The 244,895-nt window shown below is 39.5% G+C and overlaps 6 protein-coding genes, 1 long non-coding RNA gene and 2 other non-coding genes across 27 annotated transcripts; 6 read left to right on the top strand and 3 right to left on the bottom strand.

Moving 5' to 3' along the window:
- The first annotated feature begins 8,906 nt into the window (after nt 1-8,906).
- Nucleotides 8,907-114,256, top strand: baz2ba (bromodomain adjacent to zinc finger domain, 2Ba). 16 transcript variants are annotated; one of them, XM_041786524.1, is made up of 38 exons: nt 8,907-9,109; nt 28,788-28,830; nt 71,062-71,253; nt 77,840-78,031; nt 78,121-78,282; nt 78,952-79,148; nt 79,262-79,465; nt 82,318-82,926; nt 86,661-87,399; nt 88,319-88,588; nt 90,878-90,938; nt 91,094-91,202; nt 92,002-92,103; nt 92,679-92,901; nt 93,439-93,531; nt 96,165-96,226; nt 96,502-96,567; nt 97,240-97,305; nt 97,569-97,613; nt 97,868-97,894; nt 99,797-99,862; nt 100,187-100,327; nt 100,801-101,055; nt 102,634-102,857; nt 103,339-103,413; nt 103,499-103,730; nt 103,814-103,876; nt 104,395-104,539; nt 105,439-106,253; nt 106,365-106,617; nt 106,861-107,016; nt 108,417-108,577; nt 108,975-109,315; nt 109,909-110,044; nt 110,148-110,294; nt 111,044-111,402; nt 112,473-112,616; nt 112,811-114,256. In XM_041786524.1, exons 3-38 carry the CDS (start codon nt 71,064-71,066, stop codon nt 112,965-112,967), a joined length of 7,287 nt encoding a protein of 2,428 aa, XP_041642458.1. In that variant the 5' UTR covers nt 8,907-9,109; nt 28,788-28,830; nt 71,062-71,063; the 3' UTR covers nt 112,968-114,256. The 16 variants fall into 16 exon arrangements, with proteins under 16 accessions (XP_041642458.1, XP_041642711.1, XP_041642324.1 ...); XM_041786777.1 differs by having other exon boundaries at nt 97,868-97,900; nt 108,975-109,210; XM_041786390.1 differs by having other exon boundaries at nt 97,868-97,900.
- Nucleotides 114,257-116,561: 2,305 nt separating this feature from the next.
- wdsub1 (WD repeat, sterile alpha motif and U-box domain containing 1) lies at nt 116,562-138,669 on the top strand. Of its 3 annotated transcripts, none has more exons than XM_041785167.1 (13): nt 116,562-116,644; nt 118,267-118,678; nt 118,868-119,055; nt 120,464-120,550; nt 120,914-121,007; nt 122,761-122,794; nt 122,905-122,945; nt 124,975-125,081; nt 125,199-125,216; nt 125,668-125,694; nt 126,056-126,235; nt 135,648-135,782; nt 135,904-138,663. In XM_041785167.1, the coding sequence occupies exons 2-13, from the start codon at nt 118,281-118,283 to the stop codon at nt 136,053-136,055; spliced, it is 1,461 nt and encodes a 486-aa protein (XP_041641101.1). In that variant the 5' UTR covers nt 116,562-116,644; nt 118,267-118,280; the 3' UTR covers nt 136,056-138,663. The 3 variants fall into 3 exon arrangements, with proteins under 3 accessions (XP_041641101.1, XP_041641092.1, XP_041641107.1); XM_041785158.1 differs by having other exon boundaries at nt 116,585-116,822; nt 135,904-138,662; XM_041785173.1 differs by lacking the exon at nt 125,668-125,694 and having other exon boundaries at nt 116,585-116,822; nt 135,904-138,669.
- Nucleotides 138,670-138,867: 198 nt separating this feature from the next.
- On the bottom strand, nt 138,868-199,720 carry LOC121508351 (protein TANC1-like). Its single transcript, XM_041785146.1, has 29 exons — nt 199,631-199,720; nt 199,276-199,395; nt 197,630-197,815; nt 193,998-194,090; nt 192,348-192,478; nt 190,232-190,532; nt 189,243-189,524; nt 177,096-177,212; nt 174,414-174,704; nt 173,447-173,574; nt 166,745-166,976; nt 165,733-165,899; nt 163,583-163,891; nt 155,211-155,411; nt 154,901-155,004; nt 154,231-154,339; nt 153,710-153,832; nt 151,384-151,620; nt 150,899-151,111; nt 150,607-150,688; nt 149,221-149,354; nt 147,113-147,236; nt 146,844-147,019; nt 143,479-143,611; nt 143,079-143,108; nt 142,904-142,995; nt 141,498-141,644; nt 140,430-140,530; nt 138,868-140,270 (listed from the first exon to the last, which is right to left on the bottom strand). Exons 2-29 carry the CDS (start codon nt 199,349-199,351, stop codon nt 138,923-138,925), a joined length of 5,667 nt encoding a protein of 1,888 aa, XP_041641080.1. The 5' UTR covers nt 199,352-199,395; nt 199,631-199,720; the 3' UTR covers nt 138,868-138,922.
- Nucleotides 199,721-203,037: 3,317 nt separating this feature from the next.
- LOC121513307 lies at nt 203,038-205,933 on the top strand. The gene is made up of 4 exons (XR_005992197.1): nt 203,038-203,179; nt 204,792-204,989; nt 205,293-205,391; nt 205,729-205,933. It is a non-coding gene; the product is annotated as an uncharacterized LOC121513307 (long non-coding RNA).
- LOC121515019 lies at nt 205,070-205,205 on the top strand. Its single transcript, XR_005992348.1, has one exon. It is a non-coding gene; the product is annotated as a small nucleolar RNA SNORA31 (small nucleolar RNA).
- LOC121515017 lies at nt 205,418-205,549 on the top strand. Its single transcript, XR_005992346.1, has one exon. It is a non-coding gene; the product is annotated as a small nucleolar RNA SNORA31 (small nucleolar RNA).
- Nucleotides 205,934-207,222: 1,289 nt separating the features above from the next.
- On the bottom strand, nt 207,223-214,809 carry gtf2f2a (general transcription factor IIF, polypeptide 2a). 2 transcript variants are annotated; one of them, XM_041792942.1, is made up of 9 exons: nt 214,689-214,809; nt 212,853-212,926; nt 212,602-212,626; nt 212,064-212,202; nt 210,729-210,788; nt 209,972-210,053; nt 209,475-209,574; nt 208,232-208,375; nt 207,223-208,061 (listed from the first exon to the last, which is right to left on the bottom strand). In XM_041792942.1, the coding sequence occupies exons 1-9, from the start codon at nt 214,752-214,754 to the stop codon at nt 207,939-207,941; spliced, it is 813 nt and encodes a 270-aa protein (XP_041648876.1). In that variant the 5' UTR covers nt 214,755-214,809; the 3' UTR covers nt 207,223-207,938. The 2 variants fall into 2 exon arrangements, with proteins under 2 accessions (XP_041648876.1, XP_041648885.1); XM_041792951.1 differs by lacking the exon at nt 210,729-210,788 and having other exon boundaries at nt 214,689-214,799.
- Nucleotides 214,810-215,660: 851 nt separating this feature from the next.
- On the bottom strand, nt 215,661-219,196 carry gpalpp1 (GPALPP motifs containing 1). The gene is made up of 7 exons (XM_041788892.1): nt 219,003-219,196; nt 218,761-218,875; nt 218,590-218,682; nt 218,261-218,519; nt 217,688-217,852; nt 217,477-217,584; nt 215,661-216,490 (listed from the first exon to the last, which is right to left on the bottom strand). The coding sequence occupies exons 1-7, from the start codon at nt 219,085-219,087 to the stop codon at nt 216,272-216,274; spliced, it is 1,044 nt and encodes a 347-aa protein (XP_041644826.1). The 5' UTR covers nt 219,088-219,196; the 3' UTR covers nt 215,661-216,271.
- A 310-nt stretch (nt 219,197-219,506) lies between these two features.
- Nucleotides 219,507-233,464, top strand: ercc3 (excision repair cross-complementation group 3). The gene is made up of 15 exons (XM_041793133.1): nt 219,507-219,662; nt 220,385-220,584; nt 220,726-220,962; nt 221,068-221,117; nt 221,210-221,345; nt 221,999-222,169; nt 223,081-223,285; nt 223,554-223,868; nt 224,018-224,202; nt 225,754-225,956; nt 226,050-226,146; nt 230,241-230,358; nt 230,462-230,580; nt 232,333-232,482; nt 232,583-233,464. Exons 1-15 carry the CDS (start codon nt 219,635-219,637, stop codon nt 232,721-232,723), a joined length of 2,355 nt encoding a protein of 784 aa, XP_041649067.1. The 5' UTR covers nt 219,507-219,634; the 3' UTR covers nt 232,724-233,464.
- Nucleotides 233,465-244,895: the final 11,431 nt, after the last annotated feature.

The following is a 244,895-nucleotide window of genomic DNA, read 5'->3' as shown; positions in this document are numbered from 1 at the left end:
CTGTTGGTGCAAAGTCACTTTATTAAATCATTTAAAACAGGTTTTTGCTATCATCATTACTGTACTGGAGGTTCCACCCACATTCATAGCTACCATCCAGGAATTAAGTGGAGATATTTGTATACAGAGCTAAATCATTCGTGAGATACTTTAGTGTTGGTTTTTTAATCAGATATGTTAAGTGAAATCACAGAGTTAATAAATCTGTTTATTTCTTGCAATTTGCACATGTTGTGTTTTTGATATTGTGTCCTTATTGCTACTCTCTTTGCCTTTTAATTGCCTGTCAAGGACAAATAAAGTGTTTTGATTGATTGATTTATTCATCCTTGTATATGGTCAAATCATTTAGGAAATGTGGGTTGAAATTTTCCTCTGAAAAAGTACAAGAAAGCTTCCTGACAAAAGTGTCTTGAGTTCTGGTGTTCATGCTGGTCATGTAAAACTATGCAAAGCTAACTTGAGATTAGTTATGAGTTTCATTTTCAGTGCACTGCTGTGTTAATAAAAGTATTACTTTTCTTTGCTTTGATTCAAATTTTCGGGGCACTCTCTGCCAAATCAAACTTGTCAAAGTCACTTCTTCAGAAGACCAACAAAGCTCTCCGCCTGCAGAAACTCGACATCACTGATGACGGATTTTACCAACAATGATGTCTGTCAATATGAGCCGAGAGCCTCCTGCGGATTAGCATTTGAGTGGAATCCCATAAAAGGTAGCTTACCTTTGCATTACAAATCACCAGTGGGAGACTTAATAGAAGTGGGTCCAGTCTCCATGGAATTACAATAATGTTTTTGATTTTCCAGGTAATGACCATGCATTCGTCAAGTTATGTGAGTGCATTTATGTATAACAGAGCATGACAACTTTTCAAAAAACAACATGAAAAATAAAACAAGCTGACCTGTGTTGTACCAGCACAGTGTTAATAACTAATATCATGCTTTTTATGTGGGTCAAAGAGGAGAGGGAAACAGCAGAAGCTCAGTAATGGTAATAGAAAAAGTGCAACTTATCAAAGTGTACACCACTGTCAAAGATATATGCTAGCTACAGGGGACAGAAATCAAAGCTTGTTCTATGTAAACTATGATAAAGTAATGCGCTGAAGCTTGAAATTCAACTGCGAAAGTAATTTCCCTTGAAAAATCCCCTCAGTTTCATCTGTCTCAAACTGCAGAAAAGAAGAAATTGTCACAAAATGAAAGTAATCTCATTTTTGTGTGTGCTTGCAGGTGTTTCTCTATTTTGAGAGTATTAGCCCTGTGAGCATGGCTGCCCATAAAGGTGGGAAAAAGGAGAAGGATATCTGGGGTCAAGCTGCCATTTGGTGGCACAGAATCCAAAGATCTTGTCCATCCAGTATTTAAGTAATGATAATCAACTATTGTTTTAAAAGTAAAGAATGCACATTTTGCTGCCATGGGGCTCTTTATGAAAGAAATTCTAACTGTCTGTGTACAACCCAAATGGAATGGGGCATCGCGGCCATTTGTTAAAGTTAGTCCTTTTGTTGAAACTTTGTTGATGACAAATAACCACTGCAGACTCCGTTGAACACTGTTCACTGCATATGGTGTATTTACTAAACAGTTTACCAGCATTTTTGTTTCATAAGTATATTGAGGGAGAAAAGCTATTAATAGTGGCCTTCCTGGTTGTGCAGCAGAGGTACATGGTTTCTTAAGAGGTGTGTGCTAACCAATGTAGATTTTGTGTTTGCATGTGACTAACATTGAAGTCCAAGATGAGCAAAATAATGACTATGGTATGGAATAATATGATACGGTATAGTATCGTATGGTATAGTATGATACGGCATAAGATAAGATAAGATAAGATAAACTTTACTGTCCTCGGGGGGAAATTTGTCATGGACATGGTATAGTATAGTATGATATAATATGGTATGGTATGGTATAGTATGTTTTGGTATTTTATGGTATGGTTTGGTATGAAATATTATGGTATGGTTTGGTATGGCATGGTATGGTGTGGTATGGCATGGTATGGTATGGTATGGTCTGGTATGGTATGGTATGGGATGATATTTTATGGCATGGTATGCTGTGTTATGGCCTGGCATGGTATGGTATGGTATGATATTTTATGGTATGGTATGGTGTGTTATGGCCTGGCATGGTATGGTATGGTATGATATTTTATGGTATAGTATGGTATGGCATGGTATGGTGTGGTATGGTATGTTATTTTATGGTCTGGTCTGGTATGGTCTGGAATGCTGTGGTATGTTATTATACCATTTAATCATATTATGTTGTATTGTATGGTATGATACGGCAATTAGTCATATTTTTTCATATTTTATCTTATTGTTTTGTATAGTATCACATCGTATCGTATCATATCGTATTGTATCGTATTGTGTCATATCGTAACGTATCGTATTTTACCATACCTTACTGTATTGCATTTTACCTTACCTAATCAAATCATATTACTCTGTAATTTGTCAAATTTTGTATTGTATTGTATCATATTTTACTGTACCTATTGTTGTGTATCATATCATTTCATATTTACAGTATTGTACCATATCATACTATGTCATATTGTATTGCATCATAACCTTTTTTATTGTATTTTACTGTATTGTATTGTATCCTATCATATGTTACCATATTGTACCTTATCACATTTTTTCTCATCATATAGTATTGTATTGTACCATGCTGTATTGTACCATGCTGTATTGTATCGTATTGTAGCATATCATATTTTTGTTGTATTGTATTTTACTGTATGGCATCATATTGTATCATGTTATATTGTATGGTGTGGTATAGTATTGTAATGTTTAGTATTGTATCCACAAAGCTTTCTGGAATTACTCCTAGTGAAAGGCAGAAAGGGCATTTTTAACATATTTTCTTCCTCATTATGTGAAATTTAAACATGACACCAAAAAGTTTGTTTACTGCATAATAAGTACACCATGCAGTTGTTAATGAACAAAGTCATCAATTCAAAACAAGAAGTAGACATCTTAGGTGGACACTCTGAGCACCTTGTCTCTACTCTGTAATTTACAATTTGCTTATTTGGATTAACTCTTTCAGATGAACCATCTAATTTCTGAGGGGTCGCAGCATAAATGATATCAGCAGAATTACAGATGCTGATATTTGACCTGAAAATGCCACAATGGAACTTTAACAGAGGGGCAGCTTCCTGTGGCAACTTTTTATGTAGCAGTCTTTCAGAAAACATCTGGTGTTTCCACAGCAATGATTTACAGAACTTGTCAGTCAGGGGGGCTCCATCATGACAGCCATAAGGACGAGGTTTACTCTGCATTCATTCCACCTGTATTTCATGCAAAACCTCCAGTATCACAACAGAACAGCCTAGTGGAGGGTGGGCAGAGCAGCAACAAGCTGTGGCAGCCCAGGTGAGACAGCTTGTTGCTGGGTTAGACACATGCTAGCACTAATGCTACTGATCCAATGTGCACGTCATTGTTATTAAAATGACTTCTTAGGAGGGCCCATTTTCAGGGCCTGTCAAGGGCCCAGCAATTTCTGTGGGCGGGCCTGCCTATGAGTATGGGAAATTTCATGCCACTTTATTTTAAATTGATTAAATTATAAGTAAGTAAGTGTAGTAAACTGTGCTTAACAGCAGGGTTCCTCCAGGGTGATATTCACAGGGACTAGGAGGAAAATACTAGGTTGATTACCTGAGCTAAACCCCTGCACTTAGCTGCAGATTTAGCAAATGGAAAATCTGCTGACATTTTGTGCGGCGTGTGTACACACTGACGCGGGTAAAAGATGTGTTTTTATTTGATTCAAGGTCATTTGGCTTTGCTCAGGTTGGAGTGACATTTGCTTGTGATCTAATTCTTCATGGAGAGATGCATCAGAGTGGGGCTGGGACTCGTTTCTCCACTTTCCTGGCACAAATGACTCCTCGTTCCCAGAAAAGGAACATACTAATGCTCTCTCTCCTTTCCTCTCCTCTCTCTCTCTGTGTCTCTATCGGTCACACACTGACAACATGTGCACACTGACTGCATCTCCTCGTTGAATGACAGTGTGAATGTACCTCATCAACGAATGAGTCACTCCACTACTCTGCTATTATGATGATTTTTCCCTTCTGTGTATTACATCATGCAACAGAGGGTTCTGCTCGGATACATTCACCACAATAAACACTGTGGGAGTGCGCTCATTTAGACTGCGCAGGGGTTTATTCGACTAACTCTCATGGAAAAAATTACATTGTTGATCTTCCAAATCACATCTTATCTTGTTAATTTGCAAGAGTTTGTTGAAAAAGTACAGTGTTTTTACAAGTTAGGCGCAGTCAGGTATGAGAGCAACAGCTGGTTCGGCACTCAGCCCCCTCAACCTTGGTCCTGTGCTGCTCTGGCCTCCTGATGGCGATCCTACAGGCCTGCGCCATGCACATGCCCCATCTCTCCAGGTATCCTCCCAGGTGCCCCCTCCAGCCCACTGGGTGCTGGGTCACCAGTATGTTGTGAGCTGGGTCAGGCCCGGGAAAGCATGCAAGGTGCCCATATCAGGCAGCTGACTCTCTTGAGCATGTCAGCTTTAGACACACCGTTTGGCCAAGGATACCCAAAAATGTGCCGAAGAGAAGTTGTCACAGTCCAACACTTAAGTTCAACTGGTCTCTGCAAAATGTTGATGATGTCCCAAAAAATACCACTTTAGACTAATTTAAGACAATAGTCTACATTTGAAACAGGCTACATTCTACTGAAGCAATCTTATGTGTATTTTTGTTGCTTTAATGGTTAACAGTCAGTATTTAGGTCAGAAGTAATATTTGTTTATCATTGCTTGAATTTAGATAGATCATTTATCTTAACCACCATGGGTCTCCAATGAGAGCCCCAGAAAGCTCTCCCTTTGTCCCCGTTATGGGGAGCCTTGCTTGGGCCTGCTTCCTGCACTCATCTCCAGGATCAAAGGTGAAGGATAAATGCATATTCCTGTCTAATTGATTCCCATGTACCATTAGGCACAGCTTTCAGAATATATGCGACTGCCTCTACATTTCCAGACATTACATTTACTGCAAACCTTTTTCTCTGTAAGGGATAGCAGGATACCAATCAATACCAGCGTTCATCTGGCATAATTGCAGAATTTCACGTCAGCGGGGGAGAATATGAGTACTACTTGAGGCGCACCAATATTCTACATATAGCAGCTGCAAATTGGTCCCTTGTGCTTTAATCACACAGGCAGTTCAAATCATTGACTTTGCAAATCATTACATCTTGCAAAGCATTGTGTTCAAGACTACTGATGTATTGAAAGGATGCTACAAAGACAAGTTACGACATGGATGGGGAAGAATAATTACAGTCCGGTTGCAGGGTTCTTACATTAATCCAAAACAAAAGATTAAATTAAACTCAACTGTTAGAGCTGTGTAAGATGTTGGAAGCAGAGGGGAACAATAGCGCTCGACTCCTTTTTCTTTATAGGAGAACATAGTCGTAATTTAATTTATTGGGTGTTTATTTAATAGTTGTTATGTAGGACACAACAATAAGTGAGGGCCTAATTCAATTGCATAAAGAGACATCCTTAGGCCACTTTTCTTGTGTGTGAACACTGTTTTAAGCTCTATTTATGGTGTTCAAATTAAACATCTCAGAGTTGCTGGAAGCTTCTTGTGTTAATGGAAAACCACACGGCGGATTGTGTAGGGAGGAGAGCAGATGAATCTGTATTCCCTGAATGTGTCTCGGTAAAAAAATCAATAAATGCAAGCACAGCTCCTCGCTTCTGACGGCTGTCCCTGTCTTTGCATGCTGGACTAATAGAAAAATAATAATTAAATCCAAATCAGCAGATTAATTTGTTTTCCATCAGTCTCAGGAGAGATCCTCTTTTTTTCCTGTTTCTTTAGTGGCTCATTATACTTTCTAATCAAGACAAAAAAAGTCCCTCTTTTAGACAGACATGCTGTCTCCCTTCCCCCTTCTCTTCCCTGTGGTGTGCTTTCTCGCATTGCAGTCATTGTACTGGCACTTATTATGTTACAAATGACCGAGGTACGGCAGGCATTCTCAGTGTGCATGCAAAGAAGGCCCACCCTTCTATGCTGCTAGTGCCTTCTCCTAATGACGATGCTCCGAGTGCCCCCCGACGCCGCCCCCATGCAGCCCTCTCCCTCCATTCCCGCCCCCATGTGCTCTCTTTAATGAAGATTCTCCAATGCAATTAAAAACCCTTGCTTCTCGCTGCTACTGTATGACAAACACAGCCACCGTCATTCCTCACGGCCTGTCATTCCTGCTACAGGAGGCGGAGGAGATGGAGAAATACACCAGGGTGCCAGTGGCTAGAGAGACAGATAGAGAGGATTGTGTATGCGCATGTGTGTGTGTTTAAAGAAGAGCAAAACCCCCCATCTCAACAGGTAATGGAAAGGGGCAGAGAAGAAAATCAATGACCAAAGAACATGGAGAGCAAGCGTATAAAATGGCTTTAACTGCACGCCACGAGCTGAATAAGGGGTTCTGTGTCCACCCTCCAAACTCGGGTGATCATGAATGTTTTATCAGACCCCCACCCCATCTCCACCACCTTTTCTCTTCTTTTTCTTTTTTCTCACACATGAAAAGGAGTGATTTCTGAGCAACATCTTTGCAATTCTTGCAATCACATCTACAACATCAGGGTGACACTTTTTGACATAACACAGAGGAAAGAGAGAGAAAGAGAGAAACATTTATGATCATTTATAATGTTTATGAAGCATTAATATGAATGTCCCTGTAAACCAACACTCCATCAAGCTGCTAACAATGAGTTCATTGTTTGTGTGTGATTTATGAGGTGTCCATAAACCAAACAGTGAACAGTTTGTTAATCCAGTATAATACCTGTTAAAGTGGTGATGTGACACGCAGAGAGAGAGGAGACACACCAGTTGGCTCTGGCTCTGTGACCCATCCTCATCAGGGTGGGGCGTTTAAGAACAGTTGCCCACTCCATCTGCAAAAAAAAAAAAAAAAAAAAAAACTCCCCACCACCCCCTCTCCACCCCACCCCCTTGTTGTTTTCCAGTTGAATGAAATAATCTTCCCCCGTCTGGAAACCCAGTCTGGGTCAGAGGGCCTGCGTTCAGCCTGTTGCTTATTGTGTGTTCAGAAGAGGAGGTAAAGCATACAATTAGGCACAGATGGCTGTCTTTGCCAGGCAATGTATTGATCCTATCCTGAGGAAGATCTGTCCCATTTCTGTTTTTGTTAGTGCAAATGGCCTCTAATTTAGGGCCCGTGTGAAATGCATTTGTATTTGTTTGATCATGTATCATCTTCAGAGGGACTGTCCTTTGGTCACTTAATGGCAAGATGCATGAGGAATTTTAAAGATTCCCTCTATAGATGGATAGGTAGATAGATATTTTTGTCTTACTTATTGAAGGATGGCATTAATTAGCACCCAAGCCTGCAGTTTCTCTCATAGTTACAGGTGAGATAAAAAAAAAAATCAAATAAATAATTGACAGGATTCTTATCAGTGGTTATTTTGAGGATAATTTGATGATAAAAATGGGTAAAAAGGGCTAAAAATTCCCAGTTACCAGGTAATGCCATGTACAAATTTGCATATTGTGGACTCTTTTAAGTTGATAAAAACTAAATAGAAAATAATACAAACACATTTGTGTTTGTTTGATTATGTTAATGACAGATGCACAAGAAATTTAGTGGCTCTTACCACTGATAGATAGATAGATAGATAGATAGATAGATAGATAGATAGATAGATAGATAGATAGATAGACAGACAGACAGATAGATAGATAGATAGATAGATAGATAGATAGATAGATAGATAGATAGATAGATAGATAGATAGATAGATTTAGCTTAAGGATGACATTCATTGTCGTCTGATCCTGCAATTTCTCTTACACAGTGAGAGGTGAGATTAAAAAACAAATAAATGATTGTCAGGAAATCTTATCAGTGACTATTTCAGGATTTTTTTGATGATTTAATGAGTAAAAAAGGCTAAAAATTCTCAGTTAACAGATAATGCCATGCATAAAAGTGCACATTGACTCTTTTAAGTTGATAACAACAAAATCATCTCAGATCATCATCATCTTCAGATGGATTGTCATTTGGTAGGTAAATAGTGAGATACACAAGCAATCTTAGTGACTCCTACCATAGATAGATATATTTTCTAACTTAAGTTCAAGGATGACACTCATTGTCACCTGAGCCTGCAGTTTTCCTCACCTAATTACAGGTGGGATAAAAAAAAATCAAATACAACTTCATAAGATGATGATGTAATGAGTAAAAAGGGCTAAACATTCCCAGTTAACAGTTAATGCTGTGAACTAGAGCATTTTTGACTCTTTAAAGTTAAATCAAAAAAACAACAACAAAAGTAAATTTCATCTTTTCTGTCTCTACTGCTGCAGAATTTTTGCATGCAGTTGTAATTGGATGTTTTTTTAAGTAAATCTGTCTTTTAAAGACAGCAATTAAAACTATGACAAAAAATGTTAATATTTAATTAAACTGATAAAAGTTTAAGCTAAGTTGATTTTTTTTCACTGTACTTTGAAAAAATGATTTTCTGCATCATCTTTCGTTCTGAGCGTCGTTATTTGTTTACACTAGTAGCCGATAATGGCCACACAGGTCCGTGCGGTTTCCTAACATCATAAATAAAGTTACCGCTACATCCTTGCCAGAGCTGTGAAGCTACTGACAAATGTCGCATTTCGACTAACATCGGTCAATAACAGTATCCTTCCTTTACTACAGCCGCTGCACAAATAATAAGTTTTCTTTGTGTGGCAGTAGTGAGCTGACGTCAGGTCGGTTCCTTGAAGTGGAGCTGAATAAACCTTGAGAAGAGTCTCCTTCAATCTGCTGTTAGTAACTAACACACACACTCACACACCGAGACTCAATTACTGCCCAATTCCCTTCTTTATCATTCGTCCCCGACCTCTTTCATAACCAAAAGCGACCAAGGAAAAAAAGAGGCGAGAAGAAGACCAAGCCGAAGTGTTAGTTGAACTAAAAACCCACGTTGGAAATAAGTAAAGTGTCGAAACTAAAAAAAGGTAAGTGTTTTTATTTCACTGACGCTGTTTTCCCCACATCACAGAGCGAGCGATGAGCTGCGTAGAGCTGGCTTCGCTTCTAGTTTCTTCGCTTTTTTCCCCAAGCATGTTTGCTTTATAGATAGTTTCTTGGTTTCTGTTACGCTGTAATTCATTCAGTCTGTGTATTCCGTTGCGGTACATGTGTTTAAATCCATAAAGTTTTGTCTGTTTGATTTAAAAACGAAGTGTTTTTTCCTCTTCTTAGTAGTGACCTGATAGTGGGAATCGTCTTTGTGTCCCTCTCTCGTTTTCTCTCGCACCGTTCACTCAGGCTGTTGTATTTGATAAGTTGTTTGTCGTTGAGAAATTAAACTTTTTAGGGGTTTATGTAGTTGTCTGTGTTGCTTTTAATAACCTTGTTAATATGTAGTTGTTGTTTTTGAGTGCGTATTTGGACGTTGTTGTTGATACCGTCAACGTAAAGAGGGTAACTAGGAGGCACTGGGCAGCCGTTGGTCCTCGTTCCCCGTCCGTTAAAATCCATCCAGTTTTAATAGTCCCTCGACGCGAAAATAAAACAATTAGCGACAAATACATAAATATCCCCTTCGGTTCGGATTAACTTTGACGTATAATATTCTTTTCTTTCTCGGCAGCGGGTTAGAGTTTGAGCTTTTTTCGTGTTGCTAGTTACTTCGCTGGCCAGCCTGCCGGGGAGCTGCTGCTGCTGCTATCGCGGTCGCTTCCTCAAACCAGAGAGGCACGCAGGCAAGCTAGCAGCCGCTTGGCCGAGTTGTTGAAATTTATCCCTTTGTGTATATTACAATATCCTCCATTTTTTCTGCCCCTTCCAAAACAACAAGGCTCTCGCCATCTTGGTTATCTTAAATTCGCCCCCCTCACCACACCAAGCACCCCTACCTTTTCCCCCTTCTCTCTCATACACACGAACACATTGGCTACTTTAAAAGGAAATGGATCCACGTTTTTTTCGCAAGTTTCACCAAAGTTTTAGACTTCTTAGAGAAAGCAGACAACGAGGAAAGCGTCTTGTGTGCGGTTTTAAAATGAAAGGCAGGTGGTTTGGAGATTGTCAGCGATGATTTGAGAGCAGTTTTATCGGAAAGAAGAGTCATTTTGTGTTTGTGGCGTTTGCTTGAAAAGCAGATATAAAGTGACGTAGTGCTGCTGTTATAAGTCAGGACTGTCATACTTGAAGAGATAGAGGAGCATGCTTGTTTAAATTTATAGCCACAGTAAAACTCATGTATTATTGCCACTAATAAGTCTATACATGTGATTGAAGCCAGGACTGCTTTGTTTTTATGCTTGCTTGAGCATGCATGAATGAATGAAGGAAGGAAGGATGGAGGGAAGGAAGAAAGGAAATAGGGATATTAATTACCAAGGACCCTATGAAGGGAGAAACTGCACAAATGGCCTTTAATTGGATGTGAATGCTAAATAAGAGTGTTTAGACATTATTTGAATTATAAAGCAGTTTGAGTTAATTAATTGCATTCATTGGCCTTTAAATAAGCCTTAATTGGTAAATTAGTGTTACTGGTAAATAAGGTGTTCAGTAACACAAACTTGGATTCAAACGTGCATGCTCACATGCATGTCTAGAGTTTTAATCACCCTTACTGAACTATAATAGCGGTTTTCAACAGTTTAGACGCCACACTTTTTGCAGAATCATCCTGTGACTAGAGGATGTCACCCATCTTAGAAAAAAGGTGTTATTGAGGCTGTTCTGTGCATCAGAGCTAAAACTTGATCTCACTGTCTCCCCCCCTCTATGTCCTGTGAGCAGTTTCAGAAAAAGAGGAAGGGGGGGAAAAAGAAAACAAACCGAACAAATGCTTTGAAATGGAAAATCTGATCATTTCACCTCCCACCTCTTTTGTTTGCCCGTTTATTGCTGCAAAGCTGGAGTGCAGAGGAGCAGATGTTTAGCCAAACATGAAGGCGCGGTGCCTCTGTCCTTATGGGGATGGCTCTCCCCTCCTCTCACTGCTGATGCATCGACATGACAGCTGCTTGATTTCATGGAGCTGCTAAGAAGCCATTAGTGGTATCAGTGAATTGAAACGGAACAGTGTCTCTCAGTTTTCCACCGCTATTACAACTGTCTATTCTCAGCGTCATTTTGTTCAGATTTGCTTGAATATGTGCGTGTTCATGTGTGCGCTCGCTGCAGCTGAGCATACAAACCAACAAGAAGTACTAATATATTTGTGCAGTGTGTTTTCCTGTAATTTGGGAGAGAGTGAGCAAGAGCAAAAGTGGAAAAAAGGGGAACAAATCTGTCAGAGTTTGTTTGCCATGTTGCTTTGAAATGAAAGCACACTGTGCTACCTCAAGCACACTCAAATCAGAGATGTCTCTCCTTGCCAGGCCAAGAAAAAAGAAATCAACTCTCGGCTGGAGTTTCATGCTATCTCTCTCTCTCTGCCTCTCTTCCTCTTGCTCAAATTGGAACTGTTGTTTTTGAAGAGATAAAGGAGGACTTCCGCTTGACTTGAACATTCAGGAATTAAGGATAGACATAGTTAAGCCCTATTTGCATGTCTACCAAAGTCACAGCAAACGGTTGCTATTGACTAAGCTGATTAGGTGAAATTAGGTTCACGAGCTCTGTGTCTGGGGGTGCTGAATCTGACAGAACTTGGACAGCTTTTGAGAAGACAATCCCATGAGCACACATGGCTGTATTCTCTATAATCCTTCACTATTGAATATGGGTCTATCTTTTTTTAATAAAGGAGAATAGCCATAGTTCTTTTAAAAAAGGGAAGTGAAGTGAGATTTATGAGGTGTTAGTGATATATCGATCAAGTCGTCAGGAGAGGATGCTGCTTAAAAACATGTTACAGTGCTACTTTGTTCAGTGAGTGATATCATCTAAATGATGTCAGATGTACCGGGCATGTGAATGATTCATCTTTTAATTACTAGTGAATGTGAAGTCTGCACCTTCATTTATTTTACGCCACAACACATTATTTCTGTTCAGTGTGACAGACACTCGTAAGCCCGTCTTGTTTATTCTTTAAACTTTTTTGAAGACGATGAGCTCATTAACATGGCAGAAGTGTGATTTGGCTGTGTAAGTGTTCACCTGTGTGAATAAAAGAAGCTAACATTTTGCTCATACCCTTAATTGTTTGCAGGAAAATTAAGTGCAAAGTCTTAAATCAGGATTTGGTAAAGGTAAAGTGTTTACACCTGTACAGCTGGCCACACCTTGCAAAACTAGTGATCAACACATGATTATCAAACTGAACTGTCAGTGCCCATTTTGGTGTTAATGTGACTGAAAAATGGCCTAAAATGATCATAAGATAGACATTTTTGTTAAGATTTCAATTATGACTGTCAGCGTTAATCCATTTATCGCGATGCAATTAAGTCCCTTAATAAGTACATAATTTCTTTTCTTCTTAATCGCTGTAACTGTGTGCTTAGTCATCCCTCACAGCTTTGGTTCTCAACTGGTCAAAAGGACCCACCAATATCTCCTCAACAAGAAACTGCAACCCAAGTTTAAAAGTTTTCAATGATGCTTAAGTGGTTGATATGCTGCAGTCTGGACCCTAGATGGAAAAAAAACACGACTGAACAAAGAGACTGGACAAAATTTTGTGAGGACATGCATGCAAACACATTTTACCCTATTTTGTTGTGATTATGTAGATTTTGGTTGCTTTTCTTTAAATCTTGACAGATTTGGGTGTTGAAGGCCTAGCTGTTAGGTCACGCCCCGTGTAAGGTTCAAATCTGGTCGGTGGCTCTTTCAATGCATGTCATTCCTGACTCTCATCCCTGTTCCCAACTCCATCTACTGTCTTATCTTTATAATAAAGGCAAAGAAGCCCAGGATAAATCTTTAAAATCTTGTGAAAGGAAGGCTTCATCATGGGAAAAGCATTCTCCTAAAGATATTTCTACCCAAGATAACGCCATAAATGATAATCCAAAGAAGAAGAAAGAGAATGAATGTCCTTGTCCAGCATAGCAGAGCATGTGAAATAAGTACGCTAATGCACCTGATTTCACTTTAAGAATCTCAGACAGCTCAAGTCATCTGCAAGTTGCCTTATCAAACATTTATTTTTTTACTGCTGCCCTTTTTCCTTTTCAATCCATAACAAGTTCCTTTTGCCATGGTTAAGTTCATGTGATAGTGCTGCAGCGGCAGCTTTTCGGCTACTATGAGTTGGTAACTTGGGGTTGTAAAGTTCCTACAAGTTTTCATGTTGGAATTCTGAGTTCAGGGGGCATTCAGGGTGATGTATCCCACTGGTAACTTGGAATTTCCTAGTGCGGAGATCAGCTGACCTTGCAAAGCAGATGGATTCCATCTTGCAAAGCTACCATCTGAACAGATTCGACCCTGTGAGAAAGTGACAGGAGTAAGAGAGGCAGTACTTTTGGGCATGGCGGAGTTGTGATGTAAGCAAGTGGCGACAAGAGGCCGGTACAATTATGGCAGAAAAGATTAGCATAGATGCTGCTATAGCATCTGTTTCATCAGAACTCGACGACATTTCTTCGTTAAAAGAACAAAGAATAGCATTATTTTCAGCAAAAATAACAGCGTTATTTTCTTTTCAAAAACGACAAAAGTTGCCATGGTTCGCGTTATGCAGTTCTCTATGGAGTTTATTCCTTGGTAGCACACCTGGGACGTCACGTGCTTTGTTGCTCTGGTTGGTCCATAAGAGGTGACAGGCAGAACGTTCATTCAGTCACCCTCCGAAATTTTTTCAAAGGCTCTGCCCTTTCACAAACACAGTCTATGGGAGGTTTTCCAGATGGATGTGTAAAACAAATCCATCTGACGTGTCAGGTTAGAGATCAGCTGGAACAAACCATAATCTTTGAACTGAAGTTTCTTTCAAAATAAAAGGAGGTTTGTATCCTAGCAGGAAGGAGTTATCCTTAGCTTTAGACGGTCAAAAATCTTAGAGTTGCATGTTATTGGATTTTTGCCACATCCGATATGCCGATATTTACAAAACAATTCTAGCCGATACCGATATTAATATTTAAATATAGTCCAGACCTTAAACTTCAGTCCTTAAAACAAACTATTTAAAGTTAGAGGATGAACAAATGAATACATTTCAGTCCCTAAAACACACTTTAAAGTGTAAGGAATGATAATGAATAAAGAAAAGACTTCAGTTGACGTAGGTGAAATATGAGCAGAAATGTCTGTATCTGCCAATACCACTTATTCATTTTTTAAGCTAAGATTTGCAGATACTGATATGTACCGATGGTATCATTCATCCCTCCAAAATGAAACCAAAACAGCTTTAAATACAAACAGTGGACTCCCAAAATGTGCCTAAAAACGGGTTGACTGTGCTAGTATCTTAGAAATCCTGAGATTAAAAAGTAATGATTTGACAGCCCTAATATCATTATAAAACATCAATACCAGCTTCTAGTTTGTTGCAGATTAAGTCTTTAAGTTAGTGGTTCATATTCTTAAGGCATAATAAGAAGCTGTCTAGTTGATATTGACAAAATATGTCACTTTATTAATCCAGTATTTCTGAAAACGTAACACTTATCAACTGTAGAAAGTGCTATCACTCTATGCCTATCTTGTAACCCAAATTCTTCATGACGACTGATGTAAGTATTTTATATTTAGACCTAGATTAATTAGACCTACAAACAATCGATTGATAATAATAGCCATCTGGGAACTCTGTCAAATCTCTGCATGAGAGCGCTGACACAGAGCTGTGAAATTCAGAGAGGAAGTAGAGGTCTGCTCTGTGTTAACCAAATGATTCAAGAAGTGAACATTAGACAGAGTCCTGATCACATTTCCTCATCCTTCCCTTCATCTGTCAGCCATTTGCATATGACTGTTCATGCACACACATGCAGAAAACAAGAATGACAAAAGAAATAATGTAGCAAGAATCTGATGACTTTTATCAGACATTAATCCTGTAAGGGCTAATGGTCCTTTGAGAAGGATCAGGGTTTTAGTGAAAGCCCTGAAAGCTTCTAAGCATTAGATTGATAATACTTCTTATTGTTACAGATCAAATCAGCACTTCTGTATCTGTCTCAGCCTTCAGTTGTGTTCTGTGTGTTGCGGGCCCAGCTCATATATTGATACGTGTTTACAAAGCCTCGCAGGTTAATGTCCTCTCAGTTGGAAAGTTGGTTAGCTCTCAGATGATCTACCTAACCTTATGTTACCTTGCTATTTTGGTGTCCTTGTCTGTTCACTGGATGTTCTGATAAGCATCAGGGTACATTGTCTAAAGTGCATGCTCAGACAGCGACGTTTAAAGTAACAGTGTCAAGTGTTAAGACAGTCAGTGGCCATAAATGTCTGTGTCTGTATAACAACTTTAACTTGAAACAAAGCTAATGAGATAAGGCAACATATGCCTCCTGTTGTACAAACAAATTAACTATTTAAACAGTTAGAGGAGCCAAAACGGAAAAGCATTCATGTTAGTTTCTCTACATTTCTGCATGGATTACATACGGTGGATTAATTACCAAACAACAAGCAGTGTAAAGTGCATGTGGGTCACCCCGTGTTGACTTTCAGGAGACGGGAGACAGAGCGGCCAAATTTGGGAGGGAAAGGCGATAAGCTGCTTCTTTGCTGCTCGTCCCCTGGGCCTCTATTTATCATTCAATGTGAGAATTTCCTTGATGAAAGTCAAGGTTGTTTGTGCATGCTCTGTCTCGTTGGGATGCCTGTTTTTCCACCAGCAAGGTGAAAAGGTTGATTTTCCCCCTCCAAAGAGAGATGCCTTGTTCGGAAAGTCCAGGCTAGTTTCTTTTAATGAAGTCTCAAAAGGTCCTGATGATTTTTCCACTTCAGGGCTGTTTTTGTTTTGTGCATTAGCGAGGGGGTGAAAATACAGATGTACTTTTTGTTTCGTTGGAGCAGCCAGTCTTCGTGATTCACTGTTTGTCTCCGTTGCACATTCATGTGGTAAAGACATAGCAAAGAAGGTTATCGCTTTATGTGAGCTGAAAGCATCCATTTAATATTGTCTTTAGACAAGAAACATGGCGACATAATGAATGCATTTCTTGTCTTAAAAGGAAATCACATCAGTGTTATTTGGGTTCATTAGAGACATTCAGGCTGTCTGTACATTTACTCTGCTGGTTTTAAACAGCATAAAACAATATGTTTGCTGTAATTTCCCACCTCTCCTTCCTCTTGTAGCTGCCTCTCTTTTTATTTTAGCAGGAATGCATTTATGGAAATGGCACTCAGGTCTGGAAAACCTGCTATTTAGCCTGATGTTTACCACACCTTGACATCCTCAATCTGTGGCAGGGGGCCTGTATTTACACTTTACTCTTGATACACCCATGCTGGCTGCATGCGCTCAGATGGGAAAAGGATACTGGGAATGGAAAAGAAATGGGAAAAGGTTTGGGATGTGGGAATGGGAGTGATATTGGTTTCTCTATTGGCGTGCCTCCTGGGTCAGTGGGGTTCTTGATGATACTATAGAGTAGCTTGTAGCAGGCAGGGGAGCTGTGAGCCTAGGTGGGTGTTAGGATGCACGTAGACTCACACACAAACATCACTTGCAGTCAGAGCACTTGCATTTACACATGGGGGCAAGACACACACACTGACACACACAAATGCATGAGATTGCGCCTCGACAGCCCCCATTTATTGATCTTCTTCAGCATTTAAAATCTGGTCACTGCTGCCACAAAGGCTTTTATTTTAGCTGTGCTGGCAAAGACGGCTTCAAGCTAAGCTAGAATTTTAAATATTTACCTCCTACAGAACGCCATGAGAAATGACAAGGATAGAGGAAAACAAATACGAAAGCAGTTTTGTGCTGTGCAAAAGCTATATGTGTATTTGTTCAGAGCATGTTTTATACAAATGACACTGGTACAATCAGCTCTCTCTGTGTCAGCTGTGTAAGCGCTACTGTTAGGAGTAGGAATCTGCGCATACAGCACCCTTCCCTCCATGAAGTCTTTATCTGAAATTCATAACCATCCTTTATTTCTCTCCAGGAGAAAAGTTGCAGAAAAGAGATAAGCGCTCACTCAGACTCAAACTTTACACAGCAATGACCTACATGGCCTTACCTTGTTAGCAGCCCAGGCTGAAATGCTAGAAGTCACAGGATTAGACACTACTGGACCTGGGACAAGCTGCTGTTTTTAGCCTTTAAAAGTTTAAAATGGATACTCATGTGTAGAGTAGCGACTCAAAGATGCCTAATCCTCAGAAGCCCTACAGCACGTAGTCTCACATTCATTACTATCTCTCTCTCTCTCTCTCTCTCTCTCTCTCTATGAGTGTTTCTCTTTCACTTTTCTCACCAGACACAAAATAAGGTGGTAAAATATTAATACGGCTCTTTTCTTCTTAGGAAATGTTTTCAGTTAGTCCCAGGTGGTGTCGAGGAAATGATTTGGCTAGTTCTGCTCACTCTACATTTCCAAATCGTTTGTCTTGAAAGGTCAAAACACATCCCAGTCATTTGGAAACCTCTCCATGTTGTAGTGAAATTCTATGTTAGGGGAATATTACTTGTTAGGATCTCAACCAGACAGCCGGACCACAAGAGTTTCTTCATCCAGTTTAACCTGCTGCCGCTGTTGTTATTTTTCTCTTATCCAGCTTTGAAAGCCAAACCCTGCTCGGTCTGTGGCATTGTCCCGCTTTCCCTCCCTGTCTGTCTCTCTTTCTCTATCTCTCTCGCCTGTGCTCTCTCTCACTGAACGATGACACTGAGAGACAGCTGTAACGTGAGACGCCTCTCGATCCTGGCAGGGGCTTCGAAAAGCCGAGGCAGAAGGGAGGGAGCGGGCCTTTATCTTAGACTGGGGGCGCTGACCTCCCTTCATTCCCCTTCTCTCTTTCTTTTCCTTTCTCTGCCTGTCTCTAGGTCTGCTAGCATATCCTTTCCTCCCCCACCAACTGAAGCCAAGACTGCACTATCAAACAAGTGTGACGCTGAAACGCTGTCCGCTCATAGCAGAAACCTGATGAATGAAACTGAGCCGCTTTTAACTTACTAACATCTCCCCTTATCTTGATTTTGAGCTACATGGATGCAACTTCATCATGGAATGCATTGAGCAAAGGGTTGACATGTGTTTGTGATCCTTCATAAGACCTCTTCCTGTGTATTTGTGCGTGCATGTGTGTTTGGAAGAAGATGGAAACATTCACACAACCCCCGGACTCCAGGCTATGGCTGCTAAATCCTCTGTGAGAGCTCCCGTGTGTAATCCAAACATTTAGGGCTAATTTAAGCATGCAGGCAGGAGCAGCATCCTTTAGGAAACAACAGCTCTCACTCTCTCTCTTCCTCTCTCTCAATCCCTCCTCCAGTGTGTGTACATGTGTGGATGTGTGGGGTTGAACTCTATATGTGTCTGTGTGCATGTCTCGTTGTCGCTGCAGGGAAATGAAAGCACTCAATCACTCACCTGTCAGAGTACTTCAGATTCTGTCCATAACACACGCACATACACATACACATGGACACATATGTGCATGCACACTCACCCCTGAGGGTTTGACAGGACTGGCCCTTTATTGACTCCCTTGATCAGGGAGACAGCAGATCCATTTAATAGAAGCTGCACACACACAGAGGCAGGCATTGAAATCAAAGTGGATTCACATCTGCTCTCCACACAGCTCCACTGTAGCGCTTTCCGCTCGTACAGCAGAACTGGTAGTCATTTAAAACTGTGGCTACAGTGGGTGTTGAATTAAAATTTGAAAGCCCATACTAATAGAAGTCATGATGTATGCCAACTCTTTTCTTGACACGGTTGCTACGTACCCCTTTGATTTGGGTCTTAACCACAGTCTTGTGTTATTGTAAAGGGGGTCAGTCATGTTAATATAATCATGATACAAGCCCGGCCGGGGTTGTAGGCATGTTCTGTTGGCCTTGGCCCCGGTGCTTCCCACAGTTGGCCGTGTTTTGTGCTGAGTGCTTTGGAAGGCCAGTTAGCCAAGAGGGTGCTGCGAGGAGATGTGACAGCTGTGTTGGTCACGGCTACTCTGACCTTCACACGTCATCTTGATGGATCATCAGGGCTGTAACGATACTCTGAACCTGTTGTACAGGCCTGAGCTAGCTCTGATTATCCACTGGTGATGATCTAGACACACTGGACTGATATCATTCCTCCTGTTGGAGTTGTTCTGACCAGCAGTGTAGTTCCTTCAGTTACTTTGGTTAACATTTACTAATGCAGAAGTAAAATTACTGGCCAAGTAAAAGTAGAAAGTATTTCATCTCTGTACTTGAAGTACTGAGTACTGTGTCGCTACTTAAAATTAAATCTTTTCTTTTTGGCAATAACAGCATGAGAATATAGATCTCCAACAAGGTTGTTCAGATAAAGTCACACCTTTATAATCAAGTAAGATGCAGCTGCTGCTTTCAAGTGGATATGGCTGCAGACCTCTATGGTGGACATTTTGGGCTCATCTGTTGCAGACCTCTACAGTGGGGCAACCGCCGTGGGGCAGGAAGAGACATACTTTCCCAAATGGGAACCAAAATGACATACTGAAAATGCATATTTTCCCATCGCTGTCAGAGACTGCTGTAAGTAACTATTTTTCACGACAGCAAAATTTTATGAACAAAAATCAAAAAATTTACAAAGGAAGATATGTTTTGATTTGACACACCATAAACTAAGAAAAACCCAAAGAGGATTGTGGTTAGGCACCTGAACCCTAAAGGTTAGGGTTAGGGGGAAGGGGATCAAATTTAAAATAACACCACAAACTAAGGAAAAACCAACACGGGTTAGTATATCTCTTCTCCCCATATGGTTGAGGTTGCCCCATAGTAGAAATCTGCAACAGATGAGCCCAAAACGCCCCATAACAGAGGTCTGCAGCCAGATCCTCTCGCTGTTTTGGGATGTGATATGGAGCCAGTCTCTGTGCTACTGACCATCATGTGTTGTACTAAAAATAGCACCAGTATACAAAAAGCTACTCAATTACAGCATTTTGAGTAAATGCAATTAGTTAACCTTCCCCCTGCATCCTGCAAAGGATAACTATGTTATGGAAAAAGACATGTAAGTCATATTTAGTCCACTTAAAATAGACCTTCAGTATTTGATTATTGTCGCCTAACTATTGCTGCTCCAGGGAGTGAGGATTGTTATGAAATTAACAGCAAAAGAAGAGCAGATTTCACCATCACCACTGGTCCAAAAACTGAAGGCTGAGACAATTACATGATTATGCATTTTGAGGCAACTTTTCCAAATCAGTGTTGGGAGTAATGCATTACAAAGCAATGTGCCAGAGCTCTCCATTTACTTTTTGTTGCCTTTGCCATTCTAGGAGTAAGGATTTTAGAAGTGGGTATACTGTATAGAGCCCATGGACTCATATGCACTACACCAATGATTCTGCACCTTTTTGTCCTTCCCAGTACTAACTGATAGCTGAATTTGCAAGTCAGTGAGTGCCGAGTATAGATCTGATATCAGTGCCATACCATAAACAAACAAACAAACAAACAAGCAAACAAACAAACTAAAACCTTATCATTTGCCCTTTATGGAGGTTAAATGATTGCTATTACATAGCCTGTCACAAACTAAAACTTTTTTATCAACAAATGCAATATATACCAACAAATCCAAGACAACATTATATAACAAGAGGTTTTACAAGCATTTGAAACAGAAAAATCAACCCAATCATCCTGTTGTTTTGAGTACCAAATCATAACAAAAGTTATTTCATGGAACCTTCCATAAAAATCAAGTCCTCTCATTTATAAAATATAACAATAATGGATAGAAATTACCTCACTGACATGGTTCCCTCTCTTGTTTGTGTTGTACCATGTTAGGGTCTTCACTTCTTTACATGAATGAGCTTTACTGATTGTTTTTCCCTGATTAAATATGTGTTTATATTGGATAGAGGAGGCCTTTTGGGTTGAATCTGGCACTCATTAAAACCTGTAGAACATTGAACAATGAAGAAATCCTACCTTAAACGAACAAGAGAAGCGCATTTTTAAAGATGTTTTGCCTTTATATGATTGAGACCCAGGGTTGTCCAAACTATAACCTGCATGCCAAATGCAGCTCATGGTCCGTTTGAAAGCTGACAGTATCAAATTCTAAAATGAAAAGCAATGCGGCTCAGTTAGAACACAAAGCATCTGCTTGACTGTATTGCATTTCTTATCCCTAAATTCCACATACTCTGTCTGCATAGTGATTTGCTTGCAAACTGCGCTGCATAGCAAATTGCTCCCTTCCTGGTCAGTCTTTGCAATTTCGATGCACATGCTCTGGTCCATCTCCACTGTGTACCAGAAGTGCCACTTTGCTTTGTTTCCCTTGAGGTATGCTGCGGGTCAATTTCAGCAGCACACGCAGGCAAACCACGTCATTCCACATAGAGTAGATACAGTGGAATGGCAGGAAAAATTTGCAAAGCATCTGGTCAACATCAACAGACTCCTGATAGAAAATCCCCTCTGTATCAACATTACATCTTGTCCTGTGTCACAAGCTACAGGTCACCAGTTGGTCAGTGGGTCACAGGGCTACTACAGCGCCACTTAAAAACAAGAGCTAACTTTTAAGGTGGACAAACCTCATAAAGGCAAAAAAAAGATGTTGTTTACATTCACTTCTTATGTGAACTTGTCGTTTTCTTGTGATCCCTGAAATCTGATTGGCCGCTCCAAATGACAGTCATTGGCTTCTTGCCTTGTCAGCCAGTAATTACAGCTGTTTTTTCTTAATTAGCAAGCATATCCTAATAGACAGTGGATTGGTTACATCTATTTTGATATATTTAAGATGAGGTATGTCAAAGTGGCCCACTCATCCTTGTATTTATTTCTTTGTGGCCATCAGTGAAAGAAGTTTGGACACCCTGGTTTTAAAAGGATTGTATCCTCTGCTCATGGGTTACATGCTCTGACTGCAAGGGCAAACTGGCACCCCGACTTAAGCCGAGCTAACATTAGCCACAGCTAATGCTGCTGCAGTTTGCAGCCCAATCAGACGTGCTGTGTCCACCAAAAGGCTGAAAAAATGCAGTGTGAAATGGCTTCATAGCTCTTATGGTTGATTTATTGCTAGATTGGCAGTATCATTATTTGCTGTTGTCACATAAGCCATAACACATCCATAGCTGCAGCAAAGACCCAAAACACCTTTGTGATCAAGTTCTGATTTTCCCGGTTTATTTGCTGAGTCAGACTGGTGCAGAGACTGCTGTGCACACTGGTTTGACACATGTTTTATAGAGCTAAAAATCACAGTAACAGATTGGTACTCTGTCACAAATTAGAGGCTGTATTAGAGGCATGTGTGGCACTGCTTAGGCATTGGACAATTTCATGTCAAATGCAACAGTGTACAGTCACCCCACAAGAGGCCAGATTGACTACATCTCTGAATGGGGATTTATCTTGCATAGAAAAACAAGAAAAGGAAGTGGATTGGCTAATGCAGCAACGGGCTCCCTGCCATTAACAGAAGAGTTATCATGGCAACACAAAAACATGAGCACATACAGAGTCACAAAGACAGATGCACACAATCCTGCCTGCTATTTCATATATATATATTGTACCTCTCACAAATGGATTGCACTAATGTTCTGAGCTTTTCGTCGGTCTCTGAGCGCTTTACTTTGTGTGTGTGCGGTGTAACCCGTTCCCTTGAGATGCCACTTGCTCCATCAAGTCAAGGAAGAAACCATTTAGAGGAATGACAAACACACACACACAACACAGCACCGGGAGGCTGGGAGGGATTTGAATCGCACTAACGTTTCTCACACAAAGTTCTTTATTCCTCTACCCGCTCCTTACTTCGCCCTGAACATACACTCACTCACATACAAAGGTAGTCGCACAGAGATTCCATTTTGTCAGCTTTCAGCCCCAGATCATGTAACAATAAAAGATGCTGCCCTGCAGTTAAACACTGCCAGTAAATCACAGGGCAAAGAAAGCTGGGAGAAGCACTTATTTTTAAGCAGCATGAGAGACCACACTGGGGGGGAAGGGGTTGAGACAGATAGGGTAAGACAGAGAGAGAGAGAGAGAGAGGAAGAGAGAGCTTCTTTGTGCACTGTGTACTGGCATTGTGTGTGATGAAGAGATGAATCACTGCTATTTAGGGATTGGTTTCCTGCAACTGATTGTGTGACGACTCGGTGGCGGACAGACTGTCAAGACTTGCCTGTTTTGTTCTGGGGGCTTCAGGAAAATGTCTGCGGCCAAGTCTCGCTCGCTCACTCCCACAGGGCCCCGTGTGCCAGAGATCAACTGAGACAACAGAGACAAACACCTCACCAGTGTCGCTCTTCTAACAAGGCATCAAATATTCAGAAGCCAGGGATTTTAGGCCAATCTCAATATGTGTACTTTCAGAGTACACTTGTTTTCTTTGCTCAAATACCAACACAGTTTTTATTCTTCTTTTTAGCAAAGGAGGCTCACATGAAACACGCTGCGTGACCTTTCTTCGTCTTCTTTTCCTTCTATTGCTGGTACAAAACTCAGACTCTTGTCTTTAACCGTGTTTGGATGCCTAAGAGCTGCTTTTTGATTCCTAAAGTAAAGTCAACATCTGCATAGCTGAGGGAAAGGGGGGTAGATTAGGGAAACCAAACAAGACAACTCAGAGAGACATCATAACAGTTAGGTTGTGTGCTGCCCATGTGTGAGCTTGCCTGGAGTGTAAAAGCAGGTAATTATAACTTTGCAGATAGTTCCTGTTTTTCTCTGTTTTTTTCCTCTGTGTTTTTGCCTTTCAAGTTAATAAGATGGAAATTACTTGTAATGACAGCTATTAGAAAGATGACATTTGATTGTTACACAAAAATAATAAGTTCACTCACATGACCCAGGGCAGTAATTTGTTCTATCACTTCAAATAGTGTTGTTAGTTAAAAAAAATCATGATTAGACATAGTCCCTCTCATTAAAGTAATTCTCAAGTGGACCTTATTTTTTCCTGTTGTGATAAAGTGACATTATTTGTGCTATTTTTAATCTATTAGACTGCACCAAATTAATAGTTTCCTGGATAGGGAATCGATAGACTAGAGGCCATGTCCACAGGCCCTTTGAGGCTGACATCCCTGAAGCATGTGGCCCGAGGTCAAATCCAGCCTGTGGCTTCTTTCAGCCTGTCTCCCCCCTTTTTCTCTCCCCTTTTTCTGATGATCTCTCCCATCCAAATAAGGGGAAAAACTTCCTAAAAGACATCTTAAAATGATTTACCCGGTTGCCTTATCCAGCCATTTAGAGAAACTGCTTGGCCTTTGGTAGCTGGTTGTGAGAACCAAACATGCATCCAAAGATGAATGGATGTTTGTGGTATTATTGGTTAGGACTAGGTAAATCAAATGTATAGGACACTATGAGTCAGCTGGATTTTAAAGGGATCTGAGAAGAGCATGACCACAGATGCAGCTTGTATTTTGTGAACTAGGGACTAAATGGCCTGTAAACAGATGAGTCAAAAGTAGGGATGCACCAAAGTGGATTTTGTCAATATTCGATGTGCAAATTATTAGCCAATCCTGGTATCGTTGCTGATATTTGAATGAAGTTCAGACCTAAAACTTAAGTCCCAATACACCATAAGGTAGGGATGATATTGGTGTTGGCAGATATTAGCTGAAAATGTCAACTATGGGCCACAGGTGGCCCTGTGACTATGTCCAGGTTCAAGTCTGGCCTCAAGCATGTCATTCCTGACTCTTTCATCCCCATTTCCAACTCTATGCACTCTCCTCCTCTCTAAAGGCGTAAAGCCCAAAATATATATGTTTAGTAAAAACAAAGTTTTCAGTTTTGGCAGACATAAAATTCCTGCCAACATTTACGGCTGACTTATCAGTTTTACTGTAATACTATAATCAGTGGTTCTCAAAGTAGTGTCGGGACTCCTGGGGGCTTTGTGCCACATCATATATTCTAACCACCTCTGGGGACAGTAGGAGTCCCCAGTCTGCAAAAATCCCATATCATTACCTATTTCAAGTTTGACGAATGAGGATGAACAACAACAAAGTAAAGCTTACTATAGAGCTGTTGGTCCTGGCTTAAACTCCATAGACTTACATTTTATGTTGATATTGCCAATAATGTTCATATAAACCCATAATAATAATTAATAGGAATGCATGAAAGTGGATTTTTGCTGATATCAGATCTGCTGATATTTAGGGTTGCACAATATTATTGGTACAATATTGGTATCGGCAGATGTTAGCCTGAAAAGTGAGGTATCGATATTGGCAGATATGACCATTCCTCTGATATTTACAGCCAATATTTTGGCTATAAAAATAAAATCTGCCTATATCAGCTGGAAATATTAGCTGTACGAACACATAAGTTAGTTTTAGTTTAGGCTGGACCAACAAACTGAAGTCAGCTAGAGTCTTTCTCCTTTTTATCACTAAAATACATTTTAAAATGTGTTTTAAGGACTCAAATGAGTGAATTTGTTTTATCTGAAACTTAAAATTTTGTGTTTTAAGGACTGAAGTTTTGCATGTCCACTGCATTTAAATATCTGTATCAAAGTTTGTATCAGCTAGAATTATTTTTTAAATTTTGACACATGGGATACTGGCAGTACATCTTTACTGACATTAACAAATTTATTTTGGCAGATACTGGAACCAACAAGGATAACTGAAGTTAGTTCAGACCTAAGACTTCAGAACTGAAAACACAACATTTAAATGAACAGATTTACGAAGTTCAGTCCTAAAAACACATTTTAAAGTGTAAGGTTGGATTATAAATAAATAAAAAAGTAGGTCTGTCGGTCCGGCCAAAAACACAAACTTTTTGGTTGTATGGCCAATATTTACTGCTGTTATGGGCAGATTTTTATAGCTAATATAACTGTTGTAAATATTGGAAATTTTCACATCTGCTACTGATATCATGCTGATAACATTGTGCATCCCTAATGATTAACTATTTAAGCTCATATCAGTCCATATCAATATTATGTTATAAATATAATGATGTGCATTCCTATTGTAAAGATACAAATTCATCATCAAATTATTATGTTATTGGGAAAAAAAGGCATTTAGAGATTATGTTATGTCAGAGGTTTTACTTTTATACTTTGGTTTAGAACAAAACTATTTTGAAAAACTCCTTTACAAGAGAAACCAAGCCAAGGCAGCAGCCATACAAAAATCCTACACACTATAAACCAACTTTAAACACCACAACATGAGAAAATGTCTCAGTTCAAACCAGGAATGTAAATACACAGTGGCTTTAAAAAACTAATTGTGCTTCTTTCCCATCATTCTTCATGATACTTCATGATCTTCATGATAAATGTGTAAAGAGAAATCAGTGTTTCCTGCGTGGCCATATAACTGCAAAGCCTCTTAATTGATCAAAATAAAAATGTGTTCAAAAGGCAACCATATTTCAGATTTGGCAACTGAAAGCTGGTAGCTGGTTCAAGGCCTGGCAACAAATTTTGATGTTGGCGTTGAGCCCTGGGCTTTTTGATAACCGTCCCTTTTGAAATATTTGATGTGTGAAGCTGAAAAAGATAAAGTTTTAGTTGATCAAGTCATTAATCAATCAGCCACTACTGTGATAATTGATCTGCTAATCTGAGCTGTTTTCTCCTGATAGACAAATGGATATTTGTTACTTCAAAAAAGCATTTTGAGGTGACATTTTAGACTGTTCTGAATAAAACACAAGATACTTGTGCCCTAAAGAGGATGAGCGCTCAATGAAGAAATCCCTAATCCATTACTATTTGCCTCCACAAGTCAACCATGCAGACCGATGGGACATTTTAGACTAATTTATTTATGATATAGACATTTTAACGTAATTTATTTATTTATTTAATTCAATGAGAGCATGATTTACAGTACATATAAAGAAATAAATAATTTTAATTGCAGTTAAAGTTAAGTTGCGCTGACATGATTCATTTGGAAACTTGAGTTGAAGAGAGCTGCAGACGTCATGTCTGAGGAAAAAAGTCATGTTTTCATCCATCTGCCATTGATGTTAAACTAAGTAGATCTTACAGTAAAATGAGGTTAATAGACTAACAGCCTGATTCCCAGTCAGGCAAATGATGGCAGACAGCACTGGCTTTCTTATCCAGTGTAATTCACCTGCCTCGTGGCTGGCAAATCATTTTCTGTGCTGAAGCCCTATGAGCAGAGATCCTTTAATCATCCACTAATAGGCCTTTATGAAAAAGCTGAAGATGAATTCAGCCTACCTGGCTCTCTGTTATCATTATCACCACGATGAGTTATCAAAGTATTTGTGTGTGTCTGCAGTCTGTGCATGCGTGTGTGTTTGTCTGTCTGTGTGAGAGTGTAGATAATGAAGGGAGCCATTGCAGTTCGATGAGTGTGGGTATTATCAACACCGCCATTCGAGGTGATTTCTGTTCTGTGATAAAATTGAGCTGTAATGACAGATGTGCGTTGCATTATGTGTCACAGACTTTGACATGACTGCAAGGCATCAAGAAAGACAAAATCACTCAGGCTCATGAGCTGTTATATACCCATGTATGTTCTTGTTACACCGTGACTCACTCCATCGGGTGACATTTACATAAAATATCAACAAACAGCTGAGAAAGCTTCTCTTTTAGAAGAAAAGCACAATTCGTCCCAGAACTAAGAACCAGAAACATATCATTGTAAGAGCTGATCACACTGGCGCTGATGAAGGGTCTGACAAACTTGATTCTAACATTGCTGTTGACCAGATGGATGTGTTTACTGTCAACAGGACCTTGTTAGATAGCTACCCACACATGCTGTTTGTGTGTCTGGAAATGCCCATAAGAGGCTCCTTCTCTCAGTCTGTGTGCATGCTTATGAGGAGACCTGAAGTTACTGTTTATTTTGATACCATCTAATCATACCAGCACAAGTTATAACTGACGTCGCAGAAGTTGAGGCTGAAAACTTCTGCAGAGTTTGGCATGAGTCAGGCGTTGTTTGTGTAGGAGAATATGTGTATATTAGCATGAATTAAAGCTGTTTGTTTGCTGTAGTATGTTACACAGAGCAGGATGGCGTCTGTTACAGTGAGCCGTTTAGATTAGGCTCAGGCTGTAAGAGCGCAGGAGGGCCTTAGAGACAATGCATGAGAGATGGGCGTGAGAACGCCGGTAAGGCTTGGTTCTCTGCAAGAACTGTCTTGTGTTTGGGGAAAATATCCTCACACTCAAAGCTCCAGTGTCTAGATCCATTTCTAACAAACAGGTTTTGCAAGAAAGGGCTCGGGGAGAAAGAGACTTTTTGTGTGTTTGAATATCTCTCTGTTTGTGTGTCTGTGTGTGTATGTAATTCTGTGCGCAGCCACAGCTGTGTTCAGACATCACTATGTTTTTGCTGTTGTTTGATGTGTTTGAAAATCCCCAAAAAAACTAGGTTTAGTGAATGTAAGTTAGATATTTATGCAGTTTTGGAAGCCTTATCCTCTTCTTAAAAGGAAAAACTTCCAGCTTTAACACAGAACTGCATATAAACTAAGCCTTTATTATCATATAAATCAAAGCTAGCTTTAGAAAAGCATGTTATCCCTAAGACTCACATGATATTTATAACCTGAACTTGGTCTTTTGTTTCTGCTTTTTTCTCCAGGTGTTACAGCAGTTATGTCAAAGAGCTGAAGACATCTCTAACAGTGAGTACTGAAGAGCATTCACTTCTCCTCTCTCTTTTTCACTCTTTGCCCCCGGTTTATGTCTGTGTGTTACAAAACAGTTGATGCGTGACTTTTTAAAATACATATTGTCACACACTTCTGCTTTTACATCTTTTTTTTTTTACACAGCACGCCAGAACAAACTTGCAGACTCCTCCAGTTTCAGGCCTAATTTGATTTTCATTCATTCAGTGAAAGAGGATGTTTTTTTTTCTCCCCCAATTAAATTTAACAAGAGCCCCTTGAAAAGCAGTTGTTATGATTACATTACAAATTCGGGGTTCATTCAGTGAATCAAGCAATTAATTAGATTTCTCCCATTTTAATCAGAATATTTGTCTGAAACGTAGGCGCCTAATAAACATCCGTTGAGTTTGCTATCTGCTCTGAGCCAATGCTGAATGTAAATGGTTGTTAACTGTGCCCTACAGTGCAGTGTTTAGTTGTTTATGTGTATGTGCAGCCTGAATCCCTCTCTCTCCATCCTTTTCTTTGCTTTTCTTTTCTCTGTCTCTGTGTGAGAGCTCGCTGTGCTCAGGGGCGCGGCTGCGTCCTCAAGGCTTCACTTCACACACCAAGGTGGCAGTTTGTTGTTACGCACACAGACAATGACTTGCACTTTCCCTTCAGCCTGAGTTGATGGCCTTGTGTCTGAGAGTGTGTGCGTGTCACCAGATCTAATGGGATCTTTTATAAGTCGCTTTTCACAGAAATACCTTTTTTGACCGTGTTGAGTGTTAGCGAACCTGATACATCTGGTCTAACTCTTACTGCTCCATCACCGACTGTGAATGATACATTACATCCCCCACAGGTTGGAGCGAGCTGGTTGTATCATTTGTGATAAGTATTGATGAGTTCTCTCTTGGGGAATCAATTTCTAGAGGGGTGTAGCCTTGTAGATCACCACCCCCCCTTCCACGCCTGGCTGTTTCTAACTGGTGCCTGACTTTTTCCTGCAGCCCCACAGAGAGCAAGCACAGCAGAGCACAAGGAAAGATGGAGCTCATCCAAACAGCTATGGTGTAATTAGCTGACATTTGTTGCTTGGAAGACAAGAGAAGGAAAAAGGAAAGAGCTGCTCAACTCAAACACCCAAAGGAATATGCAAATGTTGTGAAAATGAAAGAAAGACAGAGAAATGTGTCTAATGGCATGGAGATATAATTATATTACATTCATTTATGTTAGGCGGCTGATTGTGTCATGGTGTGTTTTATGAACCCAGTGAACTTTGAGTCACTATTTTTGTGTTCGAGTTATGCCACTCGATCATGAACTATTGGTCTTAAGAAAACCAGATCAAACCTTTGCTGTTTAGCCCTCTTGTTTCACAGAGCATGTCCTGAGGTATTCAGCTGCTCAGTACCCACATGAATCAGCCATCCACAACCGAGCTGATTCTCCAGTTCCAGGAAGGTTGCGCGTGTGCATGAGCGTGTGTTTTCACCACTGTGTTTGTGTGCATGCATTTAAGAGAGCGTGCCGTAATGCATGTCGACTCTCTGTGCTTTAGCCAAGGTGCTGCGTGAAAGAGCAGCAATGCTTACGCAGCCCCATCTGCTTGATCCGAGCTTGAAATGCAATGCCTTTTAATGACAAAATACTGAGTGGCTGGGAGGTGTGCGGAGAGGAGTGTGTGTGCTAGTGAGTGAGTTAGAGAGGGTGTGTGTGTGTGAGTGTGAAATAGAGAGGAATAAAGGGAGAGGGAGAAGGAGAGAGAAAAACATCTCGAAGGTCAGGAGCAGCGGGCGGCCGTAGGGGAGAGACACGTGAGACAGAGATAGTCTTGCGTCAGCCCCACAGCAGTCCGCTCTTTATGTGTGTGTGTAAGTGTGTGTGCAAGTGTGTGTCCTGTGGGGCCAGCATTTCCATCCGCATCCCACCGTGTGTTACAACGGAGCAGCATGCCAGTGTTTCTATTCTGAGTGTCTCGTTCTGCAAGACTAGATAGATAGATAGATAGATAGATAGATAGATAGATAGATAGATAGATAGATAGATAGATAGATAGACAGACAGACAGACAGACAGATAGACAGATAGATAGATAAATAGACAGACAGACAGACAGACAGACAGACAGATAGATAGATAGATAGACAGATTTTTGACTTATTAGATTTAAGGATGACATTCATGATTACCTGCAGTTTCACTCACACAGGTACAGACAAGATGAAAAATCAAATAAATGTCAGAGATCTTATCAGTGGCTATTCTCAAGATAAATTGATGATGTAATGAGTAAGAATTCCAAATTATCTCTCTTAACACGTAATATCTTGAAGCAAGGCAAATTGCATGCATATTGTGGACTCTTCTATGCTGATAAAATACAAAATTAAAGTAAGTTGCATCTTTTCTTCCTCTGCAACTGTTGCAGAATCTCTGCATGCAGGCTTAAATTAATTACTTTTATGTTAATCTATCTAAAAAAGACAGAAATTAAGGTTTTATCCAGAAAACAGGATTAAGTGATTCTTTTAATTCAGAAATACATCCTTTGTATAAATTGAGTCCAAAACACACTGATGCTAATCCATCATGTCATATAACTTGTCATGATTGCCGTCCCTAGCACACACTGACAGCAGCGCACCAACAGTCAAACTCCCCTCCAGGCCTGGTGCTTTATACCAGAGCCCGAAGCCCACATGGGGCTTTCCTCCCCACCTCACCAGTAAGTAGAAAAACAAAGGGAGCAGTGGTATTTAGACAGCAGCCGAGGCCTCCCACTTACTATACATCTCAACCAAAAGATGGCACTAAATTTATTTTTCTGTGCCCTAAACAGAGCTGCTACTACAACAGCCATGGCCGTCCACGCCAAGTAGAGCAGTGGCGTAAAGCCCATTTTATGCTCGACATCTTCATGAATCGCGAGTATACATGCATCAAACAGGACATCAAATCTTAAGACATGCCCCTTTGCGGGGTTCTCATGTGACAAATTTTTTTCCCTGCCACACAGATCTCAGAAATTGTAACACACAGGACATGCCAGGTGTCAAGATGGCCGATTTTGAAGAACTTTCAGTTACGGAGTTGAGAAAATATAAAAACATCTGTATGATTCTTCCTTGAAGGATCACAGGGACAGCTAGATTATTAATATTCCTAGCTTGACATATCACACAGTAGTAAAAGAAGAAGAATGGTGTACTTCCTTATCTATCTCTTGCATCGACGCAGAAGCATATTACACTCCTTCCTGTCCCACCTGATTGAGTGGCTGAATGGACTGTCTCCTCTCCTATTTTTTTTTTTTTTGTTTTTTTTTTGTTTTAGCAAAAAGAGTTGATGTTGGGCAGTGACTTGAAAATTTAGTTTAAATTGCAATAGGCCTACTGCAATTTTAACATCTTCAAAGATGCAATATGTCTTGAGCTTGAAATGTGTGTCAAATACAATTTTAATACAAGTTTTTCAGCAAAGATGTTGTGGTCTACACATAATCCAAACATTTTCTTTTCCCCCTCCTTTTTTAAAGGTTTTTTGGGGGGCTTATTTAGGTAGGATAGCCAAAGACAGACAGGAAATATTAAGAGAGAAAGCCAAAAAGGCATGCACCAAACAGTGCTGAAACTGGAAATCAAACCAGTGTGTTTAAGACCTGTGTATATTGGCGCCCACTTTTTTTTTAATCCTTTATTGCAGGTGAAAACCCACTGAGACCAAGATCTCTTTTCCAGGGGCGCCCTGCAGCAATACAATACAAAACAATCACCCACTGAGATTATAGTGAAAATCATTGTCACAATTATTATTAAACATGATTACTACTTGGTTTTACACTTTGAAAAACAAACAATAAATGAATATTAATGACCAAAAAAAATAACTGGAAATTAACAGCTTGCAAAAAGAATGTACAGAAAAAGGATGACTTTTATGGCCAAAATTACACAATAAATTCAGAACCATTCATCACATGACTAAACTTAGAGACTGAGCAAGTAACACAGGATGTGGCACAGTGATCGATGAATCAAGATTGTGTTGTTTTTATGATCTTGGTGAGCAAAAATTTTGATTGGAATTGAAACTCAATAATCTGACCAGCACCAGCACAGACAGATAGCTAGATAGATATTTAGATAGATAGATAGACAGATAGATAGACAGATAGACAGATAGATATATAGATAGACAGATAGACAGAAAGATAGATAGACAGACAGACAGATAGATAGACAGATAGACAGATAGATAGATAGATAGATAGATAGATAGATAGATAGATAGATAGATAGATAGATAGATAGATAGACAGATAGATAGACAGATAGATAGACAGAAAGATAGATAGACAGATAGACAGATAGATAGACAGATAGACAGAAAGATAGATAGATAGATAGACAGATAGATAGACAGATAGATAGACAGATAGATAGATAGACAGATAGACAGACCTATAGCTAGATAGATAGACAGATAGACAGACAGACAGATAGATAGATAGATATTTAGATAGACAGATAGATATATAGATAGACAGATAAAAAAAGATAGATAGACAGATAGACAGATAGATAGACAGATAGACAGAAAGATAGATAGACAGATAGACAGATAGATAGACAGATAGACAGATAGATAGATAGACAGATAGACAGATAGACAGAAAGATAGATAGATAGATAGACAGATAGATAGACAGATAGATAGACAGATAGACAGACCTATAGCTAGATAGATATTTAGTTAGATAGATAGACAGATAGATAGATAGACAGAAAGATAGATAGATAGATATTTAGATAGATAGACAGATAGAGATAGACAGATAGATAGATAGACAGATAGATAGACAGAAAGATAGATAGATAGATAGATGACAGACAGACAGATAGATAGATAGACAGATAGACAGACAGACAGATAGATAGACAGATAGATAGATAGATAGATAGATAGATAGATAGATAGATAGATAGATAGATAGATAGACAGATAGATAGATAGATAGACAGATAGACAGACAGACAGACAGACAGATAGATAGACAGATAGATAGATAGATAGATAGATAGATAGATAGATAGATAGATAGATAGATAGATAGATAGATAGATAGATAGATAGATAGATAGATAGATAGATAGATAGATAGATAGATAGATAGATAGATAGATAGATATTTAGATAGATAGACAGATAGAGATAGACAGATAGATAGATAGACAGATAGATAGACAGAAAGATAGATAGATAGATAGATGACAGACAGACAGATAGATAGATAGATAGATAGATAGATAGATAGATAGATAGATAGATAGATAGATAGATAGATAGATAGACAGATAGATAGATAGATAGATAGATAGATAGATAGATAGATAGATAGATAGATAGATAGATAGACAGATAGATAGATAGATGGATAGATAGACAGATAGATAGATAGACAGATAGATAGACAGAAAGATAGATAGATAGATAGATGACAGACAGACAGATAGATAGATAGACAGATAGACAGACAGACAGATAGATAGACAGATAGATAGATAGATAGATAGATAGATAGATAGATAGATAGATAGATAGATAGATAGATAGATAGATAGATAGACAGATAGAGAGATAGATAGACAGAGAGATAGATAGATAGACAGATAGATAGATAGATAGATAGATAGATAGATAGATAGATAGATAGATAGATAGAAAGACAGAAAGACAGATAGATAGACAGATAGCTAGATAGATGGACAGATAGACATACAGACTAGTGGTTACGTGTTGTACATTATGGATTACTTTGAAGCAGTCAGTCATTGGCCTACAGATAATTCTTTACATGGCTCTTGTGACAGTGGAAGGGGAAATTACACCTTCTAGCCTGAGGGGAAGGAATTTGTGTGTCTCGCAGCCTGTCACAAAAACCTGAATAGGGTTTCATCAATCCTAGCAACTACTATCATTTTTCAGCTCTTATTCATGAGCCCTCTTTTGTTTCTCACTGTGTCTTTTTTTCCCTCTCCCAGTGCCCTTTAAACTGGTGCTCTGTTAGATTGGGGAAGTGTTAGAGATAACGCCTAAACATTTAGTACTTTGTACTTGCCTTGGAGCTAAGATTGTTAAAAAAAGCTGCCGGGAGATTGTCCTCAGGATAGGGAGCTGTGTGGATTCAACAGACACACTCCAGCATTAGTTTAGGCTTACCCATCCATCTCTTTTTCACTTTAACTCCCACTTTCTGCTCACAGAAGAAACACTGACCGTTCCCCTTTGCCTCCCCCGGCCCTCGTGGTCTCAACACGGCTCAGCCCTCTTGCCAGACTTTTGAATCACCCCCACTGCAAAAACAGCCTCCTTGTCCCAATGAAGGGCTTCAGCGTGGGGGTGAAGCTGCTCTTTTACAGACCCTTGTGCCATGAATCACTGCTTGCACCCAGGGAGCCTCAGTCCACTCGGGGGCTGCCTGCCCGCACGATAATGTGCGTGGTCATGAGGGGGCCATTTTGAAAGGAGGGTCAGACAAAACAGGAGCTAAAGAACCCAAGCTGTGAGCTTTCCCATACAGGCCAACAATGGAAGAGGTCTTTGTGTGAGTGTCTGTATGTTCATGCGCGTGTTTGTTGTAGTAGAGGGGAGATGTTTGACACACAATGCTGAGTTTTGGGTGTTATAATGTAACATAATTGCATGTCAGTAATTTCTGAAACATTAGGAGTGGACCTTTAAACCTCATACATCACAAACCTTTTAGCTCAACACAAACAGGATTGCAATCTGAGCTGCTTGGACTCAGCCCTAATGCCTATTTGGATGTTAGGTTTGAAAACAAGAGATGATCAAGCTTTAGACATCACTTGCACTCACATAACAACCTGGAGATCACATCATGATCACTCTAAAGTGAAATATCTGAAGTAGCCCAGAGAGAGAGAGAGATTGCTACTGCTGGGCAATTTATGAAATAAAATATGTCATTCTAGAAATAGCTTCCCTGTGGTAGTAAAAGTATTTTGAAAGTCTTTATCTATTTATTAGTGTCAAATTAAGGCATTGAATGTTGTGACTGGAGTTAGAAAAGGGTTACATTTCTGTTTCAAGGTCTTAATTTTCCTCTGGTCGTGCATAGGATTAACTAAACAACATATCACACCAGGACTGTTCAGAGTATAGAGTCTTACTTGTTCTTCTAAGTTGTTTTTACATTATGCCTGTAATGCCTGAAAACAAAACTAAAATCTTTTCTGCCCACAAGCTCTTTTGGTTTGTCTGAACAGCCAGGAATTGAGCCTGAGGGCAATCACTTTTATGAGTTTGTTGTGTTTCATACAGTTCTGTTAACTCAGCAAAAAAGCTAGCTATAGCTAACTGTCTTATAAACCCCAGCTGCCATCCACAGATAATGATTTAGCAGCATTGGCAGGAGGTGATCCACAGGGTTTATTTCAGGTTAGTGAATGTAGCTGTGAGCTGTTAAGTAACTGTTAGTTTGCCAACAAATACAGAGGTTAACTTGCATGCGATATGTGTCAGTAAAGTTTTTGTTAGCATCGTTTCTCAGAGCACTAAGACTTAAAATATTTTTGCTCTTGAGACAACGTAGTGAACTCAAGCTGCAACTTTTGTTCCTTCAGAAACACTCTCGGCACATATTTAACCATTTTGTTGCAAAATGGATATACAGTTTTACTGCATATATGTTCAAAAGATGCTCCCTGGGTCAGTCAAGCAGCATGCTTTGACTTTGACTCGGCTAAAATTTTGTTCAAAAGTAGCATGAATCTGAATGAGGTTGCAACAAGATTTATGCTATAAAGGAGGAGGTTGGGGGGCTTTGCCAGCAGCAGCAGCGTAGTTCATCAACATTAATGCAAGCAGGGATTCGTGAAAGTACGTCATAACTAAATACACCACTGTGCTTAGAGAAAGAGCTGGGATTGGCTATGGGAGCTAGGAGACAATAATTGGAATCAGCTGGCAGTCAACTGATCATGGCTGGGTGTATGACTACTGTGTCCTGCATGAACTAGCAGTAAGCCTCGTTAGTTTTAAAAATTAAGCCAAAGCAGAAGTGCAAAAGTCTGCAGTTTTTTTGAGGAAAAATTCACATGGGTGAATTTTTTGGCTCTTCTGCTTTTTTTTAAGAAGTAGAGTATGCATGATTAGGGGAATGGCTTATTTGACTGCGAGCCAAGTGTGCTGTAGCCAGGGGTGTAACGGTATTTATATTGGTCAGGCATAGTTATGTGTGTATAGTCCAACCATGAATACACCCAAACATTTTTTTTAAAGCAAACAAATGTAACAGCATTAACCCACAGTAATGGCAGTAATGCTTGTCAGTGTTTGCAGGTACCTATTTAACAACCAGTGAAGACGATGAAGAAGCAGGCTCATGAAAACACACAAAGAAGAAAAGTTCACTCTTGCAGCAAGGCAGAAAAGCAGCTAGACCTGTCGGCTTCTTCTCCCTCTACTCATCTCTGTGCTGTTTTTAAACACCCCCGGTTTTAAAGCTGTGAGGGTCAAAGATTTACCAATGTAATACATTTTAAAGGCTATGCATGGACCCGAACAAGTACAGAACACCGGTTACAAGTGTGTATGTATCTCCAGTCCTATTTCATAATCTGGTCTATAGTCCTGCATTGTTCACACTAGTCATGATTTTGCATGAGTACTGCACCAGCTGTTCACCGACAACTACGTGACAATGTCATGGCACACTTCGTAAATCATAAATCAGAAACATGCTAAAGTAACTTGCATTTGCACATTTTTTTTTGTATTCCTCTTTCTGTCTTGTGTTCAATACACTACAGTCTATACCGACTATTAAAGCATTAGATGGAAAAAAGCGGCACAGCTGTCAGGTGAAAAAAAAAAGGAAAAATAAATACACTAGGGAAGCCTCTCCGTCTTTGTCTGATACCAAGCTGACCAAAAATTAGTTTGGGACAACAACATGACGACAGTCCTAGATGAGCTAAGATGGCTTTAGTAACCATTGAGTGATGTCATTGATGCCCAGGGGGTACAGATGGGTCCAAGGACTACAGATCAACTAGTCAGCTGAATCCTGTACAAAGCATCTTTTCTTTTCTAACGTTATTTTGTACACTGTCCCTGATACAAATAAACGTAGTAAGCTAAACTTAACTCAGACACCATCTGATACTTTATGCAGTTTATGGGTGAGCCTTGTCACCATGGTGACCAATAATGAAGAGAAGACTCTTGTGAGATCAACAATACAGACACAGTCAGGTCTGTATGTGAAGACGGATCAATCATACACTGAAGGCTACCTTCACACTGCAGGCCTTTAATGCTCAATTCTGATTTTTTTTGACTGTTCAGATTGTGGTCAAGTTCCAACAGATCAGATATGAATCAGATCTAGTACCACATAAGAAAGTGACCTGAAAAATGTCAGACTTGAGCTGTTTACACTGTAAGAATGAAAGAAAAATATGAGTCTGTTATGAGAAAAAGAATCAGATTCTGGTCACTTTTAACTGCAGTGTGAATGTAGCCTAAGTGCTGTAGTATATATTTAAAAAGAATAACAAGTGGACAATAAAAAAAGCAATCAGGTGAACAGAAGTATTTTATTTAACAAACATGAAATATTTATGCCCTCTCCAAACTTTTGTATGTGCTATAGTATTAAAATGAGAACTACAACGGTGTGGTTCTATGCAAAGGAATAAGTGTTGTGCAGATTTACAGACAATAACCTTTCATTAGGTGACAATGACATAATGTATGTAACCTTACTGAACTGTAGGTCTGTAATATAGTTGGTTTTGCAGAGATAAATGATTGTGATATTTTCTGTTGTATGCTTGTTATCAGGTTATTTTTTCTCTTCATAGACATGGCCATGCAGAAATGAAAAGGCTTGGTTAGTCTATGACTTGATTGTACTTTAAAGGGTTGAGATTGTACATAGCATAAAAAAACAGGCGGACAGTAAGAACAAAAACTGGCTTGGGCTTCGAAGAGTGAACCAGTACTTTTTTAGGAATTTAATTCCATACAAATATGCTTCATACATTTGCCAGTATTTCTGTGCAGTTGACTTTTAATTTCATTTCAATGGCTCTTACAAATTCTTAAATGCTACTCGGAGAGTATTAAGAGGACTCTTTAAAGCCTCAGATCTCAACCGGAGGGTTTGGACCCCAGAAGTTGGTTTTATAGATACAGTGGGTGGCAGATGCATGCTTGAAAAAAAAACATGTGGCTAGAAGTCTATGATATGCTTTTATTTTGAAGGAAATCTCTCAGTCTTGTTCTTCTGTTACAGTTTTGTGCCATTTAAAATCCAAAATGCCCTGTTGTATAATAAAAACATTTGGTTGTAATTTGTAAGAAATTTGGTAAATAGGAGCTGGTGGTGGGTCCTGACACTAAACCAGATGAGAACCACTGCTGTAGAACATTATCTGTTATCAGGCAGGATACTGCTGAAGAAAAGTTTATTTTTTTGTTTCATACAATTTGAGTGTTGATACACAATTAGTCAAACTACGTGCATTTGGATAGATCCCTCCCACTGTTAAACAGGCTTAAGGGTTTAAATCTGCGTGTCTGCAGTCATATTAAACAGTTTACATATGCTTTAAATGATGAGTAACTGTTATATAAACTGAACATATACATTCATTTCCTTTATTTTGATTGCCTCACCAAGTAAATTTGTTAATATGACTATTAGATATTTAGATCATTGAAATCACTATTAACAAGCTTTCATTATTATAGAGCTTATTTTTGTGTGCATGTAACTGTTGCAGGGTAACTCATTTATAGAGATCATTAAGCAGACCACACACACGTTCTCTCTCTCTCTCTCTCTCTCTCTCTCTCTCTCGTCCTTTTACACTCAGACACACACCGCTCTCACCCAATGCCAGCTGTTGCCCTATGAGAGCTTCCAGGTTTATTGGGTCTATCTGCTGACTTTATAGCCAAACCACATCTCCTCTTCTCTCTTTATCCCTCCTCTGTCTCGGCTATAGCCTCCTGTCTCATGACATCCTCCACAGCCTCCTCTCCTCTTCTTTCACCTCCTTCCTGAGATCTCCTTCCCTCACACCAAACACATTGACTGCTGTAGACCTGGTTTTCAAACTACAATGCTTGCCTGTTGCTGGGAATCATTTTGTCCCTTCTGGGCCTGTCAGCCAGGCCAGGTTGTAACCTGGATACAGCTGCAGTCCAGAGGAGCCATTAGCAGTGCCAGGAGGCCCCCAGCTCCCAGCGAGGGCTCATTACTGTATTTGTGCAGTCGCACTTCTCCTACGAAACACAGCGGTGTGCCTGGTGAAACTAGCCAGGACATTGAGCCTCGGGGAAACCATTACAACTCCATTTAGAGTTCTGAGAGAGAGAGAGTGCAAGGTTTCATCGAAAGAGGAGAAGGAATACTAAGAATGATATTAATCATTAAACACATTCAGCTTTCCCTGTGCTTAACTGTGTGAGAGTGGGTATCTGTGGATTTTATTTGCTCTTTGTTCAGTGTGACCATGTGGGTGTTGTGTTTATATGTGTGTTGTGTGCTCTCTGAGGCCCTGTTCAGCTGTCTGGTCTGGTGTGCAGATGGCCGAGTTGGGGCCTGCTGAATGAGATACCCTTTTTCTTTCCTCCGTCTCTTTATCTGTCCTTCTTTCCTTTCCTTTCCTCTCCTCCCCTCTCAAGCATTTTCTACTGGGTTTCATTTACCAGTTACATCCCTGGCTGCCTCCTCTCTTTCATCACTGCATCTGCTGAGGGCCATCTTGGGCAGGGGAGAGTTTTCCACCGCTCTATTTTCTCTCTCCCTCCTTCTTTATGCGCCTCTCAGGGCTCAGTGCGGCAGCTATACGCGGTGGCTTTGGAATGAAATGTCTCTTAACCGAGCCATGTGCCCCGGAGCTACGGTAATTGCAGGTGAAATTCAGCTTCCTCTTTAAAATGCCATCTCTCATTTCCAGTTACCGGCCCCCTTCGTATCTCTCTCTCACTCTCTTGCCTCCCTCCCCTCCCGCCTCTCTCTCTCTCTCCCCCTCTGGCTGTCTTTCAGAGGCGTGTGAATCCCTCAGCCCCTGTCGCGTCTCTCTGCCCCAACAGACACTCCCACAATGCACAGCGCTGATGGTTGCACAGTGATATCAGCCGTGCAGAAGAGAGGGAGGGCCGCTGCTTAGGCGCATACACACTCAATGTTTGTGAGAGAGAGAAAAAGAGTATGTATGACAGAAACTGAAAGTGTGTGTTTGTTTGTGAGTTGGAGACAATAAGCGTTAATGTCGGTGTGTGTATGGGAGAGGAAAAGAAATATGTTGTTGTGTGTTTAAGTGTGTGTGCTTGCATAGCGTCAGCAAGGCGTGAGCTGTGTAGAGGTGACATCAAGGTGAACACGGCGTGCGGAATGCTCTGCCGACTCGGGAGGCAGCAAATGGCTCTGTGGCAGATGGAGTCTTTGTCAGGGAAGAAAAATGGCAGCTCAAGAGCGTCAGAGAGACCCCCCCATCACCTACCCCCCCACACACATCACACACACAACACATATACACACTTAGACACACACCACTTTCTGTCTTACTCTATCTCTGTCTTTTTTTCTCCTGCACAAGTGGTCACACACAAATGCATACATGAAACACATACACGCACATAAATCCAAAGACAAATGCACAAACACATATGGACACCCCCAACTCCTCTCCTCTCCCCCCCTTCTTAGTGAGCTGGGCCGGCGGGCGGTGACCTTCCCCTGCTCGGAGGGTTCCCTGGCTGTTTGATCAATTATCCCTCTCCCATTGTTTACCAGGAAGCAGGAGTAGAGAGAGGAGAGGAGAGAAGGCTCAAAATGGCCACTGTCAGGTGGAGGGATCCATTTCCCTGCCAGCGAGGGGGTGGGGGTTAGAGGGAGAGAGAAAGGGAGAGAAAAGAGAGACCAGAGCTGTGAAGCATGCTTAGAGGGAAGGGAGGAGCGTCGTTCCCTGGCAGCTGGGATGATATGACATTATAGTGAAGGTGCAGCTCTGACAGTGGTTTCCATTTGCAATACCAAATCTCATCTGTTAAAAGGTGGGCTTCAGATCACTTAAACTTTGGACAATCAAACATTAGGTTTAGTTCCAGGCAGTTAATCGAGTTTCAATGTCAGTCAAAATTTTGGCTTCCCATGGGTGTAGGAAACGCATAGTCATGATTAAGCGATTACTGTGCAAACATGCACTGTTATGCTCCTTTGGTCCACAGGTTTCATCATGTGGTAAATGACAGTATTTCAGCAATGACAGTGATCTGTCTTCTTTATTTATTGTTATCACATGTAAATGGTACATGGACTTCAGCTTGTATAGTGCTTTTGCAGTCCTTTTACTACTCAATTCACCTTTATAACTTAGGTCACACCTCCCCATTTACACCTATTCACTCCACATTCACACACTTATGGCACAAGCTGCACATGGAGAATTGGCCACCAGTATTTGCTAATCCCATTCATATACATCCACAGACATTTACACACCGCTGATGCAGCAGTGGAAGCAAATTTGGGTTCAGTGTCTTGCCCAAGGACACATCAGCATGTGAATGCAGGCGCCAGGGATCAAACCCACAACCTTCCAATTGTGAGATGACCGACTCTACCTACTGAGCCCATTCATTCCATTTGTCATTATTTTGATGACACTTATTTTTTGCTTGTTTTCAAGTTGCCAAGATTATTTAAAAGGATATTTAATACTTTTATAGTTAATAATAGATGTGGCATTAGGACCGTTTCACGCTGGCAGTGTGTTTTGCTGCTTGCAGCTGCCATGTGTGTCTGCTCTGGCACGCAGCGTCACGACTTTCATACCAGGCGTGAGTGTGCGGCGTGTTGCTCGTCTCTCTGCTGTCAAAGCCCTGCTATTCTTCATAAGTTTTATCTCAGTAAATCTCCTAACAAGAGACTTGATTCAGTGTATAGTGGAACCATGCAGGGAAGAATTCAAAATAAAAGCATTCTGTGCAAATGACAGGAGTTTCTCCAAAGAAATGCTATACTGGAGTTTTACTTTGAAAAGCAAAAACTGGAAGTGTACTTGTACTGTGTTTCCTTCCTGCAACATATTGCACTAGTGTAGAAACGGAAAGCTTCACAAATAGTTGAAGTTTAGTTTAGTTGAAGAACAGCTTCATTAAACTGAAGCACCAGCATTCATCAGGGTGGTCAAGAAACAGATTGGAAACATACTTTACCACATGGATGTGGATATTTGCTACAACAAGGTAAATATCTGAATTACTTGGACTCTCCCCTGCTCACCATTTTTCACTGAAGTTTCTCCCTTTTTCCTTTCAGCTGCTGAGTTTTCATCTGCAGAAGTTGATCCTCTGTGCACTCTGGTTATAAATTATCCCCTTGTATCCAATGTAAATAGCATGTCACTGGGTGCCAGTAAAGCTCAGTTGGTGGAGTGGGCATCCATGGATTGAGGCTGCCATCTTTGGTGCACTGGTCACAGAATCGATCTCCGGTCTCAGCATGTTTGCTGCATGTCTTCCCTCATTTTCTCTCCCCATGTTTCCTGTCTCTTCAGTTGTCCTACCGAGAGCCCAACCGATATGGGATTTTTGGGGCGATTCTGATACTGATATTGGGGCTAAAAAAAAGCCGATATCCGAAATATCGGCCGATATCCGATATATTGGCCGATAACCGATATATCGGCCGATATATGAAATAAGAACATTGATATATACAGAATATATACTGTACATGAACACAAATTCTTATATTTATATTATCTTCGTTTATTTCACAAAGATGCAACTTAGACGACTTTAAAACGCTGTAAAATAGTCTTTTATTAGATAACAGTGGATGTGAATTAACAGCTGCATTTGTCATTGTTTATTCTCTACCCCTGCATCTCTATTCCTCTAAGCAGTAGAGACGCAACTGGTCGACTATAACTCCCACAATGCTTTGCATGTCAACAAATATGGCTGCCCACTGAAGAAAGTCAAAGTACATGATCGAAAATTGATTAAAAATGGATAAAAAGACACTCATTATCGGATGTAATGCTGTGGATTTAATCTCCAAAGACCCTGAAAAGTCACCAAAGTTCCGGGCTCGCAACAATGGGGCCCTTTAGAGCTACGGAGACATCGATGGTATCAGACGAATGGCAAAATGGTCATCTTTCAGAGGGAAAAAGAGTAAGTTTCTATGACTTACAGTTCAAAAGTTATCAACGTTTTTATAATCTGTGTCACGTATTGTTGTATAGGACAACACTGTCCTCAGAGACTCTGGAAAGTCAGCCAAGTTCTGGGCTCACTAGAAAATGTTCTGTAAAAGCTACAAATGCTTGGAAGACGTGATTAGAAAGGCACAACGGAGCTCTGGGTTAAAAAATTGGCTACATAGTGGCCGATGTTGATTAATCTGTGATACGCTATAATCGGCCCGATTAATCGGCCCGCCGATCAATCGGTCGGGCTCTAGTCCTATCAGTTAGAGGCAAAAATGCCCAAAGAAGAATCTAAAAAAAAGCATGCCATCGCCACTACCAGGGAGGATGCTATTTTTTTGTTAGAGCATAGTTTGTTGTTGTCTTTGTCCAAGCCACATGGGCCCAAACAGCTGATCAGGAGATAGAAATATGCTGAGGTGGAAGAACACGTAGCCAAAGGTTCAATTGTTAAATGGTGCCAGATACAGAGGGTGAAAAACAAAACGCTTCAATAAATTTTGATGAAGTGGACTTTGTTGTTTTTGGTACATTTTTTTCCTAAACCCGCTAAATTACTCACAGAAACTATACCCATCTGTAATGCTGGATAGCCTACCTTCCATGCTAGTGGCCCCAGCGTGTTCTGCTTGAAGGGTCAACACAGACAGAAATCTCCAGTGGCTAATGCAGTTACTATTGCTAAATACCCCAAACGACTCACTTAAAAAAAAACACCAAAATTTCCCTTTAAGTTTGATAAATGCATGTGATGCAGAGGTTGAAAAATAAATGAGTAAGTGTTTTCAGTAATCATGATATCAAACCAATTGAACTAATCATTACTGTTTTTTTTGTCATAATGGATCAGCCCCTTTAGATGTCTGTATTCAAATCTATAAGAGTGTATTTCCCACTCTGATTTCACAATCCTGACTTCATTCCTGAAATGTATTGTCATGTCCGTGCAGTGCTGCATAAACACACAGACATGCATGCATAATGCCACAGGACTGCAGGTACACATCCTATTTTTAGCTTGGAGAAGTGTGTGTTTGTGTGTGAGTGTGTGTGGGGAGGGGGGGGGTACATACTCTAAAGGTCAGGTGGCAGAGAGAAAAAAACGAGTGGGAACAAATGATGCACTAAGCGAATGACACTCTGAGGTCCTGCTTTAATATGTATGTATCGCAGGTTGATGGCTGATTTCATTAGCGCCTCTCATTGTTATGCATAGATTGTCCTCCTGCAGCAAAATGAATATTGTATTCATACGCGCGTGCACACACACTCACACACAAAACAAACTGCATTTTCCAGGGAATACTGTATGTTTGGATCTTGCAGTGGGCTTGAAGAAAAGGTTGATGTTTCCACAGGCTGTTATCTGTGTCGGCTATAATTAAAACAATTTACAGCGCTGTCATTTTAACACAGGTTTTTGGCGCTGCTGTGAACAATTCCTGTCAGGTAGTCTCTGTGATTATCTTAGTGGTCCTTCTTGATTTTAAAGTGAATTATTTCCAGAGCGGCAAAGGAAGGGCTATCTTTGTTTAAACATCTTGAGTAGAATAAGTCATGTCGTGTCTGAGGGTTCAGATTACGTCACTTCAGTTTACCTAATTCTTTGTGTGTGTGTGAGAGAGAGAGAGGTAGACAGAAGAGTGCATAGCCATTATTCCCTCTCTGTGTTTATGTGACTATATGCTCCTCCTTGCACACAAAGAAATACATATGGTGAGTGCGTGAAACTGCCCGACCGCTTCTTTCTAATCCTCCAAGATGACTGTGTTTGAGCAGGAATTCCAGTCCTTAGTGGGACATGAGCAAATGTTCTGTGCAAGATATTAATAGCTATTGTGGGCGGAAAAGGAAAAAAGAAAAAAAGCTTCTGCATTTTTCCATATGTTTTGTAAGGAAACAGTCCAGATGGATTATCTCTTGGTCTGGAGCTTTCTCTTGCCTCAACCAGCTCAAGCCCAAGTGGTGTTGTACTTGCCAGACACACATACACACACACAAACCAAAGCGCTCACACTCCTCCCGTCTGAAGTACAACAGGCTATTACTGATTAACATGTCTAAACTCAGCCGGTTCAAAAAGCCACTCTTAATTCCTTTTCCATCTCGCTCTCATATGAATCATGGATGATGTGACCGTCTTTCTTCCTAACATACCTCTCGTTCCTTGCAGTCGCAGAGATATGTTTGTCGCCTTTCTATTTGTTGCCTGAGAAACCATGTTGGCTTGTCTTCTCACATTTCACACTTGGTTTCATCCCCTTAACCCCTAATGCTCAGGCCGGACGGGCTGCCTGACCTCTTGAGTCATGGATGTTAGACTCATCGGCATCACAAGGGCCAGAGTTGGGCTTCATTTTGCCCGCTGATTGTAAGCACAGGCGGGAGCAAACTTTCTTGGATGGAAGATGGAAAACAAATAAATCCACATGCAATCTGTGTCAACACGTTTGTAATGTTTCTCTGGCAGATTTTAATTTCAGACAGACTTTGTTTTCTGTTGTTTTAAATTCCCTCTTAGAAATAAACATCATTTCATAGTTCTTCTGAGCCCCATGCTCTCATGTATTTAAAGATTTAAGACCTAGGCATTCACACTTAGCCTTGTGCCTTTAAATCAGTAAGACAAAGCAAAACACCCACATTCACTTCTTATTTCCTGAGCACACACAAATACACATCATGTGGTGTGACAGGACGTCATATTTTTCATAGTTTCACAGCAGGCTGGCATTCCAGGACAGCAAAGAAGAGATAATGTCAGTGCACTGCTGGTTAACTCACAGTTTTATCCTGTTTCTGGGCCGCAAAGCGTGAAGGGTGTCTGTTTATGACACACGCACACTCATGCCACACATGCAAAACCAGGCGCACACTCTCCACTTCGCCTTTCCAAGCCTGTTAGACGACAAAGGCTAAAAAAAACACAAGTGACAAAAGATGCCCATAGACATGGCTGCCAGTGTAGACAAAAGCTACACTCTTGTGTGGTTGTATCTGAGTTTTCTTTTTTATGACACATGGTTTCTGGAAACCAGGAAGTGTGCCACACTGACTGACAGGATGTAGGATGATGTTGTGTTGGTGCTTGAATTAAGCTTTTAGAGGTCACAAAGCCCTGAAATAGCTTCTTTGTGCATATTATTGTGCAACACATCAGCTTAAAGGGCAGGCTTTTTAAATGTGTTGATTCTTCATAACACTGCGCGGCTATATTTAAATGAAGAAATCATGAATTTCACCTAGTCAGCAGCGGAAAAAAGAGCTTCCTCTCCAAACCGCCCACACTGCTTTCAGCCTTGTTGCGACTTGTTTGTCTGTCGTCGGAGGATTTTGGCTTCTTCCAGAACAATTGCTCTTAAAAACCCCTCAGCTCCAGAGGATGGGAGCTAGTTTCACGGCAACAGACCGGAGCTTAAAAACACAAAAAATAAGAGTGGAGAGCTGTGAGGTGGAAACTTGAAAATGCTCTCTCTCACATAGCCTCTCTGTATGCGTGTCAGGTGCCTGTATGCTATTGTTGCTTTCATCACTGGTGTGTGTTGTCATGTGCAGCTGTTTGCTCTCCACTTAGTGTAGTGTGTAGTGAGTTAGTGGAGTTACAGCAGTGTGGAGCTTCTCTACAGTCTCTGATTTATTCTTAACATCTGTCTTTGGCAGGTGTGTGGAACCACAAGGTCTTCTCTCTGAGCCTGTGATGTAGCTATCATTGCGGGCAGTGTGTATTGTGCAAAACAACAGAGAGGGGCCTTCCTCCACCCCCTCCTTAGGATGAGTCATATTTGAGCCCTGTGTAATCCAAGCCTGTGTTTCATGTGTGTGAACAGACAGACCCTGAGCAGTGGTCTTGGTCCTGACTCCCTCTGGGGCAGTGAGTGGGTGAGACACGGCTATCAACAACAGGCCTGGGCAGCTTCGGTTTCAGCCACACCACACGGGGAATCTGTGCGTCGTGACATCGGCAGGGATACAAACACAGCTATACATCCACAGCTATTATTCCTTTCCTTTCTCAGCTCCACCTTAAATAATATCAGGTAACAAAAGGGGAGTGATGGCACGCTTTGTGATTGGTTCAACTTTAAGGAAGTGTTTGGATCCAGTGGATACAGTTTCATAAGAAAAGATAGTGTAACACAGCGACAACACAGGTAACTTGGTGCCTGTGTGTGTAACCACCTGTGTGAGTGTGACTGCAGTGCAGTAATGTCAAGGCTTGGTCTGACACAGTCAACAATGGAGGCTCAAATATTTTGACTTTCTTTAGGAAATCACACGGGGTAAGTGTGGTGACACAGGAAATGGGGCCATGTCACAGGAAAAAAAGAAGCTCTATTTCTGTGGCCATTCTGCTCAGCATTTCAAAGCACCCCATCGCTGGTGTGACAAACTCTTTTAAAGGCACAGCTGGACTTTTAAAAGGGTCTTCTACATTTGCCCCCAGGGGGGAGAATAAGTGTCCAGGGTAGAGAAGCAGAAAGGTGATACTGGCAGAATGGTAGAGTGAAGCTGTTTCCCATTATGACCCTCATTTATGATCTTCTTTATTCTGTATGTAAGGGCAAAAGTGTCATATTATATCACACACTGAGCTGCAGAGAATGAAAACCTCTTCTCTTTCTTTTACAGCAGTTTACTGAAGTTGACTGTGAAAGAATCCAAGAATTCTGCATGTGTTGCCAGATTTATCCTGCCCTGGTTTTATTGTCTGATTATAACAAAGAAGAATGATTGCTAACACTCTCACTATGCAAACGTCCTTCACTGATTCTTTGAAAGTCTTTGAATCAAATGTCACAATAACAGAGCAGAAAAAAAGAAGGTTTAAACGTTTCGTCATGCAATGTCAGTGTTTCAAAGTAAATTGAGGTGACCACAATGTTGTACAACTCTGGTCTGAATGTCAGTTAAATTTGTCTCTGACTTGGTCACATTTTAAGCCAAACACGCAATGTTCACTATTTTTGTCATGCTTTTCTTTCTATTTTTGCAGCACTTATTAAATCTTTATGTTTTACAGTTAACTGGCAAAGGTTTCCAGCTATCAGCTGCATGGTTAACATCATGGTCCACTGAGTGCAGCAGACAAATTTTGCTGGCTTTTTGCATTAAATCCCAAACTTCCACTTAGTTTGTACCCTCCAAGTGTGTATTAGTTTGTCTGTGTTATGCAGCATGATAACAACATATTTTAACAACTCAACACATCTATTTCTGCTTCTCCAGAATCATCAAAGTTGAAAACAGCTACTTAAATGAATATTTTTTACTATGGGCATGGATCAGTGGAGCTTAAACTGATTAATAGCAGCCTAATCAGTCCCAAAGTGAGCTGACTTGGCAGTTTGTTCCAGCATTATTTTATCTAAACATTTGGGAAAAAAATATTATTAGCTAACTCTGGCAAGTTAAACAACCAACGCAACAAATTAATTCCAATATCATAAAGCATACGTCTTTTAACACTCTGATTTTGTTGATATTTTGGGAGAAAACATGTTTCATTTTGTTTGTCCCACTGCTCATGTACCCATGATCCACATTGCTCTGGTTTCAGTCTGACAGTATAACTTGTTCACATGTCACCACCTCCAAGACACTTGGAAGTTGAAAGTTTTATTGTCACATAAATCCAGTCAAAGCTGCCTTCAAGCTGTGATTTTAAACCATTTTCATTATTGAAGACAACAGACATCATTACATGCCTTCATGGCACTGCAGTCAGAGAGCATCTCACTTCTAAGTGAGATAATGGATCAAGATGTGAAATAGTTTGGATACAAACCAAAATAAAACATGTGCAAGCCACTCATATTTCTAGATGATACTGTGACTCATGCAAGCTCGGATCTTTATTAAACTGGCTGGTTAATATTAAACATATACGACAACTTCCTGCTGCTGATCATTGTTTAATGGTGGTAGATCAATTTTTATGTTATGATCATAACCCTTGTAATCACATTTATCACCTGATATGTGGCTGCTATTTTTAGCACATTTCTCTCTTCTTCAAAATACATTCTCCTGTCAGCAGGAAAGTAACTACTACATTTACTCAAATTACTTGTACTTTTTGAGTAGTTTCAAATTTTTTTATGTAAATTTAAGCATTGTTCGTCACTACATTTTAAAAAAGCATTAAGCACTATAGCCAAAACAGGAGGTCCAAGCTTTCTGTCAACAACATGAAATGACTCCACAATTCATCCCAGAACAGCTGTTGCATTTCACCTAAACAGCCTAGTTGGAGATCCATCTACCCTCATAACTGCACATTAAAGTAAAATCATATTTCAGTGTGAAAGCCTGTTAGGTATGAGAAGTATCCTGTCAGTACTAGGGGTCAGTCTTTATTGGTTTTTCAGGGCTGATACGGATTATTAGTAGTTCACAAGACTGATAACTGATATTGGAAGCAGTGTGTATTTATTATGATGTACAAAATGTACTTAATGTGGCAAAAGTAAAAGTGCATAATCAACAAAAAGAAAGGAGAATAAACAATTTAGCCCACTGGTTCCAAACTGGTCAGAGTACGGAGCAACACAGTAGAAGCAAGAAAACAGGAAGTAATGCCATATGCTCACTGTGTCATTGTCACCCAGGCCTCAGTGTTGATTGGCTAGTGTTCATGTGGCATCCAGCCAGTCAGATTGTGTTGTATACAGAACATCTGGTAAGAGTGTAGAGTGAAAATAAAACCAGGAGAAGACACACTTGCTGTGGAACCAAATAAAGCACTTTTTGATTAATTTATTTTATAGAATATTGGTACAATAAAATGCTGATACTGATAATCGTCCAAATGCCAAATATCAGCCTCAATAATTGGTCAGGCTGATAATCGACCAACCCCTATTTATTACTCAGTACTTTAAGTAAACTTTGAATCACTTACTTTTTACTTTTTCTTAAGTAGTTTATAGACCAGTACTTTGAGATCTTCTTAAGTAAATTCAAGTCAAAGTAACTGTACTTTAACTTGAGTACAGTAGTTTCACCTCTGCCTGTTAGTAATATGTATCACAACATTTATATGTGTTCCCTGTCACTGCTCTGTTCATACTCTGTTTCACACTTTAAATTCCTAGAAAGCACCCCAGCTCTTCAGACTGAGCTGCATATTAGATCAGCCAATTTTCCAAACCAACTTTTCTTTAAATGTACTGTCAAATTTTGATTAGTATTAGCCCTGGTATATAAGTAGCAGCCTGTTTTTTTAATCTCCAAAGGAGAAACAGGTTTAGACTGTTCTCTTTGTTGATTATGTTCAGCAAAGTCCACAATGTGTGCAGCTTCTTTGCAGTTGTGTAGTTTTTGTTGTATGTTTTCCTTAACTGAAGATTGTTTCCAGTCAAACCAGGACTCAGTGATAATGGTAGCACTAGCAGTGTACTTCCTGTTTTCTTTAAATGTAGGATCATGACCTAATGAGGAGGAAAAGTGGTTAAAAGTTGCACAAAACCCTGCTGGTCTGGTCTGTGTGGATCTGCATTCCAGCATGTTTTTAAAACTGACCATTTGTAATACACAATGAATGGCGTGGATTTCAGTCACATCAGGTCACATGCAACTTATGACAGGGCAGCTGCACACACTTTCAGTAATGACGTTGCGTGTCTTAGTACTTTATAAGATGCCTCTGTTTGTGACTGTTTGGACGAAATGATAGTAAAGTATGGCCTACACGTCAGATTTTACAGTACCTTTCAACCCCCTACTAAATTTACCATGTGAAGAAGGGGTGAGACAAGATGTGAGCACAGCTTGTAATATTCAGCAAAATTCACCATGAGTGAGTGGGAGAAAAGGGTGATGTTTGTATCCTGCACTTGATGTGAGGTCCTTTTACATGTAGTGCAACATTGTGTTTTCTGTTTGTCAATGTGCTCTCTGCTTTTTGTTGATTCAGTGAATAAGCACTGATGTAGAGGCGAAAATCATCATCAAAGCATCATTGCTTTTATTTTTACACATTTCCATGTTCTACTTCGTTCTGCCCCTTGAGGACCTACACTATATTGCCAAAAGTATTCGTTCACCTGCCTTGACTCACATATGAACTTAATTGATGTCCCATTCTTAATCTACTGGGTTTAATATGACTTCACTTCACCCTTTGCAGCTGTAACAGCTTCAACTCTTCTGGGAAGGCTTTCCACAAGGTTTAGGAGTGTGTTTATTTGAATTTGTGACCATTCTTTCAGAAGCACATTTGTGAGGTCACACACTGATGTTGGACGAGAAGGCCTGGCTCTCAGTCTCGGCTCTGATTCATCCCAAAGATTGAGGTCAGGTTGAGGTCAGGACTCTGCGCAGGCCAGTCAAGTTCATCCACACCAAACTCTCTCATCCATGTCTTCATGGACCTTGCTTTGTGCACTGGTGCACAGTCATGTTTGAACAGGAAGGGGCCATCCCCAAACTGTTCCCACAAAGTTGGCAGCATGGAATTGTCCAAAATCTCTTGGTATGTTGGAGCATTCAGAGTTCCTTTCCCTCAAAGGTTTTTCAGGAGCTGGCCAAGCCCAAGCCCGTTCTCCCGGCAACCGCCAAACCCAGACTCATCCATCAGATTGCCAGATGGAAAAGCGCGATTCGTCACTCCAGAGAATGCATCTCCACTGCTCTAGAGTCCAGTGGCAGTGTGTTTTACACCAGTGCATCCAACGCTTTGCATTGCACTTGGTGATGTACGGCTTGGATGCAGCTGCTCGGCCATGGAAACCCATTCCATGAAGCTCTGTTCGCACTGTTCTTGAGCTAATCTGAAGGCCACATGAAGTTTGGAGGTCTGTAGTGATTGACTCCGCAGAAAGTTGGTGACCTCTGCGCACTATGCACCTCAGCATCTGCTGACCTCGCTCCGCCATTTAACATGGCCTACCACTTAGTAGCTGAGTTGCTGTCATTCCCAATCACTTCCACTTTGTTATAATACCACTGACAGTTGATTGTGGAATATGCAGGAGTGAGGAAATTTCCCGACTGGACTTGTTACACAGGTGGCATCCTATCACAGTACCACGCTGGAATTCACTGAGCTCCTGAGAGCAACCCATTCTTTCACAAATGTTTGTAGAAACAGTCTGCATGCCTAGGTGCTTGATTTTATACACCTGTGGCCATGGAAGTGATTGGAACACCTGGTTTCAATTATTTGGATGGGTGAGTGAATACTTTTGGCAATATACTGTATCCCCTGCATCCATCCAATAGGGATAAACAGCAAAGTCGGGGGAAACCTTGTATATTAAGTAAAATCTGGAAATGTGCCTTCTGAAGAAAGAAAGACAAATTAATGCTGAATACAACGTAAACAATTTAACACTCAGTCCAGACCGCAATTACTTTAATTGTAGGAACATCAATTACACTGAAAAAAGGATGTGATCTGTCATTTTTAAAAAGTAAAATGGCATTAAATTGTGTCGTCTCAACATCAGAAAATATGTTTTTGTTGTGGATCAATGTCTCTTCCTAAATGCATCAATTAAGTCCTAGAGACACAACGAAAGTGCCTCATTATCCCATAAAGGCCATTATTAGTTGTTATCTTTCAGTTTAAATCTAACTTCACAAATGCACACAAACAACAGCTAAACTAACCACACAGGATCATTGCTCTGGCCCCGGAGCTACTTTGGTCAATTTAGAAACGTGCAGCTCAATATGGACTTAATGAAAACCTTATAGTCACTTACCCAACGGATCAACATGTAGATGCTTGCCAGGACGGCCGTGCAGTCTGAAAAGGACAAAGTGAGTCAGCTAAATGTGTGCAGTTGTTTTGTCTAAGAAGATACAGGGAGTGTTGTCACACTTCACATTAGCTCAAAGTTTGGGAGGACCACAGACGTGTAATGGCAAGTTTAGAAAAAAAAGGTGATGAGACTGAGGGAGATTTGCTCTTGACGCTGTCCTCCTCCTTTTCTCTCTGTCTGGAGCAGCAGAGTGGGAGTGAATGTCGGGCTTTATTTGTGTGTGGAATTATCGGCTCAGTTCATCAGTTAAGGTTCAACAGATTTACGAACTGTCACAGTTTGCTCGGATGTTTCATTATTAAACCTACGCAAATACTACTTTTCCCTCTCATCATTGCTTTGGCTTCATTTTGACTTTCTCGTGTAACATTGATGTAAATAAATGTCTGATATTGCGGCTTAAGTGTGTTTTTATTTGTGAGTGTACGCCTCAATGTTGTCTGTGCGTGTGCGTGGGCATGCATGTGTATGCGTGTCTGTTTTTCTAACAGTACAAAGATGTCCCAAGGGTTTTTTCCCCCTTTTCTCATTACAAATGCTAATGTCACATTAATGAAATCGGCTTAGTTTAAGGTTTATAGCGTAGCCTACACTCAGAGATTTGGCCTTGACACTTCCCACATATTTCAAGTTGAATCACATTTTCTCCTGTGGGCATACTATTCTGAGATACTCTCAAATGTGCTGGCCCTGAGTGAATCTTTGGGGGAAAACTTTAGAACATGGTTGCCAAGCTTTGTCAACGTTGTAAATTGTCCGACAACAAGCTGCCGGCTGCCCCCGCTTCTGAGTGCGACTGTTAGGGTAGCAACAGCAGTAATGGCCTGAATGAGGGCCGGGCTAATCTAAACATTGTGTTAATGTGCTAGCAGCGGTTTGTAGAGTCACTAGCTGTTAATCATTGCTCAACAGAGAGCTTGTCAGGCACAACAACATGCCTGAGAGTTAATCATGGTTATAGATCTGTTTTTTTATGCAGCGGACATATCTAACAGCTGGGTTTCTAATCATTAGGGCTTTCCAGTAAGCACATATAATAATATCAGTGATGAAAAGGGGTGCAGAAACAACTGCTTTTGATGCATTGTATTTCCACTTTAAATGTAAGGGTAAGGGCATTACCAGGCTTCTTATTCATGATGTCAAAAGGACACATTCTGTCAAAAAAACCTGCAATTTAAAGATGAATTCCTATGACTTTTTTTAAAATTTGATCTCCTGCCTTATACAACCTTAAACCATAGATATGACTCACTTCTCTTGCTTGAGTGAAATGAGAAGCATTTTCTAACCTTTCACTGGTTTTACTTCATGCCTTTTTTAAAGACATTTAAAGCTTTAACAGATAGAAAGAGGAAAAGATTGTTCTTTGTAATTAAAAGCCAATTTTGTAAAATTGATTAGATTATGCTAATCAAGGGAGATAATATCTTAAAAGCAGTGTGTGAGGAAGGCAGATAGAGGGAGTGTGAAGAGTGGAAAGGAGTGACAGTCCAGCCGCCATTACAAGCTGCTGATTTCTGCAGAGTGCTTCATAAAATGTCAGAGCGCTTCTCCCTGAGCAAGACACTGAAAAATGGCAGCGCTGTGATGTGCTGGCACCTCACCTGCTGCACTGTGCCTGTGTGTGTGTGTGTGTGTGTGTGTATGTGTGAGAGAGAGAGGGAGAGAGACGGGGAGGGCGAGAGGAAGAGAGAGGATCAGTGCGTGTGCATTTGTGCAAGTGTGTGCCTGCCTTTGTGTACATGCCCATATGTGTGTTTTTACATCTGTGTGTGAGAGTGTGAGTGCATGTGTGTGTCCACGCTGGCCTCCCTCCCATGTTGCAGTGAAGCAGAACAGAGTGGCTGACTGCCCGCTGCTTCGCCTCCCTCTCTGTCAATACAACACTATTCTCTCTCCCAGCCAGTCATTTTCACATGTTTAACATTAAGCGAAGCAGCCGTTTGAACATAGATACACCAGTGATTGACATATTGAGTTTAATGCTGCTGGATTTTCTCTCATCAGAGCTTATGTTGCCAGATTGTTGTTCTGAAAACTATTCAATAGCTTTTAAGACTGTCATTAGATTTCAGTATTCAACACACAACGCGAGGATTGTGTGCCGCTGTAAACACCTGACATGTTTTCTGTTTACCACCTGATGTTCGCCGCATTGTTTACCTTCATTTGCCATTTAGCATTATGTCTGTTTGTGTTGAGCAGAAAGCCAGGGTCTTTTAATGAAGCCATTATAATGTGCAGGTGTTATTAATGTTGATCTCAACAAAAGGATAAAAGACTAAAATGGGTCAAAAGCAGAGTGAGAGTGGAGACACTGGGCAGGGGAAAGGTGTTAAGGTGGGGAGGTGCAGAAAAGATAAACATGGACTTAAGTCAGAGATATGAGACATTAACAGCTAAATGAGCTCACTGTGTTTGAACTCCTGGAACCAAATGGAATTCTCTTTCTATGAGGATTAGGGTTGCATGATTTTGGATCTGATTTACCAATATTTACCCGATGCAGATATGTGTACCGTTATACAAATCAGACCTCAAACATCAGTCCTTGCACTTTGAAGTTTAAGGAATAAGAATGAACAAAGAAAAAAAATCAGCTGATTAAGGTGTGTTGGTCCTGAATAAAACTCTACAAACTTATTTATTAAAGGTGTGATTTTTTTTTAAATTCCCTGTCAACCAAAATCCAAAATTTAACTTAACACTCTAGATATGTTGGAATAAGCTTGCTGTAAACATGGGAAAACACTAAGATCTATGTGTGACCGAATTTTTGATTTAAAATGATAGGACGGCTTGGTTTTATTTGATCAGGGATAATCTAGGAGCCCTTAACATCACCAGCCCTAGCGCTACAACTATATGATATCACAGAGCAGTTTATCTTAGTACAGTCTGTAGTTAGCTGCTGTCATTGAAAGTTAACACACAGTTACATGCTGTGTTTTTGTTCATTGTATGGTGAATTTCTCTAGCAGCCACAGTGGCCTACAGGTCTTTGAAAGTATCATGACAGAGAGATTTATACCAGAAAAGATTCAATTTAATCCCCAACTTCTGTCTCCCTGCTCTGGCAAAATTGGAGAGGATTGTATTTCTCGTGAGTGGGTGTGGCTTCAGCTCATTCAACTGATACGCAAACTTTCATTTTCATGATTTTGAAGCTTTTTTTGTAAACTTAGAGATATTTGTCATGACTGAAATTTAGCCTGGTGGTTCATAACACAGTGGCCTGCCATACAATAAACCAAAGATAAAGATTTTTTTTATGACTTTACAGGGACTTTAAATATTTCACAAATCACTTCAATTCTGATTCTGTGGATCACGAATCAATTTACAATTTAAACTGATTCACAATACATTAATTATTTCTCATAAAGAGGTGATAGTTTCAGCATATGATCAAGTCTAATGTGCATAAATGGGCTGTATGTTATTGTTTATTATAAAAGCTTAATAAAATGTGCTCAAAATTATGCTTTTTAGCATATTTGTAGCCTTTTTTATCATCTAATTGGAATGATTGCATAGAAACTTGTAATTTGTGCTTAAATTTCAACATATTTCAATATGAAAAAAGGTACAAAACAATCATTAGTTTAAAGCATGTACTGTTGATGATGCTGTAGGAGAGCAGCTGTTATGTTTTCACAAGTGACCGTTTTAACTGGTGACTCTTGCCTTAAAGTATAAACGGTTACATCATTGTTAAAACACTCAGCATTTTCTGTTATGTCTAAGATCTGTTTAGGAGATATGAATTCATCGTAAAACTAGAAAAAGGGCTCTTAAAGTTTTCGATATCTGTTACTAATCCACACGCATTTGTTTAGTCACCAGTTAACATGGTCACTTGTTAAACCATAACAGCCGATAGGTGCACAACTCACTTCACAAAATACACTGATAGACAGCGTATGAACCCTTCCTGAAGCATACTACGTTACTTTAGTTTAGCACAGTAAGCAGATACGTTGGGTCAGGCTTCCTCTTACCTGGGGTTGTAGAATCCACAGTGGGTCTTAAAACATTTCTCTCGGGAAGACAGACTGAGTAACTTAGGGCTCCGTAGACATTACCAATACTGGCAGTTAGCACTGCTAATGCTAACAGTGCAACTAACAAGCAAAACTTGCAGCGGGTCTGTGGCTGAAAATACACTCAGGATGTAAAGTACCTTTAAAAAGATTGATTATTGGACATAATGAGTTGAGAAGAACTGTAGACATTAATATATGCAATTCTGACATGGATTGTTTTGTTTCCGGCACCGCTGTCATTTGTACATATGGCTTATATTTACCTCTGATATATCAGTTGTAAATATCTAAAAAAATCATATCTTTCAATACCAATAATTGACTTTTTAAAAGCTGATATTTGCTGATATTTGGCTCAATTTTATGCTGATACCATTGTGCATCTTTAGTGAGGATGAAGTCCAACATTTTGTGTCATAGTCAAGAGCACAAAGGTCTCTACCTAAAATATGTGTGATACCAAATTTCAGACTTTATTCTCTAACTTTCAATAATACAGCAAAAGAAAAGTAAGGTCATATTTTTAAATGATTTACTGCTCATTAAAAAACAACAATGTATTTGTTATTATGGCTGTAAGTAATGCTTGCTCTCATTATAAATTAATTTGTCCTCCCATTTTGTACAAAACAGCTATGGAAAAAATACCCAGTTTATCTGTTTTACTTCTAAAGATATGTGCATAAAACAAAGAGGAACTTTCTTCTTTTTTTGCTGAAGGAGTGAATTAAATAGGAGCAGATTATCTTAAATACAGAGTTTAATTCTCTGCTGTAAAACTTTGTCTCTTTTAATTTTAGAAGCTGTTGTTTTGGGCTTTTCTTGTCCAAACTTAAAGAGTTGCAATTCAACTGCCATACCTTTGATAGGTGGCCATTATGTAATTAGATTAAATCAAATAATTGATTGATCTAATCAGTCTGAAGTATCATAAAATGCAACACTGCAAATATTAACAATGAAAACAATTAACTCATACTTTCAGTTCGACCGGTGAAGAAAGAATCTAATGACTGAGACTCTGCTGCTGCCAGGAGCACGTGCCAGATATCAAATGTGTCGCACTGACTGTATCAATGCATGCTATTCTTACTTGTTTCCTTGTAGAGTAAGCCAAATCTTCCACAATAGTACCTCATCTGAATTCTGTCATATCTGCAGAGTGATATCTGTTTTCTCTGCAGGTGAAGTTTCACTTGAACACAACTCATTCTCTATACTTTCTTTTCATGGAAATGGACAGACGGAGCTCCGGTGATTGCTCAAGCAGGGCTTGCCGCTCTCTGGCTATTCCATTGTTCTGTCACTGTCAGTTTGTTTTGCCATTTGACATGCATGTCATTTGCATTATGCATATCTGGAGTACCGCGCTCATTCCCTCACCCCCCCCCCCACCCCACCCCCCACCTCTCTGTCTCGCTTCTTTCTCTCTTTCCTTGATATTCCCTGATAACTGATGCTATTTCCTGTTTTCCGGTTTCATGTATTTTTGTATTTCCTGCATTTATTTAAATATGTGGTGTTTGCAGAATGTGGGATGTCTTAATAAAATTTAAACAGGAAATCCCTCAACAATGATACTTAGTTGTTATAATGGAAATGTTGCAAGTAAACATGATTGCAGCTCAAAACGGCTCACTATAGATGTAAAACAGATCACAAGCATGAACATTCTGACTACTTTACACATGAAATTCATGTTATTCCACAGTATGTGCCTGCTTTCTAAATGAATGAAATAAACAATAATCAGATAACTTGAGCATTTCATAACAAGTGCTTTTTATGATTTTAGTTACAGTTATCAAGCAGTGCAAAACTGAGAATGTAATCATGAAGACTTCGAAGTACAGAGTTGCTCCTAGAGATGGAATTCTAAGAAAATGCTTAGAATCATCAAATTTTCCAAGAATTCACCCTCAAAGTTAAGGCTAGATCCTGGTAAAGATTAAAGTTACTCTCAAAGCATGTTAGCACTGGAAAATTCACCAAAGAGTACTGTTATGAGTGAGGAGGACTTTTAAGAGGCTAAAGAGTTTCCCATAGAAAATGGAGAAATTTCCTCCAAGCATTAGATGAAAAGTGTTCTTTATGAATCATGGACTGGAACAAACCAGAATTATATTTTGCACACATTTCAATCTATTTGGACTTTCTTCATTGCAAACTGAAGCATGAATGATAAGTTCCTCTAATGGGGTTCACGCCACAGGTTCATCTAATCACTGATTAAAAGCTCTTCATAAGAACTACCAGCATGTGAAGAACATTCTGTTCAGATGAGCATGTGTTGTTAAACATGTAGTTAGCTTTACACTTTTAAAGTTTGGCTTGCTACTTATTCACCTGAGATGTTCATTTCATGAAACAGAGTTCATAATTACACAAGTTCTGACAAGATTGTATAATTATGCCAAATTATTTTACACTCCTATGCCCATTATTACTGAGGGTGTAATTTTGTGCTTTTTTTGAGGGGATTTATAAATCACTGCTCTAAAAAAAATGACATACCTAGCTTGGTGGTCATCCATGCCCCCTCACTAAGCTAAAACTATTCTGCACTTCCTTTCTCAGAGTTACTCTGATCATGTTTCTAAATCACCTGTAAGCAAGAATGCACAGATGCATTGGTTTAACATCGGTATCAGCCGATATCAGCCTTTTTGACAGATATCAGTCTTCAGTAAATATTGTAGGCAGAACAGATCTTAGTTGCAGATTCTCTCATAACAATTTAATGCTGGCGTCTAGCACACCGAACTGCAGATTTAGAGGACACATTTGTCATTGGCAGAAGATGTGACCTGTTGGATAAACTCTGATCTGTTTTTATGATCAGTCATAAGGGAAACGGTGGTCTTCTGGAGGGATTACACCAGAAGAAGAAATGGAAAAAATAGTGATGTTCTCATCTGAGTAAACACAAAATATAACTGCCTTTATCCAACCAGTCTAAAGCAAAATAGTAATAAGCAACTAGAAAAGCACTCGGAGAGCACAGACCTCTGCCATTAGCCCTACCTCCCAATAGTGAAGAATCCTTTAAAAAATCCCTGGATCCAGACAGTGATCCAGATCACTCCTAAAATCTAATCAGTTCCTCCATATGCCATTTGTGACATTTCCTGAAAATTTAATCAAAATCCGTCCTTAACTTTTTGAGTTATGTTGCTAACAAACAAACTAACAAAATAACTAAGTAACAAATTAACAAACCCTGCCGATCACATAACCTCCTTGGTGGAGGTAATAATAAACAAAGTCACACTGTAACAGTGCAAATTTTGTTTGTAGAACATTGCTTACATAGGCAGGGCTAGCACCAGTGGCCTTCAATCCTCTTTACTCCTTCCTGAGCTGAATAATGTAGTTTAATGTGAGTTTAATCTGACAGAGCCTCTGTACAGCTTTATTCCCATTTTGTAGATCAAAATAATTCTGAACCACGCTGTTCCTCCAAGATTCAAACTATGCTATTGCAGTAAGCACTTATTATGGAGTAAAGAGCACTGATGGGGTATTTGATCTGGATTGTTGGTCTAACCTGAAAAAAAAAAAATGTTAAAAGCAGTTTAACCGACTTTTAATTCTGGTGTTGTTTAGGAAGGGATTAGAATTTAACTGTTTAGCTGGCTAATTGCATGCATCCTTCTAAAACAGTTAAAAATTGGCCAAGATATTCAATTAGTGCTGGGGTAGACCAGTTATTAGCCTAAGTGATTATTCAGGGCCAATTATCAGCATCTGTGTTTTATTTTACAGAAAAGAAATGGATGAAGTTAGTCAATCATAATTGTGCTACATTGGTTCCACTGAAAAGAGAGTCTTCCCCTCTGACTTTATCTCAACAAACGTCCTGTATACAACAGTTTGATTGGCTAGATGTCACATGAATACCAGTCAGTCTGTACTCAATCCTTGGTGCCGCTGACATGGTGAGCGTATCGCATCACTTCCTGTTTTCCTGTTTCTACTTTGTTCCTCTGTGTGGTTTCTCATGCTGACAGTTAAGGAAGTTTTATTTTTCTTCATTTTTCGGATCATGTAATTTTACTTTTGCCAAATTAAGTACTTTTTTTGTCACAATAAATGCATATCAGTTTCAAATGTCAGTTATCAGTCTCATGATCGACTAATAATCGGTATCAGTCCTGAATCAGTTGACCCTTAATCAGTGCATCAAGCCAGGATTCCTTGTTATGATATTTGAGCTAAGGTAGAGTTCACTGAATCTAAAGCTCAGTCCCATTCTAACTTCTACCCCTGTACCAATTTTAAGTCCCCCCTTGAAACGGGCTTACAGCAGGTGGTGATGAACCCTTCCCCTACAATAAAAGAAAACCTTACAAATTCCTGAACCACTAATTGTAGTCATTGTCAGCATTTACTTCAACAGATGCGACAACAATACCAAACATTTCTACTATGAGCAACTTAAAAAAAGGGTGCTCAAGATCAAAAGGACCATAAAGCATAAAAGCAATGCTCAATATTGATATAAAATTGCTGTTGTAGTTGTTGAATCTTGCTAGTGATTTGCAAGTCAATCTGGGAGATTTCCCATAACACCCTGTCTTAAGTGAGCCTCTTGAAAATCTCTGTTTGAATGCCCATGTAGCCCTAGCATTTCACCTGACCCATCTACACCAACAAGAATAAGGACACCCTACTGTGCTGGGAACATGCAAACATAGGCGTCAGGCTATAGGGGCAAGGTGTTATTAGGACTGATCCTCAGAATGTTTGTGAATAAGTGCCCTGGTGTCTGCTGAGGTGAAAAAGAAGACTGGTTTGCTGTAGCTCACCTGTTCAGCGTCTTTACTTCAGTCTACATGTCTTTGCTCCACAAAGAAAAAATAAAAACCACTAAATATTCAAGTTTTATAGCTTTATAGTGTGAAAGTGCTATGAACTTAAGCAGTGTCAGTGAATACAATGAGATTTAATTAAAAATGCATTCTCAGTTGACTTTACTCCTGCAACATTTCGCAAAGGTCTGCAAAAATCTTGTTAAATAGTGGAGAATTTCAGCTACTGTATTTAATAAGTTGGGTGTATTTTGTGAAGTGAGTTGTGCACCTAATATCTAACTCAATGTTTAAGGCCTCAGGGTAATTTTTTTGCAAATCATCAGTTTAGCTCTTTGTATCGAGTTACACACAATGAAACACTGTTGTGAAAATTGGACTACGGCAAATGTAAAATACTGGAGTCTGTAATCTAATTAACCTTAACAGGCCTTGGTTTACCACCCAGCTTGCCTCCAATGCATGTGGTGTGTTTGTGCGTGTTGGTGTGTGCGTGAGGATGTGTGAGTAGTGTGTATATGAATTAATGTGTTATTCTCCGAAGCATGGAGATGGTGTTATTCCGTGCTTCCCAACTGCTCCAAAGTCATTATGGACTCTTGTAGACACATGCAGCCGGTGGTGAGCGGATCCGGTTCAGTCTGTAGAAAAACTGTAATGAGCAGTGAGACTGGCAGATGAGTGTGAGTGGCTAGCAGAGGGAGAAGGGCAGATTCATCAGGGATGATTGCCTGATGCACACTTCTGGTTTTTTGATGTGAAGACCCTGCTAGGTTACCATGGGGAGAATAATTAGCTTTGGCTGGATGCAGATGCGAATGAGCGGAAGAGATGGGAATTTTCTTATTGAGCTTACTTTATGATACTTAGGATGATGCAAATGGGTGTGCTTGTGTGCACAGAGATACACATACAAATGTATGCTCTTCCTAGAACACATGCACACAGACACTACCGGCTCATTCTCTTCTATTTATGGCCAGGAAATGGGAGTAGTGCGATGTCTGGTTGAGCTGAGTAACACTATTCTGTCACACATAGGTTTGACATCAAACACAACTGACAAGCCTATCCTATCCCTCCCCACCGAGTCATCACCATGTCCCAAAATCACATTATTGTCACTGGGAAGCCAGCAGAGACGGATGGTGAGTAGGGGTGTTGATTCCAGCCTTTGGCATCTACAGTATGCTTGAAAAGGCAAATAAAGCCATTTGGCAAGAGCTGATTTCTTGTCATTTCAAAAATACACAGAATGCGTGTGGCATGCCATTTGGTTTTATATTTTATCTAAAGCTGCTTACAGCGACATGGATACGCATGTGGTTTTTTTTATACGACAAGGCCTAGTGAATACTGAAGCTGGAAACTCCTGAATGCTAACGCCACGCTCTAGTATTTGCAACACACGGGACCATATCATTACCTTTTTGCCCTGGCAGGCAGTAAGCAGCTCTAGCTTGGTAAGCTCCAGTGTTACATGGAAACAGGCAGGCGGACAGGCAGGCAGGCAGTGGTGTGGCTGTAATAAGACCTGTGGCCAGCGCCACTGCCAAGGCTAGCTGAGGTGGGGTGAGAGATGGTGCCCATCCCCTACATGCCCTGCTCTGCCATCTGTCACTGGGCAGGAGCGGAGCTCAGGGAGGGGTCTGAATCACCCTGGTTGTTTTCACCTAGACAGGCCACACTGGGGCATGCTGTCTCTTTGTACTCCTTTCAAGCTTTGGCTCAATTCAGGCCCACTGGCAAAGCACCAATGAAAACTACAAATATACTTTTCAATATCTTGATTCAGTGGTTCAGTGTAGATTTTTTTAATGTTATGAATTAAAAAGTTTCATGAAGTGCAGTGATAAAATGAAAGCAGCATGGGCCATTACACCAGCATCCTAACAACACTGGAGACTTTGGCTGATTAGAAAAAACTATTACAAGTTGAAATACTATAAATTCTCTGGCTTCAGCTTCTCATCTGGGTGTACTTTCTGTTTGTCTTTGACTTGTTTTAAAATCACTCTGGATAAATTGGGGTTTTATACTGTTAGTTGGACACAAGAGAGAACTGATGACATCAGATTTGGCTTTCACAGACCATGATGGACATTTAGTACAAATTAAATGATGAATCAACATCCCAGGCACAAATCTATTCCTGTTATGACCTTTCAGTTTCCACAGCCGGTAGTGTAGCATGATATGACACAGTACGTGCTGTCTCTTTAAATGTTCTCAGAGTTGATGTTTGACTCTGGACAAAGGTTGTCACTTAATTTTTGCCAAGGCGCCTGGTTATGTCATTTCCTGGCTGCCGGTGTGCGTGCAGGGAGGGGAGGGATGAAGGGAGGAGAAAAGGGGTCAAGCAAGCTTGTGCGTGCACACTGCTATAAGCAAGATGATCTTGCTCAGTTCGTGTGCATTGCCAACAAGCATGCAAAGTACAAACATCCACATACATATGCACATGTCGTGCCGGCGAGAACACGAACATATATATACAAACATACCGCCAGAGAGATTGGAAGAATGCCTGAAAAAGTGCTATACAAGGTCAGAAATAAAAGATGTTCCTGCTGATTCAGAGTCAGTGTTGATGAGCTCACTTTCACAAACACAATCGCAACAGAAAGTAGGCTACCTCTCCCTCCCCTTGTGTTTGTGTGTTTGTGGGTTTGAGAGTGAGTAAAGTGGCTTTCAGTAATGAGTGATTCATGAAAACTGACAGTTTATCACCTTGCAAGCAGAGAAGCTGATGGATTAAAGACAAGTGGTATCAGTTCTATGAAATAACGTCCTTATTTACTTGATATGGGTTTCTGAAAACAAGTCTGCATTCTGTATTTGTTTTAAGCTCTGCGGAAGGAAAACTACCATTATGAAGGCAAAGACTCCCGCAATGATTAAGCAAGGAGTGCTAATGGTAGAGTTACTCATTCCTGTCCCCGTCTCTACCATCACCCTTCATTATGCCACACTTGCAAGGTTGACATTTGTCTTGTTAGCTGCTTGGAGCAGGACACAGCTAGCTAAATAGAGGTCAGTGTTCGACACAGTTGCAGATCACAACAAAAGGCAGGGAGCGCGAGATCCAGAGGAGAGAGTGAACGTTGCGGAAGCAGCGATGCTACAGTCTTTGTCGGCTGCGGTAGGAGGAGAAAAAAGAAAGAGAGCTGGGAGCCGCCGTGTGTCTTTGAATGGGGTCAGAGCATCATGGGGAATAATGCATTCCCCTTCTCTTGCGCCAGGCGCTCCTTCCATTACGGCTGGAGAAGAGACATTGTGTCCACACTCTGATTACCACTGATCCATGCTGATGACTCTGTTGGCGGATTATCTCAGTTAGTATCAGCCATCTGTTACTGTGTGTACGTGTGTGTGTTTTTTTGTGTGTGTGTACGTTGAAAGGGGCGAGGAGGAAAGGGGCAGGAGTGAGACGCACAGGGGGTTGAATAGTTTGAAGCTGTGACACACACACACTTCTAAAAGCACATGCATTGGCAGCCTTGTGTAAAACCGCTGCACGCGTCACCCTGCACCATTACATACACGCAACGCAGACATACAACACCACAAAACACGCATGATGTAAGGCCAGCTACCACGCTGCACAGGCCATTACACCACCAACAAATGCACGCTCTCTGTTCCTCCTTTATTCTATCTGCCCTCCTTTCAGATGATCCAGACATGTGAAGGCTCCTATATGAAGGCCACATACACGCATAAAACCGCAGAGCTGTTTATAGCTACACTATCTCCTGAAGGGCCGTTGCATCCAGCAGCTATTAGCTGCATGCGTTGACAGCTGGGTGTTGTGGTATATTTGTGGACGTGACTCTGAATTCGGCGCTGGAACACATCTTATAAATCATAGTTCAGCCATTAGCATAAATTCTCCCTCTCCTTGCATCTGCGAGACCTGCTGTTTCTGGTTGCACCGCTCCGTGTTGATTGGTTGCTGTTGTTCGAGTCAAATTGATTTAGCCGTTCACAGAGATTATAACGCTCGCCTTATACCGTCACTGTGGTGTGCCGTTAATTACCTATAAAATCAAGCTAATTCTGATGCTAAATCCATTTTAATTTCTCATAATTAAGTCAGGATTGGATCCTTAAATACCTTGGCGCTCCATTATTGTTGCAATCATTGTTGTGGCTGTGCATTTGGTGCTACATTGCTGAGCTCAATCTTATTATTGTTATTAGATTTAATTGCTCTAAGTGATCAGTTTGTAGTTGTTGGAGGAGGATGGACTTGCCATGCAGTCTTTCTTTCCTCCGCCTGCTGTCCTTTCCCTCCATCTCTCATCCCAGAACGAGGCCCTTTGAGAGATTGTGTGAGATGAGAAGAGATGAGGGGGAGGGTAACTCTGCTTTACACCTCTGCAAAAGGAGGGATTGCTTTTTTGTTGTTTGTTAGGGAGGAAATCAATTCTGTTCACATCATCACGTTTTGACAAGGCGAGACATTAAGTGCAGATATTGAGAAACGACAGGAATGGTTTACAGCCTGTCCTTCATCTCCTGCGCTCTTTCCCTTTTCTCATGTCTTTTACCCCCTCACAACAATATCAGAGTGCATTGTCTAGCTTATCCTTTTCCCCTTCAGTCTTTCCATCTCTTTCTCTGTCTTGTTTTTTTCCCTTCGCTCAGAAAAGGTAGGGAATGATCCGCTTCACTTACCAGCTGACACCACATAAGCTCGCTCGTCCTCTGAGACACGAGCCTTTTGTTTTCCTGTGCATTATGATAATTATGAAGGGCCACAGCTCCTCTCCGTTTTCATCACGCCTCTAATGATACTTTACATTTTGTGTCAGACGCAAGAATGAAAAAAAACACTCCTTTTTCTCATCAAGAATCCTTTTTCATGTTTCTTTTCCACCCTAACCTGACATTTAAAAGGTGACAGGCGAAGTTAGGGTGCGCACAGTGTGACAGCCAGTCATGCAACAAAATGTGGCAGAGTGGTAAGAGTTTTTTTGGCTAACATAACAGCTAAACACTCCATCTTGGCTCAGCCAGAGATTCATTCTTGTTACAAGAATGTTGCATTAATTTTTTGCCATTTGGGTGGATAATTTGTCTCTTTAACCCCCGTCCTGTCACCCTGCATGAGAGGCCCTTCTTAGGACCTTTGACCTTGCTCATAATTACACAACCACCATCTTTTTTTCACTGCAGCAATGGCAGTCACGGCTACCCAAGTCCGATGGCACACCAGCCTCCTCCCCGTGGACTGCAGCAGGTTTTCTTGTCATCCTCCCTCTCCCGCTCTCCCTCTCTCTCTCTCTCTCTCTTGTCAGTGTTGCTCCTGGCGAAAGGCTGATACTTGATATTCAGAGGATAGCAGCTTTTGTCTCAGAGATTTAATCAGTGGCTCTGCTCCCACTGCAGAGGAGAGAGAGGGAGGGAGGGAGGGAGGGTGGCGGAGGGATGGCAGGAGAGAGAAGGAAAGAGAGATGGAGGCAGAGACTGTTTATGTGTAATGACACAATAACAAAGCCTGCCTGTAAAACACAATCTGCAAACTGTGCTTTTGAAGGGGATTTTCAGCCCTGGATTAGTGTCAGGCAGAGGGATACGGAAAAGGAGAAGAGAGAAAAAGAGTCAGGTTGATGTGATAGACAGGGGAGGTAATTTTGTGTGTGAGTGTGCGTGCAGTGGGGGTTCAATTGTGAAAGTGTGCGTTCATGTGTGTGTGTAATTTCATGTGTTTTCAGACTGTTTTGTATTTATTTAGCAGCACAAGTTAGCAGCTGTGTGGGCACAGCCTCATTGTGTTCTCATTTGGAAGCAAAAGGGGATTAAAGTTGAACAATATTTAGCTTCAAAATGAACAAAAATTTCTTGTGAGTTTTCGTTGTCGGTTTGTAGATAATGGCTCTCATGAAGACTCCGTGAGACCGATAATGGGATGTTACTGTGATGGTTAATGCACCCATCATCTAAAAGCCTCTGCAAGTTGCAACTGAAAGGACTCAGGGAGCGATGGATGTTGTCTTTACAGGCCTCAAAGAGCTCTTAAATTTAAATCTTTCTTTTGTCAAGAGGATTTAAAGTGATCCTGGTTGTCAGACACATATGTTCATATTCGTGTGAGAGTTTGTTATGCTGCCTGTGTATGAGAGTGAGAAGTAATGACAAAAGAAAGGGGAAAATTGCAGTTTCTTGCTGACCTCTGTCACTCCATACATCCTGTTTTACTTTCAGCAACCACTAATGCTATGACTAAAAATGTTACTTTTGTCCTCGAGGAAATCTAGACTAAAACTGGCTTTGAAAGATCTTTGATGACAAAAACTCTTCTGAAAAGTGAGTTTAGTTTTGGGGTGCAGATGGCCTAGTGCAGGGATGTTCAAACCTTTACCACCGCAGGCCACATAAAGAGACATGCAAGGATGGTGGGGCCACTTTCATACACCATAAGCTATAGTTGCCCATAATTTTAAGGATTTTGGGGTGTCTAATAAGTTTGCAGAGGACCCTCATCAGTCCTGGTTACCATTTGCTCTACATTGGTTATGCTCTTTGCTGCCATAATCCATCAGGGCGTTATAAGTCAAGATATCATCTTTACTTTTGTTGCCAATATGTTAACCATTTACAGTTTTATCTCAATTTAGTCATGAGAAATGGCACATCAATGCATTCTTCTTATCAAAATGTTTGTTTACATAAGTTCTCCCCTGTGCTGAAACTAAGAAGGACAAAACAGTCAAGCATAAGCTTCAAGTTCTAATATGGGCCATATTTTATTTGTAGAATTTGCTGTGACATTTGGACCCCCTGCCGTAGTTTGGACACTCCTGGCCTGGTGGTTAGGTCATGCTAAATGTACACAGGCAGCCTTGGTTCATGTCCGCCCTTTGGCTCTTTCACCATTTCACTCCCTGCACTTTCATCCCTGTCTCTGGTTCTATCTGCTGTCCTATCTTTCTCCGACAAATGAAGCAAAAAAAATCCTAAAACTGGACTAAAACATTTTTATTTAGCTTTCTCAAACTAAAACTAGTCCTGCACACTTTGTGCGATTTCAAATATGCTGGACAATACTGCTATTTTTGATTGTGAAAAAGATATAATACATAGATGGTATGATGGTTTTATCTTCTTGGTTATCAAGGTAAATGCAGAGAATAATGATAGATTTGAAGTGAGTATTTTTCAACTCTAAATGTACAATTATTAAGGCACATAAAAATGTTTTTTTGAGCACTGCTTTCAAAATAACTAAACAGGTTTTTGCATTTTTTGTGATGAATTATTTATTTTTTAATGAAAATTCACAATAAGGATGAATATAGTGTTGTGTCCCATTGGAAACCAGTATACAGCAGAGAGGGATTTTTTGCATACATGTGTAGCAATATCAGAGGATAGATTGATAGCAGGCAAAAAAGGCAAAACCAAGATAGGATTGTCATCCTGCTCTCAAATACATGGACAATTAAAAGGAAATGCACCACATCCCACCCACACCCACTACCCATCCTGTCCCAAGGACCCCATGGATGGACCAGCAAGTATTGAAGCTGTTCATAGTAAAGCCTTAAGAGTTCTGATGTGTCAAACCAATGTTACGTTATCAGGTTTGGCATGGTGCATTTCTGCTGCCCAGCATTCCATGTTAGCAATATCAATAAAATCCATCAACCATTTCTGCACAGATAATAAATGGGGTGGTTTCCATCTGGTTTTAAGTCTTTTGGCAGTGGTGAGGCCAGAGACAAGAAAGGTACTTGTTCAAAGTGCAAATAGCACTATTGTAAACTTAAAGGCCTTTCAAGTGCTACTTAATAGAAAAAGTTGCAGCCCTTTCTAAGAATAATGTAGTTGCACAGTCTATTTTGCGATTGCAATTGTGATCAGATTAATCGTGCATCACTAACTAAAACAAGACTAAAACTTTTAACAGGTAGAAATGACTGAAATGTGACTAAAAGCTGTAAGAAACTAATAGCTTTCAAAAGTAAGACTGCTCCAGAGAGCTGGATTCAGGTAAAAGCGACTGCCTTGTTGCAGGACACGTTCTCAGTTCTAGTATTTTCTCGCATCAAAATATAAACCCTGCTTTTGTTGTGTGGTATCAGAGTCCTTAAAGACGTTGTCCTCTTTCCTACCCCGTATAGAATCAATAGAGGCTGGGAGCCAGTGAGCATGGCTAAATAGAAATATTGTTCAGGGGAAGTGAGATGTGAAAGGAAAAGTGTCAGGAGATGTGTGTGCGTGCGTGCGCTGGCTGGAACATGCTGTGTAGGTGTGCCACTATGCGTTCGTGTGTACGTGTTTAAGCGCGTGTGTTTGCCAGCGTACGGGTGGGTGTGCTTTGCTATTGTAACCCTGCTGATTGGATTGTGTTTGACAGATATGGAGTCTGGAGAGCGGCTGGCCTCCCCTGCGCCCACCCTGTCTGCTGCTCGCACCTCCTCCCCTGCGGCCTCTTCTTCCTCCTCCTCCTCCTCCTCCTCTTCGTCCTCTTCATCATCCCCGGCTCCCCACTCTAAGAGCAGCCTGGCCCCGAGCCCCTCGGCACTGGGATCCACCCTCAGCACCTCTGGTAAGCAACACTTTTTCTTCCTCTGTCGATCTTCTGTCTCTCAAAAAGGCCGTGGTACAGAAGAGAAAAAAACCCCAGCTCATTCTGAAAAACACTTTCCATGTAGCCTTTAAAACACGCCAATGTGTCCTCCTTCAAGTCTCGATAGCATTCAGAATCCTCCTCATTTCTTCACCATGAAAAATGAGTTTCCTCCAGTATTAATTATACAGTTATTTTGCTGCCTGTGTGAATACACCTCTCTCCCAGCTACAAAAATTTTTTTCCTGACAGCTTGGGTTGCAATTGAAAAGCTGCTGCATTAATGAATCCCAAACAATTAGGGGGCTCTTTTGTGTGAGAAACACACACATGCTTCGCCATGTCTCCTGACAACCTTCAGCTCTCTGGCTCCAGCTGCCTCAGAGTCAAGCTCAGCACGACACCCTGCATGTGTGTGTGTATGTGCGTCTCTGTGTATGTGTGTGTGAGAGAGAGAGCCTCTGCCTGCATGATTTAACATTTGTCAGCCACTCAGTGTCTAGTCAGCCCTGTCCAGCATCCATCCTCCTTTCTATGTATTGGTCAAAGCCATTAAGCAAAGAGGAGTGTGTGTGCGCATCTGTTTGTATCTCTGTGTGTTGTTTTCAAAATTTCCCTTGTGAAAGCAAGTGAATCATTTGCTCATGCCCTCTTTCTCCTCATTTCTTAATGTCGTGCTGTGTTTTTTTTCCAGAGGCCTACTCTACACAAACACATATATACTCTTAAAGCAAGATCACTCAGAACTGGAATAGCATGTCCAGCTTTCTTTTTTAAAGTTTATTTCCAAATTTTCCAACTTTACACACCGTCTGTCTGTCTCAATCCCTGTATCAACGCATACATACATTTCCTATTAAAGGGATCTAGTTTTAAGATGCCGTCTAACTGACTTTTGTCTGGTGATGTGGAAAAAGGGTCCTCCTTCAATGTTTACCATTTGTAAATAAATCACAGTTCAATCAAGACCACTTTGTCAAGAAACATACATGATTTTCGGCTATATATATGTCTTTGTGCTGTCATTTATGTTTGGCGGCGTGGCTGTTCTGGGATCCCGCTGCTCTTTCACGAGCCTACTTGGAGCAGAGCTTAGCCAGGCAAGAGCAGTTTAAATAAGGCAGCATGAGAGGGAACAGCCAATAGCGTGCTCAGAACAAATCAGCTGGCTGTCAGCGGATCTCAATAATGTTAGTGCTTGACTCAGTCGCCTTTCTGAACCAATGCTATATGCTCAATAACATGCCTGTGCCAATGCTGAAATGCATTATCCACAGCAGAAGATGTAAAAAAAAAAAAAAAACAATTTTCGCAACTGTAAAGAACGCATTGGTCCACTTTACCTCCAGGGAAATGCCTCCTAAACTGTAGCCATGTCCTTAGTGAAGCTTTAACCACTGGCTTTGTTACATGCATACTGTAGTTTGATTGTGTGGTAGTCGTGCAGTAAGAATTGGTATCAGATTGCATAACACTTCCATTTGGGCCCAATCTTTACCCTGTTTATTTGGGATGTAATGGTTTCAAAATCTTATGGTGCAATAATACCTTCGTAACAAGTCCACGGTGTAGTATTTATTGCTGCAACCAACACAAAAAAACCTAAATCAACAACTGAAGCCTTGGTGAAAAACTGATGTCAGCATTTATTGAACAATTGCACTTTGTGTATTTGCACTAGGCTTAAAATATACACTTATACCTTGGCTCCAGCGTGTTTACTTACCTCTTTAAACCTTCACTGATAGACTTTGTGATCTGTTGAGTCCTTGCACTGCTGTGGGAATGGGATTTGACTTTTTCCTTAAGACTCTTTTGGCCTTGCCAGATTCTGCTCCTCTCACGTTCGCGAGTTTTTTCAGTGTTGTTGATTTTGCATTTGGCTCCTTAGGTTACTCGTATTTCCCATTAAGTGTGTCGCACTTTCTCCTTTCACATTTGTTGACATCGGGTAACCAAAGTGCTTCCACACATTAGATTTAAAAGTAGCTGGGACTTCCACGATCTCAAAAACCTTTCACATGGTTCTCCCTGGCCACTCCTAGCATTCATCATTTTTCATGCTGTTAGATCAAGCCAGCAAGTGGAGCTCAAAGTGTGATGGGTATGCAAGGGTCAGTGGTAACTGTTGTTCCCACTTTTCTTTCCTCTGCTCCACGAAACTATCCTTTTTGCCCTGAAGATCTATCATGTGTCATGTCCAGGACAGTTCTGAGCAATTCTGTCACAGCGATTCCACAAAATTAACAATACCCTTACATCACAGCTGTTTAATTTTGTAGGTCGATTTCCAGGGCAAAAAAATGTGGCAATATTCACAACCCAATAGTAAAAAAAAATAAAGTTTGGCAAGCCTAAACTCCCTGGCTCCTTAGGACCCTCCAGATGTATATCTCCATTCATATCAAGCTTCTGTATGATTGCTGTGTTTTCTTCTGTTCACCATAAGAGGAAAATGCACAATAAAGCCCCTTGTTTTGTCCTTCATCTCCTTAGAGTTGCCCCAAAGAAGATGCCATTAGGAGCATCTCCTCCTTATGCATTATACATCCCTCTTATCCCTCTGTGCCATTACTTGTGCTCAGATTTTCTAGATAAGCGATTTTGGACTGAGCGTCAAATGAAATGCTGAGAGGCAGCCTGTTAGCTCTGAACTTCTGCTGTGCTTCATGGGAATCAGCAAGCATACTCCTTTTTTCATTTCATGCAATGCCTTGTTCACTTTGTGGACAGCAACTCAAACATATATACAGACAGAAAAATAGGCCAAAGGAGTTGACGTCATTTTCTTTGCACTGCTAGATCCAAGTATCATAATTAAGGGAAAAACATCCCCAACCAGGACATCAAGAAAGTGTCAAGTGTATTTTGTAAGCAGGTACATCAGTAATTATGTTCTGCAGAGATATAGTGTCATCACAGGCTCTGCAGGCCTTGATTCAAGGTCCTTTACCGATGTGCCAATAACACTCGATAAAAAAATGTGAAGAACATAAGAAAAAGTGTGTTTATATGTTTCTGTGTGGGTGCATGTGGGTGTGTGTGGGTGTGTGGGTGCGTGTGTGCGCGCATGTGTCATTGATGAGGATATCACTTGGAGAATAAAAGCTGATCGGCGCTCGTAGCGCTCTCTTCTTCGGGGATCAACTCACGGATGCAATTAACTTAAATCTGTCTGTGGAAATTTGATTGACTGCAACAAACAACAAATTAATCCCCCTTCGGCAGCATCCAAACATGAAAAAAGCAGGCGGTGCAGTTTGTCAGAGTGGAGGAAGGATTGAAACAGAATGAGAAAGAGGGCGAGGGAGTGAGTAAGAGAGAGCGACAGAGACACAGAGGAAGAGAGAGAGAGAGTAGGTAATCCTAGGTATGTCTTTCCTGTGCTTCTGTCTCGCTTCAAATTTTGAGATTTAATTATTCGCCTTCTGGAAGCCTGCATTAATATTGAAGAGGCATTTGCAGATGCCTAGAAAGGGAAAAGGGGTGTGCGGGGGAGAGGTGGGCACCCCAGGCATAAGTGAATGCTGTGGCTGGCCTTTCTGGGGGTTGCATTGCAGTCGTTTATCTTCGTATCCGCTAGCTGACGCTGGCAAGGCGGGCTCTACATATTCAGCATATTCTAATGACATTCAAAACGCAGATTTTTTGCTGTCTTGTAGCAGAGAGGGTCCTTGAAGGCGACACAAAGAGCTATACTCTCACACTGCTGGAATGATGGTAAAGCTTTGTTTCTCACCACATAACCACAAACAGTTTGATTCTCACTTAAAAACAGTCTGTGAGATGCATCTGTAGCAACATGTTCATTTAAAGGCTTCCGTCTGTGTTTTGGTATAGCACTCACATAACTGGCCCCTCTGTGTCTCCCTCAGGATAATTAGATCCCAGACTGCATTAGTTCAGAAAACACTGCCTCCAGTGTCACTCTGTTTTACATTTCTGTGGTGTGTGCAAGTGTATATAGTAGTTTGACATTTTCATCTGCACTGTGTACAACACTTTCCTTTTCTTCAGTCATCACTTTTTTGCATGTGTATTACCTGGCTTATGCAGAGGCATCAAGCAGGCCTGCGCTTTCTGAAATAGAAATTGAATTTGCATGAAATATGCTCACACCAAATTGCATCTGACTCTGGGAGGAGGTAATACGTGGCAGTCGCCCCTGCCAGAAATGATTGTGCTCAGGAAAACGCTAGACGATGATGATGTTGATGAAGTATTCTTCTGTGCTGAAATTGAATGCCGAAAGGATAGAAGGAGGTTAGCTTTTCACGCCTTATACACACACTTCTTTTCCTCGCCAACAATATCCACTCTTTGTCACGGCATAGCATATTCTGAAACTGAAGAAATATCAGCACACAAGTAGTTGTATGCAGAGATTGGATTATGGCAGAATTCTCAGTGATTTAAGTGAATGTTTTACTGTATATGCAGAAGAACCACACTGCAGTAACAATCAGTCATGCTCACAAACCGAATGGCTGTCTTTTAAATTTAGGCACTGAGTAAAAAGCTAAATCTGAAGTTAATTCTTACACAAATAGATGTCTGTATTTAATTCTGCTATATTCAGGTGGATAAGAGGCGTCACCTTCAAAAGCTGTTTAAATCTAGTTTTTACACCCTGTCGCTCTACACATGAAAGAGCTCAGCAAGGTAATTTGAGAACAATGTTCTCAGTGTACACAAATAAACATATAGGAAACTAAGAGTGGGGCACTGAGTGGTGCTAAAGGTGCTGTAAACAACTGTCATACCTGCTGTTTATTATCCTCAAAGTTGCATTTAATATAAGAAATGATTTTGTGATATTATGTACAAATCTAAAAATTACCTCTAAGTATTTTTAGATGCTGGAGTTCAAAGATAAATTCACCTCCTGTATGGCATTCATCATTTAATCTCATAATACATGACAGTTACAGTCAGTATATGAAATTAAAGTAGCAGTTTCAAACAACAAATTGACAGTAAATTTGAAAAATCTCAGTAAGAAGAGATGCTCTTTCTCCCTTCACCCTATCCATAGGGCTCTTAATAGGGCTTTCAAAGTGCCCCCTTAAAGGGAGCTACGGTGGATTCCTCAAGCTTCCCCAGATTATCGCCAGCAAACGTCTCAAATCACTGCTTAAAAGAATCATTCAAAAATCATCAATATATAAAAGTCACATGGTGTGGTCCTTGCTAGTGAAAGATGCAACTTTAACAATACACTCAGTGTTAACATATACAGTGGCTTTCAGGGGAGCCCCATTTTCCCATGTGCCCCATTGCGTTCCAAGTCACCTGCACTGCACGTAGATATATACCGTTTAGTGCAACACAGTCAACATCAGAGTTAACAGTCATTCTCAGGGTTTCTGCATATCCTTAAAAAAGCCTTAAATTTGACTTTTAGATTTTAAGGCCATAAAAAGTCAGTGAGTAGTCTTAAATTTTAGACTCAGACATGTCTTTATCCAATCTTTGTTTTCTACATTCATTTATTCCATTTTAGTCCTCCTTTTTTGAGAGTATGCTTGTTGCATATGTTGTGATAAATATCACTATGTCATATATTTATAGATAAGAGTCATCAAATGTGACATAAATCATTCAGTTTGTTTGTGTTCATGACCAAAATCTCTTAAGCCTACATTTACTGAAATTTCATTATCAGTGGTTTAAACCAGATAATTCAGCTCTCTCCAGTGTGCCAGCACACCTAACATGCCTTTGTTTTTTTTGACAGTTTGCCTCACAAAAAGTTGTATTAATTTTTCTCAGCTCAGGTCTTAAAAAAGCTCTGAAAAGTCTTTAAAATGATTTTTAAAAGTGTGTAGGAATCCTGCATTCTGTCACTTCCTTCAGCAGGGAGTCAGTGTGGTCAGTAACCCAACATTTAGGCACAAAAACAACATTTAAAGTATCGTGCAACAAGTCAGAGAAAATCAGAGCATAAAAAACAATCACATGAAACATATCATTATACCTCTAAATCCTTGAGAAAAATCGCTGACTCACTGATAAGTTCGGGTACCTGTGCAATTCAGGGTCATATTTCAGTGTAACGCTACAAGGCATAAATGACCACAGCAGGAATAGATGCAGAATCTGGTTGAAAGTTTGAAATTATTATAATAAACAAGTGAACAAACAACAGTGAGATATGTATGCTATTTGTTTTTAGGAAACTTAATGAACATAAAATAAAATGATAACCGACATGAACTTCGCCCTTTTCAGGATAGGCGAGCTCCCATTTGCTCCACCATAATTCGAACTTTGAATACACTCATTTTCTGTGTTAGAGTCTTTCTTTTAAACCCTCTCTTTGTGTTGATTAAATTTCAGAGAATTGGCAGCAACTCAAACTGCTTATCCGTCAAAAATCCTTAAAAAAAAAGAAAATCCTCTCTCTATTTTAAAGTCTCTGAAAATAACTGACTTAAGAAGTTGTGAAGATAAGTCTACTTGTTGCATTGTGTCATTACCCATTGTGTTGTCACACACAACTATCAGTTCTGGATTTCATTTGAAAACATTTTAACACGTCCTCCTCCGTTTGGATCTCTCCCAGGCCGTCTGTTTGGAGCAGCAGGAGAGCAGCCCTTCATTGGCTCCACATTGTCAAGTGCCTTCCCTCTGGTCAACCACCCAGCCTTCGGAGCCCTCTACACTGCCGGGGCAGGCAGGCCTGAGTTTGGAGGCCTGGGTTCCCTGGGCATGTCAGCTGCTCTGGCTGCCCACCCCCAGCTAGGAGCCCTCTCTGGTAAGATGGGGGACATTTGAATTTCTGGCAGTAAATTGGCTTAATGTGAATGCATCTCTAATCCTCTTCTCTTCTTTGCTCTCCAACAGAGTGGTGGCGAGCTGCTGAAGCCCATGGACGGGGAGCTGCTGCCTTTCTCCCCTCTTTTATCGGCTTCCCTCCTTTCTTTACCCCTCATATTCAGCCCAACCACAGCGCCAGTCCTGTTCAGATCAGGATGCCCGGCAAGAATAGCCATGCTCCGCCTAAAGGTACAGCACGTCCCAGAAGAGCTTTTCATTGATCCTCACGGTTACATTACATTCACTGAAAAACTGGTTATTATGATAGAATTATAGCACAAGAGAAGCAGGTGATATAGGGACATTTGATCAATTTTCAATGAAAAATCGGCATATCTGTCTATGTTTTATGCCAGTGTATGTGTTTGTGAGTTAATGAATCACCCTACTTAGATATAATGGCACTTTGGACAGATAAAAAACATCCCAATCCCCATTTCTCCTCTCCCACTATCTCTATCTGTGTGTCTGCTTCTCTCACAGCCTCAATCCACTTTGTCCTGTGATGAGATTTCTCCTTTTCACGACAGATTTAATGACTTTCAGTCCCCACTTAGTGATTCTGTCAACCTCTCTCTCCCCCCTTTTCCTCCCGTTCCCTCTCGTAATCTCTGTTTCTTGCACTCTTTTAATTTCACAGTATCTTTTAATTTATCTTTTATTATGTAAACCACTCATGTTGGGCTTGTGCCTCGCGCTGCCAGCATGTTTGATGAGATCCACGTATAAATCAATATTTTTATTAGCCTTATTTCATTCTGCAGTTTGTTCCAGATATTTTATTATCCCGTGTAGCAAAGTTTTCAGAGAAGATGGAGCTGATTACTGATAACTGGGGGATCTGGATTGTGTTCTCAGGGGTAAACGGGGCAGTGAATGGCAGCGGGGTCTGTCCTCCCACCACACAATCAGGGAGCTTTTCAACGAGTCCGGCTCCTGTTCAGGCATCGACCAAGCCAACCAAAAATTCAGACGCCTCTAACAGCCACCGTAGTAGCCCTCAGAACAATCCAGCAGAGCTGGTGGAAAAGCCGGTCCAGAAAACTAAAGAAAAGGTCAGTACTGTGACAAGTTTCACTCCTCAGTTTGACAAGGAATGATGTAATATTTACAGATCATGTAAAATATAGTGAAGCTGACTTTGCCCTTTTTTTCCTTCTCTACTCAGAAACCACGAAAGAAGCCAGCAGACACTTTAGGGGGGAGCAACAGTGAATCAGGCACATCCTCAGACAGCACAAGTGACGGGTCCATTAGCAGCGATCTGGAAGACCTGGCAGAAGATGATGAAGACGACGACGATGATGATGAGGATGATGAAGAGGACGACAAATTATCAGACTCTGAGAAGCGGGTAAAGAAAAAATCAAAGGTGAGGACAAATGGATAAAATTTTTGTCATAAGAAACGTACTCTGGGGGCGCAGGTGGTCTAGTGGTTTAAAGTGCGCACCATGTATGCGGGCATCCCAGGTTCAAATCCAGTCCGTGGCCCTTTCCGGCATGTCTCTCCCCGCTCTCTTATCCCTGTTTCTGACTCAATCCACTGTCCTCCTCTATCAAATAAAGGCACAAAAAGCCCAAAATAAATATTTTAAAAAGGGGGAAAAAAAAAAATGAAAACGTACTCTGTGACCAGAATCACTTTCTATTTCCCATTTTACCCAAGGTTTTCCCTCTTTTATCATGTGAAAATAATTATCACACCGTCAGATTTTATTCCTGAAGTGTTGGAAAGCTAATTCAGTATTATATAACATAACAACTCATCTGTTTCAAATTTTATTAACAAATAAGGTAATTGGTGCTTAATTGATCCTAAGTCAGGTTCAGTTTAGTTAAGCTAATTTGGTTCACATGCTCATGAAAACATCAACAATGAACATTTAAAACATGCTAGTAGGCATGGTAGATACCTGTCAATGCCTTGTATGAAACCACACTAAAAAGACACCTATGAGGCAATCCTAGCCCCAGAAACTATTACAGGAAACCCCGAAAATCAGTACTTGAGAAGTAACAAGAAAAATGTACAAAATCGCCACAATTGAAAAATCAAACGTTATCAACAGTAAGGATCTTCTAAGTGTTTTTTCTGTATTTCTGTACAACACAGAATGATTGATATCTTTGACATTTTAATTTCACAAGATCGCAGCTCAGTAAATGATTCAGAACTGGTCATGGGATGTTTTGTACAAAAGAAGATGGAGATAGAGATTTTCCAGTTCGTGTGAACATATCACTTAAAATTATTTATGAAATACTGTCAGAAACAAAAAGTTAATTCTGTGTCATATGACACCCTTAGGACTGAGGCTGCCAGCCTGAATGCATTAATCACAATTTGACAATTTGACTTGATAATTAATGCATGAATTTTTTAAAGTTGCTTTAATTACATGCTTTATCATCCCTTTCAACACACTTTGGTTATGTGTCTGCAGCGTCTCCCTGCAGTCACAGTGATGTAAAATAATTCCACCACTGATCCCCGATGTCTCATTTCATTCTAAAAGTCCTCTGCACATTGTGTTATTAAATATTTCCCTTCTTCCCATTCCCTTATTTTCCTTTTAATCTGTAGCACGTACTGTTTTCGTCAGTCAGTTAATGTCACAATCTTTGATCTACCTGAAGTTCCTTGTTTTCTTTTTGGTCTGAATCCAAATGGGAGTTCAATCACCCTGAATTTAAGGTGGGACAAAAATCCAAAATGAAACAAAATGAGTTTTAAATGATTAAAAAAAGGATGTGTAAACAAACTGAGACTAATCATGATTAAATCATTAATCAGTAATTTCTAAGATTAAATGTGATTCAAAACATGGATAATTTGATTTCCCTATTAAGGAAAAATGTAAAGATATGATCCATATTTATTTAAAAATACTGTTTCTGCTACCATACCATTTAATGTCCATGCTAATTTGTTAGCTTGCTATATTCTCTGTACATCATTTGTTCCCAACCTGGTGTCTAGATCCCTCTAGGAGATGTGCCAAAGATCTCAGCGGGGTCTGAAGCTCTGCTGTTAGAAGTGATCAAAATTATCTAACTTCTAAGCCTGTAGTTAACCAAGAAAAGGTTGGTTGGCTGAAATTATGCCCTCTTATCAACCAGTTGATTGGTTTTTGGGGTATTAAAAAAAAAAAAAAAACACCTGCCTATAGCCTAAGCATATAATTTCCTCAAACACGGCATGGTATCTAATTAGAATCATATAGCCCAAAAATAATCTCACATAATTGTTTTTGTCTTAATTTATAACAATAACTGTTGACAGGACCACTTGTTCTAGCAAATGCAGTGTAATTTTCAGATGAACCAGACAGCATGCAGTGTTTATTTACCAAAGTGAAATGAAAAAAGTCAGCAGGAAGGGACTTTTAAGGACAGTAGGCATCACCTTACGTCTTCTGCTCTCTGTCTGTAACAGACAATAACTTTAACATTTTAACAAGATGATAGAGGGACTTCAAACAATGGATTTGCTGACCAGTGAATTTAACAGAGCAGAGCAGTGATACTCACAGCACCACTTCAATACAAGCATCCTGCATCTTGTGTCAAGTTTAAGAAGTGTTGTTTCTAAGTTGTTTGAAGCATAACTGCAATGAAACAATCAGAAAATCGTGCATTTATTGCCACTGCTGGGTCCTCTTACTACCTGGATTGCCAAACACTTTATGCTTGTCTTTCTAGATTTTGGTCGACTGAAAGGTCGACTAATATTGTGATAGCATACTTAATATGTTTTTTTTTTCTTTTTTTTTTTTTAAGGATCTTTTGGTAAGAACAGGTTTCTAGGCCTTGTGTTTGTCTAGGCATAGGATTTTATCTATGAAGCCAGTTAAAAGTGAGAATTTTTCACTGTAATATATCATTTTTCACGTGGGTTCTGGGGCGCTCAGCTTACTCTGATAAAAGCAAGGAGATCTCCAAGAAAAAAAAGTTGGGATCCAGTGCTCTCCATGTTAGTTTAACAGTCTACATCCCATTTAGTGAGTAGAGAGATGTGAATGAGTGAGTAATTTTGGACACAACCACACAGATGTATTTTTGTGTGAAAGTCAGCAGCCTCCAGGCCTCTCTGGGATCTCTGCATCAGACTGCCCTAGGTGCCCACTGCATTAATTTACTAAAATGATGCCCCAAATATGGAATTAATTGAAAGTGATGGTCTTTGTTCGAACATTATTTTAATATTTCATCTCCTCCTCAGGGTTTGATATCCAGCACTGGATCTGCAAAGACAGACGGACCGCTCTCTGGGGAGCTTCAGGATAAGAAGGTCTCCTCAAACCCCCCCACCCTTGTGCCCTTACCTCGCTCTGCCTCCCCTCCTGCCTTGTCCCAAACCTCACCGCTGGCCCTGCACAGCTCCAGGACCCGGACAGACGCGCCACAGCATCACTTCAGTGTGATCCAGTCCACCGGCCTGGCTGCCAACTCAAAGCCCCTGGCGCTCCTCACTCAGCCCCGCAGGGAGTCTTCGCCATCCTCTTCTCCCATCGCTCTCACCACATCCCCAAAGGCTCTATCCAGCACCTCCTCTCCAAAACCACCCAAACTGCTGCCCTCCTCCTCCCCCCAGCACCTGCCCCTCTCCCTCTGCTCCTCCCCTAAGCCACTCTCTGTCCCCTCTCCACCCCGCTCCACTCTCCCGCCGTCTACCTCCCCGAAATCTTTTGGTTTGACCTCATCTGTGACGAGCTCCAGGAAGTCTTCACTGAAGCAGCCTCAGCACACTGGTTCTGGATCTGCCAAATCCAACAAAAAGAAAATGCTGGAGGCTTCACTCGCACAAATCAATGAGTTCAGGCTCAAACAGGTAAGCTCACCTAATAACACAAGTAAATAATTAATTTACACATACAAGTGGCACACCGCATTTCATATTTACAGAGTAGATGAGACGTGGACACTCAAAAGTGCATAGTCAGCTCTACAGTTCAAAGTTATTCCTAACAAACTGACAGTAATGTATTTTTCAACAAGAGCTGAGTGTGCAGTTTAATTTGCAGTTACTCTCCTCTCTTGTGCTTCATCATTACACCACCATAACCAGACCCTTTTTAATCCGGTGGCCGTTTAGCACATTTATTCAACAGCACATCCAGGCAGCTCACAGACAGCTACAGAACTGTTCGGGTGAAGCTGCACACTTAATTTAAAAATGAAATCAGAGCATTGACTAATGCAGTTGCTCATTCACAAGAGGCTTGGATGATGTATCATAGAAAAACATGTTCCAGAGAGCCTCTTTAAAATGATAACATGGCTGTAAGCAAACTCTTAACTGCTCTGTAGTTGGACATCAGAGAGATTCTTTGTTTCGTGTAGTTCATTAAGGAGGCTGTACTTGTTGAAGTAAACTGGTAGGGCAGTGGGATTGGTCACAAAAACAACAAGACATCTGAGACATTTAGTAATGTTAATAGATATTACCAAGGGATACTTCTATTTGTAAATTTGGTGACACAGTCAAAAATTCCTGTAATCTTGGAAGAGAAAAAAGAATTTGAATACTTTTCAAAAGAAAGGTTACTGGAGTGCTGAGAAAGTCAATTTTGTTCTTTTATTGATCACATATTACCAGCTACCCTGTTAAATATAATTGTTTCAATGCCTTAATCACAGTAATGTAAGTTTAATCTCTTTAGGAAGGCCGGGAATTCCTTAAACTTAGAAGACTTACAAGGACAGCATTGTTCTGGTCGTTTTTTATCATTCATGACTTAATAAGGGAAATTTAGCAAACTTCCCACACTGAGAGGCACTTTTGTTCATTTTATGATATAACGGTGCCCTGGTGTGGTCAACAGTACCTTTTAGTAAAGTGTTTTGATTTGCAGATGGCCCAAATCAATCAACTAATCAATCAATCAACCTTTATTTACTCTCGAGAAATCACTGGGAGGGCAACCCTCATTTACAACAATGTTGAGTCAACTAAAGAGGAACTATTAGAGAAAATTGATAAATAGAAGGAAGTTTAAAGCACACTGAACATAAAGTCTAAACAATCAAGGTAGAATAAGATTCAGCTTAAAAATTGGAGTCACAAATGGACTAAATGCTGTTTAAAAAAGTTCAAAGTATATATATATATGTACAGTGCTTAACAAATTTATTAGACCATCTGTCATATTTGTCACAAAGACCATCCAGCATCATGAAGTGCTTTTAATGTGAACTCTTTCACTCTCTCCATGTTTTAACATTTTGAACAGGAATGAGGAATTTCAAACTGAATTCACCCAAATTTGAGCCGGCTCACTGGGCTTCTCTGAGAAGTCAGAAATTAATCAAGCATAACATTCAAGCACTAAAACTCATTTTTCTGTTCAGGAATGCAAGAAAATAACTACAATTTGACATATTAATCAAGAAATATTTACGTGCTTTACTATTTGTCAGGTTTTTTTTTTGTAAATCAGTAAATTTGAAAATTAATGATAACAATAATAATTATATTTTAGCATTAAAAATATCATTTGGGTTAAAGAGCTTTTACATATTGGTGTATTAACCGTTGCAGAAACATAAAAACTGATTTTGGTAATTACCAGCGCTGTTAATAAGGGCAGCTGTGGCAGAAACCTTATTTTGGTTAGGGTTAGGGTGGTCTAATAAATTTGTTAAGCACTGTGTGTGTGTATATGTATATATATATATTTATATTTATATATATATATATATATATATATATATATATATATATATATATATATATATATATATATACAAGAGGATATGCATGCATATAGAATGTGAGGGTAAAAAAAAATAATAATTCCAAAATACCCAAACGACAAAGGCTGATCTTAAGCAAATGCTGTAAATTGTTAAATGAGCAATGAGTAGAATTAACAAGCTGTCTTAATCCTACATAAAGCCTTTTTCTTCAACATAGGGTCTTAAATCCTTAAGGATATCTTTTTGACTATTATCATTAATTAATACTGAATGACCTGGTGGCAGATACATCTAAATTTGGATGTTCTGCCTGCTTTATATATTTTATGACTTTCTTTATGTATCATTGTGTTTTTCTGTTAAGTTTCTTATTGTCTGTGAGAAACTTAGTGAGTTGTGCTGCTGCCTGTTTTGCCAGGAATCTCTTAAAAAAGAGAATTTTCATCACAGTGATGCATTCCTGGTAAAATAGGAGCGAAACAAAACATTTTGAAAAATGTAGTTATTGTAAATATAATATTTCTCATTAATTGTAAAATATTGTGATTACATAGACTTTGAAATTATTGAAACACAATGCTGTAATTTTTACCACTAACTATTATTGCCAGAGCTTAATGAACATTAGGAATGTCAAATCCTAAACCCAGCACTCATTTGTCAATAATTTCCTCAAGACTGGTAGTAAGACTAGTTTCCCACAGTTTCATTTTGCACTTATTAAGATTTTTAGCAGGTTGTTTACCTACCTGCTTATTTGATGATGTTGCAGATAGCATATGCTATTTCCCATGTTTATTTACGTGGGATTGCGCCTTTTAATGTTTTGCTCTGGTGAACTTTGCCTATCACAGTGGCTTAGCTGTAGTTTAACCTTAAAGTCTCTACTTGTCAAATGAGTTGTAATGAGTTCAAACCTCCTTTTATGACTAGCTTGCTAAGTCTCATAATCTATGATGTCTTGTGGCTCTCTCTGTACTTTAAGTATTTAAAGGTTTTGCCTCTTTTACAGTGGTTACAGTAAATCTGCTGCTGCTGTATTTATTAGTCCGTGGATGGTTAATGCTTTTAGTTTCATTACTGTTCTTAAGCATGCTTTGCATCTGCAAAAATGCTGCTGTATTATTTATGTTCTTCAATTGCTGCAGATGAAATAGAATAAAAATTGCCATTTCCTTGGTTCCACTGCACAAATTCCCTTCCCTCAGATGAAATATGAATGATAGCACAATAATCAATAAGCTAAACCTTTTGAGATCAGCTTATTCTGTGAAAATCATTCCCCCTTTCCTGTTTTACCAGTATAGAGAAGTTTACAACGAGCTAAATTCCCCCTGTGGTTTCAGCACTGTTACTGTATTTCATGGTCTGTGAAATTGATTTGTTTCACTTCATATCACATCTAGTTGAAAGTGCAACACTGAAGTCTAACCTGCCTTTGCTTAAACACCGATTGAGCCAAACTTGTCATCAGTGTAAAAAAGGCAAACATGGCCAGCTGCAGGATGATAATGATGATGGAGCTTTTCAAACAGGCAAAGGAGTAATTACATTTTTAGAGAGAGACTCACTGTCTATTTTTGTGAACTTGGCCGAGTACAATGCCTTTAGTTATTGCATTTATGTTCTTTTTGTTTCTCAAAAAAGGGCTTCGACACAGTTAACTGTACCAGTGTTCACTATTGTAGTTTTGTCACCTGCTCAAACAATCAACAGTGATTCGAACTGACAGCTAGAGCAGCTCCACTTTGTCCTATTTCTTTTCTTATTTTGTTCCAAACCTTTCTTTGTTCCTCCTGCTCTCCCTCCCTCCCCCTGACTCCCTGGCTCTCCTTGTCCTCTCCGTCTCTCCTCCTCTATTCCCAGACTCTCATGTCCCAAGGGCAGACGTTCCCAGCTGAGCTAAAGAAGCAGCAGCAGGGGCCAAAAAAGTCTCCTAAGAGGACGTCTCTGTCTTCATCACCACTGCATCCTGCTCCTCCTCCCCAGAACAATCACTCCAACCTCTTCCTCTCGAGTGCCCTGCTGGGGCTCCCTGAACCCCATCACCCTAATGGAGTCATCCAAAGCACCACTCAGGACGCACCTCTGGCCCTCATCACCAAACCTCGCAAAGACTCGGCCTCCAAAGGCAAGTCCCCTCAGTGCGATACGGATGCTGGGTCCATGCCTGTCAATCTGAGCACAGGGGCGAGCAGAACCCAAACAGCCGCCCACGCTGGGGCTCCGTCACAGCCCTCCACTACCTCACCCCATGCAACAGGCCATGGATCCAGAAAGAACAAGACCCCCAAGGGAAAGGGACAGACACCAGGGCAGGGGCAGGGACAAGCAGACCCTTTAGCTGCCTGGAAGGGCTTCTCTCAGAACCACCTGGTCCAGTCTCTGGTAGACTTGTTTCGTGGAGGAGAGTCAGGGATCGGGATCCCTGGAGTTAGTATCCCCGGAGTCGGAATTCCTGGAGTGGGGATCCCTGGGACGTGTAACCCCACAGCTGGTCTCCCGGCTAATAAGGAATCTGATGACTCTGCAGATGACGATGATGATGAGGATGACGACCTTGAGGAGGAGGAGGATGAAGAGGACTCAGATGATAGTCTGTCAGGTAGTATCTTCTATCTACAAAAGTGACCTCAGCTTTTTAATAAGCTGGTATATTACTCCATTACCAAGTCATTTCCTGGTAAAACACACACATGATTTGCGGCTATAAATATTTTATCATCAGTTATTGATTTGCGCTCGTTCCTGTTATTTAAGTTCGATGGTGTAGCTGTTCTGGGATCCCCATGCCCTTTCACGAGCCTATGTGAAAAGTATTATGTAAGAACAGCACACGTTCCTGCTCTTCCTATGTCATTGAGAAAAGCCTAAGCCAGGGAGAGAGCAGCAAACCTCAGCGCAGAGCAGGCATCAGTGACAACAGAATGACATTGATTAAGTCAGAAACAGAATAAAGGAGGAGCTGGGGTAGAGGAGGGTTGCAAGAGCAGCTTGCTGAGAGTGCAGCAGTGCATAGCCAGGGCAGAGCAGTTTAGATAAGGCAACATGAGAGCGATTAGCCAATAGCTTGCTCAGAGCAAATCAGCTGGCTGACAGCAGATGAGGGCTTGCGTGAGATCAGCTAAACTCAGTTATGACAGTGCTTGACTCCATGGCCTGCCTGAACTAATGCTTTATGCTCGATTTTTTTATGTAGGCAAATAAAATCAGCAAATTCCCCAAGTGAGATTTCATTATGACAAAATTAAGATGTAAAAACAATAAAACGTGCTTGATTGATAGCAGTAACTGTATGTTTGTGCAAAATAACCGGTAATTGAGTAATTATTTCAAGTCAGAGTCACACAAGGATCTATCCAAGCTCAGTTGTTTTAAAAGCCCTTTTAGTTAATACAAACTCAGTCACATGCTAAAAAATCAGTAAATTAATCAGACTTCTTGTGGTGATTGGAAGTCTATAAAATTAAAAAAAAAAATAAGAATAATAATCCTCACCAATTTGTGCTATTCACTTTCTTCAGAGTCTGACACGAACTCTGACAGCGACATCTCTGGAAAGAAAGTGAAGGAGTTAAAGCTGCTGCCGTCTGGATCATCTAAGAAGGAGATGACTCCCCGCAGGCTAACCAAAGGCCCTGAACTACTGAACACCTCAACTAATCACACCGCCACCAGCTGCTCTCCCCTCAACCTGCAGGTCATCAAGACTCCAACCATTGTCACCAGCTCCAGTGCCTTGGCCTATCACAGCTCTCCTGGCTCATCATCCTACAGCCTGGCCTCTCCATTAGGTAAAGTACACTGAAAACGCAGTATAATTCTTGGGTATGTTTAAAAATATCACATACCAAAAGGAACAGTTGTGTTTCGGCTTGTTATGCCTTTATGGGAGAGACAGAACTGTGGGTTGAGTCAGAGATTGGGGAGAGGGACTGAGTGGGGAATGAAATTTGAAAAGGGAGTCACATGTCAGACATGAGATAAGAAATGTTTTGGCTGTGATGGATTACAAATGTGTGAAAGATAAAGTTTCTGATCACTTGGTTAACAGGTAAATATCACACCTTTGTTGTCATATTAGCAGATTGTTATTTTCAACACACTGGAATAAACATTATCATTAGAAAGCTGTTGTATAAGGTTAGCAGTGTGCATGTCTAAACCATGTTTGTGTTTACCTAAAGAACCCATCATGCTCTGATGACTGCTTAAAGGGATTGTTAATTTTAAGAAGGCAGGAAGGAGGCGGTTGGTCGTCAAGGCCAAACCGGAGCTCTGAGGTCCTGTAGGTACATGCCTAAGAGCCCTGACAACTTGTTTGGCACAGCAACAAGGTTAATTTCCGCCTTCTTTCAATGCGGAGAGATTACCCAGATCAGAGAAAATAGGACAAATGTGTAGCTTGCCAGGAATGTACCAAGCAGACATTCCAGTCCTTCCCCCCACTAATAGAAATCTTCTTTTCTCTGATGCTGCTTTTAGACAGAAACTCTTCATCAGACAACAGCATGTCATCTAAATTCACTCTGCTGTTCATATTTGTCTGGGTTTGGTATTTTAATATGATGAATTTAGTAATGGCAGTCCAAAGAATTTAGAGAATTTGTGGTAACTTCTTGTTGGGAAAGCTTGATTTTTGAGAGTATAATGCATATTTACTCATCGTTTACTATAGCTCAAATAATATATCTGTCTGCCAATGTTTTTAGGCCTGTATGGGCTTATCAGAGATATATAGAATTTAGTATGTATACATCCAAATATGTGCCAATATGTTAACTTTCTCAGCAACATTAAATACAGAAATAATGGCCAGTGGGATTTCAAAATGGTGTCATTCAGAAGTTTGTGAAGATGAGTGCACTCTGACTTCATGATTGTCAACTTTGGAAACTGTGCAGCACATGTACATAACAGCTGAGCAGATGATTGTCCATGTTTGAATTGAAAATCCATGTAGAAAAGACTCTTGACAGTAAAACTACAGCATATAAAGGCTATAATATTCAGTGCATTGGTTGCAGGTTCAGCTTTCAGCCTTAGCTGATGTAACAGTATCAAAATGTCATTGTACGATAAAACTCCGGTAACAAGTCCACGGTACGGTATTTACTGTAGTATAAAAAAGGAATTGAAGACTTGGAATAGAAAGTAATGTCAGCATTTATTTAACAAAAATCAGCATCAAATATCCCAATGAGCACAAAAAGGGGCTGTAGGTGTGCACTAGGCTAAAAAGTATACCTGTACTTTGTCTCCCCGTGTTTACTAATCTTCTAAAACCTCTGTTGTCCACCACAATAGATACCTGTAGGACTTTGGTTATATATTCATCGATTCACCTTGTGACCTCATGAATCCTTGCACTGTTGAAGGGAAGTGCGATTGTGAACACTTCCTTAAGAGTCTTTTGGCCTGGCTGGATTCTGCTCCTTGCATCTTTGCAAATCTTTTCAGGGTGACGATTTGCCAAGTGGCTCCGTATGTTACCTTCTGGCAATTTCTCCATGTTGTCTTCTGCTTGTCTGTCACTTTTTCTCCTTTCTCGTTGCTTGACATCGAGAAACCAAAACGCTTACACACATCAGATTTAAGATTGGAGGCTCCGCAGTATCAAAACCTTAAGTTGCCTGGGTCGCCCCATAGACTGGTTCTCATTTGCCACTTGTAGCATCCACCATTTTCACACTGTTAGATCAAGCCAGGGAGTGGGGCTCAAACATTCGAACAAGGGCCTGTAGTTTCCACTTCCCCTTCACTCTGCTCTGGTAAAAAAAATACACCTTTGCCCTGGAAACCTACCATCACATGTTCACGATGACACCTAGGCGCTTCACTTACTGTGATATATTTACAATACTGTTACATCTCTATAAATGATTAATTGAATGAATGAATGAATAAATAAATAAACCCTTTATCTTCCAATATATTGGTAATCTGACATTTTCTCCTATAAAATAAGTGTTCACAGTTTCAAAAATCCCACCTCTGTCAGAATTTTTTTGGGTATGTTTGTGAGGTTTCCAGTTGTTCATGTTGTGCTGTCAGATTGATTGTTGAACTGTGTCTCTTCACAGGCTTAGGAAAGAGGAAGAGGGTGATGGATGAGAAGGAGTTGATGACACCTCTGGAGTTGGGGTACGTACAAGAGGCTGGGAGAACGACAGCTTTTATGAAATGATTCACTTCGGAGTCTTGTCATATTCAAGATCACATCCTCAAATGGTCAAAAATCCACTGCACTTGCTTTTTTTCTGAACAAGTGTGTAATTTCTTCATTGTCAAAAACACAGGTGGCGGCGAGAGACAAGAATCAAATCAGTTGCTGGTCGGCCGCAGGGCGAGGTGGCCTACTACGCCCCCTGTGGCAAGAAACTAAGGCAGTACCCAGATGTGATGAAGGTACCTCTTCCTGACAATGCTGCAGTCTAGTTGACAGTAATGATACAGAAGCAGATGTTTGGAGGCATACAGATGAGCAGCTGAGATTCTACAGGAATAACAGGGGGGATCTTTGTGGGCAGCCTGCTTTGATGATTTATTATTGATGGATATTTTTGGTAGTCTTTGCAGCACTGCTCATCCACATTACTCTAACAAATGCTTGTGTATCAGAAATTTAATCTGTGTTGTTGCTCCAGCTGCACTCAAACCCGACCCCCACCCCACCCAGCTTCCTGTGACCCTCATAGTGAGAGATGATTTTAGTAGATACTCTTCCTTTGTCACTTTTTCACCCTTCCTCTCCCCTTGAAAATATATAATGGTTAGTTTTGGGATGCACAGCTCTCACCCCTTTTCTACATTATATTAAAGGATGCAATCTCTTCCTTTTTGCTTCACCTAAAGCTCTGCCACGCTAATCGTCAGAGCTGCCTTTGAGTGTTGTAGTGCAAAGAGAAAAATGTGTACTCATTCACTCACTGCTAGAGATTCAGCAGGCAGTAAAAAGCCTAGCATGGCCACAGATAAATAAGAAAGGGACTGAATTGTGCAACCCAAGGTCAGAACCGTTTTTCTCTCCTGAGAGCTTTTGCTCTTTTTTTGTCCCCTGGCTTTTATAATGATTAGTAGCACTGCACAGAAGCACACTGTAACCTAACTCCCCCCAATCTAGAGCCTCCCAGTTGCTTTTCAATGTCGCTAATTTCACAATTTTTTTCTGCCTAAACCAACGCCATTATTATTTTCTCTTCTGTAGTATCTATCCAGAAATGGAATAAGTGGCATCACGCGTGATAATTTTAGCTTCAGTGCAAAGATAAGGGTTGGTGACTTCTATGAAGCCAGAGAAGGACCCCAGGTGACTGCCTTTCATCTCTCTCTCTCTCTCTCTGTCCCCGATCCCTGTTCATCTTTTCATCTAGTGGCAGGCAAAGCTTCATGCAGCAGTCACTGTCAGGGCATGGATAGGAATCAACCAAAACCCTCAGTAGTCCTAGTTCATAGACCTCTCACTGTGCATGGATAAATGTAATAATCAGACATTACTTCCACAGGTGACCAGTGATATATGCCATGTAATGTGACTGTGATATAAAGAGATAAATAGAAAGTGTATGTTCAATCAGAAGCAGAGATTTTTTAAGCATAAATTCTTGAAGTGGTGAGGGCCAGAGAAACTAGACTATAAATTTCTAATCAGTTAATTACTTGTTTGTATTAATGCTTTTTTGTCTAATGTAGAAAATGTAATGATATATCAATTTTAAAAGAACACCGAGTTGAATTAAGCCAGATAAGTTTAGCAAGCCAATGATTAAATTGTTTAATTCACATTAAATGATTCATATAAACACGTCAATCATTGTTTCATCTCTCACCACCCCTCCCAATCTCCCAATCTATCCGTCTCTCCATCTTATTATCTCTCTCCAGGGTTTACAGTGGAGCCTGTTGAAGGAAGAGGAGGTCATTCCTCGTATTTTGGCCATGGAAGGTCGAAGGGGTCGCCCCCCTAATTCTGAACGTCAGTTACAGGGCGAGTCAGCCAAAGGTAACCGACGGAGGAAGGGACGGCCTCCTAATGTGGGTGATCCGCTGGTACCCGAGGGCCCCAGTCCCAGTGAGGTCAAACTTCTGCGCAAACTAGAGGCTCAAGGTGAGCAGAGGAAATGAGCCCTGAAATATGTTTGTCAGAAGTGTGTGTGCCATTAATCAAGCAGCCATTATGCAGGCAGCAGAGGCCAAGGAGGGAGTTGCCTTTTTTTCTGTAATGCCTGTTTGTCAGATCCGTCTACTTTAAAAGGAGTGAGAGATACTTTTTCAGTTTGAATCAGCATTGCTGTCACGTCCTTATAGGATGTTGTTTGGATTTAGTGTGCCTTTGAGAAAACTATAACTGCAGGTATTGTTTTAACTAAAACAGTGCTCTTTGGTTTGCAGTTCTGCCCTTGAAAAAAACACTGTAAACATGTTTATCTCTGTATTTTTGATTTCCATATTGACTTAATACATGAATAGATCAAATTCCTTTTTTGAGAAAAATACATTGTTTTTAAGAATCTGTCCATAAGTTTGGTCTCAATTTAAAAAAAAAAATAAAAAGCTAAAGATCTTTTTGAGTCAAATATGCTAGGTCAGGCCGCAGCAGCATTTAGATGCTCCTGAATCACTGACAAAACCTCTCCTCCTGCAGAGATAGCCCGACAGGCCGCCCAGATGAAACTGATGAGAAAACTGGAAAAGCAGGCACTGGCGCGTGCAGCCAAAGAAGCACGGAAACAGCAAGGTAAACTCAATTTTTCCTCTGTGTGTGTGTATGTGTTGTTAATAAGAGCAACGGGCTGTAAGGATGTTAGTGGGATTTTTTCTGCTGGTCTGACGGTTGCATCAAACCAGCATGAAAGTATGAAAACCAGCAGAGCCAACAGCCTCTATGGACACTTCTTATACAGACTTTGCTTGTATGTAGGCTCAGATAAATTTTCATCACATTGAGCTTTAATCTTCTTGCTGCTCTAATCTTCATGTCTATCATGCTGCTGCTTTCAAGTATTTTACTTATACACATTTTTATCTGTATACAAAACTCCAAAGATAAAAATTCAAATCAAAATCTTAGTTTGTTTCTGTATTTATGGGTTTCTATTAAGGACTTTATTATGGAATAGTCACTCATTTTTTTTAAGGCAGGGAATCCCAAACTTTTCAGCCTGTGGCCCCCTCAAAAAATAGTCCCTGAATCTGGGGCCCCCACTGTCCCTAGAGGTGATGAGGAAAATGTTGCCTACAGCCACACAGTCTTACTGACAAACCTTTCTCAACCATGACATAAGAACACAGCAGTCAAAATGGCCCTCGTTATTTAAAGTAATTTATTGTATTATATTTATCTCCATGTACAGACTGTAGCACTGAATGTAATAACACACAGGTGACAGGTACAGTATGTAGGCATCTTGAAAGAGCAACAGATCCCTTCATTAAAACTGTCATACATATGAAAACTTACATTTGAAGGAGTCTTCTTACATTATTTTCTGTTGAACTTAAACTCACCTTTAGACTAGTTTCATTGAAACTCAAACAATTTTATTAGAGCTGCTCCCTCATGTCTCATTTCACTTTAAACAATCCACAGACAACTCAGTGGACGAGTCAAAAGTCATCTGCACCCTATGTTATTAAATGTTTACCTTTTTATGTTCCCCTGTCAGCTTTAATCCATAACAACTTCCTTTTTCATAGTTCGATTCATGCCATAATCTTTGATCTAGTTCCTTATATTCTTTCAATATAAAGCAGGTCTGTATCCAAACAGGAAGTTGATTATCCCTAAGACGGAACAAAAATTAAAAACAAAAGAAAATCATTTAAAAGTTCACCAAAAGGTCACCAGTTTAGCTCAGTTAGTAGAGCAGGCACACATAGACTGAGGCTGTAGTCCTCAATGCACTGGTTGCTGGATTGATCAACAATCCCAGTGCATGCGGTGTTTCCCCCACCCCATCTTCCCATGTTCCTGTCTCTCTTCAGATCTCCTCTCACTTCAGGAAAAAACCCTAAAGAAATACTTTCAAAAAATAAGATTAAAATAAATAAATGCAAAGGAGTGAAATTTAAAACAGGGAGACAAATTGCAATTAACTGCAGACATTCTGAGATCAATTGCCGTTAAAAAAAAAAGGTATCATTTGACAGCCCTAGATTTTATGTATACTCTAGATATATTTTACAATAATGAGCAAAATGGGGTTCTGTCCCTTCTTTAGGAACCACTACTCTAAGGGTCCTCATACTATTAATTAATTACAATTATTCAAGATTCAAAGCAGTTTTCAGGGGGGTTTGATTGGTTTATAACATCTGAAATTCATTCTGATGCCTTTACATGGCCTAAACAAGCAAATGAAACTGTCAGAAGTAAGTTAGATTTTCTCTACAGGTATTTTAACACATTATGTCATCAAGGGGCGGGATCAGTGATATAATTTGCTTTATTTACAATTTTTATGAATAAAACTTACAGTAAGTGGTAGCTTTGACCAGTGTATTCAATTAAGAGGATTAACTTGTTTGAAAAACTTGAGAATGCATGTAGAGGACATTCTAGCTAACTTTATAAGATTGTAATCATCTTTCTTCACAAATGTTTGCATAAATATTCTCCATAATTTAGGGATGTCTGTGCTGGATGTTCTAAATTTCCTGGTGGAATACCCTTAACCCCTATCTGATTTTGTCTGACTCACTGGGATTTAATAGACTCTGTACTTTTGGGAAACACCAGCCCAATTCCCTAACATCTGGGTCACCAGGCTGTCCACTCACAAATCCTTGCAGCCTTCCCTTAACTTAACAGGTCTTCTCTGACAAAAAACATTATTCTGCTTTTTAATAGTTAAAGTGTTTAGAATCAGCAGAGCTCACCTGCAAAAATGTGATATAATAAATTTCAATGTATTGAGTATTGATCGAATATAGGCATTAAATGTGCCAGAAATCATCAAAATTTGGGGTTTATGACCAAAATTTGTTTTGCCCTATTCCATTAGACATTTCTATTCCTTAATTAAGAATTTTTAGACCTGGTCCAGTGTTGCAAAAAATCTCATCCTTTTCATTTTTGACCGTTTACCATACAAAAAGTTGCATTAATATTTCTCAGCTCAGGTCTTTAAAAGGTCTTAAAAAGTTTTAAATGTGATTTTTAAAACTGTTAAGGAACCCTGGTATTTGTGTATTTTAATGTTGTTTAGTGAAACACTGATCCAAGTTATCTGGCTCTTAAATGTCTTGCCCTATGATACACTTGATCTTAGTTTAAACTCCTTAATAAATAAAGCCTTACAACTTTTAATCTCTGCCTTATTTTGTAGGCCATTACTATATACAGCTTTAACACTGACTTGTATTTTTCAGCTATCATGGCAGCAGAGGAGAGAAGGAAGCAGAAAGAGCAGATCAAGATCCTCAAGCAGCAGGTGGGTTTGCCTCACACATGTACCCACAAATCTTTTTTCCTCTCTTTCTCCTTATCTAAGTGTCCTCACACACATAGCCACTGCAGAAATGCTGAATAGTTATTTTGTGATGCTTTAAAACTTGCTTTTTCAATTACCACCATTACGTCTAGTACTCCACTTATTGCTGCGTCTCTTTGCCCAACCTAAGTGGAAAAGAGTGCTCGGAAAGTGATTTTATCTAGGGGATGTTTTCCACTGTCTCAAATATTAAGAGATTATGTTTTTTTTTACAGGAAAAGATCAAGCGTATTCAGCAGATTCGGATGGAGAAAGAACTCAGGGCGCAGCAAATTTTGGAGGTACAGAATCTGATCCAACAGCACCTCTGATTAAGCAGAACATTCCTGGATAGTTTCAGCCCCTCAGTCTATAGTGTTTTAATCTTCCTAAAGCTCATTACTGAACAGCAGCATGCATTGGAGGGAGTTGCGTCTTCTTAGGCATAATTCCACATGGAACTAATGCTAAATTGGTCTTGGTTGACGGCTGTTGAATATTAAAATGGCTGTTGCTGCCTCTTCAGACCTTATTTAAATTGGACAGAAAAGTCTTTTTTTCATCAGACAACAGTAACAGTTTAGCATAAGTGGGTCGAGGAAAAAAAAAGGTGCTGTTTTTTTCTGCACACACAAACACACATGCAAAGATGCATGAACACACACACATATGCAGGCACACACAATTATGCTGCAGGAGCTTCAAAGTGTTTTAGCAGGACTAAATCAATTTTGAGTTGACACGGTTGACAAGCCACTCTTAACGGGAGGCTTCAACATATTCACAATTAGGTGTTAAAGAGATACATTATTCATTGGCTGTGTTTTACAAATTTCACTGGCATTCAGAAGCATAAAATCTTTGCTCAAACCAGAAAACTGCAAACAATCAGTTAAAGTGCAGCCAAGCCCTCATCCAAGACTGATTGATGTGTGTCTGTCTCTGTGATTTTTGACCTTAATCTTTATTCATAGGCCAAACGCAAAAAGAAGCAAGAAGCCGCCAATGCCAAAATATTGGAAGCTGAAAAACGCATAAAGGTATGTTTGTATTTGTTTAAGTTATAAAAAATTTCATACTACATACGTGGCAAGGATTCTTTTTCTTTTATTTTATCAAGTATCACATGAATTAGATAATTTTGTGTGCAGTGATGTCAGGCTTTTTCCACTTAAAAAGTAGCTGGCAATGAAATTAGAGCAGTGCTTTGAAAGGAGCTTAAATCCAATCATTCTGTAGTGATTTTTTTATGATATCGGCACAATGGAAGCGCATTGATTTTTCTCCCTGTCTTTCCTTTAAGGAAAAAGAGTTGAGGAGACAACAGGCAGAGATTCTCAAACACCAGGTAAGGATTCGCTACACCTTGCTTTATTAGGCTATTTACCTCAAACTTCACTTGAATAGCAATTTGAAGGAGTGAATGGGAAAGAAAGAAAGAGTATTTATGCATCTTTGCGCTTTAAAGACGTGTGTGAGTGTGAATAAATGTCGTTAATTGCCAGACATCTATTTATGATAGCCTTTCTCTTTCTAAACGCCATATTTTTTCTTTTGGATTTAACTTCTGTTCCATAATATTTTGCCAACTCTCTCTGCCAGGAGTTGGAGAGGCATAGACTAGATATGGTATGGGTATGTTTATTTTTGTACATCTAACACCTGCATCGTGTAACTGGTTGTGTTATGGTTGTCATAGCAATGCATTAAGTGTAGCACTGGCTGCTGTCATACTACATTCTTCTGCATGGCTTTCCAGCAAAACCAACAAAAGAGGAAAAAAAAAGAGTCAGTATGCTGCCTCCATCTGCTCGTCCTGAGGGACAACTGACCCTGTCACGGTGGCCAGGCAGATTCTGTCCCCCCCTCCCCCATCCCTCCCCCCCTCTTCTACTCAGAATGCATTGCAAAGACTGCTAGCCAATCCACACTCACTGTCTGAAAGTGCACTCGAGGAGTTTCCATCCATCACATACATCGTCTAACTGTTGTATTGGAGTAGCCTGTGTTACCCATGAGTGCTTGACGATTTTTTCGGCCCAGACATTGAGCTTGTGTCCGTTCGTCCGTGCATCTGTTCTGCAGTCCACAGAGTGCTGGACTTTAACCTGCCCCATCCCAGCCTCTCTGTCATTCACTGTTCCTGTACTCTGCACAAAGAATGAAAAGAGCTACTGAGAATCTGTCTGTCTCTATGGTGGAGATACTTCAAAATGCACACAGCTTGATGAGGTCAAATACTGCTTTGAAATACACCCATTCAAAGACTTATGAAACAATATAATCAGTTCCACCATGGGGACAAAGATGGTTCTGCGTAGCATTTTATTTTGGCCTGGCTGTCTTGCTTGAAGCCCTTCTCACTCATACGCAGTCGCAGCTGAATCTACAGGTCTGCCTATCTGTTTCAAGTTCACAATGAGCTGTTTCCACAAACCTTCTCTTAAAAGCAGGGTAGAATTAAATTTGTTAAATAATCCTGGTATTTACAGTTGTCACATGCTGTTGTATCAGTCTTGATTTATTGCATTTTTTTTATCACAGAGTCCCTAAACAGGATCAGTGAATTGGAGATCTAGAAAGAGAGCTGAATGCCACAGGTTTTTATGTCCCTTTTGAGCCTGTTCCCTTTGAAGTTTTCCATTTGCAGATAAATCAAACCAATAAGGACAGAGAAATATTGGTAGCAGAGTGCTTGGCATGTAGCCTGTTTTGTTTATCACACTGACAGAACAATCCTCACAAACAGACCATTTTTTATTTGTTGGAAATGTCCTTGGCAGGCCCAAATAGTGGCAATTGTGTGTTTCTGTTGGATCACAGAGGGAATGACAGGCTGATACAGTGGAGCGGGAAACCTAAAGAGATCAAATAAAATGATAGTCAGTCAGCAGTGATTCCTGTGCCCTTTTGCAGTAGACTGTGTATCATGCACCAAAGAACAACATAGACGTCTCATCCTCAGCAGTCACACACTGTGCTAATACCTAAGCTGCCAAAGCCACTGAAGTGAAACTGCTCTGTTTGTAGCTATCCTTAACCATCCGTTTGTATTTGCTGTCCCCTCACCAAATATTATGAGAACAATGTGTCAAATAAACATTAGAATTGACTCATTGTAGAGTAGATTTTTTTGTTTTATTGTATGACAATGTGGCATATCAGACGACTTCTGGCAACCGGCATTTTGTTGCTTTTGTTGTGTCAGCTTTAGTTTAGAGGCGCCGTCACCGATTCCAGCTGCTTCTCTTTTTTGAGCCTGTCATCACATCTACTTTGTATCGCATCTATGTGTTGCTTTTTGGTTGTCATCGTACTACTGTACTCTTCACTTATGCTTCCACCATACATGTGAAAGTGTATACATGTGAAGCATCTTTGTGTGTTTGTTCAAGTATGGTGCCTCTATTGAATTTAATGCATCACAATTCTACATTAATACGTACTAAATTTAGTCGACCTTGAGTGCTGTGTGTGCGTTGTGTGCTTGTTAATGTGCCTCTGTGTTTTTTTTTTTTTTTGCCACTCTAGGAGAGAGAGAGGAGGAGACAACATGTAATGCTGATGAAGGCTGTTGAGGCTCGCAAGAAGGCAGAGGTAGTCTATATGCACACAAATAAATGCGGAAATACACACACAGTCCACTTCATGAAAAGTCATTATTCCCTGGATGGATTCCCGCTTTCTCTCGCTTTTGTGCACTCTTTCTCTCCATTCAGTTTTTTTCCACACACTTACCAAGTCAAAAGATTCTGGCCCTCAAGCACTTTTCCTTTGAATGCACAGCAGCATTAGGATGAATTCTAATACCGCTCAGCAAAGTCGAGCAAACCTTTTTCTCTGTTTCCACACAAACATACAGAAATGCACACACATACACTTAGCTTCCCTATTGCTCTCTTAAATTTTGGACCTCCCCAGGAGCGCGAGCGCGTGCGGCAGGAGAAAAGGGATGAGAAGCGCCTGAACAAAGAGCGCAAACTGGAGCAACGGAGGCTGGAGCTGGAGATAGCAAGGGAGCTGAAGAAGCCAAATGAAGACATGTGTCTGTCTGATCATAAGGTAGTTAAAATAGAGGCTCATCTGGTCAGTCTTTTGAATGTTGATGTTTTTATTTTAATATTTGTTAATATGTGGACAGAGCGTCATTGTTGCACAATCACAAAAAATGTCACCTGACAATAATGATTATTATCATCATTATTATTACATAGTTTGATATTTTCTGGAGGGTCAGCACTCATCGTAAGAGCTCATGACTGAGATGATAAAAATGGAACAGCTGCCCCCAAGTGGTTTAATGAGGGTACTGCATTGAAAATGAGCTTTTATTGCTATGAATTGAAAAACACCATCTTGATAACAGGCAACAGATGTGAAATATAATGAGAGCTTTACAGTTGCTTAAATCATAATTTTCTGTTTCCCAAATTAGACCTAACATTCTCCATCAGCGACTAACACAAGAACAGCAACATCAGCACTTACAGTACTAACCTTTTTTTTTTTTTTTTTTTTTTTTTTACTTCCTCCAGCCTCTCCCTGAGTTCTCCCGCATTCCTGGACTCATCCTCCCAGGCCGAGCCGTGTCAGACTGCCTGATGCTGATGCAATTCCTGCGAGGCTTTGGCAAAGTTCTGGGGCTCGATCTGAATACAGATGTGCCCACACTGGGCATGCTACAGGAGGGTTTGCTCAATGTGGGAGACAGCATGGGTCAGGTGCAAGATCTTCTGGTCAAACTGCTCTCTCTGGCTGTCTGTGATCCTGGTTTACCACCTGGACAAAAGGTGAGCTTTTGTAAAAGTGCATTTAAAACATTGATTACTAGTAGAGATGCACAAATTTAAAAAGTGAACTATCCACATTGATAGATCTGAAAAGTTGTGCTGATATTTACAACCAATATTTTGCCTACAAAAATCTGTCTGAATCAGCTGTAAATATTGACTTTACGAATAAATAAGATAATAGAACTTTAGGCTGGACCAACAGACCTACATCTGCTGGTGTCCTTTTCTTTATTGATCATCATTCCCTACACTTTAATGTATGTTCAAAGGACTGAAACTTGTTAATTTATTCATCCCCAAACTTGAAAGTGGGTATTTTAAAGGCTTAAGATTCATGTCTGAACTAAATTTAAATATTGATTTTGGCAAAAATTATTTTGTGATCATCAGCATGTTGGATTTTGGTAAAAATACAATATTAATGAATATAAAATCTTTTCTCAGTGGAAGAGCTTGAGAGAATGCTTGAAAGGGAAATGTGGCATTATTATGGTAATTGTACATAGAGTTAGAAGGTACTCTAGTAACCCATTTTGACCAGATGCAGCAGTCATGTGTATATACCTTTAAGAACAAATAATGGCTAATGTGCTTATAACTTTAAGACCTGATGCAATTTTAGAGAATTTTGGATAATCTTATTGTTTTTAAGACAAGTGACTAATGAACTTCAACATGATTTCCCTAAAATACCTTAGAGGAGATCAGAAGTATTTGGGTTTCAGCCTCTTTAGCTTCCATACTTAAACGTTGATGGATGATTTATTTTTAAAGTTGAGTAGCAAAACAGAGGATGGCTGACAACTTTAGCAAGAGGGGAGACATAAGGACTGACTATGGCAGTAAATTAAGACGACGAAAACAACAATGGCAACAACCCAGATTATGATGTGACTACAGCTTTGCTACCCCAGGCTTAATGTATGACAGACAAGCAAAGAGGATTTTGATTATTTTAATGTTACTACTTAGTGATAGTAAAAAATGTTTACAAAAACAGTTTAGGGCAAAGGGAATTTTTTAAAGTTAAAGCCTAGAGCATACGTTTTTTTTATCCCATGTCTGTGTTTCTACGTAAGCTGAGAAATATACATTTTCTTAATGTTGAAATTCTGTGCAGTTTTGACAGAACTTTGGCTATTGAAGTTTTTTCAAAACAGAACTTGGGTTTTAGATGGGTTTTTTTTTATGAGACCTTCGGTCTAAATGGTTTAAAATGATTTAAGATTTAGCATACCTGTAAATATTGTCCAACAGTAAAATCATATGATAACTCAATTAACATGATGAGTAAAATTACCACTCTGCATGGATAACAGTTTCTTTTTTACATTAATGCACCAGTTGTATACCTAATTGTAAAGGCAGTTTTTGAATTTGATCCCTCAACCTGACTCCTTAGGACTTTTGGCAAATTGTATGGTTTGATTTCAATTTTATCATATCACTTTTGGTTTGATGTTAGTGTTTCACTTACTCTGAAGAAATGTAGATTTGCAATGCTCTTAGTTCTAAACAATAGCAACCTCTAACCTTGAATCTTTTTTAACTTTATCATTTTGATGTCTTTATCAGACGAAAACCATGCTTGGGGACCACTTGACAAACGTTGGCATCAATCGGGATAATGTGTCTGAGGTGCTACAGATGTACATGGGAGCCCATTGTGCCAACACAGATCTGGCCCCTCTGGCCCTCAGTCTGAAGACAAAGGCCTTCCAGGCCCACACACCTGCTCAGAAAGCCTCCATCCTTGGCTTCCTGGCCAATGAGCTGGCCTGCAGCAAACCAGTCATCAGGTAAGAGAAGCATCAACTTTATAAAATCTCTGGCATTTAGTTTGGAGGGTATGAAGTGGTCTGTGATACATCTTCTACCTCTTGAATTCACAAAATAAAATAAAAACGATATCCAATACTCCTATTTATTGACCATGCAGAAATAAAATGTATTGTGTACTGTGTGCCCTTTTTTGGTTTAAATATTATTCATTAGCCAGTAATTGTATGCTTTATTGATGCAGTGAAAATTGCATAATAGAGCTGCAGTAGGGAGCAATAATTTTCTGTAGAGTCCTTTTGAATGTAACAATAATTATGGAAATATTAAATATGTGCTTTGAAATTCAAACATAAAAAATCTTACTTTGACTGTATGAAGTTGCCAGTCTCTATAAGCATTTAACTTCCCCTAATTAACTGTCATCATTTTTTAAAAAACAACTCTTACTGATGGACATAGGCACAATCATGAATAACATGAGTGTATCTCATTCTGCAGTGAGATTGACAAGAGTCTGGATCAGATGGCAAACATGAGGAAGGATAAGATCATCATGGAGGGAAAACTGAAGAAGTAGGTTTCATCTAAGTTTAAAAATAATGCTTTTATTCTCTTTGCACGCTTTATTGCTTAACCCTGTGTGTGTGTCTGTGGGTAGGCTGAGGACCATTTATGCTAAACGCACTGGGAAGAGAGAAGCCAGTATGGGCGTGGAAGAGAACCAGTCTGTTAGCACGCCGTCTTCTGCCACCAAACGTAAGCGGAAACTGGGCGGCGACAGTGACGATGACGATGATGATGAAGATGACAGTGATGATCCGGCTGAGGAGGAGGATGAAGAGGAGGAGGAGGAAATAAAGAAGGTCAAAAAAGTGGAGACATATGATGAGGTATAAAGTCTATTCTTTAAATCAAGATGCACCTTTATTTGTAGCTGACATTGACACTAACTGTCTTTGTTCTGTTTTGTCAGGATGAAGTCGACCAGGCCACCAGTCTTGAAGAACTGGAGAAGCAGATTGAGAAATTAGCCAAGGTGTGTTCTTCTATGATAAGGGCAGGTTTTGTAAGATTAATTTATAAGGCGTGAATGCATGCTTGGTAGATTATTGTTGCTGTTTGGTATTGCAGGCTTTGCATGTGTCTTCTCATGATAGTGTGTTTATATCATTTACATTATTTGTTTCATACCATACATCACTGAAACAGCCCATGCTCTGCATAATGGATTAGGTTATTAGAAACTATTTTAATGTAGAAAACTTATTCTCATACAATAACTACAGTCTTTAAATGCTTAACTGTACAGTGTTCATTAAAAGCAATCATATGTTTTGCACATTTTATGGCCATGTGTGCTGACAAGGGGCTATTTGCTAATGAAAGCATTAATTAGCTTAATAAATTACCTCATTAGCATAGCATGTAATGCTTAATATATCACAGTGATTACAAAAGGACTTTACATTGCATTAGTGTCATTTGTTTTCCTGAAGGTCTACAGATAAAAAATAATGCATAAAACATCACAGAGTATGTTGTGAATCATTTCAGCAACATCATCAGACCAGAAGAAAGCTGTTTGAGATTTCACATTCTCTGCGCTCCATGATGTACGGTCAGGACCGCTACCGTCGCCGATACTGGGTGCTGCCCCACTGTGGAGGGGTCTTTATTGAAGCCATGGAGAGTGGAGAAGGTAGATGCAGTACAACAAATGCTTTAATTTCACTATTTTGTTTGATAATGGTGCTTAAATTTGTTCATCTGTTGGGACTGAACATGTTTGTACATCTCTAAACTTCTGCTGCCTGTTATACCAGCTGTGTCAAAGTTATGTCTTAAGTGTAAAGTCCACACTAAATCCTACGGTGAAACTAGTTCAGTTGTAACTAAAGTACGGTCATTGTTTGGTTGCGCCTCAGAGATGTAAGGTTGATCTTAACTAGTAGAGCTCAGTATCCCAACTAACCAAAATATTGTCGGAAATAATGATGTTTTAATTTAATTTGAACTGTCAATGAAAAGCATTTTTAGTCCATTTTTTGTTATGGTGGTGGCTCTGGTGTCTGATTGTCTCTCAACAGGCTAACAGCTGAAAATAAATTCCGCTACTCCTAAATCAGTGCCTGAAGTGTATGCAAAATATGTAAAAGCATTTTACAAAGCCCAAAGCCTAACCCCAAAGCCAGTATAAAGTAATAACAACACTGACAGTGAGTCCCTGTGCAATGGAAGTTCAACATTCTAGATATATTGGAATAAGGCTGCTGTAAACCTGTGAAAAAACTGAGATCTGTGTGGGAATAAATTTTTGATTTAGACCCTTTTTTCATGTGAGGTTTAATTTAGAAAGGGCAAATGTAACGCTCCATGACGCCATGGGGTGTTTACACAACAATGTAACATCAGGAGCTTAGCTTTTTAAAAAGTGTAAAATATGCTGATGATGTTCTCCTTTGTCTTTTTTTAATACCAATTTAAATTGCATCTCTAAACAATATCAGTCTAGTGCAGCCTTACTTGTGCCCGTACACGGTTGGAATATCAACCACACAGATGGATTTCAGCTACATTAACTGTCTAATTTCCCTGCAGCTCCTGAAGAGCTAGAGGAGGAGCGACAGAGGAGGAGGAGAGCAGCAGAGGAGGTCAAGGTCAAAGAGGAACCTCAGGAGATGGCGGTACAGAAGGACAAGTCCTCCACCCTGGATGGGCAGAGCACTCGAACACAAGGCTTGGAGCAACAGAAAGAGGAGGAAAAGGAGCATGAGGAGAAGAAGAGCTCCCAGACTCTCTTCTACCAGCAACCAGGCAGTGTCTCTAAACTGTGCACATACCGGAACATCACTAAAGACATTGGTAAAGAAAGTGTGAAGGCAGAGGACAAGGAGAGTCTACATGTGATACCTAACGGCAGCCCTGTGGACACCCCTGCTGCCGTCATCACAACATCCTCCCCCATTCACAGTACCTCTCATTCAACAGTAGCAACAACCCCTTCCATGGCAACCATTAATGACTCTACAAACACCCCTCCCCCAGCCTCAATGTCACTATCCATCCCGTGCCCACCAGCCCCTCGTGAAAGCCCAGGGAACACTCCTCCAACCTCATCCCCTGCTCCATCTCCACACCTCTCACTCCAAGCAAATGACCAGCTGCTGCGAGTGCTGACTGAAAGGAGTGGACACTGGTTCAGTCTGCTCCCTCGTAACCCCTGTGACCTCTCATCCCTTACTACGACTCCTCCAGGAGCAGCCCATGTGTCCCCCCAGGCGTCATCCACCCCAGCCAGGCCTAGATCCCCACCTCCTTCCCCTGCTCTGCCTCTTACTCCTTCTGCTGCCTCGGCCTCTGCAAGCCCACACCACCCAGCGGGCCTCCTTAACTACCCGCTATCAGCACTGCAGGTGAGGCAGCACCCAAATATAGATGCCTTTTTTTAACCTGTAAAGTTATTTTTCTTTTATGACATCTATTTCCTCTTCACCCATGCTTTTGCTTTCCCCTTTTTTTCTCAGGTGAAGTCAGGCGGCTCATTGTTAGGAGTTTCATTTGGAAGCTGGTCCAGCGGCATGTTGAGTCCCAGCTTGCCCTTGTGCAACAGCCCCAGCCCCATGCCCGGTCACTCTCTGGAGGGCAACACAGCAGCAAGTGTGTCCAGTAAGAGTGAATCACCTTTACCTCGTATCGAGAAAACCTCATTCATGCCCTCTCCTGCCTTGGAGATGCCCAAATCCCTGGACCATCAAACACCTCGGCCTATTCCAGAGGGTGAGTCACAATAGACTATTGAGATTCATGAAAGAGGCAATAATCAACATCCATTTTTTTTTTTAAAGAATTCACCGGCCTGAAAAACGTCACTTGCCAGAATAATCCAATGTAATTGGATTAGGGAAGGTTATGCTCTGCTGTTTGTAATTTAATTTGGGTATAAAAAATGCTAAAGGAATTGTTTTGTTACAGTGCTCAGTGTCTCCTAGCTGACATGCCTGTTTGTGTCCATTGTCTCAGAGATGCTGACAGGGTGGTGGCGGGTGTCTGACATCGAGGAACTGAGGGCTCTAGTGGATGCTCTCCACAGCCGAGGCATCAGAGAGAAGGGCCTCCAGAGGCAGATCCAGAAATACATGGAGATCATCCCTCAGGTCTGCACCAAACACAGAGATGGTAAGTGTCTCAGCACTTCTACTGAGGGAATAAACTCTTGATGTAGCTTCAGTCAGGATTTGGAAATAATACTGGGAGTATGCAGAAAGTAGACTGTCTCTAGGGTAACAGATTTGGTTGGCTTCCACTCAGCGCTGTCCTCAATGATGCCAGAATTTATAAATTTGTATATATGATTATACTTAAATATCTATGCATGTTTGGCTGGACGATTAATTTCATTTCATTTGTGATTACAATTTCAGCTTCCCACAATCATAAAATATAAAGATATATTCAAAAGTAAAGGATTGCTGTGCCACATGCCGTTATGTACTCATTTTAAAATGTGTGGTAAACACACAACATTGTAACTGAACTCTGTAAATGTTTATATTTTTGTTGAACAGTGATTTAAAATTTCAATTTACACATCATTAGAAAAAACATGAGCATAGCTTAATCTGAAGACTCTGAATGAGCGGATCTGTGAGATAGAGGCAAAAACCAGCCTTTGCTGAAGCAGATTCATTGTATGCATCCTGCCTGTCAGTACACCCCTGTTACAATTTCATTTGGCAGATGCTTTTGTCTGTAGCAACATACATTAGAGATGGACAGGTGTTAAATGCTGTGAAAGACCTTGCCCAAGGGTGCACACTGGATACTGACTGGCCCTGATCAGGATTTGAATCCCTGATCTCCTATAGTAAACAAAGTCAACGATGTAAACCATTGAGGCATCCAGCCGCCATGCCAGCTTGCATCACATCAGCATTATACACATCTGCAATATATTTCAAAGTAAAGGCACAATCAGTTCTTTCAATGACGAAACCACCAAGCATTTCCTGAGCAGTTAAATCCTTATTGAAGTCACTTTGCAAAGTTAGGTGGACCCAGGTCCCTTTTAAACTTTCTTCAGTGCTGTTTTAATTATCTAAATCATCATGTCACTGTAATATTAATTCATTTAAGATTTCACTCTCTGACTCTCTCTCTCTCACACTTTGAAGTGTTTTTTTTGCACCTGTGTGTTTAAGCTCACATTTTTGATATAAAGAATTTTTGTTTTCCCAAGTTCATACAATAACTTTAACCATCACTGTAGGACGTGACAAATATCCAGTAAAATGAAGAATTATATACGTGTTTTATTGATGTACATTGATTTTTATTAGACTGAGTGCACATCTTCAACCCTTTCTTCATGGATTCAGTCCTTAGTTGTATAAAACGAAGAAATTTTAACACTATGGGTTACAAAGCTGAACAACAATTTACTTGGGTCTGATTATTTTAAATCAATTATTGATCCTGTTTAATAACCATGATTTTGATTTTTGCTATAATTGAGCAGCTCTACTCATGTGTCAAGTGTGCATTCATAGCTGATGTTTATGTGTTTTGTTTCCATCTAGTGGCCATGATTGAGCTGCATGAGCTGGAAGAGAGTCAGGTCAGTGTGGAGTCAGTGCGGGGCTGGTGTGTGGAGGAGCAGGCGATGGAGATGGACATTGCTGTGCTGCAGCAGGTCGAGGAGCTGGAGAGGAAGGTCACTGCTGCCAGCCTGCAGGTCAAGGTAAAACACTAACACAAGCATGCACAAATACCTATCTGCAGATTTGATAGTGGTGTAAAAATAGGTTCAGTCTTTTATATTAGGTATGGCTTGCCTAGATTCCAGTTTGCAGCCCACTCCATGACCAAAAGTTTTATAGATTTTTTTTTATTGTAATATTTAATGTCCTTTGGGATGTTAAAAAAAAAAGTGATGACCTCTATTTCTAACCTTCTATTTACACCAATATGCATCCATAAAGTTTTGATTTCCTTTACTCTTAACACAAAAGACCTTGATTTTATAGCCAAAAGTTGCTGCTCATCACTGTTTTAGATTGAAAGTTCTCCGTTTTACTGGAAGTTTAAGCATGTGAAGTGGTGTGCTGCCAATATACTGAACAACTGAATTTCTCTAGCAGGGCTGGACATTCCCAGACCCTCAGTCGGAACGAGAGGACCTGGTTTACTTCGAGCACAAGCCCCCCACCAAATCAACGCCAACCACAGCAAACCCCGGGGACAGGGACTCCAAAGACTCCAAGGAGCATCCAGAGGAGCGGGGGGAGAAGGGCGGGGTGATGCGTCACCCGGACAACCCGCTGGACATAGCAGTGACACGTCTGACTGATCTGGAGCGCAACATCGAGAGAAGGTACCTGAGGAGTCCCTTAGGTACCACCATTCAGATCAGACTGGATAATGTGGGTACGGTCACTGTCCCTGCCCCCGCCCCATCCACTAGTGCTGACAGGGAAGGGTAGGTCATTTCTCCAACCAAAGCTCCCCCCTCTCCCACTAAGAGCCTTTCCTTTCTCTGTGTGTGCTTTATGTTTCCCATATTACTCAACAAGTGAGGTGGGATCCACTTTGCTGCTCTCACAGCAGACTCTTGTGGTGGCTTGTTGCATTTTTTTGTTTATTTCTTTGGTCTTGTGCAGTTTATGGGTGGGGTGGGTGGTGAGTCCACTCAGCTTCATTTCCTGTTTAGGCATTGTTTACTGTTTGTTTTTATTTTCTGCAGTAATCTGCATGGTGTTGTGCATCTGTAACCTTGGTTTTGGGCATACTCATAGCTCCCTCTATACAGCATACACTTAGGTTTACTCCTTTACTCCTGCATGATCATCCCCTCAACATAACAAAATCAGTGTGTACCTTTCCCCAGCGCCCCACACCCCCAAACTCCTCATGCCTCTCTCTGCACAGCTGGAGCTCTCTATGGTCTGCTGTCTTGTTGGCGGCTGGTTCAAATGATACAGTTTACAGCTTTGTGCATTTGGAAATGGGTCCATTTATACATGCATATGCATGTATCTCTTTTTCTCATCATTCCTCGTTTTCTTCTCTCAGTGGCGAGGAGGAGGTGGCCCATGGTATGAAGGTCTGGAGGAAGGCCCTCAGTGAAGTGCGGAGTGCTGCTCAGTTAGCCATGTGCATCCAGCAACTGCAGAAGTCCATCGCCTGGGAGAGGTCCATCATGAAAGTGGTGAGCAGCAGAGGAAATAAATCCACAGCTTGTTTTACATACCATTAAATAACAACAAACTTCAGTAAAAGCTTGTTTCAAATATATGATTCTTCTTTTGTAGTACTGCCAGATGTGCAGGAAGGGGGATAATGAGGATCTCCTTCTGCTCTGCGATGGCTGTGACAAAGGCTGCCACACTTACTGTCACAAACCCAAAATCACCAGTATCCCAGAAGGAGACTGGTACTGCCCGGCCTGCATATCCAAGGTATGAGAGGCTTTTCTTCTGTGAATCACTTGTATGTAGAGGAGATCCTACCATCTATTTTGCACTTGTCCTATTTATTCTGTTTGTTTTTGAGTTTTTGCAAGTTTAACTGTTGGAACATTTCAATGTACATTCATATACTACTATGAAGTGATGCTTTGATTTGTGGTAAAATTAAATGTTTTCCTGGAAAGGATGGCACATAGAGACAAATGCAGAGTTGAGAAACACCAGTGATATCAATGATGGTGTCAGGATATTTTGCAGCCGTACTTGAAACTGTTTTGAAAATTGTCGTGCTCATATTATAATTATTATCATGTTGTTATTATTATTATTTTTAACGTATTTGGTGGATTTTATGGTTTCTTTTATAAGTAAACAGCTAACATGTAAAAATAGTTTTTGTTAAAGAGAAGAAATTATTTACAACAAAGGGTCCCAGCCTTCAAGGGTGGGCCATTATGAATGTATTTAGCATGCAAGATTATGCATTTTTCCCAAAATTGATTACATTTCCTCTTAACATTTAATGTTGACAACATGAATTTGGTCTTTATCCCACTGAATTACCGTTAAGCTTTTTATTTTAGTTCATACAAACATGAAAAAGCTATACGTTTAGCTGGTTGTGGGCGAAGCGATGTATTATAGGTGAAGACCAGTTAAAAAGTCTAGTTTTTCCTGAGAGGTGACTATACTGTTAGTTTTGATTGTACCGAAGAGATAACATTATTTACTTTATGCAGGCAAGCAGTCCATCTCCCAAAAGCAAAAAACCTCCAAGCAAACAAGTAGCATCCAGCGGAGGAGGAGGTGGAGGTGGAGGTGGAGGAGGCGGAGGAGGAGGAGGGGGAGGTGGAGGAGGAAGTAAAAAAGGCAGCGAGACGAAGAAGAATGGGAAGCAGCAGGCAGGTAATGGGGAAGTGTCAGAGGACGACCCACCCAGCGCCAGCAGCACGCCCAAGAAAGGAGCAAAAGACACCAGCAGAAAGAGGAAAACAGAGGAGAGCCCACCTGCTCAGCCAGCAGCCAATCAGGAGAGCCCTGCATGTGTGAAACGAGCCAAGACAGCGAGAGACAACAACAGAGACCTGGGATTATGCAGGTATGTGTTTCTGCTTGCTCATACTTGTCCTTCTGTAGAAATCTTCATATAAAATCACATTCTTCCATACAGATGTACTGTACATCACATTTTATATCACATACAATCTCTTAATCTCTACTTTTGGCCTCTTGTGGCTCCAGAACAAGTTGTCAACTATTGACATTTTTTGTTGTGGTTAGAAAGTCTCAGATTGTCTTCTTTGCTGCAACCAGTTTGATAAGTGGTTGTAAAAGATGTGTCTTTGTTCTTTGGTAATAGTAAATAGTAAATCTTAGTATAGAGGGGGAAAAGACACAAAGAAATTTATTCATAAGTGAGTTAAGGAACTAGTTTTTGTGTCTTCTGTTTTGCATCAACAGATGTAATGGGGTAATGAACACAGGTCTAATAGTAGCTGAATGCCAGTGTAGTTGAACTTCTCCGTTTTTTTAACATCCATTAAAAAAATGTGTGTAAGGATCAAAGATCATTTTATTATGTACACCTGTTTGATGCAAATATCTAATCAACATGGTAGCAGCATTGCATTTAGACATGTAGACATGGTCAAGACGATGTCCTGAAGCTCAAACAGAGCATCAAAATAGGGAGGAAAGGAGATTAAGTGACTTTCAGTGTGCCATGGTTGTTGGTGTCCTGGCAGGCTTTAATGTCGTTCATGCCAAATTCAGACCCTACAGTGGGTCGTTAACCCGATTCCCTACAACTTTACAATTTTTCATGACTCATTTGACTATTAAACCTAGTTCTAAGATGAATTCTTTGAGACACCTTGCCCCTTACCCTTACCCTTACACTTCCCCTAAACCAAAAGTTTTAGAAACCTATACCTAAACCGAACCAAGAGATAGGTGCAAGATCAGGTTAAACTGACTCCAAGTTGATAATTGTGCATTATTTTTAGTACAGTGTATTTGATATAACAATGTAGATTATAGCTGCTTTAAAGAGGAAAGATATTGTCCCAGTGAAAAACAGCCTCTCAGACTGACATCCAAGGCTGCTTCTACAACTGTTCCAACTCTTTCTGTGCCTTACTGTGTGTATATGTGTTTTGTGTTTTACAGGGTACTCCTTGCTGAGCTGGAGCGGCATCAGGATGCATGGCCTTTCCTCACACCCGTCAACCTGAAATCGGTCCCTGGATACAAGAAGGTCATCAAGAAACCGATGGACTTCTCCACCATACGTGAGAAGCTTGTGAGCAGCCAGTGAGTTCACGTCAATTCTGTTTATACTTCTTTCTGCTGAAATCCTGCAGGACCCTCTGCACAGACTTTAAAGTCAGAAAAGTGTTTTTTTTTTTTCAGGAAAAGTTTAAGTTGCAAACAGTATTTGACATATCAGCTGTATGGAAGGTGCACTTTCTCACCTTAGGACTGCTGTTACTTTGTTTTTGTTACAGGTATCAAAACCTGGAGACCTTCATCATTGACGTCAACCTGGTCTTTGATAACTGTGAAAAATTCAATGAAGACAATTCAGACATTGGTCGAGCTGGTCATAACATGAGGAAGTTTTTTGAGAAGCGCTGGACGGAGCTTCTAAAACAAACAAACTAAAAAGTCTGTTCAGACTCCGAACATGAAAACCCATTAAACGTTTCCTATTGGAGCACCAGGTTTTATCATTGTTTTTATTCCCTGATGGAGAATTTGGCTTTGAGGGATGGAAGAAGAAGACAAATCCTAAATAAGGAATCCACGGTGTGATTCGGAGAGACGTCACCTTGAAAAAACAAACAAGTCGTTACATGAGGTGTGCTGGATTTTTATTACAACAGGGATAAAAGCCCCAAAGAGTCCCAGAGAAATGGGGTGTCATAGTGCAATACCATTCCCTGTCTCAGAACACTGCACTGAATTAATCCTCAACTATCACTGATGTGTCTGCGCTAAAATACTTTCCACTACCTGTAAATAGTCTTTTGTTATTTAATCGTATTATAGTGAATGTATTTAATTTTGTAATAATTATTTATGAATCAAGGTCCACTTCATTTTCTATGAAAAGGAAGAATCAGCTGAACTGCTTTGAATTAAAAAAGGAATGTGTCTTTGTGTTATAATTTTTCTCCCAAATATCAAACAAAGCCAAGAAAAAAAACTGTTTACACTGTTCAGTGCTTTTGGGCATCAGAGGACTGTGTTCATTTGTTCAAACTGTAAAACTGCATTTATTTACAGGATCAGCAGAGGAACAGTCAGACAATTGTGATTCATGTGTATATACTGTTTATTAATGTCAATATTATGTCTTGTTTGGAACGATGTGTACAAATTGTTTAAGAATATTAAGATATTGTTTATGCCTTAGAATGATTGTAGCATTCTATTTTAGTGAACGTGATGAAAACATTATCATAAATATTGTTTGTACAGTATATACATATCCTCTGCAAACACTGTGGTATCCTTAATCTTGGTAGTGCCTACCCTTCCAACAGGGGCATGTAGGGGATGTTATTGTTTTTAGTTTTCATTCTTATGACAACATTATTTTTTTATATGATTTCAATCCAACAAGGCCTCCAAAGTTGGACAGTGACACAGAAATCATTCCTCACCATAGAAGAAGAAGACGAAGAAAGGAACAACAAGCATTCGGTGATGCTTCCATGATGCATTTCCTTGTAATCTGCCACAATACAGAGGACCTAAGGCCATTTGTAACCACTGTGTTGAACCTTGCTGTGTGTTGTGGCCTGATGGAGGCAGCTAGATTTTTTTGTACCCAAGTCAAGAGTACTTGAAGTTACTTTATTTAAGATATTGTGGAATAAAAGTATCATTCTTTTGTAGGAGCTTTATTTTTCACTAGTGTGTGGCACGGACCTATTAAAAGGATGTTTTTCAACGTAAACGTCTTGCATTTGTTTTATTTCAGATCCACTCTGCGAAAACGCTTCTAAGAAAATGCTTGAAATGTGGATGACTCATTTTCACACTCAAACTAGTCTTTTAAAAGATGTTTGAGGAGTCTATTAAATTTCTGATGAGACATTTTCCTTCATGCTGTTTGTTTGGATCTTTACAAGTCGTTCAAATACTCATCTCAACAGCACAACATTGAAGTGCATTGCTAATTCCTCATCATATGACAACAATAATTCTTTGTTTTCTCACCAGTAAATATACCACTTTTGTATCCCTATTTAAACTTGCACAAAACTATTCGTAAATTTCTCTATGCTCAAGGGGTTGCTTCTTCTGGAGAAATTCTGAGACAAGTCTTAGAATCATGACATTTTTCAAGAATTTCTCCATAAAGATAAGGCTAGAACATTGTAAAGACAGAACTTTTTCACTAAGCATCTTTGCCCCTTAAAGAGGTCCCAATGTGAAAATTTCTAAGAGTAATAAAGAGGATTTTAAAAAATGTTTGAGTTTTTCAGACTGAAGAGAGTAGCTGACATATGGAGGGATAGGAGATAACACAGAGCTCTGTGGCAGCCCCATATTACTATTAATATTACTAAGACTAACAGCCTGGTAAATAAACAAAAATGATAAATGTACAGGTGCATCTGAAAAGGGCATTTTCCCCCCATGATTTACTTCAAAAAGTAAACTTCCATATATTATAGCTACATCTCATACAAAGTGAAACATCTACATCTTACTGTGTAGGAACATGCATTTTAAAGTTAACTTTTAGGTTGTTGACTTTTATAGTAAACCAATCACATCTCTGATGTGAGTAATGTGTCCTACCGAGCAACAGAGTCAACAATGCTGAATGTTTCTGCCCTCTCTGTGCTCAGAGTTGCGCTGTGAATGTTTCAACATCATTATAGGCTGGGACACTAGGATTTTTTTTTTAGCTGAAGCTCCAGCTAAAAGGATTTTTATGAATAGGGACCCTGAAAATTTCCAGAACTTTTCCTGGGTAAGCTGCACGTGTGAACACAAACAGCCAAAATTTCCATCTAGACTTTACCAAGATGTTTCCCTGCTATACCCTTTGTAAGTTTTATTTTTGGGGGGGCGTTACCTTAAGGTATATGTGTGAAAAAGGCTGTGTTTACAAGTGAGGAAATAAGGAATTAAATTATTTCTAGGCATAAAACTTCAAGCAGATGGAGAAAATGTCAAAATATATTTTAAAAGTCTTCTGCTCTTAATTCATTAATTCAGTTTAAGTATGCAGACCATGTCTCTTGTAGATATGTTGGTCAACAATTGAAAACTTTGTAGTACATTTATCAATTGACTTATTATCAAAGTAGTGACAGATGTTAAAATCAAACATATCTGTCATTAAAATGGTCTGTAAAGATATAAAATCTTTCTCAATATCCTGTAAATGTGCATGTTAATATCTTCATTTAGAAATATGTTCCAATTACTATTGTAATATACTTGTCAGAAAAAATCTTTTAATTGATAAAGACTTGTGACAGCCATATGTACAACTATAATCAGTGTATTGAAATTGGGTTTCCATGTCATTTTGAGGTACACAAGTCTAACAAAAATGTAAAGATCTTAAACTGTTGATGATGAAAGCAGTAAAAAAAAAAAATAATAATAATGTCTGCAAAGTTCAAGGTGAAACAAATAAGGGGAGACATTCTTGATCAGTGTTATAAATACAGGATTGATCACTTAAGTTTTACTTCTCCAGATTGCACAAGATTTAAACCAAAGCCAACTAAACAGATTTCATAATAATAAGTAAAAGGTCAGTTACAGAGGAAGTTGTCTATTTTTCAGTGCATTTAAATATAAGTAACAAAAGTGACGTGTCTCTATCTGGTGTCCTTACAGAGCAGAAACAACAGGCTAAAGTAGACTGCATGTGCTTCTTTTTTTACCATATGAAAAGGCTACATGTGATGACAGATTAAAATACATGCCACAGTGCCAAATGTGGAGAATAATCAGGGGACAAAAACTACACCTGTTTTAAACTCCCAACATGCACAACTGTAGTAACCCCAGCATTAAATAAACATCAGTTTATGTAAGGAATTTGATGATGTAATATTACTGATACTAATCGATTACTGCTGCAAACTGACTTTTAAAAAGCAGACTTCATTCACTCTAAATATCGTTAAAATCAGATGCTCTATTCAAAGGACTGAAGAGCCATTCATATCTTCAGCTACGGTCTTCAGAGGAGGTGACGTAATACGTGTTACGTCAGGGTCAGCCGGTCGATGCGGAAGTAAACAACATTAAACTGAACGGACACGACTGAAACAGAAAGGAAGAGTACACTCCTACAGTGAGAGGTAGATAACATAACTGGTTTGATTTGTTTAATTAACAGTGTAAGGGTTCTTGTTTTGGCGGTTTGTGGTAAATTGAACCGACATTATAATATCTAGTATCATAACAAAAAGGGGAAAGTTGTTTCTCGCTTCTTCTACATCGTTAGCTCGAGACTTAGCGACAGTATCTACAGACACAGTAAGTTTCCCTGAGGATTTAATGTTTGTCTGACCCGTTTATCTGACCTGTTTGTTAAATCATGTAGCAGTCCATTTTCAAATTCAACTAAAATGCAGGTTTTCTTTTTTATTCCCTTCTTCGCTCTTAAATTATGCGTGTTTTTGAAGTATTGGACCAACAGAACTATTGTTAACTGTGTTATTACAATATCAGCATTTTAAATGTCACTTATCTTTAAAACAGAGCTGCATGAATGAGCCTGAAACCTGTTGATATTCTTAATCACTATCTATATTGTATATCTTAAAGGGCTGATAGATGTAACTTAAATTATCAGTTACTAGATTGCACTACAGCTGTGTAAAACACCGGACATCCCCCTATATAAAAAGAAATGTGGTTTACATTTTAAATTACGTTTTCACCTTTAAAAGAAGAAATTGAATAACCATTCAGTTCACAGACTGTAATAAAAATCATGCAGCCCAAGGTAATGACTTGATCTAACTGCAGAAAAAGGGTAGAAAAAAGCATATTCTCAAATCAAAGAAACTGGAAGACACAAATGTTTGGCAAATTGGCTTAAAGGAATTCTGTCAATCTACAAATCTTACACAGGATGTGTTTTGTAGAGATGCACTGATCAAAATATGAAAATAAAGGCCAATACTGATGTTTAAGATAAAAATGTAGCCAGTGCTGGTACCAATGTTTTTTAAATACTTTCTTCAGTATAACTCTTCTATTCTTTCACTCACATTTGACCATGAAATCAGATCAGAGTTTGACCAACAGGTAGTTTCTTTCTTCCCTGCAGAATCCCTTATTTGATTCAGCAGATAGATAAACAAGATGCAGGCTTCAAATTGGTTTGACACAACAGATTGATAACTGATATCTGTTTGTGTCACATAAATTGAAGGTACTGATATTAGAATAAAGGGCTGATATCAGCCGTTACTGATGTTAAACCAATAAATCTGTGTATCCCTACTTTTTTGGCACTTGTCATGTCTATTTTTTAACACTCTTATCTGGGACTTTTTTTCTGATTCAGGAAATGGCGCTTGGTCCTAAGGCTACATAAGTTGTAAACCACTACACCTAAGGCCTTTACGTTAATATTAACCCTGCTGCTAAAGCTTTCAGAATTTTTATATCCTCACATATTTTTTCTTAGGACTTCATAATTCTATGCAGTGCCGTGCCTTTATGAACCTTTACAAACACAATGCCAGTGTGCTCAACCTAAAATCCCTGCAGGCTATCATGCAAACATTAAAAGAGCACTGTAGCAAAAAATGTCAGCACTCAAAACAAATTATTGAACTTTTAATGATGAAGATAAAAATCCACTGAAAGAGAGTCTTTCAGCAGCTGCCTGTAATCCTTGGATTCAGATGTAAATGAATCCCCCTTTTTCCATTTGATTTTTTTCTCTCTCATATTTTGTGAACTCCAGGACCAGCTGTCCAAATGACAACTCTGATTTGCACTTTGCAAGACCATCGGGATGATGTCAACTGGTGTGCCTTCTCCGGCAGCCTGCTCGCCACATGTTCAGGAGATAAAACGCTACGGGTTTACAACACACGGGACTTTTCAGAGATGCCCTTTTCGCCGCTGTCAGGGCATGGCTACAGCGTCCACTGCTGTTGCTTCAGCACCTGTGGGCAGTTCCTCGCCTCCTGTTCCACTGATGCTACCATAATGGTTTGGTCCACGGTCTCTGGTGAGATTGAAGCCATTCTGGAGCATCCTGGTCGCAGTCCTGTGAGGATCTGTGCACTCTCCCCTGACTCTGCACGCTTGGTCTCTGGTGCGTCTGATGGCACACTAGCGCTGTGGGATTTCCCCTCCAAACAATTACAAAGGTGAGGATATATCCTACTTTATATAAATGTTTTTACTTTTTATATGACTTTTAGGTTTTTAATATCCCAAACACAAATCTTCACACACCGTAATATTTGTGCTATATGGTTCAATGTATTATTGAGCTTCAACAATCCAGATTAGGTTGAGAGAAATACCTATTGATGCAATTGTTTTTGTTTGTGAAGGACCGGAGCGGTAAATGACACAACGCTGGTAGCCTGCTCCTTCAGCCCTTGCAGTCAGGTGTTCATGACGGGCTCCACCTACGGAGACCTCCGTCTTTGGGACCTGGACATGAGACAGCTCCATGTAGAGAAAAACGCACATGACCTGGGGGTCACCTGCTGCACCTTCGCTCCCCACATCCTCAGTGGTGAGAACATGATTTAGCCTGGTGTTTCTGGCAGAAGAGATAAAGATAGAAGATAAAAACTAGAATTCAGCAATTATAAGTTCATGTTTTTCCTCATTAATCTCTTATATTAAAATTATAGGCTTGAATTGCTCTTATTTGATTAAAAAATAGACAGTGATATGCAAAATAGCAGGATTTTCCTAATATACAGATTAAAAACATAGAAATAACAGAAACAGTAAATAAACGACACATAAATCTTACTTTTTTTTTGTTAAAGATTTATTTTTGGCCTTTTTGCCTTTATTCAATTAGACAGTGGATAGAGTCAGAAACAGGGAAGAGAGCGGGGAGAGACATGCAGGAAATGGTGCCACGGGCCGGATTTGAACCCGGGTCGCGTACATGGCGCACGCCTTAACCACTACCGGCGCACCCATAAATCTTACATTTTGGCTAATACAAATAACTTAGTCTGAAAGTTATAACAGCCATCTTTCAGGAGCATTTCTTTATTTGATTTGGAATTGGGAAGTTTATTGTAATAAGCTCTGCAGGCAGTTCCTTTGACCTCATGGTTTTACCCTGAAATGCATTGTCAGCCATGAGGCCTTCTACAGAGAGGTGTGTGTCTTTCCAAATCATGTCTTATCAGTGTAATTTACCAGAGGTTTACTCCAGTCAAGGTGTAGAAAAATCTCAGCCAAGATCCAGAGAAATGAGAGGAACCTGAGCTAAATTTCAAATGTTTGGCAAAGGTTCTGAATACTTGTATGATGTGATGTTTCAGTTTTTTATTTTTTACTAATTGGCAAAAAAAAGTATTTTATTACCTTTTTTTTATTGTAGCATCAGGACTGCAACATACAATTAACAAAAGTTAAGGGGGTCTGAATACTTTCTGAATGCTCTGTACTTGTTAAGCTAATTGGCCACTCTGAATTAACCCTAGGCCTGAATGTGAACATGGCTGCTTGTTTGTTTCTATACATCAGCCCTGTTCTTGACTGGCGATCAGTCCAGGGTGTACCCAGCCTCTTGCCCAATGACAGCTGGGATAGGCTCCTGTCCTTGCCTGTTGAAAGTTCATGTCTGGGGTTTGGTGTTTCACCATATAGACTTAGTTAGCTCACTAATTCATTAGTTTGGTTTTTCCACGAAATGTTTTTCACCTTGTAATAGTACATAATCTAACATTATTGAAACTTAAATTTTGCCCTGATTGGAAATTAGGATTGCAGCTAGATTTAGATAGACCACAAAAACACACAGAGGCATGAGCTCAGGTACAAAATGAAGTACGTGAATATATAAATGTGATAGGAACCGCAGAGCATGTTGCCTGATTTATGTCTGTGAAAGAGAAACCAACATCTGGTTTATCACATATCACACAATATTCTGTCTCTTTGATTTTGTCTTAAAGGTGGCCATGTCGTGCAGTTTCGTCTGGCGTCCTGTGGACAGGACAGTCAGCTGAAGATCTGGGCCATTAACAAATTCAGCTCTGGAGGTAGAGTGGCATGTTTTTCTGCCTCCATAGGCTGGAACATCTTAATGATGTTTTAAGTTTAATCTAGCATCATCCTCAGTGTCATTCTTTTAACATGTCATCAGTGGTGCACTGTTCTGTGTTGAAAAAAGCTTTCATGTAGTGAACAGCAGTTAAATGAATGAGATGAGTTACAAAGCCAAATTTGACCCTTGTGGATGTTATATGCAAGTTCTCCGTACAATCTTTGAACCGAAAGGTCAAGACCCCACACCACCCCTTGATTTAATTTCTTTATCTTTAAATTTCTATTCAACAAAAGTTAAAAGTCCAGTCTTCATTTAAAAGCAAGCATTTATAAATACAGTTTTCTTTCTCTTGTAGGTTATAAGATGCAGCTTCTTCATACACTTACCGGTCAGACAGCTCCAGTCCTCTCCTGTGCGTACTCCTCTGATGGACAGCTGCTGGTGTCTGGGTAAGATCTTAAAAACAGAAGAGAAAGCAAATTATTATATTTTTTGATACTGTGCATATTTAAAAATGTTTTTCAAATGTTGACCTTCTGTGTTTTTCTCTTCTAAAGCAATGTAAACTTAAAGGTCTTGTCTCATTGTAAATATACAAATTTATAAGACATATACAATTATAAGAGATAATATGATAAAACATATACGGAAGAAAGACAGAAAGAAAGATTTTTAAAATAGTACATTTATGTTTTCATCACTGATAAACAAAGCAGGGATTATGTATGTATATGATGATATATGATTATATATTTTAAATGACATTGTAATGTTGTAACATTGTATATATCTGTAATAAATTTTACATTTTTTGATCAAGGTTTACATTGGAAAAGTCAAAAATAAGTTTATCCTGATAAAGAAAATATTTTTGTAAGTAATGTATATGTTGTTTTAAGAAAAATATTAGTTTTAACCATTATATTAGAGAAATGAACATTGAATGAAAATACTTACTTTAGGTTCATATGAATAAGAGAGCCAAATAATTAACTCTTACTGATCCATGGAGGAGGGATGAGTTTAGGTAGGTTCATACTTCTCCCCACTTGTCTTTCATATAGAAACCAAATCTTGTTTTTGGCCTTCAGTTTCAGTGTGTATATGGTTGTATGATCATTTAGCTTTTTTCTTTTAAACATCTTTGAAATAGCTAAACATTTCCATCTGCTAATTCAATTTTTATGGGTTGTCTAAAAATAAGTTTCATACTTGTAGGTTATCCATCATTTCGGTTTGTACTGGTGAAGTATAAAAGTAGTATAATGAAAACACAACTCTCTAAATGAGTTTTACAAAAAATAGCTACCTTGAATGAAAGAAAAATATCTGTTGTTTATTTAACAAAACACTTATGGTTTCTTGTAGACACCTTTATAGGCTGCTATAAGCATGCTGAATTCTTTATCAATTTGATCTCAATCTCTTGTTTATGAACAGATCAGGGATCATAATTATGTTTTCTGAGGATTAAATACAGATTTAAAAAAAAATAAGCATTTGCACTGAGCATATTTTGGATTTTTCTTTTGTGTTTTATTTAATTATGTTATTCATTTATTTTTTAATTTCAGTTAAATTTTACTCAATTTTTACAGCTGGTTTATTAGTTTAGTTTTTATTTAGCAAAAAAAATAATTAGTTGAGTAATTATTAGTTTTAGTGTTAGAGTTAGGTTTTTTGTTGTTGTTGTTTTTTTATTTTTTATTTTTTTTAGCAGTTTGGGATATCTGTCAGAGGCGAAATTGCAAAAACCTAAAATTGCCATAGTCTGAAGTCTTCTGCAACCAAATCAGGCAATTTTACACTCTCTTGGCTTGGTTGTACATGCTAGTCAGTCTGCTTGTGTCAAAGACCTAAACTAAGAAGATTTTGTTTCTAGATTTATTTTTATTTTAGTTATTTTTGTAATCACAGACTGAAGTTTTAGTTAGTTATTGTTTGTTTTTGTGAGACTTAGTTTGTGAGTTTTACATTTTAGTTTTAATTATTTAATTTGTTTTCATTGTTTATAATAACCTTGGCATGGAGTTATAATTTGTCTGCTGAACTAAAAGAATGCAGTACTGAAATGAAGCCACTAGAGGGAGACATGGATTGCTTGATTCTCAATGAGTGAACCATGATCTGAAAATTCTTCACCTTATTATGTCTTTTTTTAAATTCTGCTTTTTTAAGATTTTTGTGTGTTTTTGTTTTCAGCTCTGTGGACAAAACTGTCACAGTCTACGATGCTGTAAGTCCTTCTTCCAATATTTATGTTCCTTATGATCAATAACACAGTCACCTTTTTTTGCATGCTGCTTTATTCTTGTTCTTACCTGATATATAAACTCTGTTTTTCAGAACAATGCAGTTCTGCTTTACATGCTGAACCAGCATGAGAGGTAAAGACTCGATTATGACAATATCATAAATTATTACTTTTTAATACATATACATAAAGAAGAATGTAAACATACAGGTGCATGGACATATCAGAAGAGGCATCACAATGGGATGTTTAAGACCAGCTCTATTAGGTGTGGATACGACAGACTGATCAGTTCGGTGAGAGAGTTGCAGCAGATATCATTAAAGTAAAGATTTTCCTTATGGTAAAACCATAGACTCCACTGATTCATTATACAAACTCTGACCCTATGTGGTCGCAAAATATGACTACAAGCATTTTAAGAGAGCTGTAGGTCTTCTGTCATTATGTCCCTCTTTGTGCTTGCAAAAACACACATATAAACCACAGCTGAATGATCACACTTTGACGCTATTTAAATCCATCAAGCCACCTGTGATTGAAAGGCAGAAATCTTGCTTCCTTTCAGCAGGGCGAATGAAAGTCATTTTGAAAAATCACTAACTGAAGTGGAAAAAGATGAGGCAAGTTGGGAGAAAGTGGATAGTGCATGGGAAAAAAAGGAAATCACAACACTTGTCAGAATGCTTTCAGGAAACTCCTTTGTTAATATAACAGTGTTAGAATAACTCCCCTTTCATTGAATTCCTGTAGGAGGTTTAAGGGGTTGTGTTTGGATCAAAATCCCTACTATGGATCTCCATTTCTGAGCAACCCAGCCTAACTTTTCAGAAGATCTTCCTCATTAAGGTGCCTTGACTGGTTTAAATGGACTGATAATTGGATTTTAAGTATGAATTTTGAACATCCTTTGATATGGAAATCCTGTCTGTCACTGCCACCGATTCAGGCCTGGTACTGAGCAACAAGGCCCTTTTTTTAACTTCATACAAGCCTAATATCATCAGGCTGGGTCCCTTATAGTTGGGTGGTGGTAATTATGAGCTATGTGCTAGGGTAGGTAGTATCAGCATTGTCACCTGGAGCCTGCATTTACAGAGCCTGGCTCACTTGAAAGTGTTAATGCTGTTTTGGTTGTGATGACTGTATGTTAAGGTAGGTAAGATAAAGAATGTCTTCATGTTGGCATGGTTAGTGATAAGAGCTTGCACCCTTTCTTGGTCAAAAACACCAAATTATATTGACCATGGTTGATTTAGAAAATCAGAAAAAGGGTCAAACATCCAAGGGGGTGAATAGTTTTTAAAGGCACTGTACATGCCAGGTGTATTTTTGGTGGAAGCTGATGCCAAAACACACTGCTCCAAGAGCAGATCAACCCAAACAGAAGGAAGAATGTGCAAAGCATCCAATCAACTTCACAGATGTACCATCTTGAGGCAAAAGCCACAAATCATCATCATCAGGTCACAGAGGCATTAAAACACCGTGGGTGAAGAAAAGTTAACTTTGAGTTAACCATAGGGTTTTCTATGAAATTACACATCCTTCCTAGAAAACATAAACCTTTAAACTTTCTAATGTGCTCATCCTTGGTAGAAGTAAAAAAAAAAAAAAAAAATCACAGAATGATATTGAATTCAACAGTGAATCAACTTTGTTAAGGTAAAGCAGTCAGCAGTTCACATACTACTCCTGTGTGACCCTGTGGTCCTCCCATGATTTTGTGATCCCTCATCTCCAGCTGCCCAGGGCTGCTTTGCTCCAGAAATGCATACAAATGTACCCCACCTCTCGCCCAATGGCAGCTGGGATAGGCTCCAGCCCCAATGACCCCAAATTGGATAAGCAGTGTAGAAAATGGATGGATGGAGGTAACCAGCTAAATGCAGGATATCAGCACTGATAATCAGTCAGCCCCTAGGCAAAAGTGTCTTGTGTTTACTCAAATTCAGCTTTTGTCCCCTTTTTTGTCTTTTATGTTTGAGTTCATCTCAAACAACAGCTGTAGTTTGCTGTATGTAATTTATTGCCCAGGTCTAGATTCTTCTCCCTCTTTGTTTGTCTTTTTATTTGGTAAAAGAACCAGACCTTTAAGTGATAAATCTCTTTAATGTTATCTTAAAAATCTTTTTGTGTCATGTTATTGCTGTCTTCTGCAGGTACGTGACGGCATGTTCCTTCTCTCCGACTGCACCTCTCATTGCTACAGGATCCATGGATAAGACTGTAAACATCTGGAGGCTGGAGGACGGATGCAGAGGCCAAAGTGGGGATCTCATTCATTACTTTAATAGAGTAAAATCTATATTTTCATGATAGACTACATTTGATTTATCTTGTTATCTGTTTTCCTCTCTTCCTGCTCTCCTGCACCACTGGAAAGATGGGAAATCTGTTCATGGTTAGTTCCTTTTAAATATTAGTTTTCAATATTTGACATTAAAAGAAAGCAAGAGAGATGCTTATATATAATGCAAATATACCCTCAACAGCAGCAAACAAGACTGTTTTATTGCTCCAGTCATGGTTCCCAGATGGCGCTCTGTTTGCCAGCTCTGAGAGCCCTGTATGTAGTTCTGTTGTGTGTGACTTTTCTAAGGTAGATTAAAGCCATCTTTTGTGAAATCCTTTTCAGTCTTGTTTGAAAAGTTGCACCTCAGTACTTGAAGCTTTTATTTCATCATTTCGTGCAGTCTCACGTGTTAAACTAGTGTGATCTTGCTGTGAAGGACACAGGTGTTGTGAACATGAGTGCTCCCTTTTCTTTAACCCTTCAGTCTCAAGTGTTGCTTCACAAATTGAAATGTATCCACGTGTTTACAGTGTCTTTTTCTTGTTTTTTTGTGTTTTAGAGAGGTCTGCTCTGACAGCCAGTGAAGGTAGGGAGAAAATACACCTGTTTAGCATGTAGTATCAGTAAAACCAGTAAAAGTGCATAAAGTGTGCAAAAGGTGTGCAAATTAGGAATGATTACATGTGAAGCATCAGGGGCCAAGTCGATGTTTAGACTAGCATTTCTGGCTGCAATGTACAAGCTCTTTTTCACCTTTAAGTTTCATCTTACATCAATGAAAACATCAATGAAACCTCCAGACATTTATTTATGTTGGTACACAAGCTGTGCCAGCCTCAGCCCCCTGATCGATAATAACACAGCATGATGCCAAAACAGAGAATATGTGGCAATTTTTCAAAAAGTCGCTGAAGCCGTCACCGACTGACCTCCTCATTTTCTCCCAGGGAGAACGGCTGCTGGGCGATCAAAGATGCTGGTCGGGGATTGGTCAGAGGAAGACGTGTCAGTGTGGCTGGTGGAGGAGGGCCTCGGGGGATTGGTGGAGAAATTCACGACCAACAACATCGATGGGACGGAGCTGCTCGGTCTCACCAAGGAAACACTGGCGTCAGAGCTGCACATAGGTGAGGAAAACGAACATCACACGCTGCTCAGAGTGCCATGTCTTCAGTCCCTTGTTATTTAGCCTCTTGGGATCCTTATTCTTTCCTTTGGTTTAAACACAGGAATGTAAGCCCAAGTGATTCAGCAAAGCATCACCTGTTTTTGATGAGTAATAACAGGAAACCTACATTGTTTTGAGAATCCATCTAAGCCTTATAGCTGTAGAAAAACTTTTTTTTTTTTTTTACCTTCAGATCTGCTGCTTTTATCATTAGGAAAAAAGGACCTTTGATTTAGCTAAACCTTGAAAGATAATTTAGATATTCAAAGATGCTTATAATTTAAAATGCACCATGATAACCTTTAGAAGGACTTCACCCTGAATAAATAAAATTGCATCAGTTTTAATTGCCTGCACTGGGAAGAAGAAACAGAGAAAAGATGGCTTCAAATAAGGTAAACTCAATCAAACTTCTACATAGCTTTTGTGTGAGACTTCTACAGAAAAAAATCTGGCTTTTTTTTGGTTGGTTTATTTGATTTTTACATCCTCAGTCAGAAATCCAATTCAAACGTCTCACAGTGTTGGAAGTGTGGAGTCGTTTCTGCAGATTACATACTTGTTTTTTGTTTTGTCCATATTTAAGGCAAAGCAAGGAAACTTTATTTCTATTATTTAGAGCTCAAGGCAATTGAAAGCATCAAACCATCAAGAAAAAGTGAAAGAGAAAGACATTAAAAGAGAACATTTAAAAATCATTAAAATACACCATCAAAACTACATTAAACAGCAAAATTAGAGTAAAATATTATAAGAGTTTTAAAAAGCATGCCTTAAAGTTAAAGTTCATTGTTATAACATTATAACAGTTATTAAGATCCATCTATCCATTATCTATTGGCCTGTTTGGGGTTGTGGGGGATTGGAGCCAATCCCAGCTGTCATTGGGTGGGAGGTGGAGTACACCTTGTACTAGTTATGAGTCAGTCATAGAGTTGATTTAAGGTGTTTTTTTAGGTCGTTTCAACATAATGGTTAGGTTTAGTATGGTAGATGTTTATTTGTGTTTCTATTACCAAAACTTGGACCTGTACTGTTGAACTTTTTGGCACCCTTCCGTAGAGGTGCCAAGCTTGCCTAGCCATCTCAAATGGGTGGAGCTACACAAACAATAGAGGGTTTGCACTGATGTCCCTTTCAGCCACCATACCACTGCTTAGTTGGGCTGGAAAACCCAGCTATCTGCCTTATAAGAGTGGGTGAAAACAGGAGACAGACAGACTCTATCTGCTTAAGATAGAGATATTTGGACTTGAGAGAGATCCATATGGATTCCTAAAGATGCAGTGGACTGTGGACATTGATATGTGGTCATAAATTGAGTTTCCTGATATTATATTGATCTGTTTACAAGTCCACATAGCAGAGCCTAAAAGCTCACATCAGCCTAGTTCATCAGTGATGGATGTGAAATTGAATTAACATAAAAGTTTTGTAATTACGAAGCTTTACATCAGTTGTTTCTCTGTATTTCAGTGTGTGATTTACTTCTCTTTATCTGTATAAAGATCTTCTGGGCTGTTAAATCTGTTAGCAAACTGTTGTTAAATCGGGTGGTATTTTCAATTAAATCAATGTGTCCAGGTTTTCTTACTCAGTGTAGTTCAGCTTTAGCCTCAGTTAAACCTCCATTTTATTTTAAATGTGACAAATTCACACGTTACAGCTGTCAACATTTATTTTGTTGTATAAGCTGTTGTAGCGTCTGATACGTTCACTTCATGAAGTGTTTACAGAAATAGCTTCAGTATTTAAACAAATAGAAATCAGGTTAATTTACAAAGACTGCTCTAATTAATTTTTGATAAATATCAGTGGACTTCACACATTTTTCGTCTTTCAGCCTTTATATATAGTACCAAGAGTCACAGCAGCACAGTGTTATTTTTAAAGTTTCAGTCTACTTTTAGTCAACAAAATCATTTTTAGTTGAGTTTCAGTCCATAAAAATCCTAAAATTTTAACAAAACTGCCTAAATTCTGGTGTGAAACATACTTGTGTTTATGCACTCAGCACAGCCTTAACCTGACACGCCAGATGAATTTGTTTCACACATCCATCTGGTAAACCTTCCGTAGATGGCATTTGGAAAAGGGCAGAGCCTTTAAGAAAAAACTGGGTGATTGGATGAACGTACTGTCCGTCACATCTTTGTGGGCCAATCAGAGCAACAAAACACGTGACATTGTAGCCCCAAACCGAAATGTGCCACTTCCGAGGAGTAAACTCCATAGAGAACTGCACAACGCGAACTATGGTGACTGGAGGAGCCAGATGAGCTACAGATTCCTAACAGCTTGTGCTCTTTCATATCATGGATTTTGAGTGTCAGACAAAAATTCACTTTTTGTCTCATTTAAGGTGCTTTCACACTAGGGGCCCAGTCCTGGATCTGAGTGCACTTGAGCCCAAAGTCCAGTTCATTTTGTTAGTGAGAATGCACCAGGCCACGGCCCAGGCCCACTTGAGGAGGTGGTCTCAGGCACGATTCAAGTGGACTCTGGCACGGTTCGGATGAGATGTGAATGCAACCATGCTCGGATACAGGACAAAGCGTTGAATCAACTTTGTGATGTCAGTGTAAAAAACTAAACTTCTTTCCACAGTGCAGCAGTTTGTTCGCATTTTTCCTCAATAAAGGGCGAAAATCATCAGAATCCAGTCAATAAATGGTCTGTTGTGACACACCTTACAGATGAACACAAGTTAGAGTCAGTGAGAGGAGGTGCAAAGGCAATAAAAGTCTCCTGTCACCTCAAAAACTGCTGTATCTGCGCAGCGTGAGCCAGGTCAAGACAAAAACAATCTTTGCTCAGGTCATGACCCCAGTGGTTGCCATGGTAGCTTCTTCTTCTCTCTCCTCCTTGGTGGGGTTGTAAACCAGCTATGTGCATACTGCCACCTGCTGTTTCAGACTGAGTACATACGCAAGTAGGCCTGGGCACAGATTGATGTTGCTAGTGTGAAGGCAAGCCGGGGAGGGGGAGGAATCGCGCCGCGGCACTTTTCAAATCAACGGGGCCTAATGTGAAAGCACCCTTAGCCACCTTGACAAAAACTAAACCTACTTTTTTCAGATTTCATGCCATCAACAATCTTGTTATCTAGTTTTAGTCTAGTCTTAAACGTGAAAAAAAAAAATAGTTGATGAAAGTAATACTGCAGCAGAAGCGTAGTTTTGTCTGTGTTTATTTTAGATATAAAACATAAACACTGCTTTTCCATGATTTGTTTTGACTCAAGGGACAGACAGCACACCTGCACCAGATGACCTGCCCAGTCTGGATTGCTCACACTGTAACAAAAGGTCACTAATGTATTTTGGCCCAAAACCATTCAGTGTTTTAGACACAAACAGAAGTGCTATCTTGAAATATTTTCTTTGATAGACCGGTAGCCAGTTTAAAAAACCTCAGGCCTAGAGTGATGCTCTCTACTTTCTTGGTCTTTGTGAGGCTCCAAGCAGCAGTGTTCTGAATCAGCTGCAATTGAATCAAAGACTTTATGGAAGGAGTGGTTAGTCTTAGAGACTCTGGATAAGAAACTTGATTTCTTTTTCACTTTTATTGTATGTTGGAAAATTTCTAAAGGTCTAAGTGAAAGGGATGCTTACCTTTGTAGACTTTCATGGCTGCAAGTTGAAAAGCAATTAATAAGTAATATAAAATAAGTGACTGCATAAATATTCAGCCCCTTTAAGTCAGTAAAGTCAGTTAGTAGATGCACCTTTGGCTGCAGTCACAGCAGTGAGTCTGGGTGGATAGGGCTCAATCAGGCTTGCACATCTGGACACTTGACTCATCCACTCCAGAACATTCTCTTTGTTGTCTTCAAACCATTTCTGTGTAGCTTTGCTGTATGCTTCGGGTCATTGTCTTGCTGGAAAATAAATCTCCCGAAACCACATTTCTCTATTAGACTGAAAAGATTATCCTCCAGAATTTTCCTATATTTTGCTGCATTCATTTATTTTACCCTCTACCTTTACAAGCCTTCCAGGACTGGCTGCTGAGAAGCATCCCCACAGCATGATGCTGCCACCACTGCTTCACAGTGAGGATGGTGTGTTTGTGGTGATGTGCAGTTTTTGGTGTCCGGCAAACATAGCGTCTGTCTTATGTGACAGCCAAAAAGCACCATTTTGGTTTCATCAGACCAAAGAACTATTTTCTTCTTGACCATGGAATCTCCCACATGCCTTTTGGCAACTTCCTGTAGAGATTTAATTTGAGTTTTCTTCAATACTGGCTTTCTCTTTGCCACTCTCCCATAAAGCTTTGACTGGTGAAGAACCTGGGCAACAGTTGTACGCAGAGTCTCTCCCATCTCAGCTGCTGGGGCTTATAACTCCTTCAGAGAAGTCAGAAGTGTCTTGGTGGCCTCTCTTACTAGTTTCCTTCTTTCACATTCACTCTGTGAGGATGGCCTGATCCAGGCAGATTTACACATGTGCACTATTCCATCCATTTAGCTGATGGATTTAACTGATCGTCATTGTCTTTGAAATGATTTTGTATACATCCCCTGACTTATGCTTTTACAGTAAGTAACCTTTTTTTGAGTTACTTGAAATGTTCTTCTGTTTTCATGGAGTAATGGTAGCCAGGAATACTGATTAACCAGTGACTGGACCTTCCAGATACAGGTGTCTGTATACTACAATCACGTGAGACACATTCACTATACTCAGGTGATCCTCATTTCACTAATTGTGAGACTATTAGCACCAATTAACTGGACTGCTGTTGAATTAAGTCAGTCACTTTTAAGGGGGTGAATATTAATGCAGTCACTTATTTTGTTACATATTTTTGTTTAATTGACATCACTTTGTAGAAATGTGTTTTCAGTTAAACGTTGTAGTGTGTTTTGACGAAAAAAGACAAGTTATATTGACTGTGATTGATTCATAAAATCAATTAAAGAGTAAAACATCCAAGAATACTTTTATTTATAAATGAAAGAATAAAAAAGGATATAAAACCGATGTCATAGTTGTTACACATCCGGTATATTATGAGAAATAAAGTACTTGGATTAGGATTTTCTTACTTATTTTCATGAAAACAAGGAAACCCATTAAATTCAAGTAATAGTAAGGGAATGAATGATTTTTGATGGCTTTTTACCAGTAACATTACATAATATGAGGCTAGACTTTAAAAGTAGGAAGCTTTGAGGTTTCAGCAGGTCTGACTTTAATCTGGAGCACTTCTTTAGTTACATAATCCAATCCCCTAAACAGTACTTGCCATAAAGTAAAAAGTGGATTTTCTCCTAATATCAGTGGGCTTTCTTATTTTAACTGCTTTTTTGGACGTTTCGGTTAACACTCTTTCTCAGGAGTACTTTTCTTCCTTTTTTATCCACACGGCTAAAGTAGGAGTGCTCTGTTGTCGATGTCAGTCTACCAGCAAGGCCGGCATTCGTCTTGTAGTTGTCAGCAAATGTTTGTTGTTTTGCCGTGCCGTCATTTTCCGTCCCACAGTCTCTGTCAATCACTCCTCAGTTTACACAGCTTCAGCGCAGTGACAGCTTGTGTTCACATTGTTCTGTTTTTAGTAGCGTAGCTTGAATGCCACCTTTTTTTTTCAGAGCTAACTCCGGGAACTGTTCTGAGTTGAGACATGTTTTATCTGCAGCAATGAAAGCTAGAGAGGCAGGCATACTTTTCAAAGATGGGAGTGAAATCAGTCGAGTTTGTGTTCCGTCTAAAGAGGCAGCAGAACAAAATGAAACACAACATGCCAAAAAACAAGCAGAGAGTCTACAAAGTGTGTTTGTGTTTGGCTATAGTTAACTCATCCGTGTTTAAAAGTGGATAAAATCAGTGTGACAGTGTTATTGACACAACAGCAATCAGGCTTAAATGCACTCAAGCACTGCCTAATACTAAGCCTCAAATTAGACGGTCAATGGGCATGTTCAGCTCGCGCCCTCACACCCTCAGTCATGTTTTCCTTTGGATGTGAGAAGTTCTGAAATCAGGAAACAAAAGATGATACAGATGAAAGATGAAAGATGAGTACAGTATGTTGTTGTTTGGGTTTGATTGGCTTTTTGGCTTGCTTACTGGTTTCCTTTTTAAAGCTCATTAAAGAAATTTTCAGTTGTGTGGATTTTGGCGCCCCCTGTGGACAAAGCAATACCTCTTATCTCTTATGGTGCTCTCATAGTAGGACTGCTTTACTTGTACCACGCTGAGGCATACCTGTACCCTCTCGGCAGTCCTCCACTGGCCAGCACTCACATTGTTCCAAGTCTAACCGGGTCTGAGCATGGATACACCATAGTGTCACAATAGGCACATGTAGTATACAAGGCACACACCCTCACCGAGCTAGCACGAGATGTCTGTAACTTTACTTACTTTGTGGCTTATTTTGAAATAGTTTTGGTCAGATACAACTCTGTAACACTCCACCACAGTTTGAAATGATGATCTAGAGTAGTTGTTCCCTAACTCCTCCCCCCAACCCACTCCTAACACAACCTTACTAAGGAGATGGATTTGGCAGATTGTCATCAAGCAGATCCATCTTGCTCCAATCCGTAAAGTCTGTGCTGAACTCAATCAGCGTCACTTGAGGAGAGTAAGGCGGTCGCTACAGGCAAGGTTAAGTCTTACTGTGAGCCATTAGCAATAGCTGCCTCCAGTGTAGCGATTGACCAAGTTGTGGCTGTAGTAAAGTGCCAGTTGTATCAGAACTGGACCAAATTTCTTTATTAAATACAGAGTGAAATATAGCACTAAAAGCTTTTCATGATGGGAAAGATGTTTTCATTGTTCTGACAACCTTTTTCAGCATGAGTTTGTGATTGTTACGGGTGGGTCTGAGTTGTACTGTAAGCTGGTGTATACAAGGGCTACTCCCACGGTAGCAATTAGCTTGCATTTAGCTGTAGAAAAGCATCCATTTAATCAGGCCTTGACCATATTCCTTTACTGAAACAAGAACACAGAGCCACATTGAATCTTCTCCTTGGAGAGAGGATGTTTTTTGCATGTCTCCTCCATAGGCTTATGAATGAATTTTAGCCTATGACATGCTTTGCCGTTTAAACACTACAGAGGCGCTAGCCTGTACAGCTCAGGTCAGCACTGGAGCTGAGCATATCTACTACCTTATTTGTCTTGGTCCCTTTGGTCTTTTTATAGCTACTTAATTACGCTTCTCAATGGCTTTAAAGGTATAGTATGCAACATTTTAAATATAAAAGCAGGACTTTAATATATTCTAAGGGATGTCCAAACTTTTTCCACTGAGAGCAGAAATATAAGGATCATTCTGTAAACCTCACCTTGAATGTATTAAGAGTTAGTAAAAACCAATCCAGCATATGTTAAAATATGCTATTTGGGTTTGCTTAAATGGCTGGTTAATAGCTGACACAGAAAAATAGTCAGTCATTTTAAGGATTTTGGGAGGCTAGATATTACAAGACACATCTACATATTTAGACACAAAGCAAGAGCAAAATGTATGAGGCTGCCAAGCTTTATAGAAGTGTTGGAGCTGGGCTCAGCTAGTAAAGCAAGTGCCCATAAAAAGAGGTTCTAGTCCTCGACACATTGGTTGCATGATCAATTAAGCGCTGTTTGGGGCATGTCTTCCCCCCATTTTCCTCCCCTTACTTCCTGTCTCTCTCCAGCCGTGCTTCCAGATTAAAGGGGAAAAAGCCCAAAAAATAATCTTTAAAAAAAAGAAGTTTTTGGATGCAGATGGCCTCATGGTTGAAAGCATGCCCCATGTATGCGGATGGCTGGGGTTTGAAATCCAGCCTGTGGCCCTTTCCCATATGTCTCTTCCCACTCTCTCATCCCTGTTTCTGCCCCTATCCACTGCCCTCCATTATCAATAAAGGTACAAAAAAAAACAAAATAAATCTTGAATATGGTTAGTGTGATACACAGTGCCCTGGTAAGTTTTACCCTTTTATTGATTTTACAAAAAAGTGTTTCTATCACGTTGCACAGGAATCAGGCGTGTTCAGTCCTTTCAAGTCCAGCCACAAATTCTCTATTGGACTGAGGTCTGGGATTTGACTCGGCCACTCCATAACATTCACCTCATTGTTTTAAACCATTTCAGTGTAGCTTTCTCTGTATGCTTTGGGTTATTGTCTTTCTGAAAAACAAATCTTCTCCCAAGCCATAGTTCTCCTGCAGACTAAATAAGATCATCCTATATTTTGCCTCATTCATTTTACCCTCCACCTTCACAAGCCCTCCAGGGTATACTGCTGAGAAGCATCCCCACAGCATAATGTTACACTGATAAACTTTTTTTTCCTGAGTTGCTTGGGGTGTTCTTTTTTCTTCATGGAGTAATGGTAGCCAGAAATACTGCTTAAGCAGTGACTGGACCTTCCAGATACAGGTGTCTCTATACTACAATCACATTACATTTTTTTGTTTAATTGTCATTACTTTGTTCTTTTTTTTTGTTTGTTTTGGTTTTTTTTTGTCAAAAAAGCCAATTTATATTGACCATGACTGATTTATCAAATTGATGTAAGGATAAAACATTCAAGGGGAAGAATGACTTTTATAGACACTGTACTTTGTAAATCAGACCTTGAAGATGAGCAGAATGCCGCTGGTAATGCTATTTGCTGGCATAGTCCATAAGGGTGTTATAAATCAAGGCATTGTTATTATTTCAACTGCCAATTTGTTAACCATTTACAGAGATGTCTCAATTCAGTCTGGAAAAAAAGCACATCTATAAACCTCTCCTGTCAAAATGTTTGTTTACAGAATTAGCATGGTACCAACACCTTGTTCTGAAACTATGAAGCTTTAAGGGCTTAACACTAATGGGATGACGCTTCCTTCAACTTTTTAATGTTTCACTCAGTGGAACAAACATATTTCACTTGAGTCCCTCTGTGTTCAACTTTAATACTGTTATAGAAGTCATGAGGGAAGAGAATGAGCCCCACCCACTCTGGGAGGCTGTATGCATCGGCATAATGAGGAAGCATCATTGCAAGAGAACAATTCAGGGAGAACTAACAGACTTCTCAGACTGAGACTGAAAAAAGACTGTTTGGTTTAAAATACTTGAAAGTAATGAGTACTGAGTCAATTTAGGGCTGAGAATCTAAATGGAGATTAGTCCAACAAATGGCTGCCCCTGGTCAGTTCACTGAGAGAGGAGTGGGGGAGGAGGAGAGGCGATGAGCAGAAGGAGTTATTTTTGGTGTGGGACTGGGGCTACAGTGTGACATTGTCTCTACATCTACTCTGAGAGTTGCATGTTTTCCTTCACTGAGAGCATGCTGTGTAGATATCAGTTTGTATTCTCTTCTGGATCATTTCCTAATACTCTCCTGTATGTTTTTGTGAATATGTGTGTGTTTTTAGAGTCTGTAGGCCTGCGTAACAAACTTCTGAGGAAGGTGGAGGAGCTGAAAAATGATTCAGTGTGTTCAGGCATTCCTGATGAGTTTCTGTGTCCAATCACCAGGGAGCTGATGAGAGAGCCTGTCATTGCTGCTGGTACGTGAAGATCAGACCATTTTGTCTTCACACATTTACATCAAATAACACAACATCTAAGCCAGAGCCTGCCAGAGTGAACTGATTTGCATGTATTTGTTTGTGTGATATTTCTCAACAGATGGATACTCGTATGAAAGAGAGGCCATCGAGAGCTGGATTAACACCAAGAACCGCTCCAGCCCCATGACCAACCTCCCCTTACTGACCACCCTGCTCACCCCCAACCACACCCTGAAGATGGCCATCGGTCGCTGGAAGACCAGCCACTAACATCTGAAAGCCCTCTGACCCATAATGCCTTTTTGTTTTCGAAAAAGAGACTAGAATATGGTGCTCACAGGGAAGCCAGAACATTTCAGTAAAGGTGTGTCTATATAGTCACATTTGAGGCCTCTGTTAAAAACTAAAGATGCAACATTTGACAGGTGAGGATTAGTACGGCCGAACCATACTTAATGGTCTAAATATACTTAAAACTTTTCCAGCTTACAAGTTGCATGCAAACAGTTGCTATGGCACCCATTTGATATGGCACTCCTTAAGGACAATAGATACAATCTCTGATTTATTTTAATAAAGTCTTAATAGCTAGCCTCAGGTCATTTTAGGTGTTGGACATGCATATTATCTGTTTTAGTTCACCTTTTAATAAAATCAATGCATAAAATACATTGATACACCAAAGTTTTGTGCAACTGTGCTGACTGTCCCTGAAGCGGAAAAAAATCTGTCACTGCAGATGAAATATTCGCTAGCATGTCATTTACAGTCAAACTCAGAAAGACACTTTTGTCTACTTGCCTTTTCAAATGTATAAACATAGTTACTTAATTCTTAGTATTATGATGCCCTCCCCCACTGTGCTGTACTGAAAATACAATAATTATTTAAGATTATAATCAATAATTTTAAATAAAAATAATTACATCAGCAACACTACAGGCTGTAAATGTAAATACAAAAATAACATTTATTTTTATGATGTAATCTATGATTTCTGGGGATTTTTCCCACTCTTACTTTACCAAAGTAGCATTAATTGAACTATTCTCTTAAATATCTTTATTAAGCCTAATTCATACTTGCACAAATGCAATTTAGACTTCAGGGTAACCTACCCAGAAAATGTTCTGACCTGCTTGTTCACACTTGTCCCTCACAGCAGGAAGATTTCCTGCAGTTTGCCTGTCAGACAATGGCGGGATAGTCGAGGGAAAATACAAGGGAGCTAGCAGGAAAAATTTAGGGTAAAATCTGGGTGAAAAATCCAGCTGTTTTGTTTTTAACCAATGAAGCTTATTCAGGTAGATTTTCTGTTTGTGAATAATGGCTCTAGACTTTACGCTGATGTTTCTGGCTTGTATGATCCCATTTTTCACCCCTCTATTGCCTGATGGGAAAACTGCAAGAAAACTTCCTGCTGTGGGAGACAAGTGTGATCAAGTAAGGCTGGTCACATACTAGAGTATTTTCAAATCTTAAATCATTTTAAAAACATGGGAGACCACAGACATAAGGAAGAATTCAAATGGTTTTTCATCTTATAATCCCTCTGAGGGCTCACCAGATGCTTGGTTCTCAACTGGTGGGTCGGGACCCAAAAGTGGGTCACGAAACCATTTTCAGTGGGTCACAGTTGTGTGCCTGGAAACAAAATATGTGGCAAAAAGTCTATGATGTGCTTTTATTTTGAAGGAAATGTCTTCATCTCTTTGTTCAGCTACATTTTTTGTTCTATTTAATATCCAAAGTGACCCATTTTTCATTAAAACATTTGTTATGATTGAAAAATTTAAGAATCTGGGTCACAATTTGTCATTGTAGAGGTTGTGGTAGGTCCTGATGCTAAACCAGTAAAGAAGTACTAATAACCAAAAAGCTGCAACTGTCTATAACTACATTCAACTACAATGTGTTGTTTCTTTGCAGTTGGATCAACATAACAAAACAAAATCATCACCCCAGAAGGAAACTGTTAATTCTCTGCTAATATCTGAGGTATAATTTAATTGAGCATGAGCTCAAAAACTAGCAATGCCATTGTAATGTAGCTGCAAACAATATTCGCACCTTATTCAGGTACATACATTGGTGTATGAAATAGTCGGAACATTGAAGGAGCTTGCTTGTGTGAAAAGTGCTTGCCTAAAATAGTTCAAAACTTGAATGGAAACATTTGTGCAATATCCATATTGCATTTCCCATTTTATTGCATTTTTTTCTTGTGTTAATTTACGACGCAGCAGTACTGTAAAAGGAAAAGAGCGTTTTCTCTTACTCTGATACCATGACATGGTTATATTGTGGGTTTTACTCTGAAAGAAGTAGATGTAGAGAAGTGTATTCCTCCATTTATATTTTATTATACCACAGTAATATTGTGGTAACATTCTGTAATCAATAGTATGACTCTGAAAAGGTTATGACCAGTGTGGACATACAGCGATGTAAGACGTCTCTCTTTATCCTTCACTGTCGATCTTGTTGTAAACTCTCTCTCTTTCTTTGTGTCCAAATAAACCAATAAACACTTCATTTGTTCTCTGCTATGCAAAAATAAATAACATATACTGTGAATATTGAAGCAATTAATTATTAGCTTATGACGAGAAGTTTCCTACAATGTCATGTACAGTGCCTTTTTTATCAAATGTACCAAGAAAAAGAATCTCAAGTACACAGCCTGTAATGCTGACGGATATCCACCAACAGGGAAATATATAATCTGCAAATATAGTGTACACCGTACAAATATAAATGATTTTTAAAAGACACATGACAATAGAAATGGTCATATCTTCCAACTAATAGCATGAGGTTTTCATATTCGTGCACAAAGCTTTGTCTGACTTCTATATTTGATAGGATAAATTAAATTTTAGACAATATACTACTTATTTTTTAAACCCCTACTTAAGGTATGTCTGGTTTCCTTGAATACACTAGTGTAGCTGTAGACATGTAAGCAAAAGCATAGCAGCCTGAGTTGAACACTGGTTCTAGATTGTAAATGCATTGCAGCAGCATAACTCTACAAAACAGGCTCAGAGAAGGGAGCTGCTCTCACACCGGTCTCCCTTGCTACCTTATGTGGGACATGATTTGTTTAAAACCGCCTCCGCTGTGCTTAAATGAACTCAGACGTTGGACTCTATAAATGAGCGTTTGGGTTTGATGGGAGCCATGTGCAGAGCAGGGTTGTCCCTCGTTAGGCTTGCCTGTCTGTGTCTCCCTTCAGGGAAGCGTAGCTGGGAGGTCGCCGTCCCTCTGGCCTCTCGTTGGTGGAGCCGCTCTCCAAAGTCCCGGCCTTGCTGCTGGCTGTTTGCCTGACTTACAGAGAGCTGCTCCTGGAATGAAGCACGTTTGAACTCATTGTTGAACCCTTGAAACTCCATCACTGACATACTGAATCCCTCACCTCCTCCTCGGCTCAGGCCAGATGTCTGCTGGCCCTGCACTCGCACTGATTTGTCCATCACCCCCATGAAGGGGCGGGGCTTCAGCTCAGGTTTTGTCTTGAAGCTCCCGCTGCTCTTGATAGGACAAGGAGCATCTGGCACCTGCTGCCTGCCGCTGTCTGATAGGTTCCCACTGGAGGCCTGACTGGAGCTGGAGCCCCTTGAGCCTGCTGTTCCTCCTCCTCCACCCTCTCTCCTAACCTCCATACCTGAGCCTAGAGCCAGCGCCAGACCATCCAGGGCCACAGAGTGGGTGGAGAATCTGTCGGAGCCCCTGGAGAAGCTGGAGGAGCGGGGCTGGTACATTTGGAGAGGCCCAGGAGGGGAGGAGCTGCTGGGGGATAAGGGGTGGTAGTGCTCTGTGGGGCTGTGTCCAGAGTGTTCATTAATCGATCCAGGGCCAATGTCGATTCCTAGCACCCCAGCAGGCCTCAGAGAGGTGGAGATGTGTCTTCCCGGCAGAGGACTTGAGGGGCCACAGAGAGAGAGAGGCCTGCCTCCAACTCGTCCTCCCGCCTGGAGGGAGTGGCAGTGGTGATGAGTTCTGCTGCTCTGGCTCTGCCTGTTAATCGGAGGTACAGGCTCAGGCAAGTCCACAAACAGTGGGTTCTGAATGTACTCCTCTTGAGCGAAACTTGGCGACTGATCTCCTAAACCAAAGGCCACTCCACCAGGGAGAGTCCTGTTTGGAGCGTATGGATTCAGAGGCCAAAACTCTGGACTCTTCCCACTCTGCAGGCTCACCTCTTCATCGTCCTCCTTCTCTTCATCCTTGTCTGTGTCAGTCTGCTCTGTGGGGATCTGCCTCTCAAGACTGCCTTGTGAAAAAGCATCTGCCTCCTCCTCTGTGGCTTGATGGTGGTGGGCGTGAGGGTCCCTGTTGTAGCCCAATGCCATGCTGTTGCTGGATGCCTTCTGATGATGCTTGCATTCCTCCTCTACCCGAACCAGCAGGCGCCGGATCTCCCGGTTGGACGGACAGAGTCGTGCTGCTTCGTGGAGGTCTGCCAGCGCTGCAGCAAACTGCCTGGGGAGGACAGAAAGAAAACGAACAAAAGAACTTTTAAAAATACTTGACTTACAGCACCACTGAGGCAAAGCATTTCAGTGAATTGCTGATTCTCGCAAGAATAACTTTCCATTAAGCATGCTCTGAAACAACAAACTTAATTTAATATTGTTGTACCTGCTGCTCCTCTTGGCACGTGCCCTGGCATAAAACGCTTCATAAGACCTGGGTTTGAGTTCCAGGGCTTTTGTTGCAAACTCCTCAGCTATGCCAAAATCCTGTGAGGGAGCATTTGAATTTAAATATTAGACGCAGCACACAAACAAACAAACCCACTGTGTGATCAGCTGTGTGTTTAAGTGACAGGTCTGGAAAATGTTTGTTTTGCAGGAACAATCCGAGCCAATTCCTATAAAAAATGTGTTTGCGTCTTCATTATATGGATCTGAAAATCGAAGCCTGTGTAATGAAACTAAATTCACCCTGCAATCATTTTTATTGACCAGAGAGGGAGGAGATGGAGCGGCTTGTTTCCCTGCTCTCATCATCACTCTCAGGTGAATATTTAATGACACCAACACATTGTGATTCTGTCCTTGAGAGTGAGGTCAAAATGGTAGCCTTGAATGTGAGATTGTGAACGTTGCTCCTGAATGTTTAATGATGGTATCATGTAGTCTCTTTGCCAGCCCTTTCTGCTTGCTTTTCTAATATAATATGTGGGTTTAGCCTGCCCACTCACATGTCCACTGTAAATAAACCCCTGCAGAGATGCTGAGAAAGAGAGTGCTCGCTGGCTCGGCCTGCCAGAGAGAGTGACCTTATCACATCACATTATCTGCTCCATTATTCATCAGCCACAGTGACCCTAAGGATGGCATTTTTACACAGTCTGTTAGGACGTCTGTCATCACCAGGGTGGCTTCCAAAGCTGGCTGCAGGCCACACACATCCATCTCTGCACTAACAGCACACGGTTATTCATTATGTCACCACCTGCTTCCAGGTCTTGCATGTACGTTCTGTTTACCAGGGAGAAAGGGAATTAGATCTGAAAATCTGAGATATTTTTACAGCAAGCCACGCCGCTTCTGACATTATCTTTTCATGTCGATACAGATAAATTATATATCTCAAGGAAACATCCACCTTGCCTTGCAAGCCCTTCTGCCATCCTCTCAGCGCCTAATAAACCTGCCGGTGTTAAATAGTGCATGAGCAGTTTGATAGAGCTGTGGGCCTTACGTTGGTTTTCCTGCGGCAGCGGGAGAGGTTTAGATAGAGAGAGACCCGCAGGTCTTTGAGTCCTTTCAGCTCCTCTCCCTGCCCCTCACGAGGGAGCTTCCTCAGGGCATACTGATAACGCTGGCCTGCCTCCTTCATACGTCCCTTCTGAGATACACCCGAAAGAAGAGGACAAAACAATAAATGGAAAAAACATTTTGAAAAAGGCTGCACTATTTTCCAAATTGACAAACACATACAGTGCCTATAAAAAATATTCACCCACTTGGATGTTTTACCCATTTTTTGATTTTATAAATCAATCATGGTCAATATAATTTGGCTTTTTGTGACAAAAAATACAAAAACAATCTCTTGAATGTCAAAGTTTCTACAAAGGAATGTCAATTAAATAAAAAATTGTGAGGTAAATTGAGTGACTGCATGAATATAAACCCCCTTTATAGCGACTGACCTACCACAACAGAGGTCCAGCCAGTTGGTGCTAGTAGTCCCACAATAAGTGAGATGGAAATCACCTGAGTGTAGTGAATGTGTTTCAATTGATTGTAATCTAAAGACACCTGTGTCTGAAAGGTCCAGTCACTGGTTAATCAGTATCCCTGGCTACCATTACACTATGAAGACAAAAGAACACTCAGAGTAACTCAGATAAAGGTCAATGAAACATATAATTCAGGCAAAAGTCATACTGGAGACTCCATGGTCAAGTGGAAGAATTTTTTTTTGTCTGATGAGACCAAAATGATACTTTATGGCCATCAGACAAGACAGTGTTTGGTGAACACCAAATACTTAACAACAGCAAAAACACATTACCCCCCACTTTGAAGCGCAGTGGTGGCAGCACCATACTGCGGGGATGCTTCTTGGCAGCCAGTCCTGCCAGTCCAATCTTACTATCCTGGAGGGATCATTTTAACACAGAAATGGTTTAAAGACAACGAAGTGAATGCTCTGGATTGGCTGAGTTAAAGCCCAGACCTCAATCCAATACAGAACCTGTGGCTGGACTTGAAAAGGACTGAATGCGTCTGATCCCCGTGCAATCTGACAGAGTTTGAGCACTTTTGAAAAGAAGAACACAGTAAAATTGCAGTGTCCAGATGTGCAAGTCTGATTGAGACCTATCCACACAGACTCAGTGCTGTGATTGCAGCCAAAGGTGCATCTACTAAATACTGACTTGAAGGGGTGAATATTTATGCGTTAACACATTTTACATGACATTTTTTTGTTTAATTTACATTACTCTGTAGAAATCTGTTTTCATTTTGATGCTAAAGGGTGTTTTTGTATTTTGTTGGTCAAAAAGCCGTCTTGTATTGACCACGGTTGTTTTATAAAATCACTAAAAGGGTAAAACATCCAAGGGGGTGAATACTTTTTAAAGGCACTGTACATACCTTGTAAAGTAAGTTGCCTTCCTCCATCAGCTTCTGCAGCAGGATGAGGAGAATGTCTGGTTTGGAGGAAGCCATAGCCCATGTAGCATGACCTGAAAAACAGGGTGAAAATATAAATCTTTCTATAATTTGTCTCTTTTTTAATCCAATATGATGCCCCTCATAAATCATGTACCTGATCGATCATGTGGAGCTGTTCTGTAGCCTTTGAGTTAATGAAGAAAAACAGAGATAAAAAGGGAGTTAAAAATACGAGGCTGCAGGAGTGAAAATACTATATGGAAGTAAAATAGGCAATTACAAATTAATAGAAATGCAGAGCTTGCAGTTGCTAAAGTATAGCACATAAACATGGCCCATCAAGGGAGCTGAGTCCTCATTGATTGGTTGAGATGGATGGTAATACAAATACACAGCCATGACTCAACTTTATGCTCCTATTAGAGGCTGCGCTGCAGTTTGTGAAGCTGTTCAGCTATGTTGGATAATATTAAGTGTTTTCTGGAACACTTAATATGAAATCAATAGAAGCAGGATTTATGGCAGGGTTGTTGTAAAAAGTTGGGTGCTTGTACTTGTCTTAGATCCTTTCTTAAGAAGCGAGGCCACCAGAGCTGGGTTCTGACATCCAGGGGGCCGATCTGAACCTCTGCCACTGTTGTTGTCTGCTCTCTCCAGAACTGCTCCATTGTCCAAAAGGCAATGCACCTTGTAAAAAATAAAAAGAATAAAAAAGACACAAAAAATATCAAATTGTAACCCTTTATGGAGCAAGGAACCATATATGGTCACTTCAATAGACTTCCTTCAATGGAGATCAGTCAACGGAAAGTGACATCAGACTATCTGACCAATCAGCAGTGGCCAAGTCTTAAACTTCCTACAATACAGTGTAACACCTTTTTTGGTTCCTAACAAATGGGCCTGAAATCATAACTAATCATGATAAGATGATGAAACTCACATACAGTCGCTAGAAAAAGTATGTGAACCCTTTGAAATTTCTTGAATTTCTGCATAAATTGGTCATCAAATGTTTTCTGATCTTCATCAAAGTCACAACAATAGACAAACACAGTCTGCTTAAACTAATACTGCACAAAAAATGATATGTTTTCATGTTTTTATTGAACAAAACATGTAATCATTCACAGTGCAGGGTGGAAAAAGTATGTGAACCCCTAGGCTAATAACTGGTTGACCCTCCTTTGGCAGCAATAACCTCAACCAAATGTTTCCTGTAGTTGCAAATCAGACCTGCACAATGGTCAGGAGGAATTTTGGACCATTCCTCTTTACAAAACTGTTTCAGTTCAGCAATATTCTTGGGATGTCTGGTGTGACTCACTCTCTTGAGGTCATGCCACAGCATCTCAGTCAGGTTGAGGTCAGGACTCTGACTGGGCCACTCCAGAAGGCGTATTTTCTTCTGTTGAAGCCATTCTGTTGTTGATTTACTTCTATGCTTTGGGTCATTGTCCTGTTGCATCACCCATCCTCTGTTGAGCTTCAGTTGGTGGACAGATGGTCTTAAGTTTTCCTGCAAAATGTCTTGATAAAATTGAGAATTCATTTTTCTGTCAATGACAGCAATCCGTCCAGGCCCTGAGGCAGCAAAGCAGCCCCAAACCATGATGGCCCCTCCACCATATTTCACAGTTGGGATTAGGTTTTGATGTTGGTGTGCTGTGCCTTTTTTTCTCCACACATAGCGTTGTTTCCTTCCAAACAACTCAATTTTGGTTTCATTTGTCCATGGAATATTTTGCCAGTAGTGCTGTGGAACATCCAGGTGCTCTTTTGTAAACTTCAAATGTGCAGCAATGTGTTTTTTGGACAGCAGTGGCTTCCTCTGTGGTGTCCTCCCATGAACTCCATTCTTGTTTAATGTTTTACTTATTGTAGATTTGTCAACACAAATGTTAGCATGTGCCAGAGATTTCTGTAAGTCTTCAGCTGACACTCTAGATTCTTCTTCACCTCACTGAGCATTCTGTGCTGTGCTCTTGCAGTCATCTTTACAGGACAACCATGCCTAGGCAGAGTAGCAACAGTGCTGAACCTTCTCCATTTGTAGACAGTCTGTCTTACCATGGACACATTAACATCAAGACTTTTAGAGATACTTTTGTAACCCTTTCCAGCTTCATGCAAGTCAACAATTTTTGATCGTAGGTCTTCTGAGAGCTCTTTTGTGCCAGGCATGGTTAACATCAAGCAATGCTTCTTGAGAACAGCAAATTCAACACCGGTGTGTGTTTTTTATAGGGCAGGGCAGCTTTAACCAACACATCCAATCTCATCACATGATTGGACTCCAGGTTGGCTGACTCCTGGTTCCAATTAGCTCTTGGAGAAGTCATTAGCCTAGGGGTTCACATACTTTTTCCACCCTGCACTGTGAGTGTTTAAATGGTTTGATCAATAAAAACATAAAAACATATCATTTTTTGCACGGTATTAGTTTAAGCAGACTGTGTTTGTGTATTGTTGTGAATAAGATGAAGATCGGAACACATCTGATGACAAATTTATGCAGAAATCCAAGAAATTTCAAAGGGTTCACATACTTTTTCTAGCGACTGTATTTTAAACGTTAATAGTACTGCTTAATGTCATGATAGGTTTTGTTTGCGCAGGATTTCTAGCAATTACTGCAATTTCAGTGTGATAAATGGAGGAACCACATTTGGACATACTGTATGTCCATTTTACACTGTAGGGGATGTAAAATGTCTCTATCAGGACACATGTCCAAATCATCTAGCAACCATTCTAACGATAGTTTCTTGACAAATAACTTATTATATATAAGATAATAGTACTTTAGATAAAAGTACTGTGGATGTTACCACAGGATTTTAAAAGAAATTAAAGAGTAACCCGGTAGTAATTTCTACTAATCTATAGAAATGTTCATGGTATAAATAGTAAAATAGGTGACTTTTGGTCAGTCTAATATCCTTGTAAAAGTTTTGTTATACTTAACTGGTTTATTTCAGTGTTTATTTTTACTTTGAGCCTTAAATAAATTCAGACATTTAGAAAAATAAGTGATAAATATTGGAATACAGTGCTGTGAAAAAGGATTTGCCCCTTTCTGATTCCTAATTTGTTTTGGGTTTTTTTTGCATATTTATTCCACTTAAATGTTTTGGACCATCAAACTTTTAGTATTTGACAAAGACAACCCAAGTAAATACAAAATGCAGTTTCTAAATGATGATTTTATTTATTAAGGGAAATTAATCCAAACCTATCTGGCCCTGTGTGAAAAAGTAATTTCCCCCTGAACCTAATAACTGGTTGTGCCACCCTTGGCAGAAATAACTGAAATCAAGCATTTGCAATAACTGTTGATGAGTCTTTCACATCGCTGTGGAGGAATTTTGTCCCACTCCTCTTCGCAGAATTGTTTTAACTAAGCCATATTGGGGGGTTTTCCAGCATGAACTGTCCGTTTAAGGTCACACCACAGCATCTCAGTTGGATTTAAGTATATTAAAGGTCAGAATCTAAAGACTTCAATTTTGAATTATCTAGTATTTTAATAAGTTCCTTATTAAGCGTTACAGTTAAAATAACTATCCTTTTGATTACAAAGTGCAGAACTAAAGCTGTGTGCCTCTTGACATCTTGAAGATAGCATTGATTACTGTCACACTGATCAATAGACAACAAGAACACAAGTCAAAGTGCTCACACTGAAGGGGTTTACAGCACATTACTGTGATTGCAAATCAACAACCTAGATTGCAGTTGTAAAAAATTATCATCATCATTTTAGCAATTATGATTTATTTAATTGGTTCAAAACAGTCAGATGTTGTGTGTGAAACATTTATGCATTCTTCTCTCCAAATCATTATTTAATAATCATGATGTTTTGAAACTTACTGTCAAGTATACACCTCTTTTTAGTGAACAGAATGAAACCTACTGTGTCTGCATCCCCGTTAAGAGCAGCGAGGTCGAGAGGCGTCCGTCCCTGTCGGTCTGGTTGGTTCACATCTGCACCTGCGTCAACTAGAAACTGCACTGCACCTTTATGTCCTCTCATACAGGCCCAGCTCAGCGCTGTCAGCCCCTCCTGATCAGTCGTGGATAAAGAGGCACCTGGGAGCACAGTTGAGACAAATAATGTTCTGAACTGCATAAAAATTCAGGTAAACATGCTATGTGATCAGGTAGAGACAGAGGGCCTCTTACCCTTTAACTGCAGGAGTTCAACTGTGTTTGCGTGGCCTTCAGCGGCAGCCAGGATTAGAGGAGTACGACCCTGTTTGTCGCTGACGTTGATATCTGCACCGTGCTTTAGGAGCACCTCTGCCACCTGGGGGGGAGGGAAATTCTTCAACAAAATGCAAAATAAATCAAAATTAAGTTTGAAATGAATTGGGGCATGTGTCTACAGCCACTGTTTTTTTGTGCTGGCAGGTCTCAGTTTGAATAAAAACCAATCTAGCACTCAGCACCTTCAGTTCAAAAATGCTCTTGGTATCAGCTGTCTTTTGTCACAGCTCTCACTCAGTTGAAAATAGTTTGAATCCTAGAACAGTGCTGCACTTGACAATTTCACTTCTCCATGGCCAATCAAAATCTATGAGTTTTTTTATTTTGTTTATGGGGTCCACACTGATTTTTTCCACATTATTTCAGATCTGTCTTTCACTTGAGGATGCAATTAAAGATATTTCTGATGGATCACTACCGGATATTAATAAACAAAAGTTTAACCGATGTACAAAGGCTTTAAGTTATTTACTTTTTTAAATTCTGGGGAGCTCAGCATGAACTATGACTGATTATTAGAATATATTATGATTGTGTGAGGGCTCATTTACACACTTTGCTTAATTATATGATAAAATACATGCAGGTGATGAAGATGAGCTTGGTGATAAGATGACAAAGATCAATCCATGTGGAGCAGATGCTGCTGTGTATCCGTTCACTCTGCACATTTTATAACAGTGAAATATAAACTAAAAAACACACTCTATGATAAAAAAGAATATATTTTAAATATTAATTTGTGCTATGGTCTGCATTGTTTCACTCTTCTTGCTGTTTGGATTCCCACATCAAAAGCAGTGTTAATTTTGCCAGCTATTTTTAGTTTTAGTGTTTGTCTTTAGATAAAATACCTTTTAGTGTTAGTCACACATTTGTCATTTCTACCCTTTATAGTTTTAGTCCATAACAAGTTTTCACAATTTAGTCTTATGTTTAGTCCAAGATTTCATTCTCTTGCCTGAATCTGGTACCAAATCATGGTAGTGTTTTCTACGCACCCTGCCAAACCTGGGGTCCCTGCTTCCTACAGCTGAGAGGCAGAAGAGCTACAGATGGGTTGTATTTTGACAGATTTACCCACTGTGGAGAAATATCACAGATTTTGAATGTCTGATGAAAACTAAATAACATTTTAGTCTACTTTAAGTTATCTTGCTGAAAACGTTTTAGTCATCGAAGATCTATTTTTGGTTAGTCTTAGTCTAGTCTTATGAAAAAAGGTAGTTGACGAACATTTTTAGTCATAGTTTTAGTCGACAAAATTAACACTGATCAAAAGGTGATGTTAAGGTTTGGCCGTCTATGCTCAGGGTGAATGAAGGTGAGACTTTGATAATAAAACGTACGGGAGGTTTTTAAAACATAACACAATTTCACAAGTCATGTGTAAAAATTAAACTGTCTGCTTAGGATGAAGTGGATTGTGTAATAAAGTTTTGAATTTAATTAAAATAATAGTTTTATACTAATTCATATTCAATCTGGCTTCAATTCATCACCTCACCAATTTCGTGCCGCCTCCAAAACATTTGTACGTATGGGTCAGAATTTGCTAACAGGTACGCACAAATGGTTTGTCATATAATTTGCATAAGGGCACACAGTAACTTCAGGGCCTGTTTTGTGCGTACACAACGTTTAAAAATGAGACCCTTGTTCTGCAGATCAGGAAGGGACAGAAGGAGGTATAGAGAACTTAAAATGGAACAGTCATCTTGCTTGAACCTACACATAGCTTCAATAATGAACCCTCCACTGTTAGCAGTAGCTACCAGTGGCTTTGGTGCATTCACTGCCATGCCCGTTACATCCCAGAGCAGGGATGACTTGACTACATCATTTTTGATGTATGTAAAACACAATTTTATATTATTTAAATACTGAAATTTGCCCTGGGGGTCAATAACCTAGTGTGCAGTCATAAAACAAACTTTCAAATACATATTTATTTGCTTTATTATGTTCATATTTATTGCTCTCCATAGACGTTAAAAACTTCCAGTGACCAGACTCTTCCTCACCTGCGTGTGTCCGTGTTTGGTGGCACTGAGCAGCGGGACCATCCCCCTACGGTTGGGTATCTCCAGGCCTGGCCCCCGCTCCAAAAGAAATAAACACATCTCCATCCTCCCTCTCCCTGCTGCTGCGCTCAGAGCTGACAGAGGGTCGGCACAGAGATGAAGACGACGAGGCGGAGGAGAATATGTAATTGACACATTTAGGAGAGAAATAGAGCAGGAGTGAGAGAAACAGAGAAAAACAAGGCTGGTTATTCCATCAGCTATTTTATTTGAATATGTCACAAAAACTAGAAATCAAAATTGATCAAAGACACTTGCACCTTCCCCTACTTATTCTTCCTATTGGACAATCAAAGGAGACAAAAAACTGTCATTTTTCCACCATAATGATACACTCAGGGTAAGTAACAGCCTCCTAAATCAGCTAGTGTTTTAGACTAAAGATAAGCTGTGGTTCTTTTTTTAGTATGCAGCCCATCAGCCAGTTTGGAGGCTTGGGACAGAGGCAAGGTATCGATGCCATCCTCTCACCTCCAAGTAACCTTGATGAATGTCATCATGTTTCATGTGATGGCAAGCTTCAGTGAGCAAATCAATTGTGCTTTTAAGAAAATCATATGCCAGACAAAGAAAATGTTATAAAAAAGCTGCCTGAGAGTCCGTGGTTAAGGTGACTCTGTGCATTGTTTTTGATGCAACCAATACACTACATGACCTTCTGTCTTTACTTTGACTATATGAAAATGCTTCAACTCTCCAATTAAGTCATAAGACCTACATATATCCTTTATTTATTATTTTATGCAGGAAAATGGACTGTCTAGGAAATAGAAAGACTAAACATGAAGTAACTGTGTTGTAAATACAATTGAGAATTTTTCAGAGGATGTTTCATGCCTCCATTTTTTCTGTCTCAGCACTGGAAAGGATTGTGTAATAGAATTAGCCTCTAATGGTGCTGAAGGCAGAGATACTGGCTTCATCCTGCATGCTGTCAGGAAATGGTCCTAACAGCACTCTGCAAGCTGCACTATCGCATCTACGATCACAGTAAAAGTATTACAATTGAATAACAGCTTCTTTTAGATGCTGCACATGCAGCTCCATTTCTTCCCAAAAAACAAAAACCTATGTATAATTGAATCAACTTTTTGACATCAACCAGAGCATCCTAAAATCATGACACTTTAATTGGTAATTTGGTGACCACGTCTCTTGTGCTCCCTCAGCTCCTTGCAAGTTAAAATCTTCTGTTTGAGTTCAGAACTTCTTCATTCAAAGTTGCCTAAACTGACCCCTAAAATCCTGTGCGTGACTCTAGGACCACATGGATGGGCCGAGAGAGGTGAGAAAGCTAAATTTATCCGACTGATAGAAGAAATGTACCAGTTTCTCCCCAGAGAGAATCGTGAGCGTCCATCTGCACTGCCAGCTGTTCATCTTTCAAGTCCAGCAAGCTCTTCACCACCTGCAGGAAAAAACACAATTTCACAGTCCTCTGTATTAATGACTAGCTGTGCAGAAAGAAAACACAAAGCACCCACAGACCTTGACCACAGCAAACTGCATCTCATAAATCGTCTACATCAAGCAGGACAGACAACACACTCTACATAAAGCATCAATCTCTGCAGGGTCAAAAATGTGTTTGTCATTAGGACGTTGAACTGATACGTACCTGCGTGTGTCCCACACTAGCTGCAGCTGTAACCGCCTGCTGTGCAGCCTGTGCTTTCCCCGTCACTGTCTCGCTGACGTGGTGTTGCTGCGCCGGATCGGTTGGGATCTCTGCTCCCCACTCCTGGCCCAGCAAGATGTTGATGATGTCTGCATGGCCCTTCAGCCCAGCATGGACCAGAGCACACTGGCCACTCTTATCAGCATGGCCCACCTGGCACAGAGGGGGACACGAGAGGACTTATAACCCTGATCCTGGCTGCTGTCTGTAATACCCTGGCCTAGATCGGGCCTGTTTATGTCATCTGTCTCCCAAAAATAGATCTTGAAACTGTGGTGATGTAAAACCAGGGCAGTTCAGGATATCAGCAGTGTGAAGGTACTATGAAACAGAGCTTTCTGTCATACATCTAAACCTGATTTATCTGCGATAATTTTCCTGCACACGCTCTTCAAAGCCACATTTGTCTCAGAAATGACACTGACCTTGGCCCCTTTCTTGCAGAGCAGGCTGACGATGTCAGTGTGCCCTGCAGCAGCAGCTAAACAGAGAGGCGTCATGCCGCTGTCAGTGGTCCCGTCCACAGGAGCACCCATTTCAAGCAGCAGAGCTATCATCTCCACGTGCCCCAGGTGAGCGTGGACAGCCAGTATTGGGGCGTGTCCTATCACCTCCGTACACCAGGTCACACTGGCACCACCGAGCATCAAGAGACGACTCACCTGCAGGGGGAAAATGTAATAAGTGTATGGCTGATTTGCAACACAAGTCTTTTTTAGAATGGCGCAGCTGTCTGAACTGAGCCATCACAGCTCAAATCCTGCAATTAGTAAATGTGTCAAACTACAAACAGCTGGTTTTTGGATGTTTCAAGCAGATAAATGGGTAAAGGCAATCTTGTTTTAAAAGGCCTTAAATAAAATTTTCAGTATTTCATAAATCAACCCTCTTTTAAAACCTGCTTTACTGATATCCCTGTTTCACTTGGTTCAGGTTACTGAATCTGGACTCAAATTCCAAAAGACTCAAATCGCTGATGCAGTCAGACAGGGAGCAGCATGTTTTTTGCAATCACATGATCTAAAATGTCTGTTAAGGGTTAGGGATTTGGGGACAGCCATAAGGAATGAATAGGAATGGTTTAAAGTTAGTACTTTAGAGCTCAAAATGGACCTGCACACTGCAAATATCATCAGAGTTCTTTTTACATACACTGAGTACAGTCTCTACACTTCACAAAAAGTGATTTTTTTCTTCACAGTTTAACCAAATTAACTGGTGTGGAGGTGATCACGATCACAATTTCTTCAGTCCTGCCAGCCTCCTAGCATCTATTGTTGTCTAGCCAGGTCAAGGGAGTTTAGAGTCTAGAGGAGTCTTGTACTGAGCTAAGAGGCTAGCTAAGCCCCTCAAGCATACAAAAATGTCCTCATTTTGTTACAGGCATGCTTTTAATGAAAACACTGATATACTATCATCCTAATAAACCTTGTGGAGTAAGCGCCCGAGAAGTGATGTGTCATTCAGAAAAGAGCCCGTGCTCCTAAATGTGAGCCACAGTAGCTAGCTCCCATTTGAGTGCCAGTTTCCTTTCCTCCATCCTTTGTTGTTATTTAATCCACATTTAAAAAGCCAAACTGCGACCATATGAGGAACCATTTAGGAGGCAACCAACCAGCTCTACTGATCTGAGCCAAATTATCTGGATCCTTAAAAGACACTGATTTCCAATCACAACGAGTGAGACTGGGAAGACATCAGCTGAGGAAATTGCTCAGCCAGGCTTAAGACAGAGGCTTCTTAAATTCCTGTCTGCTGCTGTTTCTCTGTGAGTTTTTAAAACGTTGTTTTGCCTGAATATTTCACTACTTTCAGGACATAAAAGTAGCTCAAGAATCATATGTTTATATTTTTGCACTTTGAACACTTGGTATTGTCATGAACAGCTCAAACATGCATTTCTCTACGCAGAAATCATTCATTGCCTGATCCCCCCCCCCCAATTGATTTAACAAACTAATGTTGCATTTTACATGAAGTTACAAAAGCACAGGAAACTGTTTATTAATAATAATAATAATAATAACTTTATTAATCCCCCAAGGGGAAATTAATTTGTCTGAATTTCTGTCTGAATTATTTATATATTGCTATGTAACAGTGTATTTCTCATCAAGATGTTAAACTACGTCTTTTTTTGCAGAGCCAAATAAATGATCAAATTAACAGTAAAGATATTCTGTAGTTCATTATTTATTTTAACTAAAATATGAAGCTTGTAGAACAGCTGTGTTAAACCTATTATACAGACTATGAAAGTATTTTCTGAATTTCTGCACAGCACTAAAGTACGTAATAATCTCCCAAATAATCTGGAACTGTGCAAAAACTTTCTACATTTTCTGACTCAAAGTCAAAACAGTGGATTTAAGGAACCAGCCTTGTCAATATTAATTTGACGAATTCTCGATTACTGATACATCTGTGACATAATTGTGCATAAGGTTTGAATATCTGTATTTTGTCCTCTTCTCTTATTAGATGTGGTACTGTGTGTGCACACCCCTTGTCTGCCCAGGGACTATTAGAAATAAGCTAGTAAACTAAATCTGGTGCATGGCACCTTGTCTCTTCTTGACACTAATGTTATTTTGTACAATGCCCCTGATACAAATAAAATTAAAACTAAACAGTGATCATCTTTAACTTTTGTGCTGATATTTAGAAAAATACCACTCTGTCTTCCTTGATATTCTTTTATTAAGTCATCTATTTCGGCATTTTTTTGAATGTAGAGAGCTTGTGTGTCACCTTGATGTTAGGTGTGTACAGATTCCTCAGGGAGGCCAGTGCAGCGGACAGACTGTCTGTGCTGCAGTTTACCCACATGGCCTGCAGAACGCTGGAGGACACACCTGTCTTCTTACTCAGACCCTGTGAGAGTGAGAGAGAAACACAGATGGATTCAGACAGAGTCACACAGAAACAGAGAGATTAAGCTTGCTTAGATGAGATCTGTGGAGCAGAATTTGAATTCTGTCCCTAGAGTGGAGCACTATGTACAGAGAACGAGCTGTGCATGCCAGCAGTACAATATTCATTGTACCGTGGGTGTTAATGTATATGTGCAGAGCTAATATGTGTGGGTGCTGATAGGGACTGGGGTTCACTCTTATTTGTGGATGTGTTTAAGTGTTTTTATGCAGTTATATACATTAATGTGAAGGATCATGGCTAGCCTTTAGGGACTGGAAGAGATTCAAAAGAGCTTTATGAACAATCATAGTTAGATTTAATATAATTTGTATTCATAGTATCACAGTTTCTGCTACCTTGAATATGTGAGCCTTAAGGATGTGGTGTCCCAGTTCCATGGTCTGCTGCCGGTTCAGTTTGCCCTCCTGTCTGGAGAACATGAAGGCTAGGAGAGCATGGCCGCTCCTGCAGATATTCACACGCTGGTTATTTATAAGAAATGGCCCCATTTGTGAACTTTTTCCTCAGTTAGATTCATTTAAGGAGAATATACAATCCTGTGCATAAGTTTAGGCACGTAGGGCGGATTCACCGTGGGGCCTAGCAAGAGTCAAGTTCTACGACACCTCTTTTGCACAGGCCTTTTCAACACATACGGAGAACACCGGTGGTTTTCAGGTCCTTGGGACATCTATATCATGACAAGGTTTTGTAGCAACCCTACTACCTGCTCAGATAGTACCCTAGGCCTGCTTACTTGCAACATCCACCCCTCACTAAGCTGTAAAGATGTGGATTTTGTTATGTTTTTTAACAGATTTTTCCCCATGCCCATGGTTTATGCAAGGACATCCAAAGCACTACCGGGGTTGTATCAATCCTCCTTCCTACCTGATGGATCCCCTTAGGTGGGCTTTCTCACCAAATCTACGCCTTACGTCAGCCTCAATGTTTGGCTCAAACATGCTTGAAGTTCTGCACAGTACTATATCTCAACAAATTGTGCTCTAAGAGACTTTTGCTCACCTTGGGTCACAGAGAAAGTCATTGCTCTCTCCATCTGCTCTCCAAACCAGCCACTCTCTGAAGGAGGGGTGACACAGCATCCGTGTTCCATCCCTGCGTTTCACCTTAAATACAAAATGATCATAAAAAATATTTCATCACTTCACATTAAAAGGCTGCCTTTAATAGTCAGTTCAGATGATGTAATTCTTTGAAGAGACTACCTCTACATCTCTAGCCGTTGTTGAAAAATAAGCGTTTCTTAGAAAACTTCTGAGACACGAGCTTCAATCATTATGTTCAATCCTTGCAGTCACATCAAGAGTCTTACCATGAATCCGGCCAGACTGTCTAATCTCTGCTGGAAGTCCTTCCACTCCAGCTCCCCCCTCACACTGCCTGCATTGAGCGCCCTGAACATTTGTTCATCAGTCAGTGGGTGCAGAGATGCCAGTGCCACATTTAGCACTGGAAGCACTCGTTCAAAGACCTCTTTATCCGGAAAGCTCACACGACACATCAGCAGGTACACCTGATGGATAATCACACAGTCAGTTAGTACATGATGCTAATTATGTTGTCAGACTTCAGTAGGGTTATATTTTTCTTAAATTAAAAGCATTTAAGTCCAGTATACTCCAATGATACAGCACAAAATAGACTGAAAGCTGATTAATGTAACATTACATAAGGATTTACAACTGAACTTATTAATCAGTGCAAATGTGTTTACTTGTAAATGCACATCAGTGATGATCAGTGTGATTGGGATGGAAAGCAGCTCTGTGTATGTGGCACACATTTTTATCATTTTGATTAGTACTTTGTGTTGCCAAGATTTTAAGGAGAAAAATCCAGAAATGATCATTTTTAATGTACATTTATTTTGATTTATAGTATCAAGGGGATCAAAATTATTTAAGTGGAATAAAATCCAAGGCATATGTAAGCCTGTTTGTTATCTAAATGTCTTTTGCAATGTTTTTTGTCAATGAATTGAGTTTGGTAAACCACTGGCAAAACTTGATCAGATTCAAATATGTAAATCAGTGTTCCCCTCAGGATTTTAGGAGACTACGGTGGAGGGACTCCAAACTTTCTAGGGGGGTCAGGGGGTATGTTCCCACAGGATAAAAATACATCAACCTAGCGCATGTTGACAGCACAATTAAGAGGCTCAATGCATGGAAAATGTTGTTCTCTCTTAACATTTTGTGGTCTTGTTGTAGCCTCTTAAACCAGAGGTGCACAAATTCCAATTAGGGCTCAGCTACTAATATAAATTTAGATTAAATTGGAACATTTCTTACTGCAATTTTCAGATCACAGACTGTGCAATATGTCTTTTTTTTTAACCTGAACTGTGTGTCAAAGTATCAGTTTAATGGGGCCTAGTGGTTTATGGTGTCCCCCATAAATACAGGCAGCCCGGGTTGGACTCCGGCCTGTGGCACTTTCATGCTCTCACCTGTTTCCAGCTCTATCCCCTGTCCTCCTCTTTCAATAAAGGTAAAATTTAACAGTTTAATACCATTTTTTTGAAGCAGAGATAAAACTGCACTCTTCTCGGTAACAGAATTGTTGTGTTTGGCTAGAGCAGCTGGTCAGTCCTCAGCTCTCTTGCTGTTGGATCTGTCTGCTGCCTTTAACACAGTAAACCACTAAATCCTCCTCTCAACCCTCTCTTCACTTGGTATCTCAGGGTCTGCCCTCCACTTGTTCAAGTCCTACCTCACAGGGAGCTCTTTCAGAGTATTGTGGAAGGGAGAAGTGTCCAAACTGCATGACTTATCAACAGGGGTGCCTTAAAGGGATACCTCAACATTTTGGCAAATTCGCCCATTGCCATTAATCCTATAGTCTTAGTAATAGGTTCATTTCCTTTAGTTGTCGGTGCAAGCTGTTTCTAGATCTGGGGGGACCGATATACCAGCTGCACAGCTAACGTTATGTAAACAGATGGTATTTTTAGCTTTCCCTCATCAAAATCATCAAATACACAATCCAACAACTCCAAAACGCTCTCATGAACAAGTTGTGACCTGCACATTCACAACACTATGAAATAATAATGTATAATTCTGTAACATTAAAAGATGGAGATGGTGTAAAGTTAAATGCAGAGCTGGAACTACACTCCAGACATGGCTGCTGCACTGTGACACTCCGCCTAGTGGTTTACTCAAGAAATAGTTCTGAGTATTTGCTTCATGTGTCGTAATGTTACATAATTACATTATTATTTCATAGCGTGGTGAAAGGGCAGGTCACAACTTGTTCCTGAGAGCATTTTGGAGTTGTTGGATTGTGTATTTGATGAGTTTGATGAGGAAAAGCTAAAAATACCGTCTGCTTACATAGCGTTAGCTGTGCAGCTGGTGTATCGGTCCCCCCAGATCTAGAAACAGCTTGTACCGACAACTAAAGGAAATGAACCTATTACTAAGACTATAGGATTATTGGCAATGGGCGAATTTGCCAAAATGTTAGTGTATCCCTTTAAGGGTCAGTGCTTGGTCCCCTCCTTTTCTCAATGTACACCACCTCATTTGGTGCAATCATCCACTCCCATGGCTTTTCTTATCAGTGCTATGCAGAAGATGCACAGCTTTTCCTATCCTTTCCACTAAATGACACAACTGTCTCAGCTCGGATCTCATCCTGCCTTGCTGATATTTCTAAATGAATGAGGGAACGTCACCTTCAGCGCAACGTGTCCAAGACTGAGTTTATTATCATTCCAGCCAATCCCACTGTGCAATCACAGATTATCAAGCTTGGGTCAAATTAATCCATGCCCACTAAGTCTGCCTGAAATATGGGTGTCATGATGACCAGCTAACCTTCAAAGTTCATGTGGCCTTGATAGCTCGGTCCTGCCGATTTGCCCTCTATAACACCAAGAGGATCAGACCCTCCCTGAACATGTAACACAGCTCCGGGTACAGGCTCTTGTAATATCACGCATTGACTACTGAAACTCATAACTGGAAGGCCTCCCTGCATGCACAGTTAAACCTCTGCAGATGATCCAGAATGCAGCAGCATGCCTGGCCTTCAACCAACCCAAGACAGCTCATGTCACTCCTCTTTCCAGTTACAGCTCACATCAGATTCAAAACTCTAATCATTGCCTACAAAGCAGAAACTAAAACTGCTCCTGTTTACCTGAAGTCCCTAATCCAGGTCTATACTCCTTCTCGCCCACTACGCTCATCCAGCGAAAGGCGCCTGGTACTTCAAGCACATCAGGCTCCTAAGTCACTAGCCTCATCTCTCTCTCTTCTGTTGTCCCTAAACGGGGGAATGACTTACCCACCTCCATTCGATCTGCAGAGTCCCTCTCTACTTTCAAGAGAAAGCTTAAGACCCAGCTCTTTAGAGGACACTATACACTTAGCTGGACTATTGTCCGCTGTTGTCCCAAGTGGAAGAATGAGTCTCCCAACTAAAGTTGGCTCGCACTTTCCTGCTCTACTTCTGGTGGTTTTATGCCCAGCTCTTTGTGAGTGTCCCAGCACTTGGTACTTTGGTCATTAGTTGTTGTGAAGACAATTTAATTGATGGTGATGATGAGAGATCCCACATTGATATTTTTTTGTTTCATTTCTGATGTTCATTTATTTAAAAAAAAAAAAAAAAAATCTACACACCATGTGCATTGCTTTTAACACTGCATGGCAGTAACTGCGTCCAAATGGACTTTAAGCACTTTATGGCACTTTACGAACGTTGTTTCTTCTTCTCTAGATCTTTGCTTGTGTTGTACTTACTCTTGAATGTACATCACTTTGGATAAAAGCGTCTACTAAATAACATTGTAACATTGTTGCAACAAGATGTTCTCTTCACACATTATGCAAACATTCAAATGTCAATATTTTCTACAGTAGTTTGCAAGAAATCCTCTCTTCCTTTTTTACCTCTGCCAAGGAGGTTATGTGATCAGCAGGGTTGGTTTATTTGTTAGCAACATAACTCAAAAAGTTATGGACAGATTTTGATGAAATTTTCAGGAAATGTCAGAAATGGCATAAGGAAAAACTGATTAGATATTGGGAGTGATCCGGATCACTGTCTGGATCCAGGATTTTTTTAAAATGATTCTTCAATATTGGGAGATAGGGCTAAAGGCGGAGGTCTGCACTCTCCAAGTGCTTTTCTAGTCTTATTCTGTCTTAACTTCAGAATTATCTTTTAGTAGTTTATCCTCTTGTTTTATTTTTTTTCCCCAAGTTTTCCCCAAGTGTTTTATTTCCCTGTTTGAGCATATTGCCCTGTGTTACCTTTCAGTGTCCTTATTCTCATTACAGCACCCTTTTATTATTATTATTTTTTTTTATCAATTGAATTTACTTTTCATTCTATTTGATGATATTTTTTATTTTACACTTTAACCTAACCTTCAGTGTTTACTCATTTAAAACCTTTAAGATGGCATTTCCTCAGAGCGTACTGGGTACATACATTTTCCAGTTCTACTAGTGTCTTTTATTTATGGTGCATTTTGCCAGTACTGTGTATGGATCGTGGGGTGGGTGGGTTAGAGGGTTGGGCAGAGTGGGTTTGGGTCCTACTTCCTTTTATCTTCTTTTAATTTATCTGTCTGTTTGTAAAGCACTTTGTGCTATATTGTCTTGTATGAAAAGTGCTATATAAATAAAGTTTGACTGATTGATTGATTGACTGATTGATATTAACTAAACTACAATTTTCTTTCCAATAGTTTTTCTGTAAACCTTGTAAAGCTGATGGATTGTTTGTCAGCAAGCAGATCCATATAGTAAAGCTTCAGTCTGAATCTTTCACAATCAGCGAATGACCAGACCGATTAGCACCATTTTGGTGAGAACGAGGAGGTCATTATGGGTGTGGTTTGGTTGTACTGCAGGCCTGTAAACACGGTTGTTGGTGAAGAGATTAGCATGGATGCAGCTATAGCTATAATAATAACCAGACAGCTCTTTATCAAAAGCTCTGCTTGGCCTGTAATAAATAAGACAGAGTATTCATTGATTCACATCCTGTGTATACAGTGTTGCCTAGATAGATGTGAAATAAATGATATCCAATAGATATGAGAAGCAGTCCATGCAGTACGTCAGTTCACTTGGTTGAGGTTTAAATTCTTTAAGTATAAATAAACTCATTCAGAAATATGCTTTTGAACTAGCTTCCACAGTACTGCATAATTGTTTTATTGTGATCTGTTTACATCATTTCAATAAATACATTTCATAAATAAGCCTGCCAGTCTTCTGTCTACTAAGACATGTCACTGTCCTAAACTTGAACCTTTATCAATAAGACCTTGAGGTTCATTTCTTGTAAAACATGACAGACATTTCCATTATATCCAGAACAATATGAAAATAAAGAGCAGTAATAAACTATCAGTGAACAAGGATGCAAAGTTAATCAATAGTGTAAGTAGGTATGTAAGGATAATGTAGCGTTAACCTTCAAAAATTAGCATTATCTACACTAAAGATCTATATTTTACTTCTATGGCTACTAGTTTCCCCAACCTGCCCGTACACATTTTAAGCACACCTTAATGCATGCTTTTCTACATCCATTATAATTTAATCATCACATTTTTATACCTTGTCAGAATAATAATTCTCTCTCATTATGTTGTCCTATTTTACACTGACGATTATGAAACATTAAAATGCATCTGTCATTGACTTGAGTCACTGTGGACTATTTTTGGCACTTTGAATAAAGTCTTTGATCCTGTCATTTTTTTATCTTCTATTGCTCTGAAAAGTGTGCAAGAGTAGACCTGCTCTCTTTTTCTCAAGAATAACATGCCTGAACAATGGTTGTCGCCCGTGTACCTCGTGTGGGGATTTTGTGGACATTGATTGCTTCTTCTTCAGGCGAGATGTCATTTCACGGTAGACGGCTCGCCGGGATGAGTGACAAGTGTTAAGTGTTGGACTGTGAATAGGACCAACTGAGGTAGAAGGGGGTGGGTCCAAATACACCTGAGGTGAAATGTCTTTACAGCTTCACATGAGGCTGCAGAGTGGGTGAATTTAATGAAACACTTTACCTACAGCTGTGGTTCATTACTGGTTTTTACATCTTCTGCCAGTACTACCAGAGTCATGCATTAATTCTCTTCAAGATTTGCAAATATATTTTTCAAACTACTCAGTTATTTACAAAATGACTGTTCCTAAGTATACTGCATGTTATAAACCGGCAGAAAGATCTGTTTCTCATGATTCTGACCATGTTAACCATTCCAGGATAAAACAGCCACAGCAGCCACAATTAATGCATCCATCAGGCAACAAACAATAATAAAAGTTACACAGCTCAACATTAGAGGCTCTCCTGTACTCTCCTGATCATAATAATCCATCAAAAACAGTTCTGCTGCATCAGAAAAAGTCCACACACAACCTAAATCCAGTCAAATATTTAGTCCAAAAACATGATCACATCCATCAAGATCCATGATTTTGTATAATCATCAGTATTACACTGTATTTGCTGTGATAATTTATTTTTTTCCAGCAAATTATTAACAGTGCAGTATAGAAACATGTCTGCCAACGTTGATCCTTTTTGGAGTCTCCAGTGTGTGAATGCCTGGTCCTTTAGCCTCTCATAAATAGGTGTTAAATACTCATTTTCTGTTCAATTGTTATCAGCTTTATACCTGAACTTGCTAAGACTTGGCACTTGGCGCACATGGACAGATCATACCGTCCTGCATTATTCCTCCTGAAAAAATGCCCAGTGTGCCAGATTGCCAGACCAGCCCTGCATAGCTGATACTTCGATAGCTTACAACTACCTGGTTTGGTCTAACTTTTCAACTATTTTCCCTTTGATATCAATCTCAAACATTTATTCATCTTTTTAGCAAAACTTTTCAAATGTCTGTTTTTGAATTACAATGATGATTTTATGCTGGGAAATATTTTGGCAAATATTTTAAACATTTATTACCGAGTTCAGCAAAATGCTTCAATGATTTATCACTTTCATTCATTACATTATTTAAAATCAAACTTCATATAAGTTCATTTAACCTCCTGAAAACAAAATGAAGAGCAATGTACAGAGGCTACATTTTCAAATTGTCCTCACAGAAGCTTATTTTTTCATACTTAAATTGCCTTAACTGTAATTGAAGCAAATCTTTTAAACTGTTGAAGCTTTTCTTTATCTTTTTTGAACTACTCTGCTTGCCTTGATGTTTCACCAGAGTTGGAAAGAAAACAGTACTGCTGAACTAGAGTAATAGTACTGTAACTCTAGCTAAAATTTACTGCCTGTAAAATTACAGGTCTGTAAATCTACTCAAGTAAAAAGTATTAGATTGAAAGTTTACTTTAACATCTGAGTACTGAGTAGATTCTTAGTCTGGGCAATTAATTAAATACATAATTTAGATTAAATTGCAATATGTTAAACTGCAATTGTCAAATTGCAGAAAGAGCAATATTTTTTTAGCCTGAAATGTGTCAAAATACCAGTTTAATCCATTTTTTTCTAGCACAGATGTTTTGCTCTACATATCCTGCTGGTTTTCAAAAGTCATTTTTTTAGAACTGTTTACTAAACCCTGCTTTCCTTATTTTCTTGTCAAAAATTAGAATGGCTTAAAAATGATCATTCCCCTCAATACAACAGTTCATACTGCATTTGCTATATGAATGAGATAATCACAATTACTTATTTTTTCCAAAGCATTTAGTCCTACTTGTTACTGACTTCAGTACTGATGTTTACACTACACTTGTCTGGCAGAACTTCATGTTGTCTTGATGATTGCTGACAAGGCTGCAAGTTAAACAAATCATTTTCCTACTGTGGTTGAAGTAGATAAATAAAAATGGTGGTGTGGTGGGATACTGAAGTGAAGTATCGAAATTTGTGTTCATTTCGACCTGGTAGGTATGAGATGTGTTGGTACTGGTACCACCTCGGCACCAGGTTTCAAAACTCGTGCCTAGATGTAATGTGGAATCATTTTCTCACTACGTGCTACTGTGTAGTCAACAGGAGTGGAGAAAGTAAATGAGTATTTCACCCAAGTAAAAGCAGAGTTACTCTGAGTAAGGAGAGATAAAATTACTGATTTCGAAATGTACTCAAAAATACGCAAGTACCCAAAGAAACTACTCAGTTACACTTATCTAAGTAAATATAATTAGTCACTTTCCACTCCTGGGCTTCACATCTTGTTTGAACAATAACACAGAACGTCCCAGTGTCTTAGCTGAATAAGAATGTGGACGTTAATGCGGCCCTAAGTGGACATGCATCCAAATATTTTATGTACTCCATTTTCCCAAGACTACAAGTATAGTCTATGCTGGTAGTTTTTTTTTTTTTTTGAAGTCTTAGACTATTTATCTTGTATCCCTGGGGATACAGAAGCACAAAACAAGCAGAAATAGGCCTAACTTACCTCATTAGTGTGAATAATGGCAGCATGGAAGTTGTTATATTGAGATAATGAGATACAAATTTTACTGGCAAGACCAGTTTTATTATCCTGGGATGCGGTGAAATCTTAAGAAAATGCCTGAAAATTACTTGAAAAATGGAGCCGATAAAACGTATTGATGAGTGTCTGCTTAGGGTGTCTGTTGGATACTGTGTAGCATAATCTGCTCATCAATGCAAGCATTCCTGAGTTAAAAATGACCCTTTTGTGTGCTTTATATATCCAACCTCTGACAGGGAGACAGGCACCACCAGGTAGTTTCCTCCTTTCAGAGCCAGGTGTCCTTTGTGGAACAGATCCAGGGTGAGCTGCAGGTAGAGGATGGAGCCGTGGCTGCGTGTAGAAAGGTGGCTGCTGAACTTGCTGAGGAGCAGCTGATCAGGAGCAGAGCCTGTCGGTGTGGTGACGTTAGCTGCGACCTGGGAGCTGCTGCTGACCCGGTGATGGATGTAGTCACTGAGGTCAGCTCCCAGATCACTGCTGTCTGGGAGGATGTCCAGGGAGATGCCAGAGAAGGGAAGAAGGGTGGTGATTTCCTGTGAGAGAATGATATAGTTTAAGTGCTTCAAGGTATACAAAGGCACTAAAACAGACACAAGCTCTGTGTTTAAGAATAGTGTGTTGCATGTCTTTGGTGCATTATCTTAGGACAAATTAAAAGCAAAAAAATCAGGACCCATTCCTCAGATGCTGCTGCCTCTGACTCACTCAGAGCCATGGGATACAGTACAGTAAATAGTGTGACAATGACTCAAGCTCCAACATTGCTCACAGGCATCTCTCAGAGTCACATTTCATCTCCACTCTCACCATCCTCAACTGCTCACACCGGCCAAAACCAGCTATGACTGATGAAGAAAAAATACATGTTAATGCAGCCCAGCTCCTCATTAGGGAAGACTGACATTTTGGTTCAATAACATGCAACTGACATTTTTTCTTGGACTCTTTTGCAACACTACGTCGAATATCCTTGTTGCTATACCAGAGCTAGCTCTTTATGTGAAATGGCTGGTTAAAAAAGATGAAAGGATGACTGATGATCCAATCAGAGAGCATGGGTGCTCAGAGGGTTCAATTATAGCTGAACACTTCATCTTTTAATATCGGTATTTAATGCTCACTGACTTCTAATTTATCACGAGGAAAATGACCCCAAAAGTGTTTTGTGTATTCCCAAACAGTAATCAAATTATGTAACCGGCTGGCTGGCTGTCAAGCTCCAAACTCCTAGCAGTGTCCCAGTAGTATTACCATCCATTCAGGGCGTAATCCATGCAGCATTTGGAGGCTTGGCTTCAGCGTTGGACAGATGCATCCGCTGTTTGTTGGGATTAGCAACCAGATTGAGAAAATACATCAGACGAGAGAGAGCCAAGCTGCCAAATGCCACAATGTCTATACCATGACTGTAAAAGCACAACATTACACTTTGATGTGTCTGCAGAAGGCTAAGCTAAGACATAAGATGGAAGGTTACGTCCATGGGATTTACGTAATATGAGGGGTTGATCAGGGTCATACTTTTTATTGAATTGGAGATTTCGGCCTACATTCAAGTGTTGTGTTCTACTTGTCTGGTTTTAAGTCTCTAATTGAGGATTCCCATACTTTGCCATGGCAAGGACTCCCATAACTTGTTAAACTCTTGTGTGCAGCCCTTCTTGTAAAACTTTTAAAAAAGTGTTTATTGCCTCACCTTATATGCACGTTTGCAATAATTAAACTATAAACTATACCCCAAACACTGTAAGAAAGCTCACAACTATAAATTACCTAACCTCATGTGCATATTTGCAACATACTATTTATTAACTTTGATTCAAATACTGAAAGAAAGTTCACTGGGATAAAATGCCTCACCTCATATACACATTTTCAACAACTAATCTCTCTACAGTAACTAAAACATTAAAAGAAAGCTCACTGTTGTAAAAATGCTTCACCTTGTATGCATGTTTGCACTATTTAATCTTTTTTCTGTTACTTAAATACTGAAAGGGAGCTCACTGTGGAGAAATGCCTCACTTCATATGCAGATTTGCATATGACTTTGCATATTTGACCTGCATTTGTACTGGCAATGGCAGCACGGTATTTCGTTGTCTGCCCTATCACAGGGACAAGCTACTGCCAGAAAGTTATCCTGTTATTACATGAAAACAAGCATTGTAATCTTGAGATAGCAAGATACATTATTCCTATGATTGAAAAACCAGAGCTTTTATTTCCAGATAATGAGATAAATGACTTGAGACATCAATAAAACAACAAGGAATACTCATTATCACAACTCAAGAGGAAAATTTGTCTTAATTGTATTCCAGAATGACAATTAATTAACAAGAAGACAAAGGGGTGTTAATTTAAATCTCACCACCAGGCCTGTTCTGACTGTGACCACCAGCTTGAGCCACACAGGAAACTTGGCAATGATTTTTGTAATGAAAGTGGCGATAGTATCCCCGTAGTCTGGTTTGTGGAATTCTGCCTCATTTAGACTGTCGACCAGTATGATGTAGTCTTCATCAGGTAGCCTGCGCTCTGAATACACAAAGAGCAAAAGACAGAAAGAAGAGGATAAGGTACACAATAAGATCAGACTTATTAGATCAGCCTTGAAAAGAGTACATAATAATAAGGAATGAGATGCTATGATAGATTTATACAAAGCCTCTCGTAGCTAAGAATGGGTTCATCTTTGTTTTCTACTGCATGCATGCTGGGAAGAGCACCAACTGCTCATATTGATTACGTTGTGCTGAAAGAGGCCAGAGGCCACTGTTGTTTATGAGCTTGTAACAGGACATATCCATCATGTTTCACGTCATCTGAGCTGTCAATGAAGCCCTGCCAGCTGGTGAGGACTCATACACTCAGGCACAAGGGCTCTCCATTTTTTTCCTAACCTGCTTAATAGTGATAGAGTAGACAAAACACTCCTCTGCTCAGACAGTGGAGTGCCTGACCATAATAACACATCAATCTAGCCGACTGACTGTATCACGAGGAACTGAGCTGACTAATATAAGCGTAACATTCACAACCTCTCTGGAGTATTTTGTGACCTTGAAATCCTGTGGGCTGCTGCTGATTCACCAGGGCAAAAATAACACTCATCATTTCCCTACGTAAATGACCTAACATCTGCTTCACACTTCACACTGCTTCAAATCAGTGACCTTAAACGAGTCAAATAATCTATGGGGTCTTCATGGAGTCATTAACCATCTATTTCACACAGGAGATGGTGGACGGATCCTTAATTGCAGGATGAGGGAAGCAGACAGTTTTTCACCTTAAAACTGATACTATTTTAAAAATTGAGAGGTCTTTAAAGTTAAATATCACATTTATCTTTAAATGTAAGTGTGTGGAGACCTCATTACCCTTTCGCAGACTGGCTAAGGGCTCTAGGACACCCTTTCGAAAGGCAGCGATGGGGTCTTGAACGCAGGACCGAAGGCTGAGGGTGTTTTGTAGGTGAGGCTCTTGTACCAGCAACTCTCTGTATGGGGTGAGCTGTGGTGCTCTGGCCAGCAGGGCGGCGATACTGTGGACAAACTCCGGCACTAGACAGGTGTAGGTGTTGTCGGCCTGACAGAAATGGTAGGCAACCACCTGGCAGGAATAGGACAGAGATATTGAATAGAAAAAATAGAGATCTGTTTACTTCACAAATGATTGAATATCTGCAAAGCTGTAAATGGATCAGATGAAAATATAGTGAAATATTGTGAAATTTTAAATAAGGCATGTTAATCAGTAACAAATATGTGACAGAAAAGAAATCAGTCTTAATGCAAGGTTATTCTTTCCAAAGTGCATGTGTTAATGTTTAATAACATAGCTAAGACACTGTGTGGGAAGATTTGTGTGCATACAGCCATCAGAGAATTACCACTCAACTATGGAAAGAGTCTAATAGGAAATTAAAATGAGATAAATCAACACTTCTTTTCCATTTTTTTTGTTTGCTAAAGACATTCAGTTTCATTATTTTGGACAAAATGTGAAAAAAGATGATCATGTTTGCCTTGTGGTCCAAAATCCTGTTTTCAGATGAAAGTAAATTTTGAATTTCATTGGGAAATCAAAATCCCAGAGTCTAAGAGAAGATCTGAGAGGCACAGAATCAAAAGTTGCTTAAAGTCCAGTGTTCTCAGTATTCACAGTGATAGTTTGAGGTGTCATGTCATCTGCTGCTGTGCTTTATCACCTCCAGAGTCAACACTGTCAGCTGTCTACCAGGAGATTTTAGAGCACTTCATGCTCCCATCTGCTGAGAAGCTTCATGGAGATACTGATTTCCTTTTCCAGCAAGACTTGGCACCTGCCCACAGTGAAACAAAAACTACCAGAAACTGGTTTGCTGACCATGGTATTACTGTGTTTGGTTGGCTAGCCAATAGGCCTGACCTGATCCAAGGAAGTCAAGAGGAAGATAAGAGACATCAGACTCAATACAGACGAGCTGAATGCTGATATCAGAGCAACCTTTGTAACACCTCAGCAGTGCCACAGACTGATGAGCTCCATGCTCCATCGCATAGTTGTAGTAATTTGTGTAAAAAGAGCTCAAACCAATTACTGAGTGCATAAATGAGCAGAATTTTCCAGAAGGTCAGCATTTCTGTATTATAAATCCTTTGCTTGGACTGATGGTTTGTGATATTCTACTCTTTTGAGATAGCTGATTTTTGTGAGCTGTAAGTCGTAATCATCAAGATTTGAAATATTTCACCTTGTAATGATAAGTCAAGAATATATGGAAGTTTCACTTCTTGAATTAAATCACAAGAATAAAATGAACTTTTTTCATGATATTCGTGATGCACCTGTATTTGAATGTCTAAGTAATATGGGTGCAGATGCACAGTATTATCGGCATGATATTGGTATTGGCAGGTATTAGCTTAAAAAGTTAATTAATGGTATCGCCAGCTATAAAAACCTTCTGCTGATATTTCCAAATGATATTTTGCTTATAAAAATCTGCCTATATCAGCTGTAAATATGAGCTGTATGAACAAATAAGTAAAATAAAGTTTCAGCTGTCTTTTTCTTTATTTATTATAATTCCTAGAAATTCCTAGAATGGCTTTATAAATGAAGGCATACCAACATCCAAGACAAGGTTTACTTAAAAAAGACCAGCTGACTTAAGAATATAAAGTACAATGGTGAGTAAGAAATCCACAATTAGTGATAAATCTTAGCCCTCTATGATTCACACCGTCCAACACATGAAGACTCTGTCCATCCTGGTCCATCACATATAGTGTTGCTTATCAGTCCTTCTGAGACCTTTGGCAGAGATGTACTGCTCAATTCTGCCTTCATTGTGTACTTCTTAATTTGAGTTGAAGACTCTATTCTATTAAATATCTACTATTTTGGGAATATTTACTAAACATTAAACTTATGATTTGATGTTATGGTTGAATTTTACATCAGGGAGAAAAGTTGTTATTTTTCTGATAAAAGTCCTGTGTCACAGAATGTCCTCTTCAGTTAAAATTTAAATAAATAGTTGTGAATAAAGTGGTGTGAAGTGTCTGTGGGAAACAACGTGAAAGTTACTCAAGAAAATCTCAGGCACTCTCTGTCATTTTGCAGCAGCATTAAGAATTCTCATGAAGTAAAACACAACTAATATAAAGAAAATCGGTGAAAATTTTTTGGGTATAAACTTTGTAAAAAGGCTGAATAATGGAATAAAAGCAAGATGGAAAAATATTACTGCAGAAATTCAGATGCTCTTTGATTGTTATTGTCCATATCCCTTATAAATGCAAAAAGGCATGAGGGAAACATTCTCTAAGACTCACATCACACAATAAAATACAAGTACAGTCACCACACACTCAAAAGAAAGGTACAAACTTGGAAATGTGCTGTAATCACAGAGGTAGATGAGTCATAACAGAGTTTGTGCTCATTAAACTGAACAGTAGAAGCTTCATTTGTCAAATAACTCCAGAGTCTCTGTAAAACACAGCCTGTAAATACTAATTTTATGAAATATCCCACTATTCATAAACCCCATATTGTCATAGCAGCTGTTTTCCTTGAAGATCTATAGTATTCATCTGCAAACTCTGAGCATTTTTTACAGAGATATACAACATTTCAATTGTGCTCTCTTTCTATAAGGTCCAAGCCTTGACAGGAGTAAAGTCATTGATAAACCACTTATATGGACCGCTCATGTCAAGGCTTGGACTTGACATGGACTGCTCATGTCATGTCCAAGCCTTGACATGAGCGGTCCATATAAGTGGTTTATCAATGACTTTACTCCTGAACACACATCTGCATCATCACAAGTACTCTGACTAGTTCCCATGGAAACTCTTATTGAGGCCGAGTTAGTAAATTTAGAAGCTTGCATGTCATCTATGTGATGCAATCAGCAGCATGTACCACATGTGCCCAAAAAGAGAGAGCAAGAGCAGTGTGACATTACAAATCTGTGAGTGTCACTAATGTGCAGCCCCGTGGCTCTTTAAAATGAAAGAACCACTAGGGTTCAGTTTGTCTCTCTGTATTGATCCCTCGACAGTCCTGAAGGCTTGTTACAGTCATAGGACCATGCAGTAGTGCTGCTGGTGCTGTATTATTTTACCATATAGGCAAATTTAGTCAGAGAAGTGCTAGAAAAACAAATGAGGCTCACAAAAGGGCCATAAAAAAGTTAAATCTCAGGGCACCCTACATGAGCAAACATAATTTCTTTTTGTCTGTTGTCACTGCAAGTGAGTCAGAGGTCTGCAATCACTTTGTCTTTCAGAGAAGAAATTATTTGGGAAAGAAAAACTACATTAAAATGATGATTAGAGGAATTTCTACATTTTGCGTTTGTCCACTTACTTCTGAAGAGTGAAGCTATGATAATCAAATATTTCTCTTATCTGTGCAACTAATCTGAAGCTACATCTAGAACCAAACTAACTTTGCAAAGACTAGAAAACTATCAGATAGAGGCGGCTTAAAAAACCCGTACCAGTTCCGTTTCTACAGAGCAGTCCAGGTTCAGCTGGGAAAAACAAGTCCCAAGTGTAAATCTGTACTATTGGTTTGTAAATGCGTGGGCAGTTTCTAATCAATGCCCAAACCATGCCCACTGATTTGAAATCTGTGGGCATCATTTTGATAACTGTGGGAGCAGTTTTGTAAAACTGTGGGCATGGTTTTGTAAATACAATTTCTTACTTCAGAGAACATGGAACAGACAGTTTCCATGGTGACCGTATCTCCCAAGAAGTATTAATTTTGTCAAAAAAAAAAAAAAAATACATTTCAGAAATTAAAAATGTCCAACAATGACATTTTTCCATGATGAAAATGAGAAAATGACAGGCTAAAAAAGGATCAGTGATCATGAAAAGTAATGAAATGTATGTTTAGTTTTCATCAATGAGACAACACAGGGCTGCACAGTGGTGGAGGGGTCAGCACTGTCATCTCACAGCAAAAAGGCACCGGTTCAAGACATGTTGCAGTATTTTTCTGTGAGGAGCTTGTATGCTCACTCTGTTTTTTTGGCTTCCTCTTCAAACCAAAAATATGCTCGCTGGGTTAACTAGTGACTGAATTTCCCAGTGGTGAGCATGACTGGTTTTGTCTCTACATGTTAGCCCACGTGGTCTACAAGGTATGGCTATTATGTAGCGAGACTGCTTATGAGGATAAAAACACTGCATGTCATGCGCACGTGTGTTTAAATGGCACAAAAGATTTCATGGAGGCAAAGATGATGTCCAAGACGATGAACGTTCTGACGCCCATGCACATCAAAAACTTCTGAAAACATTCAACAAATTGAACGAATCGTTGGAAATGATTGACGACTCAGTATAAGAGTGAGAGCAGAAATGTTCTCCATTGTTAAAGAGGCAGTTTGGCAAATTTTGCATGAAAATTTAAACCTGAGAAAAGTGTGTGCCAAAGTTGTCTCAAAACGTCTGAATCCTGTTCAATAGAAAAAACATAGGCAAATGTATGGAGACATTTTAGAACAAACTGAAACCAAAATATTTGAGAAAATTGCTCAACTTTTAAGAAAATCATTTTTTAGACACCTTAGCAAAAACACGAGCACTTCAATCAGCAGCTAGTATTGAACTCAAGATGTAACCAATTGGAAACTTACAGCATATGTGCATGAACACCCAACCTTTATTATATAACACTTGGTGTGACTGTGAACCACAATGTTTTATCCTCATTAGTACATTTTCATTATTCAATAGCCATGCTTCCTAGATCAGGGTTTCCCAAACTTTTCAGCATTTGACCTGCAAAATAACAATGACAGATACTGGGGACCCCCATCATCCCTGGCGGTGGTTTAAGTGAATGTGGCAAAAAGCATCATGTACAATTTCACATTTTAGGAAGTTTTTGTAAACATAACTTACATTTAAGCTAACATTTAACTCTATTAACCTGCTCTTATTCTATACTGAACTCATTTTAAATACATCGTTTATAATAATGGATAAAATAAACCACTTTAAACCATTTAAAAATGTCTCTTTTGTTTTTTTTTCGTGTAACATACGATGTAAAAGAGCTACCAAAATTAACACTGCTGCCAACTAAGTTTGATTTTTCTGGATATAAGAGTAATTTTAATTACACTATGCTTTGCATTGGACTTAAGTGTAAAGCATAATAAATACAGGGTTACATTGGGAGAGCTGTCCATTACAAGACATAAGTTAGCAGTTAATCTACATTCAAGTTTAGATAAATTGAAGATCTACTTGGTGGATGCAATGGCTGTGAAAATGTTCCATTTCTTGTTCTCTAGAGAAAGAATTTTTTTTTTTACAAATTTTTACACAGCTGTCAAATCTGTGCCAACTATAGACTAGGAGATATTATTAGTTGTGAATGAATATTTCTACAAAATTTACTTTTTTCTCTCAGCTTTCACCAGGGAGGAGGCTTTGTAAATTCAACCCTTTGAGCTTTGAGATATTTTTGAGTCATTTGTCTCACTTGGACCTGTTGTAATAAAAAGCTTGTAAAACACCAACCCTGTAGCGCACAGACAAGCTCTAAACATCCATTTTTCAGTACAACTTGGGCTTTAATATATTATCTTTTCACCAACTTGTTCTCCCATCTCTTTGGGACCAAAATGTGAAAAAGAATCATTCTTCAACAAAAAGTTTTCAAAATATCAACAAATTTACCAAAAAAGTTGTTGCGCTTGCTTGTATTGGCTCTATTAGGGCCATTATTCAAAGCAGTTCCTGTCTTCAGTGACACAATGGGCCACATCACAGGCTCTCTGTCTCTATTCCTCTCCATTGTAAGATATTCAGGCCATCTCCTTTACAATCTAGGTGTAAAGACATGCACAGTGTGGCAAAGCATGACACGACAACAAAGCAGCCTGCCATTGGTTGTCAAAGCCCATGTGACAACCAAAGTAGTAAAATAATATAGTGGACAGCATGCTAAGCTAGTGGGAGGAACGATCAAAAATTGATTAAAAATGGATAAAATAGACTTTCAATATTGAAGCTACTGGTGTGGATTTAGTCCTTAAAGATCCCGGAAAGTAACCCAAAAAGCTTCTTTAGGGACCAAGAAGGTGTTGATAGTGTCATTAAAATGGCTGTAAGAGGCTGCAAGAGGGGGAAAAGGTGGCTGTGATTATTGGTTCAAAAGCTATTTAACTTTAAATAATCAGGTATCTTCTTGTCCTGGGTCTCAGAGGGTAACGCCACACTCAATAATAACTATGCAACTATTCAGGTCCTGAAGTAAACTGTAAAAACTTCATTGAGCTTATTCTCATTGCCTGGCCCCTCATCCTCCTTACTGAGAATGAGTCCAGCACCCCCCCCCCATATCCAGAAAAGCAAAAAAAGGCACGACATGACAATTATCGAGAGAGTGGGGCCGCTTGCTTCCCTCTGTTTCCAAAAACTAACAATGCCCTGAATTGAGCTCCAATTGTAGTCTGCAGACAGTGGTGTATCCTCTAATCAAACTCTCCGTTTGAGAATTTCATAATCAAGGCTCCTCACAAGGGTAGAGCTCAGAGTGTGTGCGTTTGTGTTTTGGACTACCTTGGCAGCCAGGCATCTGACAGCCTCCTTCCTCTGCGCCGTACAATCACTTGTTCCTGCGACAGCACTCTGGTTGGGCTGGGAGTCGGCTGGCTGTTTGGAGGCAGCTTTTCCCTGCTTATCCCCACCTGAACAGAGCAACAACAACAAACGCAAAGCTGCCATTTACACTCGTTGAATGTGGTCTCTGGTGTAAGCTGGCGAATGTCAGCAGTGAAGTCTATGAAGGAGCACAATTAAACTGCTGCTTAATTAGTGCATCTGTAAGCAAGACTGGAAACTAAGCATTAAGCCAAACCACATGGCAATAGTGTTTGTTTCAATGCCTGAATTCCTACACAACCCATGCTATACACTGTTAAATTTAACTCAATATGACAGCATATGCTGCAGATATGAATGAATAATGCAACCATGCAGAAAATTGCATTTTGCTTTCTGAACACTGTTTTACTTTTGCTTTGTTTGCACCACTTAACTGTAAAAACTGAACATGTGTTTTGTATAATATTTCAACATTACAACTTGAGGTGTCATATTTTGTTTGAAAAATTGCACTACATAAGCACCCCACAGCATAAAACAGGCATTTTAGATTAAATATAAAAAGTCAAAAGTCTACAAGGTTGTTGTACAGGAGATTGTTTCTCTATTTCAAACACAAAAGAAGATCTCCAGTGTCACTCATGATAAGAAAGAAAAAACAACAATCTCAGTCCCCTTACACAACTGCAATCAGCCAAGAAACCTCAGGGGAGAACTTGAAAGAGGAGTGTGTGACCCAGATACCAACCCCTTTTCCAAAAAGTGATATTTCTCCCAATATCTTACAAGAATCTGACTTTGCCAGAGCACTCCAGAGGATGTATGAACTCAGCTTTGAGCGTTCCTCTGTGTTCTTAAACGAATGCTTTGAGATACGCACAAAAACAAATGACTCCGCTATGAGTAAAGATAGCAGTCTTACATTTTGGAGAGGAGGCGGGACTGTGAGGGATGCTGGGACCTCCCTGGGGCGTGCGCATGCCATGACAGCTGAGTGTCACCAGCCGCCAGATGATAGCCGTCTTTCCGGATCCTGCGTTACCCACAATGACAGCGCCGCGGCCCTCACAGCTGCTTGTTTTCCTCAGGACCTCCTCCAGGCGTGTGAAGAGCCAATCCCGGCCGACAAAAGGTGTTTCTGCGGTGATGCCAGGGACTTCAAAAAGTAATGGTTTAAGCATGATATCAGCTTGTTTGAATGGCACCAATCGACCTGGAGAGAACATAAAAAAGGATAAATGTGTAATTTCTGTGGAGGCAGTTTAATGTGTGCAGCACTGAGTCCAAGACTAATTTCCCTAGGGCCTAGCCTACACTAACAGATTTTCAAAATCTTCACAGATGGTGAAAACGAGAGAGTCCTTACACGATGACAAGTAATGATAAATGAAACCTTTTTGATCCTATAGTGTACCACACACTGACAGATGCTACTCATAAACAATCAAAGTCTTGACTCTTAAAAACAGCAGATTTCAGAACATCTCTTTTGGTAAAATGTAACCTGAGTGTAAACAAACATGGCAGATGATGAGCAGGAAGAATTGATATGAGTTTCTGGATGGAAAAAAAAACAATGGATTGAGTTACGGAGCGTCCTAAACATGAACTGCACATGTTACAGTGCAAGCTGGAGGTTTCGACAATCAACAAAGTGTGTGCTGACTGTAACTGAGGTCCCTCCAACACAGCAGGATATTAGTTCATAAATGTTGAATTTGTTTAATAATTATGTTTTGAAATAATTTATCAAATCAGCTTCCTCAGAGCACAGCAAAGCACTCTTAAACACTTCACACGACAGGAAATTCTGACACAATTATCTATTGAACCATCAAAAATCGGTGCTTTGCTTACTTTTTTCAAAATGAGAGAACTAGGTTAGCCTGAAAATCTTTTAGCATTTATTCAAATTAAGGCTTAAGAGGACAATTGAGTGTTATACTTCAAATCAGATCATAAAAAATCGTATCATATTTGTTGGTAAGTCACATTCTATCATATCATATCTTAACATATCTATCGAATCATACTGTATTTCAATGTATCATATCATATCATATCGTAATGAATCATATTGTGTCATATCAATTCATATGAATCACATCGCTTGGTAATATATCATCTTATTGTATTTAATTGTATCATATAGTATTGATTGTATTGTTTCATATTGTATCTTATCACATCATATCATATTTTAAAGTATCATATTAGTAGCACCATATGATTTCATATCATATTGAATTGTAATGCATCTTACAAATTCCATCATATCATACTGTCTGGTATGTCATATCGGATGGTATAATATTGTAATGTATTGAACTGTATTACATCTTATCGTATCCCATAGTATCATAATGTATCATATATTTTATCGTATCATATTGTGTAATAACGTAACGTGTCGTCATGTATCGCATCGCATTTTACCATCGAGTATCATACTGTATCATATGGTATTTTAATATATTATATTGTATCATATCGTATGGTATGATATTGTATTATATCATGTTAAATCATAGGGTATCTTAGTATATCATACTGCATTGTATCACATCTTATCATATCATACTGTGATGTATTTTACTGTCTCATATCATATCACATCTTATCACATCTTATCATATCATGTCAAGTCAAGTCATATCATACCATATCATATGTCATATATCATATCATATCATATCATGTCATATCATATCATATATCATATCACATCTTATCATGTCATGCTGTGTTGTGTCGTATCGTACTGTATCGTTTCATGTCATAACATATTATAATCAAATCATATCATAATGTAACTTATTGTACCATAATGTATTATCTTATTTTTTCTTATAGTATCATGTCCTATCATATCGTATCATTTTGTATTATATTGTATCATACTGAATGTCAATGCATCTTCTTGTATCATGTTGCATTGTATCATATGGTATCCTATTGTAACGTATTGTATCACATCTTTTTGTATCATGTGGTATCATATCGCATCACATCATACTGTATGGTATGGTATCATATTGTATCGTATCACGTGCTGTATCTGATCATATTGAATAATTTTGTATTGTATCATGTTGAATCTTATCATTCCATATTGCACCGTGTTGTGCCATATCAAGACACAACGTGACATATCATATCATATTGTTTTATGTCTTGTATTGTTTCAGACACACACAAGTGGGGAGAGACATGCAGGAAAGTGCCACAGGCTGGATTTGATCCAGGGTTGACAACGTACATGAGGCGCGCCCTAAACCACTAGGCCACCTGCACCCCTATAGAACTTTATTGTATTGCATCATATTATCTTGCATTGCACCTTATCAAATGTTTTGTATTGCACCAAGCCTTGTTGTATCATATCGTATTGCACTGTGTTGTGTCCTGTCCTACTGTGTCCTGTCATAACACATCATCTCATATCACATCACGCCTTTAATCATTTCTTCATGTTGTTAATTACTGTATAGCATCACATTGTACTGTATCATTTGTGCAGCCAAGTTGGGCTTACATATGCAAAATTTGTCATTTTTCATAATTGTAAACATTGATTGCCCCCTGAGTTTATGTCAAAAAATACCTTTGGAATCATCATTTGTGCGTCCAGCTGTGTTGTGTTTACGGACCGAGCTCCTGTGTCCAGCAGCCCTGTGGCTGTCCAGAAAACTCAGATCCTCCAGGCGAGTGGAGCTGGTTGCTGTGTAAAAAAAAAGAGTGTGTTAGGAATGAACTGAGGGTGTGAGAGAGATGCAGGAAATGTGAAAAGATACACATGCACCACACAAGTGTCAAATTCATTGCTTGAGTCAATTATTGTCTCCATGGAAACCTGAGACACAAACAGTTGTTGCACTCAAAGATAAATGTTCAGAGACCTTGAGGAGAAGAAGAGGGAGGGAAAGAAAACTCATCTCACGCTCTGTAATCTCAAACTAACAAGAGTTTGAAATGACCAAATGTTTCAAACTGTCTCACATGTCAGGGCACCACATTTGTGATAATCACGAGAAACGCATCGCCGACTGTAATGCAAAAATGTGCGTGGAGGATTACACACATCATTCTAATGTCCAAATGAGCCACAGAAAAGCCAAAATGATAAACAAAATGAAGAACATGTCGTACAGCTGGGCAAGAAACAGAGAGAAAGAGTTGTTTACTCCCACATTGGCCTATCTATCCACCCACTCACACTGGAGAGTTTACAGGTCAGCCAAGCTTACTTTCTGCATTTTCAAGACGTTTAGAAGAGTCCAGGCTACTGTGAAAAATAAAGACATACAGTCGGCTTTGTTTAATTGGCTGGTTATTTAAGGTTTTAATCAATGATCCAAATATTACAAGGCAGGCTAAGCAAATATATAAAGCCTTGTTTGCAAAAACATAAAATCCATCAGACCCTGTTATAAATGATTTAGTCTTTGTGAGACATTTCAAATTTGTAATGTTGACATGGTGTAAGAAAGTGTTGATAAAACTCTTTTGTTTTGTTAGAGCTTGAAGTTTTTTCTAGTTTTGTATTTATTGCACCACATGGTAAAGTGATTCTAATGTTTGGTAGACAAAATATTCCAGAAATATTATTTTTCAGAGCTTCATCACTAAAAGAACAACATCCTGAAAACAGTACATTGATCATTTCCCACATGTCTCTACAAACAAAACATTTTACAGCCAAATGCGAGTCAAGGCAATTTAATCACACTGCATTAGATCCAACTTCCATCAAATTTAATGTTTGTTGTTTTGGCTGGTATCCTCTTTATCTAATCACTGCTGGGATTTACCTGGAAGATAAAACAGAGATGAAAAATATATATATAAATAAAAAAATAATTGATGACCCCCCCCGAAACTTTACATGAGATCTAAAAGTCTAGAAAATATCTTCTGTACTAATTGTAGTATGATTTACCAGCATTACTGCCCAGATTAACCCTTTATAGGGCACTCATTGAAACACTTTGAAATTCAGAATTGAAGCCCCTAGAACATTAATGGTGGATCCTGTTTTACTTCTGTCCCTTATAAATTGCATCAGTTCATCAGTTCATTATGGAGAAAATCAAAGTCAAAGAAGTGACTATATATGGTTTCTTGTCCGCTTAAAAAAAAAATCCATGTAGTGCATATTACGATGCTAATAATGGAAAATAAACACATAAAGAGTCTAATAAGTATTTAGGTTATTTAATTACAAAACATTTATTTTACAAGACATGGTGAGGTTGCCTTTAGATTCAGACCTCTTTTAGAAGCACAACATGACTAGCTTCAGAGTACTGTTTAAGTAATGGTACCACCAGTTTCATCTTACAATTCCAACAGGACACCTATAATAATCACATATTTTGAATAATGAAGAGAATTTTAGCAGTGATGAGGCTCACAATAAAAATAGGAACTAATTTTTGCCATTTAAGTGTAATACAATTGTTATACTGTTGTAAAACTGACTAAATTCACATATACTTCACTATTTAAACCACGTATTTCTCCTTATAATTCCATCAGAAAACCTGACTAACATCAAAATATTGAATTTAAGCAGAAATAAGGCTAAGAGTAAAAATATCAACTGATAAAAACAACATTAAGTATACAAAAATGTTATGCCTCTATAAAGCTAACCAAAATTCACCCCTATTTGACTATTTATACCTTGAAAATTTCTATAAATAAGTCAAATTTACCACAGGATCACTTCTTATTTTTTTACAAACCTATGGCAACATCCAACTACACTATAGGCTCTTTGCAGATGTCATCACACAGCAGCAGACAACTCCATGTATCACAGTGTTAAAATAAAAGCATTCTTAATTCTTCAGCTACTTTTGTTTCCTGAAAGGAGTGAAATATTTAAAACAATAAAATAAAGTTTAAAAAACTCACAGAATAGCATCAGCCGGCAGGAATTTAAAAGTCTGGATGAGCAGTTTCATACGCTTGTGTATGGGCCGTTTATAAAAAGTGGTCTGGTTTTGTTTAGTCCAGTTTTGTCATGGATTAGCTCATTTAACACTGATCTTACCTGTGTTTCCTAAGCTGAAGTCCGCCCCGTCTCTTTTTGGAGATCCAGATCATGTTGCTCAGCTCAGTAAAGCTGATTGTTTGGCTCCCAAACGGCTCCTCATTTGGTACCAGTTCCACTTTTTAAATGTGGATTAAACAGCGACAAGGAAAAGAAATTGGAACTCAGATGGAAGCTAGCTACAGTAGCTCACATTAAAGAACCATTTCGTAGAACAGGCTCACTCATGAACGGCACATCTTTACTAGGGCTCTCACCCCACAAAGTTATTCTGTTGATAAAAATTCACAGTTAAATTATAAACATGTTTATTACAAAATGAGCATTATCTATATTTAAAGAGGCTCAGCTAGCCTCTTAGCTCAGTACTAGACTTCTCTTGACTCTTGTCTTCCTTCATCTAGTTAGACAACACCAGGAGGTCTGCAGGACTGAGTATTTGAGATACTGATCACCTCCACACCAGATTAATAAGTTAAAATGCGGTAGAAATCTCTTTTTGTAAAGTGTACAGATTGTATTCATTGTATATAGAAATTGTTGGATGATAACTGGGACCACGTGGTTGCAAACAACCTATTTTTTACTATTAAACATAAAATAATACATAAAAATAAGTTCTTTATCAAGAAAATACCCTTCGTATGCTCTTAATTTAGACAATATTTTCCCCCCTAAATGGGCATACACTAAAACTGCTGTGATTGCTACAAATCCAATGCAAACAAAATCTACCATGACATTTAGCACTACTATTCACCTTTAAAATGTGTCGTTTCATTAACTTATCATAGTTACTTATGATTTTATGGCTATTTGTTTGGGACCAAAAGAGACATAAAACTGCATTTTTCAAGTTCTGGAAGAAACAGGAAGTTTGAGACGCTCTGGGCCACTGCTGATTGGTCGGATAGTGTAATGTCATTTTCCACGACAATGACTATTCTCCATTACATGGCTGAGAAAAATCATTCTGGTTTTACTGTATCACCAAAGTGACCATACATAGTTCCTTGCCCCACAAAGGGTCAAGGCTTGCAGAGAAAACAACCTCAAGCATTACTCCCTGTCTGTCTCAGTTGGATGCTGAAAAGGTTAAGAGCATCTTTTGGACTAGTTTTAGCTGTTTTTAAGTTCAAGGGTCCATTTCTATTGGGAACTCTTGATTGAAGTGACACTAGTTTTCAGCATTTTAGTGTCACTCTCATAAACATGATCAGTTTACAAACTAGAAAAGATTTATATGCATTAAAGTGATGAAATAATAACAAAAAAAAAAAGATTGGCAATAATAACATTGTTTTGCAAAGAAAATAACCCCAACTGAATGGAAAAAAAGTCTGACACAAAAACTTCTTTCATTTTTTCTATGGTGAGTCAGAGATTGGTCCATTTCATTCATGCAGCGCTGTAATATTAAAAAAAATCCTCCTGTAAAATCTGAAAATCTGGCATTACTGCTGCCACTAATCTCCTCAGAGTGGGATAACAAAAAGGCCTGAGTCACGTTGCACTCATCTATAAAATATAGTAGAGCGACCTGTCAAGCAGGAAGGAAATACACAGACAGACAGATGATGAACTATGATGAACACGGCTATAATCATGTGTTGTTGCATGTTAAATGCAGACATCGATAATCTCTGAGCATTTGATCGAGCTGCGCTACATCACTGAGCTGTTACAGGCTTAAAGCTTTACAGCAGCAATTGCAGTCAAAGCCTAAAGATGCTGGCCTGAAACATCTTTAAGCATCTTTTTCTCAACAAATCATCAAATCTGTCAACACTTGGATGTGAAATGGATTTCTGCTCTTAACCGACTCGGCAGGTTTACTACAGGTAACACAAGAGCATCTAGCCTTCTTTTAGAGAGACAGACACACTGAATTTCCTTCAACAAATAATCAGAGTTCATGGAGTTCCACTACCCCCCAGCACTCAATCAGATCAGATCATATTCAGACACATGCATCATCCCAGCATGTGTCCATCGCCCTACTGCAGCAGTAGCAGAGGGAGAGAGAGTGGGTAAAAGCTACTGAGGCAATACAATAATTCAAAGGGCTACAAAGAGATCATGCAACCTGCTCTGTGGATCACCCAGTAGGCAATGAGGGTCTCCTTTATGCAAGACAACTCAATCCCAGCATGAACGTCCAATCTATAATAAAAGAAAATAGATCCAGGCCCAGCAAATAATAAAGTCTGAAGCAGTGAGTACACGAAATCCCTTTCAACAAGTAGAAGAGGGCTTTCAAGACCAGGGATAGGGATGAAATTACAGTGATTGTCAAGCAAGAACTGAGGTGGAGGATTGAAAGAACAGCACAGTGAGAGGATGGAGAACAGTCTGCAGTGAAAACAGTGTGAAGGAGGTGTGGAGTGGGATGAGAAGGACTGCTGGCAAAAGACAGCCAGGCCAAATGGATGAGCGACCAAGGAGACAGTGGAAGAGTTTAAAAAAAAACATGTTTTTCTAACTAGCAGTTTTCACACATGGATACAAGGACAGCTCACCCCTCTAACCCTGTAAAACCAGCCTGATTGGACTCTGGTTACTCACTCCACTCACTTTCACCTTTAGGTGCTCTATAGAGAACTGAGGTTGATTATCTCACAACACCTGATAATTATTCATTTCTTTAAATGTCAATTCTGCAGCCCTCACCCAACACCTGAGGAACCCAATTAACATCTTCCCACAAACTCTTGAATCAATAATAACCCCTCTAATCTAGAAACAATTTCAACCTTAAATGAGTAGCTCAACATTTTGGAAAACACAACCACAGCTTGTTAGAAGAAAGTTAAACAAAAGACGTAAACTAAAGTCTATTAATCTGGCTAGCGCAGTAATGTGGGCTATTCTGACTTGCAACCATGTACTGTTTATTAGGATGGACGGAGTAGCAACCACCTGGAAGTGAAGCCAAAATATATAGAGCTTCCCCTGCTGACTGGCTGCAGATGAGCACATAGTCCCAGACTCCTCCATGTTAACAGATGGGACATGAGTCAAAATACAAAGTAAAAAAATACTTCAAATATATTTTTTGTCAAACCTAAAGCCTGTTAGCATGGTTAGTCATTATCCTTTGGGATGCACAATACTGGATTTCTGACATCCAGTATGCCAACTGTATGCTTATTTTAGCAGATGCCTTTATTTATTAATTATTTTTGCCTCTATTTGACCGGACAGCTGAGAGAGGGAGTACATGCACCAAGCATGCACCAAGACTGGGAATAGATCCACCGACCAATGCATTGAGGACTACGGCCTCAGCATATGGGCACCTGGTCTACCAACTAAGCTTAACCGGTGCCCTGTACACACCTTTTATTGTTAAAAAGTGTTTCAAGTGCAAAGAGAGGCTGAGTCAAGTCGAGCTGAGAGAGGAGGGAGGAAGTAGACAGTCTGGAAGTTTTCTTATATTTGGGGCATTAAATGTTCAGGGCTCACAGTAGGGTGTAATTAAATATGACGTACTTCTCAATCCCTGCTTGCATTAATGCTGAAACACCAAGCAAAGCTTAACCTCCACCACTCCAGCCTCCTCCTTTATAGCATAAAGCTTGTTGCATCCTCATATTCAGATTCATGCTACTATGGATTAATTGCTTTTGAACTAATCTAATTGTATTTAATACACATCTTCATAAATTACACAGTGAACACAACTTAATTTTGTCTTAAGTTGAGTTAACACAACTTAATTTTTTAACAACCTTTTACTGGTCAATCATACTGTGTAGTCGACACCCATCACAGGGATATTTTGGTTCCATTTCATAAAGCATAATGAGACAGAGAGACGCAGCACTTATTAAGTCCATATTAATATAGAGTCAATGCTAGCTACAGGCTAGCTTAGCTTAGCACAAATACAAAAAAAAAACAGGAGAAAACAACTTGTTTTGCTCTTTCTAAGGATGCCAAAAAAACCTCACAAAGTTCACTTGCAGAACTGGAGCTCATATTGTGAATAATCTGCATGAAAGGCTGTGGTTTGACATGTATTCCATACCGTCAGATACCTCCAGTAGGACACCAAAAGCTGCCAACTGTCCATTTACCTTTCATTTAAGAGGGACATTCTTAAATCTTCACATTAGTCCTACAGAGAGTAGAGTAGGAAAATATCTACAAAAATGTACTGCATCTACCACTTTTACTTGAAACTATGGATGGCCCCTGCACAGTGGAAAGCCTTTTTCAGCATCTTATTACCCAAAACTGGATGCTCTAGTGCCTTTATAGGCCAGTGGCAGCGACCTTTCACATACTGAAGACCTTTCACAGACTGCTACTGCAGCATCTAAGGACCCCTACTGATTCCCTCACAGATTTAAATATCATGAAAACATACTGAGAGCACGGACAGCACCAATCAACACATCTGTTGTTGATGCAGCACTTCATATCTTCAGTTCCCACTGTGCACAAAGAAAAAAAAATGCTTTGTTCTGACAGCTATCATACAGTAGAAAGCTTCCTGCAAAGATGGCCCCTGTCTCAGCCCACTAGGGAAGTGATAGCACGGGTAACCTGACTCTACAAACTGTCTTCAAGAACCTTTTTGTATTCATGTGCTTGCAACAATCCGCATCTGTCACAGGAAAATGGAGAACATGAGCCACCTTCATGCAATCCATAGATTCAGATAATGAAGATGCAAATGAGAATAGACAGAGGAACACGTGCACGATGCACATGTTCACATGCAATGATGACGCCTTTAGTTTGGAATTTAAATTATGCAATGACTAAGAGCAAATATGGTGAACCGTGTTCCTTTGTAAATATATTTTGAATTTTTAAAGATTATTTTCAACACTTTCTGTGCTCATTTTCATTTTCAAGTGATGTTCTGCTGCTGTTGAGGTTTCTGTTTTCCATACACATTATTATAATACACTACACTTTGAGTTGAAACCTGCAGTACAGTCTTTTTTCTTAGTTCTAGCTTGACAATATAGCAATTTTAACAACATTTCCCTCCTGGGAATAATAAGAGCCTATTTTTAGCCCCGGCCTTTTAATGTAGATGGTAATATACAAAAAGCCATATCACTTGGTGCTCTAATGTCTTGTGATTGTGGAGTCCAGCTCTTGTGGCTACAGAGCTGTGTGGCCCGCCTCATCTTTATTCTGAATTTCATCAAGAGTGCCTAAATGAAAGCACCAGCTGACAGAAGAAACTGGCAGGCGTTACTGTGGATCCACTCCTTAGGGAATCTTTCCCTTTGCTTCAGCCACAAATGAACTGACATCTAAGGGAAGAAAAAAGGCGTTGTGCACTAGCAAAGATCGTGACTGGAAAAGGGAGGGAGGGATGGATGGAGGGGGTATTTTTATGACAACTGGAGACCTCCCAGGACATTTAACTGGTGCTGCTCACTGTGTGTATCCACTATCTGTGCTAAGTACAGCACCAACACATGGTGCAATGAAGTTTAATTTTGCATCACTAAACAGATCGTACTAAAAATGGGGTCTCTGCATCATATACAAAAAGCAAGTTAACAATCAGTTTGTCATTCAGTCTATTAGATTCACCGGGTCACAGCTGCCCCATTCATACTCTCATTAACCTACTTCATAAACAAAATAATGGGAGCTTCAGCAACTCTCTCACTAGCTCAATAATTACCACATTGTTCTACTGTGCTTCTATAGGGTTTTTTATATGGGAACATTTCCTGGCAGGGAACAGTGACTTCCTGCGTGTCTTGCAATCTCAAGGTGACGACAAGACTCCAGCAGTAACAAGGTGTTGATTAGTGAGCTTTAGAGGAGCTTGCATGCTGATTTAGCATCCTTTGGACTGTGCCTGGCCTGCTGCTACTCCCTTTATCAGTATGCTAAAGCTAGCTAGTAAACTAGGCAGCGTCATACTGAATGGACAGCTGAGAGTTGAATCCATTTTTTTTTTACATCAAATTAGTCACTCACATCATTTCTAAGTGTCAAATTCTCCCTTTAGATAGGGGAGAATGAAAATGTAATAGGGCCACTTGTGCAGTGGTGTCTTAATACAACATCTGCTGCACATTTGGATTGAAGCTGTCCGAGTCCACCAATAAAGGGGGATAAAGGAGACAGCTTTCTGGGTCATTGGGGTGGTCAGCAAAACCATGGTCCATTGTAAAGTTAAGCTATGATAACCATATTTTATACTTAACCTGAATAGTAACTACTACAATATAGCCTTTTTCAAAATCTGAACCCCTTTTCTTACAACAGAATAAGCTTTTAACTGGTAATGTTAACAATGCGGATGTGCACACTGATGAAAACATTTAAAAAGTAACATCAGACTTCATACCATGAAGACACAAATATCTACAAGTAGAAGAACCTGAAATAACTTCAAGGGGAAAAAACTTAAATTACTGCAAAAAAAAAAAACATTGGCAAAAATGGCAAAATGGATTAAAATTGGGCAAAAACTGGCTACTTATAAAAATAGTGGTACAAAGTGATAAAAGAGGGGCAAAAATATGTTTAGAAGTAGCAGACATAGAATAAAAGCTACAAAAATGTGTTAAGAAGGGCAAATCGGAGCAAAATGGGTGTGAGAAAATGGGGAAAAGCAGTTAGAAAGTGGCAAAAATGGCAAAATTAATTGAAAGTGGCAAAAATTAGCCAATAAAAAATGTGGTGTTAAAAGTGGTGAAACAAGATTAAAGCTGCAAAAGTTGATTAACAAAGACAAAAAAAGGGTGGGAAAATGGTAAAAAGTAGTAAAATACTGCCCATATGGGTTAAAATTGGAAATATTGCAAAATTGGACTGAAGTGGCAAAATTGGCCAACAAATAAGTGGTATAAAGTGGTTACATAGAGGCAAAAAGTGGCAAAGTGGGTGGGAAAATGAGGAAAAGCAGTGAAAAGTGGCATAAATGGCTAAATGGGCACACAATAAGTGATGAAAAGGGGATTAAAGCGTGGCACAAGTAAGTCATTTTTAACATCAGAACCCAGTAACAGCTATACACACTTGGGCTCCAAAAGCAGTAACTCTTAGCCAGGAAGCAAGCACCAAAGCTACTGATCTAACACACATGCATTGTTATCAATATATCACAACTAGAGAGGGCCCATTCTCTGGGTTTTTCAGGGGCCCAACCAATCTGTGGGCAGGCCTGAAGCTGTCCAAGGAAGTGATTTCTCCTTTTATTTTAAGTATAACTTTACTTATGGAAAAGATGAAAAGTGCTTCAGGAAGAATCTGTGGAGTTCCACGAGTCATCCATAAATCTATTGTCCCGTTTGGAGTCATGGGGGGGCTGAACCAATCCCAGCCGTCATTTGGTGTGAGGCAGGGTACATGCTGGTCTGGTTGCTATTCAATCTCAGGGCTGACAGAGACAATCAGGTGTACTTTCAATCACAACTACGAGCATTTTAGTCACCAGTTAACCTAATAAGAATGTCTTTGACCTGTTTGAGGAAGTGGAAGTATCCACAGAGGACCTATGGATGCACACCTCCACCTGTGAGGCACAGCGAGAACATACAAACTCCGCACAGAAAGGCCCTGTCTAATCAGGATTCAAACCATGAACCTTCTTGCTGTGAGGCAACAGTGCAACCACAGGACCACCGTACTGCCTGTTCTAACAGTCATGACAGACTTTAACATAAAATCTAAAATGAATGCATAATACACAAGCCTTTTTACTTCATGAGTCCCTATGAGCCCAGACACATTAGATTGACTCTTCAGAAGAGAACTGTTTTTGTTATTTTCTATCAGTGATTATTACAGTCATTTTGGCCCCCTCTGAGTGACCTGTAGAGGACATTTTGTTGTACATTGCCTGCAGTAAATTAAATGATTTCATTTATTCCTCTATGAGCCATTCAAACAAGAGGAGCATATAATCATTGTAGACCAGTTTCATGAGCAAAACCTAGAGAAAATGTGCTCAATGACTTTCCATAAAAACATATTTGCAACCAATCTGTGATGATTCACTTCAGCATTTGAACAATTAAACTAACTAGCTAGTATAACAATGTTACATTATACAGCACTTCATCACAAATTTTCAGTGATGGGTTATTTTGTTACACAGGAATCCATTGGAGCAATGATTCTCAATTGATGGATCGCAAATGTGTGCCTGGAAAAAAATGTAGCAAAATTCTGTGATGTAAAGACCCCAAAGTAGACATACCTGCATACATTTTTTATTAGGGTTGCCAAATAATCAAATACTTTAATCACAGGAACTTCTGCAGTTTATCAGGATCTTATTTATATCATTTTAAAATTCTAGTATTTGCTTTTAAAACTGTCTGAAACTAACTGGCTTCCTGCCTGGGTACAGACCTGCTTATATACAGTCATGTGCATAAACATGTAGGGCAATACGGATTCTATGCAGAGCCTACTGTGCCACAACCCAGGGATGTAGATGGGAACAAGGGCAAGAAGAGTCAAGCTAGACACCATCTCTTCAAACTTGGCCTCTTCACCCCTAACTCGCCCGGAGAGTTCCGATGGTTTTTGGGCCCTCGGGACATCTACACCATGACCAGGGGTTTGTAGCAACCCCACCTGGATGGTACCCTAGGCCGTGCTTACATCCACCCCTTACTCGTCCTTAAGGTGTGGAATTTTTTTTTTTCAACAGACTATTTTTCCATTAATTTTAAATTTCTGATTAAGTAAAAGTGCTGAAACGTTTGATTTTTCTCAGGAGAGGAACAGGTTAAGTGATATACATACAAATTTCTTCATTACATTATTGAGCAGCTGTAACCAATGTCCAATATTTCTCTCTTCAGGCCAAAACCTCGGATCTCCTTTTTCACAATTTAAATGCTTTTCATAATTCAGTGCTATTGGTCACCCTTTACATCTGTCAGAGGGTTTTAACAAATTTAAAAGCAATAAAAAGTGTCAAAAAGATGCTGACTATGACCATTCAGTGTTAAATTATTTGAGAAATAAAGTGTTTTTTTTAATTCAGCAAAAAGTGGTGATTTTGGAGATACAAGGTTTTGGCCAGACGCCAGCAATATGTAATATAAAAAACATGTTGATCAGGGTACTTTAATCAGAGACTGGTGGCAGCTGTCTTCAATTAAACCATCTTTGTTTACTTGCTGATGTTGAGTTAGGGTGGCCATAATTTCAATCCTCCACATAGGGACACTTAAATTTTATCGTAAACCCAAATGTATGAGCTCATGGTATATGATTTTTTTTGTTAGCACACTTGAAGACATTATAGAAAGTGGGGACCTGAACTTTGACACTTTCTTCATGAGGCCAAGTCTGTGGTTGAGCTTAGCCTCAGAGGCAGCGGATGCTAAGAAAGGTTAAGTGCTCTACAACTTCAATGCTCTTACATTCACAGACAAAGATTCAATGGCAGCATCCAATCCAAGGCATTCCCAAATGCCTGAATGATTTAGCCCCTATTTCCATTGGCTAAAAATCAGGAGAGGAGTTGTTCAAAAACAGGGCATATCGATGTTTTATTGTTTTTTTGTCTTGACACGGGACACAAAGCCTGAAAGCAGAACCGTCCCGGGTAAATCAGGACGTATGGTAGGCCTACGTTGAGTTGCAACTGCAGAAATAGCAGCTAAAAAAGATGGTGGAATGCACAAACTGGTCCCTGAATTCATCTACAGCCTCCGAATAACAAGTCAACACAAAACCTGCACATACCTGCCACAGAATTGGGACGGGGCATCGCAAGGGAGGAGGTGCTTTGTATGTGGTGCTGTGGGAGGGGTCTTTTCGGTGCTGGGGGAGTCCTTGGCTCCATGATGTCAGTCCTAGGTAAGGCCTCATCTTGTATGGTGGTAAGATTGTCTCTTGTTGGCCCGGGATGGTGGTCCTCGTTTGCATGTCCCACCACACCAGAACTGCCTCCCAGGCCTTCATCCTTTGTCAGGACCTCACTGGAGGCGCTGCGCTCCTCATTCTCAGAGGAGCTGGTGATGGTTGCTGAGGTGAACAGAGAAAATAAGAGTAGAAAGGCAGGCAAGAGTTGAACTAGATCATTCTTCAAAAAAAGAACATATGGCATGCAACTGCATTGTCTTATCGTGTGAAATTAAACCAAATTAAGCACTGCTTTCAACTTTCAGACATCACATTAACTCAGTGAACAATAAACACAAGCTATTTAATCAGCTCTGAACTCATCAATCAACAAGCTTTACTGTACCTGATGTGGCCTTTGGCCTTTTGTATTTAACTATAAATAAAATCTCTATTTAGAGAGAAAAAAAGTGTCCTATTTTAAGAGAATCAGACCCATAAGCAACAAAGACAGCAGTGTCCCAGTTTTGACAGGAGGGAGCTGAAGCCTCAAGGCTCGAGTAGCACAGGCGACACAGAGAAACTAGCTGTGGGGTAATGATACACAAGGACTTACAACTAACTGATGTTGCATCAAACTTTCTGTCACCATTAAGGTAAGAGTGGCACTTGAATAAGACATCATTCATACTGGGGAATTCTTATCGAGCAGCTTATTCCACGCAGGGCTAAATAGGTCTTTGTTTTTTTAGTTTATTTCTGGTGATGCATGGCTAAGCTTTTGTATTGAACATGCTTCACCTAGCAGGAAAAAAAAGCAAGTCTAAAGCCATACAATGTGGATTCAAATCATTTGGAAACGAGGCAAGACACACAGCAGCAACTCCCACCTATGATTCCACTGTCTTTGCTCTCTAGGGTGGAGGTGGGGCTATGAGATGGAGGCCCAGGGCTGCTCCCGGTGATGGATCCAGGAGCAGGAGCAGGGATGGGGCTGGGTACAGGGCTGCAGAGGGTTCCACTGGGGCTGGTGCTGGAGCTGCAGAGTGGTGAAGGTAAAGGTAAAGGCTGATGCAAAGACTGGCCCCCTGCACTGTGGCTCAGGGTGGAAGAGGGGCTGTCTGAGCAGGGGGAGGCGGTGCTGCAGGTCAGAGTGGAGCTGGGACTCCCCCCCTGGGTGGAGGAATCACACTGAGAAAAAGAGAGGAGAAAGACAGATACATCACTATGGAAGCTCAAGGGACATTTGGTTAATTTATGTTGAAAGAGAAATAATATTTCTCTGCATTAAAGGGTAGAAATGATCACTATTTCACTCTGCATGATAGTGTTTGCATTCGTCATGTGGTGGAGTAGGTTTGTGTGTGCACACAGATGGGAAATCAAAGGATAATTCCAGTTATTTCCATGCTGGCTCTCATTTTCCCTATTTTTCATAATAGCAGCTTGCTCTGTTTGAAACTCGCTGCAGACTTTTACTGTTCAATATAACTACAGTGCACACATTTTCCTTTTTTGGGCAATGACAAAAATCAAATGTGGACATTAATCAAAGGAGCTTGTTTGCTGTTTAATTAGAGAAAATACAATCAACCCAGCATGAGAATGCAGAATAGCACATCTAGTAGGGTAATATATGCAAGTTTCATTCCAATCAATGTCTGACATTGGAAAGGAAAACCACTGCAGTGTGTGATACCACGTTAGAAACTGAGCTTCAGATCCTTGAAGAGTTAGCACTGAGCGAGTTTTGCATAGCAACAGCAAGTAAAGCTCTACAGCAAGGCAAAATACAAACTGATTCAGGGCACAATAAGTCATCAGGGTGGAGGAAACTACAAAGTGAGCCAGACAGATTGAGAAAAAAGAGAAACAGCCATCACAGTTCTCTTTCAGAAGTATCTTACAACTGAAATGGAAATGAGCCTTCAAGATACTTCTATCAAGAATAAAGAAAACATAAATATCGCATATGCAATAGTGTCTGCATCTAACACAGCAACAATAATTAAGGTAATCACCCTACTGTTTTTGCTTTAGCCGCAGAAAGTGCATTGCAATACTCTTTCTAGTATTTTGTGAGTCGATTGATTGTGTTAATGTTGTGTTGTGTTGCATTATGATGTACTCAAGGCATGACAGACATCTTTTTAACTATAGCCTACAAATATTTAATGGTATAGTGGTTTTCCCTGTCTTCTGAATAGGCCTTTAATCGCCGATTTTGAAATGTTCCAGCATATATTTGCATTGATTAATGTTTATGGCACTTATAAAATAAAAGCACAAGAGCATCAAGAATTGCTCAGAGGAGATTACACCCTTTTATGAGATACTGATTAATAAGAGGAAATGTTTTCTAAGGAAATAAAGGTGGCCTTTATTTTCATTCCTCATCCTTGTAGTCTGTTCATGTGCATGTCAGGTCTCCTCATTACCGATGCGACGTTTCTGCAAGGCAGATATTGTAAGGAGACCAGGCAGCAGAGTTGAAGCAGCTCACTGTTATTCCCTTTATACCAGAGCCTCATCTATCTTAGCCAGGACAACCCACATTCCTCATATCAGCCTTGCTATCGCTGTGAAACTGAGTGAATCTGGAGCTCAGGTGGTGGAATGAGGCTGAGAAAATGGGCCAAGGCTGAGCAACACAACGACATAGAGATGGAGAGACATAAGCACATACTGTAACTCTCATACAGAAGGGGTAAACTTCGATTGAGTTTAGGTATAAAGAGCTGCAGAGGCATGGCAACACAATTAATGATGCTTTGATCCATTTCTCAAAATATTTCAGTGGTTATTAAAAGCAGGCCTTCATTGAAAAGAAATCTTTTTTAGAGAACTATCAAAGAATGTATAGTAAATATCATCTTAATGCTTAAAAAAGACACTAAGCATATGTTGTCACTGTAAGGTCTAAAAGAAGAAGGGTGTTTCATAAACCATCCATCACCCTTTTATATGATATGACAGCAAAGGGCCAGTAAATCAATAATGCCCTACCTTCTTTTCCCTTCTGTCCTCCATAGGAGAGCTAGCAGTGCCGGGCGTTGCTTCTCCCAATAAGAAGCATAGTCTGGTCATCAGTTCCTGGGTAGAAAGGGAGGAGCCCAGCTGGGGCTCCACGTGGAGGTCTGGAAGACACACACAATCAGGGTACACACATTAACAAGCAAATAGCAACACTGGGGGCCAGATGAGACCGTCATCAAAACGACGCTCTCGTTTCGGCTCACTCGTGCTGTTCCCACCCAGCCAGCCAGCAGCGTCGCAAGTGGACTGCAAGAAATGTGTGCATCCACAGGTCAGCGCAGCCCCAGCTGCCCTGATTACGGATGCACAGACTGTGGCTTTCCAGTCCTCCGGTTGAGGCAGCAGCAAGAGGTTGTGTGAGGTTGTGAGTTTGCCTGCGCACACGCCTGCCAGGTGCTCTCAGTTAAAGACGAGTAGTGAATTTCAATGAGCTTCGTGTCGACTCTGGAGCAGAGAGGAGGAGTGCCTTAGCACTGCCTACGTTGTTGCTCCTGGAGATATTGGCTGACACGGGCCATGTGCTGCATTCATTTATCACTGTTTAAGGCTCCCTGATGTTTTGACCTCCAACCCCAGCTCCTCTAAAGGTTCGTGCTCATCTCTGCAGAGCAGGGCTTTCAGAGATCTCCCAGTCAAATGCATTCCTCTGTTCTCACGTCTCACCTGTGTAGTGCTATCAGCCAAAGAACATGAATATTGAGTAGGCATATCAACAAGATGACAGGACATCACGGATTGCAGGAACAGCTCACTCCTCCTCACAAACATCTTTGCATTTAGACATCACAGTCATGTCACACTCCCTCCACTGATTCTTCCTCTTTCTATCTCAGGCCCTACTTTTCTTCAACTATATCACTTCATCTTAACCTAAGAGTGTTCAAACACAAGCCTTGAGAGTGTCAAGGTCAATTCTGAGATTCAAGCTCTACAATAGTTGTTCCATAAAGTGCTCCAACTCTTTCCTTTGTCAATAACTCTTTTCACTTCACAGCTTGAAAAAAGCTGCTGAAGACTTGGTGGGTAGAAGGGGTGGATGTGTATTTGCAAGAGGGGGAGGAGAGAAAACTTTGCATTTAGTCAGCAGAGCATTGCGATCCAATCTGGAGTAACATGAGGACACACTGAGTGTCCAGTACTATTCATCAAACCACCTAGCAGTTGCTATTGGAAACGGGAAGCTGAGAGATGCCTGGCAACCGGGATGGAAGAAGCCTCATAAAAATCTGTTAAGCCTAAGGGTAGCCCTTTGGTGGAAAACACAAAGAAAGCTGGTGAAGATGTGAGTGTTTCCTTTAATCTAACCTGTTCCGGGGGAACAACATGCAGGGAACTGAGGGATCAGACTTGTGACAAACTGTGATAAAACAACCCCTATTTCAGTGACAAATTGAGGATTAAACAGGCATGACTGATCTCACAGATATCTGAAAGAAAAAAAACTTAATGCATATCCTTTTCAGATTACATTAAAAAACATCAGCATGCTTACTTTCCCCTATATCTCATCAGTCATTCTCCCCCTTACCTCTACCCCATTCATTCTCAGTCAGCCCGCCTGATCAATACCTGAAAAAACAGACATGATGCTAACACACGCCCACACACTCCCATTCTCACCTCTGTGGTCTGCCTTGCCGCGGCACGAGGCAAAGACAAGAGGTTCTCTCGCATTGGAAGAGCCATCCACATACTCCGGCTGCCTTACCCGTCCTTCGGCCACAGCAGAGAGGGAAAAGGGAGAGCAGGCAGGGTGGGAGGGAGGGAGGGAGGGATTGAGGGTGGAGATAAGGAGGGATATGAAAGAAAGTGAGAGAGAGAGAGAGAGAGAGAGAGGGAGAGATTAAGCCTCCCCAGATGAGATCTGTGGTGCAGAATTTGAATTGTGTCCCATGAGTATAAAGCAGTATGTGCAGAATGCGAGTTATGCATGCAAACAGAACAATATTCACTGTACCGTGGGCGTTTATCTATAATATATTAACACTGCTAATGTGTGTGCGTGTATGTGTGATGGCAGGGACAGCGGTGCACTCATACTGATGCATGTGGGTGTGTCTCAATTTATGCAGCAACATCTGAGGCTTCTTGCAAGCGGAGATTTTTTTTAACACAAGAGATCATTCACAAGGAGGGAAATGTTTGATTCTGCACTCAAGGTTATTTGATGTTTGAATGCTGCATATGGATGGACTCTGAGACACTCTGGGCAGTCTGTCAAACAGCTGGATGTTTGGTTTTGCAAGACAACCAGACATAAGAATGCCTTGATTGCATTCATTTCCACCTGGTGTAAACTGTTGTCATGTTTGTTCAGTGTAGTCAGGGGAAACAAGACGGAGCTGCATGTACTGAAATGTTACATTACCTGTTTCTCAATGGTTGTTCTTGCTGCAGGACGCTGCCACCTAGTGTTTCTTTTAGGATGAAAAGACCCAAAGTAAACATAAAATTTAGTTGCCTAATAGCTGGCAATTATACACCTGACATGATTGCAATGTCCCAGATTTTTCAGTCTTTTTTACAATTTAGAATGACCAATTCTTCCTTCAATACAAATTGAAGTTGGTTGGTTGAGTTACAAAGATGTTTAAGCAGTCTCAAAGTGTTGAAACTCAAAGAATAACATTTGTGCTTGTTGTAAAATGAAGCAAGTTTGGTTTAACTAAACATGTTTTTAATTTTAGGTAGTTTTACAACCTTTTTCACTGTTTTAACATGGATGACACCATTTTTTTACTCCTGGTTTTTATTTTGTTTCATTTAAATGTATTATTGAGTGTTTTGATGTGATTTTATGTTATTTTTCTAATTTGTTTTCATTGTTTTATTCCCCCCCTGTGCAGGCGTGGCTTCTCTTCAGGTACTCCAGCTTCCCCCACCACTTAAGAAATGCTCATTAGGTTAATTGGTGACTCTAAATTGCCCGTAGTTGTGAGTGTGAGTCTGATTGTTTGTCTCTACATGTCAACCCTGCAATTTAACCAGTCCAAGGCGTACCCCGCCTTTTGCCCAATGACAACTGGGATAGGCTCCAGCCTCCCGATACCCCGCATGGGATAAGCTATGTAGAAAATGAATAGATGGATGGATGTTTTATTTCTATTTATCTTGTTTTCGTGTTTTATAATTAGTTCCTGTGAATTTCTGATATCATTTCCTATTCATTCTGGTCTTTTGTGTGTATAAACTGATGGTTGTCATCTGGTCTAGCATCAGGACTCACTCACATCTTTAGGCTGACAAATCATGACCAGTATTTGAAACACAAGCACATTACAGAGGCATGGATTCTCTATAGAAATATAGAGAACACATATGTCATGTATTTTTCATCACATTTACATCATGATTGGCTAAACTGCAGCATAAAATCAAACTTAACACTTCAAAATCATGACTCAATCAGGGCTGCACGGCAGCACAGAGGTTAGCGCTGTTGCCTCACAGCAAGAAGGTTCCTGGTTCAACAAGGAACCCAGCAAGGGCCTCTCTTGGCAGAGTTTGCGTGCTCTCCCCATGCATGTGCGAGTTCTCTCCAGGTATCCCGGCTTCCCACCACTAACCAAAAATATGTGGAAACTTGAACAGGATAAGCGTTGTAGAAAAAGGATGGATGGATCAATCAATCAACAACATCTCTCTCTTCAATCATCCACCTCCAGCCTTTTCTAGTGGATCCAAAGTTCCATCAAACTTATGGTCTTCTCATCTAACACAATGTTGTTGTCCAAAGCATTGCTGTAGCAAGCCTATATGCTGCTCCTGTCACTAAGGTGTCAGCCATCATATTGTCATTTCTCAGTTTAGAATTTTTTTTCATTTACATTTTTTTAAATTCCTCTTGCCAGCATGTATTTTAGAGAATCAGTACATCATTCATGTATCATTATCTTAAATGCACTGACGTTGCATCAGGTCTTATAGGTAGAAGCACACAAGCCTCTCCTTCAGTCTTTATGGTATACATACGCAAATGTTGCATCCAGTCTAAATGGACTAATGACAGATGGCAATGAGCATTAGTTTCCCCTCTTGCTTCCTATTACTCATTAAAAGTAACTTTGCAACATAGACCTAACTTTGTAATTCCTTTAAACACATCTGCAACCCATTGAATAAGCCTCTGCAACCCGTGCTTGGGTCTTTACCCACCAGTTGCATTTTATTACTTAAGTTTGTGAAATGGATTTGTGTGGTACAGCTATCTGTGAAGCTACATGTCCCTTAGGGATAATAAAGATATTCATGATCCATATTTTCACTTTCAGTTGCTCACTGGGTTAACATTACCCTCTTGCTTTTATTCAAAGTTAGAGACTACATACAACAATGGTTCTGTGACATTGCAGCTAAGTTTTGGATTACATGGTCCATTAGCAATCTTGCACAAGATGTGGAAACTGCAAATGCTAAATGCACATAAAAAGTTTTGTTTATCTCTTGCAGCTGCCTTTGTGTGCAAGCATCATACATCAGGCAGTTATGTCTGTGCTTAAGAAATATAACTTGCTCCTAAGAATGATATATTGTAAGTGTAAGTAGGAGACAACTTCTTTCCAGGATTTAAACCAATGAAATGAGAGATGAATGCATGTTTATGGACTGCAGATGTTTTAGTACTGGGTGTAGTTTGCTGAAATTAAGTTAAGCAATATTTTGATCTCTTTGTGTACAAATGACACCTTAAAAAGGGACTGTCATGACAAAGAAGAGTAATGAAGTGTCATGTGACAACAGTTTCATGCATAAATCAAAAGACTGTCCCAATTTAAAGCTATATGAGTGAGTTAAAGACATATGGCACACTTGCACGACAACAACTACAATCAATGGTACATTAGAGGCCTTTTTCTCTTGTGGCGCAGATGGAGGAAAAATATTTTTTTCTCAGGAGAGTATGGGCTTCCTTTGAGCATGACTTTATTGGATATTTGATCAAATAAAGATCTAAACTGATAAACTATCTTATAATCGACCTCTCTAATTGGGGTTCCTTGCCTGAAGTTATCTTGTTCAATCATTTACTCTGACAATCTGTCACATGGTTCTGGGCCCGGGGGGGGCACGGTCTGTATGCTCTTGTATTTGCTGTCACATGCATGGAACAGCTGAACGCACAGAAGCTCTCTCTGCTAATCACCGCAAACTCATGAAAGCTTTCTGCTGTTTCTGCAGCTATTCCCTGAAGCACAGCTTCTTATCATTGTCAGGTCTTGCCTTGTTTTAATTACTACTTCAATTAAACTCACCTGTGAACCTGATGCAGGACTGCGACGGAACAACATCGGATGGGCGTGGGAGTAGAGGGGAGGACGGTAAAGAGATGGACACACCCTTGGTCAGTCGCCTCCTGTTTCCTGGGCTTTCATTGTAACAGCGGATGTGGTCATGAAAGTGTGCAGCACGCCCACCTCCCTCTCTCTGCAAGGTGCCACCTACATAGATGAGATAGAGAGGCACAGGTGTTAAGGGTTAAAGAGGCACATTTTAGAAAGATTTAGTGTCATTGTAAAGGCTGAACTGATTGAACAGAAGTTTGGCTGTGCAGCAGATTTAACATATCGCAGAGAGAGCAGTTTAAAATATGCCTCACATAAGGCTGCGAACATATCTTGTCTTGGAGGCATATTGCAGAGTGAGGTAATGGAAAGTTGGCAATACCAGAACATCTATTTAAAGTAATGGGATCGCACTCAGTAAAGAGGCTATGCTTATAATATTTCATTTTAATATTTAAATCATCTTAATGCCCTCTGTTATTGCAGACATTAAGCCTTATTCTGTGTATTCATAAAAGCATTATGCATTAGAAGTCACTAATCCAAGTGATTACAGAGGCCTCATTGCTGCTGATATTGGCTATACCAGATTGTAGTTCTCCTTGTGGTATAATTCAGCAATCTTCTTCCACCTATTTTAAATGAGTCTGCTGTTATCACCCTAAGCACAACAAGGACTCCCAGGTCCACTACTTAATATTACAATTCAAATCATGTGCTGTTGAATAATTCCTGGAAGCGTACAAAGATCATTGACTCCAAACGTGTTGTGATGAGCTTAGGAGAGGAAGTGGTATCTTTCTTCAGACGATCAGAGCCATCCATGTACTGTAAACATACTATATCATTTTAATGAGAGTGACACACTTCTCCGTCTTCCTCTCTGTTCTTTCTATACCCAGAGCAGCAAATTATAAAATATTAATGGACAACATGGTTGCTCTAATACTGAGCTCTACTTATGTACATCCATCTTCACTGCACAGTCTGAAATAGCCTCAGTAACTGCAGCGAGTAGACAAGTACTACCCTGTGGGAAATACAAACATCTTGGCTTTTATTTCCAATGCAAAATAATGAAGTTGCTCGGCACACTTTACAGTTCAAATTTCAATCACAAAGCAGCAACACCTTTGGTTTAAATAGAGCACAAGTAGGAGTTTATACCAGGTCTGCAGGATTATTCCATTCAGTTGGAGAGGCTCATAAATTCTTGTGAAATTCAGTATGTTTTAGTAGGTCAGGATGTTTTGCCTAACCCACTCTAACTTCTCCTGACACACTTTAAATGCAAGCAGCGGGACACTGTGTGAAGGACAGAACACGCTGATGAATTGGGCTAATTGAAATGGCTCTACTTAAATCACCCAAGAGAAGAGAACCTGAATATTTCCATCAAAATGCAATAGTATGTGCATACAAAATATGATAATGATTTATCTCACATGGTGTATTTTGACAGTAGGGAGTAAAAAGCAGATCATATGATTCAAAGAATGATAGAATACCATTAAAGTAAGCCCAAATAATAAAGAAAAAGGTGCAACCCTTCCTTGAAACAAGGCTAAATGCCACAGTTTTGTTACCATGGATAGGTTCAGTGTTCTGATTCTTACCTTGATGTCTTTGTTTCTTTTTATCTCCTCGTTTTCCTCCTCCATCCCTCTTGTTCCCAAACACTGCCCTGAACATGTTGTAGGGCTGTTGCTTCACTGCTCACTGCTGCCTGTAAAAGTCTTTGCAAAACGTTCGTTTGAATAAGAAACACATTATGTTTTAGGCTACATTTCCCTCACAGTTTGGTCCTAATTCAACAGCTGGAGAAACAGATTTACTTCACTGTATTTGGCGAAAATAATTTCTATTTACTTTTCACAGCCTAAGTATTCCTCACATTTACCAACATTAGCCTATTAGTTCACATAAAGAGGCCACACATTTAAAAAATGAACCTAGTGAACGTCGACTCACCTGTTCTTACGTCTTTGAAGCCTGCATGTCTGCACGTAAATCCGCAGGAAGCTGCTGGTAGACCATTTAAACTCACCGAGACCAATTAAGAAGTGCTGCAGCTCCTCTATCAATGCTGGGAGAAGAGGCAGGCGCGCGCTTTACGCACATGCGTGTTAGCTCCATGCTCCACTTTTGATCCAGATCAGGCATCCATTGATGATGATTCAAAGCTTTAATTGAAGTCTTTTTTCAATTAAATTTAAAGTACGAGTGATCCTGGCTCTCATTTGATTGATCAGTCTTTTGTACCTCCACCACCATCCCACTGAATACCCCGATAACTAGTACTAAATCATTTAAAAAGCCCACATTAAAAGTGACACAAATGAATAAAAACCTTGTTGATTTTTGTGCTCTACACATACTAAATATGATGTGCCATAGGCCTAGTTAATATGGCTGCAAGTGCATGAATAGACTGTAATAGCAATGTACATCATATTCACTGTAATAAGTTCATTATTTTTGACATGTCTATTATATTATTTTCGCTCAGTAGCCCATCTATTCCAGCAGTCTCTACACTCTGCCCTCTTGTGGGCTATTCCAATCAATCCTGCTTTTCTAGACTTCCAAGAGGTGCCACATAAAGAACATGCGTTTGTGGGATGGGCAGCAGAGCTGAGTGTATGGGTTGCACCCATGAAATTTTTTCCATATTTTTTCTGCCAATGCCAAACAGCTTATCCTGCCAATGACTGTTGTTTGATGTAGTTTGGCAAATTGGATGATTGACGTCTGAAGAAACAAGACATAAAAGCAAATCAACAACTTTGAGGAGTCTCAGAGGAATGTGGAAGAACCATACACAGCCTCAATAGCCTGGCACCTCCTCCTCATGCTGGTCAGCCTGGTCACACACTGCTGTGGGATGGCATCCCATTTTTTTAAGCCAGCATTTGTGGCAAGTCAGCCAATGTTGTTGTGTTTGTCACTCTGGCCGCCCAAGCTGATCCCACAAGTGTTCAAGGTGGTTGAGGTCAGGACTGTTGGCAGGCCATTCCATCCTCTCCACTCCCAAATTCTCTGTCTCTGATAATCCTCGCTCCGAGGGGGTGAGCTTTGTCATCTTGGAGGATAGAGTTTGACACTGTTTTTTGAATCTTATTTTGATATTTCTCTGCATTGAGATTGCCTACAATGATGACCAAGCTCATTTTTCCAGTGAGGGAGATGCCGCCCCACACCATCAGACTGCCGCCACCAAAAGATGTTTCGGTGCAGCAATCAGCAAGTGTTCTCCATATCTTCTCCACACTCTGACCCTGCGATGTAACTGCCGTTGGCAGGACCTGGACTCATCGCTGAACATAAAATTCCTCCACATGTTCAGGTTCCAGTGTATATGTTGTCAACACCAGCACAAATGGGCCTGATGGTGAATGGCAGTCATGGCAGGCCCCCTGGCAGCCCCGTGAGACCAGAGATTGGCTGCGTGCAGTCTATTCTGGATTGTCTGGGCAGAGAGTCATCGGCCATATCATCCTGCAAAACATGACTGTAAATCTGTAGTAGACAGCTTATGGTTCCTAAGTGCTGGTAGGGAGAGGAAACGGGCACGTGTATCCCCCTGAGAAATCATACCCTGTGAACCGCTTTGATGCCAGCACAGCCAGGCTGGCTCGCTTTGGCCCTGCTCATGAGCATGGCCATTTGAGCTGGTGACGGAAAAGCAAATCAGCACGGCTTGGTTTGGTTCGGTGTGGCCAAAAGCCGTAGTGGAAAAGTCCCATATGTCAGCACCTGGAGGTGAAAGAAGCTCAAAACAAATCAAGAACAACAGCAAAATCAGTTTGGCATTGGCTGAGAAGATTAGACAAATTTTTCATTGCAACCCACATACTCAGCTCTGCTGCTCAGCCCTGTTCAAAAGGGAAATAAATAGGCTTTCCAACTGTATAAGATTTATTGCCAAGAAGCATTTCTACAACAAGAAATAATCTACCAAACACAAATTTACTTACTTTTTGTACTGTTATAAACTGACATATAGCTTGAGTAAAAAATGGTTTAATGAGGAAGCCATACTTTACAAAAAAATGTGCACTATGCAAACAACGGTATTTGGCCACAGCTTTTAATTATTGAATTTAGGTATTTCAATCAGATCTGTTACCACAGGTGTATAAAATCAAGCAACTAGCCATGCAGTCTCCATTTGCAAACCTTTGTGATATAAAATGGATCGTTTTGAAGAGCTCAGTGGCTTCAAGCATGGCACTGTGATGGTCGCCACCTCTGCAATAAGACGTTAGTGATCTAATTAGACAGTTGAAGCATTTGGAAACAACAGCAATGCAGCCATTAAGTGCAAGACCATGTAAAATAACAGAGCGGGTTCAACAACTGTTAAGGCAAGTGGCATGTAAAAAGTCCCCAAAACTCTTCAGATTCCATGGCTGAAGAGTTCTGAACTCCCACTGGCATTAATGTTAACACAAAAAGTATACGGCAAGAACTTCATGAAAGGGGGCTTCATGGCTGAGCAGCTTCATGCATGCCTCATGTCACCAAGTCCAATACCAAGCATTGGATGGAGTGGTGTAAAGCACATGACACTGAGCTGTAGCAGTGGAACATGTTAGGTGGAATGACAAATCATGCTTCTCTGTGTCCCTGTCGAGATTATTGAGTCTAGGTTTGGTGGACACCAGGATAACGTTACCTGCCTAAGTGCATTGTACCAACTGTGAAGTTTGGTGGAGGAGGGATGATAGTATGTGGCTGTTCTTCAGGGTTTGGATTGGGCCCATTATCTCCAGTGAAGGCCAATCTTAATGCTCCAGCATACCAACACATTTTGGACAATGTTGCTTCCACCTCTGTGGCAATAGTTTGGGGAAAGCTCTATTTTATTTCAGAACGACTGTGCCTCAGTGCACAAAGCAAGGGATTTTAAGACATGTTTGATGAGTTCAGTGAGAACTTGACTGGCCCACACAGAGCCCTGACCTCAACCCCATTGAGCAGCTTTAGGATGAACTGGAACAGAGCTTGGGAGCAAGGCCTTCTTGTCTAACGTCAGTGCCTGACCTAGGACCTCTACAGAATGAATGGACATAAATTCCCATTAAAAAAACACTCCAAATCTTGTGGAAAGCCTTCCATGAAGAGTAGATGCTGTTATAGCTGCAAAAAGGGGGCAACTACATAATGAACTACATGTATTTGAGTACAGTGTAATTACAGTCCCAGTTGGTGTAATGGCCAGCCGGCTGAATTCTTTTGTCAATATAGTGTAAATCCAATGTTTACTGCACTGGAGACCTGAGGCCACCACCAGAGGGCGACAGCATGCCGGTGATTTATTTAGTTTTCTTCAGCCACAAGGGGGCAGAACTGCGCAAAATTCTGTACCCATCTCAAGTATTTAACCCTGTAATACCACTTCACTGGTCTTTTCTCAGGCTGATCTCTCAGTAGAGTCTTTGGAGATGGGTATTCACCTTCGGTGCAACATACAGACCAGCTTCAGTTGTTCAAATATCTCTATCGTCATGCCGAGTTGTAAGTATTGTATCATCACGTCTCGCGCTGTCATGAGTTACAGTAAACCGTTCATGAAACTTTGGAAATTGTTGAAAATTTCTTGGACGTGGACACGTGCAGATTAGCTGGTGTCAGTTTGTGTCTTCATGCCACACGTAGTTTAAAAAATCTAAAACGTTAGTTGCATCATGAAAGCTTTTAAGTTAACGAAATAATCTATCCAACATAACTGAACTAGATAGCCGGAGGGACACATTTTAATCAAATTTTGCTCAACACCGGAAGGGCCTTCGTGCAACCATGCCGCCTAGCTAGCTAACATTGAAGCTAAGGTTTAAAGCAAACGTTGAATGAATACCCGTGTTGCTTTTGAAAGTCAAGCTGAGGAAAAATGAAAATTAGGGTACCAAATTCAAGAGAGGAACAGCTTTGTTTGATTACAAATGGAGGACAGTATATTAGCTTGCACGTGTGGTTACAACTACTTTAGCAATGTTGGCACATATGATTAAGAAATCCAGTTAACATTGTCTTTACGATACGGGAGGTTTCATGTGCTTCACCTTTTTATTATTTCGGGCTAATATAGCAGTTACGTTTTCTGCTGCATTTTTACAGGCTTTACATTAGCGGCTTAGGGTTGTAGTTCTACTTTTTAAGGACATTAAACTATACACGAGGTGAATGCTTTGTATAATTCTGCTTGTTGCTTTGCTGACCTGAAGAGAAACGGAGATTAAAATCAGAAACAGAGCCCCAAACATCAGCCAAGTGTGACTTTTCATTATAAACGGATACACACGTTTGTTGTAGTTTATTTCACGTGAAATCCACAAAAATACTCATTTCCTTCAGACAAATTATCTTAGTACCCAAACTTGAAGGCAGTTTATATTAAGCAGGATTAGTAGAAAACTATGTAGTTGAGAAACAAGTTGACTGTCAGCCTATCATTTAAGTTTAAATTTGCAGACATTGGAAAAAATGTCCTGAAGTTAAGAAAATATTGGCATATTTGAACATTTTTGTAGCTTTTTTTTAGTCAAGAATTACTTAATACTTCAGTAACTAATACTGTTGCAAATGTAACAACTTGCATGTTATCTGCAGCTTTCAAGAGCTTAGATCATTACAAGACTTCCATTTTCTAGTCAGGTGGAGGGGCAGGTTGTACTTCACATCAACAAAGACAATCAGTTGAGTGCTTAGCCTTAGCTAAAAATCATTCAAAAAGTCCCAAAAAATGTAGCGCATCACAAAGCCCAAGTTATGGTGGTCAAAGCGATAACATGTCACTGTTTATTTGGATCACAACAAATGCTTGCATAAGGTCCTCATCAGAGGGTTTGCTAGAATGAATCCATCTCAGATTTATTATAGGAAATGCTCTGATGAAGGCCTTGTGCCAAAATGTAAGCTTTTGTTTGTTATGATGTGAGCCAGATATACTAGAAACATTTTTATTGTTTTGTCCTCCATAACTTGGATTTTTAGATGTGCTACCTTTTAGGAGAATTTCTGTGCTGTATCATTACAATCATCATAGGTGTTATTGAATAGATCATGCTTTGGGATTAAAATAATCAAACTACTGGTTAATTACCCTCTTCTCCTTCCCTTTCTATCATAGCAGATCCTGTGCCATGCAGTGAACATGAGGGTGAGCCAGATGGAGGATGATGGCTGTGTTTGAGCATCACCAGAATGCTGAAGCTCACAGGGATAAAATGTACTGGTGAAACACACCAGTCTGCCATGCTAGTATCATAACCTGAGGAAGAAGCTCCAACCTGAAGGCTGCTGTGTGCTCTGAGTCATGTGAGGAAATGTATGTATCAATGTGGTTTCTTTTGAAAGACTTGTGCTAATGTGTACATGGTAATTACAGCCTTTAAGCCCTCACAGAAACTGCATCTTTGACAGCCTGGGCTCTCTGATGTGAGATATCCTGGGTTTTACTATTTCAGATGCAATATTAAATGTCCCTGCGCTTTCTGCCCGCCTCTTTACCATGGCGTCTCAGATTGAATCAGGGAGGATAAATCAGAACAATGCATGCACTCTTTAACACCTTAACTGCGCCAGTCTGAAAATGTAAAAAATAAAATGTAATGTTTTCTTTTTTGTGCAGTATCAAGGTCCACGGTCTTGATGAAACCAGAGCGAGAGTGTTGCAGCAAGTGACAACAGACACTCATGAACTCTCTTGTTCATAGCCCACACTTTACAGGTGAGCAATTGTAACATTGGCTGTAGTTGCATCCACTGATAGACCTGAAGCAGGTTTCGTTGGCTTTTGGGTTTGCATAGAGATGCTAAAGAAAACATCCTTGCGCTTTCTGACTGCTAAGCTCCATAGCAGCACAGATTGAATTGAGGAATACATATGAAATTATTGGCTCAAAGTATCATATGAAGGTGAATGTTTTCAATTAGACTTAATATAGTAACCAAGAAGCTCATAAAGGCATTACAGAGCTTGAGGAACAACTATCTTTTACAGAATTACCCCTGTAGGGAAACTGGGCTTTTTGGCATCTTCCCTAATGTCTTTCATTTTCTTTCAGGTGATCAGCCATACACAGCACCTGATGAAGATGGGACTTTTCCTTTCTTTAGCCAAAAGTTTTTCCTCATTAATTTGCACCATAAAGATCAGTTGCTTTAGTGTTTGTAAAGTAATGTATCAGGTAATATAAATCTTACGCTGTGCATGCAGTGAGTCAAATTGATATGTCATCTTGAATTAAAAAAAGTCTTCATTCCACTGAAGCATGCATTTATTAATTTGCTTGGGATGCATTTGTCTCTTACTCCAGATATTTCTTCTTGCATTGTACATAAGATAGACCCAAAGGAGGGAGAGGGTTATGAGCTTGAGAAAAACATGTGCAGGTCTGTTATTTTGCCTTTCACATAAGTCATGATGCTGTAGATTTGTGTGATGTTGCTGATGCAAGATGTATATCAGTAGCATAAGCAATTTTATAAAAATTGATCAAAAACGGGGTGTCCAGGGGTCTCAATATAAGGTTGATAAATCAATTCAGCAAAAAAATTGAGGCTTTTAAAAGCACAGCCCCCTGGTTTGGTTGGCCCTCCCGACTTGGAAGAAAGAGACCAATATAAACTTGTCTTAAAGGGGTAAAATATGTGACCTTTAATCACTAGATATTTTTTGAAACCACCAGATTTGACCTGAATTCTTCCCAGACATATGAAGATTAATTTTTTAAAATGAGTATGATTAAATTGATGTGATATGGCTGTCAAGCTGTAAACGGAAAAATGATCAGACACACCAATGCTTTAGAGTCCGAATTAGTGATAATATAGCAAGTGCCCTGAAATTGTCAATTATAAAATGTTTTCTTAATACCTAATTTTAAGCTTTCCATTTTAAAGTTTTGAAGGTAGTGCTTGTAAATAGATACTTCCAGAGTTTAGGATAGCAACTTTTAGGCTTCTTAAATAAAAAATAAGACCTTTCATTCAGCTGCCTTTAGGTTTCTGGTTCTTCTTATTTCATTGTCTATTCTCAAAATTCTCAAAGAAGCTTAATTTCCAAACTACAACAAAAAAATACCAATTACCAGGGTCTTCTTTTGATCACATAATTGTCTTACTATCACCGCAAAACCTATATGCAACTGTTTCGTTACTGTAAGTGATTAGAAACTAAAGCTGCGATAGGTCTTAAAATGTACAAAGAGGGTCTTTAAAAAGGTCTTAAAAAGTGTTCAATGCAATGTCATTTGCCTGTACCCTATGATCTGGCTCTGGCAAATGAGGAAGATGGATGAATGTCAGATTTTCTGAAAAATAAACACCATTTGTACCAGTGTTTACATACAATTCAAGTTTTTCGCCAGGTATGAACATAGAATTAAACTACCTAAATTTAACAGTGAGGCCACAAAAAATGCTCAGAAGAGTTCAGAACAGTCATGAGCAGAAGGAAATGGGGAGTGATGCAGGCTGGTGGATTCTGGATTTTGCTGCTATGGTGCTTTGTGATGAATGTCATGTTTGGAATTTCAGGCATGTGTTTGACTCAAATATGAACTATTTTTTCTAGTGAAAACATTTATTTATTATACATACATCAAATAATAAAAGTTAAAAATGTCAAGAACCTTGAAGCATAATTTCCGAAAAAATGTCACAGATTGAATTTTGTCAACACAAGTTCAGGCTAAAATAATCTTCAAAAGTTGTCATTCTGAAACTTGCTAGGTTGGGTCTTTAAAAAAACACAAGAGTCATTTTACAAAAAAAGGAAATTATCAAAAAATGTCCAGGGAAAAAGTTCTGTAGCACATTATTTTAGAGAGCGATTCTAACCTACCTGAGGTTTATCTTTGAAAAATGAAACCCATAATTACTTCTTAGTCCTTAGAAACTGCTAAAAACAACAGTGCATCTTCAGCTTTGAACAATGCCAAGTCTGTCTCTTATAAACGGCACACCTAATTCAAATACTCTCTTTTACCTTGAGATTCTGCTAGAGCTGTTACAGAGAGCACATCTGGAAGAAACGGTGCACACAAGCATTAAACCTCATATTGTCTCCTAATGCAGATTCTTCTTGTTTCCTTCATAATGACAACAGTATATAACAACTTCTATTTGTAAAACTGGACCTCTGCTTGACCTTGTCATTCAGTGTTTGATCTGATGTAAAGAAATCAGGTCAGTCCTCCAAGGTCCAACCAAGGCCTGATCTGGGAGTTACACCCATATAAAGATGATGTGCCAGCATGGCAAGGTTTGGAAACTATTCATCAGTCTTTTCCTCTCCTTGGTAATGTCGGTATTCTGGCTTGAGCTCCCAGGTATTCTTGTGTGTTCCCTTCACATTGTAGATGCCGATATCACGCAAGATTTCTTTCAAGTAAATCTGGGAGGAGAAATAGACCATAAATGGTTAAAAACATATTTTTTTCCTCATTTTTATGTGCCTGCAAGGCTACAATGACAACGTGTTCATCAAGAAAAAGCTTTACTCGTGGTGATTAAAAGCAAACTTAAGTCAGAAACGAGAGCCCTTATTTTGCCCTCTAGTCTTACCACAGGCTGTTTGGTGATGTCCACCAGGTCTTTGATGTTGTAGTACTGATGTTTCTCAAAAGCAGAAAACAACATGTCCAACACCTGCTGTTTGTCAGCTCTGGCTCTCTTGCCCTCCTCTTTCTTTTTCCTCTCATACTCCAGCTGTAGCAGAAAGTAAACACAAAGGTCAGATATCATATTGGTATGGGCTTATCTTCACAGGTTCTTGGCTTGCTTTAGGTTCTATTTCACGCTTGTGTTATTGGTGTTTAAATCCTTGAATAGACTGCACCCTTCCAATATAACTGACCTCTTGAGCTCTAATGCAACCTTGAGTCCTCTTAGATCCTCCATCAGTACATCTCTCTGTTGCCTCTGTCAAGTCTGGCCTCAATACATACTTTTACATACAAGAGTTTGAATACCCCTTTTCTGAGTTGGTGGTTTGTTCTATGCATTTTCTATTCTTGTTTCTATCTCTCATTCCTTAACATTACTTTGGTTGTTGTATGATGCTCTAGCTTTTGTTGCTTTTAAATGTCCTTTTTATACAACAATCACTTGAGATACATTGATTATTATTATTAATGTCATTATATTATTATTATTATAACTACTATATTTATCTCATATTTTAAAATTAATTTAAAAACAGTTTAATAGTATTACAGTGATAATATCTCTGGCATCTTATTTTCAAAAAGTCTAGAATTTATTTTTTAACAAGGGGAAATGGTTAAACTTTTTGTTATTAGTAGGCACAGACGAATATATAATCCTTGCGCTGCACCTGGTCTGTCTTTTACTCGTCAGTGTGAAAACCTCAGTATGAGCACATAAATTTCGAGTTCTGGTTGTGCACCACAGCGCACTTGGAGGCGGGGATGGCTTGCTTTGGCCCTGCTCCGGAGCAGGACCAATTTTTATTCAATTAACATCCTGAAGAAAACGGTTTTCACTCTGACATAAGAGAGTTTTTTGGACTTTTTTGTCAAAAAAAGCTAAATTATATTGACTATGGTTGATTTATAAATCAATAAAAGGGTAAAACATCCAAGGGATGAATACTTTTTTACGGACATTGTTTCAGTGGAAAGCAAACAAAAACATGTTTAGTCACTTAAAAAAACAGCAAAATTCTTACCCAGTTCTAAATGTATGAGTAATCGCAATGGTATGCACTGTTTACATTTTTGATGGAACATGAATAAAAGAGTGATTAGATGAAAAATGAATTCCTATAACAGACTATATTTCTTACATTGTATGTGTGGTTGGCCACAGGTTTGTAGTTGTTTGTGACGGGACTCTGCAGTTGTTTTGACAGCCTGGCTGGCTTTGAGGACTCTTCGATTTGTAGCCTGTAAGATGACAAGAAACATTTTACTTTCAGTAGAATACTTCCGATTTTTAAGGTAACCTCTGAGATGGGAAAAAAATAAACATCTGTGTGATGAAATGTACATAAATTTGAACCTTAGAATAATTCAAAATGTAAAAACATTTATGATTGGATTTATAATTACACAAGCTTGCCATAAAAAAGATCACAAGGACATCTGACATGACTAAGACTTAACATGATTCACTGACAGAACTAACATCAGGATTTCCACATACAGTTCAAAGAATGAACTGCTGGGTTATGCTGGATATGACAGCACAACAGACTGCAGTCATGCATACATAAACTGTAAATCAAATACAAGGGTAGGTTCTCGACACAACTTGTCATCTAACTATATTACAATATCTCACCTCTTTAGCCTCATGTAGCTTTCACTAACAGCAGGTCTGCATTCCGCTCTCTGCACCACCACTCCCTCCAAGGCTATTTTATCTATAAAAGAAGAGTTAAAGAAAACCTCAGTTTACGACCATATATACAAATGCATCTTTAGTACATATTATTTTCAAAGGGAAGGAGAGGCGCGTGTCAGAGAGAAGGGATAGAGAATAATACAAATGGATGTTTGAAATAAAAAAACACTTGAGCCACCAAGTTTGACAATGCTAGTGAATCTGGTTCAGCCCAGGCTTTCTCCTAAAGTTAAAAAGAAAATGTTATATTATTCAAGGGTCCATGTTGAAGCTCCTTATTACATTTGCTTTGACCACTTGGGGGATCTAAACTTGAAGTAGGATCCATAACTTAACTCCACATAAATCAACACAAAATCATGACCAAACTCACTAGTATTACAACCATCACAATGACTAGCTGGATATCTGCACACGTTTATTGTCGAGTATTACTGCATGCTCTCATTCTTATCACTGATTCAAAGGGAACAGTCTGTGCAGAAGCCCACTTGAAATGTGCTCAAAAGCTAGAGGAAGCATACCTGACACTTCAGGTAGAAACTGGAGGTCTTCATGAAGAAAATACATCTACTGCCTTGGGATCAATACATGCGTATTGTCATGCATGTATTAGGGCTACTACTGTGACCCTATGAACAACCATTCACCAAAAAAATAGACACTCAGTATGCCTGATTCCTATTGGACTCACCTGGACCTCCCCCTGCCCCCGAACCTGAGCTGCTGCCATCAGATCTTTCTTCTGACTGGCCTACAGGGAGGGAGGGAGGGATGGTAAAGATGAAAATACAGTGGGAATGGGAGGAGGGGATCGAACAGTAAGAGCCACACCCAGGGTTTAGTTGCACACCAAAACGTTGATCGTCACACAGAGCATCTCGGCGAAATCTCTGACGGGTACACACGCGTGCGCATGAGCAAAGCAAGCATGCCCTTACAACGAAAAAGCAGATACCCTGGCCGATCACAAATACACTTTCACATCAGGGCTGCACAAATAAAGAACAAAACTGAATATATTTTTTAAAAGGAAAACTTATTTTCACAATTTCACCAATAAAGTGTTAAACATCCTTTAATTTACAGTGTTTACAGTTATAATAATTAACATTTTCTTTATTTCTTCTCAATTTGCTGATTTAAAAGAAAATGTTTTTCCTTGGTAGCTGCTTACTTCACAAGAAATTGTCCTTACATCCATCTGTTAACTCTACAGCATATCTGTTTAGGGTCACTGAGTCAAGTAATTGCACTTTTAAAAATTTAAATGATTAAAAAAATATGTTTAATTATTGATAACATTTCAGCTGTGCAGCCCTAAAAAAAACACACACAAATGCTTCACCAACACAAGCATAAGCTCACTAGCACCCATAGCGACAAAACAGTACATTCAGAGGGCAGACGAAGGTAGTAAAATTCGAACCAAACCAAAGAAACACATGCACAAATTAAATCAACTCCAAACCCAACAGTGATTTGAGTTGATTCCAGTCTACTCTATGTTAATATATTAGGGCCATTGTGCCTGATCAGACACCAGATCTACTGAGGTGATTGGCAAAGACAGGAAAGGTCAAACCAAATACAAGTTAACTGACAGAGGATCCAACACTGAGGCTTAAGTCTTGTACACAGAGAGACAGAAACTCAAATTAGATTGAATGAAGACATTTTCAAAAGAACAGCTTCTTCTGTTTCCCAGTGAGTGTTCACTTATCCCACAGGAGTACATCTCCTTTACAAGTACTCTGCCAGGAATGTGGACAGTCTCACACTGGTGAAAATTCACAACACAGAGACAAGCAGGCGAGGGAAAGACTTTGCATTAAGACAGCAGACTGTACAAAGGGTAGCAGGATGTGCAGCTCCACCACCTAATCACACAAAACGTACCTTTGGGTTTAGTTTTAAACTTCATATGACAAAAAACTAACAACACAGTTAATGGATTTTTGGCAGAATCTTGTCTTATAGAAGGGGCATTTAAGCCCGTTTTTCCTGACGAATGGAATATAAAACTCACCCGATGAACTTTCGGTGAAGACGGCGAGCGTCTGACCGCCGACTGACTGCATGGTGAATGGGTGCTCACGAGGTGCAGACACCGTCTTATCTTCTATGCCTTCAATCGCTGTCAGTTCCTCATTCAAAGTGAATGACACCTACAAAAAGAATACCAGCCACAAATAAGCTAAACAAAAACTTTGCTTCCTTTTGACAAAACTGCTGTTACCCTGTTCTCAGTATAGTGTTATAACATGAATTAGATTGGTTGATGGCTGATGTTTCATAAACTCACAGAGCTGGCACATTGGCCAGATTTCACGTCTTTCATCAGGCAGCTCCATCGTGCAAAGCTCCCATGCAATGGATATGAGAAAAATTCTATCTGGCCTTTCAGATTAGATGTTTGTAAATGGATGTTAAACTGATGAATGAATGCATGCATTTGACCAAACTCAGGCTATTTTCACTCTCACTATAGCTATTTACCCCTGCTTTTGACCAAAATGTGATAATGAGATTCAAAGATACTGAGTGAAATTAATTTCATAACATACCTCTGCTTTCCCAAGGTTTCCTTTCCTTGGAGACAAAAGTGATAAGTCAGGATGCATGGATTGGAAAGGGCAATACTGTTTAATTCATTACAATTCATTTAAAATGCATATAAACCACAACAAACACTGCCTTCATAACTTGTCTATTTCAACCAAAAAAGCTCATACTTAAATATCATGGGATTTTTTTTTGCACTTTTCCTTTGCACAGCAATACATATTAGTAACAAAATCTCCAATGCTTCACATACTTGCAGATGCGGAGTTTCCCGACCTCTCCTCTTCCTGATGCTTTTGCCCATTGCTGAGAAAGATATTTGGGCACCTGCAGAAAGGAACAAGGATATGAAGGATGCTTTTTTACCTTCAAAAAGATTCTTCAGGTACTGATATTCATTAAAGGAGTTATCCTTTTTGAGTGTGGAATTATTCATTCCCAGGTGAGAAGTTCTAACATCAATCTGGAGCAGAATTTAAATACACTGTAAAGACTAGACTGTAACCAGAGGTGAAAGAGTACTGGACTATTGCACTCAAGTAAAAGTCAGTAAATTGGTTAAAATTTACTTAAGTAAAAATACAGGACTATAAACTTACTCAAGTAAAAGAAAAAAAGTTTCTCATACAGTAAGTACTGAATAAATACTATGGCTGGGCAACTAATCAATTTAGATTACATTCTAATACGGCTAACAGCATTTTTCGAACTGCAGACACTGCATTATTTCCTTAACCTGAAATGTGCATCAAAAATCAGTTAAATGCAGTTTTGCAGCAGAAGTGTTAAGCTCTACACATCATGCAAGCATTCAAGTATCAATTTTTGAGAATGGGTTGCAAAAATTCTACTTTCCATAATGTTGTATACATTTTTCTTATTAAAAATGAGAATGACATTAAAATGATCACTCCCCAAAATCCAGCAATTAATTCTGAATTAGTCAAAATAGTCGCATTTGGATATTTTTAAAACTGTTCAGCCCGTCTTGTTACTATCTGTCAAACTGATATTTATGCCACACTTCTTGGGTAGTGTTTTATGTTGTCATGATGACTGCTTACAAGGACAGTAAAATATAATCTTCCCTTAGTGACAATAACAACGTGAGAATATGGATCTCTAACCAGGTAGTTCAAGGAAACTTTATAATAAAGTTAATTAAAACAGCTGTTGTAAGTTTTAATGTGGAATCATTCTCTCTTTACAGTGCCCTCAGAAAGTATTAAGACCCCTTCACTTTTTAAGTTCTGTTATGTTGCAGCCTGGTGCTACAGTCCAAAAAACATTGTAATTCTCATTAATCTAAACTCAGTACCCCATAATGAAGAAGAAAAAAAAAATTTTTTTAGAAACATCTACAAACTCATTCTCTCGCTCTTTGCTATTGTGTCATCAACAGAGGTGTAAAAAGATCAAGAGGATTGTACTCAAGTAAAAGTACAGCTACTATGGTTAAAACCTGCATTAGTAGACCAAAACTACTGATTACAAAATGTACTAAAAAAGTACAAGTACCTCAAAATAATACTCAAACACAGTCATTTGAATAAATGTAATAAGTTACTTCCCCCCCCCCCTGGCTATTTAAAGCTCTAAAAACAAACTTCTGTAACTAATAATATTGCAAATATCCACGAAAACAAAGCGTCGAATGCACAAGAAAATGTAAATTCATACCGGTTATTTAGCAGCTGTGTTGTTTTATGACTAAAGGCAGGCTCTATTTGATTTCTAGACTAAAATTTATCAAAAGTGCATCTATTTTTAGACTCTATCTGCTTAAAGCTTTCAATGATGTTACCTTTCCACGTTTTGGTGGTGCTGTCAATATAGTTCCACCTGACTAATATACAACGTTTCACTTCACCTAAAAATAACCATGACAAGTAGTACTGACAATCAAAACTTAGGGTGCTTTGGATAGCAGCTAGCAAGTGAGCTTAGCCATCGTGAGCTTCGTCGAACAGTCTCATTGTAGCTTCAGAAGCTAAGCCACAATAGCGTTAGCCCTGGCTATATTTATTTTTTTCTAAACTGTTAAATCGTTCACTGACGAGGAATTTGCATAAAAGACATCTGCGCTCACCTTTACGAGCCACACGCCCGTGTTCTGTTTAGCGCCAGTTAAATCCACTTCTCCTTTCTCTGACATTTTTTAGAATTAAAAATTCGGATAGCTTACAATGCGACTGCTACACGCATGCGTAATGGAAACATACAGTACGGAATCTCCGATAGTCCAAAATCTATGGTTGATTCTCGAAAGACACTCAACCCTGCTAAACCACGGAGCCAAGCTGTCTAAAAATCCTTTAAAAACCCTTTAAATAGGCAATTAAGATAATTTTTCGGGATAAAAACTTAGCTTAAGCCATCACTTTTTATCCCCATTGCTAAGTCTGTCAGATACTCGTCAACAGAATCAGATGATGACTTCATTTTACAAAATATGCATTTCCTCTCATTTTATTCCGCTTATTTGATAATATACCAGTTAATCTTTATGCAATAATACGTAATTTTATCAAATATCTATTTAATATGGTTGATACTAAGAAAGTATATAAGTTAGAAAATGCTAAAATTCAGCAGAGAAGATATTACAAAAAAATAAATAAATGAAAAAAAAAGCAATTACCAGATATAATTTCTGAATACCTATATAAGATAACTGAATTTTGACATTCATCTTTTGCTAATTAAATAAAAATTACAAACATATTAGTATGTCTGGCAGAGTTGACAAAAATCAAGATATTGACAAAAAAAGTCAAGTTCAGAACATATTTGTCCCTTTTCTCAAGAATCAGTTACATATATCCTGCATGCTCTTCCTTGCATCTGACCGAAATGTACAGGAAAGAAAACTGACTTGCAAAGGATCAGTTTTGAGGTCACAACTTTCCTTTTTTAAGGTTCTCTGGGGAATCATTTCTCCAAGCAAGACTTAAAAGAGCCACAAGTCGACACCAAAGAGTCAACATGTGGATCAATAGCAACACGTTGAGTATCACTGTGATAAGGCACGTGGAAAAGAAGTACACATGTGAAGGTTGAAATATATAGGTTTAATCTACGTAAAGAAATTGTAAAAGTTATCACACAATTTACGTAAGACAAAGAGGTGGAGACTGTATAAACATACACTTTGCAGACATCTGTACAAAAAAGCATTTTAATTACTCATTGTGAGTCAAATTCAAAAAATAATGGGGCTAAATGAAAAAGAACAGTCTAAATTTTACAGGCCTGTGAAATCTTTATCAAAAATTGTAACATTAAAGGGAGATGATCTAATGCAGCACTAAAGCCAGTAAGTCAGAATTCACATTTCTATATTCTTTAAGCACACATACCATAATTATTATTTTTCCAAAACTACTTATCCTCTGTAAAGGTTCATATAGTGGCTTTGTTATGTATAGTGAATGGTAATGTTAATTTGTATATGTTTGAACATTATCAAACACTGAATAATCCCTACACACTTGATAACCAAGACATGAAATAAATTCAGTCAAAGTGAAAGAGCATAACCCAACTGAATTTAACATCTGATATTCTATGACTCAAAAGACACCAAGATAAACAACTTTTAATAATTCCCTCCACAAGAAGATATTACATTAGTTTCCTGTTCCATCAGGCTGTTAATGTATGAACAGTTTCTCACAAAAACATTCGATCCTTGCTGTGGGAGAAACGTGTGTTTAGTTCCTGAGATTTCTTAATCAGGCGCTGCTTCTGTGCATCATCAAAGCGATTCACTTGCAGGTCGTTATCCCTGTCAAATGGCCTCCTTTCCACTGGTTTGTCAGCCTTCTCTTTTGCTTTTTCCTTCATTGTTTTGGAGTGCATACTCATCAGAGACTCAGCGCGTTTAGACTCCTGACAATAGGAAGTTGGTGTGAGTTAAAAGAGGACACTTCAATAATCTGTATCAGGTCTTCAATGAATTATATACACAGAAAAGGACAAAATTATTAGCTCCGCTAGGAAAATTTCTGTTGTTTTATGTATGATAAAGGGCTGTTAAGCAGAGAAAGGTCTTTTTTTAACACAGCTTTTCCAAACATTCTAGGTTTATTTTGGATGTTCACGGTACTTTGCAAGCGGAAAAAAAATCATTTCACCAAAAAAACAAACAAACAAAAAAACACTACCAGGGTCTAAATAATTAGCCCCTTGATGCTAATGGTAAGTTGTACCTCCTTTTTGCTGGATAATAGCCTGCAGTCATTTGTTGTAGTTTTCAACAAGTCTCAGACTCCTCTCCTGAGGAATCCCAACCCATTCTTCTTTGGCCAATCTCTCAAGCTCCTACAGATTTGATGGTCTTCTGGCATGGACCTTGGTCTTCAGTTTACCCCACAGATTTTCAATGGGATTCAAGTCAGGGCTTTTTTCTGGTCACGTATTAATGTTAAGGTAGTTCTTCATCAGGAGTGAGTTATGTTATGGGTAGCTGTCGTGTTGGAAGACAAAGCGACAACCCAGACCCAGTTTTACTCCTGACTGCTTGAGGTTTTCTTTCAGAATCTTCACATATCCTTCTTTCTTCATGATTCCTTCCATTCCTGTGCAGGGCTCTAAGATCGTCTTCTCTGAGACTACAATTTCCAAAAAAAAGTCTAAAAATTTCAACCCTGGTAGTTTTGTGATACATTTTAATTTCTGTGTGCAAATTAAAATAATGTTATCATCCAAAATAAAACTAGGATTTTTGGAAAAGCTGTGTTAACAATTCCTTGCTTTGTTTAACAGCATTTAGGAAATACTTGGGGAAAACTGAAATTTTCCTGTGGGGGCGAATAATTATAACCTCATCTGCATGGGCATTTAGGAAACAAATAAAATAAGGTAACTCATCTTACATTATATTTAGAAACTTTTTCAGCCATGTCCAAGTCTTTCTTGGAGAGTTTTGGTTTGTCGTCTTCAGCCTGTTCCGGTTGACCCTTTTCCTTTCGTTCAAGGCGTTCCTACAGATTAAAAACCAAATATACAACGATATACATTCAAAAATACTTAGATTTGATTAAAAAACATTTAATTGATAAGTGAAAAGAGAAGTTGTATATCTACCCTAGCTTTGCGCTCCCTGTCTGCTGGTGTATCTGTCCAAATGGAGCGATCTTTGTTCTCTGGACCTGATCTCTTCTTGAAGGTTCGAGCACCCAAGCCAATGTGCTGCAGTTCAGGAGGGAGTTCTGTCATCCATGATTCTCTAGCTAGCACTTCAGGGGCGTCCTGAACAAACAGAAATATTACACATAGAAGAAATCAAAAAGCAGAAGAAGACAATGAAAAGATGCCAGAGAGGAATGGAGCAATTCAGTCTGCTTTGACTAATTAAAGGCCTTTCATTGTTATTTTTCCTATTGAAAATTCAACCAGTAATCACTTTTTAAAAGATATATTTGGGGCTTTTTATGCCTTTATTTTAGAGAGCAGGATGGTGGACAGAGTCTGAAACAGGGATGAGAGAGTTGGGTAGAGACAAGCAGGAAAGGGGCCACAGGCTGGACTTGAACCCAGGACCTCCACATGCATGGGTCACAACCTAACCGCTAGGCCATCTGCACCCCAGTAATCAATTAACTTGGAACTGTGCAGATCAAACTCATGAGAACTCAGCTTTTTAAAAATATGACTCACATCTCCTTTCAGCTTGTCCTTCATCCTTTGTGCTCTGCGCTCAAAATCCAGTGCCACAGAGTCTTGCACAGGTCCTTTAGATGGCATGGGCCCAATAACATCTTCATCCTCTCCTTCGCTGCTGGAGGACTCAGCCCTGTAGCCTGGTGGAAGGGCTGGCCCCTGGATATCCTCTCCATCTTGACCATTATCATCATCATCATCATCATATGCTGCTCTGCGAAACCCAGGAGGTAAAGCGGGTCCCAGCACTGGTGGCCTAGAGGAACACTATAAGGTTATGGTTTGCATAATTAACCTTTAAATTTCTGTAAAATTAATCTGTTCACCTTTCTGGTGAGCTAAGTTGTTTCTTAAATCCTGGTGGCAGTGCTGGTCCGAAGAAACCATCATCTTCTTCTTGTGAATTTGTTTTCTTCAACCTGCTCCAAATCAAAATGCTACCTTCATGCTTGTTGTCAAAGATATAAAAACAACTCACTGTTTACTGTTGAACCTACCCTTCTGAGGTAGTGTGGTGTGTTTTTGCTCTTTTGACCGACACCTTCCCCTCCTCATCCGATGAGCTGGAAGGTCCTCCTCGTTTATAGCCGGGAGGCAAAGCAGGGCCAACGACTAACAAAAGGTGACACAAAGAAAACAACAGGGAAAACATATTTCATATGTTGTCTATGGTTAACTATAATCTTTTTAGATAGGGTGGCAGAAAGACTCTTAATGGAATATAATTTATCTTACTTACATTCTCCATCGTCAGAGTCTCCATCGCTCTCCTCATTTCTGAACATCGGGGGTAAAGCAGGTCCTATGAGTTTATCGGACGACATATTTGAAATTAATGTTTTACTTAATTATAAGTAATTTAGTTCTAATACATTTCTATTTGGATGAGAAAAAGGAACTTATAGCCAGTGAAACCTCACTGAACGAATTTGCCCTTTGACACAGGAAGTAAACAGTAAGAAGCTGATGTTTTTGTCAAGTTACCTAAAGATACACGAAAGGTAACGCTAAACCGGAAATTTCTAATGAATGGTATTTAAAAAACAAAATTTTTTTAACCCCCCCCCCCATTGATAAGGTTTTATAAGGACACTTGGCACATTTCCATAACATTAATTTTTCAACAGAGCAACATTCAGACTGACCTTTTTCCCCTCATGGTGGATGTCAAAGATTTTATTCTGAAGGATGCAACCGGAAGTTTTGCTTCTACGATGTAATACCTCACTGAATACTGGTATTTTATCGTGGTAACTTTCTGTCACGCCACAGTCTGTCTTTGTGGACCGTACTGGGAATGTTAGACAAAGAACAAATATGTGTTTGACATCTTTTGAAAGATATTAACGACTCAAGAAAGTAAAAAAAAAAATGGGTAAAAAGGACAAAGGAGATCGGGGTGAGTCGTTAGTGTTCAGTTTGATAAAGCTAACGTTAGCTAGATTCGTGGCAGGTTGACAGAGTATCTTGAGGAAACAGCTACGTACATCACATGATTTAAAACACATAAACATGTCCTGATGTGTACTACCAATCTATTTCAGTCTAGACTAGTGGTATATAAACTTCCATCCTAAAATAGGAATGTGATCATTAAATATCAATGTCAGCTAGCAGTTGCTATAAAACACAGCTTAGTTCTGTGCTATTATCCTGAATAAAGGCAGGTCTCTGTCATTTTCCGACTGAGATATTTAACTAAGTATTTAGTAATTATCGTTCATATGTCTATCCATATGTATTGTCCATGATATTAATATTATATTGATATTATATCCAGAAACGGTGCATGAGAGACACACATGAGGCTAGAAATTAGTGTGTCTCATCTCTATGTAGAGTAACGCGTTCTTGTATTTAAAAACTGTATTTCAAAGAGCAGAAACCAGTCAAACACTAATTTATTTGTTGACTTAATTTTATCTTTGAGAGACAGACAGCCCTTATGCTCTGAAGTTTGATAAACCATGTTGGTATAAAGAGAAAAATGTTTGTAGATACTTGATAAGCAGGACATACAATCTGTGGACTTAGAGGGACAATGATAAAAATGAACAGGAGTAATTTTTGATTGCGTATTTCTGTAATTATTTTGATTTTTCTCACACTGTGTGGCTGCAGACAAGAAGTCCAAGAAGCGTTTCTATGAGGAAGAAGAAGAAGATGAAGAGGTACCAGGCAGTGAATCTCAGGAGGCAATACCTGCTGCTGCAGGAAAACAAGTGGATGAGTCCAGCACAAAGCTGGATGAATATGGAGCCAAAGACTACCGTGCTCAGATGATTTTAAAGAATGATCACTCTTCACGACCCCTCTGGGTGGTAAGATATGTTTATATTAAACACTTAACAGATAAAGCAAGGAGGAATCTTTTTTCCTTCTTCTTCTAATTTTACAAAATATTTTAAGCAAGGTCTTTTATCTAATTTCCTACGTTTCCTTTTTCATTTCTCATCCTCCAGGCTCCAGATGGACACATCTTTCTGGAAGCTTTCTCCCCAGTTTACAAGTATGCTCAGGATTTTTTGGTGGCTATTGCAGAGCCGGTGTGCAGGCCAAATCATGTCCATGAGTACAAGCTGACGGCCTATTCTCTGTATGCAGCTGTCAGTGTGGGGCTGCAAACGTCTGATATTGTTGAGTACCTACAAAAACTCAGCAAAACGTCTGTACCTGAGGGAATTGTTCAGTTCATTAAGGTATGACTGAGAGGGGAACAGATTTTTTAGGGAGGAAGGGGGTGGGGTAAATAAATATTTCTGACATCTAAGATAAACTCTGAAATAAATCCCCCTCTTTTTCAGCTATGCACAGTAAGCTATGGTAAAGTCAAGCTTGTCCTGAAGCACAACAGGTAAAGTAACGTCTGCATCCACTCATTCTATCTTCATATCATTAATCATCCCTCAGTCCTCCTTTTAAAGTGTGCTGCCCATATTTTCAAAGGTATTTTGTTGAGAGTGCCTTCCCTGATGTGATCCAGCGTCTTCTGCAGGACAACGTGATCCGGGAATGTCGTCTCCGTACTGCAGACGGAGCAGATACCGAGCTTATTACTGAAGTCATTCACAGCAAGTCTGCCGTAAGCTGTCACCATCTAATAAACTCAAAAATATACCAAGGAATTATTACTATAACTTTGACTCTACACTTGTTTTTATCCTCTCTCTGCTGATGAAGTTACAAGTGCAAAAAAGGGAAAAAACAAAGATCTTTGAAATCATGTCTGTGTCAAATCACTGCTCTAATCTCTCCGTGCTCAAAGTTGAGCTTTGGACCAAAACTGATCAGCAACATTAGTAAATATCATAGGTGGTCTGGTGTTCAGTTACTTTTTAATGCTCTGGTTTGTACTTTATTTTTTGTACATCACAATTGATGAAGTCTGACATTTGAAGATCTTGCATGATTAATAAAGTTGTAGATTTTCATATCAGATGGCACTATGGATAAGTTGCATTTTTCAGTGTTTGCACAGGTCATGCAGACACTGCTAGATGGCAGCACAACCATGATTTTAAACTTACTGTGTCTACCCACTCACCAAATGAAACAGTACTGATGATATGAGGAAGGATGCCTGTGCTGCAACTTAAACAGCTGTATGAAATAAAACTACCATTAAGCAGAAAATCAATCAGGTGTCAAACCTTAAAAATAACCTGAAAGACACATGTAGCTTGAGTTGAAAGTATTACTTTGTTAAATTTGTCCCTCTGTGTCTCCTCCTGGCAGATCTCAAAGTCTGTTCAGGAAAAAGGAGGTACTTCTACTGCTGATCAGCCTGCAGATGGACAGACTTCAACGCAGCAGGTCCCTGAGGACATCTTCAGCTACTACGAGCAAATGGATAAAGAAGAGGAGGAGGAGGAAGAGACTCAGACTGTCTCCTTTGAGATTCGCCAGGTACACTTGTTTTTTTCACCTCCTGTTTTCCAATGCATACTGACCATTTCTGCTGACATAATTTGAGGCGTAGATTTTTAAATGTTTTTCTCCCTTATGCGAAATTACTAAACTGGTATCTTTTTAATTTTAAAGTGTATTACTTGGATCTGAAATTAATAATTATTATAACTGGTTATGGTATTCAGTATACCAGTTAAGTGAAATATCCATTGCAAGTGTCAATAACAATCAGTTTAATTACACTGATTCCTATGAAGGTGTTCTTACAGCCTACACGTGGAGCACATGAATTTTATCCTGTCATCCCAACTCTTTTCCTCTATATGGGATCAAGGGATCAAGAGTGTCTGACAAGACTGTTTTCTTGATTATGCCCTGACTTGTTTCAACATGGAGGCAAAACTATCCATCTCATTACTGTCAAAGACTCGTCAGTACAGACAGCACAGGTCTATTTCTCTGCATTTAGAGTATGAGCACTAGATGTCATACAAACTAGGGGAAACCTGAAATTTATAGAACAACGAATGAAGTTTAACACATGCAGTTAGGACTGCAAGTATGTCATGCTGAATGATACAAGTTTATCTGATACTTGCATGCAGGTAGGTGACATTAGATTACCCAAACTTCACCATAATAAGCAAAAATTAGATAAGTTTATGGGATGCCATTTAGCACTTTTCCTTCATAATGGCTATTTATTCACTAGTAGAACCCTGCAGTTTTTTCTGTTTGTTCATTCACATTTGCTGGTTCACCAAGTAGAAACAGAAGAGCTTATTTGTCATTAAATGTCAGTTTGTTTGTTTTTTTGTTATGTTTTTTTCCAAAACAACAACCAACCTTAAAATCCTGCGCATTCTATCCCTCTCACAATTCTTGTATTCTTCCCTGACCTCGTACAGGAGATGATTGAGGAGCTGCAGAAGCGATGTATTCAGCTGGAGTACCCCCTACTGGCAGAGTATGACTTCCGTAATGATACAGTCAACCCAGACATCAACATAGACCTGAAGCCCACTGCTGTGCTGCGTCCGTATCAAGAAAAGAGTCTACGCAAGATGTTTGGGAATGGACGAGCTCGCTCTGGGGTGATTGTGCTGCCATGTGGTGAGACAGCTGCTCTGGAACATACAGAGACTTAACAGACCTTTGTCTGTATAAAAAACTCTTGATGTCAAAATGGTAGAACTTAAATCTAGGTCTGATAAGAAGTGCTAAAGAAATGTTTGCTTGGTCCATTGGAAAAAAGTTTTCTCTTGTGCACTTTGTAGAGTTTTTCTTTTCTCATCTGTAACTTCTCTCCTCACTTGTTTTAGTTTAAATTTTGTATGCAGCTAGTTTGTTTGTCTCAGTTTGTCTATCTTTTCTTTTCCAGGAGCGGGAAAGTCTCTTGTGGGTGTGACAGCAGCATGCACAGTTCGTAAGCGCTGCCTGGTGTTGGGTAACTCCTCTGTGTCAGTGGAGCAGTGGAAGGCACAGTTCAAGATGTGGTCCACTATCGATGACTCCCAAATCTGTCGCTTCACTTCTGATGCCAAAGACAAGCCCATCGGCTGCTCGGTGGCCATAAGCACCTACTCCATGCTCGGTCACACCACTAAGCGCTCCTGGGAGGCTGAGAGGGTCATGGAGTGGATGAGGAGCCAAGAGTGGGGACTCATTATCCTGGATGAGGTGCATACTATCCCTGGTGAGTTTTTCCACCAGATCAGACAACCCCTGTGAAGCCGTCAGTGTACTTCAGAAAATATTTTCAGTCACATTTGACTGAATGAAAACACATGTTTTCATGAGAATTGTCTTTATGCCAACATTATACTCCTATGCTTTTTCCTGTAGCTAAGATGTTCCGTCGTGTTCTGACCATCGTCCAAGCACACTGCAAACTGGGGCTCACTGCTACACTGGTCAGAGAAGATGACAAGATTGTGGACCTCAACTTCCTCATTGGACCAAAGCTATTTGAAGCCAACTGGATGGAACTGCAGAATAATGGCTACATAGCCAAGGTGCAATGTGCAGAGGTGAGTTATTAAACCATCATGTTACAAAATATGAAAAGTTAAGTAAAATTTCTTTATGTGGCAAGCTAACAACAACAGTAGCTGACTAAAGTGCTGTACAATGCTAGAAGTCAGATTTAGACACACTTCTCATGTACTAAGACTTAAATTTCTCTGGGGGAAATCTTTTAGAGCAAGATTTACAGATGGTCACCATGTAACATGGTGCAGTTCAGAGAATTTATCCATAAACTGTCAATTATCTGTGTCTTATTATGATGCAGATACATTTCTATTAAAGATTTTTTTGTGTGTGTTTGCAATCAATTATAGTACTTAAAAAAAAGAAAATATGAAATGGCAAGTAAGACCTTGAAAAACATTGAATCTTTATGCAATGCTCAAAGGAGAATTATATAAGGATCAAAGCAGTAATAAGGAATATGAGACAAAACAACCAGCGCAACACAGACATAAAAGAAAAACACGCTGCAAATAAAGGACAAGGGGATACAAATGCATTTTTAGGTTTACGTTTTAGGTGTGTAGGGCGCTAAGGCTACATTACAGGGCCGTATGTGCCACGAATCGGGCTAGAGAGCGCGAGGAGGACAGCCAGAGTTGGTGTAGACACATGTTAAAACAACATGTCACTTGGCAGCCAAAGCCAATGGCATTTCTTTTGTCCGGGCCTTTTCACCCCTGGTGATAAGGCCACAGTGTGGCAACACTACAGGCTTGTGGCAACACTACTCCCGGCCCATCAAGAGCACGGCCGGGTCATGTAAATCCTCCTTTCCACCTGATGGTGCCCTCAGACAGCTTACTGGCCATTACATGCCCTATTTCAGGCTCAATTTTTGCCCAAAAGTTCTGCATAATACTTTATATATAAAAACATATTTTTTAGATGCAACCTGGAAGAGTTCACAGAGTGGGGGAGTTCAGATTACTGAAGGCTGTTCCACACTTTAGGACCCTTGACTGCAAAATAAATGTTCAGAATTGGGTGAGGGACTGCCAAAGAGTTCTGTATCAGGTGATCTAGGGAGTCTTTAGGTTGTGTAAATTATGAAAAAGTCAGTCTTACATGAGCTGGTTCACCAGTCTGTTTAGGGATTTCAGCACAAATAATCAAACCTGAAGATAAACACTGAAATGTGAGTCAGTGAAAAAAAAAGGTTAGATTGGTACTCTTCCATAAACTAGTCAGAAAACTGGATGTAGCAGTTTGAACCATGTGTAAGCAGGATTGAGTAACGGCTGATCTTGATATGTATGAGTTAGGCAGTAGAGTAAAAGTGATGTACTCACCGTATTTTAGAAATGAGAGATCTTTGGTGAATAGTGTTCTTTGTTCAGACTTTGTGACTCCATAGGTGTAGAGCTGCCTTGTGTCATTTAAATCATGGACTTTTCAAAGCTTTAACTTGTTTTATTGTGTATTGGCTGAAGATTGTAGGCAAATATGCATATGATATTCATTTTTGACTCCATAGTAAGTTTTGTCCATGTGAGTCTGTAGGACAGTCATGAAGCCATCTGATCAGTGTCTACATGTTTTTGGTTCAGGTCTGGTGCCCGATGTCTCCAGAGTTTTACAGAGAGTATGTGGCCATAAAGACGAAGAAGCGCATCCTTCTTTACACGATGAACCCCAACAAGTTCCGTGCTTGCCAGTTTCTCATTCGATTCCATGAGCGGCGCAATGACAAGATTATCGTCTTTGCCGACAATGTGTTCGCTCTGAAGGAATATGCCATTCGCCTCAACAAGTAAGTCATTTATAAAAAGAGCTGTGATTGGACTTTTTTCCTTGTCAGATAAAATGCATGTCTTCAATTCTGCCTTCTGACTTTCCTTTCCAGGCCTTACATCTATGGACCGACTTCTCAAGGTGAACGTATGCAGATTTTACAGAACTTCAAACACAACCCTAAGATCAACACTATTTTCATCTCAAAGGTAAAGCTATCAGTATTATTATTTTACTGAAAGTTTGGATCAAACTTATTCACCCCGGTTTGTTACATTTGACCACTAGGGGGCACACTAGTGTATCTAGTCAGCTTTTTTCTTTGGCCTCCTCTTTGCACGTGTTCATAAGGATGTAAACACATGGACAGGGGACAGTGGTGCTGCAGCAGCTCCTCAAATCAGTTGTTATAAAATCCAACAGCTCATGTAAACATTTAAACTCATGTTTTCTCCTTTTTTATTAAAATATAGGTGTAGTTTACCTGTTCACAGTGTTAATGGTATTTTGCCCACTGTAATTAACCATTAAGCTGGACTCATTTCAGTCTGTTCAGTGAAATTTCTGGTTCTTATGCAGCAGCTGCAATAATGAAATAAACACTAAACATGCCATGTTAATTACTGAGCTTGACAGCTTTTCCCACATTTTGTTGTAACCATGCTTTTAAAGATGATATATTATTTAGTATATAAACCTTGTGGGGTGCTGGTTAGATTTATAGGACAGCCAAATCCAAGTTGACCACTTACAAGCCATAGTGATGTGTAAGTTGCAAACAAGTCAGGTTGTTAGAGCAGACTCTTTAATTGAATGGTAGGCACTAGCTTCTTTTTATGAGCCTTTTTCCTTTGTTCCATTTTTATGTTGTTTAATAGACATAAACAAGCCAAAATGGTTCCAAATGAAGCGCTGTTGGGACATGGAACACCCCCTCTCTTTACTGAGTGGAGCCAAATTATCTAACCTGATACACCAGATAAACTGTTCACATATCCATTGCATGGATGTATTCTTGTTCATCTGGGAAACCGGACAAATGGTTCAGTTCTGATTAAACGGCTGCTTTTCCACAGCTACATCTGTAAAAGCTAGAACAGTAACAACCATTGAACACATTGGCTTATAGCACAGCTTAACCCTACCTGTAATGGTTGCAAACTCATGCCAAAGCAGGTTGAGAGAAGAGTGAAAGCATCTTTTCCATTATGAAAAGCTTTCAGTGTGGCTCTTTGCTCTTTATTTAATAAAGAAATGTGGTCCACTTCTGAAAAAACTGCTACTTTGCTATAGCTATATCCCATCTAAATGCTACACCAGTGATAACTATTGCTGTCATCTTCCGGAACAACTAAACCCCGTCTGTAGCTACTGCCTCATTCTTTTCAAATGGCACTGATTTGTCCAAACTGTTCAGTTCTGGCAAAAACATTGTAGATTAAGCTTTGAGAGAAGGATTTGCCTGATGACAAACATGGAGTCTGACAAATCAATCTGCTTTTCAAGGTTAAAAATAATCCAGATCTCCAAAACAAACCACAATTCCTATCATGCTAAGTGGAAACACACTGTCATGAACAGGTCAAAAGTGAGCCAAGGTTGTATTGATACATTTTTAGTAACTTTCAATGTAAGCAATAAATGTATTCTGACTGCTTTCTAAATATAAGTCAATGTTTGATGAACGGATTGGAGCCCACGTTTGAATGCATACTGAGTTTTTTTCATTCATCATCCCTGCACATTTCCATTCTGGACTTCTTACAGGTTTTGCTGAGGCTGTCTTGCACATTGATATTCCATTTTAATCTTTGGTGATAATACCATTAAGATATACTTAATCCTAGAAACTCAAATCAATGTAAAGACCTTGATAACTGAGCAGCATTAAGTATGATATTTCATAGACTGACTTTTTCTCAGAGCCTCAATCTGTCATTTACAGCAACCATAGGAAACATTTGGATTACAATAAGATTATCTTCTTATTCTTAATCCCACAGGCTTTTACACATTCTTCCTCAAATTTGCCCGAGACTGATACAAATCCTATAAACTCAGATTAATGAAATCAGTTTACCGTGAACAATGATTTTAATTAAAGCAGTGCCAGAGTCAAGTTGTTTACAGAGACCTTGGCTGAACTTAATTTGTCTGAGCAAAACGTGCACAGTCTCTGCTCTCTTTGGTTGTATTGATGGAAGATTTTCTCTCTTTCAGGGATTCAGATTCCTGAAAAGAAAAAAGTCATGACCTTCTAGTCTTAAATAAAGACGTGATACATGGTGGTAAAGTGGTGGTATGTGTATACACCATCAGTTCAACTCTAATGAAGCTGACTGCTTTTAGTAGTCAGTTTATTAGTTAGAGACCTTGTGCATGCATTTAAGAGCCCTCTATTGCTTGCAGAACAAATCTGTATCTGAAAGGTCAGACACAGTGGTAGGCAGTCTTGCAGAAAAACCTTCATAACAAAGACAAAAGAACATGTCAACTAAAACCATATGGTGGTTAATTTTAAGCATAGGTCAAGGATTGATTCAAGATATCTAGTGGAGTTCTCTATAATCGATTATCAGGAAATTAAAAGAGCAGGCCTTCCAAAAACCCATCCAAAAGCAATGCATGTTTGTGTATAGGGCTCGTTCATACAGTCATGGACGAAAGTATTGGCACCCCTGGAATTTTTCCAGAAAATACACCATTTCTTCCAGAAATTGTTGCAAATACAAATGTTTTTGGTATACACATGTTTATTTCCTTTATGTGCATTGGTTTCAGTTATTTTTTTCCCAAGGGTGTGCAACCAAATATTAAGTTGAGGGTGCCAACAATTTTGCCCGGCCCATTTCTGAGTTTTGTGTAAAATTATATCAATTTTGGCTTTTTTCTTCTGCTATTTTGTGTTGTTCCAATGAACATAAAGGAAATAAACGTGTATACCAAAAACATTTGTAATTGCAACAATTTCTGGGAGAAATGGTGTATTTTCTGGAAAATCCAGGGGTGCCAATACTTTTGTCCATGACTGTAGATCAAGCAATTAAAATGGCTTTATAGAGTTAAAAACATGACATTTATAGCATTATGGATGTAAAAATTGTCATAGTGAGCAAATAAAGACATTAAAATACAAAACATATGAATATAGAAGATCAGAAATGAAGACCAGAGACCAAATGAAACATTCAAAGGAGTTTTCTGGGTCTGCTACTTATCACCGGTTCTTGGAAAGCCTTTATAGTAAGTAAGTAAGTGAGTAACTTTATTTGTATAGCACGTTTAAAACAGCTTTCAGTTGACCAAAGTGCTTCCCACTGAAAGCATAAGAAGAAATAACCACACATTACAGGAGATCATAGACAAGACAGAATAACATGGCATAGAATACACATTGACAGAGAGGAAAATGTAGCTCAGGTTGGAGAAGTCTGTAAGCAGTATCAAAAGCCACAGGTGGGTTTTGAGCTGGGCCTTGAATGAATATAAAGTGTTTGCACCTTTAATTTGAGGAAGCAGCTCGTTCCCCAGATGTGGACCTGCCACTGAAAAAGCACGGTCACATCTGAGTTTGCGCCAGACTCTAGGGACTACCAGGAGGACTGTTGAGAGAGTCTGAGGGACCGTGGTGGGGTATATGGGATTAAAAGTTCTGATAAATAGGAGGAGGCTAAACCATAGGGAGGTTTAAAAAACCAGCAATACAATTAAAAAATATATCCTGAAATACATTTATGTAGAAGGATCAGTGAATGCTATGAAACCCGTGGAAATTCTGCCATAAAACTCAAAGCATACAGCATTCCAATGGCAATTCAGCAGTTAATTTATTTCCCTACAACAACATGACCCTGATAAAGAAAGCAAAAGCTTTGCAGGACTACTTAAACGCCCTGGTGTGACTGAGTCCTTGTCTCAACCTCGGCAGGAATTTATGGCTGAACTTCAAAAAGGGAACTGAGGCACATAAAATATGACTCAGCTGGAGCAGTGTAGGAAAAAATAATGTGCAAAAAAAATGTGAATTCATTTGTGCAAAATTGATCAAAACCTATTTGCATAGATCTGAGGCTGTAATTACTGTAAATGTACATCTCTAAAGTATTGTAAAGATTTCTGGTAAAAGATAGATTCAATGACATGTAAGGAGTGTTTTTGATGGTGATAGGATATGAAAAACAATTGATTTCATTGTGGTCTGACATGATGATGCACAAGTGTTAACTTTAAGGGGGTGAGAGGTTTTTACTGGCACAGTATTTCATATACATGTTTGTATTAAAAGCTCACCTCCTTCTCACAGGTTGGAGACACCTCCTTTGACTTACCAGAAGCAAACGTTTTGATCCAGATTTCCTCTCATGGTGGATCACGCAGACAGGAGGCCCAGAGGCTTGGCAGAGTCCTGCGAGCCAAGAAAGGTAAGTCCTTATGCAAACAACCAGTTTGTTTGAGTCACACATAAAGGCATAGCTGTTTTATGTACATCAAATCTATGAACCAAAACCTCTTTGGCTCTTTCAGGAATGGTAGCAGAGGAGTACAATGCATACTTTTATTCACTGGTGTCCCAGGATACACAGGAGATGGCTTATTCCACCAAGAGGCAGAGGTTCCTGGTGGACCAGGGCTACAGCTTTAAGGTGTGTTCACATTGTAATTCACTATTCACTATTGTGCTTCCTCATAGAATTACAGCTATAATTTCAAACTGTAACCATGCAAGATTTACAGCAAACATTTCAGTCAGTTAAAATCTCCGCTGATGATAGTCATGGACGGAAATGTTTGCTGCTGTTTTTAGATTTTATATTTCCGACTGATCTTTCTCCAGTACCCTTCCAGTTTTCATATATGTTTTTAAAACAAAAGCAATATTTTTAAGGTAGAGCTTATATCAACTAAAGAACAGTCTCAGCATTCCTCTGCAATCAGCATCTGTAGTTGTCTCTAGGAACAGGCATAAAACACTTTGTAATTCTGGTGAAGCCAGCTGCATTAAACAACCTCAAGGCAGGACTTCCTGTTTTTTGTGGCATTTATGTCTGCAACCCAAGTTGTCAAGAAAAGGAGTGCCATTCACCTCAGCAGTAGAATATAAGTTACAGCAGCTTTGCTCGCACTCACTCTTGTTGTATGAGTCCAAAGAAGAAATAGAATAAATCAATGGGATTTACTCTAAGTCTTCAAAAGAAGAAAACTTTTAAACTGCTTTATTTTATTTTATTTTTTAAAAAAGGAGGTTAGTTTGATCATTCTATTTTGATTCATGTTTATTTATAAAGTTTATTTGATAGGGACAACACAAATTACATAGTTCAGCTGCAGCCTATTCCTTTATAAGATAAGATATTCCTTATTTCCTTTATTAGTCCCACAAGGGAAAATTCAAATTCCATTAATATGAAAAAACATACAAACAGTAACGGTTGTCAAAAATAATAAAAATACTGTAGGGTAAAAATTAACACCATAGTTACATGGAATGATTAATTTCATATCAGCTGGTGCATTGAGAGCCTCTATAGAAAAGCTGACTGCCCCAGGGAAGTACTTTTGCTGTTTCCACTGGCTGTGCCCCTGGTGTTCCTACCACTAGTTTGCCTCTTGAAAAATTAGCTTGAATTTTCTGCTGAGTTTTGTAAGCATTTCAAAGACAGTTTCAAACAAGAGAATTTTTGTAAAATTATCAACACTAAGAAAATAATGCTTCAGTATGCGACAGTGGTGCCACCTCTTGGGTTTTTATCTATTATTTTTAATTCTTGGTGAAACGAAGATGCATCTGGCTTGATCGTAGTTGAGGATATACAGCGGTGCTGCTTTGACTGGAATATGGTGCCTTATTAATTTGAAGCCACATTATGGAGGACCTAGTTTTGCTTCTTTACGCACTCAGCATCAAGCAGATTTTTGGCTCATTTTTAAATGTTTGATTTATTATTTGTTTTAGTTTAGTTTGTCCATGTCTTATGTGTTCTTGTAAAGCGTCCTTGGGTTTCTTAAAAGGCACTATCCATTCACAGAGACAAATGAATTGTCACAAGAATATGGTTTAAAACCAGAAAGAAAGTCATGTAAAAGCCTTCTTTTGGCTCTTTTAGGCAATTAGATATAAAACTGAAAATCAAAAAATGCTAAATGACATAACTGCGTAATAAGTGCCCCCTTGCTCACTGATTATTTTTGTTTTTATTTTGTGAAATGAAAAACAGTCTTCCTTCATTTAATATTTTGGTTCTCAGTTTAAAGCATTCCTATTCTTAAACAGTAATTGCTTAACAACTTGTAAAGGAAATCCTGACCCCTGTGTGTTTAGAATTAACATTTTAGAATCTCTAAATAGAGGTTTAATGAAGAATGCAATTTCCTAGTTTTCCAACTTTTTTTTACAGGTGATCACAAAGCTGGCAGGAATGGAAGAAGAGGACCTAATGTTCTCCTCCAGAGATGAACAACAGCAGCTGCTGCAGAAGGTTCTGGCTGCTTCAGACCTGGATGCTGAGGAGGAAGTTGTGGTAGGGGAGGTGGGAGCACGACCACAGGTGAGGATTTCAGATCACTTGGAGCAAATACACACAACTGCTTCGGCATGCATACAATTAAGGTGTTGTATTTGACATTATTCCTGTTTTCTCTTTACAGTTCTCGAGGCGAACGGGCACCATGAGCTCCATGTCGGGTGCAGATGACACCGTCTACATGGAGTATCAGAGCCGAGGAAGCAAAGCAGCAGCAGCAGCAAGCAAGAGTGTCCATCCATTGTTTAAGCGCTTCAGGAAGTAGAAACTCTGTTGTCAAAGACAGCCATAAAAGACTTGCTCTGAAGGTGATATACACTGAGGCAAAGCTCCAAGCTACCAGCAGCAGGTTCAGAAAGTCCAGCCAGTCCAAAGATTGCAGCAGTGACATTTTGTAAGCCTGACAGTGTTTATCTGGAGCTGGCAAGACATACTCTTATAACTGGTAATGAAGGTGTAAGATTACAGCGAGTGATGCCTGCAGAGCTGAGTTGCTCTGTTCGATGCATTTCAAGCTCTACCCTTCTCAAGCACTTGAAGTGTATGCCAGTTTTTGGATGTAAAGCATTTCAAATCTTGTTTTATGTGTCAGCTGCTGTTTGCTGCCATTAGAAACAAATAAGGTAAAATTGTGCTGTTTCACTTTACAGTGGTGCAGATTAGGAATCATTTCCTGTTCTGAATTAAAAATGTTCTGTTTGTTAAATTACATTTAAAGTGTCCACAATATCTGAAGACTTTTTTTTCTGCTGTTTGTATCATTTTTCAGCCACAGACTGTAAGGTATGGGAATGGATGGCTACCATAGTTTTCAGTACGTAATATCAGCCCTTTCAGAGGTTGGAGATCAGCTCTGAAGCATTTTTAAATGATTTAAAAGTTGAGTCCTACTTTCTGTTTTTTTACAGAGCCAACTGTATCTGAGGGGAAAATTACGTTTTTGTGATCATACCTATGGTTGTCAATTTAGCTTTATTTTTACACAATAAAACCTACAAAAATCTGCTGACACTGGTGCTCTCCTTCAGGCTAAAACTGTTTTTTCTCTATTTGTTTTGATCTTTGAAATGATAGCCTTAATTTTGTAAAAGAAATGTCTTTTTCTTTCAAGTCTTAAAAATTATAAAATTATGATTAGTACAAAGAACTGCAGGGGTTAAAATATACACATTTCTCTTCTTAAAAGAAAAACTGACACTTCTTAAAAATTATTATAGATAGAGTTTACCCTTTTATTGATTTTATAAACCAATCATGGTCAATATTATTTGGTAATTTAATGCCATTTTTTTAATCATTATTTTATTTAACCTTTATTTAACCAGGATTTATTCCCATTGAGATACAAAAATCTCTTTTACAAGGGAGTCCTGGCCAAGACAGCAGCATTAGTTTCACATAATACATTAAACAGGACATAGAACAAGTTTAATAATAAACAAAATATGTTGTATCAATATTTACCAATTTCAAGTTAGTAGTTGGTAGATGGACATTTGGCTGCAGTCATAGCACTGAGTTTGTGTGGATAGGTCTCAATCAGGCTTGCACATCTGGAGACTAATTTTACTCCATTCTTTTTCACATAACTGCTCAAGCTCTTTAAGTCCAGCCATGAATTCTCTATTGGATTGTGGTCTGAGCTTTGACTCGGCGACTACAGAGCATTCACCTTGTCTTTAAACCATTTCTGTGTAGCTTTTGTAGGATGCTACAGGTCATTGTCTTACTAGGAAATAAATCTCCCAAGCTGTAGTTCTCTTGTAGACTGAATAAGATTGTCCTCAATGATTTTCCTATATGTTGTCACATTTATTTTACCCTCTACCTTATAAGCCTTCTAGGGCCAGCTGCTGCGAGGCACCCCTTCAGCATGATGCTGCACAGTGGGGATGGTGTGTTTGTGGTGATATGCAGTATATATATAGGTATATGTTTGATTCTGTCCTGCACTTGATGTTGGATTGAACTGAACTGAACCACAAGAGAAATATTCACTGCCCTTAGGTAATCTCCTTTTCACTAATCATGAGACTACTAGCACCAATTGGCTGGACCTCCGGTGAATTAGGTCAGTCACTTGAAAGGGGGTGCATATTTCTGCATCACTCATTTTACCTCACATATCTTTATAAGAAAAGCCAAATTATATTGACAATGATTGATTTGTAAAATCAATAAAAGCGTAAGACATCCAAGGATGTAAATACTTTTTGTTGGCACTCTATGTATAGTATTTAATCTTTTTTAATTGTCAACATTGAAAAGATCCTGAACAGTATTCACTTTGACCATTATATTTTAAGAGGTTATGTTTTATTGATTAATTGTTGATTTAAAAAGAAAGGTGAAGTCTGCATGAATGCCCCTTTTTGCAAGATTGGAAAAGATTTTTGAGGACAGTCAGTCCAGGACTTAAAGAAAAACTCAATTTCGGCTTTTTGTTCTGTATGCTAATGCTGACAGAGAATCATTAATAACAATCTTGATATAGCTACTTGTTTGGACTTCCAGCTCACTTGGTCTTACATTTTGAAAACATCACCAGTCATTTAGTTTTAGATTAACTTGTTTTTTTAATTAAGTTTTTATTTTAGAAAATAAGACTGAAGCTGACAGTGGTGATGTACATGCAGAGCTGTATATCACTGTATCATCGGCATAAAAGGGATATTTATCATGGGTGCTATTTTACCAAGACTGTAGATAGAAAAAATGTTGGTCCTAGGATTGATCCCTGTGGTACACCTTCAAATAAACAAAAGTATCCAGGTAGTAAAAGCGTCAACCTGCATGCATAAATCAGCCTGATGGGCATTTTTTCCCCCAGCAGTCTGACATTGATCAGACTTTGCTTCAGGTTTCCATGTTCAACTCAAAACCATGTCATAGATTACAGAAGGATCTTGTTTTTGCCCAAACATTTCACAGAAAAATGTGCCACTTTTCAGGCCATGACAAATTTCAAATCACATTTTCTTTGGTATAACTGGAGCTTTTTCTGTTATTTCACTGATCCAAAAAAGATTACAAAAAACAAACACCCTATCTTTAAAGGAATCTTAGTTGTAAGACACCAGCTGGATGGAACTGAGGTGTAAATGTAGAACAACAGCTGCCAAAGTCCAGAATGCAGAGGTGAGCAAATTTAACATACAGTTAAAATCTAACTGGACATGAATGACTTGTTTCTTATAGCTTAACCTGTTTTGTGGTCACACTGTTTGTTGGCTACATAACATTAGCAGTATTTGGCTTCTTATCTTACATCTGACCTATATTAGAACTGCATCATACTGCATAATGAAGTGAGCTGTTCACTATTGTGAATGTGTGAAAAGGGTCACAAACGAGTGGATCAGATGGTCTTTTCTTAATTTTGCAGGCGTTTGCACATTCTTCCTTATCACCCCATTGTAGAGCAGAGCATATGAACCCTGATTAGTGAAATCACCTTTCTGTGAACCAGGATCAAGATAAAGCATTGCCTGAGTCAGGCTATTATCAGTGTCCTCATAGGCTCTGTGTGCATTTTTATACAGTACTATGATAATTATGTTGATGTTTAGACAGATAAAGATCATCTCAGAGTCATTTGGTGTTGAATTGAATAATTCCTCATGTGTAATGTATCTTATCAGCAGTTTGTGGTCACTTCACTGACAACTATGGTGGATACTGAATGTGGCTACGCGTGACATTAAAACAACAAATTATCTGCAGAAATCACTTTTCTCCTGATAACAGTTTTTTTTCTGCATTGATAACACTTCTTTTTTTAACCCTTTTCCCATGCTATAAGATAAAGCTTATTTACTACAGTAATGTGGAGTCAATTACCGCACAAAAAATGCCAGACAGAAGAATGACAGTGTTGAAATTGTACTCATTTTTTCAAGGTTGAACGAGGTCTCATTCCCACACTGGTCAGGGAAGATTAAAAGATTGTAGTAGTCAACTTCCAAACTCAGCCAGAGTCATTTGATGCCAGCAAAGTGGATCTGCAGAACAATGGCTGTGCCACAAAATCACAAGTGAGTGTTGCAGTCTTAACCCAGAAATTTGGCCTGGTGTCTCACACGTGCATTCTTTTAAGCCAGAGATGTGACCATGACCCAGCAAACAAATGATGCCTTTGTCAAGAAAACTGTTCAACTTACTATCATCATCTTTATATATTTCATACATCCCTCTCTCTACTGCCATTATTTTTGCCAATGCTAGTATAACAGTGATCAGGTTACATGCATAGCAATTTTTTACAAAATACCCCTCATCGGGCATATGAACATATAAAAACATATAACTGTGTGACAAACACACTGGTATTCACAACTTTTGCACACATTTTTTGAAGAATGTATGACAACATAAAACCTAAAAATATTGAGTTTTAAAATTCTGACTCTCTGAAGATGAACAGTTGGCTTAAAATACAAACATAACAAACATTTTTAAGATTTGTAAGTCCTACCATAATTTGACTGACTACTGTAGGCTTTTTTGAGCTACAGGCTCTCAGTGGCATTGTTGAATCTGAGGTGTTATCAATAAACTGCTCCTATTCTGGTGAAGTCATCGTTCATAAAAACATCACGCTGGAGTCTAATCGCCAAAGACATTTCAATAATGATCAATAATGAATCCTGGTGCTAATGATCCATAAATTCTAATCAGTTAATTGGACATATAAACATTAAATTCAATCTGTTCAAAACCAGCCAAAAATCTCCTCACAGTTATGAGGAGATTGTTAAATCATTTTTCTTCCTTTTTGCGATGCTCACTTTGTACTTCAGCAGATCATCTTGACCATGTCTTCATATCTACAGGCACCAGTTGTTGCCATGTGATTGGCTGATTAGATAATGAGCCGTTAATGAGTATTTAAAATGCTTTATACCACACAGAAAATGCCAAACTGAAGAATGACAGTGTTAAAATTATGTATGTATTCCAAAGTCCAATGAGGTCTCATTCCCACACTTTTCAGGAAAGATTTAAAGATTGTAGTACTCAACTTCAAAATACAGCCAGTCATTTAATGCCAGCAAAGTGGATCTGCAGAACAATGGTTATGTTACAAAAGCACAGGTAAGTGTTGCAGTCTCAAACTAGAAATTTGGCCTGGTGTCTCACACGTGCTTTCTTTTAAGCCAGAGATGTAACCATGACTCAGCAAACAAATGATGCCTTTTTTTTTTAAGAAAACTGTTCAACTTGGTCATGCAGGTGGCCTAGCGGTCTAAGGCGCTACCCATGTACATGGGCGGCCCAGGTTCAAATCTGGCCCTTTGCCACATGTCTCTCCCTGCTCTCTCTCCTGTTTCCGACTCTATCCACTGTCCTTCTTTATGTAATAAAGGCATGAAAAGCCCAAAAGTGAATCTCTATAAAAAAAGAAAACTGTTCAACTTGCACTACTATTATCATCTGTTTATATTTCATACATATCACTCTTCATTGCTATTTCTTTTGATAATGCTAGTATAACAGTGATCAGTTTACATGGCCGTTCTTGTTCTCCTGTCAGGGACATTGAAGTCCTGCTGCTGTTGACCTGCTGGTCTACAAGTGCTTCATCTATGTACATCACTTCTATTATAATTCCCAAAACAATTAAATTGAATCCAAGAGCAATACTACTTTAATTATTTAATTTAGGTATTTAATTCAACTTTTAATTCCTCAATTCCGTTACCATCATAGCTACGGCCACAACTATCATAAATTGGTCTCCTATTTAGTGTTTTGTTGTTTCTCTTGTCCCTCTCCTCTCCTTGCTGTTCTCCATCCTCTACCTCACCTTCAAGCCCTTTTCAATCCAGGTGCAGTTTCAGCAGAGGGATGTCAACATGAGTCTGGTCTGCTCAACATTCCTGCCCCTTTATTGAAGGTTTTTGTTGCCACTGTAACTCTGCTGTGCTCGTGGCGAGTAACACTGGTCTTTATTATAACAGGCCACAACAGAGAGTATGGTGTAGACCTGCCCTGCTTGTATGGTGTCTTGAGTTAACGTTGGTTATGAGTTGGCTCTATGCAAAAGCAAATAAAAAAGTTCTAATCCAATCCCGTTCTGCTGCAGTTCCACCGTTGTTTCAGTGCAACTGCTGCAACACTCCTCCACCCCAGCCACCTCCATTACAACTGTATGACAAACACATCGGTGTCACAACTTTTGCACACAAATTCTTGTTTTGTTAAAGAACTTATCACAACATAAAACCTACAAATTTTGAGTTTTAAAATTCTAAATCTCTGAAGACAAACAGTTGTCTTAAAATACAAACTTAAAAAACATTTTTAATTGCTTTGATTTGTTTTGTTTTTTGGGTCTTAATTATGGCAATAGCAAAAAAAAAACAACCATCTCCTACAGGTAGGATGTAGCAAAAGGAGAGAGTGTTGCCAAGGCTCTCAGTGGCATTGTTGAATCTGAGGTGGTATCAATAAACTGCTCCTATTCTGGTGAAGTCATCAGCTTGCCCCCCCCATCATGACCTCCCGACCCCCTGGGGGGCCCATTGCCCACTTTGGGAACCAATGGTCTAGATTCCTTAGGATGGTATCCTCTCCTGCCATCTGCCTCAAGTTCATGAAGACATCATGTTGGAGTCTAATCGCCAAAGACATTTCACATTTTCAGACATTTCCATACTTGTAAAATAAATTATTGTTTGACTCATTTAAGTCCCAGTTGAAATACCAGTACATCAGATGCCAGCTACATTTTTGTATCCCTAATGTTCATCCAGCACAAGCACAGCACTCAGCAACATTTTGTTAAGTCACAGTGGTAATTAGGAAAAGCTGCCCTTTACCCAGATGAACCCTCAAGCAGTGCCAGGCTTGTCTTGGGTGGCCAAAACCATTTTGGTTGTGTTGAATTAAAAAATCTCCTTCCGCTTTATATAAGTCATTTGCATCACTCATCAAGAATCTTAGCTGTTCAAAAGGTAGAAACAGAGCCTTTTGGCTTGTGCTGTCTATCGTCTCATCTGGCCCTGCAGCAGTAATTTCAGGCATGAATTATAAGAATTTAGAAATAATGAATCCTGGTGCTAATGATCCATTAATTCTAATCAATTAATTGGACATATGAACATTAAATTCAATCTGTTCAAAACCAGCCAAAAATCTCCTCACAGTTATGATTCAAATGAGACACACACTCACAAGTCACTTTATTAGGTATATCTGTCCAACTGCTCATTCACACAAATATCTAATCAGTCAGTCACATGGAAGCAACCAATGCATGTAGGCATGCATTCATGGCATGTTCAAAGTCACTTAAATCATTTTTCTTCCTTTTTGCGATGCTCACTTTGTACTTCAGTAGATCGTCTTGACCATGTCTTCATATCTACAGGCATCAGTTGCTGCCATGTGATTGGCTGATTAGATAATGAGCCGTTAATGAGTATTTAAAATGCTTTATACCACACAGAAAATGCCAAACTGAAGAATGACAGTGTTAAAATTATGTATGTATTCCAAAGTCCAATGAGGTCTCATTCCTACACTTTTCAGGAAAGGTTTAAAGATTGTAGTACTCAACTTCAAAATACAGCCAGTCATTTAATGCCAGCAAAGTGGATCTGCAGAACAATGGTTATGTTACAAAAGCACAGGTAAGTGTTGCAGTCTCAAACTAGAAATTTGGCCTGGTGTCTCACACGTGCTTTCTTTTAAGCCAGAGATGTAACCATGACTCAGCAAACAAATGATGCCTTTTTTTTTTAAGAAAACTGTTCAACTTGGTCATGCAGGTGGCCTAGCGGTCTAAGGCGCTACCCATGTACATGGGCGGCCCAGGTTCAAATCTGGTCTGTGGCCACATGTCTCTCCCCGCTCTCTCTCCTGTTTCCGACTCTATCCACTGTCCTCCTTTATGTAATAAAGGCATGAAAAGCCCAAAAATGAATCTTTATGAAAAAAAGAAAACTGTTCAACTTGCACTACTATTATCATCTGTTTATATTTCATACATATCACTCTTAATTGCTATTACTTTTGATAATGCTAGTATAACAGTGATCAGTTTACATGGCCGTTCTTGTTCTCCTGTCAGGGACATCGAAGTCCTGCTGCTGTTGACCTGCTGGTCTACAAGTGCTTCATCTATGTACATCACTTCTATTATAATTCCCAAAACAATTAAATTGAATCCAAGAGCAATACTACTTTAATTATTTAATTTAGGTATTTAATTAATCTTTAATTCTCTCAATTTCGTTACCATCATAGCTACGGCCACAACTATCATAAATTGGTCTCCTATTTGGTGTTTTGTTGTTTCTCTTGTCCCTCTCCTCTTCTTGCTTTACTCCATCCCCTACCTCACCTTCAAGCCCTTTTCAATCCAGGTGCAGTTTCAGCAGAGGGATGTCAACATGAGTCTGGTCTGCTCAACATTCCTGCCCCTTTAGTGAAGGTTTTTGTTGCCACTGTAACTCTGCTGTGCTCATGGCGAGTAACACTGGTCTTTATTATAACAGGCCACAACAGAGAGTATGGTGTAGACCTGCCCTGCTTGTTTGGTGTCTTGAGTTAATGTTGGTTATGAGTTGGCTCTATGCAAAAGCAAATAAAAAAGTTCTAATCCAATCCCGTTCTGCTGCAGTTCCACCGTTGTTTCAGTGCAACTGCTGCAACACTCCTCCACCCCAGCCACCTCCATTACAACTGTATGACAAACACATCGGTATTCACAACTTTTGCACACAAATTCTTGTTTTGTTAAATAATTTATCACAACATAAAACCTACAAATTTTGAGTTTTAAAATTCTGACTCTCTGAAGACAAACAGTTGTCTTAAAATACAAACTTAAAAAACATTTTTAATTGCTTTGATTTGTTTTGTTTTTTGGGTCTTAATTATGGCAATAGCAAAAAAAAAAACAACCATCTCCTACAGGTAGGATGTAGCAAAAGGAGAGAGTGTTGCCAAGGCTCTCAGTGGCATTGTTGAATCTGAGGTGGTATCAATAAACTGCTTCTATTCTGGTGAAGTCATCAGCTTGCCCCCCCCATCATGACCTCCCGACCCCCTGGGGGGCCCATTGCCCACTTTGGGAACCAATGGTCTAGACTCCTTAGGATGGTCACCTCTCCTGCCATCTGCCTCAAGTTCATGAAGACATCACGTTGGAGTCTAATCGCCAAAGACATTTCACATTTTCAGACATTTCCATACTTGTAAAATAAATTATTGTTTGACTCATTTTAAGTCCCAGTTGAAATACCAGTACATCAGATGCCAGCTACATTTTTGTATCCCTAATGTTCATCCACCACAAGCACAGCACTCAGCGACATATTGTTAAGTCACAGTGGTAATTAGGAAAAGCTGCCCTTTACCTAGATGAACAAGCAGTGCCAGGCTTGTCTTGGGTGGCCAAAACCATTTTGGTTGTGTTGAATTAAAAAATCTCCTCCCGCTTTCTGAAAGTCATTTGTGTCATTCATCAAGAATCTTAGCTGTTCAAAAGGTAGAAACAGAGCCTTTTGGCTTGTGCTGTCTATCACCTCATCTGACCCTGCAGCAGTAGTTTCGGGAATGAATAATAAGAATTTAGAAATAATGAACCCAGGTAGCAGGTGGCCTAGTGGTTAAAGGTGCTTCCCATGTACACTGGCAGCCCGGGGTTTGAATCCGGCCTACAGCCCTTTGCTGCATGTCTCTCCCCCACTTTTGACCCTGTTTCCGACTCTATCCACTGTCCTCCTCTATCTAATAAATGCCCAAAAATTAATCTTTAAAAAAAAGAAATAATGAATCCTGGTGCTAATGATCCATTAATTCTAATCAATTAATTGGACATATGAACATTAAATTCAATCTGTTCAAAACCAGCCAAAAATCTCCTCACAGTTATGATTCAAATGAGACACGCACTCACAAGTCACTTTATTAGGTATATCTGTCCAACTGCTCATTCACACAAATATCTAATCAGTCAGTCACATGGAAGCAACCAATGCATGTAGGCATGCATTCATGGCATGTTCAAAGTCACTTAAATCATTTTTCTTCCTTTTTGCGATGCTCACTTTGTACTTCAGTAGATCGTCTTGACCATGTCTTCATATCTACAGGCACCAGTTGCTGCCATGTGATTGGCTGATTAGATAATGAGCCATTAATGAGTATTTAAAATGCTTTATACCACACAGAAAATGCCAAACTGAAGAATGACAGTGTTAAAATTATGTATGTATTCCAAAGTCCAATGAGGTCTCATTCCCACACTTTTCAGGAAAGATTTAAAGATTGTAGTACTCAACTTCAAAATACAGCCAGTCATTTAATGCCAGCAAAGTGGATCTGCAGAACAATGGTTATGTTACAAAAGCACAGGTAAGTGTTGCAGTCTCAAACTAGAAATTTGGCCTGGTGTCTCACACGTGCTTTCTTTTAAGCCAGAGATGTAACCATGACTCAGCAAACAAATGATGCCTTTTTCAAGAAAACTGTTCAACTTGGTCATGCAGGTGGCCTAGCGGTCTAAGGCGCTACCCATGTACATGGGCGGCCCAGGTTCAAATCTGGTCTGTGGCCCTTTACCACATGTCTCTCCCTGCTCTCTCTCCTGTTTCTGACTCTATCCACTGTCCTCCTTTATGTAATAAAGGCATGAAAAGCCCAAAAGTGAATCTCTATAAAAAAAGAAAACTGTTCAACTTGCACTACTATTATCATCTGTTTATATTTCATACATATCACTCTTCATTGCTATTATTGCTAATTCTAGTATAACAGTGATCAGTTTACATGGCTGTTCTTGTTCTCCTGTCAGGGACATCGAAGTCCTGCTGCTGTTGACCTGCTGGTCTACAAGTGCTTCATCTATGTACATCACTTCTATTATAATTCCCAAAACAATTAAATTTAATCCAAGAGCAATACTACTTTAATTATTTAATTTAGGTATTTAATTCAATTCAACATTAATTCTCTCAATTCTGTTACCATCATAGCTAATAATACTGCATTGTTCTGATGTCTATCAAACATAGCTGCTAGTGCAAATTTTTCACACATTACTACCATCATCAATCAAGCTTTAGCAATTTCTACAAAATGTGGGACAAGTTTACGGCCACAACTATCATAAATTGGTCTCCTATTTGGAGTTTTGTTGTTTCTCTTGTCCCTCTCCTTGCTGTTCTCCATCCCCTACCTCTCCTTCAAGCCCTTTTCAATCCAGGTGCAGTTTCAGCAGAGGGATGTCAACATGAGTCTGGTCTGCTCAACATTCCTGCCCCTGAGAAATGACAGGGAGAAACACGGAACCTAAATACACAGGGAGTGACTGCAGACAGAGAGACAGCTGTGACAAACAGGGCACAGGTGAAACAGTGAAGTGAAGGGAAAACACCAGGAAGTCAAGCTAGACATGAAACACAGGGGACAAGGATTACAAAATAAACACAAGGGGGAACAAACTAACTCACAAAATACCAAATGTACAAACTAGGAAATATTCTAATGAAACAGGAGGATTAAAAACAGAAAACACTAGAACCAGGTGGGACAAAATGCAGCATGACATTTATTATACCATTACAACATACAAACCAAGATTGAAACATTCCAATCCATTCCCATTCTGCCACAGCCTCTCTCGATCCAACCATCCTGCTGCTGTCATATTTTAAAAACTGTTCTCCTCTCCTCTGCAGTTAGTCTGTTGTTTCAGTGCAACTGCTGCAACACTCCTCCACCCCAGCCACCTCCATTACACCCCATCAATGTCCAGATCCAGCTCCTTCATGCCATCCTGCAACCCTTCATCACCACCCTCAAGTCATCTTACCAGTGTCTGGGAAAATCTCCTTAGAGGACCATTCCTCATCTTATCCTACTCCTTCCACCACCACCAGTGTCTAGACTCCTTTGGATGGTATGCTATCCTGCTGTCTGCATCAAGTTCATAAAGACATCCTGATGGAGTATATTCACCAAAGACATTTCAGATTTTCAAACATTTCTAAACCTGTAAAATAAATAATCATTAAACTCATATTTAATCTATCCTGATTGAAATATCAGTATTTCAAATGCCAGCAAACTCCAGTATTGTGTGTCTCTATTATTATTCCACCAACAGCACAGCACTAAGTGATATTTAGACATGCCATGTCCAGAGTCACTTGAATCCTCTTTCTTCCTCATTCTGAAGTTCAGTTTGAACTTCAGCACATCATCTTGATCAAGACTACCAATTACATACTAGTTGCTGCCATGTCATTGACTGATTAGATATTTTTTGTTAATGAGCCGTTGGACAGCTATACCTAATAAAGTGACTAGTGAGTGTTTTTAAAATGGTTTATACCACACAGAAAATGCCAAACTGAATAATGACAGTGTTGAAAATTTACACATTTTTCCGATGTCATACGAGGTCTCATTCACACACTGGTCAG

This window comes from Cheilinus undulatus, linkage group 1 (genome assembly GCF_018320785.1).
Source record: "Cheilinus undulatus linkage group 1, ASM1832078v1, whole genome shotgun sequence".
NCBI classification, from domain to species: Eukaryota; Metazoa; Chordata; class Actinopteri; order Labriformes; family Labridae; genus Cheilinus; species Cheilinus undulatus.
This window is presented reverse-complemented; position numbering and strand designations above follow the sequence as displayed.

Excerpts from the sequence above, each read along its gene's own strand:
- baz2ba (XM_041786390.1), top strand. The coding sequence starts at position 71,064 with ATGGAGTCTGGAGAGCGGCTGGCCTCCCCTGCGCCCACCCTGTCTGCT. Across the intron at positions 99,863-100,186 it reads AGGCTCGCAAGAAGGCAGAG|GAGCGCGAGCGCGTGCGGCA; the intron begins GTAGTCTATATG and ends GGACCTCCCCAG. Across the intron at positions 108,578-108,974 it reads CTGCCAGCCTGCAGGTCAAG|CAGGGCTGGACATTCCCAGA; the intron begins GTAAAACACTAA and ends GAATTTCTCTAG.
- wdsub1 (XM_041785167.1), top strand. The coding sequence starts at position 118,281 with ATGACAACTCTGATTTGCACTTTGCAAGACCATCGGGATGATGTCAAC. Across the intron at positions 121,008-122,760 it reads GGACAGCTGCTGGTGTCTGG|CTCTGTGGACAAAACTGTCA; the intron begins GTAAGATCTTAA and ends TTTTGTTTTCAG. Across the intron at positions 122,946-124,974 it reads ATGCTGAACCAGCATGAGAG|GTACGTGACGGCATGTTCCT; the intron begins GTAAAGACTCGA and ends TGTCTTCTGCAG.
- LOC121508351 (XM_041785146.1), bottom strand. The coding sequence starts at position 199,351 with ATGTTCAGGGCAGTGTTTGGGAACAAGAGGGATGGAGGAGGAAAACGA. Across the intron at positions 192,479-193,997 it reads CGGCAAGGCAGACCACAGAG|ACCTCCACGTGGAGCCCCAG; the intron begins GTGAGAATGGGA and ends TGTGTCTTCCAG. Across the intron at positions 189,525-190,231 it reads CAAAGACAGTGGAATCATAG|CAACCATCACCAGCTCCTCT; the intron begins GTGGGAGTTGCT and ends TGTTCACCTCAG.
- gtf2f2a (XM_041792942.1), bottom strand. The coding sequence starts at position 214,754 with ATGTCAGAGAAAGGAGAAGTGGATTTAACTGGCGCTAAACAGAACACG. Across the intron at positions 210,789-212,063 it reads CTTCACCGAAAGTTCATCGG|GCCAGTCAGAAGAAAGATCT; the intron begins GTGAGTTTTATA and ends CCCTCCCTGTAG. Across the intron at positions 209,575-209,971 it reads AGCTACATGAGGCTAAAGAG|GCTACAAATCGAAGAGTCCT; the intron begins GTGAGATATTGT and ends GTCATCTTACAG.
- gpalpp1 (XM_041788892.1), bottom strand. The coding sequence starts at position 219,087 with ATGTCGTCCGATAAACTCATAGGACCTGCTTTACCCCCGATGTTCAGA. Across the intron at positions 217,853-218,260 it reads AGGACAAGCTGAAAGGAGAT|GACGCCCCTGAAGTGCTAGC; the intron begins GTGAGTCATATT and ends CTGTTTGTTCAG. Across the intron at positions 216,491-217,476 it reads AAAAAGTTTCTAAATATAAT|GAGTCTAAACGCGCTGAGTC; the intron begins GTAAGATGAGTT and ends TCCTATTGTCAG.
- ercc3 (XM_041793133.1), top strand. The coding sequence starts at position 219,635 with ATGGGTAAAAAGGACAAAGGAGATCGGG. Across the intron at positions 223,869-224,017 it reads TGAGGTGCATACTATCCCTG|CTAAGATGTTCCGTCGTGTT; the intron begins GTGAGTTTTTCC and ends TTTTTCCTGTAG. Across the intron at positions 230,581-232,332 it reads ACCAGGGCTACAGCTTTAAG|GTGATCACAAAGCTGGCAGG; the intron begins GTGTGTTCACAT and ends TTTTTTTTACAG.